This window comes from Lepisma saccharinum, chromosome 12, assembly GCF_977018435.1.
Source record: "Lepisma saccharinum chromosome 12, izLepSacc3.1, whole genome shotgun sequence".
Taxonomy (NCBI): domain Eukaryota; kingdom Metazoa; phylum Arthropoda; class Insecta; order Zygentoma; family Lepismatidae; genus Lepisma; species Lepisma saccharinum.
The window spans coordinates 62,502,863-62,739,734 of NC_139240.1; the positions used below are offsets into that span (position 1 = coordinate 62,502,863).

Consider the following 236,872-nt stretch of genomic DNA (forward strand, 5'->3'; position numbering starts at 1 on the left):
CGAGTTAACGCAGCTTTCAAAGGGATACGCAACAAGCGGCACATGCCACTTGGAAATCAACATTCAGAAATAATTGCAACCTTTGGTATCAAAGCAAAGCATTGCACTTGTTGCATACATGTTGCTCAAACTGGGCCATTTTTGTTAAAGAACGACATTTGTGTTCTCAAGAAACTAACTTACCTGTCCGGGATATAATTGTTCAAGACCAGGTGGCTATGTCGCTTGTTTCTTCAGTGTGAAACTCCTGCATTACTCGTCGCGTGTTGCTTTGGTCTGAAAGCTCCCGAATATTTTCATACCAATGCCCTGCTGTATGTGATAAATACCAAGGAGATAGCATGCATCGTCCAAAGGAAAACAGTACTGTCTTTCAACTATGTGCGTAAAGAATCCTGTAGTTTTCCTTACATAAATCTAATGTGCTTGTTGATTCTGGACCTTTGGCTGATGCCAGCAGCTAAGCCATTTTCGAATATTCCTCTCCTTTAAAAGAATCAGTATGATATTCCAAACTCTGAAAAATCAATTATGCTTACCTTCTAGAGCATTAACACATGTGAATCTTTGTGTGGTTTGCTTTCAATTAAACTATTCTCCAGCTCGAAAATATTAGCCTGATAAGAACTTTCTCATTGAAACCATAACATTGTCCATTTGAAACCATATTGTAAAAAGTTTCCTTCAAAATTTGATTTAAATCAAGAGACCTATAAATGGCTTGTCATGCTTTGCTTTGTTTTTCATAAGCTCGTATTTATTGTGTGTTCCTCAGAGTTCGAATTGAAATGTAGATTGGGGGGAGCACGCCCCCCTGGAAAGTAAATGTGTACCTAAAAATTATATATTTTGCACATAATTTCATTTCACAGTAATTTATGTTAAAATTATAAATTCGTTGACGAAACATGATAACTTCAGACTGAAATAATGTTTTTTGAGGGGCATCACTATTTTGGAGGAAAATACGCATCCTCCCCCCCTGGAAAAAACACCTTGCTTGACCCTCCCCGGAAAAAATCCTGCGGACGTCCAGTGGGGGGGGGGAGGTAGAAACTTTTATGAAAGGAATGGTTTTTATTTCAAACGTATGTCGAGTTTATTTCCATTTCTTCGAGCTCAAAGCAAATACAAAAAATAGAAACATTTTTCAATTTCATGTCACCCCCTTTATAATTTTCCCCAACCTTTTTGTCATGGTAAGCAACTTGAAGATGATGAGTGATGAAAGGATAAAATGGACGAAAAGCACACATGCCCATGCTGGGATTCGAACCCGGGACAAACGGCTACACTGTTAACAGACAAAGGGATTTGTTAGAAGCATGTGTGTCTGAGACAAAATTCATATAATTTTGGTTATGAGCTGGATTGAAGCTTACAAGGCAGGAGGAACAGCCAGATACGAGGACCCTAAACACGGTGAGCTCGGGATAGAGAAGTCTGTGTGGTAGGTGGTTGTAGAAGGGGAGAAAACTTAGCATTATGCTTATAGGAGTATTATTTTACTTGTTATCTTGGGAATAAACTTCATACCGCGTAGAGAAACATAAGAACAGAAAGAGAACACGTTGAAGATTTGATTCGCAGACGGAAAAATCGTAACTTCTATTTGGTTAGCCGTAAATTGAAATTGAATTTGTTGCGTTTTATCCCTCCATGAGGAATACTTGGGATTCTGAAAATTGTCATTCCTCATATTTTTCAAGCGTTGTACCGTATCTAGCTTAACAAATAACTTAAAAAGAAGAAAAAACTCTTCCGTTTGCAACATAGGGAGAATTTCATACACTGTTGTACACCAGAGTCTTTTTCAGTAGCAGTTCCCATTCCGACGATGTTGAAGTAAATGCACACCTGGTGCGAAACTGTCACTCTTGGCCTTAATAGGGTTGTAAACTTGAAGAATAACATTTTCACCAAAGTAAGGGGTGGCAGGCACGTATTTCGGAGGGGGACCAACTGCTCAATAATAATAATCCAATATATATATATAGCCCCAATCTCACCACTCACTCACTGACATAAATGTTCTCCATGAAGGAAGACCTGGAGGTGAAAAATGGCCGATTACGACCCCCCATGAAATCGTCCCAAAAGGCCGAGAAAATTAAAAAATGCTCAATCGGCCCTTCCTTAAGGGTGAAAATGCCCTTTTTCATGTCCTTAGCAACCATTTCCACGGGCATTTTTTGAAGCACACATTGTTTCCTTCAATTCTTAATTGTCGAGATACATTATATTTCTCACAGATCAATAGCACACAGATGAATGAACTCATGGTTTTGAAAAGGTGCCTGAAACAAGGGTGACATCTACATGATAAGGAGTTTCAGCCCAGATACAATTACGTATATATTGTTATACTAAATGCGTAAATATCTACATCGTGCTTGTTTTAACTAAATGTTTAGGGGGTATAATGACATGCAATTCCTTAGAGCTTGCCGTGCCTGTTGTTGTCCATGGAAACGGACGTTGCTAGGAAACTTAAAGAAAGTTTATTTTCACCCCGAAAACTACTGCAAGGGAATTATGCTCGACTTTTCGAATTTCAAAATGTGAGCATCAGAATTTATTACAGAGGCAAGGTAGGAATTTGAGGGGAATGACGGAAAACAGTTATTATCCAATTACGTTCAAAAATGTGAAAATAACAAAATACGTAAATATTGCATTTTCAATTTAGTCGCTATTCAATTCGTTTATGCAAGACATCCAACTACTTATCTTGAAACGGTTATTACTTACTCAGTTCATTATTAAGAAAATAGACAATAGGCCTAATAGTTTGAATAGTTGTACCTTATTAAAGCCCATACACACATAAAGTTACTTTCTAAACTTTTCAAATTAGCGAACTTGTACACATGTTCCCCATCATCCAATACAACATGCAGACATTTTCAAAGTCATTAAGATCATTGAGGAACCCCATCTAAAACGTGGCCGAAGGTCACGCATGCGAGCGTACGTACAATGGGATCCATGAGTATTACCGTGCAAATTGTCCATCACCGTGTTCGTGCACTTTATTTGACCCAATAAGAGCTTCAAGAATTAAAAGAAAACTCAAAACAAGATGCTGACAACTTCTGCACCAGCATACATAAAAATCCATTGCTTAAAAACACGTAGGATGTAAGAGAAAAATTAATCAAAATAGTCATGGACAATTTGCTGGCCAATACTCATGGATCCCACTGTACAAGACGTGGGCAAAGGCCACGTCGACAGTACGCGAGTCATAAGTTATATTAGTTGAATTAAAATAAAATTAATTAGATATGTAAATTAATTAATATTGTATTGTTATTATTACATGAATACGTAAAACTATGGTAAAAGAATAGAAGTATAACAGTATGTATTCATTATCCAGCTTACGTGTAGTTAATATCGCCAAAATGTGTATAAAAACAACTGGCCTGGCAAGGAAATTAATGTCAAATAGATGAAAGAAGTGAATATTTATTGAATACCAAAGATAGGAGTTAGATTCAATTGAGGAAAATTAAAGTTCCTGATTAATATTTTATGCATATTTTCATAAGTAATTGTGTGCATAAATCTTTGGAACTGTCCTTTTAAGTCGTATGATCCCAATTTCTCACCTTCCAATAAGTTCGGCTGTAATAAATAACCATCGAGTATGTAAAAAAAATGCAAGAAGAAAGTATTTAAATAAATTACTTGGTAAGTCTTTCAGGGGGTCCGGACCCCTAAATCATAGGCGGCCTGGCCAGTGGCGTGCCCAAGGGGGGGTTGGTGGGGGTTATAACCCTCCCTTTGGCCCAGTATTCCTAAAAAAAGAACGTCAAAGTTTGGAAAATGTGTCAAAATGAGGGCTAACTACCAAGAAAAAGTATACATAACCCCTCCCTTTTGAAAATCCTGGGCACGCCACTGGGCCTGGCCCCTCAACTTTAAAAAGACTAAAAAAATAACACATGATTAAGTTCAGTTACTACATTTTTGTTATGAAGCCATACCGCAAATCTTGACGTTTGGCATGATGTCACGTGCGGTAATTGCGCCGCAATAGCGGCTCTTAGACGATTTGATTGATGTGTACAGTTTGAAGAAAGAAGAAAACGTAAAATGACTTTGTGTTGAGTTAACAGTTACTGCTGAGGCATCAAAATAACTTTTCAATTTAATTTTTCTAAAATTTCTGAAGCGTACTATTGTACCGTAACTTTTTTAAAGTAATATGAGCACTGTATCAATAAAAGAAATAATGACATGCAAAATGCAATAATCGTACTGTTTTGCTTCTTTTAAAACTGACAACCAATATACTAATTAATATTTGTTTACTTAAGCGAGGAAATTTAACATTTTCAAATCTAAAAGGCATAAAACTAAGTGTTTTTAAGTTGTTCTTTTTTATTTCCGGGGAAAGGCCTCTGGACCCCTTATAAATTAGAGGATATTCAATATCTGAGGGTTATTGAATATCCCCTAGTTTATAATATCATATGCTTCTCCCAGAGTCTGCCCCCCCCAAAGCAAAAGCTCAAATTCCGCCCATGCCCTAAATACGTCCTTGGAGGGTGGGGGTCAAAATACTCATTTGACCAAATTATATTGACTCTTTTATCTTCAAAATAAGACCAGTTTCACCTTCCTAGTTCGATTTGCTTCTGAGGTAAAAAAAAAAAAATTGAAAATACCAGGTTTTGTAAATAGCTATTGTTTTTATCTGAAAATCGGACAAATTTGATTTCTATCCAAAACCTCTCGTGAAGGGTTTCTTAAAAATCGAACCCACGCCGTTCGCCAAGAATGGAAATCTGAGATGGCAAGAGTCAACACCTGCCCGATTTGAAGCGCATTCGCTCGTGTGAAAATTTATATTGAACAACTGTCACAATGCGCTATGACGCCAAGGGTCAGGTTCGAATCCCGGCCTGGTATGGTAGGTGTCCCTTCATCAATATCATCATACCATCACTCATCCATCTTCGCGACTGGCCAAAAGTGGTAGAAAAGCGAAGTAAGATAAAAAAAACAATATCAATTGATTTGATTAGGTTTTTATTATTTAGCATAACTTTTCTACCACTGTTGGCTGATCACGAAGATGAGAATGAGTGATGATATGAAATTTATGAAGGAGCACTCACAAAGAACACCATCTTTTTTAAAGATGATAATGTTCGCATGAACACTCATGTATATGTTTTAAATTACGTACATATTAAATGCTCACAAACATACGTATATTTAGTCGAAATAATACTATGTTTGATGTACGAGTATATACACACAATTGACTCTGACACGACTTCTTTTACGTCTGATAACTTTTCTAGATAGTTGGTAACCCTGACCCGCACGGTGTTCCACGGAGGGCTTTGAACACAATTGCTGTGCGTGTTGCATAGAGCTACCAGCTAAGGGGCTGCATATACAAGACATGTCTAGGGGGACTCGAAAATGTCTGTGCTACATCGTTGCAAACTTTAGGGAGAATTCGCTAAACCTGGCATCACTTCAAATATAGCGTGATTTGGGGGGAAATTGTTGAAAATAATTTGAACTGTTATTCTTACTTTTTCAATTGAAGATGAAGTTACAAGGGAGAGGAGTAAATCTGCATTCAGTACAAAACATTATTGTGAACACTCGTATGCGAACCACACGCGACGCCACTGAACCCAGGATCTGGGCATCCCCAGTGGTATCGTTGCTGTCTTGTAATCTAGGGGTCCCTGGTGCGATACCCAATGGAGGCACATTGTGGTTCGGATCCCACTTTAAACTGTAGGTCCAGCCCCGATTAGCCTTTCTGTGCATGAAGTGAACTTAAAACAACAATTCAATTCAATTCGAATCCGGGACCAACTGCCTCGTAGTACCCTGTGCTAACCACTCCGCCACGACCATGATGGTCGGCGTACAAATATTAGCTTGCAACAGATGTCTGTGCATGAATATTAGCATTTTATTTATTTTAACAGCAACAGTTTATTTGTCCCAGCAGTTCCAAATTTCCGATAAAATTAATATTTTTTTTACAGAATTTTAAAAATGGATTTAATGTAATCGTTACAAAGAAAGTGCGGGGAAAATAATCTATTTTGGCCGGGATGTGAAAAACTACATTCATAAAAAACAAGTCAGGATTTCCTGGAGCTTCAGACACTCACGAAAGGAAGTAAATTAAAGTAACTGTTATTTTTAACTGAATTGAAGTTCTTGAAACTCATCTCACCCATGGAGCTTCGTGCATTGCGAAATGCTGAGTATCCTGACGATTATGCTTTCCCGCTGAACGCTGTTGACGAGTTGTTTTCTGGTCAACAAGGATATTCTGCGTCGCGAGTGCCACTCATCGGTCTGTTTGTATCTTTCTGTTACTTTGCGTCGCCTTTATCATCTCTTTGGATTTTCAGTATAATGTGAGCTGAGGCAGACATCTAGAAATATATTTCGGGGGGGTTGAACCAAGTGTCTCAGAAATAGTAATAATATAAATGTTTAAAATAAATAAATTAAATATTAATTAAGCTATGTAAATTTATTAATATTGCATTTTTATCTTTACATGAATACGTAATAAGATGGTATAAGAATAAAGATAACAGCACATATTATTATGTAGCTTCCGAGTACTTAAAAGCGCCAAAATTTGTATAAAAGAAACAAGGAAATTAATGTCAAATACATAAAGAATTGAATAATAAAAATGTATGTTGGATCCAGTTGACGAAAAGTAAAATTCCTGATTAATATTTTATGCATATTATCATTAGTAGTTGCTTGCATAAATATTCTTTTGTACAGTGGGGTCCATGAGTATTACCGTGCAAGTTGTCCATCACCATGTTCGTGCACTTTATTTGACCCAATAAGAGCTTCAAGAATTAAAAGAAAACTCTAAACAAGCTGTTGACAACTTCTGCACCAGCATACATAGAAATCCATCGCTTAAAAACACACAGGATGTACAAGAAAAATTAATGAAAATAGTCATGAACAATTTGCACGGTAATACTAATGGATCCCACTGTACTGTCCTTCAAAGCAGTACGATCCAAATATAATAATCCTTTGCCTTCCAAGTTTACAGGAAATAAATAACCATCAATTATATTATTTAATAATTGGTAAGACTTTCGGGGGTGCAGACCCCCTGGTCATTGTATTACGTTTAGAAATATCACACTACTACATTTTTTCTATATCTTTTAAAATATCGCTTGAAGTGTTAATTGGCTGCTACTGAAATCATCCCTTACTACACGCTCCATGCTACATTTGATGATACAGATATTTATATCACCCAAGAAAAGATTGACAATATTTGATCATAGTGCCTAGCGTACATTCCACTCCCCGGCCGAAACAATAAAACTCCCCTTCGTTCCCAAAACTTGGGAGCTGTTAACCTTTGACGCAGATGCGGAGGGAATTTGCATAATGACATAAAAGTCACAGATTTCTGTATAAACGGGAGGTCGCAACATGGGTAGCGAAGGTACAGATAAAGAAGCTCCCTTGTGAAGGAACTTTCTGAAGTCTAGAGAAGAGAATCTCTTAAATACTTGTCGCTACTTCTTATAAATAAGATGAACGAATGTAATAGCTCCTGTTCATGCTCCCTGAATTTATCCTTCACCAAAGTTGTGAGCAAAATAATATCTGCTGTCTACATTTTCACTCTTCACTGCAAACAAATTACAAAAAAATAGTTTTACCTAATACCAAAGGGGCTGACCTCAATATCGGGTGGGGGGCTAACGGTAGTCCCCTGGCTGGCTACAGGCCTGAACCAAGGTCACCCGCAGGATTCTTCTCAGGAGGGGCAACAGTGGTCAATGTAGGGTAACGTGTAGTGACGCTACCCTCTCAGTTAAGAAAATCCTCACAAAGCATCCCCGCTAGCACTAGGACAATTTACATTAGCATCCTCCACCCATTGTTTATTCATGCAAGCATACCCCACCCCACCTTTATCCAAACTAGTTTTTCCAGATATCTCAGGAGATGGGGAGGAGCACCTTGGCAATAACATTACCTGGTTAACTGAAGACACGTGCGCGTCAAATCTCCTGCATATGGCCTTGAACGGCTGAACAGCACCAGCGAATCACAGACGTGCGGCGTTGCCTAGTTCCGTGACAATGCGTTTCGCTCAACCACGCTGTCTCTTTTCCGTGTGAGATTTCGACATGGCACCGCTGCGGTGCGCTGCTATTGGCTGTCGCCATATGCAGGAGATTTGACGCGCACTTTAGTCAAATATATCCATACTTTGTACCAGTTTCTCCTGAGGAAATTAAATTTCAAGCCCATCTCCTCCTTTCACTGGATGTTTTACATTTCAGTGCTTCCTTGACGCGGGCGGGGACTGCACTTCCGGTTTTGAAAAGAAAAGAATAACATGGAGTTCAAAGGTGTAAAGGCAGTGTCTTAACAAAAGGTGACAATCTTTGTGTGACTTTTGGTTTCAACATGAGATAGGGGACAAATAATTGTTCTCAGGTGTCTATGTATGGTTTTCAGACAGACCCGATACGAAAAAAATCAGTGGATTCAGGCCATAAAGCGAGAGGATTGGACACAAACACAAACACAAACAAGTATCTAGAAATATATTTCGGGGGGGGCTATCCGAACCAAGTGTATCAGGAATAGTAATAATAATAATGTTTAAATGAAAATAATTATATTAAATTAAATAAATACTAATTGGAATGTTCTAATTACTTAATATTATATTGTTAATATTACACGAATAGGTAGAAATACGGCATAAGAATAGAGATATAACAGCACGTATTCATTATCTAGTTCACCTGTAGTTAAGATCGGAATAGTTAGTATAAAAACAAGTGCCCTGGTAAAGAAATTAATGTCAAATAGATGAAAAAAATGGATATTTATTGAATGACAAAAAATCCTCGCCTTCCAATAAGTTCAAATGAAATTAATAACCATCGATTGCACAACAAATGCTAAACAAGTATATTTTCATTATTTAACTTTATTACTTGGTAAGTCTTTCGGGGGGAACCCCTAATTATGTCCTTGCGTAGAACTACTTTCATTTCATAAAAATCTGCTAATGCTATCATCTTATCATCAAAGGATCCTGTGTTCGTTTCCTGGAAGAGCTATATTACTACGTACTTCAGATTCCACTTTGAAGGTCTAGTCGCGATTAGTTTATCTGGCCACAATCTAGGCGTAAAACTATCCATAGTAATTGTCTTCATGTGAATATTATGATGCTTATTCAAAAATCTAAAAAAAAAATTAAACATTATACTGGGTGATCTGTTTGAGATGTCAGAAAAGTAAATCTTTATACACAAGAGGTTAATGTACGTATCTGTGAGCAGTTTGTTGTAATATAAGCACAAAGGATGTAAGTTTCGAGTGAGTGGAAGTTTACGGACTTCAGCTGCGTGGCGGCAGTAGCATGCATGAAAAACTCGAAAATTTCGCATACCATATGACATACTGTGTGTGCTGTTGTGACATGATCACCACCTTTGTTGCCATGCACAGTAGCGCCGCCATGTGGCTGCAGTCTGTAAACCTCCACTCGTTCGAAACTTACATCCTTTCTGCTTATATTACAACAAACTGCTCACAGATACGTACATTAACCTCCTGTGTATAAAAATTTACTTTTCTGACATCGCAAACGGATCACCTGGTATTTCCAAAGTTATGTCTTATATGCTTACACCATAATCTGTACCCCTCTCAGGACAAAAAATCTAGATCCGCCTCCTATGACAGTATGTGAGAACTGGATTACTCGATACATAAAAGGGAGAGGGGGAAAGCGTTGCTATTGATTGGCTCGGTCCCAAGCGACATGCTTTGATCTGAAATCTTACAGACCGAAGCGACACATGTCGCTTTGGAACGAGTCAATCAAGAGCAACGTTTCACACCCTAGCGGCATGATAGGTCGCATAAGCCTGCGTTCGATTGGAGAAATCCTCAAGCGACACATGTCGCGTGGCGCTTCGGTGCGAAATATATACTGAATGGGCTCGTGTCGATTGTCGCTACGGCGTGCTGCTTGTAGAGATTGACCAACTGCACATGTATAGGATGACCGACGAAATATTATTTACGTTTCCTGCTTTTGTATTTTCTTCTTTGCGTCGCTTTTCGCCCTATTTTGGACAATCGCGACGATGAGACACATGATCATGGGCGTCCGGAAAGGGGGGCAAGGGGGGGCCACGGCTCCCCCTGGAAAATGAATGTATACCTAAAAATTATATAATTCACACATACTTTCATTTCAATCACAGTAATTTATGTTAATTCTTATAAATTCGTTGAAGAAACATGATAATTTCAGACTGAAACAGTGTTTTTTGAGGGACCATCACTATTTTGTAGGAAAATATGTGTCCTTTGCCCCCCCTGGAAAAAAATTACCTTGCTTGCCCCTCCCTGGAAAAAATCCTGCGGACGTCCATGCACATTGGTTAGAGGGACGATTTCAAGGCATGCAAGAAACAATTAGTAACCGACAGATTTTCTCTCGAGGCGCGGGCAAAATCTTAAAAAGAAAAAAAAAGAAAGAAGTCTAAGGGGCCAGTGGCAGCGATTAGGTGCCAAAACGGAGAGGGATGGCAGAAGAACAGTTTATCTTGGTAGGCAAGGTTTAGCATTAAGAGGCCTTAATGCGGTGGCAAGAAATGATAGGCAACTGCTCCACACGACCTCCTAAACGCCGCCACTGCAAGGGGCGATCGTTTTTATTCATATTTTTATTGAAGATTCATTGCAAGTTCTAATCGTCAAGAGCACATCGCACTAGGACGCCAGGGGTCCTGGGTTCGAATCCCGGCCTGGGCATGGATGTTTGTGAGCAGTGGCGGCGATTGTGTTCCAAAACCTGGGGGGGGGGGACAAGGTACCAAAACTGTGGGTGGGGCAAGACAGTATATTTCCCTTTGTAGATAAGGTTTAGCTTAGTGCGGGAGCAAAAGTGGAGAAAATTGGGGGGGGGAACTGCCCCTCGCCCCTCCCTGTTTGTGAGTGTCCATTTATCAATTTCATCATGTCATCACTCATCCCCATCTTCGCAAATCAACCAAAAGTGGCACAAAATGAGAAATAAAACAGCAAATCAATGAGTCGTCAAGAGGGGAGGGATCAATTCATTACCGTGCTGCTCTGCTCGTGGAGGTACGTACCTGAACAACGGGCACAAAATCACATTTTTATACAGTTAGAACATTATTTTGTTCCATGCCTCCCTGATGGCTTAGTGGTAAAGTCGTCGTTTTGTATTCTAGGGTTCCGTGTTCGATACCCAGTGGAAGCACATAGTGGTTCGGACCGCACTTTTAACTGTAGGTCCTGTCCCGATTAGCCTTTCTGTGCATAAGTGGACTTAAAACAACAAATCAAATGAAGAAGTCTACAAATCTGAATCACGATGAAGAAAATATATTTAGGGCAATATTCAGACTTTTAGTATTACTACGTGAAGTAGATCTAATTTGGAAATGAGAAGAAACAAAGTACACTGTTATGATTTCATAATCAGGCAGAAGGTAAATTTGTGACGTGGCATTCAATTGAATCAATTCTTAGCCAAGGCATTCTTGTTGAATACATACTAGCAGGCGATGGATGCTATGTTCGGAGAATGGGTAGTGTTGCGATAACGGACCTTAAAAAATACTGCTAAGCTAAAAGGGGTGTAAATGTCGTATTTTCTATGGGAATTGTTGCACTTACAATCTCACTATACCATACTGTTACCCATTCGACGAGCTCGTGATATTTTATAGTATTAAATTAATGTTACTTTTTCTTGCTGAATCGCGTTTGTTTCAGTGGAAAAAGAAACAGGTCATCAGATCATATGGGTGTGAAGAACGAAGCTGGGTCTGCTTGTCATTAGTTTATTCTTGAATAAGATTTATTCTTTGGAAGAAAGTTTCTTCGGTCGGATTCTTAAACGTTACTCTCTTTGCGTTTTTATTTCTTAATTGGATTTAGTAGGGAAAGAAGAACTGCAGAAAACAGTTCGAACAAAGTTAGTTTCCTTAACCACACTTTCTTAACAAAAGACGAGCGAAGTTGGTCGTAATCATACAATCGCGTTTTCGAGCTCAACCCGAACCCGAGAAGAGGGAATAAATCGAGAGAAGATCGTGCGTGGAAAAAAGCACTTCTCAACATTTTGAAGCTGTTTTGTGATGTATTATTTTTGACACTTTGTGTACTGCCATATGTTTGCAATGTGTTTAATATTCTAGTGTAGAGAACTAACTGTTAGTAATGAGTGATTTGTGCTTGTAAAAAGGACTAATTTTGATATACCAATCTGTGAATCTAACTATTGTTAATTATTCACAAGGAAGAGAATATACTTTATGCAGAATTTTTCTGGTAGAGCATAAGGATGTTGACGTAAAGGATATATTAGAGGTAAGTAGTAGATGTATATATAATTTGTAGGCGTACGTGTGTACGTGTATGTGGAGAAATGGGGAAGGGGGGAGGATTCTTCAAAGCCAGCCAGCTTATTTCATTACGTTTATGGATGTCGGAAGATTTCCTTCCGTACAAAAGTTAAAACAATGTGTGTAATTGGAATATTTCGTTTTACTTTTAGTCATTTATGTGTTTATTTGGGACTGTAATAAGAGGTTTTCTTTTAGGTAGGCTGTTTTCACCACAGAGAAATATTTTCTCTGTGGTTTTCACATTTGGGGTTAATTTATAGATGCAGAAGAGCACAGCGTATCAAGTCCAGCCAACTCTCTTTCTTTCTTTCTTTCTTTCTGGATTTTAAATTTATGAAGTGATATGTGAGAAAATCTACTTACGTAATACATTGTTATGAACAAAAATAGCTCGCCAGCAATATGGTCCACCTAACATAAAAGCGGAATATTGACATTACTGAAGTTATTTTAAATTTTATTCTCGCGAGGAAGTTAATTACAATGGTAGGGAGGTGTGATATTTTACAATGGACTGTTTCAAATACTGCTTCTTAAAATGCCTTCATTTTTTTTAATCAGGTGGCTGTATTTGCCTAGAAATATATCCACGTTACCTTCATATGTATGTGTATATCTCGAGAAATTTTAAGGGGAAGAAAGTGCCTTGACCCCCCTCTCTCCCTCAAAGCCTGTGCCTATGCTCTTAAATACGCAAGTTAAATAGTGTTCAAAATTTTTGGACACCTTTAGTGCAAATGTAATGAATATTCGAAAGGTACATTAAAAGAATGTAATGAATCAGGAAATTTGTAAATAATTTCCATATTCAATAGAAATTTTAAAATATCGTTTTACTTGCAAAAAATATATTTAGCCACTGTAAAGAATTGATATTGACTGAACTTGCATCTTTGCTAGACATTAGCTAATGAAATAGTTAAATATCTTCATGTTATTTGTAATGGTTCTGAATGTGCTTCTAATTGCAGCTTGCAAATATAGAATCGTATGGGTGTGTATGGAAGGTAAAAATCGTTCTCCAAACAAGATGCAGTAAGTAATCACTAAGACACTGAAATATGTGTTAACAGTCCTAAATAGGAATCGAACCATGTAAATAACACCTCTGTACCGTGATTAATTCAGAATTAAACAATCGGAACTTGGGCCATTTTTCAGTCATTTCGCTTAAACTCATAACAACTCATAATTGGCTTACACCAAAAAAAAAAAAATATATAGAAATCAAAATTGTGTGTGATCTTTTGCATATGGATTGCAAATGCTTGATTTTCGAAATTTGAGAAAACAATTAACTATACTTCTGTTCAATTTTTTTTTCCAAGAGGGCATGAATAATCAGAACAAATCATAGGGTCAGATGAAGTGATCCATGGAAATTGATATATGTTTGAAATTTTGTGTTTTGTTGCCGAATTGTTAGTGCACTTGGTGCCGGGAGTCTGGGATTCGATTTCCGGTAGGAAACCCTAAAATTTTGATGTTGACTTGAAAGGAAGAAATGGAAGGCTGGTCTTGATGGTTCAAAATCAGTGGCAATGCGACAACTTGCTGACCACACGTCATCCAATGAAAAGCCTTTTGGCAGGTCTTTACCCTCAGGGAACTGGTACATCATGGAGTTTAAGAAGTTTAAAGTTAAGTGACCTCATATCACGAGTTATGTTATCAAAAATACAAGTTAGAGGTTAAACAAAAATGAAAGTCTCTGGTATACAACTGTCCTCCCCGAATTTCTCACAAATTCTTTTATCTTGTACAGATTTACCGTTCGGAACGACTGAAGATGATCGGACCCCTCTCCGATTTTCTTCATATTTGGCATACTCACTAATTGAGGCCTCCTAATCATGAATCTGAAGTTGAAAGTTGTCGGAACGTCTAGAAATTGCAAAATAAGCGAAAATATGGCGTTAGTTTTCAGAATGGAAACCATCTATTTTCGCGAAATTTTTTGTTTCACAAGCAAATATATACATTCCTGATACTACCACGACACCAAATTTTAACTATGTTTGCCTAACCTAACCACACGTCAATGGTTCATGGGGCTAGCGTCAATGGTTCACAATTATTTTGCAATTTCTAGATCCTGATACTACCACGACACGAAATTTTAACTATGTTTGCCTAACTTAAAAGAAAAAACCTAACCACACGTCAATGGTTTGTGGGGCTAGCATCAATGGTTCACAATTATTTTGCAATTTCTAGACATTTCCGACAAATTTTAACGTCAGATTCATCATTAACAGGCCTCAAATTAGTAAATATGCCAAATATGAAGAAAATCGGAGAGGGGTCCGGTCATCTTCAGTCATACCTGAAGGAGATACACAGAATTTTCAAAAATAAAGTTCGGTATGTTCAGAAACAACATTTGCCAGACATTTTGCGAAATTTTCATTTAATGAAAATTAATTTGTGAATTAAATGAGAAGATACTTGTAACAGAATGGTAAGGTATTATATATTAGCCATTGCAAATTAACAAAATAATATTTTGTGGAGAAGTGGACGAAATTATGTTGTGTTTTATACTGTATTGCTCTTGTACCTGTCCTCTACACCCCAATTTCTGCCTGCCTTTCAGCAAGTATATCATCCTTGTGGGTTTGTAGTGAAATCTCTTTCCTGTATTACACAAGAGTATATTTATTGTGATAAGAAGATGTAATTTTGTCTGCTATCATAACCATCTCCATTAAGGTAGTTATGTTTGTAGTTGTAGTGATATATTTGATAGTACATCTGTCAGGTTAGGTTTGTGTATGGGGCAATTGTAATTTTTTGTTTTGTGTAACTTTTGGCAACTATGCACTTCTGATCTTGATAAACACAATGGAAAATTTGCATGGATGCTTTTAAAGGATGAACATGGACTACAGTATTTCATATTTTAAGATTATTGACAATGGGTAATTCCATTCACATTTTTTAGTTATCCAACTTTATTGCTTTTCTGGCTTCATTGGAAATATGAGTTTAAATGAATCTTTGATGAAACTCATGAGAGGAGAACCGCAAAGAATCCCTCAGTTTGGTTTCGAATTTAGTACCTTTAGGTACACAGCACTAATAAATTAGTGTTCGTTACACTGTCAAAGATCAAAGTACGGCATACGTAGGGATACCAGAGGTCCTCTTTTTCCCTGTATGTGTCCTACATTTAGCATCACATAATTTGTATAAAGAAAATAGGCCTACGTCTCTCAGTTGGAGAAAGGGAGAAAAATTGCGAAAGAATGTCTCCTGTGATAGCATGTGTGGAAATGCATATAGTAGTATCATTGGTTCCAAGTTTAGGAATTTAGTGCCCAAGAATTCATTAAAATGCTTAATTTTGAAGTGAAAATGTGAGATATTTCACATTATTGCTTGCGTGTGTTAATGTTATAATCAGGGGTAGAAAAATACAAGGTGCCGTGGTGCCTGAAAATTTTCACCTGCTGACTGAATTTTTTATTTTAATCCATTTTTTTAAAAATATCAATATTTCCAGTTCGATTACTGAAATTTATACTCCCTCTGTCCCATAATTATAGTCCCGTATGCCAAAATGGTGACTTTTTATTTATGTTCTTTTGGATACTTGATCGGCAAATTTGTACTGATCCTTGAGTAATAACATTGTATGACTCATTCCAGTGTTTAATTTTCTTCTTCTGTATACACCAATGTCACAGTTTGCTTATCGGACAAATATTATGGGACAACAAACAAAAGTGTACTGGACAATAATTATGGGACAGAGGGAGTATTATGTTTTTTATAATAACTACAGTATGTGTTCTTTAATCTTTGTGTGTTTTCTGCATCACATGTATCATTAAATTGGAAATGTAAGCATGACATCATAAATTTTTACACTGTTGCTAGCTGAATTTGAAAATCTGCATCAATATTGTCGAGTTGGACGTATATTAGAATTTATTGCATAGTTATTCATACTGTTACCAGTTACCTTCTTTAGGGAGGTCACTCTTGTGAAAGAATTAATCACTTTCAATACAATGTTATTAATAAATTAAATGTTTTTGAAGATCACATTTTGAGTCTTATCTAAGATTCATAGCTTTCTTAACCCATATTAAAAAAAAAAAAAGATTAAGGGGCTGAATAATTATTTTCATTTTGTGAACCCCTGGTTATTTATGTTTTCTACCTTTTGCTTATTGTGCAATCTGGTGTATGTGGATGACCAAAGTAGCATGATTTAACTTTTATCTGATATTACACTTGACTTAGCACGAAACCAGTGTTGAATTACCTGGAATGTTCTTACTTCGAAAACAAAAACATTATTTTCAAAATGTTAATTTTGCTTTTCTTCTCTGTACAATGTTTCGTTTTATAGCTGGAAATACTATAAAATTATTTTTAATTTTGACAATCTTTATACATGGCATATCACTCGATGATAATTTGTGGGGCACTTTAGTATTATCTCATTTGTCGTTGATGAGGAACGTCTACGAGGTAAGGTTAGGTTCCATTAGCATAAATACAATGAAAAATTATTATTTAGTCTAAAAAGATATAGTAATGGAACCTAACCTAATCTCTTTGGCATTACTCATCAGCGACAAATGAGGTAGTCCATATAATACTAAAATACTATAACCATCTCGAAAGAAAGGCAAAAGCAATGCAAGTTATTTGACACTATACATATGGTCAATTGCGGTGATTAGAGGGGTGGGCATTTGTCCCCCTTCCACTTTTTGCTACCGTACTATGCTAAACCTTATCTACAAATGGAAATTAACTGCCCTTGCCCCCCCCCCACAGTTTTTTGGAGCCCACTGCATATGGTGTTTTGAGGACCAACCTGATTTTAATTTTTTTCAATGAAATTAAATGATTCTTCATGTAGGCAGCATAATCGTAAGGGAATAAACTAATTGCCAGGGAGGGAAAGTTATGTTTTTACTTTGCTTTGAAAGTAACATGTGTGAGATATTCTAGCCAAAACCTAGTTACGTACGTTACACTCCCAACAAACACACATGTACATGTTCACATAATTCATTCATTTTTCAGTAAAGAGTTGAGCGTTCCTGCCATAGGCGTAGCTAGAACTTTATATTTGGGTGTGCACAATGAAAAAAAAAAAATGAGGTCTTGTACCTTTTTGATAGCACTTGGCTCTTTAACTGCACTGATGTTTGTAAAGGAATATAAATTCACTAAATGAAAGTGTTGAAAATTTCTGAATATATGTAGTAGGAAAAATCAAATTGCATAGAAATTACACACACAAAATGTTCATAAATGCAAACAAATACATCAAAATACACGTCATCTATAACAAGAGATGTCTGTCAAAATGTACAATGTTCTTAATGTCATCAATAACTTCATTTACATCAATAGACTATGCTTTTTCCTGTTCCACAAATAGCAAGAGTATGGCTTCCAATCTATCCTGCTTCTGAGTTGCTCTTAATTTAGTTTTAACTTGTGTAAGCTTGGAGAAAGCTCTCTCACACATGCAGCTTGTGACAGGTATAGAAGAAAGGTGCTGTAGTACAGAGTAGAATGCAGTAAATAACTTTCTCCAATGACAAAAAAATCGAGAAACTACAGACACTCGTTTCATCAGCAATAATGCACACGTTTGTACCAAGTAATGACATTTTCAACTTCTTACAAACTGCTGCGTATTTTCTCTCTTATTGAAATATCCGTCTTTAATTCTCTTTGATAAAGCAACCCATTAGGGTGTACCTAGGCACACCCGGCACACCCCGTAGCTACGCCTATGGCTTCTGCAATGTATTACATGTTACTGCAAAGGTAGCGATTTCTAAAAAGTAGAATCACCATTCTTCACATGCAAAAAATCAGTTTTTTCTGTTGAATTGTCTAGACAGTAAACAAAAAATCAGTTTTTTTCTGTTGAATTGTCTAAACAGTAAACAAAAAATCAGTTTTTTTCTGTTGAATTGTCTAGACTGTTAATAAGGTAACTGATAAAATACTGAGAGAGAAACTTACAAGAATAACATTTTGTATTTGTATTATTGTTATTTTTAATGCCTTTTTTCGACACTCTTTGGTTAGTTGATGAGGGGGGGGACTCAAAAGAACGCCCATGCTTAAGCCAGTACTCAAGCAAGGGAACCACGGTTACGAGATATATAGTCAATAACTAATGTGCTCGGTCACCGAACCAGCAAGGCATAACATGTTACCGTTACAATTACTTATGTAATTTTGGTCATACAAGCACAATTACTTAACAGAAAAAGTAATGCATTACCAGAAGATACATTACTTGTGCTGCAATACACCCCAGTTCTGCAGAATTTTTTTTTCTCACCCCCCTTTCAAGGTAGGAGTTAGAAAAGGGATGTGGTCCGAAATCCAACAGAAAAGTATTTTAGAAAATTATAAATACTTAAAGAGTATTAAAAGTTCAAAACTTACGTGAGTGACTATAAATTTATTCAAACTACGTTTATTTTGTCATGGGGGTTTTTATATGTGCTTTTACCCTAGCCTTCAACCTGTATTCCCATATAACACTTTTTTACGTGACACCATGTTTGGTGTCTAGATATTCATCGGACCTGAAAAAGGAGAAAGTATTGACCTCCGAAACGTAGTTTGGATAAATTTATACTCACTCACGTAAGTTTTGAACTTTTAATACTATTTAAGTATGTATAATTTTGTATTGGATAGTGAGTAATACACACTTCCTCATTATGTTTGTAAAGTATTTTGTATGCTGATTGCTGACTGTTGATTCTGCAAACATCCAGCAGCTATTGTTGAAAAAAAAATGGTGGGACTTGTTGACATGTTTCTCAAAAGTTGTTAATAACTCTTCTGTAATGCCAACTTTCTGAATTACTAGTAAATATTATATTTTGTTAGTGGAAATTAGAAAAGAATAATGTCAGTCAGCTGAGTACACTAGTGTATGCTGATTATTTTTTTTTGTATACACAATAAAATATTTCGTAATCACAATTTTAAACCTTTGTTTTAAAAGTTGTTCAAATACAAAAGTGGTAATCAGGGGTCATTTTAAGGGGGTTTGCATACTACTTTGGTTTTACCCTGAGTTCTCTACCCCTTTCATTTGAGAATCTTGATTTTCTCAAAATATCACAGGGAGCTGCAGCCCAACTCCCCCTCCACTGCCTATGCCAGTGACTGTACAGTACTGACTGATTGATTGGGTTTATTTTACTTCGCATTTCTGCCACTTTTGGCTAATCGATGAGTGATGATATGATGAAATTGATGAACGGACACTCACAAACAGTACCCAGGCCGGGACTCAAATGGGGGACCTCTGGCATCTTAATGTGCTGTGCTAACCACTCTGCCACGGAAGACGGCAACTGCTTAGGAGTTCACTAACTCTCACTTTTGAGTCAAGTGTGAGAACTCCAGGAAAGGTTCACTACCATAGTTTGCAGCTTCATCAAAGTTATTAATTTTGTTAGTAATATTTGAAAACTTAGTAGACATATTACACTTTCATCCTGCTGCAGTACTAAGACTCTCCTCTTGTGGCTTCCCCGTAAGCAAGGTCATTTTCCTATCGTTGGATTGGAAATATGTGATGGACTGATTCAATTGAGATTTTTGAAGAGAGAATACAGTCCAAATGCCCAGGCTTTCATTCAGTATATACACAGACAATCTTTCCAGGTAGCAGGATAAGGAATGTTTCATGCACTGGACATGCCATAAGTTTGATCCTCATCATTGGCAAAAGGAGCAAAAAATTCTCATGAATATCATGGTTCCTTTCTTGAAACATAGGTAAATGGCAAACTAGGCAATTGATAATGTCCAGTTTGATTGCTAACAAAGCACTAGTTACTGACAAGTATCAGTTAATCATTTTTAATAAGTACAAACTATTTCCTTCTTGAATTTTTGAAATGTAGTTTACCAGTTTTTGAATATCATAATGCTCCTGGTGCTAAATAGTCGGCAAATAATAATTATCCTCCTGCTGGATTTAATGAAACAAATTTTTAATTGTAATATATAACATTGATGAGCCTTAAGTTATTCAATTGTTGGCCATTAATATTATGTTAGCTATAGTTTGTAACAACCCAGATTTCTGAAAGACTAAAGCAGCTACTTATCAGATGTACCTATTAGTATCATGGCATCAAATTTAATAAGAATCATTATTTACTAATGTACTGTTAATAGGAATTGTACTGTTCATTTTAAGTCTCATTACCAGTGGAGGCATAGTTTTGTCCAGTTCTGTTAGCAAAAATGCATTTTGAAATAAATATATGGGAAGTTTTTAAAATTGGCTATTCTTTCTGCAAAGAAGTATGCTTTATTATCCACATACCTGTTGATAGTTTTAATCTGTGCTTTTTTGTATTTGAATAATGGGCATACCATTGTTACACGTGGGACACGGAGACTACATTTTTGATATTAAAATAACTATTCCACTGATGGTTGAGCAACATTTTTCTTACAGTTTCTGTGCAATGAAAAATGAAACTTAACACTGTTGATTAAACATAACTACCCTTAAAATACTTTATCAGATTTTGGCTACAAGTGGATAATTTTGTGTCACGGGCGGGACAGCCGAAACACTGGCTCTTCACTCAAAGGAAAAAATGTTTTAATTTCTGTGAATTGTCAAATGATGAAAAATAAGTTATTTAAGATGAAGAGTAATTGACCTTTTAATATTCTAGTGGAGTTGAGGGGGAAATGTTACAGTTAAAGGAGAAATTATTGTTTTTTGGTATCACGGGTGGGACACAATACAAAACAAAAGTAAATCAAATAAACTAACAAGATGTATAATACCTTCTAGCTTAATTATGTATAGTACTTCAATTTTTATGTAAATGACAATTTTATTTAGTTCACTCACAAGATAGGATAAAGTTACATTTAATTTAAAAAATTGAGGTTCAGGGACACTGTCACATAAGTATTTACTTAACAAATCTGTATGATGAATGCTGCTATATCATATTATCACCAGCATCCTAGAGGTGTGGAGATAGTACTATGTTTCACAAAAAAAATTCAAAAACAACATTCTAAAATGTTGCTAAATAACATTCTAAACTAAATCTTTTAGAGTTCCATAATATTTCTCAGCAGAGATGGCCAATATTTGATTTAATTTAAAAATCTTATTTGCATCAGTGGTGAGGTCATTTGGGCCATAACACAAGACCCTCAGCAAATCAGATGAGCTCTCAAAGAATTAAAACAACTTTTGCATGGATGGAAATTTATGCCTGAGAGAAACACTTCTATTGACAGTTAAATGCAAAACATGTATTCAAAACGATCTAGAGAGCGATTACAAACAAAAGAACCTTCGATGAAAAGTCTTCATGTACCTTTCCCCTTCTTCCGTTCAGCTTGGGCCATAAGGAAGCATGCCCACCCTCCATGCAGGAGTACGGTGCACAGGAGTCACGGGTCTGCGCAGGCTTTTTTGCTTTTGGTTCCACTATAATATATATCATGCCTACAATACAACCTGAGGCTGTAGAGGAATACTGACCACAAATAATTCCAATAAGGACAATGTCACAGATTAAGCCTAAAATGTCTAAGTTTGGGAGTTAGTTATGTTGACACTTAGTCCATGGCAAAATTTATAATTGTTCTTAATGATTTGGTGCATACTTTCAGAAACAAAATTCCGAATACGGTAGAGGAAGTTGAAAAAATTCTCTTGTGGCCTCGTCCCTAGGGAGTATTACAGATATATTTTCTTACATGTAAATTGTATCCTCTCTATGTAGTTCGTGATAACATAATTAGATCATCATGTTACGGATACATTACCACCGAAACTATTACAAGTTGAATGAGGTAGTATCACTTTTACATTAGTTTGAATCCCCATGTTCAAAATATCAGTTCAACTTGAAATTTTTAAAACATCACAAAAAAACATTTTGCAACATAAATGAATATTACGCACAAGCAATGAAACATTATAGTGGCATTCCATTGTCATAGGTGCGACTCACAGATTACATTTTTCTTACAGTTTCTGTGCGATTAATTATGAATCTTAACACTATTGATTAAACATAAACTTCCCTTAGAATACTTTCCTGCATTATAGACAAGTGAACAAATGTTGTGTCACACTGCCTCTTTACCAATTAAGAAATTTGTTTTAATTTCTGGGAATTTTCAAACGATGAAAAATAAAGGAGAAATGAATATTTTGGGGGGGGGGGGGGTTCACGGGTGGGACACAATAGAAACCAAAGTAAATCAAAAAAGTTAAAATAAACGAACAATATGTAAAATACCTTTTAACTTAACTTATAATACTTGGATTTTTATCGAAATGACAATTTTAGATTGTTAACTCACAAGATAGGATATAAGTTACAGCATTGAATTTAGTGTTAAATATTGAGATTCATTGCCACTTTTGTAGGAGATATATGTTTTAGTAACTTTGTAAAGGTATACTATGAGCTGGCAACTGTAGTCTGTTTTTTCTCCCTACTGCAAGATTCTGTGACACACATACAAATGTGTGTCGGGCAAGTACTGTCAGATTTTTTCCTCCTTCATGCATATATAGTTTTCTTGTAACCATTTTTGTTCTACTATTTGGAATTTTCGTTAGTTTGATAATAAATAAATCAACAACTTTGCCATGGAAATGCAGTGATATATTGATGTAAACATGTAAGCCACACATGCAGCATTACAGCACATTAAAAGAATTACCTCTTGTACAATATTTATGAACAGTATACAAGGAAAGTTTGGGTCAATCACCCTCTCCCCTGGGAAACGACATTGCAGACAATAGCATGGGGATGCTATGGTTAGTAACTGTGGTTCCAGGTGCCAGACTTCGTCTTAGTTTGAAGTCTCTCAGGGAAGAGAGAGCAAAGGGCCAGTTCTGTATAATATTTGCACGTGAGGCCAGTGCGACCTGGATCCATATCCTGTACTAATGCTTTATTGTTTAATAATAGGAGTAAAGCAATTAAACAGCATCTAATCGGAATTGGAAATTAACTTTAAAATATAGAACTGAACTAGGTGGGCGTGGGACCTTGGACATACAATATATACAGGGCCTATAACCACAGTTTTTCAAAGATATTAGTTAATGACTTTGAAGTACATGTGTTCTATTTTGTTTTATCACATAAGAGCAATATGTAGAACGTGGGAGGCTAATAAGAGTTTCTAAATTAGTGTTTCTTTTAATTTCTGGTGCGACGTTCATTATATTTAATTACAAAGGTGGGCGTCATCAATATCAAACTATTATCTTTCGTATCAAAGTGTCAATTTTTAATCACATCCCAAACATTCTTTATCATAATTCTCTTTTGTTTATTCTTCATTAAATTTTGACACTGTAACTGTAGTGAATTGTTTCACATAAAATTTTCACGTATTGCTTTCATTCTATAATTAAACGAATAGTGCACATTAACTAAAATATTTGAACATGATTTTTATGTAGCACTTTATTGAGGATATGATTTCAGCAATTTTGGATATTTTTTAAGTATGCCAAAGCAATCATGAAGTCAAGATTGCTAATCTCACGAAAAGGTGCAACAAAGTGTGTTCATTTTACTTGATTTCATGTCCTAACATACATATCTCAAATCGCCCGAGGCCCCGCACCAGCGTCCTATCAACTCGTAATAAACCGTGCACAAATAATTATTTTTATCTGGTGCGGGGCCTCGGGCGATTTGAGATATGTATGTTAGGACATGAAATCAAGTAAAATGAACACACTTTGTTGCACCTTTTCGTGAGATTAGCACATTTATCACTTTTTTACACCCTCTTTGATGCTTCAGAACCTTTCCCTTTTCTTTCATGTTTTGTTAAATAATTGGACAAAGAAAAATGATTTACATTCTTCTTGAGCATCTACATAAAATCGTATAGTCTCATTTTCTAGAACAGAATGAGAGCTATTAAATGCGCCGCCCCAATATTTCCCAAGATAATGTAACAAAACCCATGGGAGAAAACACAAAGTTCAACAAAACCTATTCGGCAGAACCGCCGTTCTCTATGCGGTCCGCGCGCATGATATACAGAACGCGCGGAAAAGGAGAGCATTGAATGAAGGCATTTTATCAGAACCTCTTTGAAAACATTTCCAGAACCCTCTTTCCCGAACATAATTTTGAACCTTAAAATCCTTCCCTAAATTATGAGAGTCATTGAACAAGAATAGGAAGTAAGTTAGTCCGTGGAAATTTCAGCTTTGTCAAAATTGCTTTACTATGACAATTATTCGGACGTACAAATGGTTAGTGCCTAATTGTTTACATTCGGCTTGTACGAGCCGTGGAGAACAGTTGCTTGGAAGTAGGACAGGGCTGCCAGAAGTGGAACGTCGCCGTATGAACCTCTTGACAGCTCTTGCATGGCGTATCGACCGCTCAGTCAATCTCACGGTTGCTATTTATGCTTCGAACCTAAGACTCCCGACTTCCAAGCACTCTTATGCTAACCTACAGTCTCTACCTCTTCTACCTTGAAGAGTGAAAGTTGTTATATATGGTCAGTGTGGTATTTAAGAAATTCCCAGATGGGAGGGGGGCGGGAATTCTACTGACTGTCTAGAGACAGCATGAGATGATGCTACATACATATACACATATGTTTGTGGCCGCTGGAGGGGAGAGGTTGCGGGGAGGGGGGGTAGCTCGACAATATTAAATGGTAAATGGAGTCACTCTACATTTCATTTTATGTCACTCAACTTTAAAAAATATATATAAAAAAAGGGGGGTTAGAATCAAAAAGTTTTCTACCCCATACAAATAGCGCCCAATACTACTTTTCTAAATTACTGTTACATTTGCGAAATCATAAAAATTACTAATTAACTTGCTTCTCAGGTCCCAGGAGCTTAACACCAGTTCCATTAGCTTGTTAATTCTGAAAATTTGTTAGGTGGGCAAGTGCCCCCGCCAAGCTACGCCTAATTAGTCTGGAGCTCCTTGAATAGGACACAATAGCGATTACCACTTTATATACCTAACGCCATCATTGTGTACGACATTTCATAATCAATTGTTGTTACTGAACTGATCAAGATAGAATTCAATATCTATTCTTCTGTTCTTTTAGTCATGATATTTTATAAATGTTTTTATCTTGATGCAGAATTACAAAACTGCCAACTTGACAACGCATGCTCAAACTGAAAAATATATCCAAGAAAGAATACCACATTCCAACTCGCCAATGTGTTTTAGTTTGATTGATTGATTGATTTAGTTTATTTTACTTAACTTTTCTGCCACTTTTGGCTAATTGCGAAGAGGGAATGAATGATGATATGAAATTGATGAATGGTAACTCACAAACACCCATGCCCAGGCTGGGACTCCAACCCGGTACCCTTGGCGTCGTAGCACAATGTGCTAATCACTCCACCACGGGGACCGGCCCATGTGTTTTAATTTAGTGATGTTGAAAGATAATGTATGTGTAACATCACTAGAGCCATGGCCGTGTAATTTTTCATTTGTTATATTTTTCATTGATAACTAATTTGTAGTAACATACTTAATTTTGTTATTCATATGAAATTGTTCCTTGAAACCAAAGAGTTGGAACAAATTAATATTATTTATTGTTACACAAAAACATAAATTGCAAACAATTTTCTTTTGCCGAATTCTTTGCACACATTTTTTGAATAAAATTCGTTTTTGCAATGTTCTCAACGGAAACCAAAACTGTTTTTACATAAAGGGAACAAAATGAAACAAACTACCAAATGTTTATAAATGTTCGAAGGTTGCAATTTTTTTACAAAATTTTTCGAACAAAAAATACTTCTTTTTCAATACGGAATCCAAATATGTAAAACGAATGGGGGTGTTCCATTTGAAATTTCACATTTACCCCCCCCCCTAAGGGGTGGGGGGCGGCGACGAAATTTTTGCGGCATTGACTTCCCTCAACAGTATCAAACTTTTTTCTGTGCAATTTTTCGATTGGATGCATTCTGCATGCGATATTCCATACTATCATTATAAATGGACCACCCGGTGTACATTTATTAAGATTCCAACACACAATTTCTGACCGTCGAAAGTTCTATAGTGAGAGATTTTTTTTTAAAACGCGACAGCCCTCGCTTGGCCTATCTCCCGACTGCCAGTCTCCCTCCTGCAATCCTATCTAGAGCTGTGGAGATCTTCAACCAGTAATGGCTTGACGTGGGGTCAGCACGTCGAACCCCCAGCCGTTATAGAAGATATATCCGTGACCGGGTTACGCTATTCACTCGTAGCTCCCTAATTTCCTCACGTTGGTGGGAATATGAACCCAGAGACTGAACCCAGGCGGACTCGAACCCAAGTCGTCCCGCAGTCGGAGCCCAAAGCACAGCGCTTTAGACTGCACGGCCACGGAGGAGGACATATAGTGAGAGACATAATCAGCTTTAATATTATGGCTTTTTACTGAATAATATGGGTATTAAGATTAGAGCAGGGAAGAAAATTAGCGAAATAAATTAACATAAATTCTGTATGTAGAACTGCTGTGCTTCAGTCGGTAGGGCGTCTGACTGCCATGCGACCCGGATTCAATTTCCCGGGGTGGGTAATCTAAGGTTAGAAAGTGGGGCTCACCCAGCCTCAAATCAATGGATACCTGGAGGCACCCTTGGAAGCTAAAAGGCGGACGGAGCATGGTGCTGATCACACCACCTTCAAAATGGCCTAGATCAAGAATATGTGGTGTCCCTACACGCACATCCCTAAAATGTGCCTTCATGGCACAGTGCTACATGCACGGGGAACCTTACCTTACGTAAATATTTGAGTAGCAATCATTGACTTCTTCACACAGAATCAACTTAATACTCTGTACTGTTAGAAGGGAAACGTTTATGTTGTGTAATAAGTGTCGTTTCTAAAGTCAAATTTAAGGTTATATTCACCATTTTAACACCGAAGTGTCAATTTGAATACAGTTTTTGATACCGAAATGTGCCCAGTTTCTGTACCGAAATCTTGATCTTTCATTCATCATAAATGTGTGACTCTTAATAATTGCCTATGTTGGAACACGTAAAATATCCGCATTGGAATATGATTTCACAAATTCATCGGCGAGCATGTCGGAATCGGTAAATTTCTTGCTTCGTCACATCCTAAGTTTTATCTTGAGCGAATGTTTCTTTTCCATTGCGAGGGAGTTTTTAAAATCTGCGTCGGATTTGTAGAGCCGCGAGGGAATTTTAACTTTTGTGAGGGAAATTGCGAGGGAATTTCTCGAAAATGTAGTAATCAGCCTCCCCTTTCCCCCCCGCCCCTGACGCTGGGAATACCGATGCTTCGACGGCCTTGACTACACGTACGAAGCACGGTTTAAGGTTTCATCAGCGCAACTCTTTACGACGTTCCTCCCTACGTTGATATTACACGTCTGTGCGTATCGGTCTGAGTAGCTCGCAGCTCTGGCTCGGTGAGAGGAACGGAAAATCAGGCATGTTTTGTTCGCGGAAAGACTGAAGATCTTTCAGCGCTGCAGGAGACACTACGCGTGACCTTGGCTGGTCTTGGCAGCGGACGGCTCTTGTTTCCTTGACGAACGGGCAGCGTATGCAACCCAAAGGTTTGCGCTGCGATGTGGGTTGCCTGCGAGTTCAGGATACCGTGCTTTTCGCGGAACTTTTCTCGCGGCTGGCGGGAAGTCAGTCTGGCTTTGCTTTCTGCCGAGTTGTTCTCGGAAGGCAAGCTGGTGTTTTCCCGTGTCTGGGCGCATGCGTTCTGGCGCAGCTTTGGTGGGGAGAAAACAGGGTCGACGCTAAGGTGGGGCGATGTTGCCCCCCTCTCTCTTTCCAGTCCTAGAAACAAATAATGCTATGAATATTATAGTTGAAAAAAGTACGGTATTGCCCAAATTATTGGACTCATTGTAAAAAAGAAGCACATTTGCTTGTTTTCAAAGTGTTCTAACTAAATATATTTGACGATTGTTATAACTTTTTATGGGATTAAACTGTTTGTCTGCTTCGATATAATCTTGTTTCCCACAATCCTTTCTTTTACTGTGTCCCAAGAATAGGTGGCAGCACCACTCTTTGCACATTCGCAAAAATGCCTGGAACAATACGTACATTGTTTACCATGTTATTTATGCTATTTTTTGGTTATAACAAAGGAAATAATATTATTTCTGTTTGTTGTAAGGGTGTTCTTTATTTGTATATCCGGAGCAACATGTAATTTCATAAACCACATGGTTTGAAGTTTAGGAAAAAGACTGAAAAGGAATTGTACACAAACAATGATTTAAACGGGCTCAAGAAGAGCCAAAGGTGGTCATACGAAGTACTGTCAGTACTTGCAGCGTGTATGACAAAACATTAAATCTGTCAAATTTCTCTACATAAAGTGTGTTTCATTTTTTCAACTAATTAGTCCAATTATATGGCCAATATTGTACATGTAAAGAAATCCATGACGTTAGTAAAAATCAGATTAGTTTGTTGATTGGAAGCACCAATTAATTGACCTTGGGCAAACAATTATTTTTATCTGACGCCTCCCTCTTAAGCGCGGGGTCTCGGGCAAGTGCCCTGCTTGCCCCTCCTTAGGGCCTTCTGTGCCTAAAGTTTAGCGATTTTCTTACACGTTTGGCAATATTCACGTGGATTAACAATATATTTTATTGTGTTAACTACTGAACCCCCTTTTCCTATCATTCTACGGTAATCGCAGCGAGGAGGATGATGAAAACAGATCGACCGATAGATTTGTCTTTTAATTTACGTATCTTTTCTGCCACTTGTAACTAACCGCTCGACGATGAAGCCTACATGCCTGGCTTTTTGTCCGTATATCGGATAATTTTATTTTCGAATTATTTCGATTTTCGGATTATCCGAAATGTCCTGATATACGAATGTGTACATTATCCGGACAGTGTTATCGTTTATCCATTTTACGGGCTATCCACATATTGTATTATTCGTCATTGTCGTATTGTACGGATTTTCTACAAATCTTTCGGGGCCTCCCCGTTGGCGCAGTGGTAGCGTCGTCGCCTTGTAATCAAGGGATCCCGGGTTCGATACCCGATGGAGGCACAAGTTGTTCGGATCCCACTTTAAACTGTAGGTCCAGTCCCGATTAGCCTTCCTGTGCATAAAGCGGACATAAAATGAAACCTCGGAACTCTACAATGCTTCATGAAATCTGATTTATCCGGATATTTATTTATTTATTTTACCTAAAGTTTCAGAGACAGTACTGAATGACCATTTTATACTGAAACAGTAACAGCAGAACAACAATAACTGCAAAACAATAGAGGACAAGACGGCACAGAAAGAAATAAAATTACATATACATTGTTAACAATTTTCTGAAACTGTGCTTCGGCAAGAATAGGTCAACAATGTCAACATTTAGAGACATGTATATCAGATAATTTGAAATTAGGTTATCCGCAATCCGGACATTGTGGACATCCCTACTATGTACGCGATTCAGAAGATGCTGTTGATGATTGCAAATGGAGCGTATCGGCCAATACACGCATGGGGTCGCAACCGAAGCTCCACGTTGATATAGAAGCGACTGATAAGTGTGCCGCACGTTCCTTCCTGTCTAATCCATGCCACGTCGACACATGAAAGGACGGTCGGATAAAGGCAAATGTTGGAACTGTCGTGCCGTGGACTCTGCTATCGATTCTTCCCAGCCGCTCATTTTCTCCACAGGATGCAGACTACGTCAGTACGGAAGAAATATATTGAAATCCGTGTATGTAAAAACTTCGTTGCAGTATCTATTAGTGCGTTGTTATTTTAAATATTTATAGTTCATATGGACATTGAGTCCGTCTTATTAACTGTGTTTTTGAAGGTGTGTCTACCTTTTTAGTTCTGTCTTACTCAGCATTAACCTCTCTCTTTTATCTGTATTTCCGTATATATCAAGACCTTCAAATGATATAAACACGAAATTTGATGCAATCATACCCTATCAATAGTGTTGCTCACGGGACGGGACGGCTTTTGAAAAGTCTCGTCTCGTCTCGAATGTCTCGAAAAAATAAAAGCAAAATTTTTAATCAGTTGCAAATACTTGTTTGCTTGGAATAAAGTATTTCAATTAGAAACGTTGATAAGCGTGTATTAAGTCAAAATAAGAAGACTATTCTAGAGAGAGGCATGAATGAATATCTAAACTTATTTCCTATACTCTTTCGAAACACAGTGTTATTCCCCATTTTTTTCAAAAATTTATTCCAGGTTAATAACTTTGTTACGATAGTACTCCAGATACTAATACAATTCTGAATAACATCAAGTAAAAGCGCAGGTAGAGAAGGTGGAAGGAGGGGCCAAAAGATCGTGGAATGTCTGCGTCCGAGGTTTATCTTGTAAAAATAGTCTCAGCTCTATAGGTTGGAAAGATAAACGGACCGACGAATATGGTTTATTTTTATTATTTAATTTTTACATCAAAGGGTGTACAGAAGTGATTGTTATTAGGAAGTAGGAAAAGCATTGTAGGAAACATGGCAGTACAAATTGATAAGGAGTTGTTGGGAAAGTTATTAAGGAGTCCAAGATATTAGCAAGACTAAGAGAAGGAGATAATTAGGGACAAATAATCTTGCATTATCCCACTCCTAGCAGCTGAGAGCTAAAGAGGAGGAGAAAATACGGGAAATATGGAAAGAAGTAATTTGGTGATTTTAGTGTTTACAGGGAACCACGACAAGATTTTACCACATGATTATTTGCACGGGTTGCGAAATTATTAGAATGTTATGGAAATTTCGGATATGTCTTTGTTGAGAAAATTCTTGTTGTTGCCCTCAGGCATTCTACAGGTGGTTGGATTCGATTTTTTTACGTCCGTTTGAAGATTATTTCCAATGTTTTTTTTTTATTTCTTTATTTCTTATTTAAGGAGAATACTATTTCTTGGATTGTAATAACGAAATACTGAGGCTGATATAGAATAGATTTCAAATGAACGAAGTGCACTAAGTTCTGTATAATCGTCGTAGAAGGAAACTTTGTTCTATGAGGGGACTTCCCGATGGTACAGTGGTAGCGTCGTCGCCTTGTAATCAAGGGGTCCCGGGTTCGATACCCGGTGAAGGCACATTGTGATTTGAACCCCACTTTAAACTGTGGGTCCAGTTCCGATTAGCCTTTCTGTAAATCAGATGAAGGAATGTTGTAGCTGTTCTTTTTTTTTCTGTAAATTTAGCCTTCAAGTTTATGAGCAAAATACATGTAGTATCTACTGTCTACATTTTCACTCGTTATTAAACACATTTCACAAAGTAGTTTTATCGAACTTCAGAGGGAAGGTGACATCAATGTCAGGGTGGCGGGAGCTTGATTACGACCAGGGTGTATTCCGAGACTATTTTTCGCCGTTCTCCACTGACAGAGGTTTCGCTTTGAACAATGGACACCGTTGCTTCAGGGGGCAAACACCAAACATAGGGTGAAGTTGACCTGCAGTAACGGGTACGTGCCATAAATCCAGGCCTAAAGTAGGAATGAAAGTTGTTGCAAGGGAGGGGCAATAAAAATTCTGTAATTTGGTTTGCTTGCTGACAGGAAGTTTTGCAGGAAAAGCTGAAAAGGAAAACGGCAGACTTTGAATGAAAGAGGGACAGTGAACACAAGTTCGTTGTATTATTCGCCGACACACAAGCTTCCATTTCGAAGGCGAGGCTATCAGCAGCGAAGTTATTAGAGGGTTGGAAGCAGTGACGACGCCAGAGGGGGGCAGGGGGACGCCCCATGTCAGACATTTCTCCCCCCCCCCACCCGGACCTCCATCTGAAGTTAATTAAATATCGAATAATAAGAGAGTTCATTTATAAGAGTATGACAATTTTCACCTTTTCAAAGTGGTGTATTCTGCATGATATCACTTTCCTGCTTATAATACCAACTTGATTAACAAATATTAATTTGCTTCGTCCAAGATTCGAGCGCCGACCTGGGCATAGGTGATTTCTCATTCATTTATGTCCTGTAATAGCCGAGATTAACCTAAGTTTTAACCAGTCTTAAGAACTGGGAAAAAATGTTGAATGTGGATGGTTTTAAAACATCAGGAATATTTTCAGGACCACAAGACATCATCTGTAGTACGGGCTGACAACGCTAATTATTAAAAGACATTCAAAGTTGATTCAAGATTTGGTTGGTTGGTTGATTTGGTGTTTGAAGTCCACTTTATGCACAGTAAGGCTAATCGGGACTGGACTTATAGTTTAAAGTGCCTCCACTGGGTATCGAACCCAAGACCAAAGGTGATCGAAGAAAACCCGTCACTACATGTTGTCAGTTGTTGTGGATTCATCCCGGTTTCTTACTATTCAGGGACTTGAATTTCGAGATGATGAGTCTGAGGAAACCTTAACAAAGGGGATTTCTTCGATACTCTTGAAGCTAATGAGGGGATATTATTTGGAAATGTATTGAACGTGAACCTTAAAATGCAAATTACACTTAAAATTTGATTCAAAACATATCGCGGGCAGGTAAAAGAACGTTTATTAGGATTTGCCAACCTTCAATCATTAGATGCAGGTTCGCCCTTTCTCGTACATATCAAAATCGAAGAACAACTTCCCACGAACTCCAGAGGTGCCTGTAATTGGGTAGCACAGGCATACGTTGGAGTGGTAGAGTAAGAGTAAGTATTGCCAGGGTCAGAATATTTCTTGAATTATGAGATAACTGTAACCTTTGTCTGATTTTTTATCCTGTGATAACATTTCCCTGAAAGGTGAAACACAAATTTTGCCCAAAACTCTTCAGCGTTACGAAGATGGTTGTCCTTAAAATCTTTGAAAAGGCTTGCACGAAACAGGATGCTGGATGCAAACTGCCTCATTTGGCTGTTCTTGCCATTGAGAAGAAATGTCAAGTCCTGGACGTACCAAAGGTGCGCAAAGCACATAGAGCAGAATTCTCCTACAGGAGAATTGCACTTCACTAAGTGCTTCACATTGTTTCTAATACTTAAGAAGATTCATTTCTTCCAACGTCACGTTTATTTTGCAAGAAAATTAAACTCTTCGAAGCATTATTTTCATCATTTATATTATTATCTTATAACTTAAATATTTATATCAGTAGTTTCATCTCAAGAAAGACGATGAATTATAAAATTATGAATGTCTTTCAATACTGAAATAGGCCACTAGAGACAACGCAACTTACCAATAAAAAAGAATTAATGTCTTTATTAAAACGAATCATGTGGAGATAAACTCGTAATCAAGAAGTAAATTTAGGCAGTAAACGTCCACTCTGAATAGAAGACAAACACAAAACACCATACATGAATATAATAATAATTATAATAATAATAATTATTATTACTATAAGTATTATTATATAAGTATATATATATGTGTAGTGTTTTCGGGCGTTTTAATGTGACTGCCCCCTTACAATATTTTGTTGCCAGCCTCCCCCCCCCCCCAAATTTCCCTGGCGCCGTCACTGGTTGGAAGTAAATTTATTAGGACGAGGAAAGTAACATTAGCTGTTCACAATGTTGCACCAAACGACGTGATATGTGCTACTGTTTGTATAAATGATAGGAAATTTAAGCAAAAATTTATAATTGTTGAGACTTGATAGTTGTTTCCTCCATTTGATCGTAGGAAGAGGTTTTCTGAGACAGAATGGGATTACTTTACAGATACATGGGAAAGGGTGGTTGTTTAAAGATAGAGACGTATTTTGCACATTTTTTAAAAGTTCAGATAAAACGAGAATTTAGCCTTACTGTTATGAAAAGAAATAACGCAGTACGGGGAAATAATAACTTCACATTTTTCGCACCTGGTGGGATGCAACACAAGAGTATTGCAGGAAGTCTATGAATGAAGATGAAGAAGGATATGTGAAATTTGACTTACCTGCGGGTGAATTAGTGGATTCTAATATTCTTAAGGTTGATATTGTTTTTTTTTTTTTGTTTTTTTGAAGTCCACTTGATTCGCAAATAGGCTAAATCGCGAACCGACCTACAGTTTAAAGTGCGATCCGATCCACTTTGTGCCTCCATTGAGTATCGACGCGAGGACCCTTCATTACAAGACGTCGACGTTATTACTACGCCATCGGGGAGGCACCCAATTTACACAAATATGTTGATTCCAATAACACGTTATATGCATAATGTGATAATGATGCACTTTGGGTGCATCTAAACAAATATTTTTCAACTATAGCATGTCTAAAATAATAATTGAAGTTGGGATTTTTATAACTTCAGGAGGCACGGCTCTGTAAATGTGCGATATAAAATATATGCAGGTTTGCCTTCCATACGTGGTGGTTTTGTCACGTTTCTTCGCTTCGTAAAACATACACGTTTGCAGGAAAGGCTTCTTGCATCCTCCTGGGGCCTTGCTCTAGCTAAGCAAAAAATATATTTGTTTAGCATAATCGAGGGTTACATATTCCTGCCGAACTTACTAGAAAACAAGGATTCTATTGGGATCATACTTCTTTGAATGACAGTATCAATGAAGTTTTATGTACGCTACTACTTATAATAATGAGCAAAAATATTAATCAGGAACTTTTTTTTTCGTCAACTGGGTGTAACATCTTTTTTTGTTATTCAGCAAATATTCAATTCATCACCTTTTTTGCCAGGACAGCTGTTTTTATGCAGATTTTGACGATCTTAACTACACGTAAGCTAGATATTAGCTAATATTTGTGCTGTTATATTACTATTCTTCTACCATCTTTGTAACATTTCATGCAATAACAATAATAGAATTGATTAATTTACATATTCAAGTGAATAGACCTATGAATTATATTAATGCATTAATTTAAACATTTGCTTAACTGGTGTCGTTAATGTTATTATTATAATTTTTTCTGAAACACTTGGCTCAGACACCCTCCCCCGACATATATTTCTAGATGCGTGCCTGCCGAAGGATAAATTAGATCAAGCGGTGGTGGTACCGGACTTAGAGGCTAAAGGGAAAACAAAGAAGTATGTGCGTCATAAGCTGAACATAAGAAACAGCACAATATCACAAAGAAACACTTTTTGAAACTTATGTCATAGAAGATGTTTAACAATATTAAGAACAATAAATGCTTTCTATTTGTAATATACTAAATATTTAAATTTTAAATAGTCTTTTGTGTTCGTACTACACATTTAAAAACTTTTTTGTTGCTCTCCAGCGCCAAGCTTATAATTTTCATAGTGCACAGAAGTTCGACATTCAGAAAGAAAGAAGGTCTATTGGAAAACATTTCAAGACTTCCAAAAGGTATAGCAGTAATGAAAAAGAGCACTCACTTATATCGTGTTTGTTACAACCTGTCCGGCTTCCCGCGCTAGCTGATTGCTGGCTTTTCTAGCATAAACCAAACGGTGTTGCTGCTGAAGACCGCCTGAACTCCGTGTTGGGGAAAGCCAAAGCCAGGCAGCAAATTAAAATACGCAACGTGGCAACAACGTCTACGTATGCTCCTCTCTTCTGGCTTCCATTCGCTCCTCACTGCCCAGCAGACGACTTTTTTCTCGTTTCTCATTGGCACCAAAACTGTAGAGCGATCGCTAGCGCGGGAAACGGGACAGGTTCTAACAAACTCGGTATAAATGTACGATGGATAGACAGTTGTATGAAGCGAGAAAAACCACAAGGTAGATTTCATAAGATACCTAGCACTCAGTAACTAACAAACTGCATTTTTAATATTAATGTCCTAAATGTCCTCATGATCAACGAACCTTATTTATTCTCACCACGCAATGGGTAAAATATTTGGAGCATTATCCCACTTTCCGGAAAAATATTGTGTTTCTGCTACTTTTGACTTTTGTTGGCATGATATCCCGGATCACTTTTACGAGACGAGACGAGACGGGACGAGACGAGACGAGACAGAACCCTTCGAGACGGGACAAACGAAAATTTTCGAGACGAGACACGAGACGAGACAGCATTTTCACGAGACGGGACGGGACAGACCAAAGTCTCGTTTCGTCTCGTCTCGTGGGCAACACTACCTATCAAATAATAACCTAATGGAAAATAATAACCGTCTCTCCTTTTCTCTCATTCTTTGTCACTACCTCTCTTTCTCTTCCATTTTCTCTCAATTTACTATTTCCACTTTCTTTTTCTCATCAGCTTTTTCTATCTTATTATCTTTTTCTCTTTATTTACATATGACTAAGCTCCGCGACAGGTTAAGTTTGCAGCAGGTTTTATGTATCAATCCACTCTAGAGCGGCACTCAGCATCCCTGTTCCAGTCTCACCTTAACCGCTGAGCTGTTCATATCACAGACAGTGAGAAAATCCGCAGTATTGCAGCTGAACTATTTTCTGCGCGCACGTTTGGGTCTATATATGCGAAAAGTTGCTGCAAGGTTAACCTGTCGCGGGGCTTAGGGATCGGAAGTTGGGGAAAAATCATTTTTCTTCCTAGTGTCCGAAGACGAGGCCCAACATAATATATATTCACTTTGGGTCATTGTAGGCCAGAAAAGGGTGGGGTTTATTTGCCCTTTTTTGCCTTTTTCGGCGTTTTTTGGCTTATTGGTCCTTTTTTAGCCTTTTTTTTAGGTCTTAACGGCTTTTTTTTTGCAATTTAACCATCTTTCGACTACGTTTTTACTGCCCATTCTCACTTCGAATCGTCATCAGTTCATCACCTCTTAAATATCCTTTCTGTAGTAAAGAAATAAAAAAGAAAGAAAGAAATTTGGTTAGGCCAAATATGATTCTTCAAATATGATTTTTCAAATTATGTTAATCTAAAAAATATATAATGTCTGAAAGAAGATGTATTTTATTCATATAGTTTTCTCGCACTGTGTGTTCCATACCACCAGAATTTTTAATTTTTTTATTCATTAAATGTGTAGCGTAATTAAAACTGAATCTATTAATGAATTTGGATCACATTTATACGTCTTTTTTCAGTTTTTAGGTCCTTTTTTGATATTTTTAGGTCTTTTTTTGGCAATTTATAGGTCTTCAACTTCCGAGCCATACATATGAGAGACTATTTCTCTCTCTCCGTCTCTGGAAATCTACTCTTTTCTTTCTCGCACAGTTTTTCTATGTATTTTTACTGATATTATTTTTATTTCTCTATTGTCATTCTCTCTTTCCTTTCATGGTCCTCCCCCATGGTGCAGTGGTAGCATCGTCTCCTTGTAATCAAGGGGTCCCAGGTACGTAGTGGTACGGATCCCACTTCAAACTGAAGGTCGGGCCTCCCCTATGGCGCAGTGGTATCGTCGTTGCCTTGTAATCAAGCGGTCCCGGGTTCGATACCCGGTGGGAGCACACAGTGGTTCGGATCCCACTTTAAACTGTAGGTCCAGTCCTGATTAGCCTTACTGTGCACAGTGAACTTAAAACACCAAATCAAATCAATCAAACTGAAGGTCCAGTACCGATTAGCCTTACTGTGCATAAAGTGGTCTTAAAACACCAACTCAATCAATTGTTTTCCTTTCCCCCCAATCTACCCTTTACTTTCTGTCGCACTTTCTCACTCTCTTTTTCTATATATTGTTCTCTTTCTTGATTGATTGATTGGTTTGGTATATTTTACTTATCTTTTCTGCCACTTTGGCGAAGATAGGGATGAGTGATGATATGATGAAATTGATGAATGGACACTCACAAACACCCACGCCAAGGCCAGGATTCGAACTCGGAACTCCTGGGATTGTATCTTGTTTTTTCTTTCTCTTTTCCTTTCTCACTTTTTATACCTTTCTTATAGTTTCTCTTCATTTGTCTTGAATTGTTGTTTTAAAGTCCACTTTATGCACTGATAGGCTAACCTGGATTGGACCTATACAGTGTAAAGTGGGATCCGAACAACTGTGCAATGTGCCTCCACCGAGTATCGAACTCGGGACCCCTTGATTACAAGGCGACGACGTTACCACTGCGCCATCGGGGAGGCCTACATTTGTCAGCCAGCCCCCGTGGCGGAGTGAACGCCAGGGGTCCCGGGTTCGAATCCTGGCGTGGGCGTTTTAATCCTGTACGTCTCTTTATTTCCCCTTTATAAATAATAAAGAAGTGAGACGTGGATTATATTATCGGGGCAGTGGAAGTTAATTATCATTCAGTAGGTAATTAAACTATTTAATGTAAAGCTTAATATTCATTCAACCATAATATTTATTAACAAATCAGAGTATACTTTCCACATTTATATATGTATCACAAGGTTCATTCACAACCCATCTAAACACCGCAGAACAACATTTTAGTTTATTCAACAATAATAACCGTGTATAATCTCCCCATTAAATGGTATCAGTCCAATTAAATCGTCAAAAATCAGTACGTAACGGCTATACGAGTCAACTGCAACCCCACTCAAAACCCCAACAGCTTACATGACCCAGAGCAATCTACCCTTAAAAAATTAAATGTCTTCTTTAGCATTTTCAAGAGGTCGAAATAACTATATAAACGTTAGGCAAATTACACCAAGCCATGCAGGCCCAAAAAGGGTGAAGCGGATATACAGTATACGCAGCCTGTGTCCAGTTAGTCCTACGTCTCCCCCAGTCGGCAAGGATCTGCCACGCCAAACTCCTCGCTCACCCAGCGCAGAAGCCTAGCCAATGGCATATCCTAACTTAGTTACATGTATATTGCGCCTTCCATACGTCACCAATGAGTTACACTATGGACTTACAGCATGGATGCCATCTTCGCAAAGTATCCAAAAGTGGCACAAAAAGCGAAGTAAAATAAAGCAAATCAATTTTCATTTGTCTTTTAAGATCTTTTTCCTTTCCTTTCTCTCTCCGTTACTCTTTTTGTGTCGCAATTTATACTTCACATTCACTCTTTTCCCGCTCTTTATTTCTTTCTCTCACTCTAAAGATCCAAAGCAAAACAACTCCTTTCTTACTCCTTTTTATTCGTTTCCACTTTCTGACACTCTTTTCTCTTTTTTTCTTTTGTAAAATCTAAAAAAAAAAAATGTAAGTTCCTCCTAAAATATAAGATTGTAATCTTCTAGTCGAGTTTCGCAGCGCCATAAGCCTATTTTCTGTTCCAAATGCCTAAGCGACAAACATTCATTTTCCCTGCATATTTCTAATCCATTGAAATGGGACATTGTGATAGCAGTTATATCGTCTTTCGCACCATGTAAACTAAACTGCATCCCTGTATGTGAACGATGTTCTGGCCCCTGGATTGTCTGTTCATCCCAGGACTGTACCTGTAGATTCATAAGGATTCGTTGAATTTTCACTTGAAAGAAGGACATTAACTTTTTTCAGTTATTGTGGTGACTACGTTTAAACAAGGTAAAATAAGGTAAAATGCTCTCCTGTGATTAGCACCACGCCATGAAGGCGTATAGGGGGTGTGGGGGTGATGTGATCAGCATCACGCCTTTACCCCCCAGGGTTTCCCCCAGGAACCGGCCGGGGATCGAACCCGGGAACTTTAGCATGGTAGCCAGACGCGTTACCGACTGAGCCACCGCGGCCACCGTTTAAACAAGCAATTTCTTTTTTTAACTCCCGAGTGTAAATATTACTCTCGCGTAGGAAAGTTCCGCGGCACTGTTAAGTTTTAAATAGATGCCAAAATGTCAGTGTTTATGCATTAATTTACGAAACAATCATACAGGTTAATAAATGAATGAATTGATTTATTGTACTTCGCTTATCTGCTACTTTTGGCTAATTGCGAAGATGAGGATGAATTGAGATACGAACTCACCTCAAGCCCCTTAAATCCGGTGCGGGCTGAATGAAATTTTCAGGAGGATTTTTGTAAGTGCAAAACTCACTCTCTAGCCTTCCCAAACCCGAAGGCCCATGGCTGCAGCAACACAAGCCTTCCATCTGTCCCTTTTCTGGGCAAGATCAATCCAATCTTTTCCATCCTTACCGATTTCCTTTAGGTCCATCTCAACGTTATCCCTCCATCTTCGTTCTGGCCTTCCTACAGCTCTCTTATCTTCTTGATTTAATAATTCTAATAATATCTTGACGCGAATACAAATTGTGAAGTTCTAAATAATGAAATCGTCTCCACTCATCTGTCTCCTCATGTGTCAAAATATTTTTCTAAGGATTTCGTTTTCAAAACTGGTTTTAGAAAATGAAATGATACATTGATTGGCTATTTTACGTCGGTTTTCCTCAGTTTCTGCATATCCGTCCACAAAAGTCAAATAACAACTGCTATATAATTTGTCTGTCGGGATGCCCACATGATTTATTTGAAAACAATTCTCTCTTGGTGGTCACGAGTAACGTGGCCCTGTTCTATGCATACAGAATGATGGAGATATAGTTTGAGTTGGTGTTTTAAGTCTACTTTATGCACAGTAAGGCTAATCGGGACTGAACCTACAGTTTAAATTAAGATCCGAACCACCATGTGCCTCCACCGGGTATCGAACCCGGGACCCGTTGATTACAAGGCGACGACGCTACCACTGCGCCATCGGCACATACATGTACACATACGTACATATACAGGGTGTATCATAATAGAGTAAACAACTTTAAGTAAGAATTTATTTCGACTAAACTATATGGAATACAACAATTATATTTGTTGTTTATCAATCAGTAACACTTCCAAGTTTCTATGAATATATATATATGAAATGGATATAAATTTTCCTATGGAGTAACGCAGAAGCACGTGCAAGAGCGTACTGTTTCAAAACGTGAAAAAGTCTGGGAATTTTGTTTTTATGAAATTGCAGACACCGTGGATTCGCACATACACATATTGGCGAGGGAGGGGCGAAAGTATATCTTAACTGATTTTATAGCCGTTAGAAAATACTTCCAGTGTTTATTTTTAGGGTAGGTTGCTCCATACATCCACATACTGATAAAGTAATCCATAAAGATATGAGCATATGTCTGTCTGTAGATTAATTATGTATGGGGACTCTGCCCGCGGAAATCATGAAAGGGAGAAAAACGCATGTACTCACGTAAGGGAGCAAATCGACTCCGACCGAATCGATACACAATGTCGAGAAAACAGTACGAGCAGCAGGCGCAAAGGCATCGATCCAAGAAATGTTGTCTCCATGACAACAGGAACGCGTCTCATCAAAAGTTTTGTATTACCCGTTTCCTAATAAAAAGAGCTGTGAAATTCCATATGAGTTCCCAATGAGGTTTGGTTTTTATTTTTTGGACGTGTTTTAACCCAACTAAAATAGATGGGATGAAGTCTCGATCTTCTGACGAGACCCGTACCCGTCGAGGCTTGTCGAGATGGAACCGAGACCGTCTCGTAAAAAGAAAGGGGAATTTCTGTAGATGAAGTCTCGATCTTCTGACGAGACCCGTACCCGTCGAGGCTTGTCGAGATGGAACCGAGACCGTCTCGTAGAAAGAAAGGGGGATTTCTGTAGATGCCCATATCCACCCGCATACATTCAAGGGCATCTGATTATTGTCCGGGTGCCTTTTTAATAAACTAGAGCTTCAGTTTCTCTGAATAGCGGTTAAACGTTTTCTTTCGCTTATTGTTTTTTTTTTTACTCTTTAGATCTCTCTCTCTCTCTCTCTCTCTAATATAGTACCGGGTGTCCCAGAAGTCTTTCCCTGATTACAAACTTTATTCATATCCGCTATATGCAATGTAGAGATGTGAAAGTGGTGCCAAAATGTTGGAAAACCAAGTTTATTTGTTGCAGGTTTCAGTAATGTGGCAGCAGTGTCAGTGCCAAGGAATCCGGAATTAATGCTCTTGACATCGGGTGGCATCTTTCCATACAATGTTTCTTGGACTTGACAGGATTTGGGAATGAAGATAAATTCCATTTTTTAAATACCAACTTATGATGGCAGATATTCTAGACGAAAGAATCCTGTACATTTGAAAGTTCCTCTGCGTTGTTATTGGTGACCGGGTCTCGTGATACCAGAGGACATGCTGAGCTTTTTCCTGATTTGTGAACTTTTCCGGTTTTCTGGGCACTGACACTGCTACACTACAGCCACGTTACTCAACTTGGTTAATTTTCCAGCATTTTGGCACCACTTTCACATCTCTACCTTACATATAGCGGATATGAATAGTTTGTATTCAGGGAAAGACTTCTAGGACACCCGGTATATATTATTAGGACCGCGCTAGCACAGTTGGTATATCATCTGACTACCACGGGAAGACCCGAGTTCGAATCCATGAGCAGTTAATCTAGTTGTATCTATGCATAGAATAAGAGTGTAAGGGGTGAGGTGACCTTCTGGTATGACACCCAAATGTCAACCTTACTTCCAGATAGTACACTCCGGTAACGGCTTTTTGCAAGCCAACGAGGCCTGGATCTACGACCAGCATAATCCTCTGCAGGGTTGTCTCTTGAGTGTTGTGTTGTGGTTTGTCCTTATATGTGATGAGTAGAGCCCGGAAGTTCAGGCATTTATTTTCGTTAAAATAGGCAGGCAAAAAGGCATTTATAATGTGGAAAATAGGCACTAAAATGAAAAAAGGCAAAATAAACAAAAAAAGGCACATTTGGAAGTTGCTTACTTTTATCTATAATTTCTGGCAAAATGTTAAAAAAATCTACATTGGGAAGAGCATTTCAATTTTCACCAAATTCACGCACGTAACCATGTAACTTACCACTTAATGGCACACTAAATTTCGGCATGATGACAAATACACGATCATTTTCCTCCAAAGTGTAGAATTAAACTAAAGACAGAGAACTTGATTTTGGAATGCATGCAAAGGCCCTTGGGCATTAGTGCTGTTTCTTGTCAATAACGTCCTGACACGGACGCTGGACGTGATGACGTAATTGTGCAGATGTTCTGCAACAGGTTTCATCAGTCAATCATGCACAAGGAAATGTTAACCGAAAGCCAATATCCTAACTCAGCATGAAATACTTTTCTCCTTCAGCAATGTTGAAACATGCGTGAGTTCAATATTACTTAAATAAAGCGAAAATTATTCACATAATAAACGGAAGAAAAATAAATGCCAACAACGTTTTTTGGGAGAAAAATAATTTATATACACACTTTGTTTTTAAAAAAAATGGTATAATTTCATTGAAAAAGGCAAAAAAGGCATTATAATTAAAAATAGGCAGTGGGGTCCCAAATAGGCAAAATAGGCAAAATGAAAAGGCTTCTAAAACGTTCGAAACAACATAAAAAACGTATATCCTGAAAAATTTTATCAATATATCCAGTAGAAAAAAAGAGGCATTTTGCCAAACTTCCGGGCTCTAGTGATGAGTGTCCCATTACGGCATCAGCTTCTAACCCTGTTAAGAATATATTAGTCCACAAACATGTATGTGTTTTAGTTATGGTAAGGGGCTGGGCTTCGCATAATGTGACGGGTGCAAAATAGCCTAAGTGATTGAATTGTTGTTTTAAGTCCGCTTTATGCACAGAAAGATTAATCGGGACTGTACCTACAACTTAAAGTGGGATCCGAACCACTGTGCCTCCACCGGCTATCGAACTCAGGACCCCTTGATTACAAGTCGACGACGCACAATTTTGAATTCAATCAATTTTTCAATGAGCGTGTAAAGACACCCAAATGTCAACCTCACTTTCACGTAGTGCACCCTGTATTGCATTTTGCAGACTAGCGAGGCTCTGGCGTCTGGATCCACAGACATTATAATCCTTTGTGGGGCTCGTGATATGTTGTCCCAAGGCGAGCGAGTTTCATAATTCCTTAAAGGAAGAACATAGCAACTTATTATGTGACGATATTGTGTGTATTGACGATACTTGATAGTAAATCTATATTGACTGTGTATGTTATATATTACAATATCATTATATACAACCAAAATACTGCGTTTCTAAGGTTTCACTTAATACGAAATGTCAAGGTTATGTTCTGGGTAACTAATAAATTACATATGTGTATATGGATGAATATATGTTCCATTCCTACAGTTATACTTACTTCACTTTATTATCTTACGTATATAAATGTGTTCGTGTGTGTAAACCGTGTTAATCCGGACTAATAGGGGGGATAAGCTGACCGGTTTAACTTAAATAATCTAAGAGAACAGTAAAGAGTGCATTAAAACTCCGTTTATAGCAACAAAACACGTTTATTTTGGTGTATTTAAAGGGCATAGGCCTAAATACACTATACAGTGCAATACAAAGTCTGCGGGAAACAGAATTTCATCAGTGGTTGACTGCCTTTTCTTTGGGAAGTTATCTTGTTGACTTCTAGCCACATTTAAAACCTTGCACTTTCCTTTTACCTGTCCAGATTATGCGAAGTCCGGCTTCTCGGGGTTCGTATTAACGAGGTTTTACTGTACTCGTATATTGTTGTATGCTCATTATTTGAATAGAAAAGTGTAAGCTTTCCTGTTATTGGAGAAATATTTCTCTATTGGAAGCAAATAGAAAAAATATAGTTGTAAGAATTACAAGTACTTTATCTCGCACATTCAGTATTTGATGTACCACTATATTGAGAGTACATAGCTTTATAACCAGTGTTTTTTCGCATGTGAATACGTGTTGTCCTTCCGATTCTGGGGTAACTACGATAACGCATCAACTTTCTCCTTTCCTATCGTTTGAGATACGAGCATAAGCTCAAGACGAACTGGAGAGCCAGTAGCGTTCCCCTCCGAACGTCATTCCGAGCGAACCTGATAGCTTATCAGACGGTCCAAAGTACATAGCAATTTCTTACGCTCGCTCGGAAAGCATTGGAAACTGTGAGAACTCTATATTCTCCAAGCTGAAAACTAAAATTAAGTCTACATCCAGCTCACCCAAACAATGAAATATAAGGAAGCTTACACAGTCAAGCATTGTGCGAATTAACAGGGCGATGTAAGTGGATTTTCCCCCAACAAGATACTTTATGTGGGCCAACGAACATTATATTTATCTCTATCAAAAAACTCAATATGCTGACCAAGGCAGTAATTTATTTTATTATAAAACATAAACTAAACGTAACGTTTCAACCTTCTAGCAAGGTCTTCTTCAAGCTCTGCACCAAGTACAAATGTAACTAGGTACAAAAACAGGACGATATATATACACAAACATTACTCCCATCCAGACTATTAGAAAGTTGTTCTGGTACATTCTAGCAGGTGGCGTTCCCTTGTCAACTGTACTTTCACCTAAAAGGCTAAACATATTTTCTTCCATGTGGTTGGACTCGTTATCTCACGCTCTTTTTCCTTCATTCTTCTTCCTTCCTCTCTCCTCTTTCTCTCTTGTCCTTTCCACTCTTTATAACATCTTCTTCCATTCTTTGTTTAACTTCAGTCCCCCATTTCAGTTCATTGTGTCTTCTTCACCTTTCTTCTCTATTTCCTTGGTCTCCTTCCATTTTCTCATTAGTATTGTCTTCTCCCTTCCTATCTGCTTAGCCTCATCCCACTCTATGTCATGTCCTGTTTCTCTCGTGTGTTTAAATATCGCATTTCTCTCTCTCTCTCTCTCTTAAGTCGTACATCATACATCAAGGAAAAGAGCGTGAGATAGCGAGTCCAACCACATTCTAGATGGAAGTAAATATGTTTAGCCTTTTAGGTGAATGTACAGTTGACAAGGGAAAGCCACCTGCTAGAATGTTCCAGGAAAACATCTTTCTAATAGTCTGGAGGGGAGTAATGTTTGTGTATATATATCGTCCTGTTTTGTACCTTGTTACATTTGTACTTGGTACAGAGTCTGAAGAAGACTTTGCTAGAAGGTTAAAACGTTGCGTTTAGTTTATGTTTTATAATAAAATAAATTACTGCCTTGGTCAGCATATTGAGTTTTTCATATCATGGAAACAAGGCTTTATGGTGTTATCTCTATCCTCCCAAAGAAATAGACGTAGTGGTAACGTAGTCGCCTTGTAATCAAGGGGTCCCGAGTTCGATACCAGGTGGGGCACAAGTGGTTGGGATCGTATTTAAACTGTAGCTCCAGTCCCGATTAACTTTCCTGTGCATAAAGTGAACTTAAAACCAAAACTGAAAATAAAATTGAAAGCATACTATTTCTATATTATTTCGTACCTATGTAATAAATACATTTGAAAACTCATTCGTGTCCATTAACAGGGTGTCGATCAGTCAAGAATGTCAAGAAAAAGTCAAGAAATCAACATTCAGGTCAAGAAATTATGCTTGTGGTCAAGAATTTTTGCTATTTTCTTTAAAGTATATTGAATTTACATTGTTTTATACCTGCACTGGGATTTGATAAAATTGAATATTTGGGATCTAAAATAGTATTGAGTTGTGGTAAAAATTTGTTCATTTAGTATCTTAAGAATTACGTTGAAGTTTTGTAAAAATATTAAATAGAGTAATGTGGCCATTTCCCATGCAGGATGAAGTCTGAAGCATTAATTTTTACATGCACTAGCAAATCTAAATCAGCTTAAAGCACAGCTTCAGTTTTCATATTATCCGACCTTGTAGTAGGGTTTATTTTATTGAATAATAATATATTTTTTCTTGCAATTATACCTAAGTAGGGGTTTATTAAATAAATGTTAAGAAAGAAGGGGGAAGCTCAAGAATAAGGAATGAAAGGTCAAGAAAAAGTCAAGAATTTTGGATTTGTTGTTTTGGTAGACACCCTGATTAATGATCCAGTCATAAAATATTTCCCTGCCGAAAAGTATGCAGCCTTGTGGATTAATCTCTCAGCCGAGGCAATAGAGAGTTCATCTCATTCCCACAGGCTGTTTGCCACTTAAGTTTCCATGTTATATCCTAGGGCTGATATTTTACATGTATTCAAGTCTTCAAAGGAAACTTGTATGTAGGTTAGATGGACAGTAAGTCTGAGCTTGGCAATAGAAATTTTGGCCAGTTCTTCCGTGTTATTAGTTCGATAACTCTTTTTGTATACGGGCTTTTCGTTCGTTTCGTAGCGTTCTACCCTGTAGAACGGGGGATCGATCCAATGGGGAAGTGGCTCATCCCCTAAATCGTACCACTCGCTTGCAACGACGACCCAGAAGGGGACAGATATGAGGTAACTGATCTAACTTAAATAACATTACAGATGTTTTTATCCCAATTAGGGATGTGACGAAGCTGAAAATTGAACGATGCCGATGTACTCACCGATAATTTTTGGAACCGATACCGATTTTTAACCGATTCCGATACATAAGATTATGAAACAGAAATGGAATGTTATTTTCAGAAATTTCCTATGTACATTTCTGTTGCATATCATATGTATATACATATATATTCTCAAGAGATGTGAATGTACATTTGCATCTACAAAAAGTGGTTATGTGAACCTTTAAGAAGGACATACATTCTCAAGAGATTTAACATTAGTACATAAGCAGTTCTTTGAAATGCAAAATTAATTCCTGTTCTCAATGTTGGAAATTCACTGCTGCCAGATCCAACTTCAGAAACACGAGTTTTGAAAGCACTTCTGGAAGTAACCTACTTCTTCTCTTATCACAAATCTCTTCAGCAACACCGAACACTCAATCACTGAATACTGTTGCAGCAGGTAGGCCCAAGTATTTTTCAGCACTTGCTTCAGGTTTGAATACTCATTTTTGAATTTTCAATACAACGGCACATCCTGGTCACGTGGACTAGTTGGTTCAGCAATGTACTGTTTTATTTCTGATTTTGAGTTAGGTTGATCCTCTGAATGAGAGTTTGCAATAATTTTATTACAAAATCTCTACAATGATGAAGAATCATAACCTAATTTTCAAAATATCTTACAAAACTAAAATATAAAACTTATTAGAAGGTAAAACTATAGTATAATCTGTACCGGTTTAAATATCGGATTTTTGCCGATGCCGATATGTCAATTTCTGCCGATTTTCATACATCTGTGATCGGCTTCGGCACATCCCTAATCCGAACCCTTCTGACTGAGAATGGCAGATAGATGGATAATGATAACTCACCCTGTTCGCACACCTTGTCTTTACCTGGTAGCGATCAACAGTCAAAAGTCCCCTTGGCCCCCGATTCTCCTGGTTTTGCCTGACCTTCACTCACCTCCTCTCAAGGTAAGCGTCTCCCCGCTTCCTCTGGAAAAGAAACCTTTCTCGGCAAAATCCAGCTACAAGTTTGTGCAAGATTATACACGATATCGAGCTGGGATGTTACAGTTTTGTTAGACTGTAAATACACTGTTTTTATATTGCGTGTCATAAGATTAGAAGCAATTTTCTAAGGTACTTAGAACCTCAAGGTAATAGTTTAGTTTACTGACTAGTACGACATACAAATTTGCACATAGAGACAGACGTACCTCCCGAAATGAAATCACAAATACGCCACTAAATGGGCACCCCCCCCCCCCCAAGCAAAAAGCTTAATTTGCACAGTGCAATCATGGAATTTCAATCCATGAGAAGGACTTGCAGCGCTCATTGTGCCAGCTCTGATGTGTGATTTGAACCACTACACCAAGTATGCAGCTGCTATTATACGCACTACTGTTTATGCTAATATGCATAAAATATTAATCAGGAACTGTACATTTCGCCAACTGAATCTAACATCTTTTTTTTGTTACTCAATAAATATTTTTCAAATTTTTCAACTATTTCACATTAATTTCTTAGCCAGGGCACTTGGTATTTTGTAAATTATGCCGATCTTAACTACATGTAAGCTAGATATAATCAATACGTGCTGGTATGTTTCTTATACCGTCTTTTGACTTATTCGTTTTTATTGTTTTGCTTTATTTGACTTCGCTTTTTGTACCACTTTTGGCTAATTTGCAAAGATGGGGATGAGTGAGGATATGATGAAATTGATGAATGGACACTCACAAACATCCATGCCCAGGCCGGGATTCGAAGACCTATTCGTGTAATAACAATATAATATTAATTAATTTATGCATTTTAATTAGTATTTATTAAATTTAATAAATTATAGTATAATTATTATTTTTAATTTTAACATTATTATTATTATTCCTGAGACACTTGGTTCGCCCCCCCCCCGAAATATATTTCTAGATACGTGTCTGGATGGCGATTAATTTCACCATAGATCCAACTTGTAAGAACAAAAGCAAATTAAATTCCGCTGTCCACACTGGATTTATGTCTTGAAGAAGCAGGTGTGTACTTGGCGATAGATGACGAGTGAACGTTAAAGTGGAATAATGACACATGGCAATGGTACATGGCACCGCTGTGAACGTGAGAAGAAAGTAGTTTCTCTGACTAACCTTACAAATGATAGTAGCAGCGAATTACATTACAAGGACACATTACAATCACTGCTCAACAGAATGGTTGTGAATCATTGTGGCGGAATGCATTCAAAATCCAGAGGCTTGTTTAGTTGCCTCATATCCTTGCAGATTTCACAAGTTCCTTTGATACTCTTCAGGGACAGTGTGTGGAATCATTGTAGACTGGGGGGATCTTAATCTACACACGCGCGCGCGGATATATATGCAGTATTGGCCAAATTATTGGACTCATTGTAAAAGAGAAGCACATTTCCTTGTTTTGAAAATGCACTAACTAAATATATTTGACAATTGTTATAACTTTTTATGGGATTATACTGTTTGTCTGCTTCGATATAATCTTCTTTCCCACAATCCTTTCTTTTACTGTGTTCCAAGAATACATGGCAGCACGATTCTTTGCATATTCGTAAAAATACCTGGAACAATACGTACATTGTTTACCATGTTATTTATGCTATTTTTTGTTATAACATAATTCAGTATGCAGACGACTTGTGTATATTAGGATCATTTTGTAATGCATATGAAGGTATTCAGAAAATATAAAATAATTTTTATGAAGTGAAATGTTGGCTGGAGGGAATGAACTTTATCACATCACAGAACAAGTCAGCAGCTGTATGTTTTAATAACAAAAGTGAACATAAATTTCCAAATACGTTGACACAAATTGTTTTTATACCACTCAAAGGGAGATCTTAATCAAGAATTTAATAAAAAAGGAATACCTCTCCCAACATCTTTAGCCTCTTTAATATCGTCACCATATGTAACAATTGTATTTATCATTTTTAGATTTTTCGTAATATTAATATTGACATATGAAAATTGTAAATAATTAAAATATGTAACTTGATATAGTCACCAGATATAACAATTGTATTTATTATTAATTTTAGATTTTGCATGATATTGATGTAGATATATAATGTATATGAAAATTGTATATAGTCAAAATTTGTAATTTGATGTAACAGTATCATGTTACATGCATGACGTATGTTTAGAACACTTGGTGTAGAGCTGGCATACGGCTAAAACCAATAAAGTATGAATGAATGAATGTTATAACAAAGGAAATAATATTAATTCTCGTTGTTGTAAGGGTGTTATTTATTTGTATCTTCGCAATTTCATAAAGAACGTGGTTTGAAGTTCAGAAAAAAGAGTGAAAAGGAATTGTACACAAACAATGATTAAAATGGCTCAAATAGAGCCAAAGGTGGTCATACGAAGTACTGACAGTACTTGCAGCGTGTATAACAATGCAATGTGTATCACAAAACATTCAATCTGTCAAATATCTCTACATAAAGTGAGTTTATCTGTGTTTAATTTTTCCAACTAATGAGTCCAATAATATGGTCAATACTGTGTGTGTGTGTGTCTGTGTGTGTGTGTCTATATATATATATATATATATATATATATATATATATATATATATATATATATGTAAGTATAAGTAAAGGTAAAAGGTAAATATACCTCTTTGCGTCTGCACACATGCCATGGAAGCATATGGGCTGATGCGGAGGTACAGAGCTCCACATATTCTTGATCTCGGCCATACTTGCTGTATCATGTGATCAGCATCACGCCCGACCGCCTTTACTGGTGATAAATTCGTTGATATTTTACCGATGAATTGGTCTTCAGTACATCCTTCTTTTCAAATAACATTTTGTAAAAGTTTACACACGTGCGATTAAAGTTCACCTTATTAATCAACGCATCTTTCAAAGTTTATACTGAAAGAGCGTTCTTGTCCACAAACCATTCATGTACGAAAACACTCCTCCATTGGGGGCATTAGTTCCAGTCCAGGTAAACAGAGAAGAAACTCCAATATTTTAAGAAACTTGGAAAAGGGACATTGTTGACATTAAAATGTGAAATAATTTCTACCGAACAATCGCTAGGTGGTGCTTTTCCCAGCTTTCATTTTCCCAATATTTCTGGTGTTACGTGCTGCTTAATATACACATATTCGTCCTTCAAATCAATATCATTTATAATAGATGAAGGAATGTTACTATAATTATGTCATAGTTCACAGTAATAGTAGGGAAGGTGTATTGCTGCAGTAAATCTATGGCGATAAGTTATTGTCACAAAAATGGGACATTCTGGCGTCCCGTTTAAAAAATCGGGACAGACTCGAAGAAAGGGACTGTTCCGGCTAACACAGGACGTCAAATCACCTTATTACAGCTGCAAACGCCGGCTCCCGTGGCGGAGTGGTTAGCACATCGCGGTACGACGCCAGGGCTCCCGGGTTCGAATCCTGGCCTGGGCATGGATGTTTGAGATTGTCCATCAATTTCATCATATCACTCGTCCCCATCTTCGCAAATTAGCCTAAAGTGGCACAAAAGCGAAGTAAAATAAAGCAAATCAACCAATCACGAGCTGCAAATGCCAAACAGCAAGAGATGTTACGTAAATACACTAACTCTGCATTCTTGTTTTCATCAGCCAATCAAATTGCGAAGGCTGGTGTCTGTATTAGGGGGGGGGGGGACATCAAGAAGATAACGTAAGTATTTCCTGACTGTGTTTTTTAAGGATACCCTCCTCTTTTCCCCTCGCGTTTCCTGTTGTAGTAGGAAGGACTATTCGCACACGCATGAAAAAAAAAATATGCGTGCCGTTTTGTGCTCACTGACGCAACACATGTGCGTGCGCAGTTTCCTTTCGGTGCGGGGTGAACCCGTGGAACCATGGTTCCGTGCATAATTAACAGTTCTGTTGCTTCGGCAAGAATATCTGGTTCGGTTGTTTTCATTTTAACCCTCAATTCGCTGAAACGTTGTTTATACAGGATGTTTCAGTGAGGAATCGGAAATACCATGCCGGGGCCACTTTGAACTCGGACTGCACTGCGAATATTTTGTACTGTATTGTATATGTGCTTCTTGTGATTGAATTGCGGTTTCAACAGGCCATTTCTATCGTTAAATTTGTTGAGGAACTAGTCACTTGTCTCGTACAGGGGCCTTTCCGCACTTTTGCCCCACGTGAGAATCAGTGACGGCGATTGGGTGCCAAAACTGGGGGATAAGGGAGGTACAGCTTTGGCTTCGTAGACAAGGCTTAGCATTAAGGGGCAATAGTACGGGGTAAAAGAGTTGGGGTAACTACCCCCCACGCCTCCGTAATCGCCGCCACCGGTGAGAACGTCTCGATAAAACCGACAACACTGTCGTGTTTGTCGTAAATTTCGAAGCCATCTTGATGTCACATGACGACTTTTCCGTTTAAGGTTGTTAGGTTGATTTGGTGTTTTAAGTCCACTTTGTGCACAGCAAGGCTAATCGGGACTGGAGCTACAGTTTAAAGTGGGATCTGAACCACTGCGCCATCGGGGAGGAATTTTACGTTTTAGAAAATGAAGTTGACTCCAACATGGCGGCATACAACATAGCGGCCATCTTGGAATGGTTCCCCCCCCCTCCTCCTCACTCATATCATCACAGAAAAAGTAGCGTATTAACTTTTGTTTCGGCGAGTACTATAACGGACTTTCAATGTGGGGTTGAAAATGTTCTCTGTATCATGACGTCAATACTGTCCTTACAAGACCCATATTGTTTTCTTAACTGGGAATCGCCAATGTATTTCAGAGGCAGATGTGAAAAGCGAATAAGAGAAAAGGTACATTTTGCTTTACAGTACGATACTCTGCAGGGAAATAACTGTTGTGTTTGTCTTACTTTACCATGTCGGCTAGTCGCGACGATGATAATGATAGGTGATCAATTGAAATTGATAAAGCGAACACTCGTACGGACGCCAGGACTCGAACTTGGGTCCATCGGTGGCGAGATCCTGAGTCCCGCACTTAACGTGCACGGCCACTGAAGCAGCAGTAACTTTTGTAACGAGCATAATGTTTATAATTTTCATTAGCCTCTACATTATGCAACCACAACGTCCCTTGTGTTTTGCGGGTTGTCTAATGGCGCCTGCTGTTTGCAACTGATGCATATTTCTGTACTTTTTTTATGTGGAAACTCGGCTGTCCTGTTTAAGCTTCGCCTTGGCGCTTTTAATTCCTCTACGGTTTTCAGTTCCTTCATGAATTTCATGTCCGTGACACGGTTCATGGCCTCCTCTCTTCTCGTCTTTCTGTTTCTCCAAATAACTAAACTCTCTAGCCTTCTTAAACCCGAAAATTTATGGCTGCAGAAACACGCCTTCCATATGTCCCCATACTGAGCAAGATGTATATACTCCTTTCCAGCCCTACCGATTTCCTTTAGGTCCATCTCAACATTATCCCTCCATCTTTGTCTTCCTACAGGTCTCTTACCATCAGGCTTCCCAACAAGAATCCTATAAACTCTTTTTTCCTCTCCCATTCCTGTCATGGCCTGCCCACCTAAGTCTTCTTGATTTAATCATTCTAATAATATCTGGACATGAATACAAATTATGTACTTCTAAATTATGTAACCTTCTCATGCCCCCCCCCTCTTCTCGTCTTTCTGTTTCTCCAACTAACTAAACTAACTCTCTATCCTTCTTAAACCCGAAGGTTTATGGCTGCAGCAACACAAGCCTTCCATCTGTCCATATCCTGGGCAAGATCAATTCATTCTTTTCCATCCTTAGTGATTTCCTTTAGTCCATCCCAACGGTATCCCTCCATCTTCGTCTTGGCCTTCCTACAGGTCCCCTACCATCAGGCTTCCCAACAAGAATACTGTAACCTCTTCTTTCCTCTCCCATTCGTGCCACATGGCCTGCCCACCTCAATCATCTTGATTTAATTATCTATTCTAATAATATCTGGACAGGAATTCAAATTGTGCAGTTCTAAATTATGTAACCTTCTCCACTCACCTGTCTCCTTATCCCCTTTTAAGTCCAAATATTTTTCTAAGGATTTTACTTTCAAATACTCTTAATTTATGTAATTTTCTGTTTCTCCACAAATCAAATTTATTGTGGCCTACATGGTGGCGGAATGGTAACGTCTTGTCTTGTAATCAAGGAGTCCCGGTTTCAATATCCGGTGGAGGCACATAGAGGTTCGGATCCCACTTCAAACTGTGGTCCCAGTGCATGAAGAGGATACAAACTCAAATTTCTGACTTGCTTTTTGTTTACATTTACGCTGCGCTCGAAATACTTCTGTGTACAGCAAAATACAACATTTCGATGCCATGCTTTTACTACCGGTCCTGGTCTTCGTAGAATCTTAGCCAATCAGAAACGAGCTGTGAAGTCTAATTTCGGCCGCGCGCGGTGTTAACAGTGGAATTCCGGTTCGTTGGCCGAGAGCGTTAAGTGGTGGCCTTCCGATCATGCCATCGAAGTTCCTGTTTTCGAATCCCGGCTTGGACGTGGGTGCTCTTTCTGAGTGTTCCTTCAACAATTTCAGCTAACCCTGTGTGTGTGTGTGTAAACGTAAAACTAAAGTGAAGCTCCCAGCTGTTCCTTTACACCGTATCATGTTGTGCCAGGTGCTTGAAAAGCGCCAGGAAAATAATACAGGGCTACCATAAATGATTCATTCGATTTCAAAACACTGTATTTTCCAAAGTATTGCACATACAGATATGAATAATACATGAAAGTAACTGTAAACTCGCCAAGTTTTCCCCACATTCTACAAATGTTCTGTGTGTGCCCCTCTGGCCACACGACACACATCCAAGCGATAGTCGAGTTCCATCCATACATTTTGTAGCAATTCAGTGTCCTTAGCCTGCCGATACCACTGCTCTGTTTACATGGTGGTTCTTTTCTGTACTCTCTTCTGAATGCACGCTACACTGCAATAACAGATGAACATTCGCATATTCCAACACAAATGAACAACTATTTTCTCGGTTTGCCGCCATTTTGCACAGGCACTGCACTCGTGATGCTAACTGGTGCGTCACTATGCAAACTTGGTGAGTTTACAGTTATTTTTCATGTATCATTTATATCTGTATGTGCAATACTTAGGAAAATACAGTGTTTTTAAATCGAATGATTTATTTATGGTATCCCTGTACAATAATTAAATTATAGAAATTAATAAAGTAGTAAGTAATTCGACGCCCCTTTCATCGTATACTTTCTTTGTACGCTATGTTTCTCTAGAATAGAGATCCATTCGGTAGGGCGATTCGCCACGTGGAAGACCCGGCTTCTATTCCCGGTATGTCCATAATATAGCGGCTCCTGGGTTCAGCCAATCTCAAATGGGTACCGGATGGGTAAAGGCGGCCGGAGCGTGGCGTTGATCACATCATCGCATAAAGGCCGAGATCGTATCTCTGCATCTACGTATGTGCCTTCATGGAAGTACGCAGTGGCCGTACATTTTCCAATCCCAACGTCGCAGCTCTGAAGGCCAGAACTCCCCACTTATTTATTGAGAAAATTCCAGATATAGCACAGGTGGCCATTTTACACTGAAATTGTTAACAATGAGAAAGCAATAATAATAAGCAAAAAATAAAAATAAAAAAATAATTATGAGTAACAAAACAACATAAAAGTGAATAGCAAATGAGCAAAAAAATAAGGAAAAGATGGCACTATGTGATATTAATTACAAGCATTTCTTCTCATAGAAGACCGAAAGGCAAACTCGGAGGAAAATATATCAATATTTGAGGGGAGATCATTGTGTTGTTTGGCAAGTCTATAAAAGAGATCTTTTTTGAATTTCTAGACTAGGTGTTTTTGTATATAATAATCTTGTGTTGCGTGTTGTGCGCATAGGTACTCAAAAGTGGAATTCCTCAAGAAGTGTGTTGCAGCGGATTTTGCCATTCACAATTTTGTATAAATAACTGAAATCATTCTGCAAACGTCGCTGATAAGCAGTTTGTAATTTTAGAAAAGACAAGAGGGACTTGTTTTCAAGTATAGCTTCTCAAGTGTTCCCACAGTGATGAGTCAGTACTGACATTTTGGGTTTCCCGTGGGCTCTGACATACTATCTTCAACAGTCAGACATTTGGTCTCTAACGGAAAGTGTAAGCTTGTATTTTTGTAAATATTTTCGTAGAAGAATATCAAAATATAAGTTGGAACAAAAGCAACTGCAAAATTTTTATTGCATTAGTTTGTTGAACCAAAAATATAAAATCATTGTCAATATTTTGATCTATACTTGGTGACAAAACTTCGCGGGTTCCTTTAATGTATTTCGAATTAATCTGAAATTTTAAGAATAATTGTCTCCTCCGAGCAATATGACTGAAAACACGCGTGGTAAGGAATGTATTGTTTATTATTGATTACAAGTTCGGTAATTTTGTATCTTAAGAAATCCTTTTAAAAATCATTATTTTTAAAAAAACTGAAAATGTGTCATTTTTTACATTATTTACTAATGTGTGTATTATTTACCGCGAATGATTTGTGTCCTACATTTTGACTTAAAGTCCTATATTTTTTTATGGGGGTGTAAGAGGCGACCTTGCACGTAGGGGCCCAATAGTCAACCTCACTTCCATGTAGTACACCCTGGACTGCCGACTAACGAGGCTCTGGCCAGTATAATTCTGTGTCGTCCTGTGTTTTGTCCTTATTTGTGCTGAGCACCCTTTTTAGCCTCAGCTTTTAACCAAGGTAAGGAAACTTTAGTTTTCAGACATGCTTTTATTTTCTGTTATGATAAGGGGCTGGACCTCGTATAGTGCGACGGGTGCAAAATAGCCTCAGTGCTGACGCACCCAGAATATTTTGATTCAAATTCTTTTTTTTTATGGGAAGCCCTACTTTCCCTTGTATAGTGGTTTGGTAACGCTACCCAATATCTTCAAATGAAGGACGTTCCAAGTGTTCGCAATATTATGTAGATTTAAGTAGAACATTTGTTGCAGCAATAATTTTTTGCTTTTTACTCACATATTTCCCGTTTTTTTTCACTTTTTTTAAAAAAAATCTGCTCCCTGATGATAAGGTTAAGCGCTCGCTCACACTGTGATGTCTTGCCAGCACAGGCGCCAGACTGACTCAGCTGCCAGACAGGTGCAGAAGCTACGGTGGCGCCACTGTCAGTCACAAACACGACGCTTCAGCTTCAGCCATGTGAAAACTCGTTTTGTATGCATGGTCATTTAATTACCGTATTTGCAGGCGTATAAGACGCACCCCTTTTATTGTACACATTTTTTATGAAAAAGCTTTATCACTGAATTTGTAATTAATTTACAGTATTTCAAATATTAAGTAATACCTTAAGTCTACTTTCAACAAGTAACTCACCTAATCTAACTAGGAAAGAATACATTTTAATCTTCTTCGTCACACACTGCAAGGAAATTGTCTAAGAACAGAGAAAATTTCCAGAAATGAAGGTAATCGGCGTAGAGGGAAAAAAGTGCGTCTTATACGCCGGAAAATACGGTATTTAAATATCTTATTGGTAGGGAGCGGAAGTTGATGACCTAAAAAATATAAGTATATGACCTATAGAATGTCCTAAAAAAATTGGAAAAATGACGTAAAACATTTTTAAAAAAATGACAATTAAATTTGTTAGTTTCAGGTAAGAAATTGAAATGAAAAGGAAATTAAACAAAATGCAGTCTTGCTTTCAAGAAAAAAGAGCACTATATGCTAGCACATGCACATTCACTTAAAATATGTAACGAAGATTTACAATGGAAACAACCAAATAATTTTAAAACAATTTAATGGAAAAGCTCGTAAATTGCAATCCTGCGAGATATATATAGGCCTATGTTCACCTTGGTGAAAAGACTAGAGAATATTACCAAAACGAAAGAAGTGACAAAAGATGACAAAACAATACACCGAATATTGCGAAAAATGAGGGGAAAATACCGAAAATCGGGGGAAATGACCTAAAACCTGAAAATTGGCAAAAAATGCACTTTAAAATTACCCTATTTGGGTTCTAGACGAAGTGTAATAGTGTGTATATTTAATGGGCATCGTGTCACAGATTTCAGAAAAAATGACATTTCATCAACTTCCGCTTCCTACTTATTGGAAACGTGATTTTTTTTTTTGTATTAACGATAGCGCAGTAATAGCTGATGAGAGAAAAACTGTGCAAATGTGTTTGGGGAGATTGGAAAGATTTATAATGATTAGAAACCGTGAAATAGCTCATATTTATATAGAATGACCACAAGGAAAAAAATCTTTAACGGAAAGTCCCCACGTAACTTTCCCTTCCTCCGTTCAGCTCGGGCCATAAGGAAGCATGGCTCACTCTCTCCTTCCCCTCCTCGCGGGAGTACGGTGCACAGGAGTCGCGGGTCTGCGCAGGTTTCTTTGCTTGTGGTTCCACTATACCTGTTTTGTCAGAGAGGGGTGTCTCAAACTCAACCACCTTCTTGGTCAAGCGCTGTATTTCGTCTTCTGACGTCTGGCTAAACGCTTCCGTTGTTAGGCTAAATGTAGTGTATGCTAAGAGATTTAAACGTAACAAGTCTAACCTAACCACGAAAACATTCCGTGCTTGCGTCAGAAGATGAAATACGACGCTTGACCAAGAAGATGGTTGACTTCGGTGCGATGAAGCATACCCCTTTGTCAGAATGACACCGAATTTTAACGCTAGGCTTTTATCCCCTCTCGGCTAGAGAACGTTGGAATGTATTTGATCACCGCGTACTTTCTTCGTTTGGAAGGATTTTTATTGTATTAACAATGTTTATACATAAATTCAAATGAATTGTTAAATGGAAATGTGATTAATCTTAGGTCCAGCACCTGTACTAAACTACACTGCTCTCCATAAATTAAGCAACAAACGGTGATCATCCAATAGAATCAAACACAAGGCCGGAGGGTGTATATATTTTATTTGTAACGAAAGTGACCGTTGTCTGACACTAATAAGGGATATGATCCCTAACGCATTCGTTGCTTTCTTTCAGCGTGCCCACCACTCTTCTTCTCTTTTCTCCAACTGTTTTCTCTTGTACCTCACATTTTCTTGTTGTTGCTTAATTTCTGGAGGGCAGTGTATTATGTTTTTTTTCTATGAATATCAAAAATATTACACTAGAGAATGTGCCGGTTTATTTTTTCGATTTTTTTGCACTTCCACCTCTTCAAGTTTGATATACAGTTACAGAAGGCGCTGTTGAATCGAACGTAATGTTGCTCAGGTGTAAATTTCTGAAGAATATCTTGATCGGAAATCTGTAACTATTCGATTAGCTTCAAGGACGTGAATCATAATCGCATGAATTTTACGAAAGGCCACTAAAAAAAGAAACACTCATTTCCAGGCTAGGAATCGAATATGGAACCTTCGGTAGCGAGGCAGTTGATTCACCCAACGCTTTCCAACCCCCGAGGCAATTCTCTGCCTAGTCCTTCCCTATGGCGTATTGGTATTTTTTTTAACGCCGCCGCCTTGTAATCGATGGGTCCCGGGTTCGATACCCGGTGGAGGAACATGGTGGTTCGGATCCCACTCTAAACTGTAGGTCCAGTCCCGATTAGCCTTACTGTGCATAAAGTAGACTTAAAACACCAACTCAATCAATCAATCAATAACAAACTTCAAGTTCTCTGCTAAGATGTTAATATATGTATTAACCCCACTCACAGCTACTTCTCACGTCGTTCCGGTGTTTTCTTCAAGTTTTCATATTCGCGTAGACTGAAATATTCGTATTTAGAACGTTTATCCGAAATAGTAAAAAAAAGGTAAAGTGCTCCCCTGTGCTTAGCACCACGCCATGAAGGCGTATAGGGGTGTGGGGGCTACGCCCCACATTTTCTTGATCAGGTCGTGAGTGGGGGTGATGTGATCAGCATCAAGCCCCTGACCGCCTTTACCCCCCAGGTACCCATGTCATTCGACGCTGGGTGGGCGCCGGGACCGCTTCCAACGTTAGAAAAGTTCCCGGATTTGAACCGACCGGGGATCGAACCCGGGACCTTTAGCTTGATAGTCAGACGCATTACCGGCCGAAATAGTTATTTTTCAAATTGCATTTAACTTTGTAAGATTATTTTATTTTATTTTTACTCTCATAATGGCTGAAACACGTTTGTAAAACCATGAATGTTTTTAAATAACATGTAATTTTATTTTCCATGTAAATGCCTACTAAAGGTATTTTCTACTGTTACGGCGGCCGATCCCAATGGGGAGCGGGGAAGTGACCAATCCAGCACGACAAGAAACGCAACAGCCAGTAGAGCGAGGTTCACGTAGTACTTCTTCCTGCCACGTCGTGTGTCTCGGCGCCACTGCTGTTGCCTGGATGGTTGCGGCGTAATCCCAGCTCCCCTTGCCAGAACTAGGACCAATTCTGCACCATAGAAATTAAATTAACACAAAGGTGTGTTTTTGTAGGTCTTGTTAAACTGCTCTCGCGTGAATATACTTGTAGTAGTATGTTGGTGAAGCGTCCACAGGTAAAAGATCTCGTGTAGGCACTATCCCAAGTTACGGTGATTCCTTAAATTTCGATGATATTTTTTACCTCAATTCGGTGTTGTTTTTCCCGGTTTATGGCAAAATTCGGTGCTATTAATTTTAAATCTGTGTTTTTTTTACATGCATTTTTACTGTTCCTTTTATGCTTAAGGTTTTCACATTGTTTTAGTTCCAGAAAATTGAGACGAATTTTAGTTTTAATGGCAAAAAATTATAGTTTACCCTAAATCTCTTCCATTTGGAAAACCATTTCATCTCATCACCCACTAAATATGAGATGTTTATTAAATGATAACACCCAAATCTTTGAACACAATCCTACATAACATTTCCCTAACAATGCCAAAAGATCTTTCTGCGACCTCAAAATACCTACTATTTTGTGTGCACACATAACCCCCCCCCCTCCGAAACCAACAGGTGCTTCTCCCTGAAAATTCTCCCGTTCCTACGAAATTTCTCTTCTGGGAAGACCCCCCCAACAAGCGAATTCTATTTCAGGACGAGGTTAAACACTGTCAGTCATGTCTGCGCCAAACTGCAATAAATGAAGAGTGATAATCTCTTTTGAATCGAACTATCACCAGCTGAGTGCCAAGCAAGACATGGATGTCGTTTACTTAGATTTTTCTAAAGCCTTTGTCTCTGTCCCTCAAACACAACTCATCCATAAAATTTCAAACGGATTCAACATTCAGGACCTCTTCTTAAATTACTCTCATCGCACAATAGAAAGCAAAAGGTTATCATATCTGGTTGCTCTTCGTCATGGCTCCCTGTAGTTTCCGGTGTGCCTCAAGGAAGTTCTCTAGGGCCCCTGTGTTTCACTCTTTTCATGGACGATATTCATGAATATATTTCTACAGAATGCTCAATTTTATTGTATGCTGATGACTGTAAGTTATTTAGAAACATCGTTTCAGTTGAAGACACATGTTCCATGCAAGACAATCTCGCTCACATTGAACGCTGGTGCCAAGACTGGAATCTGAAAATAAATCCCGAGAAATCTGTTTTCATGAGGTTTACCCTCAAATCCAATTTTACAGCACCATCCTATAGATTATGCAACAAAATCATCCCGTTCGTACAACAGCACAAAGATCTTGGGAGTCATTTTCGACAGCAAACTCACTTTCAGCCACCATATAGATTACATAACTTCGAGAGCCATGCACTTGGGCTAATTTACAGATATCACACATGTTTCTGCCCTCAAAACCTACTTTACAACGTGCGTTGTACCTATTCTTGAATATGGTTCCTGTATTTGGTCAATGGCCTGTGATAGCAATATAAAGAGAACAAACAAAGTGGTAAATTTTTTTATCAGAATAGTCAAACATAGATGTCCAGCCCTTGCAAACTTTTCCAAACATGAAATTCTATCCACTCTTCAAATTCACGATCCTTCCCTTCGCCGTCAAGTTTCAGATCTAACATTTCTTTTCAAAATCATGAATGGACAACTTTTCACTAACGAACTCTTGCCACATCTTCACATCCGGATCCCACGTACCAACAGCAAATGCAACAGCTTCTTTTTACACAAAAACCTCAAGGCTATCCCTAGAACAAAGGTCATTTCTCTATAGGCTACAAACAAGGTACACTAGGCTACATTAGATGATCCTCCAGGCTTCCATCTATCTAAGCAGGCTTTTAGAAATGCGTGCATCAAGCAGCTGAAGAGAAATTAATATTTGTTATACCCTAATTATTGTTTTATTATTATTTTTATTTTATTTTATTCTTGTTACATATGTGTGCGTGCTTCTCATTTGTTAATTTCTATTTTTCTCTCTGTATTCAGGATTTCTCAAGTAAAAAAAAAAGACAGAATAGCGCTTCAGGAAGCTCTTTTTGAACAGAAGTAGTGCTATCCCCAGTTTATATTGCATATTTCGCAGCATTTTTCGCGTTAAAGTGCAAAATTCGGTGTTATTCTGGAAAATAGCATATTTCGCGATTCCGAAACACCGAAACCTACTCCAATACATTTTAAACACTTTATTTTGCTTTCCGCAACTTTTCGGTGTTATCGTTAAAACGAAAACTTCACACCACCTAGTTACGGGTGCTGCGAACAAAAAAACAATTGCAATATGTTTTGGCTATTGGGGATCTATCGGATGAGTGCGAATACAGGCAGGGTTGTTTAATGCCCAGGAACTCGTAAATTCTAATGGGTTCTATTGGGTCCCGTAACAGGACCGAAACCTTTCTTTTCGTACAATTTTAATTCTGTCCAAGTTGCGTATTGTTTCATTTCAATACCGAACTTGGACTGTATTTAAATTGATTCGGAGAAAAGGTTATTGGACCGAATTGAAATATTTTTACATATAAAAATGTTCTTTACGGTCCAGAACACATTTACGCTTGCTGATTTTCTCTCCTGGACCGGAATTGAATTTATTTAAAATTCCTGGACCTTAACGACCCTGAATACAGGGAATAATTTCGTTCTTGGCCCAGTGGCGTGCCCACCTTCTTTGGCCCAATATTCCTTAATGAAATGAACGTCGAAGCTGGAAAAGATGGCAAAATAAGGGCTGACTGCTAAAAACAGTACACGCCCTTTCGAAAATCCTGGGCACGCCACTGGTCTTGGTCCCATGCTTTGAAACTTTTCTGGATCCGGCACTGCCACTGTGGCCAACATTCGGACAACTAATGGGTTCATTCTCGGCCCGGAATAAGCAGTAGTGTCTTCATTTAACCTCTTTCGAGTTGCTAGCTTGCACCGTAATACAACCACTTCCCCCGGGCTCCAAGGCACTTTTTTCTGAAGCATGCAATGCACACACAGCGACAGAGAATCATTTCGTTTCCAACACCCACGCCAGCGAATTCTGTGAAGAGCGCCCATGCTAGATTGGTCGAAAAACTGGCCATTGTGGAAGAAACAGGTGAGCGTTTTTTGCTGCCTTCCCTTCATCTTATCTATTGGTGTGCTTCGCTCCCCCTGTTGCCTCGCTGTAGCCAGAAGCGATCAGATGGACGGCGGGGAGGGGGGGGAGGTGTTTCGTGGAGCATTGCGTCTCTCTGTCTGCTGTAGGAACAGTTAGCGAAGCGACGAGGCAGTGTTGCCAGCTAAGCGGTCGGAGATAGCTCCGTGAGAGTAAGGAAGTGGTATCGGGCTCTTCTGTTTGACCTGGTTAGTAAATGGAACAGCGAGGATGTTTGCTGTCGTTTTCGGCTTGTACGTGCTGTGCAAGCGCGTTTTAGATGTCGAATGGGGGTGCAAATTGAGACGAATCGAAGAAACGTTCTAACGCCGATCATAAAATCTTGTAGATCGTCGCAACAAAGGGGCTAATTGCTTCGTTGTGGTGGCGAGCTTTATGCATATAGTAGGAGTTAAGATCAGGCCTGTAGCTAGAATTGATCTCCAGTGAGTAGGGGGTTGTATTTGTAAACCAAGTCCATTTTGAAAAGTTTATCAATATTAAATGAAGGTGAATTATGTGTGGACGGGGGTCATTCAGCTAATAAAAAATTTATAAATATACAAACACTAAGTTTTCTTTTCTATATATTCTAAAAACATCTCTTGAAGTGTTAATTGACTGCTACTTCCATAATCCCTTACTACACACTCCATACTACTTTCGATCATACAAGAGAAAATACACAATGTTCAATCATAGTCCCTACCGTACATTCCACCCCCGGCCAAAGCAATAAGACTCCTCCCTCGTTCGCAAAACGTGGGAGCTGTTGAGCTTTGACGCAAATGAGGAAGGGATGTGGATGATGACGTCAAAGTCACGGATTTCTGTCTAAACGGGAGGCCGCAACAGAACAGCGAAGGTACAGAAAGAGAAGATCCAGGGTGCGAAATCCTGGGGGGGACTTCCCCCCACCAACAGCCTTGGCCTCAAAAATCCCCCCACCAAACATTTCCGGGGGGGGGAGAGTTTTTGTTATAACAAACAAAAGGTACGCAATTACTTTTAATTTCAAATATACTTGACTAAGAATAATATCGAAAACGCACACAAATTAGTGTAGTGAGTATTGAATGCATTCTCTCTCAAGAGATCATTAACAAATGTACAATACGCACAATGAAAGGAAAACAAAAATGCAAGACAAAAATAAGTATGAAATCTAATTGATTTATCATGAAGCACAAACTAAATAGAAACTTACACATAATAAAACCACTTAAACTATTTCATAATTTATTAACATCTTTAACCAGTTAGTAAAGAAATTAGTTAGCTGCTTTGCAATATCTACTATGTATAAAAGTACATAGTTTCCTTTATGTAATTAATAATAGTAGTAGTAATAATATTTTTAATTGAGTAATTTATTTTTACTTTTAATAACATTACAAATATGTATCGTATAATTTACACATGTTTGTGGGGGAGGGGGTTTATAGATGAAGAACTTTCTCCCCACCCACCAGTTTTCAAAGATTTCGCACCCTGATGAAGCTCCCTTATGAAATAACGTTGCCGCTACTTAGATTCTGCTCACAAACAAGATAAACGAATGTATTAGCTGCTGCTCATGTCCTGTGAATTTATCCCTCACCAAGTTGTGAGCAAAATAATATAAAGTAGTTTTTGTCAAGGAGGCTGACGGCAGTGCCAACGGGGGCTGAGCCACCCCCTGGCCCCTGCCTGGCTACGGGCCTGGTTAGGATGGACTGCCTCTTCATCCGTTGTCTAAGGATTGTTAATTTCAAACATTCGACAACCTATCCCGCTGAAGTAATAGGCGAAATATCTCCGATAGCACTGCTCTACAAAGTGAAACTTGTTGAGAGCTGTTTTGGAAATGAGGGGTGATTTAACATAATTCTAGGGTGCTGATTACGAATATGCAATCCATTTCCCCCCATCACATTTTTTCACAAATTGTAAAAATAAATCCCAAATTTCGATATCTACGCTAGGATTTCCCCGCAGAAGAAAGTGAATTTTTATAATTTTCAAATGTCACTTCAGGAAACCCCCCTTTTTTAAAAAAAAAACTGTACGTCATTCAGCAAGACTAATTTTTGGATTGTCCATGTCAACCAAGAAAACCTTCGTAGTTTCCAAACGGCAAAATCATTGTAGAGCAGTGTAATTACTGATCGGGATTGGTTGTTGGTTAGTAATGCATAATTTGTATTAGGGACCTTTCAGACCGAAGCGACATGGGGGTTTCACTGAGGTGACAAGCGACAAGGTCCCCTTAAGTCTGTAAGCGAAACGATGCACGTTATCAGAGTTTTGTCGCTTTGTTACGACAGCTTGCATTTGTTTCTTAAGGTTCGTTTCCAAGTGACACGTGTCGCTTGGGAACGAGCCAATCAACAGCAACGTTTCACACCGTAGCGGCATGACAAGCTTGCGTTCGATCGCGTCGCTTGCTGCTTAGGTGTGAAATTCCCTTACAATCTCCCTATGATGATGATATGTTGTTTTAAGTCCACTTTACGCACAGATAGACTAAGCGGGACTGGAGCTACAGTTTAAAGTGGGATCCGAGCCACTATGGCTAACCACCGGGTAACGAACCCAGGACCGTTTGATTACAAGGCAACGCCGTTACTACTGCGCCACCGGCGAGGCTCTGAAAATGGATGTAAGTTGCTGAAAGTATTATGATTTTTCCTGGTTTAGAGCCAGAATGAGTTACTTTTGGTCTGACTTCAACCTCTAGGCAAAATGAACAACGTGTGTCGTAAGTCAGAACAGAATTTGTGAAAGCATTCCAACAGCATTCGTGTGTTGATTTGCAGTGCAGTGCCCAGGATTTTCGAAATGGGGTTTACGTGTTCCGGCCCATGACGTTTTGTTTTTAGGAGTACTGGGTCAAAGGGGGGTTATGAACCCCACCAACTCCCCTTGGGCACGTCACTTAATTTGTCATTTAGTCGCTACCAATGGACCTGAAGAGCATAATGTTTAGATTCATATATCTGTTTGTTTCGAACGACATAGCCAACGCAAATTCAACACGTCATCGCCTTGTAATCAATAGGTCCCGGGTTCGATACGCGGTGGAGGCACGTACTGGTTCGGATCCCACTTTAAACCTGTAGGTCTAGTCCCGATTAGCCTTACTGTGCATAAAGCGGACTTTTGATGCATAATTATGGTACCTTTAGCACGGTGTTTGAATTGGTACTTGGTCCGAATGCCCCTACAGCGGCTGCAATCAAAATTCTCCTCCAGGCTTCCTCACAGGTTTTATTCGACTGCACGTAACCTACAAATCCAGCGCTATCTTTCGACAGGTTGCACCACTGACGCAGCTTGCAGGTCGAGAGAGAGGGTCCTTCTCGCTGTGTACGTCCATATCCCGTGTCTGCTCCGAGCCGAACTCTGCGAACCGTGCCGTACCGGGTGGAGCTGCTTCATGTTATCACCACGTTTAGCTCAGTGACCTTGTTGCCAGAGAACAGAGTAGGAACTCTCGTGGTGTAAGCGACCACCATTTTGTTTCGTTGTTTTTTCCGTTCGTATCCTCACGTCTTTGGAGACTTGGTTATTGCAGCGATTGCCAGGAGGTAAGTGAACGCTGAAGCGAAAGATTCTTCTTTGTCGGTTTTGCAAACGCAAAGCTCTTGATCGCCGAGGAAGTGTGTGCGTGTGTTCCTCCCCCAAGTCGAAGCTGTGCGGGTTGCATATAATAGCTTTCGTAAGGCGCTAAGAGAAACTGTAATGGGTGGAAAGTTCTCTTCGTTGCGTTTTGCTGTGAGAAATCGTGGAACGAAGGGGGAGTGGAAGTTGTTTGGGACACTGGTAAGGGATACTGAAGGAGATTCTCCCACAGTGACGGTTTTAAGGGTACTTTTAGGAGCAAAATCTGTTTTTTTCTATTCTGCGGAGAGGGCTATGCAACAAGTGAGCAATCTGGAGAATTCTCACAGCTCTCTGCTGCTAATGCACCAGCGTGCAGCTTGTGTCTGCAAGCACGTAGACGTAGCGAGGCCAACTTGGAGTGTCACATGGGTCGTGTGTAAGAGGAATTGTTTCCGTTAGGGAAGAAATGGGTTTTCGCTCGAAAGAACCATAACCACTCTTTTGTTGGGAGATAACTGCGGTTCGAATCCCAGTCATGGTATGAGGGTTGTGTCCGTTGCTTTCCTTTGATTCCTATTCTCCCGTTCTGATCGTGGATGATCCAAGATAGAGTCAGCAAGGCGTGTCCCGACACGATTTCGTCGAATGAACGTATGGAGAAGCGTGGAAGAAAAGTGCAGCCTCGTTGTTTCAAGTTACGTGAAATGTGGACGAGACTTCAGTTTTTCTTTCAAGGCCGACCGCAGGATTTTTTCTCGGAGGTGACCAGTGCTTAAAATGGGGGAAGCATGGGAGTGATACTTTCCCCTCCAGTTAATAGAATTGTCAAAAATCATTCCCAGCACTTGGATAATTTGCATAGGTGCTTAATCTGCTCTTCCACGTTTTCACTCTACAATTTCACAATTTAAAGTCTTTCCAGATATCTCAGGAGTCCATTGCCCCCTCCCCCTCTGCGCCCTTGTTTCCTTTGCTGTGTTTTAGTTATGACCGAGATCTAGAATGCGTTGTGCTCAATGCGATTCCTTCCTTCCTTTACTTGTATCCTGGGCTTCTAATAAAATGTCCAATCTACACGCACAAAGTGCATTTATGGCAGGGTCCGTCTAGGAACAAGCACAATCTGACCGGGGTACGAACTCGGAACCACTGTCTTTACAATCTCGTAGATAACAATTCATAGCCAATAACCAACCATTCGTATCCGTACCATTATTGCCACCTAAACAGGGTTCTTAATGAATCGTTAATGCCTTAAATAGGGCATTTCCATTCGATTCGATACCCGTTGGCGCAGTGGTAGCGTCGTCGCCTTGTAATCAAGGGGTCCCGGGTTCGTTACCTGGTGGAGGCACGTAGTGGTTCGGACCCCACTTTAAACTGTAGGTCCAGTCCCGGTTAGCTTTACTGTGCATAAAGTGGACTTAAATCACAAATTCAATTCCGGTGGAAGCACCGGAACCCCCTTTAAACTGTAGGTCCAGTCCCTATTAGCCTATCTCTGCATAAAGTGGGCTTCAACTCATTACCTGTTTACCTGTTGTGCAGGGTAGAGGATAAGTACTGACGAAATGTACAAATGGGCAGGTGGGGCTCATCCCTTATCAGCAGCCGCCATCTAAATGTGAAAAAGCGAGGGGGGGGGGTGTAGACGCCCTGAAGATGAAATTCTCAGTATATTACAACGTATTACTTATTATGCAAGATGTTGAATCCTACTAAGGAAGTAAAATAATTACCGCTATACACTATTTAAATTTGATATTTGGGGGCATGTTTTAGCCCCCTGAGCCATCCCCCCGGCTGTGTGTCTGCAAGTGACCAATGAGGGCATAGAATAAAATCAATTACATCCTAAATTCAGTTCAGTTTAGATTAGACGTGTTTTCCGGTACGATTGTGTGGCGTTTGTAAAATTGTGCACGTGTGTGCGTCGAAACAGAAGAAATACTAATGAGAAAAGCAGGTTTTCAGGGGATGTACCCTGCAATTTTTCTTGTTTTCTCCCCCGAAACAAGTGTGCTGCTATTTTTGATCGCAGCTCGATTTCCGTGTCGATCTAAGAACAGTGGAAAGCGGTTTCTTTATTCTGTGGTACCGTTTTTCTTGGAAGGAAAAACTAAAGATGGAAGAAAAGTTAACGCTTCGGATCTGTGATGAAGCAGTTTTGAAGCCATGGCAGGCAAGCAGTTCGCGTGGAGTTGGGCCACCTCGCTAGATCCTGGAAGGGAATACGCTTTCACTGCAGACGAAAGCAGCCATTTGCATAGAGTGAAGGAGGGTCGGAATGGCGAAACCAAACACTACATCTTTCATTCTGCCGTATGGAAACTGTGGCTTTAACAGTCTTATTAAGTCAAACCTGTTTTTTGTCTCTTTACGCAGTATGTGTTCGTAGCGTATGATAAGGTAATAAGGGCACTCCATTAATGTTGGTCCAGTGCTTCTCCTCCAAACGTACATTTTTTTTTTCGAATTTAATGCTTTCGACGTTTTCATAGGTGTACTATTTGTGCAAATTTTATTCATATTGTCAGTAGTGTTTGGAAATTTACTTTTTGAATTTAACAGTTTTTTTGTTTTGTCCCAAATCAAAACCCAGTTAGTTATTTTGTCCAAATCATAATTCATATACATGCACATAACTCTCAGCTGCTTTGCATAAATAACTGTTACCGTTTCTTTGCCCAAATAATAACTCGATTGCTTTGCCTAAATAATAACTCGGTTACAGTTGTTTTGCCTAATTAGTAACTCAGTTACCGTTTCTTTGCCAAAATAATAACTAATTTACAGTTACTTTGCCCAAATTCTAACTCTGTTACAGTTACCGTATCCAAATCATAACTCGCAGTTGTTTTGCTCGAAATGTAACTCGCAGTTAGTTCGCCCAAAACGTAACTAATTACTTCATTTGTTTGTTATTTTACTTGAAGCTTTAAACGTTCGAAAAACGCTTTACAAACCGCCACTCCTCTTTATTTTTAGCAGTGAATTTTATTTTATGTTTTCTTGAAGTAATTTACAATATTCAACCGCTAAAATTTAAGTTTGTCTAATTTGTAAGAACTGGACGCAACAGTTTTTTTTAAAATTAAATTTCAACATTTCATCATTCATAACAATAATGAGTATGAAGTTTTTGCTTTGGGGGAGGGATGCCCACTCAGTGGCGTATTTATGATTTCATTTCGGGGGGGTTAGTTTTTTCTGGATTTGCAAATTTGTATGTGTTACCAGTTGCAAAAATTAGTTTACTAAGTACCTTAGAAATTGGCATCGTCATTGAATGTTACAAAGGAGCAGAGAGCTTGTTTTTTTTATTATTATTAAAAACAGAAAAAAGTTCAGTTAGTAAGTGTATAGAATAGTATAACTAAAAACTGCGCTAAAACGAAAAGATTGCCGGCCACCGTGGCGGAGTGGTTAGTACATAGCGCTACAACATCAGGGGTCCCGGGTTCGAATCCCGGACTGGGCAGTGGATGTTTGTGTGTGTCCATTCATCAACTCATCCCCGTCTTCGCAAATTAGCCAAAAGTGGCATAAAAAGCGAAGTAAAATAAAGCAAATTAATTAATCAATCAAAACGGAAAAAAATTGAGTTTTAAAAATACAGGAACTAGATTATGTTTAATATTCTAGTTTTCAAGATTCCAGGAATAAGAGGTTTATATGAGAGGTAAAGCAACACTAATTTTATGACTCGCATTTCCCCCTAACTTTTAAATGTTTTCTTGAACGAAATATGTAAATTAGAAGAACTATGCATTTCGGAACACGAACTGTATGAAACGCAAGACACTAATGGAAAACGATTCTGCTGGATATTTACTCATCTGGTTAATATCGAGTGGAAAAATCTTTCCAACAATACAATAGTAATAATTAGAGCTAGGAGTTTGATGCAAATTCATCTTTTTTTCTTTTTTTGGTAAGTCAGAAACATTGCATAAGTAGATAGAAACGTGCTTTACACGTAAGTGGAATTAATTGGGATGCCTTTGTTAGGGCATTTTATAAACTTTTTAAACCGTTTGTCATTTTTCGGCCTTTTAAAAGTCATTTTATGCATTATTCTATATTTTGGTGAAAGAAGGGACATTTTACATGCAAATGCAACCCTTTGAAGGAGAGATGTTCCCGACTCTTGTCTCATCGCCTTCAGCGCAGTTCTGAATGACCGTGTTTGAAGGAACAAAGAAATTCTGTGCAGTATTGTTGACACAAGCTGTTGTGCAGCAATTCAGCTCAAACAATGTGATTTCCCCCTCTATCAGTAAATATATTGTCGCCAGACAGATTATTGTTAAAAATCAAGGGGTACAAAGTTTTGTGCTCTCTATCGGACATTTTGTCAGGGAAGCAATTTGCACTGTATGGAATTGAAAGTGACTTACAACAAGTGCTATTGTTCATTTCAAGTACGCTCCTCTTGTGTTGGTGGAAGTCGAGAGAAGCTTTTCCATGTACAAGGCTCTCTTGTCCAAAAACCGACAATCATTCACTTTTGAAAATTTTCATATGATTTTCGTTGTGTACCGCAACTCAGTACTTAGTGTAAAAGATGAGAAAAGTGAACTTTCTTACTTGTACTACCAAACGCGATTAAGAGGTGATAGATACTGTAACGTTAATTTGTAATTTGAATTTCTCTTGATAGTTTATAAATTTGTTTTACAAATCTTTCAGAATTTTTAGGTCATTTTTCTAAGTTTATAGGGCATTTTCTTGGATGTATTAGGTCATAAATGCATTTTTAAAGGTCATTTTTTGGCAATTTTAAGGTCATCAAAATCCTAGCCCTACTAATAATAATTAATTTTGAATAACATTGGTTTATTTTTATTAGTTTACAATAGTTACTATTTTATAATAATCATAACGAAGATGATAATTGAAGTAAAAGATAAGGAAAGTTCCCAGTGCATATAGCACTGTGCCATGAAGACACATTTAGGGGATGTGGAGGTAGGTACATTCTCGATATAGGTCATTTTGGAGGTGATGTGATCAGCATCACGCTCCGGCCGCCTTTACCCCGAGGGTTACCCCAGGTCATAGGCGTAGCTACGTGGTGTGCCGGGTGTGCCTAGGCACACCCTAATGGGCTGCTTTATCAAAGAGAATTAAAGACAGATATTTCAATAAGAGAGAAAATAAGCGGCAGTTTGTAAGAAGTTGAAATTGTCATTACTTGGTACAAACGTGTGCATTATCACTAGGGAACGGAACTTTATGTGCTAAAAAACTCAGAAATATTTATTTTTTATGTGTCATAAATGTTGAAAATATGTGATAAAAACAGGAAAATATGTGACAAAAATAAAAACATTTGGTAACAAAAACAAACTATAACATGCATTTTAAACACCTGAAATCAGTTTCTAAATGATTACCTCTTAGTGAGCTATTTTTTGGAAGAGTTGCAGTGGATCGCCATAGTTTGTTTCCAAATTCTCCATTGTAAATCTGTCACGATTATCTCTAAATAGCATCTTATATTGTGAGAAAGATCGTTCTACGTCACAAGAAACAATTCTTGCATATTTGAAGCACGAAATGTCACTAACGCTGAAGTTTTCCAAAGCTTCCTCTTCCTCTACTTCACTTTCCAAAACACGTGCAATTTGGCACAAAGTTTGAAAACCTTGTTTTTTCCCAAAAAATTCTGTACATTTAGACATTTGCACTCGTGCGTTAGATCCAGTGAATTCTTTCAGTTTCGTTTCTACTATACGCGGACGATTCAAGCTTTCGTATGGAATTGGAGAGAAAGGACAGGTTTCTTGAGATGTATGCCAATTCGACTTTTAAGGAGGGCTCCATCAACAGTTCTTGCAGAATTCTTCTTTGTCGAGATTATTTACAACAGATACAATTTTTTCAAAGTTCTGGGCATAACATCTGCATCCAACCAAGTGCCCCATCGCGTAACTACAGGTGTAGGGAGAAGGGGAACTTCAGGACATTTTTGTTTAAAAATGTCTATTCTTCTAGGCGACTTGATAAAAACTTTCTTCCCATTTGAAACCAGTTCATCGACATTGGGATAAAGAGCTCTTATCTTTTCACATATTCTATGCAACGCATGAGCCACACATGCAACGTGCACCATTTTGGGGTAGCTAACAGCAAGGCCTACTGCATGTAAGCTGCAGCATCTGTCAAGAGAAGAACATTGTCAAATTTTATGCCTTCCGGCCACAATAGCTGCATTGCTTCATTAAAAAGCCTTGCTATCGTTACGTGTAGCCAGCCCCAGCTACTTACAGCTATTTTCTCCCAATAGGATCGTAGGCGAGGTGCCAGAAGTCTGCCAGCGAGGGTGCTTAAAGACAAAACAAACCTAACACTCTCGATATGAAAGAGGTGCGGAGAATAAACATTTTTCCTTCGAGGATTTCGAGGTAGATGAAGTCAATGAGCGATTTTATGCATTTAAAATGAAAATTCGCAAAATATGTATTTACATACGGAAAACTGGAAAATATGTGTTTTTATGTAAAATAAAATTTGCTGTGTTGACATATAAGGCTATGATCAGAATTTTGGCAAAAATGAGGGTCTCTATCTTATCGCAGAAAAAACATTTATTTACCTGAAGTTCCTTTCCCTAATTATCACTGATGAAACTAGTGTCTATAGATTTTCGACAGACCTACGACAGACCCGTGACTACTACAAATCCGCTGCTTTAACCAATGACTTCACGGCGCCCCCAATAGTATAGTGTAGTTAAAAATAACAGTGTTAGAATAAGTATTGTTGAAAGCTCTAGACATTGGATAATGTTCCATTAACGCATGCTAATTACAGACTTTTTACTCCGTAAACGGGCACGTATCTAGAATAGTAATAATAATAATGTATAAATTAAAATATTAATTCAAATTAATAATAATTACAATACATAAATTATACTATTACACGATTAGCTAAAAAGACTATAAGAATAGAGATATAACAGCGCATCTTCATTAATAGCTTACCTGTAGTTAAGATCGGAATAATTTACATAAAAGCAAGTGCCCTGGCAATGAAATTAATGTCAAATAGATAAATAATTGAATATTTATCGAATATCAAAAATGATGTTACATGTAGTTGGAGAAAAGTAAGTTTCTGATTAAAATATTTTGCATATTATTTTGAGTAGTAGTGTACTTAAATCTTCTTTGTAATGTCATTCAAAGCAGTATGATCCCAACAAATGTTAATATTTTCATTGCTAAATTTTAGTACTTGGTAAGTCTTTCAGGGGGCCCGGGCTCTTGGACCTTCCCCCCCCCCCCAAATACGTCCTTCGTGTCCTTCAAAGCCATATGATCCCAATATAATCATTGTATTCCAGTATGGAAATTATACAACAAAGGCTAAACGAATATATTTTTCATTATTTAATTTTAGTGGACAACTTGATAAATCTTTCGGGGGTTCACGGACCCCTTGGACCCCCCTAAATACGTCCTTGTCCGTAAACGAGTTATCCAGCACTATTGTTACTCTTTATTTGTTAACATTTCATACCTAGTTATTCCATATTGTTATCAGCTTTTACACACTGCGTTAAAAAAAATGGTGAAAGTAGAGGTAATTTTTTTGTCGTAAAGTTTACGTTGGGTAGAAAAAGTTGCTCTAACCTTGTTATTGCATTTTACACTAAATTTTTCCAACTAACTTATCAACTGACAGAACAACAATGTTTCTTGCTTTATTACTCATTTGAAACGAAGACAATCTAATTTTCATAGGAAGTCTACTGACGAGGTCGACCTCCGTATCTACGCGATTATCTTGGATGACGCATGGAAGTATGTTTGTTTCGTCAGTTCATTATTCATCTTCATCGTCGAGTGGTACGAAAGCAACACGAAATAATAGAAATGGGGGTAATCACACCGCTTTAACCCCTTTCCCGCTTTAACCCCTTTCCCCATGTTACATGCATTAAAATGTAAATAAAACATGCGAGTATTTTTCAATCATTATTAATCATTTAGATAAAGAGGTAGAGTAGCGCCGTAAAATAAAAATACAGTGCAACCTTGATAACTCGAACCTCAACTTCTCGAATTCCTTGATAAGTCGATTTTTTTGTAATGCCATTGAATTGTCCATAACACTCGATACTAATTTTACCTCAACAACTCGAATAAAACCTTGATAAGACAATTATGGATTCCGTTTGAGCTAAATAACTCGAAGGTAGAGTATGAGAAACCTCTATGAGTCGAAGTTAAATTCTAATCACCTCTATAACTCGAAGTTTTAGTCGCACGGACTTCAATAAGTCGAAGTGTAGGGTGCGTACGTACAATGTCAGGCGATCAACATTCGTGTCGGGACTCGATCTAGTGCCGACGTTCAGAAGGGTCAGTAAACTTTAGACCTCTATAACTCGAAGTCGGCGATTTTGGCCCTCAATAACTCGAACCTTGCTAAGTCGAAATCCTTGATACCTCGATTTTTTTCTTTTCCCCCTGAAGTTCGAGTTATCAAGATTCCACTGTACTACTACACGTATACTCTTTTTCCGGAATGTCTGGAGAAAGAGAACGCGAACCCGTCCTGGGCGCACGTTGCGGGTGTGTGCCTCGTGCAATAAACGCGCGGAGGGGAGATATCGCGCGGGAGGGGCGATTCGACTAGTCAGTCGCACCCTTCCCCACCTAGTCTGGCCCCGCCCACAAGCTTTCGTCTCTGCGCGTCGCTACTCCAGACATTACGGAAAATTTGTATAGTTAATCACTTCTACCCTGAAGCTTATGAAAAGACGAGTGTTTTAAATACCACTTTTCGGCCTGTCCGATGAAATCGTCGGTTTGTAGTCAAGGGGTCCAGAGTTCGTTACCCGGTAGAGGCACATAGTGGTTCGGATCCCAACTTAAATTGTAGGCCCAGTCCCGATTATCATTGTGTGCATAAAGTTGATTTACTGACTTACGTGGCTGAGTGGTTAGCACAGTGTGCTAAAGCGTCCCGGGTTCTAATCCATTGGATTGGATTGAGTTGGTGTTTTATGCACAGTAAGGCTAATTGGGACTGGACCTAGAGTTTAAAGTGGGATCCGAACCACTATATGCCTCCGCTGAGTATCGAACCCATGACCCCTTGTTTACAAGGCGATGACGCTACCACTGCGTCATCGGAGAGGCGTGGGTTCTAATCCAGTCTTGGGACATGGGTATTCTTTGTGAGCGTACCTTCATCAATTTCATCACGTCAATACTCATCCTCCTCTTCGCGATTAGCCAAAAGTGGCAGAAAAGCGACGTTAAATAAAGCAAACCAATCAAATAAAGTGGGCTTACAAGAAAAACTCGAACAAAACAATACCACCCGGATCTTATTCTAGCTTGGGGGCCGACTCCTGGTCCAGTTTAGTGATGGCCAGAAAACCCGGATTTGGCCACCCCTAATCAGTTAGCCTTTTCGCACATAAAGTAAACTGGAAAAAAATATGTTGCAAACACCCGTTCGGTTCGATTGTATTTTTACACGGATTCAGGAGATGCTTTTCGTCTTCGGAGACTCACCTTCCCGCTCCTATCAACGCGCACACACAACGCCGGCGATATTTGGAGTAGCGTTGCCATAGGTCTGTTGTCGGTTGTCACGCCGCCTTTCCCCGCATCGATCGCTTCTATGGCGGGGAGAGGGGGTCCGTGTCTGTGGATGAATGGACTGCATCATTGGGCGAGCACGTAAGCGACTCTTGCTTAAAAGGTTCATCCAAATATTAACTTCTCCCACCTTAATATCTGACCATTTTCTCGCATTCCTTGTAACGATTTGTTACCTTGGTAGCTAGCCTTATATCAGCATACTTGGTACAATTGCATGTGTTTTAATCTAGTAGTGCAGATTCATTGATTTCAAAAAAGCATATGATTCGGTCAAAAGAGATAAATTATATAATATATTAGTAGAGTTTGGAATACCTAAGAAGCTTGTTAGTATGATAAAAATATGCACCAGTGAAACAGAAAGTAAAATTCGTGTGGGTAATAATATGTCTGACAAATTTACAATTCATGATGGGTTAAAACAAGGAGATGCATTATCTCCATTGCTCTTTAATTTTGCCTTAGAATATGCTGTAAGGAAGGTAAAAGAAACTAAAGAAGGACTAAAATTAAATGGTGTGACTCAGTTGTTAGCATATGCAGATGATGTAGACTTACTGGGGGATGATGTGAATACAATTAAGAATAATGCTAAAATATTTTTCAAAACTGCTAAAGAGATAGGTTTGGAAGTTAACAAAGAGAAAACTAAATATATGCTTACAGGCCGAAACCAAGTGTTAGGTAATAATCAAAATCTAATTATTGATAACAACTCGTTTGAACCAGTTTCCAAATTCAAATACTTAGGAGTAATATTAACAAATGAAAATTATATTAAAGAGGAAATAAAAAGTAGGCTTAATTCAGGAAATGCATGTTACTTCTCTCTTCATAAACTTTTGTCTTCTCGTTTAATATCTAAGAAACTAAAAGTTAAAATATACAAAACAGTAATTTTGCCTGTAGTATTATATGGGTGTGAAACTTGGTCCCTTACATTGAAAGAGGAACATAAATTGAGAGTATTTGAAAATAAGATCCTTAGGAAAATCTTTGGACCTAAAAGGGATGAGGAGACAGGTGAGTGGAGAAGGTTACATAATTTAGAACTACATAATTTGTACTCATGTCCAGATATTATTAGAATAATTAAATCAAGAAGACTTAGGTGGGCAGGACATGTGGCACGAATGGGAGAGGAAAGAGGAGTTTACAGGATTCTTGTTGGGAAACCAGATGGTAAGAGACCTGTAGGAAGGCCAAGACGAAGATGGAGGGACAACGTTGAGATGGACCTAAAGGAAATCGGTAGGGATGGAAAAGAGTATATAGAACTTGCTCAAGATAGGAACAGATGGAAGGCCTGTGTTGCTGCAGCCATGAACCTTCGGGTTTAAGAAGGCTAGAGAGTTAGTTAGTTAGTTAGTGCAGGTGCTTGTAATAGTATGTACACCCAACGGCGAAAGAAACAGTAGGCGAATTGTCCACCACCATTGTCATTCGGTCTGTATTACACAATGTAATGACAATTAATTGAAATAATGACATGATAAGCAGAGAACAATGCCTGCTTCGAACCAGCACAGAATGTAGAATAAAAAATAATGAAAATAAAGGTGTACAATTTGCCTACCATTATCTTTGCCGTTGACTGTACTACTTAACCCTTAGTATTCTATCTGCAATTCACCATTGCCATCGCCGCAATTAACATGAAAGAAGAAAAGTGACGCCAAGTTATCATTCTACTTTCACCTTTTCAGCCGGCGGAGTGGTTATCACAGCGTGCTCAGACACCAGGGTCCCGGGTTCGGATTCTGGAATGCATATTCTTTGTAGGTGTCCATCATATGCACTGATCCTCATCTTTGCAATTAGCCAAAAAGCAGCATAAAAGCGAAGTAAACCGCATCAATCAATCAAGAAATATACCTTTCTCCCACCTCTTGGATTAATGGCGAGGATGGTGATGATTTCTGGGCCGATAATATGGTGAAGAGACGACACGGTGATGCACTCGTGCCTTAACCGGGATTCGAAACTGGGACCTCTGGCTTCCAAGCGCTCTACGCTGACCACGGAAACCAGCATCATGCATGCACAATGCAATTTCTATTGCTTTGTATTCAAATATCCAAGCTGACTGGATTTTCGGTTTCGCCTCCGAAGTTCCCGGGTTCGAATCCCAGTCTGGGCATGTGTGTTCTTTGTGAGTGTCCTTTCGACAATCGAATCTAATTAGTCATTCTCATCGTCGCGATTAGTCAGAAGTAGCATAAGTGCGACGCTAAATAAAATATCCAAAGATCCATGTTCGACTCAACGATGATTGGCTAAAAGTGACAGAAAAAAACTAAGTCAAATTAATCAAATCAAAACAACTTACCTTACCTTACAAATAAAGAGGTCAAGAACTGCATCTTCTGCTAAATGTATGCTCATTCCATTATTCTTAACTTTGTTTAACAAACACTGAAGTAAAATATTAAGAAAGAAAGTCTTAATTCAAAGTCAATGGGTTTATTACAACTCAGAAGTGTCCTTGAGTGTACAGTGGGATGCACAAGTACGGATCGGCAAATTGTTCATGACTATTTTCATTAATTCTTCTCTTGCATCCTATATGTTTCCAAGGACTCTATTAATCATATTCTTATACCGTGCGTTCATTTCGATCTGCAGCCGAGAGATCGGGAGAAGCGTGGCGGGCGGCGCTGACGGAGATGCCGACATTTGCGGCCTGTAATGCCCGCTTATTTTTATAGACATATGCAGACATTTATATAAATATTGCAAAACGATCACTAACCTGTGTTATAACACAAAAGTTCTTCTGTAATTCATCCAAGTTCTGCTCTTATATGCACAAATAAATACGCTTTAGAAACGATGTTAAGAGCCACAGATAATAAAACATTTTAATCATAGTTTTGACCAGTAACGTCCTGCTTAAGTTTATATCCTTGAAAGAGTTTTGTGCCGATGGGGATCGTTTGGAGGTTTTGAATGTGCAACACTGTATCAAGATTGCGCTGTAGAAGAAACCGTTAAAAGTCAATAGTGTTCGTGAGCTTCCTTGCAATCCGAAATCTCCGAGCTCGAGTTTTTTGTTCCTTCGCGACTAGATGAAGACAGAGTTGTAAATATAGTGGCGAGCAATGTAAACCAAGAGCGTGTTAATTTCGTACTGTGCGCAAGAGTGTTATTCTTGGTTACTTGCAGTTACTTGTTTGTGTTATTGTAGTGTGTATGTGTGACGTGTCAGTGAGACGATTGGAATGCCAGCCGCAAGATTCACGTTAGAACAAAGATTTTTTTATGTATGACACGTACCTACGTGAAAACAAACTCGTGTCGAGACGTGTGTAGGTAATTTGTACAGAAATTCCCATGCGTTTCAACTCCACACAGAGATACGGTTAGACATCTTGTCCTTAAATTACGAGAAACTGTATCGTTAAATTTTAAAACACCTAAGCAAAAACGACGGATTCTAACCGAAGCAAAACTCGATGATATTGGTGCAGCGTTAGAATGTTCTCCAAACAAACCTCTACGCTGTGTTTCACAAGAGGTGGGCGTGTCAAAATCATCGGCACATACAGTCACTAAGCTACTAAAATTAAAACCATACTCTTATAACACAGGTTAGTGCTCGTTTTGCAATATTTATATAAATGTCTGCATATGTCCATAAAAATAAGCGGGCATTTCAGGCCGCAAATGTCGGCATCTCCGTCAGTGCCGCCCGCCACTCTTCTCCCGATCTCTCGGCTGTAGATCGAAATGGACGCACGGTATTAATACAATTAATCAACGTTCTGGCTCCCAGAATGAGTTAACAAATTCAAATGTGTAAAATCTCACTAAAATATTGTATTACCATGTTTATTATTGTAATTATTATTATTATTATTATTATTATTATTATTGTATTGTATATTTTGAATAATAAACAAAAGAAAAGAGAAAAAGGCAGACTAGTGAGGCTCTGGTGACTGGATTCGCAGACGATATAATCTTATGTGAGGCTCGTGTTGGTCCTATATATTTGTGGGCCTCCCTGATGGCGCAGTGGTAGCGTCATCGTCTTTTAATCAAGGGGTTCCGGGTTCGACACCCGGTGGAGGCACATAGTGGTTCGGATCCAACTTTAAGCTGTAGGTCCAGTCCCGATTAGCCTTACTGTGCATGAAGTGGACTTAGGACACCAAATCAAATCAATCAATCAATCCTATATATTTGTGATTGTCCATCTTATCTTACCAGAGCTTCAAGAATTGAAAAAAAAAAAGAGGTTGACAACCTCAGCAAAAATACACATTCAGTAAATAAATATTTATCTTCTTAATTTCTTCTTGATTGTTTTAGTTTATTTTACTTCACTTTTCTGCCCCTTTGGCGAATGGACAATTTGCTCTGTAGTGCTCAATCATCCCACTGTACCAGAGAACCATCTATGTTACTTTTCTTGACTTTCATGACTGGTAGAAACCCTTATACACCTTTTCTAACTAGTGACGTATGAATAAGAAATTATGAATTTGTTATTTTGGTAGACACCCTGTGTATAACTTAAGTAAAAATATGTTAAACCAATTATACTATAATGCAATCGGATCCCGTTTTTGGTATTAACGGTAGCTCTGGGTTTCCCATTTGGCCGAAAGCCACATCAGTGCAAATGAAGGACTGAAGACGTCCGCCTGATATGGAAAGTTTTTTTTCCCCCTCGGCTTCACACAAGGCTTCAACTCAACTTGAAGCTTTCCGTTATTACCATCAGATGGCACCAGTGAGGAGCGGAGACCATGACTCCGACGAGACCCACACCAGACCATCTTTTTTATTCAAGCCTGGGAACAATATTAGTCTTCTGCAGTGCAATTGTGAAATGAAACTCTTACTGTAGGACATTTTTGGTGAAGGAATCAAGGTGGTATGGTTTCTACAGTTCAAGAAGTCCCCGTGCCGCTGCTTGCATGTATCACGTTGCGACTGTATTGAACATTGGCTGGTATTTAATTTTCAACTGTACATTCGCGTTATACTCACAGGAAAACTGGTAGTGAACTAACTCAACCTGTTGATTTCAAGCACTACAACGTTAATAACTGGGGCTCGGTTTTGTTTTGAAGTTTCGTCTGAAGAAGACACTGTTACGTTACGTTTTTATGTATATTTTTATACTTGGTCAGCATTGTAATGTTTTATTAACATGGAAACAAGGCTTAACAGTGTTATCATATCCTTTAACTTAGGCAACCCACGTTTCATAACATGCCAGCCATTTCGGTGCAGTCCATATCGTCGAATGTATGCATAAATGGGAATACCAAGGTATCGTATGTTGTTGGTGCATTTGTGGGTGTACGTAGGGAGGTTAAAGGGGGGGGTACGAACCCCTCTCCACTTCTTTGGACAAAGGAAAAATCAATTTGCTCGGTATGTTTTCAGTTTTCGTCCCCTGTACTGGATTTATTTAATTGTTTTTCCTTTTCTCTCTCTTTACTTATCTCCTAGTGCTTCCCTAGTGTGAATATTCTTATTGTTATATTTCATAAATGATGAACTCGAGATATTGATGTAGCCAAACAAACATTAATGCCTTGCCCTAAATTCCTAATTACACTTCTGTAACTTTCATGCCGTCTATCCAGATCCGTTGAGTATTCCACTAACGCTCAGTGGTGGAGTGGTTAGCATCTAGGGCGTCCGCAGGGAAAGGGCCAGGGTGGCGCTTGCCCCCCTGAGATTTCTGGAAAGAGTTAATGCAATTCGAATGGTGAAATTGTAGCAATATTTTGTAACCAAAGCAAATGTTTTCAGTGACGTGCAGGCCGTAAGTTACAGAACCTATTATTATTATTATTATTATTTGAAGTAAGGTTTTATGCTTACAGTCTATTTTACACTGATTATGTAACTATATAAAAAACAGCTTTTTGTCGGTATACAGTTATGCAAATTGTATATACAGTAAAACCTCGTTAATCCGGACTAATGGGGGGCATAAGTTGACCTGTTTAACTGAAATAACCTAAAAGAACAGTAGAAAGTGCATTAAACTAAGTTTATAACAACAAAACACGTTTATTACGGTGTATTTAAAGGGCATAGGCCTAAATACACTATACAGTACAGTACAAAGTCTGCGGGAAACAGAATTTCATCAGTGGTTGACTGCCTTTTCTTTGGGAAGTTTTCTTGTTGACTTCTGGCCACATTTCAAACCTTGCATTCTGCTTTTATTTTTCCTTTTGGTCCAGATTAAGCGAAGTCCGGCTTATCGGGGTCCGGATTAACGAAGTTTTACTGTAGATGTACAGAATAGGGAAATTACAATTGAACGTAATTTTTAAAAACAAGTAGTAATAAAAAAATAATAGCAACAATAAAAGCATAGCAATAATAATAATAATTTTAAAAAGTTTCAATGATCCTGCCCCGCCGAGAAAAGAATCCTGCGCGCCGCGGCCGCTCCACAACGCCTGAGGTCCCGGGTTCGAATCCCGGCATGAGTATTCATCATCCCCTGGAAAATGAATGTCCACCTAAAATTTATATATTTCACACAATTTCATTTCAGTCACAGTAATTTATGTTAGTACAAGGGCGTTGAAGGAACATGATAATTCCAGACTAAAGCAGTGTTTTTTTTTTTAAGGGGCATCACTGTTATGGGGGAAAATATGCCACCTTTGCCCCCCCTGGAAAAAATCCTGGAGATGTCCATGGTGTCCATCATATCACTGATCCTCACGATTAGCCAAAAGTTGCAGAAATTATAATTAAAATAAACCATTTCAATCAATCAAAATCCAATCGAATTTTGTTTCTCTTCGTGTAAACTGTGATGTACAAAATGTAGAATATTTGTGATTTTGTTTCAAGTTCTTCCCGGACTAAAATGTAGAACATTCAAGGGTAAAAGAGGACTCAATTTCATCGAGCTTAAGAATTTTAAAAAGTAGAGAAGCGACAACAAGGAATCAAAAGCTGTAACGATTATGTTACTGGACAAAAATGTTGTTTTGCTGCGTAATTGTTTAATCTTTTTCACAATGAGGTTGGCATAAGTTCAGTGCTTTGATCAACAATAGCTGTGGTTCACTCTTATCTTCGATAGACACAACATGGTTCACAGCGAACAACATTAATCCATTGTTGGTTTCAATATCCTAAGCACCAATTCAACTCCCCACCTCCTCAAATATCGTCCAAGTATGTGCCTACGTGACTAACTCCGTGGAGGGAATGCATGCGAATCAAATAACCAGAGACTGGAAGAAAAATGCACGCACAGATAAATTCACTGGAGTTCGGTATGCGACATATTTCTACGATAGCACTGAGTATGTTGTGTACGTTCTCGAGCCTCGAGAATATCTTCCAATGTTCCATTCACTGGGCATTCGGTTTTTTTTTTCCACTTTTGTCTCCGTATCGGACGGCTGCTGAGCAGTGTTGCCACTATGTGAGATCGTAATTTCCCTCTGGAAGGGCAAAATTTCCCTTTCTCCCCTATTTTTCTCCTTCATATAAGAGATCCTGTAATAATAATTTGGGTTCGGAAGTTGATGAAAGTAATATTTTTTTTCTGAGCCTTGAAAACAATGCTAAACCCGATATCAGTTCGCCATTAATTGAAATATGTCAATGGAAAAGCACAATGCTATTTATAACTGAAGTTTTTTGGCAAGGGATTAAATAATTAATTGTGGTAAATATATTTTCCCTCTTAACAAACCTAAAATACATTGGGTGGGTAAAGCCTACTTTGAGGTTCCCTTGCTGGTAGTATTATGACTTTTAATCTGTGGTTTTTGATGTAAAATTAGTCACAATATTTTTTTTTTTTTAAAAAAAAAAAGATGCATAATCTGATGTACTCGAAACACATGCTGGCCGACTGCACTGTACCATGGAGGTGAATGACATATACAGAGAAACCTTGCGGTGTTATTTATGCAACCTTGAAATAATAATAAACAAAACTACATTGTCATTTAATTGCTTTTTTCCTTTGCTTAAGCAGTTTAAACCGCCAGACAACTGGTTCTATCGAATCATTAATTTTAAGAACGAAAATTATTTTTAGGTGATTTTAAAAGGTCATTCTGTAGATAATTTTTGAAATTTTTTAGGTCAACTTGCGAGCCCTAATAATAATAATAGTAATAATTAGTAGTACTATTTTCATATGTCGTTTCATGCATGAAACACCTTTAAAAATTAATTGGATGGTGTGAGTCTTGGTTCCATTGCCAATTCCATAAGTTCATCATTCACCCATATCGTTGATATTAACCGAAGGTGTAGATTGATTGATTGATTAATTGATTTAGTTTATTTTACTTAGCGTTTTGTGTCTCTTGGCTGATTTGCGAAGATGAGGATGAGTGATGACATGGATGGATGGACATTCACAAACAACCAAGCTCGAGCGGGATTCGAACCCGGGACCCTTGGCGATGTGCTAACCACTCGGCCAAAGGGTCCGTAAAATCCAAATGTAGGCCTGGCATGATACGTCATGGAGTAGAAATAAGAAACAACAATACATTATGAATATGGAAATCCAATATAATCTGTAGTAATCTGATGTCTTCAAATTTCTTTGAAAGTTTATTTTTTTCATCGAATTTGGTTTAAAAGTTGGTCCGAAATACCCTTCGAAAGGGAAATTTCCCTTCGCGTGGCAACACTGCTGCCGAGCGCAACTTGGCAATCCCTCAACTACGTCACGGTCACGTGACTCGGCTTGCTTTCCCGTTTGCCACAGAGCTTGGAGCGAGCTTTCCTTCCCTCGCTGGTGTTTTGGTGCGATGGGAAGAGGTGTTTTTCAGCAGGCAGGTGAGGTGGGAATTCTCAGAGCTCCTTCCTACGTACTGTCCTTGACTTTCCTGTCCTGTACCTCGCAGTTGTTAAACTAGCATTGTCTCCTATAGACTATTGCATATTCGAAGGTATGGGAAGAATTTAATGTGTACATACCTAAGGTTTAGTAAACAATTTTGCCGTGGGTGGATTTTTCTTTATTTTGTATGTCATACGCATACCTGTATTCTTCATGTACAAGACTCGGAAGCTGGTCTTTTTTTAATGTTGAGGACGATGCTAAACCAAAGGGGGGAGGAGTACCTTTTTATGCCAAATAGTAATATTCACTCTCGATTGTGAATTGTTTTTAATTTTCCTCACCCTCGTAAATTCCTAATGGAGATAGGAGAACAACACTATTTAACAACTGTCTGATTGTGAAGCATGAGGAGACTGTCTGCCATGAGTGCTTGCAGAATGCTAGCGCCAAGTATTGGACTTCCAATGCCTGAAGTCGTCACTAGATTGTGGGCCAGGGATATGAAAGGCTGCTACATTGTCTTTTGTTTTCAGTTTGATAACGTTTATGCGCTTCTGTTCAGTTTTTCCACACTATATTCTAAGAGATTTGTTTCCTCTATGTTCTGATATCGTCTTCAGTCTCCTTGGCTGCAAGGAACGCCCACACCCACTGTGCGAATGAAGATTTTTGCTTTGGGAAACGCATTTGTGATTTTCTGAGTTAGGTTTCTTGGGTGTGCAAATTTGTATATGTTACCAGTCGGTAAACTAAACTATTGGCTTGTAAATACCTTAGAATATTAGTTCTGGTTGTAACCAGTGACGGCGATTGGGTTCCAAAACCGGGGGGGGGGGGAAGGTGCCAAATCTAGGGGGGCAAAGACAGTATATTTTCCTTTGTATAAAGGTTTAGCATAGTGCGAGGGCAAAAGTGGCGAAAAGTGGGGGCAACTGCCCCCCTCGCCGCCACTGGTTGTACCCTATGGTCATTTAACCTTATGACAACACTTACATGTAATTTACAAACGCTTAATATATTTGCATCTAAGAAAACTCAAACACGTCAACAAAAAGGAACCATCAAACTAGTAACATCGGAAATTTGACAAAATTTCTCTTTCTAAGTTCTCAATCAGTCTTAACAAGTTGGAGAAATGGTATGCTACTACAGTCTATGCTTCAGGGTGCGAAATCCCTGGGGGACAGGGGGAATTCCCCCCGCAAATGATCTTGTCTTAGAATTCCCCCCCCCCACCAAACTTTTTCTGGAGGAATGTTTTTGTTCAAACAACAAAAATACAAACAATTAGTTTTGAAGTCTAATATATTTTACATTTCTCATCGCCTTTCTCAGCTACACAAAGTATATAAATAAAACACCTAAAAACATCTAGATGTGAATTTTATATAGGAAACTATTATTTTCTTAATGTGTCTTTTTGCCCCTCTCCCCAGTGACGCAAATAATTGTTCGTGCCATTACTAGGATATTAGAATCTTCAATATGCAATCGAATTTTGAATGAAGGTGATATAATTCATTGTATATTTTATAATGGAATTTAATTATTTAATAATTGACATATATTTAATGACATTATATTTTATATACAAGGTGTACAACTTTGCTTCCGCCGTTTTCCCCCCAAAATATGACGCTGTAATGAAAAACATTGCTTACCCAGGCATTATTCAAAGTATTGTCCATTACTTTCTCCCATCTTTCGGGTAGCGTACGAATGCCGCGTCTAAAAAATTGTTCATCTTTGGAGGCGATCCACGAATCGATCTACTTTTTGACTTCTTCATAAGATCGGAAGTGTTGGTCAGCCAGTTCATGAGCCATTGATCTAAACAGGTGATAATCAGAGGGAGCGATGTCTGGAGAATAAGGCGGGTGGGGTAGGACGTCCCATCTTAATGTTTCCAAGGACGTTTTCATCACTTTGGCAACGTGGGGTCGTGCGTTGTCATGCTGAATCATACCCATGGCTTTCAGACGTTTTGAAATGGCTTGCTGTGTCACTCCCAATGATCGTGCCAATTCTTCTTGAGTTTGACGCGAGTCTTCACTCAGCAATGTCTCCAATTCTGCATCTTCGAAAACTTTCTGTCTTCCACCACTATGCCGGTCTTCGACGTTAAAGTCACCGTTCTTGAAGCGTTGAAACCACTCACGACAGGTTCTCTCACTTATAGCGTCCTCACCATACGTAGTGGAGAGCATTCGATGAGCCTCAGCCGCAGTTTTCTTAATATTGAAACAAAAAAGTAGAACCTCCCGCAAATGGCGAGAATTTGGCTCGTACACTGACATTTTCAATCGCGAACAACTTCACGATGCACACACCACTCGACTAATGTTTGAATGGGGTTATCTTGACAGAGGTCCAAGCTAACTGCGTGACGTCTGCGATCTGCTTCTTTCGACCGTTACTTCCTGTTGTTGCCACCTGTCGGAAAACGGCGGAAGCAAAGTTGTACACCTTGTATATTTTTTATGTGTGTGTGTGTCTGCGCCTCCTCACCCCAGCCAATCTGCAGTGATTTCGCACCCTGCTATGCTTTCAATTCTATTTTCTTTGAGGGGGTATAAGAACATCCCTGGCAGGGATAAGAGTACTTTTATTTTGCCAGGGATAAAGCTATTTTGAGGGGGGCGGGATCCTCCCCGTAATTCGCACTCTGCCCATACCTCCCATCCTACACTCTCTGAATTCGAAATCTGGAGTTCTTTCCACGAGCATGTTTCGGTCAATTATCAGTCCCTTGTAATAAATAATGGAATGTGTTGTCATTGAAATGAAGTTGCATGCATAGAGCATGAAAGAAATTGCGTGACTTTCAATTTCCGGGGGGCGTGTTCTCCTCTGCCCCCTTGCGGATGCCGCCTCCTTTTGTTTTCCATATGGCGTGCTGGTTCTCGCAAATATCCGTGAGTGGTTCAATAATCCGAATGACCCAGGTTCGAATCTGCATCGAAGCAAAAATAGAAAAAAATAGAATGAAACTGCAAGAGTTGGACATAGCAAGGACGGACACTTGATGACGCTCAAGCCAAAATAGAGGACGCCGACCTCTGTGCCGGAGTAGTTAGCGCAGCGCGCTACTTTGCCAGTGGCCTGGCGAATTCCGGCCTGGCCGTGGGTGTTCTTTGTCCCTTCATCAATGTCATCATATTACTCATCCTCAACGTCGCGATTAGCCAAAAATGGCAGAAAAGTGACGTAAAATAACTTAATTCAATTACTCAAAACCATGGGCGTAACTTGGGATCTAACTTTGCGGGGTGGGACAAAAATCGATTTTGGGACTTAACTTTGGGGGGGGGGCAGAATCCAACTTGGAACTTAACTTGGGGCTTTAACTTTGGGGGGGGGGGGGCAGAATCAAACTTGGGACTTAAATTGGGGGGGGGGCAGAATGAAACTTGGAACTCAAATTGTGGGGGCAGAATCGCCCACACCTCTCTCTCTCTCTCTCTCTCTCTCTCTCTCTCTCTCTATTTTCAAAAAGGGGAGGGTACCCTTTTCTTTCTTTTCTTTCCAGAGAGAGAGAGAGAGAGAGAGAGAGAGAGAGGATATCTGAAAGTCCATTCGAAAGGAAAAGAGAGAAAGAGGAGAGAAGAAAGAAAGGAAAGAGAGAGAGAGAGAGACACCCCTCCCCCGTACAAACTTGGAACTTATATTGGGGTGGGGGGCAGAATCAAACTTGGAACTTAAAAGGGGGCTGAATCAAACTTGGGACTTAAATTATGGGGGGGGGTCAGAATCAAACTTGGGACTTAAATTTGGGGAGGGCAGAATCAAACTTGGGACTTAGCTTTGGAGGCATATCAAACTTGACACTTAACTTGGGGGGGGCAGAATTAATAAGTGTTCCATCCCATAAAAATACTGTCCAGAACTATTTTTCTGAATAGCTTACATTTGCACAATCATAAAAAATACATTTCAATACTTTCGCTACTCAGGTCCCAAGAGGTTAACAAAAGTATCATTAACTTTTTAATTTAGTTGCCTGAATTTTTTTTGCGGGGTGGAGGCCCCCCCCCCTTGCCCCCGCCAATTTACGGCTATGACTCAAACAATCAATGTCATCTTTTTATGTATGTGTGCATGTTACCACAGTGCTGTAGAAGCCAGGGATCCCGGGTTAGAATCCCGGCTTGGGCATGGGCGTTATTTGTGGGTGTCCCTTTGACAATTCCATATCATCACTCATCCTCATCTTCGATATATGTCAGAAGTGGCAGAAAAGCGAAGCAAAATAAATCAAATCACTCAGCATACACTCATATATAAATCTATAACCATTTATTGAAAACGTAATATTACAAATTATATGTGTATTATGTAATGAGCAGGGAACGGATTTATATGTAGTAAAAATGTGCTAAATATGGACTTAAAATTATAAAAAATTACATTTTTAATAATATAAGGCACTACACGAGCTACATAAAATACAGTACGTTTACATTGACATTAATTGTAAAACAACACAAAAATGTGTGTTAATTTTCTGTTTCCAAAACAATGAATAACAAAATTTGGTTCCAAGTGTTCGAAAGTGAATTTCCTTCTGCTGTCTCTTAAGATGTATTTATATTGACTAAAACAGCGTTCAATATCGCAAGAAGTAATGGGAGTGTATTTAAAATTTGTCAGTTATTCGCAAGAAATTCACCCATCTCTTTCGGTCACACGGTGACATGTGGTTATTGCGGGAATATGTTGAGAAATGTTCTGAAATATGTAAAAATAACAAAAATATGTCAAATATGAGCCAAAACCGAATATATGTAAAAATATGGAAAAGAACAACTGGATTTTTGGAGTCTACATGCCATGAAGCGCAAAGATATATAACGGATTTCAGCTTCATACATAAATATGTATTTACGTATAAATCCGTTCCCTATATCCAAATTTGCCCTCCTAAACACATCGGCCGAACTACTTTCCTGGTATGAGACGACTCTTCTCCAGATGGTTTTCAAGGTCAAGACTATTAACAGTACGTACATGGCATTACAGTAAGCTTTAGATGTAAATAATCTGAATGTTACTGTGCGAGAAGTAAATGCAGAATGGCGTAACAAGATGTTTTGTTTCATTTCAGAAGTGCACCCGCTGTGACTGAATAGCGAAATAGGACCTAAGGTCATGTATTGGATATGTGACGCACTGGAAGGAAGAATTGGAGATTGCTTGTAGCATATGCCTTCCATTATGTTTAGCTGTAGCCTGGCAGGAACTTTTGGGAAGCAGAGGTACATGCTGGATCATGGAGAATGGTAAGTGTCTGTAATGCTATTTTAAGTATTGGAGGTAAGGGAGGCACTTGCTCCCATCCAAATTTTAGGGTTTATGAAAATTTACAAGTTAGTGGTATTTTTGTTAACGTCCTGGAACCTGAGGAGGAAAGTAGCTAGTAAGTTTTATGACTTTGCAAATGTCTGTTATTTGTCAAAATAGTCCTGGATGATATTTTTACGGGCTTGACAACTTTTTCATTCTGACCCCGTCCCCCCAAATCAAGCTTCAGGTTCGATTCTGTGCCCCTCCCCCACCTTTTCAAAGCTAGGTCCCAACCTACGCCTATGGGCATATTCTTATTGAATGTGGCGATTTTGCTTTGCTCAGACAAAGTTTCAATCTTCCAAACCATGGCGGCCGATTGGGTTCCAAAATTAGGGGGGCACATTTCAAAAATCCCGGGGGGGGCAAGGACAGTTTACTTTCTCTTGGTCCATAAGGTTTAGCATAGTGCAGGGGCAACAGTTGCAAAAAGTGTGGGCAACTGCCCCCCCTAATTGCCGCCAATGTTCCAAACTGTTTACTCGTATGTTCCATGTTGGGAGATGTTTAAACAAATGTTGTTAGCTTCTTTAGAACAGCGAGCCTGTTACACTGTTGCTGAGGAAATTTTTAGACTAGCCTTACCTTACGTGTTTGTTTGCCCTTTATAACCTTGCACGTTTAACATTTCTCAACGGGCTCTTTACAGCCCTTTTTTAACAGCAAGGGAAGGATTTTAGCTAATATGTTTTTATCGTACACCTAGAAATGTGCAAAAAGTTCATACTTGCCGACGCACCGAAAAAATTTAACGCATTCATTCATTCTTAATCAGGGTGCGAAATGATGAAGAATAGTAAAACAAAATCTTCTTTACATTTTTGGCGTTTGTTGTGTCAAAAACTACTACTACAGGATGATTCTTTCGTTGGAAATATGAATATCTCAAAGACCATTCATTTTATTTACAACGTACGTAATGAATAGAGAACGTGATTCATGATATTCACATCCATATTCGCTGCCTATTTGCAAAAGTTTCTTGCAAGATGCTCTCGCGGATTGCAGCAACGTCGCGTCGAGTGCTAGTTTCAGTATAGTGCGACGCTTCTTGGCAAGCACTTTTCCTTTTAAGGCACCTCACACGAAAAAATAGCCCGCTTTAGACGAAGGCATTTTCCTTAGCATTTATGCCATGACCAGAAAGCTACCGTGTAAATTGAGAAATGTTATGACATTTCAGATGCCATGGCATATTTCATGACATTTCTCAAGGATAGGCTAGGTCCGTAGCATTTTTCGTAGCGTAACCAATCAGAAGCGACCTCTGGGTCACGAGTGCAGTTGTAATGGCGGCCGCGTGAGATGTAATCAACGTATCACTTCACATTTTTAAACGACGATAACTATTCAACCGAGAGGAATATCGCTTCGTATTAAATGGTTTTAGGTAGAGGAGAATGGCGCTGATTAAATACATATTTTACAACGTTTACTGTACACGTAGGGAAGAATATTTTAGCTTTTTCAAATGTAAACACCGTGCACTCAGCATAGATGGTGTAACACTAAATGCCTTTCATGCTGTGTATGTTATACATTGTAATCACAAAAGATAGCCGAAAAGTTACATGAAATGTTTGCGTGTAAAAGTACTATCTGCTATAAGATTTTTGGAAGCATTTACATAGCTTTTATGCCAGCAAAATTGTTAAAGGAAATGCTTTAGGTGGGAGATCTTGGCGAGCGCCAACTATGGCCGAAAGGAAGAGCGTAATTTGCAACAATGTAGCAGGTCATTATGAGCGCCCTCATGACATTACATTGTTACTCAGCAGACTTTATTTCCTTCCTATCTCATCGTTTGCTCTTTAGTCTGTTCAGTGTAATTATAATTTGTCTACAGAAGACGAGAAATTACAGAAATTGTTACTAACATTTAGAAAATTATTAGATACTGGATCACCAGAACCATTGAACCAACTTTTCCCACTTTATTTCACTCACAAAACAGAATGTACGGGTTGCATGTGATACTGAGTATTAAAAACCGAAGTCATATCATCCCCTTCACCGCCACCCTTATAGCAATGGCGCTGAGGGTTGCACCCCACCACCCGCATGACCGTTCCGAAGTTGAGCACAGCTGTGAGTTCAAATCCAATCTTATACAAGTGAATATGCTGTCCGCTATCGCACATTTGTCTGTCCCTAAGACTAACCGGTTCATCATTGTTGCAGAAGATTGTTGGCTTGTTAGTAGGGTTCGGATCCCATTTAAAAATCTTTAAAAATTGACCCACAGAATGACCTTAAAATTATTTAAAAATGTAAAAAATGACCTAAAATATCTTTCGCTCGCAAAATGAAAGCTTCATTTTTTTCATAAATTACAACAGAGTAGTTCAATAATTAGACAAAACTCGCTGTTCGGTGTTTTAAACTACTGAAGCAAGAGGGGGCGGGACAATTGAGTGCTAATGTAGTTTTCTTTACATTAGTGCTTTTCAAGCTCGCTTACACGAAAGCATTTCATGGAACATTTCGGTAAGCTTTTGCGATTACAATGTATAACACATACAGGACGAAAACACATCGAGTTACACCATCTATGCTGAGTGCAGGGTGTTTACAATTGAAACAATTAAAATATTCTTCCATACGTGCACAGTGAATGTTGTAAAGTATATATTCATGGGATGCCATTGTTTTATACCTAATATTGTTTTATATGAAACGTTATTCCTCTCGGTTGAATAGCTATCGGCTTTTAAAAATGTGAACTGATGCATTGTTTACATCTCGCGCGGCCGCCATTACAGCTGCACTCGTGACCTAGAGGTCGCTTCTGATTGGTTATGCTACGAAAATAGGATCGATCCTATCCTTGAGGAATGCCATGAAATATGCCATGGCATCTGAAATGCCATAACATTTCTCACTTTACACGGTAGCATTTTGGTCATGGCACAAATGTTAAGAAAAATGCTTTCGTCTAAAGCATGCTTAAGTCATTCACCTCCTTTCAGAATGGGCCTTGCACGATACACTTTAGTCGGTCAGCATCTGAAAATACAGCTGTGTTTATCGTACATTGTGACTAAAACCAAAGCTTAAGGCGATTATAGCTGCAAGCATCACAAAAGGTATTTTAGGTGTAGGAGGAAAAATAAATGTACCACAATTAATTATTTAATCCATTCCGAAACTTTCAGTCAAAAATAATATTGTGCGTTTCCATTGATCGTATAGCGAACTTGCTAAAAACACCATGTCAGGTAATTTAAATACATAAATAATGCTAGCAAATGCATTCAAACAACCGGGGGGGGGAGAAGAAAAATTAACCTAAAGAATGAAGAAAAGTGCAATAAAGACGGTACAATGTACTGGAAAATGAGCCAAAATCGCCGAAAAATGCGAAATGAATTTTTTTTTCTGGTTCTAACTCAAGGCAATGGGACTGATACCAGTTTTTGCATTGTTTTCAAGTCTAAGAAAGAAAAGGATGATTGTTCATAAATTTCATAGCCGCCCTTATTAGCGACTTGATCGCCAGAAGCGCTAACGTATGCTGCAGCGCGATTTCCCCGTAACGATTATCCTGGTGGTTATGCAACCCGACCTCTTATAAAATAAGTCTGGTTGCATAGAGAGAAAGTCAAGTGCACTGCTTGGTTCGTTTTTTGTCATTCCTATTAATGTGCCTCCACGTGCAGTAGTGATATGAGTTCTCTTCTGTTTGCTATTCGTCAAAATGAAAATGATTTCCAATAATTGCACTGTCTGTTAATGTCTTTCGCGTGTCCACTTGAGTGACGAGCCGTTTTGAACGTGGTATTGTGGCTTCATTTGGTTTATTTTACTTCGTTTTCTGCCACTTTTTGGCTAATCGCGAAGATGGGGATGAGTGATGATATTATGAATGGACACTCACAAACACCCATGCCCAGGCCATTATTCGAACCCGGGACCTGTGGCGTCGTAGCGCGATGTGCTAACCACTCCGCCACCGGCTTAAGGTGGCATTATAATCATGGCTGTACAGACATATTGGGCGGTATTTAACTTGCACCACCTCTGGGATGGTACAAATTATCAGTTACAATTTAATTTTTATGCATAAATTATAAGAGAGACTATTTTCTCTACACAATTTGGATGTAAATATTGTTTTGATGCACATTATTTTACCTAGTGTGTGATATTAATAACTTTGAGCCGACCTCCGTGGTGAAGTGGTTAGCGCAGCGCGCTAGGACGCCACGGTTCCCGGGGTCGAATCCGCTTTGGGTGTTCTTTGTGATTGTCCCTTAATCAGTTCCATCATATCGTTACTCATCCTTATTTTCATGGCAAAAAAACAAAGTTAAATAAACCAAATCCATCAGTAATAACTTTCAAAATCTTCTCAACGAATGTAGTGTAATGATCAATTTTGAGATTACCTTATTGATTACACAATTAGTGCAAAATGGTTACTAAACTAATGGTAAGGGGTTGAACCCGTTAAGCCTTCCCTTTACGTACAGCCGTAATTACATTAGAAATCATAATTGAACAAGCAAGCAAAAAACTGTGGCCAGCAAGATGTTTTTTTTACTGCTTTGGACTAATCTCGGCTATGAGGATGAACGATAACTACTGGAATTCATTAAAACGTGCGCGCGCACACGCCCAAAGAAACACCGTCCATCGATCATAGAACTTTTCGTTGGCGAGAGTGAATCGAACACTCAACGCACTCGGCTATCGAGGCGGCAGCAGTTATGGTTCTCGATTCAAGTCCGTTTTTCCCCCATACTTGTGAATTAATCATTCTATCAGCGGGAAACTCTGATAAATGACGCGATTCTTGTAGCCTTTCGCCCTACTGCTTCATAATATTAATGTTAGCTTCTGCATTTTAATATGTCGTCCATTGAGAATGCAAATGTTCTATATCCAAATTGTAAACAAATAGTTATTTTGGCTGGTCTATTTAGGATGTAATTGTTTCATCTCTGTTATCGTCTGATGCCGACATACATATATTGAGTCTTTTTGGTCCATGTGCAGAATTTGGAAACAGCCACGAGAGTGCAAACTCCAACTGCCAATGAAACCTTGCGACAATTTCCTCAACCAACTACAAGCGCAATCCGAATTTGAGATAAACCATTTGCATTCTAACCTCAGTCACTTGTGGGAGATGCTTTACAATGGTAGTTGTCTTCGGTTCTTACTTTTGTTGTTAGCAGACAAGAATTTTAAATAATAGTGGATTCAAAGTAGTTGATTGATTTCCAAAAATATAAATTACTTCTTTTACTTTGCTACCAAATGACAAATTTATAATGAAATTTTTTCATCTCTATCTCGTTTCCAGAATGCATTGTTATATCTGGTAGATAGAACACTGCCACTCTCAAATCATAGCTGGTATTGCGTGCAATTGCTCTATCTGAAATTTCAATAATGAATTACAGCATAAATACCTAACCAAACAACTACCTCAATGATATTTTTCGAGGTTTTGAAACCTGACATAGATTTTACTTCAGGGAACTTTACCCTTATCTTGAGATTGGTGCAAACAGCCTCCTATGCTGACGCATCCACCCAAATCTTAACATATAAGGGAATTTATATGTCAAATTTAATGGGCAGCCCGCTTTTCAGGTTGTGTTCCATGATTCGTCTCCATGACAAACCAAAAAGCGTACCTGTCATGAACCAAGGGTTGTATAGAAGCTCCTGCCCAATACAAGACTTACGTAAACGTTAGAAAAGTTGAAACAAAGCAAACTTTCTTTATTATACGACTTATTGGAACACACACACGTGTTCAGAGCACAAGTAACTCCACTTTTCGTGGAAATGGAGTTACATGTATAACTTAGAACTGTGAAGTATCAACATTTCAGTGCAGGAAGTGAGTGTCTCCTAAATTTCAAATTCTTGCCCATAGAGGCACCACTATGTGCTCCAACAGTTAAACATAGGACTAAGATACATAAATGTGCATTTTTCTCAAAACTGTCTTGAATGGAGTTACAACAGCTCTGCTCTGAACTCCTCATATGATATACATATGTATTATGATATTACAAAAAGTAAATTATTGGATATTTCAAAATATAAATAAATATGCTACGTCAATAAATTATAACTAGTTGAATTATGTATTTTGCATAAGTTTTAGTTCGTTTTTTGCTTTCTATTATTTTAAATCAATTAGATTTCATATTTACTTGTCTTGCCTTCTTTTTTCACTTTTATTTTGCATGTATTGTTATTGGTGTAGGTAGATCTGTATCTGGCCGAGAGAGAGAGCGAGCATGCAACACTCACAAATGCAGACATTATCCTTCGTTCTTTTTATGTTTCCGGGGTGTAAGGGGTGATTTTCCACGTAGTACACCCAACTGTCAACCTCACTTCCACGTTAGTACACCCTGGACTGCGTTTTGCAGACGAACGAGGCTCTGGCGACTGGCACTCTGGCCAGTATAATTTTGTGTGTGTTGTCCTGTTTTTTTTGTCCTTGTGTGTGCTGAGTGCCCCTTTACAGCCTCAGCTTTTAACGAAAGTCAGAACATTTTAAGCTTTTGAGATTTTACTTATGCAACGTTAGAGTTGTTCTTTGTAAAGATAAGGGGCTGGACCCCGTATAATGTGACGGGTGCAAAATAGCCTAAGTGCTGACGCACCCAAAATTTTAAAATCAAATCAAAATCAAATCTTTTTATGTTTCCGATATTATCATCAGTAAAGTATATTGAATTCTAGACTAATTGTCGCCAGCCTCTGGCCGAGTGGTTAGCACAGCGCGCTACGACGCCAGGGGTCCCGTTCGCATTCCAGCCTGGGAATGGGGTATTTGTGAGTGTCCATTCATCAATTTCATCATACCATCACTCATCTCCATCTTCGGGATTAGCCAAAAGTGGGAGAGAAAAAAACAAACCGAACCAAAACCTAGACATTGTTGTGAAACAAGCACTCTTCCTATGGAAGTGTTTTTGGGGGGTATTTGTTAGGACAAGATTATCGTTGAGAGGAAATCCCCATGTCACCCCCCAGGATTTCGCACCTTGATCTTACTTACTTGCACTTACTGACTCATCAATGCACAACCTAAACCCATGTACGTATATAAACTTGAAAGTTTAGGAGCAGTAAGCAGCTACTACGAAGTGATTTTCCGAAATTCAACCCGTATGAGAAAGAAACATGAAAATGTCTATATTATAAACAAAAATACTCAACAGGTGGTGCTGTGTGTATTATCATCTGAGCAAGTCGCTAGTGTGTGTGTGTGTTTATGTTGTTGGTTTTATGTTGGGTATCGTAATTACGATATAAATCTATTAGTTGCAACAAACTGAGCAGCGTAGTTACACGCATTCAGGCTAGAATTCAGTTTTCGAGTGTTCGCAGGGTAGATACGAGGCGTTAAACAGGATACAACTCGAAAGGAAAGTTGTCTCTGTGACAGCTTATGCAGTGGCACGCTGTATTCGTACAGTCTTGAGACGAGAACGAGACACAGACACGACACGAGACGAGACAAGCACGTTCCCAAGTCACCAGAAACATATTACGTCGAATTCTCTACGTATGCAGTCGTAGCTGTTCGGCAGCGACGGAAACCGAAGAAAGATGGCGGAAGGGAACAAGGTCCGGTTTCAGCGCAGTTATTGCATTTCCGGTCCGTGAGTCACTGGCTCGGATGCTAACCCCGCTCCGAGCAGGTTCAGGGACGTGTTCGAACGCGGGAACGAACTGGATATAACTACTTCCAGCTTCGACAAGGCACATCGCATCTTACCCTCAAATCCAGTTCCCAGTTTCTTTATGTATAGTTCAAGTGAATTTCTAAGGAACGGGTTTTCATTACCCCGCTGAACGAGACGAATTTCAGTAGCATCTAATTAATTACGTTGGTAATTTGTAGGGTTAGGATTTTAATGCAGAATAACTAACTCTCTAGCCTTCTTAAACCCGAAGGTCTATGGCTGCAGCAACACAAGCCTTCCATCTGTCCCTCTCCTACGCAAGACCAATCCAATATTTTCCATCCTTACCGATTTCCTTTAGGTCAATCTCAACCTTATCTCTCCATCTCTCTTCCTTCCTCTCCTATTCGTGCCACATGGCCTGTCCACCTAAGTCTTTAATCATTCTGGTAATACGTATCTGGACACGAATACAAATTATGTACTTCTAAATTATGTAACCTTCTCCACTCACCTGTCTCCTCATCCCTTTTAGGTCCAAATATTTTCCTAAGGATTTTACTTTCAAATACTCTTATGGATCTGACACTTGAACCCTTACATTAAAAGAGGAACATACATTAACAGTATTTAATGCACAATAAAGTGCAAGGAAATCCTCTATAAAAATGAAATAATGACCAAAGAGCAGGCACCCAAATGTCACTTTCACGATAACTGCAGTCTTGCCGGCCAACGAGGCTCTGGCGTCTAGACCTACGGCCAGTGTTGAGTGCCCCTTTGCAGCCTCACTTTTTAGATAGTTATGGAGATTTTAGTCCTCCGAGAGATATTCATTTTAGCAAAGGTAAGGGGCTGGACCCCGTGTGGTGTGACGGGTGCAAATAACACAGGTGCTGACGCGCCCACAAATTTATTTTCAGTAAATCAATCAAGCCAATAAACCACAAAATAGGCTCTGTAATAATTTTCCAAAATGCTCTTCTAAGACAAAGTTACGTGTTCATTTTATCAGTCCTGAATTGCCAGTGCAAAGTGACAGCCTGGGCCTCCCCGATGGAGCAGTGGTATCGTCGTCGCCTTGTAATCAAGGGGTCACGGGTTCGATACCCGGTGGAGGCACATAGTGGTTCGGATCCCACTTTAAACTGTAGGTCCAGAGTTCATTTTCTTGACTTTCCCATGAACTTACTTTGCCACTTTTTTCACTAGGTAAGGATTTACCAGATTTTCTCGAACCAAAGTTGTTGTTCTGAAACTTTCGAACTGGCAAGAAACGAATGGGTTGCATTTTAAGAAAATTAACAAAAGTACTAAGAAATGTCTCTTCTCTCGCGAGAACACAAAAATGTAAGATATTGTTTTTTAATATGTTAAATATACACTAAAATTAAATGAAAGCCCCATAAAATGCAATAACCTGCAAATTCGATAAAAATTTGAAAAAAATTCTCATGGCTCATTTTGTTATGAAATCCATGAACATCTAATTGAGTAATGTATTGGGCTTTACAAAAAAAAATTCAAATGTATTATTAGTACCCACGATTTTATTCTCCTGATCGTGTTCCCGTGAACCGATTTATATATTTTTTTCTGATGTGAACACTGTGTAAAATAAACAGTGCTTAGAAGTTGATAAAACGGAGAATTGAACCCTATGGACACGCGATGGTCCAGCTTAGGGCGTCTGACTGTTTGTTTGTTAGAAGGGAATTTTTCTGATTACGTTCATGTATAATGTGGCTCTGGCGTTCACCCAGCCTTTAATAATGATGGATACCTGAAGAGGGGGGGATAAAGGCTACCGAAGTGTGGTGCTGATCACATCACCTGCACAGTGGTCGATATCGTGAATGAGTAGCCCTACTTTCACAACCACTATGATCCTCAATAACCTGTTGCACTTTAAAGGAGAATGCTTTACTTGTGTGTGTGTTTTACATGCAGATACACACACATACATATGTGGTAGCGTCGTCGCCTTGTAATCAAGGGGCCCCGGATTCGATACCCGGTGGAGGCTCTTAGTAATTCGGATCCCACTTTAAACTGTAGGTCCAGTCCCGATTAGCCTTACTGTGCATAAAGTGGACTTAAAACACCAATTCAATCAATCAAAACATACTCATGTGTGTGAATATGATGGTAAACAGGTTGGGAATTTCTTCTTGCTTAGAACTACAGAAGATTGTTTTTAATTTGTATTCCTCTCCTTTTTAGGTTGTTGATCAATTTTCAGAATTCTGTCTGGTTTATATTGCATTTTCGGGGCCTCACCGACAGCGCAGTGGTAGCGTCGTCGCCTTGTAATCAAGGAGTCCCGGGTTCGATACCCGGTGGAGGCACATGATGTTTCGGATCCCACTTTAAACTGTAGGTCCAGTTCCGATTAGCCTTACTGGCATAAAGTGGACTTAAAACACCAAGCCAATCAATCAATATTGAATTTGCTTTACTTTTCTGCCACTTTTGACTAATCACGACGATTTGAATGAGTGATGATTAGATCAAATGGATGAAGAGACTCACAAAGAACACTCGTGCCCTCTTCGGAACTCGAACCCAGGATCTTTGATGGCGAGATCAAAAGTCAACCACTTAACGCACACACATACAGATATGATGACGAAGGTTTTTTTATAAACTAGATATTACTGGTTGACGTCACCATTAATTTTCATGGTACGGTTTAAACCACATAGTAGGAGTTCGTGAAACTTGAAAGTCAAAATAAGAATAAATCTCTTTAGTATGTATTCATTTGTTCCTACAGGGAGGTTATTTCAGTCGTTCACCGCCAGCGTGACGGCCGGTCGGCGGACTCTTCATGCAACAGGTCCCGGCAAATTGCGTTCAGGAAGTCCGTAACAGAAACCGCTTGTTTTGTAATGTTTCCACTTTTCACAATTACAGTTACAATTACAATTGAAATAAGCACGTACCTTGTCGCAAGGATGCTGTGTGTGTGTGTGTGGAAAAGGTGTCCTCCCAAATACAAATATTTCTGGCACCTTATTTCTGACAGAAAATCTTAGATTAGTCATCGCTACTTTATCCTCAGTTGTCGCGACAGCGCCGGCAGCTTATCGGGGGTTGGGTGAGTTGTCTGTCAGCCGCGAGAGGGCGCTTCATACTGCACGTGTCGGCAGTGATGCCAACCGTAGGGACATGTCCCTAAGCATAGGGACTTTTCACTAAATTTCGCCCGCGTAGGAACGCAGGGACAGATTTTGCCAAATGAGGGAAAACGTAGGTACTTTTTTCAATCTTGGTAAATGACATTTTATGAATTAGTTTATCTGGATACTTTAGCGAAGAGGAGAAAAAAGAAGTAACTAACAAATCTCCATCAGAATTTTGGAACATGTTATCGGTTACCAAGAACTTTCAAGGCAAGTTCCTTTTTGAAAACATTTCCACTCTCGCGAAAATAGTGCTAACATTGCCACATTCTAAAGCGGAAACGGAAAGAATATTTTCAATGTTAAGTGATACAAAAACAAAAAAGGGAAATAAAATGGGACCAGAATTGTTAAAGACTGCAGGAAATACAGCATCACCAACCAACATCTATCTCTGCACAGCAGCAGCATGTATGACTTCAAATAACATAATCAACAGTAAACGACTCAACGTTATTCATTAGGGGTGTGCGGGATCCTTTACTTTAAAAAGTCGTTAATTCTCGACGTTTTCTGCCTTGTAAGTTTCTGGAACTTATCGAAAATTGTAAGTTTTTATTCTAGAAATGCAAAAACAATCACTTAAAGTGAAAATGACTTGTAAAATTCGAGATTTCCAGTGCTTCGGGAAATTTCGAACATTTCCCGTCCCGAAAATTTTCCGACTTGGTCGGGAAATTGCAAATTTTTCAGTCCCGAATGTCGGGATTTAAAAAAATTACCGTCCCGATCCCGTCCCCACCCAAAACATTCTGTCCCGCACACCCCTATTATTCATTAAGGCAAGAATTTACAATACCGGACCCTTCTGTAATTTCTATGCTACGTCTTATACTCACGAAATAATTAGTCGTGATAATTTATCTCAAGTTAACATGTTGGGGTGAGGGGGAAAAATGTTAATTAACGTGTAAAAGTTGTAAAATAAGCATTTCAATTCTCGCAATGATTCTCCGTATACAAGTATGGTAGCCATATTTGTTGATATGAACAAATTACAATTAGTTACGCTGTCTACAGCGTTGCCACACTGTTGATTTCATACTTGGAGAGCATGGATTGTGTAAGAATAGCGGAAGAGAACAGTAAAAAAGTTGTTAATGTTATACAGATTGTTAGGTGGAGTGTGCAGGAGGGCTAATTAATAAACTTATTCATTTCAGTATATTGCCCAAAGAACGTGCTTACATGTGACAGCGACAATCACGATGTAGAAGAACTGATTTGATTACAGGTAAATTTGGCAACATTACATCAATCATAAAATTGCAGGATACGAAAATGGCGTCTTCGATGATGTTAAAGTGCTACGAAAAAAATATTTTTTATCGGTTCGTAATCACAATTACCGCAAAACCATTCAGGAATAGCCCCACTGAGCATTCTCGGTAAGGTTAGGTTAAGTTAGGTTAGGCAAGGCAAACATAGTTAAAATTTGGGCTCGAAAAACGGGTAGCCCAACAAACCATTGACGGATAGCCCCACGAACCATTCAGGTACAAAAAAGGTAAAGTGTTCCCCTGTGCATAGCACCACGCCATGAAGGCGTATAGGGGGTGTGAGGGTAACGCCCCACACTTTCTTGATCCGGTCGTGAGTGGGGGTGATGTGATCAGCATCACGCCTCTGACCGCCTTTACCCCCCAGGGTTTCCCCCAGGTACCCATGTTATTCGACGCTGGGTAGGCGCCGGGGCCGCTTCCAGGTACGGTTAGGTTAAGTTAGGATAGGCAAATGTAAATTCGCTCCTTCATTAATTGTGGAAGCACCGAGCAGAAAGATTTGGTAAGTAAATGTGTATATTTTATCTTCTGTTTTGCATGCTCATGAGGTGATAATTTTTTTAGTCGCTTTACTTGGCGTAGGGACATTTGGTCAGTTGTAGGGACATTGCCGAAAAATGGTTAGCAACACTGTCGTCTACCAGACGTAGTGAGTGTACCGTACCCTCATGTTCACTTCTGTTTGCGTTTATCAGTTACGCGTGTTTTTTTATACTGTGTTATTGCTAGTGCTAGTGCTTTATTGTGTGTTAATTGTTATTCATTCATTAGTTATGTCGTTAAACAAATATAGTCTTGAACAGAGAGTTTTTATGTACGATAATTACGTGAAAACGAATTCTTGCAGAAAAGTGGTCAGGGAATTACGATAGACAGGATCTCTTGAACCTAAGAAACGTGTTGTATTGCTGTTAAAGGAGGTCATTTTCAACATCTCTTATAACACAGGAGGTTAGTGACCATCATTATTATTACTTTTAAATATCATTTTACGCTTTCGGTTTGCTTTATGCGCCGGGATGCTGTCTTCCCTTTCTGACAACTGACGATAAAGTAGCGATGTCTAATCTAAGATTTTCTGTCAGAAATAAGGTGCCAGAAATATTTGTATTTGGGAGGACACCTTTTCCACACACACACAGCATCCTTGCGACAAGGTACGTGCTTATTTCAATTGTAATTGTAACTGTAATTGTGAAAAGTGGAAACATTACAAAACAAGCGGTTTCTGTTACGGACTTCCTGAACGCAATTTGCCGGGACCTGTTGCATGAAGAGTCCGCCGACCGGCCGTCACGCTGGCGGTGAACGACTGAAATAACCTCCCTGTATATACACTGTGTGTAGGAAAAGAACTATCTCTCAATAGTGACTTAGTTTTGTTTATATTAACCTCGCTCTTACAGTGGATGGATAGTACACGCCGAATCAGTTTCATTACCAGTTCTTCCAGCAACAATAGGTATACGATGGAAATAAGAAATTAGTAGCAGTAATAACACTATAAACAATTGTTACGCGAAAGAGATAACAGGAAATGATTAATGTACAAGGATATGCTACAGAATTCTTAACCTATTTACGTACCATCAACACGAAGTAGTACGTCACAAATGACTCACGCACAAAAAGAATGTTAAAGCCTTCAGTGTACTTTCAATTGAGGCTGTGAGTAACCTGATATCGACCGAAAAATCATTTTGTACCCAAATATCTCGTATATATATATGGCCGATAATGATAAATACCGATTAGTTTGTCCCATCCCTATTTTCGATTAATGACATACAGTAAAACTTCGTTAATCCGGACCCCGATAAACCTGACTTTCATTAATCCGGACAGGCAAAGGGGGGAAAAAAGAAGAAAGAAAAAAAAAGCAGAATGCAAGGTTTTAAATGTGGCTAGAAGTCAAAAATCGCATTCGTCATATTGCTGTACAAATTTTACTGTACTGTAAAGTGTATTTAGGCATATGCCCTTTAAATACACCATAATCAACGTGTGTTGTTGCTATAAACGGAGCTTTAATGCACTTTCTACTGTTCTTTTAGGTTATTTCATCAGTTAATCCGGACTTTCGTTAAACCGGTTAACTTATCCCCCCCATTAGTTCGGATTAACGAATTTTTACCGTACTTGCTAAAAAGACCATGTTATGAAATTTGAATATGTAAGTTACGCTAAATTAATTTGAAATTCACGAATAAAACGGGGAAGGGGCAAAAATAAGCCTCAAAAATATTTTTAAAAAATGCAACAAAAACTGCAAGAAATACTGCAAATGACCTGAAAGCCAGAAAATGCAAAGAGATGCAAAGTAAATCCTTTGTTTTCTGGTTCTAACTGGAAAAAAAGTGACTAATATCAGGTTTAGCATTGTCTTCAAATGCCAGAAAAAAAATAATAAAAACCCTAATAATTACTAATTAGAAAATTCATACAATTTTAGAGAAGGGTGAATGATATGTTTTACTGCACAGTGTGGCATGGGAAGTTTGGTGAAAGCTTTGGACAAAGACGGTAGCGACGTAATTCGTCATATCAGCGCAGGTTTCTTGTAATACGGGTACACATAGAGCGAGTCTTTGATGCCAAGATGGCGGTCAAGTATCGCAGCTCGGTTGGCGTCCGCGAAACAGGTTCGCCTCCGAGTGTTGTACGCGGTTACTGAAAACGTCCTTCCTTCTACTTTCGCAGCTTTTCACCTTGTGAGTCTTCCCGTCGTCTGCTTAATCTAGGATGCACATAATTTAACGGTATTATAGGCAGTAAAATGTTGCAGGTTTCGGACGCGTATTCAAACGAAGAAAAATCTTGCCTTTTTTTAGCATCTGTTGTCAGCTGGACGTGAATTTTTGTGAATAACAAACAAAAATATGTATAATTGAAATGGTTTTATTGTTTTTCAAAATATTCTCCATGATGATCGATGCACTTTTGCATACGTTTGAACCAATTCTCATAGCACTTTGTCCATTCCGATTGAGGTATCTCGAAAACATGCATTTTGAACGCATCAATCGCTTCTTCTTTTGGCGTCGGGCATCGTTGACCACGTAGCTTATTCTTCACGTACGGGAACAAAAAGAAATCATTGGGTGCTAAATCAGGGCTATACGGCGGATGACCCATCAATTCAATGTTTTCACCGGTCAAATACCGAGTTTTTTGGACCGATGTGTGAGAACTCGCATTGTCATGGTGAGGAATGATCCTGCGTCGCTGGTTGTTTTGCTGATTTCCCCAAAGACGTCTGGCAAACAAATGGTTGTGTACCATTCAGAATTGACTGTTCTACGATTCTCTAGTGGCACTGTAGCCACATGTCCATCCCCCCTCCCCCCCCAAAAAAACAACAGATGACCATTTGCTTCGAAGTGCTGCTTGCACGAACAACTTTTGTTGGGTTTGGCTCATCTTGGAACACCCACACCGTCGACTGCTGTTTGCTTTCGGGCTCATATGCATAGATCCAAGATTCGTCACCTGTGTAGATGTTATGCATGGCTTTTGAAGCACCACGATTGTATTTTGTGAGTATTTGTTTGCACCAATCGACACGAGCCTTTTTTTGAGCAATTGTCAAATTATGCGGGATCCAACGCGAACAAATCTTCTTCACGGCTAAATGTACATGCAATATCTTATGTATGCTAGTCATACTAATGCCCAGGGATCTCTCAATCTCACGATATGTCACATGACGATCTTGCATTACCAGTTCTCGCACAGCATCAATGTTTTCTGGCACAACAATCGATTTTAGACGGCCTTCTTCAGATTCGTCCGTGAGCGAACGACGGCCACGATTGAATTCACTAAACCAGTGATATACAGTGCTTTTAGATGGTGCTTCATCGCCAAAAGTCGAAGTGAGTTGATCGATGCACTGTTGTTGAGATAATCCACGTCGAAAGTCGTAGAAAATCATTGCTCGAAAATGTTCTCGAGTTAATTCCATTGTTGGCCTACGATGAAATTTTCAAGTCTCTGTAACAAACAAAAATAGCATCCGTAAGCACAACGTTCTGGGTACATATAGCATGGAAATGTCCCAACTTTACGATGGATATATTAGATGTTACCTAGCAACATTAGTGTTGCCAGTTCCGGATACATAAATAGCAACCCTTGTAGCCCTAAAATTAGTGGGAATATGCACTAGGAACTAGCTCACCTAGCGAGTGATTAATAAGATATTTTTCTCCCAAAACTGTGTAACCTACCTTCCCCTCAACATAATTGGAATTCGAAGTTCTAGTGCTTCTGCAATTAAATTAATACCGGTCCCTTGCAACAATTTTCAGAAAACTAACCTATAGGTGTGTTTCACCTACGTCACAGACTGTTGCATTGTGGGATCGATCAGCCATGATTACGGCCGGTTCTCGTAAACATACGGAATTATAGCGGGCGGGCGGGAGATTTCAACCTTGTTTACGATAGTACTGTGCGTATTCAGTTGTTTAACAGAAACTCACGTTCATCCTCGAATTTTCGGAGAAAGAACAGAAGGTGCGCTTCACGGCACGGAAATCGATAATTATTGTTGATTAGATGGTACCGCGTCGTCTGGTTGGCGAAAGTAAATCGTGCCAACATTAATGAGCAAAGTAAATATTACAGAGTGTGCAGTGAACATTTCCTCTCAGGTAAATTTATATGCAACCTTTCTCTGTGACTTTTAGTGCAAATGGATCGAACTGGTGTGTTTAATCATACTTGCAATAGTGTTTCTTTGTTGTTGTTTTTTTGGTAGAAAGGTGCTGATACTTCCGATAAGTTTGATGATAAAAATGATAATATTCAAAGTTTAATTCATCTTGATAATTGTACGTTTGTACTTGATTATTTATTATATTTCGTTCGTTAAAGCAAACTGTTATTAATTGTGCACCATCCATGAGAAAATTTGCCGGTAGTAGGCTTTGTGTACTGTCAGGAAAAGAAAACACTGCTATCAAAGTATCCCAAATTGATTGATTGGTTTGGTTTATTTTACTTCGCTTTTATGCCAGTTTTGGCTAATCGTGAAGACGAGGCTGAGTGATGATATGTTGAAACTGATGAAAGCAAAACTTATTAGAACACCGATGCTCAGCCTGGGATTCAAACCCAGGACCCCTGGCATCGTAGCGCGCTGTGCTAACCACTCCGCCACGGAGGCCGGTATATCCCAAATTTTTAAAGCAAGGAGTGAATTACTGTTTTTGAGCAACTCCACATTTTAACAAACAACAAACCTTAAAGGGAAACAGACGATAATGGCAGAGCCTTGAAAATATTAGTAAATCTGTACTGGATGTAAATATTTCAAGCCGATTCCGAACCACTAATAAATACGAAAACGAATTGATTCCAGGTAGCTGGGTCAAGTAATTAAACACACGTGGACTAGAGTTGGCCAAAGGTTTAGGCTCTTGTAATTTCGTTATCGTCCAGTTCACATGGATGTACACAGCAAAACTTCGCCATTTCTTCCTGTCTTTTTGCGTCGAGTGCGCAAAGAGCTTGAACACGAAAAATTACCGCCATTTCCAGATGATACAACATTGTCATTAATTGTATGCAATGTTTTACCGAAATTTTACAATAAACGTACAGTTGGCGCAGGTGTAACGAACGCTACGTGCAAAGAGAATGGATCCCATTGTCCTACGTGATGGGTATTTCCTTGCAGACCACAAACAACTCGGCCGCAAACATGGCGGCGGTGCGAATTCTGACGTCACACGAAACCCACCTATAGAGCGATCACAAGAAAGGAACCTTCGGCCAAAAGTCTCCGGGCACCTCCCTTCCATCGGTTCAACTCGGGCCATAAGGGCTCCACTCTGCCCCTCCCCTCCACGCGGGTGTACGATGCAAGAGTCGCAGGTCTGCGCAGGCTTTTTTGCCTGTGGTTCCACAATACCTATCTTTTTGTACGATAAGTTTAAACTCTTTTCTTTCGTCCGGGCATCGATTGAATAACGTAGCCAGATGTTGGGCACACCTCTGGCACGACCAATGTTGCCAGTACATCTCGAAAATATGAATTTGCCATAATTAACCCTGCAAAAAATGCGTAAAAATTTATCGTTCATCTGTTTGATGATAAGTATTATTAATGAGTATTATTACCCACAGAGGCATACACATAGAAAATGTTGGCAAGCGACTCCACAGCTGTATTTTATCCATGTTAGCCTTTACTTCGTACAAAAACTTCTTTACGCCTTTGTAACTTTTCCCGCTTACTAAACGTTTATTTAGAGCATGATTTTCTCGTTTAATGTTTTAAAAATATGTACATAGACAGTTAATACCCAGTGTAATATTCATGTACCCATCGCTTTTTGTACAAAAGTTACGTAGGTTCAAATTCTCGGTTGCACGACTTTTTGGACACCGTGTATATAGCCGTGTTTGTGTCCTATATCAGCGACATTCAATCGAGAATTCATAAGAAAAAATCCGTCAGTGCAGCACACCTATGCAAAATCCAGAGGGAGAGGAGGATTTCCCCCGACAAATATTTGTGCTCGATGATCATTTATCTGGTGGATAATATGAAAAAGATTCCCATGGATGAAATAATAAATTAGCAATAAAGTAGTTTATAATAATAATAATGATTATTCAATTATTATTACTACCATTCAGTTCTATGTCTACAGCCTGACCCCCTCTCCCAGCTCAGAAATTGAGAAAGTTCCTAGTATGCACATACGTGGACGATCGCGCGAGTATGTTTACAGTCCACCAGGTCATAAAGATGTTGATATATCTCAGATGTCACTAGGTTGGAAAGTGGGGTTGTGAAAGGAACTCATAAATTCTAATGGGTTCTGTTGGATTCAGCAAACAGAACCGGCACCTTTTTTTTCTCGCACAGTTTAAATTGGGTCCAAGTTGTGTGTTGTTTCATTGAAAAAGGGTTCCTGGACAGTATTTAATATCATCCGGAAAAATATTGCTTGACCGTATTTAAATTAATCCGGGGAAAAGGTTACTGGACCGAATTGAAATACTTTACAGATACTTTACGGTCCAGAACCGATTTACTAACTAACTAACTAACTAACTCTCAAGCCTTATTAAACCCGAAGGTTCATGGTTGCAGCAACACAGGCCTTCCATCTGTCCCTATCCTGAGCAAGATCTATATACTCTTTTCCATCCCTACCGATTTCCTTTAAATCCATCTCAATGTTGTCCCTCCATCTTCGCCTTGGCCTTCCTACAAGTCTCTTACCATCAGGTTTCCCAACAAGAATCCTGTAAACTCTTCTTTCCTCTCCCATTCGTGCCACATGGCCTGCCCACCTAAGTCTTCTTGATTTAATTATTCTAAAAATATCTGGACATGAATACAAATTACGTAGTTCTAACTTATGTAACCTTCTCCACTCACCTGTCTCCTCATCCCTTTTAGCTCCAAATATTTTCCTAAGGATCTTATTTTCAAATACTCTCAATTTATGTTCCTCTTTCAATGTAAGGGACCAAGTTTCGCATCCATATAATATTACAGGCAAAATTACTGTTTTGTATATTTTAACTTTTAGTTTCTTATATATTAAACGAGAAGACAAAAGTTTATGAAGAGAAAAGTAACATGCATTTCCTGAATTAAGCCTGCTTTTTATTTCCTCTTTAATATCATTTTCGTTTGTTAGTATTACTCCTAAGTGCTTGAATTTGGAATCGTTATTCACATATTATTTTATTCATTTTCGTATTTCACTGTACGGATTTTCTACAAATTCTTCATCAAATATGTTTTCTCCGGACTTCCTGATTATCCGTTGCATCCGAAGCGGATATCCGTTATCTGGATTTTGTTGCCATCCCTACTCTGAATGCATGAAACTGTTATAAAATATGGTAAATGAAGCACAAAAACGATGCAGGAAGTCCGCAATGTCGCAATCGCTCCGACGACAGGAAAACTGCAACAAATGTGTTGGAATCCTTGGGCTGTATGCAAACCCGCAATACCTCGTATGTCCTCGTGTACTTTCTTCGACAATATAAATTATTCGCAGTGCGTCTGGAAACGTGCATCACAGTGTCACGAAACTTCGTGGCAGGGTTTTCATTATGCAGATGCATTCCCTTATACGCAACCAGTTATGTTCCGCGAAATACCAACCAATACTCCCGACAAAGGGCTGGCTATGAAGCCAACGAAACTCGTGCAATGTGCCAGATATTAATTTTGAAACATTTGCAGAGTTGTGACGACGCATTTCTCACGTGCATCTGGTGTGACAGGAATTATTGTATTCAGCGGTTACATTATCATCTTGTTCAGCGAGAAAGTTGATTATTAAGCTAGATACTACGATTGTAAAATATATTAGGAATAATTATTTATAGACTCCTATGTATTCCTTATAGACAAACAACTTCAATTTCAAGTTGCGTCTAATGAAATGAATGTTTCAACTTTTCCTAACACAAAGAAAAGCTTCAACCTGTCCTGTTCCCGCTGATATGTTTTTCTACACCATCGGAAGTTTGATATTCCTAAGAGAACAAGTAAAATAATACTCCCATAAGCGCAATGCTAAGTGTTCTCCCGCTCCTACAACCATCCAGTGCGCAAACCTCTCTTTCTCCAGCTCGCCGCGGGAAAAGGTTGGTGGGGGGATAAGTTTCGGGTCCTCGCGTCTGGCTGGACGTGGAAACTGTCCCTCGGGCCGGGCGACGGGAGGGGGCGCTCAAACCCTTATTTCTGATTACATGAGTGTGGCTATTTGTTCGAGCTTTAAATCCACTTTATGTACAGAAAGGCTAGTCGGGACCGGGCCTACAGTTTAAAGTGAGATCCGAACCACACTCTCTCCACAGGGTTTGTTGTCTTTTGTTTTCAAAAGTGTTGAATTAATTGAAACTGCTGCTGCACCAAAATATGCAAAATAAAATATGCTCTTATGACCTAAAATTGTACAAAATATGCACTATAATTTAAAAATATGCCCTTATAACTTGACTGTTTCAAACATCAATATCTAAATGCTGAGATATTTTCACATTCGTAGTATTTTTAGTTCACTTTATGGGCCCTGAGTTGCAATACACAATGAATACTTTCTGTACATTTTCAAATGAAAATGAAAAAGATTTTGCTGCAGTAAAATGAAAAACAAAAAAAAACGAATCCACTTCGAAAATGACTGTATATTTATTGAAAGAGCGAAAATATGCTGAATATGACCGAAAATCCATCAAAATAATGCTCTTATCACGCAGAAATGGCTAAATATGCCCTTAAGAGGCACCCTAATTTAATTAGTTTCTTCATAATATGAATTTCTACATATTTAGGGAACACAGCACCCTTACCAAAATAAATATGTTTTGTCATGAAAATCCTAATTGGAAAAATCGTGTAGTAATTTAAGCTAAGAGATTACTGTTATTTTGATGTCATTATTTAGGTAATAAACAAACACATAGCTGCAATAAATGTGTTCTTTAACAGCAACACTTAAGTATTTTAAAAATAAGGCTATTGCTTTTCGTCACTAAAACGGTAAATATGTATGTTTCTTATTGGAGGAAGGTACACAGTAGGACCAGGATAGAAAGATTTGGAGGGGGGTCTGGATGGAATGTACGGAACGTCAAAAATTCACCTCGCTCGGTTGAAAATTTTATCTTGAGCCACTTCTGCATACAGTAAAATTTTGATTGTCCGTCATTGCCCGACACGGGAAATTTCTCAATAAATGTTTCTATGTAAAATAATAAACGGATATATTGATAGTAGTACCATACTAGAAAGAATATGGTTTAATGTGAGGCAGGGTCATTTACGTAATGGACGTTTACTTACATACTTAATCCCGAGTACATTAATGTATAAAAGTCCCCCACTACAAAAAATGACCCTTAGACATCAAAGCATTTGGTCGATCTGGATTTCTGTACGACACAGGCCAAATTTATGAATATGTTAAAGGGGTATTATTCCTAAATAATGAATTTATTATGAGGATTGGATATGTCATATTGTGCTAGTGTTTGTGATACGTGTTTTGTGTGATGTCAGGTGAAATTGTTTGTTGTTAAAGTTAAATGGTAAACCTTTACACATAGTGAACAGAAATTTGGAATATTATACCTTAAAACATATTGTACACCAGACTGTGCTAAATAAATAAGCATTTTTAATAAGATTAACTTTTAATGTCATTTCATGCAAATGATTTTTTTATCACCCTGTCTCTGAACCGCCCATCCCAATTTTTCATCAAACATTAGTACGCACTGAGCTACTACCAACATATAAAATTTGGGGAAAATTGAAGGGGGGACATTGCATGAAATTCGCTCTTGAAGTTAGTCTTATATTTTTCTAAAAGAATACATAAAAATACATGTTTATTAATGCACTCATCTGAAACATTATTTAAATGAAAGCTTACACTATTGTGAACAAAAGAAAACAAACTTGAAGTTTTCTAAGGCAAACCTGAGAGAAGATACGACCATTTATAACCTAAACGTGTCATTCAAATTGTAGCCTCATGTGGCGCACACGGAGATTTTAAAAAGCGCGTAACTTCTGAACCCCTCGACCAATCTCAAAAAAGTTGTCATTTTTGGAATCAGCATGAAAAGTTCTATAAGTATACAGAATTTCATCAAAATCGGTGTTGGTGGGTGACATGACCTGGATGATTTGACGTGGATGTAAATGTAACATTATGAGACTACCTTCTGTAATTCGAGACTTGTCTCTGTTGAAGGTAAATAAGTAAATAAAGTACGGAGACTTGCAGGTGGTCGCACAAGGTCGCCCCAGTACATGGATTTTACATTCATTAAAGTTAGAAATTTATTGTATCGGCTGGTTACAATTAAAGTTCCCCTGAGTCCTCTAGAGCCCGTTCCAAGCATCGGATTGGTGTTATACTTGGTGTAGACTGTTGTTATACTTGGTGTAGACTGTGCTAAAGAAGGTTGACGTCTCTATGTCCCGTAACAGGCTGGAACTCATTCCAATTATGACTCGGAAGTTGGATGATTGTGACCTAAAAAATCTCAAGAAATGACCCATAGAATCAGGCCCGTAGCCAGAATTTTATTTCGGGGGGCCTCATCCCTTATGAACATGGGCGTTGCCAGAAATATTTGTAGAGGGGGTTAGGTCATAGATAAAACTTGATTAGTACAAATAATAATGACAATAACACTAAGTTATTTTACAATAATAATTATTATTATAAGTTATTAAAAATATACCAATTTCAATCCAAATGTATTGCTATTGTTACATAAATGGAGAGATTTTTCTACTCGATCCAAAGTATCAGTGAATATCTAACACAATTGTTGTCCATTATTTTTCTTATATTTTGTACAGTTAGTGTATTGAAAATCATAGTTATTTTATTTTGTTATTAACTTTTACACAATCGTTCGAAGAAAAGGCTTCAACAGTTAGTGGTAAATTTTACTCATACAGTTTAATTATATGACCTCTCATAAAGATAACTATAAATTTGGATGCTGTGGATCTATTTATTATTTGGATTAAATGGTAAAATATAAATATATAATCAGATTCCTCTAGTATACATACACTAAACTTTTTTCGATGTAATGCAGTTTTTACGTGGCTATAACTTTCTTTCTGTTATTAACAATAAATAAAATAACATTTAAATTATATATTTGTAGGATTTCGGGAGAGCTTCTGCCCCCTTAGACCTCCCCCTGGCTACGTGCCTGCATAGAATGGCCTTACAATTAAAAAAAATGAAAGTGACTTTCATAAATTACAAGAGTAGTCGAATAATTCAATGAAACCCGTTGTTTGAACTACATCTTTTTAGTTCAAGGTTACAGAAAATATTCCACAACGTTTTTCTGTATGTCATTTATGTACATCCCTTCAGAGTGAGCCTAAGGGCCTCCCCGTAGCGTCTTCGCCTTGTAATCAAGGAATTCCAGATTCGATACCCTGCGGAGGCACATAGTGGTCCGGATAAAGTAGTGCATAAAGTGGAGTTAAAACACCAAATCAAACCAACCATCCAGAGTGGGCGTTGCACAATACAGTAGGTCAGCATCTGATTGATTGATTTAGTTTATTTTACTTCGCGTTTTGTGCCTCTTGGCTAATTTGCGAAGATGGGGACGAGTGATGAAATTGATGGACATTCACAAACAACCAAGCCCGAGCGGGATTCGAACCCGGGACCCTTGGCGTCGGAGCGCGATGTGCTAACCACTCGGCCACAGGGTCCGGCTAGGTCAGCATCTGAAAATACAGTTGCGTTTCGCGAACATCAGATTACGTATTATCTTTTATGTTGTGATTAATTTTACTTTAAAATACAGATGAAAGTGATAATAGTGACCAGGAAGGAATCCTCACGGTAGGCTTCACTCAAAGTATTTTAAGTTTGCTGAAGGGAAAATACATTTACCACAAACTATTGCCCAAGATTTCAGTGTAAGTTATATTGTGCTTTGGCATTGACAATATTTTCGTTTAATGGCAAACTTGCTAAAGATACTATGTTTGGAAATTGAAATACGTAAGTTATGTTAGCAAATGCATGTAAAATTCACAAAGCAACAGGGAAGGAGCAAAAGTGACCTAAAAAGGTATAAAAATGCAAAATAAAAATAGTGTTTCCTGGTTCTAATTGAAGGGAACAGACTACTGTGAAGTTTACCATTGTCTTCAAGGTCCTAGCCCTACTCCTAATGTTCATGCAATGGTTAAACATGCAGCTTCTACTAACGGTTGATACATTCCGTTACAAATGCTCCTAATACGGGGCCAAAAATATCTACCTGTGTCGACCCTTCCTAGTAAGATAGCATCAAAACAATTCGCTGACCAAACTCTCTCCTAACTTGAAAGCCACCAGACTAAGAAGTCTCAAAGGGTGAGAAACACTCACTTCTAGTCCCTAACAAAGTCCCTTGCTCTATACAAATTTCTGCATTGTGCTGTAAAAGATAGTGGGTCATATTAATAAATTAAATCCCATTGCTCAACTTTTTTGAGCACGTACTCCATATGAAAAAAAGAGCCTGTTCACACAAGGACAGGAACGTTATCTAAAAACATGTCTCGGTGGGAGGGGTGTCCGAACCAAGTCTCTCTCAAAATAATAATATTAATAATTATTATTATTTTAAACTAAAATAATTATAATTAGCATTATTAAATTAATTAAATAGTATTATAATATTCAAATTAATTAATATTACATTTTTATTACATGTATAGGTAAATGGACGGTACAAGAATAGTGATACAGCAGCGCGCATTCATTATCTAGCCTACGTGTAGTTAAGGTCGGTAAAATTTGTAAAAAAGCAACTGCCCTGGCAAGGAAAATAATGTCAAATAGATAAAGAATTGAATACTTATTGAATATTAAAAAAGAATGTTAGCTCCAGTTGACGATAAGTAAAGTTCCTGGTAATATTTTATGCGTATTAAATCTAGCATAAATCTTCTTTGATACGGTCATTCAAAGTCGTATGACCACAATATAATCCTTGCCTTCCAATAAGTTTGGAGGAAATAAATAACTATCAATTAAACAACAAGTATATTTTCATTATGTAATTTTAGTTATTTTGTTATTTCATTATTTAATTTTTGTGCAAGTCTTCCGTCCTGGCCCCCTAAATACGTCCTTACACAAGGAGTATCCACTACTTCTATGATGGTGGTGAGCGTGTGCTCATACTTTGATCACGAATGACTGACTGAATTCTATTTCACTTCGCTTTTCTGCCACTTTTGGCTAATCGTGAAGATGAGGTTGAATGTTAACAAGTTGAAATGGATGAAAGGAGAATCACAAAACGCACAAGGGGTAGAAAAGTACAGGGCGCCTTAAAATGGTGCCCGAATTTTCAAACTCGGTTCCAAAAAAATAAGATTATTTTCATATTTTCAGCTTGCTTATGGAAATGTCCTTTACCTTCCTTTTAAAAAAAATAACTAGTACAGTTTGCTTTTTAATGCCTTTGTATTTTCTGAATCACGTGTATAATTAAACCAGAATGATCAACATGCTATTAAAGATTTCTGCAATGTTGATAACCGATTTTTAAATTTAAAAATGCAAAGTTTGTCTTTACATTCATTCACCTCCTTTCAGAGTGGGCTTTCCGTGATACAGTGTAGTTGGCCAGCATCTGAAAATACAGTTGTTTCGCGTACATCAGGTTATATATATATTAAATATTGTAACTAATTTTACATAACCACAAGGTAACCCCAAAGTAGGTTTCATACAAAGTATTTTAAGTTTGCTGGAGGAAAAATAAATTTACCACAATTAATTATTTAATCCATTGCCAAACATTTCAGTTGTATAATATTGTGCTTTTCCATTGACTGTAATTTCGATTAATGGCGAACAGTGGCGGCAATTGAGTTCCAAAACCGGGAGGGGCGGCAAGGTGCCAAAACGGGGAGGGCAAAGACAGTATATTTTCCTTTGCAGAGAAGGTTTACCATAGTGCGTGGGTTAATAGTGGCGAAAAGCCCTCAATCGCCGCCACAGATGGCGCACTTGCTAAAAGGACCATGTAGGGAAATGCAAATATGTAAGTTATGATAACAAATGCATTTAAAATTCACGAAGCAACAGGGGAGGAGAAAAATAAACCTGAAAAATGAAGAAATATGTTTAAAAAACGGCAAGAAATACTTACAGCCAAAAAAGAGGGGCCTAAAATGCAAAAAGAAAAATAAAGAGAATGTTTTCTGGTTGTAACTGAAGGGAAACGAACTACTACGTGCGTTTCGCTGCCCTTTGTGCGCCTGACGGCGGCCGCCCAGGCGCCAACTCCCGTCAAATCGCGTATGATATATCCGCTATGAAAACCGCTACTATCAGGTTTAACAGTGTTTTCAATGCTCAGAAGAAAAAAGATGATTTTTCCTCAACTTCCGAGCCATAATGATTATGCTAGCCGTGAGTTTACGCGCCAGACCTTCGTTAGCCTGCATGAATGCAGTCTTCAGGATGTACTGTATCTGATAGAGATATTGAAATGTGGGTGTCTTCCGGAAAGGTACTTCCGAAATTAATTCATAATTCAAGTGATTTTTTAAAATGTATTTTCCATTGAGAAAGGCCTAAGCCAATTGCTTATTGCAAGAACCATCTCAAAAAGCACGAAATAATATAATCAACAAGAATTTCGTCATTTTGAAGTCTCAACATCACCAGCCACAACTTCGTGGAAGGAAACTTAGCACCCTACAGAGTAAAATGTGCAACAAATTACTCAGCCATATCCAAAAAGTAAAAGTTAATTTAACAGATAAATAGCATTATTTTTTTCCCCCTATTCTATGACGTTTTGTGTAACAATTACAGGCAATGAGCTTCATTGCCCTGCGAAACTGTTTCGGACATGAAGCTTGGCAGTGTTTTTATGCCCCGTTTGCACACCATGGCTTGTCGAATTTCTATGAAAGACAGCATTTTTTCCAGGACACTTTTTTTTTTTTACTTAACTAATAAGCATCGACGGCGCCAGGATTAATCATCTAGGGGTGCGACGTTGAAAATAAAGAAAACATGAAATATGCATGCATGTTTCAGCCACTGAAACAAACCCCAATGAACTTTTTAGTAGGCATCTGTGATATGTTAATGAAACTGAAGAATACTAGCGACTTGCTTAATTTTCGCCTAATTTTATCACAACAACGACGTTTGCAAATTTGAAAAGAACAGCTTGTTTAAGGGAGGCCAATGACATATATGGACGACTGGAGGATTTTTTCCATGGAGAGGCGAGCAAGGCAAGGTAATTTTCCACGGAGAGGGGTCGAGGTATATTTACCCCCTCTAATAGTGTGTTGCTCACTCACTCTAAAAAAGAAATCATTCAGTTTGAAGTTACCATGTTCCTGCAACGCTCATAAAATAATTAACATAAATGACCGAGACTGAATTGTACACTTTTAGATGGACATCCCTTGTTTTAAGTCCACTTTATGCACACACAGGCTAATCGGGACTGGACCTACACAGTGACGGCGCCAGCCTGAAATAACTAAGGAGCTACAGATTTCGGAGTCAAATTCTCCGGGGGCTAACTAATACTGGCTAAAAGGTATTTACTTAATATATTACTAAGGTACAATTTTACCGCTGGCATATTTTACAATCACAACTCAAGTTAAATTGATGAGATGTTGCATTTTGTTCCATCATATACAAAAGTACTTTTAGGCACGAATCTTTTATGTCAAATAAAATGCAATAAATATATCGTTTCTTTTCCTAAGCCATTATTGAGTGGAATAATATCAGAGACTTACTATTCATGTGAAGAGTACAAAATACACCATAGAAACTGCACTCATTATCAACTCGCTGGATGTACGTATAAATACTACACATAACACTATTTCTATGTTTATAAACAGTGTGACTAACTTTTTTGAGAAAATGAGCCACAGCAAGAAACTACGATAAGATACGAGCATGTCTGTTTTTATGAGCAGCCACAACCTTTTTTAAATCCAAAGATTTTGCAAATCTTCAAAGGACAGAACAGATAGAGCACTCATCCTCTTGTCACCAAATCCTTTTCGAAGGTTTTCCGCAAGCAACCGTTGATGGGGGTCTGAACATTTTAATAACACAAAACTTATAAAGTTCGTAAAAGGAAATTTTGAATGTTCCAATCGTTGCAAGCAGCTGCTGAAGGTCTTTATTTCGGCTTCCTTTCTGCCTCATAGTGTGCCATGACTCTAAACTGTCCAAATCACAACAGTATACGGAGCGTATAAAGATAGTACCACTTTTCTGAAGCATGAAAAGCTACAAACGTAATAAAGTAGGCATCAAATAAGCAAAAACACCCTTGAATAGAAAGTATATCAATAATACCATTTCCTCTTCCATGATGAAATATCTTCCTTTTCTTGTTCAACGACTGGAATTCAGAACCTAGGGCTAAAAATGGGGGAGATGTGAGAAATATCGTCCACTTAGGACGTGTCACTCACAAGGAACAAAAATATTTAACTACAAATTCACCTTCACTATACGAGACAAATATATTGACATAAAATCAATGATTATGTGCAATTGCAACTCTTGCACTGGGCATTTTGGTTCGAGAAGTGACTGCTGAAGATTATAATTTTATTTCAGAATATATTATTCTCTGAATATTGATCAGAATTGGATCAATAGTTTTACGAGATGTACTTCAAAGATTGATTCTTCTACACTGAATCAAATTTGGCCACTTTGACGGTGCTGCAGAAATTATTTTCTAACATCACAAATAATAATTCGTTAGCATGAAGGCCTAGACCTGCGAAGAAAGAAATCGCCCATGTATGCTGATTTTTGCATACGATTGGATTTGTATTAAAATCCACTATATGCGCAGAAGCTAATTGGGACGAGACCTACAGCTTATAGTGGAATCCAAGTCTCTTAATAATATGTGCCTCCACCGGGGATCGAAACCGACATCCCTTAATTTGAAGGCAACAGTATTGCTGCTAGATAACCAGGGCGGGAGGTCCAATTATAATCTTTCCAATTCTTCACATTCAAGAATTAGTTACTTTGTGTACTCTTTGATTTGTAACGTCGCATTTCTCCCTCTTGAATATTTGAAACTATACGAATAGATATAACGATGAAAACAATCGATAACGCCCGTACAATTGTTGGTACTTGAATGAGGAACTAACAAACAGAAAACAAACTTGACGGCTCTTTAGATGTTGAACGTTGTCCTACGTATAAAAATTAATTTTTAACATCTGTTAGACCTATTCCGAAATATAGCAATACCATTTGCGGAGGCTAATATTATTAGCCTAATAATGTACACGTTTAGCTGCATATGCCAACAATTAAAGAACAATCTTACAGCCACTGAATACGTCGTCCACTTACGAGGCAGGAAACAGATTTCGTAGCAAGTTTGGCACTCATGATGGCCCATTACATAGTATCAAATGGTCAGTGGCCAGTAGCCACTGCTATTTATGGATATCTACATCTACCCCCTGCCCTTGATTTTAGAACACATCGTTTTAAAAGTAACTTTGCGATCTAACCAAACTAGAAATTGTACTTGCCCCAATTCGGTCGAAATGCGTCTACCGTACTACAAAAATGTATGGGGGCTGAAGCCGGTTTTGGGGGCTTCAGCCCCCCTAGCCCCCCTGTAGCGCCGTCCCCTGGACCTGCAGTTTTAAAATGGGATCCGAACCACTGTGCCTCCACCGGGTATCGAACCCCCCTGGCGCTGCTCCTGCTGATAAGTCTAGGAGTGGCTTTTCATTTTTTTAGCAGGAAGTTTAAATTTGCTAAGTAAATGTATCTCATGTATACATGTAGACTTTTCCTTTTGCGCTCGTGGGGTGGACATGGAATTTAGCACACGTGTATGTACGCGCACAAACACGTAAGTATCAAGTACGTGTAGCTGTTGCACATCCACGCGCGCACATGCCGGGAGGTTTTTTTTTCTTTTACGAGAATCAGTGACGAGCCCGGAGACAAGAAATGCCCCTCCCGCCTTTTACCTACTTCCCCTCTTTTGGCTCGCGTAGTGGAACGATCCAGATGATTGTGCTGGTCGGGAGCTGTCTGTGTTTCACATGGGATTTCATCGTTGCAAGTTTTGACGGCCTGTTGGGCTGAGGATATCGCGAATGCGTACAGATATGAGACTGTTGGAAACGAAATGCCGAACATGAACATGATGTTTGGGCATTTCGTTTGGAAATAACGTTTACGGGAAGAGAGAGACGTTATGTTCATTTGCCAGAGTAGTATATCGAAAAGCACAATTCGTCTCTTCTGTCGTTTAGGTTGGAATTGCTGCGGACAACACTCGGATGCCACTTCCTACTCATGTAGGGGTTAGTTATCATCTTTGTGTTTAGTAAGACGTACGTGTCAGTGATTGCATGAATGCACTGAAGGATATACCGGAAACGGGCAATAACACAGAATTGTGCCAAATGTAACTTCGTTGAAAGCAGAAAGCAAGATATTTTGGTTCGAGTGGAAAGTGTATGTGGAGTACTGCAGTGTGTTTGGAGAAATGTGCACGGGGGAGGGGGGAATCATGAGGAATCGCTTTCCTTATCATAATTGATTATAATGCAGTAGAAACTCGATTATAGAGTTGAACTTAAGTACAATATGGTTATTAAAATGAAGGTAAACATCCGAAATTAGCATAATGGGACTTTCTAGCTATATTTTCAGCATCCACATCGTAGTTTGATGCATAACGGGTGTTTCTAACTTTGGATTTTGGAGACTAGGAGCCGATCGAGGAATACTTGGGATCGAAAATTTTTCTTTTGCCCAGTTTCTGCTTGTTAAGATATAATGACCGCTTGTCGAAAGTGTTTTGATGATCGGAGAGAGCTGTATGCGGTTTTGCACGACATTTTTGTTCATCTAACTCTTTCAGTTTAGAAAATTCTTATTCTAACAAAATTTCGGGAAAAGATGTTTGTACATCAGATAACTTGTCCAACATATGATGTAAAGTGCCTTCCATAATATTTTTCAGGCTTCAAAACTAAATTTTTGTAAACAACGTATGTGATTATAACAAGTAAGAGATTTGAAAAATGTAATACATTAATTTTACATCTATAATAACAAAATTTAAAATATTTTATTATAAATATTCTATTAATTAATGATTACTCAGTGAGGAGTTTCCATAATTAAAAATTTAATATCATCCATGCAACCCAAATTGTATTAATAATGGGAAACAGTTTTGCTGCAAATGGAGAATTAGAATTTGATTATGTTATAGAAAAGTAATTCAGTTCCTACCCTAGTATCTACATTTAATATTCAACAATTTAGATTTAATTAAAGTCTCCTATCTTGCAAAAGTCGTCTTATGATTATTGATGTTCAGTTTATTAATACAAAGTAACATTATCCACTTACTTTGTAACAGTTAAATCATTATTACTACATCTATTATCCTAATTTTAAAGAAAGTTTGAAATACTAAGGGAAGTAAGCAGACTTTGGAATGCTCAAAAGCAATACTGGAGCATTCAAACTTGTTCACCTGGTGATGTGCATTACCAAGCTCAATGGCAATTCAATTGCAGTTTTGATCACTTTTAAGATATAATTATTTGAACTCTAAATTTCATCCAAAGGAAGTTTGGAAATGAGAAGGAAAACATTAATTTATTCTCCACACATACACACAACGTATTTAGTTTGTTTCTGAAAGGACCGTGGAGGATTAGTCTGCCCAGATTATGCAATATTGGTAATAGAAAAAAAATTCAATCAAATGTAGGGATCCTTCAATTTTCCCTTTAAATTTTTCAAATAAGTTATTTTCTTCTTTTATTGTGGTATTTTTATCAATATTTGTAGCTCTTAATTAATTTTTCTACTTGGGTGTTATGGAACAATTTGGATAAGAGAAATTCATGTGCATTTTAATGCATGTCTGATGAAGAGAATGCATGTTCTTAAATATAAAAAATGGATTTGCTTGTGACAAACATTAAATAAGAGAAAAAGTTTACATCTGAAATGTTACATAAAAAAGTGTGTTTACTTGCTTGTGACAAGCATAAATTAAAAGAGAAATTCCACAATGCAACCATTATGTACAAGAAAAATTATTAGACTTGAAAACATACAAGATGTGAAATGATGATGTGGAGCATGTTTAGGCAAGAAAAGATGTTAATTTTGAATTTTCTTATGGAAATAAAGTTTGTATGTTGTGTGTTATTGCTTCTGTAGAATTATGTTAGTTTAAAAATTGTTTAATGTGACTTTTTTATTTAGTGTTTTTTTTTTTTTTTTTCAGATGGCTATGTTAGAAATTGGTGTTTTGTATGGAATGGAGTCAGGCGATGAAAGATGAAGGAAATGGAAGCACTGAGCAGCTTAGAAACACTCTCTAGTCATGCAACCTCACAACATTCCACACCTGGTATGTGGAAAACTTGTATAAATATTCCCTGTAAAGTTAGCAATATTCTTTGAATGCACCATGGGAATATGAAAGTGGTGTAATCAGCAACATTTTCTGTTTTTGTTATCTCCAAGCACTCGCTTGATTTGATTAGATTTCTTGTTTGTAAGTTCACTTTATGCACAGATAGGCTAATTGGGACTGGACCTACAGTTTAAAGTGGGATCCGAACCACTATGTGCTTCTACCAGGTATCACACCCAGGACCCCTCGATTACAAGGTGATGACGTTACCACTACACCATCGGAGAGACCAAAGTACTCAGTATTGAAATGATGACCAAATATACAAACGAATAGAAGGTATATTTCTTTAGAGACTGAGGAAGCGTTTTTATTAACAGTACAATATGCAGGGATGAGCATAATTAGCCAGGGTGCCTTACCAGTCATAAAAGTAAAGAAATAAACAAGTAGGTCAGGAAGTCCATAAAAAGTCGAGAGATTATACTTGTGGTCAAGAATTTTTGGTCTCACCATGAGTGATTCAGTTTATTTTACTTCACTTTTCTACCCCTTTTGGCTAATCGCAAAGATGAGAATGAACGGTGGTAAGATATGATGGATGACAGGACAATAACAAACCCATAAGGATGACAACACAAGCCCCACATAAGATTATACTTACCGTAAGTCTATATGCCAGTCTTGTCAAATGCAGTCCAGGCTGCATTAATAGATTAAGCAAGTCTAATTCTCTTTGATAAATACAGCTTCAGTTTTCATCTTAACTGTTCTTTTGATAGAGGTTTTTCATTGAATACATATTTATATTTCCGTAATTCTAATTTCCAACTTTACCCAAGTAGGATTAATAAATAAAGGTTAAGAAAAACTAAAAAGAAGTCGTGGAAGAGTCAAGAATTTTGGATGTGTTGTTTTTTGTAGACACCCTGTTAACTGATGATTTGAAAATAGCAGAAACAAAAGGACACATATCACTAGAGCATATTATGTAAATTGAATAAATACTGCACTTTTTGTATATTAATACAAATATACACACAAACTGATACAGCGTGGCTACTCGCTGGGAATTTGAAAAATTGCAACTTTTAATAATCAAAATCTCATTGAATTTGTACATATTTATAAATGCCTTCAGGCATGTTTTTCACAGTTTGCTGCATGGAAAATAAAACGGAATTCAGTCAGTTTGCTTTGTTAGTGTCCTTTGCAGAACAATCTACCTGACAGACGGAAGATTATTGCAAGATAAGATATCTTGAAGTTGATTAGGTTAATTTTAGTTTTTAATTCTTATGCAATGTACTGTAACATTTGTGACTTTTGTTTGTAGATTAATTTAAAGTCTGAATATGTGAAATGTCAAATTTAAACTCTGCACTTTAAATTAAATATTTATATATATATATATATATATATATATATATATATTTATTTATTTCCCCCTCATCAATATATACAGGGTATACACAAATGAATGGTGCGGTTATAAATGTCAATAAAAATTTTATTTTCCAACTTCATGTGGTTGCAGCAAACACTGTTAGAGGCGGATGCTGTCCCAGTTTTTTATATGCGAGTTAAAATTACAAGCCTTCAATGTGGGCTCCCCTGGTCACACGACACACATCAACGCGGTAATCAAACTTGTTCCAGACATGGTGTAACATGTCCTGCACTGCATACATTATCCGATTACGAAGTTGGCATTGGTTGTGCATAAACCCTATCTTTGATAAACCCCCATAGAAAGAAATTGCACGGCGTAAGATCCGGGGAACAAGGGGGCCAAGGGAGAATGTTATTTTTTTGTGGAAAATCCTTACGTGATTGTAATTGTAAAAGATTGTAATTTTAACGCATATCAAAAACTGGGACAGTTTCCGCCTCTTAACAGTGTTTGCTGCAACCATGTAAGTTGAAAAATATTTTTTTTATTGACATTTATAACTGCACCATTTATATTTTTATATATATATATATCCCTGACATTCGCTACAAGACTCGGCGGCAAGCGGCCCAGCTTCAGCGTTTCTCTTTCCCAGTGAACGGGTCCGCAACAGTCGCATGCTACAGTCTGTTTTTTTTCGCTCTGTTTCCCTTTCTGTTGATGTTGCAGACTGACGCCAGTATAATCCTCCCTTGGAAGTTGTGTTGTGTCCGTGTGTTGAAGATTGTGGCGTAATATGGCACCAGAAAGTTTATATTACAACAAAGGATTTATCTTTTCGAGTGTTACTTCGGAAAAAGGAATTGTGGAGAAGTGCGACGACGTTTTGCAATGAAATTTCCTGGTGTTCCCGTTCCACATAGCACCACTATATTAAACCTTGTAAAAAGTTTAGAGTAACAGGGTCAGTTCTGAATAAAAGTGGAAAGAGAAACCAACGTGTACTTACTGATGAAAAACTCTATGAGATAGGACTAAGGTTAGAACAGTCTCCTTGGAAATCTATCCGCCGCCTCTCACAAGAAACGGGTGTTTAAAAAACCACAGCATTTAGAGCCGCTAAAATTCTTAAATTTAAGCCCTACAGAGTGACGATAGTGCATGAATTACAGCCAAAAGATAATGCGAGTTGTGTGAATTTTTGTGACTGGGTTTTACAAAGTGTTGCCGATGGCGTTGTGGATCCTAAATTCATTATTTTCACAGATGAAGCATGGTTTCACTTATATGGCCATGTTATAACTCAAAAAAATAAAGTATACAAAGTATATCCACACACCATCCATGAGTTAAAAGAGAGTATTGTACGAGAAATCGGGAGAATTACAGTAGACTAACTTGCACGTGTAAATGCCAATTTCCTTCGGAGATGCCAGGAATGTGTTGCAGCAGAGGGACATCATTTTCAACACCTTCTGTAGTAAAGGTTAGTACACAATATGAAAACTGTAATTTTAATAGCCAACTCTAGCGAATGTCGCGAACCCCGTTCACCGGGAAAGACAAGCGCTGATGCCAGGCTGCTTGCCGCCGAGTCTCATACCGAATGTCAGGGAGTGCTCTGTGTATATATAACATTTAATTGAATTGAATTAGAATTTTGGGATAGGATTATATTTGTGTGATTGGATGGGTGGTGAGAGGCTTTAGGTAATATGTAAGGTTCAATACAGAAAACATCTGCTTGTACCCTGGGATTTTTGGAAAGTTAGCCTTGAAAACCAACTATTATACTTGAATTCTATCAGGGTCCTAGAGGTGCCTGTCTTTCAATTGATCACCTTGTGATGATACATGGTATTTGAGTCTTTTTCTGAAGTTTTTAAGACCACACACTTCAAGATATCCTTCCGAATATTCTCAACTGCTTGCTTGATAAGACTCAATTGTGGGTAGCATTACAAGGACATGTATGTTTTGAAATGTTACATAAAAAAATGTGTTTACTTGCTTGTGACAAGCTTAAGTTAGAATTAAAATTTAACAATGCAACCATTAGAGTACTGCATCAGACCCACTTTTGCTCGCTCAAACTCGTTCGAATCTCCCACGCTCGAACATACCACACTTGTAGTGGAATGATTGACAACGTTCCATATTTCAGAGCCTAACACGCAGCACTGTCAACCTAAAACCCATACATGGAAGGAAACCACTCTATGCAATTACAATTCTAAATAATCATTTCAATATTATGTAAGACTCAAATACAGCCCATATGAAAGTATGAAATATCTACAGACCAAAACGTAAAATGGATAAGATTGCTGACAGACCTGCCTAAGCAATTACAAATATCGTATGACAGCGCAACAAGTATGTGTACATCATTGTTCACTTACCGAAAAGGATAATCATGTTCTGCGAAATAATAAAATGCAGTTATAACATTCAATCGAACATCATTTCAATGTAAAAATAATCGTAGAAACATAAAATTTCAGTCTAGGTAGTTTCAGCCCATAATCATCTACTTCATTTTCACATATCTCGGTAAGATACACAAAACTGAATTTTTAACATGGAGATGATGACTACGTTCACTTATTTTTCAATTCCACTTTGTCTTTATCTTCACGATCCATATTTGAGGGCACACTACCATAGACAAATCACGGAAATACGTCTACTAATAGGGTTCGAGAATTCGATTTTATTTCACTCGTTCTGTCTTTTTGCACTCGAACAGAAGAACTATCAATTCTGGCACACTAAGCGTTGCCCATGCAAACTAAAGTATTGTCACCTGGATTATTGTTGACTTAATTTTAAATATGGCTTCCACAATCATTACTAGTTTTAATACATATTTTTCTCAAAATAGAACATTAAAATACTGACCAAGGCAGAATTTATAGTATAAAAAGTATATACACTAAAGAGGTATTGTTTCCATCCTCTAACAGGGTCTTCTTCAGAGGAATATTCACAATAGAAGCAATGTTGCAATGCTCATATTAGAAGGAAGAAAATTTAAGAGGAGTCTTTCCTGATATTAAGAAAGAAAAGATATTCATTGAAAATCAGTGTAACCATAGTCACTAATTAACTACATCCACTGCTTCTTTGCAATAAATGCTACCTCCAAGAAGTTCATACTTGCATCTTCCATCACTACCAATCGTTTTGAATGTTTTAAATGAGGTGGGGGACCCGGGTTCGATTCCTGGGATGGGTAATCTCAGGTGGGAATTTTTCAGCCCTTATCCCTGAATAAAGTGGCTATAGGGGTTCACTTAGCCTAAAATAAAATGGGCTGGAGCATGGTGCTGATAACATCACCTCTAAAAATGATCGAGAATGTGTGGGGCTCTAACCCCACATCTCCCCTAAATGTGCCTTCATGGCATGGTGCGATGTGCATGGTGAACTTTACCTTAAATATTAGGATTCTATGCTTTGCGTATGGGACTTGTTCAATGCAGAAAGTAAAGATTTCATAAGCCACACGATTGAAAAGCATAGTTCATGTACTTTTTCTATTAAAAAGTTCCAAGTCTACTAGTTTGTGTTGTAATGTAGCACATGGATTGACAAGATATTCATAGCTAGATGCATGTCACATTATTTTTTTCTTACCATATTTGAACTTTTTAAAAAAAGGCCAGCCTTTTTTCCTACATTGATATTTATTTCTGTCAATCTGCTTGCAAGGAATTTGTATTTCATATAGTTGATGCGCAGCGGAAGACACAAAGTGATAAGATCTTATAATTGTTAGTTTTAAAAAGTGTAGTGTTAAAGTGAACAGATAAAAGGTGCGTTCAATAAATAACCGGAAAAGTAGTATAAAAAATCTAAAATAGTACCATGATTGTTATTTTGTGAAGGCATCTGTAAGCTATTCATAGCTGGGGCTAGCATGCCTGCCTTGTGCACGGGATGCTAGGAAACAGAGTACAGTGCTGACCACATTATCTCACATACCCCTGTCTAATTAGCATGCAGTTCGCCAGATGGCAAACAAAAAGTGTTTTGTGTGTGTGTGTAAAAAGCATGTGAAATTATTCACAACCAACTTAGCAAAATAATTCAATTTGGCCCTTTCTTAAGCAATAATGGATCCCACTTTAAACTGTAGGTCCAGACCCAATTAGCCTTACTGTGCATAAAGTGGACTTAAATTAAAACTCCAAATCAATCGATCTTAAGCAATAATGGAGTAATATAGTTTTTTTTTAACATAAGACTTGTCCAAATGATTGACATACGTGACATCACTAACCATGAATTGTAACCAATATATTAAATCACAGTAAAATCTTTTATGTAATTTTGCAGATGAGCTTGCAAGCAGGTACAGTTATTTTCGAAAATTTTAAGAAATATGTCCTCTTTTCACTTCACAAGATATGGCAACCCTGTTTCAGACATTGCTATCCTAATTTAGGATTATTTTTTCATTGGTTTTCTGAAGTTGTCCTTTATTTTCCAGGCCTCCAAGGGAAAAGATCATTATTTAATTTTAGATTAAAGGAAGGGGAGGGGGTTAATCCCTATTAACTTCTTTTTGTTAGTTTTTGATGTCTTGTGTCGAAAAGGGGAACACTTCATAGGGAGCAAGCAATCAGTGATGAGAAAGGTAGCTGTTGGTTCCATTTTCTACTGTTGAACGTCAGGATAACTTTTTTCTGCACACCTCCATGCACAAATAGGGATTTACATAGCAATTGATAATGTTCCCTCACATTTGCTTTACATGATGACTTAATGGAATTGTTATTTTATTCCAGATGATGGAGCTATTGACTCTGTACAAGGTGAAAGTCCTCAAGAGAAGCCTTCGGTTTTGTGTACAGAGGCAGAACATGCAGTTTCTCTGGTAAGTTTCAAATGCTACTTTTTGCACTTGAATGTTTAATTCATTTCTATGCCATCATGGAAAATTAATAATCATGTTGTCATTATTAAGAACATTAAGTTGTGTTAGTCGCGGTGGCTCAGTCAGTAACGCGTCTGACTACCATGCTCAAGGTCCCAGGTTCGATCCCCGGCCGGTTCAAATCCGGGAACTTTTCTAACATTGGTGCCAACCCAGCGTCGAATAACATGGGTACCTGGGGGAAACCCTGGGGAGTAAAGGTGGTCAGGGGCATGATGCTGATCACATCACCCTCCCATCACGACCAGATCAAGAAAGTGTGGGGCGTTACCCCCACACACCCTATACGCCTTCATGGTGTGGTGCTAAGCATAGGGGAGCACTTTACCTTTTTTTTTTTTAGTATAAACTAAACAGTTACATTGATTTTTGTATGTCATAAATGTAGAAAATAGTAAACAAGTTGAATGAAATAAGCATAAATTCAATTATTATTAACCAGATTGTAAAATAGTTTTGTGTTTGTGTGAGATTGTCTGAAAGGATACTACATGCTCATATGAAGGAAGGAAAGACAACCTAAAAGTAAAGTAAAGTGCTCCCCTGTGCTTAGCACCACCCCCTGAAGGTGTATAGGGGGTGTGGGGGTAACGCTCCACACTTTCTTGATCCGGTCATGAGTGGGAGTTATGTGATCAGCATCACGCCCCTGACCTGACCGCCTTTACCCCCCAGGGTTTCCCCCCAGGTACCCATGTCATTCGATGCTGGGTGGGCGCCGGGGCCGCTTCCAATGTTAGAAAAGTTCCCGGATTTGAACCGGCCGGGGATCGAACCCGGGACCTTGAGCATGGTAGTCAGACGCGTTACCGACTGAGCCACCGCAGCCTAATATATTTGTTATCGGAATATAAAAATAACATGATTTAAGTCCTGGTATAGATATTAATTTAAACAGATTGCTAGACTAACAATACACAGATGAAAAGAACTTGTAATAATCATAAAGTTTGGTAAAATATTCGACCTGTTTCATCAGCTTATTACAAACATGTTCTGACAGTTGGTGTGTGTTTAATGCCTTAATAGAGGAATGCTGGTAGCATCACAGTCTTTCAGAGTTTTAAAGAAGAACTTCCATAGTTTCAACATTGTTTAACTTTGACAGTGCTGCATTTCTTCCAATTTTTATCATGTTGAAGTTTAAATGATGCAATTTTTTTTTGTTGGAACTCCATGTAAGCTTCATGCATATGTTCATGAACTTGCAAGAATTTAAACACCTGTCCTGTCAGCCAGTCAGCTTTTATATGGAATTGAGACAAGTGTGCCTTGAATCCAGTAGCAGGAAAGAGAAAAGAGTAATTTCCAAATTAATCTTCATGATATACAAGAGTTGGATAAAAAGTAATGGCAACACTGCTGTCCCGTGAAAGGGGCGAGTCACAGCGCCACAACCGTTTCGTGGTTGATAAAGGAATGTCAGACGAGGAAGTATAGTGAGTGGGGTGCGATTGTATGTTATTCAGTCAAAAACAGCAGTGCTCTGAAGCAGAGGATGAGAGTGCAAGCACTCTAACAACATGTTTAGGCAAGAAGAACAACGTCTCTTAGGCAGACGGTCAACGCAGCCTACAACTGCACCTTCTTGAAACACCACCTTCGTCTCGCATTAAGAAGGAAGCGACAGCACGTTCTGGCACGGTGTCCCATCATCCTGCTTGACAATGCAAAGTGTCACAGTGCGAACACTGCATAACTGGTAGTGGGAGGTACTGGAACATCCGCCGTATTCACCGGTATGAGACCGTGTGATTACGACCTTTTTGCCAAAATGAAGGAACCACTGGGCGGGAAGCACTACGACACGCGCGAAGCCATCATACGTGCTATAGGGCGGTCACTGCGGGACATCGACAGAGATGGACGCGCTTACGGTGTACGATGCCTTTCATACATGTGGCAGAAGGTCGTAGAGATGGGGGGGGGGGGGGATTACATTGAAGGAATGTAACACGTGCTCCTCTGCCAATACAGTCAAGTAGCAATTATACCAGTGTTGCCATTACTTTTTATCCAACCCTTGTAAATTCATGTTACGATAAATAAAGTCACTACACTACACTTGAAATGTAGTGTTGGAATAATTATAGTTAAAATCACTATACTACAGTGGAGAAAATGCCCTTATCATTGTATGCTAGCTTAAATGTGCATCTCTTGTAGTTTTCCTATCTACTATGCTTTGTTGGCTGACAGTACATTTGAAAGTTTGCACAGAGTAATGGATATGGCAACTCTGGGTCCATAAATTGATCTCACAAGAAGTATGATATCAATATCTGGAGTGAAATTAAGAGGTTTTCATACTTCATATAAATTTCATGATTTCACATGTTTCTCATCTGTTTTTTGTTCTTACATAAAATAATGCACCCCATGAAGTAACAGGGTGGCTACTAACTTTGAGTTCCGGTGAAACCGTGAATTATTGGGTCCAGGAATTCTGCGTGAATTCTAAGTTAATTTTTGCCCATAGACGTGAAAAATTGCAAATTTTATTAATCCAAGTCTCCTTGAATTTATACATTTTTATAATTGCCCTGAGGCAAGTTTTTCACAGTGTAGGTTTTATTTTTATCGAGGAAGGAAAAGAAAGCTGCAGGGACAATATTCTTAGTGTCTTTTGCAGAACAGTTCATCTCACAGACGAAAGATTATTGCACTTGTGTTTGAATATAGTTCGAGTCTGAATGTGTGGAATTGCAAATGTAAACTCCGTACCTTAAATTGATTTAGAATTTTTGGATACATTGGAATCACACATACCCTTTATGTTGTTAATATATTTGTGTGTGCATGTGTGTTAATGGTAAGATTCGTAATACGTTGATGTGGAGAAAACATCTGCTTGTATACCCTTGAATTTTTGGAATGTCCACTTTGAAAACCGGGAATTATACTTTAATTTTATCATGGTTCTAGAGTGGCTAGCTACCCTTAGTAAGCTATATGAGAAATCACAATCTATTAGGGCTGGGGCATATTAATCGGTACTGGATCAGCAAAATGACAGATAATTGTACCAATCTGATGTGTCTATTGGATACAAACATATAAGCTCTATTGTGTACTTTTTAAAAAGTAAATGTGTTAATAAGCAGCTTCTTGTGCATTGCAAGAGCTTGGTTAAATTGCTAACATATATTTATTAAGGAGGCCAATGAACCAATTGAAATTTTTATATGTGCACTTTATAGTTATGGGTCAAATTTTCATATCAGCCCATCCTCACAATTTATGATTACAAATTTATAGTTCTTTTTTACATATATGGTAATTATAAATGATTAATTTAAAGTGAAACATTTCCAAAACTCTTAATATAATATGTGTGTGTTAATCATGAAACTAAAGAACACATCTGAAAGTTTAATTTCTCATATTTGTAATCTTGGCACCTGCCGACAGATGGCAGCACAAACTTAGTTTCCAAAATGGCATCTATGGAGCAGAAAGCATTCTGTGTTTTGGAATATGAGAAGTGTTTTTGTGTTATTACCCTATAGCGTGCATTCCAGAGACAGTTTGCAACTGCACTGCCTGGTCACCAAAGCATTCTGCGATGGCATCGGCAGTTTAAGGAAACTGGTTGCCTGTGGAAAGGTAAAAGCACAGGATGGCCAAGTGTTGGATTGGGCGATGTGCTGAAGATGACTTAGCACTTTTTCCATGTCCTCCTAGATCTCCCGACCTATCGGTTCGTGATTTTTTTTTCTTTTGGGACATGTGAAAGACACAGTGTGTGTGTGCCACCATACCAACAACTTTGGGCTGCAGGATCGCATTACAGCTGCGTTTACAACCATTAGTGTGTGTGGGGTGAACTAGACTATTGCATAGATGTGTGTCGTGTGATGCAAGGAAACACATTGAACATTTGTGAAAGTATGTCTGAAACTTGGACAGTTTCTGTTTTTTTTTTTCATGTATCATTCTTTATTGTATGTGTTATATATTTTTTTAATGCAGCCCTTTCAAACCTGATAATCATTTATATTTACTCTGTATATTAAGTCATAAAAATGCTCTAGTTTATACAAATGTTGATTTTTATCTTTTACAGCCACTGAAAGAGCCAGATGATGTCCAAAATAGGGATGCATCAAATAAACCCACTGCCAATATTTGCCTACCAGGTTCTGATGCTGAAGTTCCCATTACTGCAGCATGTGAAGACCTCACTAAAACTCATGTGGACCACATCTGTCACCCTTCAAACAGTGGCTGTTCCAAAACCAAGAAGACTTCACATGAACATGGGATTAGTATGTCGTGCCTTCTAGATGGAAGTGTGGCCAAGGACTGCCCGAAAAGACAGGAATGTCTCGAATCTTCCAAGCAGACTCAGGTTAAGGACACTGAAAGTGTTTCCTGTACGTTTCCTTCAGGAAATGACAGCAGCGGTTCGTCACCGGATAGTCAGGATGCTGATCAACAAAAGACTGCAACAGGTGGCGCAGATTTGCCGAAGTGCTCCGGTGCAAAAAATGATGTTCCTTTAATTGGTGATGCATTTATCGAGTGTGCGAACTCTCGGTTGAATGATGAACCTTGTGCCATGGACACTGTGACAGAATCGTGCGTAAGTGAAGATGCAGAGGTTACAAGCAATGATACAGCTAAGGATGGTGTGAAGTCTGCCAATTGCGATGCTCAACCGAAAGATGCTCCAAAAATTGCATTGAAGTGCTTAAGCGAAGACAATGATAAGTTGTGTATGAATGATGTGATACCAAGCTTCAGCACTGTGGACGATGGGATTGTGTCTTGTGGTGAGTCGTACGATGAAGGGTATGCAACATTGAATATTGACATGGGATGTGAAAGTGTAGCCAGAGATGAGAGCTCTTTGCAGCAGCGGCTAGACTCGTTTGACTTGTGCATGATGGATGGTGGTGAACCGAAAGACTCGGATGGAAGTGCACTTTCGTTTGGAAAGAGCAGCGACGTTGCCGAGCCCAACAATGTGCCAAGTTGGTGTGGAAGTGCAGAAGTTCTGAAAGATTTGCCCAGCACAAATGTGGATTTGAGAGCGAAATCTGAGGTGGAATTCAACTTCGATCTTTCAGTTGTGTGCAAGGAAAGTATTGAAATGCTTGCGTCGGATAGCCAGAATGAGCCTATCTCGGAAGAGAATAAAGAAACAGTGTTGCCAGTGCCAGAGAGTGATGAGGCAGCAAGTGAGACGGACAATGTTGCGATTAGCGAGTGTGTAAGTAAAGATTTTACACACATGATGTCCGCGGAGAATTTTTCTCGAAATGTTGCTCACAGTCATAGTGAAGATCAATTCAAGAGTGACATTTTGAGGATGGACCAGGTTCTTACAGTTGCCAGTGTGTTCATTCCAGAGAACAGCCTGTGCTCTTCATCTGCCATACATAGTGGGCCAATTTCAGAGTTGGGGTGCAAGTCCGTGGACCAAGATGGACTAAACTGTGTATTGAATGCAGAGAAGTGCAATGTGTCTGCGTCGAGTAAAGATAAGACTCAACTGAATCATGCCAAAGAGACAGTGGACAGTGATTGCAGTGTCCAAAGAACTAGTCTAGAACATGGAGACTGCAAACAGAGGGTTGCCTTGATCGACAGTGCTTCAAGCATTTGTATTACTGCGGAACTGAGTGATAAGTTACCAAAATGCTTATCTACATGCGATAGTATTCCCAATGGGAAACATTCAGTGGTCGAGAACATGAATGAAACACAAAATCATGAAACAAAATGCTCAGTCGGTGAAAGTGGTGCTTCAATATCTGTTCTGAGCAATACCAAATGTGATAAGACTGATAACGTGCGTGAACTAAACTTAAATAAAGTGCCCGCCATTTCTAAAGAGAATGAAAGCTCGGAAGATTTGGAGATTGTAAGACTTTGCCTAGATTCTTGTGTGGATGTTTGTTGTCAGATTGAACTCTTGATGGAAACAGTGGTGCAAGAGGACTCTTTGAACCCACTGCAAAAGTCTCGTGAACATCATGATCAATGTTCGCAAAGAAACTCTGAGATTAAGACCGTAAGTTGTGAGGAAATGTTCTTTCCATGTGGGGGCGTGTGTATAAATGATGTTCATGGAGGGGAAGTGGCATGTGCCAGGATGATAGATGCTGATGATGAATTAGGCATGTGTTGTGAAGACAGTGATAAATGTGAAGACGTAAGTGTTTGCAAGAGTGAAGATGTTAATGCCATGAAAAACATTACAAATAATCCCTCGCCGCCCACAGTGTCTTCAAGTACTGACGAAATTAAAATGAAGAAGGAATCCAAAGGTAAGTAGAGCCAACATATTTAGCCAGATTATTTAAATTTTCAGAAAAACAAAAAGCTTTGTGTAAGTTTACCCCAATCATTGCACTGTACTATGGTGTAGAAGCAGGGTCCCACATTTTCTAGAGCTTAACTATACATGAGATGTCTTCATTCCTATCCACCCAGACTTGCTCCCATCTATCCTTCATTAGGTGCTGGGTGATCCCCTGAGCCACAGTATGCAGCTACAATGTCAGAGACACTGAGCCTCCCATGCTTTGGACGGCGGCTGTGGGGAGACATGCATTTGATCCTGGGTTCAGTTTCTGGGAATTTTTGATATCGTGAGGAAATTGGAGAGCTACGAGTGAGTAGCGTAATCCGGTCTCGAAAATCTCCTATAACGGCTGGGGGTTCAACATGCTGACCCCACGTCACCCCATTATCGGATGAAGAACTCCAACTCCACACCTCTAGGTAGGATTGTGGAGGGAGACTGGCAGTTGGGAGATAGACCAAGACCCTTCAAGGGCTGTCGTGCCATGGACTATTATTATTATTATGTACCATTGTACTGCTCATGTTGGAAGTAGGAAAAAATGTTGTCAGCATTGGTACCTTGACATGATACATTAACTGTGCCTGAGAATCAAGGTTCTCTTTCAGATCCCATCCCCTCTGGTATAGTCATGAATGCCTCAAATGATAACACATTTGTGATGAAATACAACATAATTTGTACATCTTAGGTGCGACTATTTGAAATGCCCATTCCAATAATAGTAATAACTAAGGCCACATGCACATTTCGGGACCAAAAGCTGTGTATAAAATGGCATTTCGGTGTTAAAATGTTGAATATAACCCTAAATTTGATTTAAATAGAATACTCATTATACAAAATAAACATTTCCTTTCTAATAGCTCATTAATGTAGTGATCAGACTATTAAGTTTATTCTTGTGCAGAGGACTCCAGTTTTACTTCTCTAATGTTTACAGTAGAATTTCCTGTTTTACTTCTCTAATGTTTACAGTAGAATTTCCTGTTTTACTTCTCTAATGTTTACAGTAGAATTTCCAGTTTTACTTCTCTAATGTTTACAGTAGAATTTCCAGTTTTACTTCCCTAATGTTTACAGTAGAATTTCCAGTTTTACTTCCCTAATGTTTACAGTAGAATTTCCAGTTTTACTTCCCTAATGTTTACAGTAGAATTTCCAGTTTTACTTCCCTAATGTTTACAGTAGAATTTCCAGTTTTACTTCCCTAATGTTTACAGTAGAATTTCCAGTTTTACTTCCCTAATGTTTACAGTAGAATTTCCAGTTTTACTTCCCTAATGTTTACAGTAGAATTTCCAGTTTTACTTCCCTAATGTTTACAGTAGAATTTCCAGCTTTACTTCTCTAATGTTTACAGTAGAATTTCCAGTTTTACTTCCCTAATGTTTACAGTAGAATTTCCAGTTTTACTTCCCTAATGTTTACAGTAGAATTTCCAGTTTTAGCCTACTTCCCTAATGTTTACAGTAGAATTTCCAGTTTTACTTCCCTAATGTTTACAGTAGAATTTCCAGTTGTAGCCTACTTCCCTGATGTTTACAGTAGAATTTCCAGTTGTAGCCTACTTTCATGATGTTTACAGTAGAATTTCCAGTTGTAGCCTACTTCCATGATGTTTACAGTAGAATTTCCAGTTTTACTTCTCTGATGTTTACAGTAGAATTAACCTATTTGCTGTGATTTTCATATCTCACAGGATAATTTGAACTTCAGAAAGTGTTGTTGGTAACTAAACTCTAAATTTCATATCTTAAGGGTTTATTTCACATTTTGTAGTTCATTTCATGATAAAACTTGATAAGAAGACATACCTCACACCTTTCAAAACCATGAAAAATGAACTTTACAACATTGTATTTCACTCTGATAAAAACAAAATATGCATATCTCTAGTATAACAACATTGATCCTGATGATATTTTACGTTGATTGACCATTTAACAATTTCTCAGTGGACTTCTTGTATAAATTATGCCCTACAACCAACCTTCACGTTTTGTAAAAATCTACAGGGATTCTCTCACGTAAAAATATGTTGATGTTTGAAAACTAAGTTTTGTGCTGCTCTGAATTTGATTTTTAACTTTTTTCCATTCTTTATTTGCAGGTGACGAGACAACTGATTTACCACTCAAATCCTCTTCAGACTGCAAAGAGTTTCGTATGATGAAAGATGAAGAATGTATAGGTTCCAATGATGCCAGTCACTGCCAAACACAATCGGAACCTTCTGCAAGTAATGAAGCAAAAATGGAATTGGGTGACATTGTAGATTTATGTGAGAGTGAATGTCACGTGGCCATTAAACAGTGTTTAAGTGATATCTGTCAAGAAATTGCAAGTATACTGACGTCAGAGGATGAATTGGATAAGCTTCAGGAAAGCAGCAGTTCTGATTCATCTTGTGGACAAGCAGGTGATAATGTCCAGCAATTACCTTGTGAACATAATTTAATGGAGACTAATTTACCAAATGTAGACCTAAACATCTCTAGTATAGATGGATGTGAAGTGCAAGTTGAGTTACCTTCAAAGAAAGACAAAGATGTGAGCTCTAGTGAACGTGCGAGTGTTCTGGTTGATGTGCAACAGGATACAGCTAATAGAGCAATGCAAGAAACCACAAATGAAACACACGTCGAAGCGAGGGAAGTTGAAAAAATGGGTGAAGAATTGTCAGTGAATTCTCAGGAAAATGTTGACTGTGTTGTAACAGTCTGTGAGAAAGGTCATTGTGCGGGTGAAACACATTTAGAAGCCAAGGATAAATGTGAACAACTTGATAGTAAATCTGCAGATAAAAATGACGAAGTAATATCGCAGAATGTCTTGCAAGAGGATACAGCTGAAAAAGGAACACAAGAATCTGAGATTGTGGCACAAATTGAAGTTAAGAAAGATCGAGAGGTTTGTGGCAAGAAGAATGAAGTAGTAAATTTTCAGGAAAGACTTGATAATGTAGCAGTAGTTAGCAAGAAGGATCATTCACAGCTTTCAGAAAACAAAGATGGACATGCTGAGAATAAATCCGAAGAGAACGACCAGGGAAGCATTGTTGAGAATTGCTTGGCAGATCTATTGTCGCAAGTCTTCAAACAAGAAGACTCTGCTATGGAAGACCGTGTAAAAACTGTGTGTGAAACACAGATTGAAGTGCAAAATTATAAAGAACTGAAGGGTGTGGATAAGATTGTGAATTCCCAAGAAACTGTTGACCCTGTTCTTAGTGATAGTCATTCGTTGGTTGAAAGCCCGGAACAGCAACATATAGAGAATGAAGTATGCCATGGAGACAAGGATGAGATAAGTATCTCTGAGTGCATGGGGAATCCATTGCCACAAAGTGTCCTGCAAGAAGACATGACAGCTGTAAAACTAGAAGCTATGAATATGGTGGAGAAATGTCAAGATGTTAATTGTGACACAAGAGTTGACTGTGCTCTAACAGTTAGTGAGAAGGATAATTCGTTTGGTGAAAATTCTGAACATGATCCAGTCCAGGATGATAAAGCTATGAGCAACTGTGAGGAGGAAATTATCTTGGGAAGCATTGGCAACAAACACACTGCAAATGCATTATCAGAAAACGTCTTGGCTAAAGAAGAAACTGTGTGTATGGCACAAGTGGAAATGAAGGAACCAAAAGAGAGAAAGAATATGGATAAAGTTGTGAATTCTCTGGAAACAGTTGTAGCAGTTAGTGAGAAGAGTCGCCCAATTAAACAACAGTTAGACAGCAAGAATTGTCATCCAGATAATGGCGAAAATGTTGAGAGTAAATCTGAACTGGCAAACAACCCAGGAAACATTGAATGCATGGCAAATTCATTGCCACAGTGCATCTTGCAAGAGGATACAGCTAAAGAAGAAACACAAAAAGCTGTGAATGAAGCAGATGCCAATGTGACTGAATGCCAAGATGTAATTGATCCTGAAGTGGAGATAGGTAAACAGGTGAATTCTCAGGAAAAAGTTGACTGTGTTGTAGCAGTTAGTGAGAAGGATGGAAATTTGGAACAGCATTTAGAAAGTAAGGAATGCCATGCAGATACTGAACAGCTTGAGAATAAACCTGAAGATAAGAATGATTCAAGAAGCATTGACGTGGAAAACATCGAGAATGCAACTAAGGAAAAACTAGAAGCTGTGAATGTGAAGGAATATAAAGACACTGAAAAGATAAATGACATTGTGGATTCTGACAAAACAGTGGACTGTGCAGCTAGTGTGAAGGATAATATATTGGATGAAAATTCTGAACGCTATGTAGAAAACAATGAATGCCATACTGGCAAAGGTGAAGAAACTGAAGAGGGAAACAACTCTGAAAGCATTGAGAAGAAGTGCATGATATATCCATTATCACCAAACATATTAACGCAGGAAATATGTAAAGAAGAAATGCAAGAAACCGTGAATAATGCACAAATTGAAGTACAGGAAGAGCAAATTATATTTGATGCTACTGAGAAAATAGGCTGTGAAGTAGTGAACTCCCAGGAAAAAGTTGACACTGCTGTAACAGGCAGTAAGAAAGATCATTCTGTGGGTGAATGCTCTGAACAACATTCAGAAGACAAGGGAAGTCGTGAAGATATAGATGAACAACTTGTGATTGAATCCGAAGAGAAAAACAACCCAGGAAGCATAGATAAGAAATGCATGGAAAATCCATTGTCACAGAATGCCTTGCAACAGGATGCAACAGAAGAAACTGTGAGTGTGGCACAAATTGAAGTGAAGGAAGCTGAAGAGATGAGTGATGCTAATGTGAAGTGTCATGAAGATGAAGCAACAGATGCTCAAGAAAAAGTTAACTGTGACACAACAGTCAGTGAGAATGATATTTCATTGGTTGAAAGTTCTGAACAGAATTTAGAAACCAAGGAATGCAATACAAAGAAAGATGAACAGCTTTTGAGTAAAGGAGAGGAGAAAAACAATGCAGAAAGCAATGAAAAACCATCTCTGCAAAGTGGATCATCTGAATTGATAGAAAACGAAGATGACTTCCATCCAGAAAAGAATCACAAAGACATAGAGTCTCAAAGTGTAACAACCTTAGATGAACTTGGACCAAATGTTGCTGTGCATAGTGACAAACGGCTAAAGCGAGCACACACAGTATTAAAGGTACCTTTGCAAGGCAAATCACGAGGTGTTAAGCAAAGGAAATGGTCCTCAAGAAATGACATGCGCAGAAACTTAAGGAAAAGGTCACTTAAAAAGTATGTTACAAGCAAGAAGAGAAAAGACACACATTCGAGTTCAAAAGTTGGCGAAACAACTGAGATAAGGAGGGAGCTGCCAATAAGAATACCAAATTATACGCCAAGGGGTTATGTTGGTGTGAATGTATCGGAATTGACCTCGTCCAAATCAAACTTACATTCAAATTCCCAAGGTACCTTAAGAATTGCCGATTCAGCTATAGATCACAATCCTACAAATACTCACTCTTCTGAACATGCCAGTAGCAGGCACCCAGCTGGAAATGAGAATTCAAACATGGAAGAGCTAGATCCTTACAGGAATTTTGAACGATGGGTTCAACATTTAGGCCAATTACATTTCCCACGCCTTTCTTATCTGGCAGCTGTTAAGTGTGTTAGGTTAGGCTTTGCAGGGGAAGGTTTGTTTGACATTAGAAGAGCAAATTGTGTAAATCCAGATGCTAACGACTCTACCGCTTGCGAGAGTGAATCTGAAGGACACAAAACAAAAGTAGAAACAGTCAAGTCTCATTCCTCTGGACAGCGCACATCCGCTGTGGAGGAAGCCATTGAATCCACTGAAAACAAAGAGCAGAATCAACAACTTTCTACTGCTGTGTCGCAAACCGAAACGGTAGAATCTGAACCATTGCCCGTTGCAGATAAAACCAGAAAAAGTTTAGGGGATGCTAACACTGCTGCCAGTAATGCAATTAAAGCACCAGACAAACAAGTGGATAGTAATGATAGTGTGTCTAGCACAAGCAAGACCACACCGAAGAAAAAACCTAGAATTGTTGGAGACAAGTACTTTTTCCAGCTTGTAGAAGAGCTTCATGTTGTCAAGTTACCTAAAGGACAGAAGCTGTTCACGTGCGATATATGTGCTGGCGTGTACCAAAGGGCTTTCAGTCTCAAGAGACATTTTTTACGATCTCACGTGAATTACAAGTACCTCACGGATAGGGATATATCTAATTGTGGAATTATCGTAGGTGACAAGGTTACTCTTCATGGCAGGGTTGGCAGAAGCTCGAGAGCTGTTGTGAACAACGCCAAGCAGAAATTGTGTAATGAACAGGAGGAAAGCGATAATTTAGTACAAAACAGGAAACGAAAGAGGGAGGAAGGGACTCAAAACTCTGAGAGCGAAGACTGTGACACGTTGCCAGATTTGTATCGTTGCTATAGCTGTGGACTTTGCTTCGACGACAAGGATGATCTTAAGTACCATCTCAGGAACCATCCTCAACCAGAGAACGTAGAGAAACCGCATGTATGTGATCGCTGCGATGCTTCTTTTCCAGATAAGCATAACCTGGCAAGACATCAAATTTCTCATTCCACTAGAGTGTATACGTGCTTGTATTGTGACAAGAATTTCACTTCAACAACACTGTGGAAGAGACACAATAACTTGCATGAAAACGCTCAAACTCATTACTGCTTTTTTTGTAAAATGGAGTTTACCGTATTGACTGAACTCAGGAAACATCTAAGCACCGAGCACGAGGATCAATATCATTGTTGCATTTTGTGCGACGATCGCTTTGACAGCAGATCTGCTTTGGAGCAACATTTAGAAGAGCATAAGCAGCCTTTACTAGAACCAGGTGCGCACAGCAAAGACCAGAAAAATGACAGTGTACCAACTCAAGCTGAAGATGAGAAAACTAACGTAGAAAGTGACGGACAGACCCCAGCATCTGAATTTAAATACACGTGCGGTGTGTGCCAGAAAATGTTTACTAATTATGTAAACATGTGTCGGCATAGAAGATTGGCACATGGCACGGTTGGTAAGCATGGACGACAGAGAACTTCAGAATCTATAGCTAGCAGTCAGAGCAGTAGCCGAAGCCAAAGCCCTTCATTGGATGTGACTGTGAAAACCGACACGCCTCCACCGATAGTTGTGGAACAAGAGCAAACCATGGAAGAGATTCCTTTAGATCCTGAAACTCGATTCTACATTCAAATTGCTGACAATATCCGCGAGAATTTAATGAACTATCTTGATGGGAAATTGAGCAGTGAAAGTGGTGACGAGGGTAAGAAGAGTATTGTATCCAATGGTGAAAGGTCTGGAGTTTCTTCGAAAGTCTCGTGGGAGAAGTACAACTTCCCAAAAGATTATAATAGTCGTGCCACAACCATTGAAGTATTGTCTCAGTTAGATATATCAACCCAGTTGGCCATGCAGCAGCACATAGAAAAGGTGAATTCCAGTTCTGAAATCGGAGACTCGAAGCAAGGTAGTGCCTCATCTAAATGTGAAGGAGCAACAAATAAAGAAACAGTGTTTCCTCAAGGTCTTTCCTTAGTGGAGAACAAATCTCAGGGTTCATCGTGTAAAGTTGATTCTGCAGTGCCTTCTACAGAACCGGAGACTGATGTGTGTGCAACGGAAGAAAGTGCTCAGGAATCAAATCCTGAAGAGGAAGGAAGCGCAGAAGAGACCGATACAGACCGAAAGGGACGCATCGAACTAAGCGGGGAGTGGATCCGTCCTCGTAGTTACATCTGTTGCGCATGTGCAGAGAAATTTGGTGATCTGTGGGAGCTGGAAGACCATAAATACCTTGCACATCCAAACGTTTGGTGTACGCATTTTGAGCTAGAAGAGTCCACGAATGTTCCTGAGGATTTGTACAAGTGCTTCATAAAGCCTGTGGGGATGCTCCATTCGGCAATCGTCATTCCGGCAACACCCGCCTTGGAATCCAAATGCACCAAGTGCAGCAAGCTGTGCGCCTCTTTGTCGGATCTTCATCGTCACATGCTCGAGTGTGGAGGGGATCACACTTGGATGATCAGTCCTGCCAAAAGGAAGAAGTGGCGGCCATTTGGAAGCAGACGACGTCGACAGCAAGGCAGAAGGGGCATGAAGCGAAACATACCTAACACTCCTGTGAAGCTGCATAGACCTCGGAATAGATACAATGACAGTAAGTAGTATTAAATCATGTATTAGTGAAGTGTTATACAATATCTCTTTAGCAGATTTCCATCAATATACTGCTAACTAACTCACTCTCAGGCCTTCCTAAACCCGAAGGTTTATGGCTGCAGCAACCCTATCCTGGGCAAGATCAATCCAATATTTTTCATCCTTACCAATTTCCTATCTCTCTGTTATCCCACCTTCTTCGTCTTGGCCTTCCTACAGGTCTCTTACCATCCAGTTTCCCAACAAGAATATGGCCTGCACACCTAAGTCGTGTTTTTTTAACTATTCAATTATTTTATTATTATCCTTCAGTCTCAGATATTTATTTTTAATTTTCTTTAAATAATAGAATAGAATGAAGACTGCAAATACTGTGACTCCACAGGAATAGATAATTGTATTTGTTTTCTAATGCTGTCATGTATGCTAGTTTACTAATGCTGTCGTGTGTACAAGTTTATCTAGGGAAGTGTAGATGCCAATAGTAGTAGAATTGTGAAGTATTCTGAATAGCTATAAATTAGTAGAGTCACCACATATTTATGGTGAATAAGAGATCATAAGAAAAAATACTTATTACACAATATAAACATTTCCCTTGTAAAGCACATTTATGTAGTTATCAGAGTACGTATGAAGTTTATTTCTGTGTCAAGGAGTCCAATTTTGTTAATCAAATATTTACAGAAAAATTAATCAGATTTACATGATTTGCATAACTCGCAGGATAATTCAGACTTCAGAAAATGTCTCTTCTGTAAATGAACTCTAAATTTTGTGTTTAATGGTTTATTTCACATCATTTTAGGCCAATACATGGTAGAAAAATGCACCTCACATCTTTCAAAAACATGAAATGTGAACATTACAGCATGTTATTTCACATTTCATGTATCTGTCCTAAATTAAATATGAGTGCCACGATGAATTTGTAATATAGATGTACTGATGTGAAGTTTTACTGTTCCTCATTATCTTAGTCTACTGGGAGTTTTATATTTGTGTGAAGTGTCCATAAGTATGTTTGTATTCCTATTCTTTGTCATGCAGTAACAACATAAGCATAAGGGTTGCCCAAATGAAAGTGAGACTTTTGTTTTTTTCTGTAATGATTTATTGGTTGGAATATATGAACAGAGAGGAAGTAAAAGTGATCCACGGATGACATATCCTCTACACATAGTCGCCTTGTCTGTTCAAGCAAGTGTCCCAGCGTGTCACAAGGGTATGGATACCCTGAGCGAAAAACGTCCATGGTTGACTGCAGAACCAATCTTACATCACGGACCTCAGCATCATTGGCGAACCAGCAGCCCTTCAGATGTTTTGTTAGTGGCCTAAAGATGTGTTAGTCGCAGGGCAAGAGATTGGGACTGTAGGGAGGATAGTCGAGGACTTTCCAGTGGAAATGGCACACCTGTTCAACATGAGGGTGTGCATTGTTGTACAACAGAAGAACCCCATTTGACAACATGCCAGGTTGCTTACTCTTGAGAGCCGATTTCAGTTTGTTTAGGGTAGTGCAGTATGTGGTTGAGTTGAAGTCCTTGACATCCTCCCTACAGCCTCGATCTCTTGCCCTGTGACTACCACATCTTCGGGCCACTAAAAAAAACATCTGAAGGGCTGCCGGTTCGCCAACGATGCTGAGGCCCATGATGCCATTGAAGATTGGTTCTGCAATCAACCATGGACGTGCTTTGCTCAGGGTATCCATACCCTTGTGACGTACTGGTACACTTGGCTTGAACAGACAAGGTGACTATGTGTAGTGGATATGTCACCCATGTATCACTTTTACTTCCTGTATGTTCATATACTCCAACCAATAAATCATTACAGAAGAAACCAAGAGTCATTTTCATTTGGCAACATTTATAATTTCCTCTGTGGTGGTGTGTCAAAGAACATACATGGGTTGAGACATAAGTCATGGCATGCATCCAAGAAACATTTATGAATATAATAAAAAATTGCTTTTTTAAAATTTACTTCAGAACCACTGTTTCCATGTGTAGCTTGAGTATATATTTTACATCTCTACGATTATTTCTTATGGTTTTATGTAATATATAAAAAAAACTTACTGTGACATTTTTCTTCCTTTAATAATAATAATGCATAATAAATGCATTGTGCCAGTGTAATTATTTATTACATATACCCTTACAAAGGCTAGCTTTACTGTTGTAATCATAAGTAATCTGTATGTGATATTTTACAGCATTGTCATTTTTAGTTTATATTTGGCTAAAGAAATGAAATTGTTTTTGTCATTATATGTATATTTTATGTATGATACCGTGATGGAAACATTCTAGTGTGATTCCAAACTTTGCAGGCACAAATGACACAATCCAAAGAATGATAGCAAATTTGCCTCCTAAAAGAGCAACTCGCCGAGTGATACAGTTCAGCGAGGATGAGATCAAGACGAGGAGTCAAGCAACCATCCACAGTGTAAGTATTTTCTCCTTCTAAAATGTTGCATATTTGTCCAATTGAAATATAGTAATAAAGCAAGTTCCTAGCAGTATCAATGTATGTATGTGTATTAGTCAACTTTATATCATATCTTCTAACAATAAAATAATAAAAATTGGGACAGGTATATTTTTTTATCAAATCTCACTGATACCAATACAAATGCTTGTGCGGACCTCCATGGCAGAGTGGTTAGGATAGCATGCTATGACACCAGGGGTCCTAGATTCAAATCCCAGCTTGATGGGTGTTATTTGTGAGTGTCACTTCATCCGTGTTTTCACTCATCCTTATTTTTGGGGTAGATAAAAGTTGCAGAAAAACTAACCAAATCAATCAGTCAAACCAATGCTTGTATTGTAACAACTTCAAAGTTGTGAATATTTATAATGTTAATTTATATAATTAACTAGCTGATTGCCCGGCATTGCCTGGGTATTTATGTATCCCAATCTTGTATTAGACAGGAAAATAATGAATTCTAACTATAGTGTAAAATGTAACTAATTTTAAATGTGATGGTGAATGTCACCAATTAGCTTAGCGACTCTGAAAACTATGGATTCGACACTAATCTAGGTCATTTGTGGCATTTTATTTTTCACCCCCTCTCACCCCCCCCCCCCCCCAATGCCAATAGGTGATGAACTTGAAGTTGAACTGCATTGGGAGTGTCACGAAAACTATGGATTCCATTCGCAACACAGCCTACATGTTAGACAACCCGAGAAACACTATTGTTGTGCAGACTGCATAGAGTCAGGGATATCTGTTAGTGCAGAATTTAATATCTGTGGTTCTCAATTATTTTTACATGTCACCCCTTCCCACCCCACCCCCAGGGGTGTCTTACCCAAATATTATTTCCAGATTGCAAGTGATATGTGTACCAAGTTTGGTTGAAATTGCTCTAGGTGTTCGAGAGTTATACTGGAACAATCAAATATATATACACACACACATGTCCATTTTTATATATATAGATAGAATTTTACTTTAGAATTTGCATAATTTCACTTATGATCAGAAAATTAAAATAATGTAATTTAATCGTAAAATACTAATGGAAATTACACGTACACATATAACGTAATTTTCAGCATACGAGGTATGTTCAGAAAGTAGTACCCATTTGGTAATAATATTTTATCTAAAATTTTGAATCCATATCCTTTATGGGTACATAGTGGTTAAATGAAATTAGGTTAGAATATTAAAGGTGCTCTGACACCAGGAAGTCATGATCAGTCGATTCTTCCTTCACTGGAGAAATTTTTCAACCTATTTTAAGCCATACGTACATGGGACAGATGGAAGGCTTGTGTTGCTGCAGCCATAAATCTTCGGGTTTAAGAAAGCTAGAGAGTTAAGTTAGGTAATTTTAACCCATATGTAATGCATATTGCAGGTGCTTTCAAGAAATTGCATCTCAGTTCAAGGTACAAGTCTAAACATTGGCCATTTTACCATTTATGATGTAGTCAAATTGTAGAATATGAAAAAATTGTATTTCTAATTTTGTATTTTGGTTCACAGTGATGATGATGAAAAGGTATCTTTATAGTCATAATATGTTCCACTGGCCACTTTACCATGGAAACATGTAACATGAATTATCTGTACATCATAAAATCTTGTTTTGTATTGGCTTTTTTTTGTATTCTTTCTCTGACCTTGAAAAGTGCTTTAACACTTCTAGCTTTGATTAGGCATTATTGTTGCTCATTGTAATATGTAAAAAGTCATATATACAGGGTGTTCATAAAGTCCCGGTACCATATGAAAGTATAATAGTATTGTGGGGGTACCGGGACTTTATGAACACCCTGTATTTTAGAATAAATTAATTTATTCTTTGAAACCTTAAAAACTCCTCATTTAATGTTTTTCTTTCGCAGAACCACCTCTTAAGGAAAAGGTTTAAGGTAGTATCATTCTTCTATCATCATCATATATATATATATATTTATCTCTCTTTTTTTTGTTATCTTTCTGTCGTATGTCCTTTCTGTGGCTTTTTTTTCTTTTTTGTTTGTGTGGGATTTTGTTCCATCATTTTCACATTGGTTAGGCACTTGGTTTCAGATGGGATGGTGTAGGGAATGGTTATTTTTTTTGGTGGTATTGAAACACTGTCAAGTTGCAAAATTATTTTCAGATTTATTTCAGGTATGTAATGGGTTGGTTAAATCATTTATAGTTCCTACTAGCTGATCACCCAGCATTGCCCAGGTATTTATTTATCCCAATCTTGTATTAGACAGGAAAATAATGAATTCTAACTATAGTGTAAAATTTAACTAATTTTAAATGTGATCGTGAATGTCACCAATTAGCTTAGTGACTCCGAAAACTATGGATTTGACACTAATCTAGGTCATTTGTGGCATTTTATTTTTCACCCCCTCTCACCCCCCATGCCGATAGCTTTTATTTGATACATTGACCATGTGTCACTTGGTGAGAAACCTGTTGTGAAGTCTTTTGGCCCTCTAAAGGTTGCCTCACAACACAACAGAGATAATATAAATTTGTATAAGATGCCTTCTAATGCATACATTGTAGATATTTTTGTTTTGAATTGTACATGGGTCAGTCAAAACGTTAGTTGCACTAGCATGAAAGAAATAGCGTATGAAATATGGAGGACAGCTCTAGTATTTACATGAAAGTACACTACAAAAACTACTTTTCTACATAAGCCCAAAGTCTATTCAAACATTTATCGTAGCATGACACAAGTTTCTCTTTACCTTGTTCAAAGAATTCCTGCCCAACTTTCAATAACCATTCTTGTGTTGCAGTTTTAACTTCCTTATCGGAATGATATTGCTTCTTCGCAAGTCCTTCTTTCATAGGCCCAGACACAAGAGAAATGCAGGGTACAAGGTCTGGACTATGAATAAGTTCATTAACATGTTCAACATTGTCCCTCATCGTTGCAGCTGGCACCATTTTGCTATCACCTGGGATGAAAAATGCTTTATCACCGTACAGTTCATGTAATCGGTGATGAATCTCGGTAGGGCTACACCTTAACGTCCACAAAAAGTGAGTACCTGCCTACACTTCCAGTTTGAACAGCACTTCCAATTGACATGACATTTTCACCACTGATATGTCCAATTTCTAGCAGCCATAGCGTAACCATCATTCCACCTTTTCAAGTGAACTGTGACCAGTGTTTCCAGCCACATTCAACAAAATATGTCTTTCAGACAAAGTGTTATGGGCAAGTGCAACTTACTACCATATTTACTCAAATATAATGATCACTTTTTACATTCCTCTCCCCCCCCCAAAAAAAAGAAACTGTGGTGCATATCATGCACAGAATAATTTAGACAGCCATCATGTTTGCACTATGTTATTGCATATAACGCATATATATCAACAGGCGCAAATACAAATTTGCCACGGTGGATTTCTTAAGTAATAATGATAATTAATTAATTTTAAAAAAAACATTACAAAAGTGAAAGGGTCATTTTCCATGATTTTTTACTTTGTAACAGAACATTTTGTGACACCAAGAATAACTGCACTTTTTGGGCAGAACTCGAGTATGCACCTCCCATCACATGAGATGTGCATCAGTGGTATTTGTCAGGATAGAAATAATAGAAAATAACTTCCCGAGTGGTGCAGAAGTGAAAGCTTTGAGATGCTATTTAGGTCTAGGAATTAATTCGTGCGGTTGTTACGCACACATTGAAGCTGTAGTTCAAACACAAAATACACATTGAAGCTGTAGTTCAAACACAAAATACATAAATATCTTAAGAAAAATATTGTCCATCGCGAGCCACCACTTTCGCCCATCTGTCAGGAAAGTTACGGATTCCATGGCGAAAGAAGTCCTCATCCTTTGAAGCGATCTAGTCAGAGACCCATTTTTCGATATCTTCTGAAGAAGTAAACCGCTGTCCAATCAAATCGTTATTCATGCAATCGAACAAGTAGTAGTCCGAAGGAGCATTGTCTGGTGAATATGGCAGGTGGGATAAAACTTCCCATCCGACATTTTCTAAATAGGTTTTGACCGGTTTTGCGACATGTGGGCGAGCGTTATCATGTTGAAAAATAAGTTTATCATGTCTGTTCTCCCATTCTGGTCGTTTCCTGGCCAGAGCTTGCTTCAAACGCATTAATTGTCGTCGATAACGTTCTTCATTAATAGTTTCACCCGGTTGCAGCAGCTCATAGTACACCACACCTTTCATATCCCACCATATGCACAGCATAACCTTTGCACAGTGAATATCTCGTGTCGGTTATGATGGACCTGGTTCACCTGGCTTAACCCAGGCCTTTTTTCGTTTCTGGTTCTCGTAATGGATCCACTTCTCATCGCCAGTAAGAATGCGATGCAAAAACCCCTTTCTTTTCTGTCTTTGAAGCAGCAATTCGCAAATGGTTTTTCGTCTTTCAAGGTCTGTCTTTCAATTCATGTGGAACCCAATGTGACATCTTTTGAATCATTCCCATGGCTTTGAGGCATTTGGAAACTGTTGTTTGATCAACGCCTAATGCTTCTGCAAGTTCTTCCTGCATTTGACACGAATCCTGATCGAGCAATGCTCTCAATTCTTCGTCTTCAAATTTTTTTGGCTGTCCAGGTTGCTCTTGGTCTTCCAGGCCGAAATCACCACTTCTAAACCGTGCAAACCACTTCTGACACGTTCGCTCAGCTAGCGCATGGTCACCATACTCTTCCACCAAAATATGATGACTTTCGGTAGCACTTTTCTGCGTGTTAAAGTAATGAAGCAGAACACCCAGCAAAAACACTTTATCTGGCACAAACTGCACCATGTTCAGTTGACTACAAAATGTTGTTGTTGACGCGTCAATCAACTGCCCTATACTACGAACGATGCGCGCTGACAGGAGTTTTCAACGCATGTGTGGCTACACGGAACTGTGGGACGATATGCTCGTTACGCCATCTCTTGTCCAGACGCACGAATTAATTCCTAGACCAAATATAAACGCAGTGGAGGAGAAGAGGGCTAGTTGGCATGGGTTAGTATACACAAGATAATATTCTCTTCTTGGTCCACATAGCAACAGGTGGCTCATTGAATATATGATCCTTATAGCAACAGCTTCAAGACCTACAATTAAGAAAGCCATTTCTCGAACCTGAATAGTCCTGCGCATTATATAAAATATAGTTGTTTCTTGCTTTCCCCCATCAAAAATCAGGGTGTGCATTTTACACGCGTAAATGCCCTATTTTTTGACTGGCCCTCTGCATTGTTGTTGGGAATTTTGTTCTACGTGTAAAATATTTAGCGCTTCTGGTACAAAAAGGAAATTAAATTGCATATCAGTGTGGCATGTGGGAAATTATACGTTGGCGAAATTTGCTTTGCATGCTAGTACACAAATAAACTGAGCTTTCAAGTCCACCTCACAGAATTTTGACATCCAAAATATAAGAATTGCAGACTTATACAGTTGTAAATGTGCGTTAGTTTTCCTCTGATTGGGAGGGGAAAGTGTTCCTAGTAATTCAGATAGGTTGCCAGCCAGAATACATGCTCACTTGGTTAGTTCCCTGGGTTGAATCCTACCAGAGCCACAGATTTTCAATAACCTTTTAATCTTATAATTGTACTATTGCATGCCAACATTCACGTTAGCACTTGACAGTGTTTATTCTTTATTTGAAGGTGACACAATTTATGGTTAATTGCATCCTTACGATTGTGTTGCACGAATGTGGTTAATTCTGGTGTGTACAGAGAGGTTATTTTGTTGTGATGTGGTTGTGACCACTAATAGGGAGTAGAGTAGTAGGTGTTGTGGAATTTAAGTGTTGAGATTTATATTAAATCAGGAGGAACTTTTTGTTGTTGTTGTTTTTAATTTTTAGTCTTGTTAGCGATAAGATACAAGAAGTAGGGGATATTGCACCAGGTACTTTGTTTCCCTTGGTATAAAAGAATGCAGAATTTGGAAAGTGTGTTCCAAAATGATGTTAAAAATTTACGAAGGATCATATGAATGATAAAAAAAGGTAAAGCTTCCTGTGCATATAGCACCATGCCATGAGGGCACATTAGGGGATGTGGAGGTAGGGCCCCACACATTCTCGATCTCTGCCATTTTGAACATGATGTGACCAACACCACAGTCCGGCTGTCTTTACCCCCAGAGCTGCTTTATGCGGGGACAAGGCAGGAAAAATTCTGACCTTAGATCATCCACCCCGCATGGCAGTCAGATGTCCTACCGACTTAACACCGTAAAGAGGCAAATTATAGTCGTTTGGTTTGCACTATGGCTGAGCCAATACCGATGTATCGGTATTGGTTGGAATTCATTTACCGATACCAGCCGATACTTTTCCTTAGGGATGTGCCGAAGCCGATTACAGATGTATGAAAATCAGCCGAAATTGACACATCGGTATCGGAATCGGCAAAAATCCGATATTTAAACCGGTACAGATTATACTAGAGTTTTACCTTCTAATAAGTTTTATATTTTAGTTTTGTAAGATTTATTGACAATTAGGTTATGATTCGTCATTACTGTAGAGTTTTGTAATAAAATTATTGCAAACTCATTCAGAGGATCAACATAACTATAAATCGGAAATAAAACAGTACATTGCTGAACCAGGATCTGCTGTTGTATTGGAAATTCAAAAATGAATATTCAAACCTCAAGCAAGTCCTGAGAAAATACTTGGGCATACCTGCTGCATCAGTATTCAGTGATTGAGTGTTCAGTGTTGCTGAACAGATTTGAGATAAGAGAAGAAGTAGGTTACTTCCTGAAGTGTTTCCAAATCTCGTGTTTCTGAAGTTGAATCTAGCAGAACAGGAATTCATTTTGCATTTCAAAGAACTGCTTGTGTACTACTGTTTAATCTTTTGAGAATCCGTGTTCTTCTTAAAGGTTCACATAACATTTTGTAGATGCAAATGTACATTCGCATCTCTTGAGAATATATATGTATATACATATGATATGTAATAGAAATGTACATAGCAAATTTATTTTTGTCATGCTGAAAATAACATCCCATTTCTGTTTAATAATCTTATGTATCGGAATCGGTTAAATATCGGCATCGGCATCGGTTCCAAAAATTATCGGTGAGTACATCGGCATCGGTAAATTTTCAGCTTCGTCACATCCCTACTTTTCCTTCATTTTGGTCTTTCACGGGGTCCGGAAAAATGCCGTTCGGCGTTTCCACAGTGTCTAATTAGCGTGGAAATTATGCAAAATTCAAACTTTATTTTTTATATTGCAGCAATTTTGCATGAAAACTAGATTTTGTAATAACAAAACATCTTATTTTCATATTCAGATGAATTTTCTAAAGGAAATTGATGCATGTAATTGGATAAGAATATTTTATTCACTATTATTTATCAATATTTTGAACAACTTTTTTTTTTATTGCAATTTTCAAGTATTTGTATCAGTGGGTGTCTGTAAGAGTATTGGTATCGGTTCAAAGTGGTATCGGCTCAGCCCTAGTTTGCACTTAATAGACTTATTATTGGCCAAACGGATATAGTAGAGATGACCGGTCAGAAATTTTTGACAATACTAACACTTGAAGTGGAGAGGGGATGTTTTTCCATGCCTTGAGCTGGGGGATGCTCCTGTGGAGGCAATGACACAGTTTTCATGTTTGCGAACCCTGTGAAAGACCAAAATGCTGTAACTGTCGGGCCAGTATAGTTAAATAAATTTTTCCTTGTACTAGTGCTCGAAAAATCTTCTTCAGAGCTAGGCGCCAGCTCTGAAAATCAGGTGCCAGGAAACCACCTACTGACAATTGTGCATACTATAAGAAGTTCGGCATCACCGTATTCAAAACATCGCTAAATCATGTGAGAATGCAGGAAATGGGGGGGGGGGGGGACGAAGAGTAAGTTACTGATACTATGAAATGTTCACAACGTTGACAAAAAAAAGCTAACTTATGCTGTACTGCAATTTGAACTTAGAATCTTCAAAATTTCGTACATGCAAACTTAGAAAAAAAATGGCAATATTACAGCAAAAGATCACAGTCGCCACGCTGAAAATTTTATTCATCATGGCGACCTGGCAACTGGGATTTTTCGAGCCCTGACTTATACTTTCTGATTCCAATATATCATTATCTGTTCAGCACTACAAGTAACACTTCACAAACTCCTTTTGCATGAACAGACCCAACACAGCTGGAAGGAAACAAACTATGTAATACACAAGACATAACGAGAGGTTTGTGACACATGTTTAATAAAAATCAGTGTGCTGTTAGCAAATTAGATTAATAGTGAATAATAATTGATAATTTTTATGTATGAATTAAAAGCCTAAAAACCTAATGAACAACTGGAATGCTATACCAGAGATTACAGACTCGAGAGATGTAGAAATTCGCAGAAAAAAATAATGAGGGAAAAAACTAACTACTCCTGAAATGAAATATTAAATATGCTAAAGCCTGCACGATAGTCAATGTTCCAATTCTGTGTGTATTTCTGGTGGCCTGACTGTAAATTACATTTTTTCTGTTGTTCTATGTCTTAACTGCTATCTACTTGTGCACATGATTGTACAGGAGACTTGCACTTTAAAAAACTTTAATTGTTTAGCTAGTTGTGCTTAAAGAGTTGTTTCTTTCTTCCGTAGATCACATCACCAAACAAAATTTCCAGGACATGGAAGGTTTCTAGGAGTTCTCAGAGTAGTCCTTCACATCCGCAGCAACAGAAACCAGCAGGGAAGGACGATACACCAAAGAAGTTACGTTTGAAAGGCTTTTCTCCAGGGAAGAAAATGGATGCTTCGGCTGTTTCCGATGCAGTGGCGAGCAAAGCAGGAGTGCCGCAGCTAGCAGTAACGAACATCAAAGCCAAGTTAAAGGAAAAATTAAACTCGGATCAGGAGGAACCCTCGAGGAGGACCAGGAAGTCTCTGAAAGGTGCCGCAGAAATCTCGGACTCGAGTGCGAACGAGGATGCAAAATCATTTGAAGCAATCGTTAAAGTTCCGTGCAAGAAGTTCCTCCGAGGTGGGAGAATGAAACTCATGAATCGGAGGAGTGGTTTTGCATGGGGTGTGGAAAAGCACGAAGCCAGTTTAGAGGATAATGCTGTCGATTTGGAAGATGAATTCTTACGGAAAAAGTTCAATCGGCTGGAGGATCATTTCATCTGCCAAGGTTGCGGTCTGGAATTCGAGAACGGTTCCGCGTTCGACAGGCACGGGAAAAAGTGCATTTACAAGAAGATGCTGGACGAGAAAAGTGCACAGAGTAAGGAACCGAATGCAGTAAAGGATTCATTGACATGCGAGTACTGCGATAAACAATTTGTTTATTCTTCCGCACTGGAGAAGCATGCTCGGAGCTGTGTGTCAAGTCCGGGCTTGAGCACGGTACCAAAAGATCAGCCTGCAAAGTCTGATATGGATATGCCAAAGTTGCAAAAAATGGAACCCATCCCTGAGAAAAGGGAAACACGATCGAACAAAGAAATTTCCGACATACCAATTTTATCGCCAGTTGGTGTGTCGGATGGGAATGGAAACAAAAAAAAATCAAAGAAAATGCAGAAGAAGAATGTTAAGAAGAAAGGAAAGACTTCAAAAAATTCAAAATTGAAATCGACTGAAGGAACAGCAGTGCATGCGGCAAATAATGCAACAAATGTTCCAGCAACAGGTAACAAAGAGGAAACTGCTAATATGGCAGCTGCAACAGTGATTGAGGATGAAACAGCACCTAAACAAAAAGTGCTAAGTTCAATTCCTGCTGCGATGTCCAAGAAACAGAAGTACCGAAAAGGGAAGCACAAAGTGGTACCGAAATCTATTCAGGGTAATACTTTTATCGTAACCGAGAAATATCCTGACAAATCTCAGGAAACCAAGGTACCGAAAATTGCTCCTATGCGAATAAACATTTCAAACATATCTACCTCTAAGAACAATACAAATCAATCTGTTAAAGCTGGTGCTACTAGTAAAGTGAAGAAATATCAGTTGAAGCCTGCAGTAACAGAAAACATGGTGCCGGAAGAAGAGCTAAACCTACGTAAAAAAATTGCCAAGAGCAAGAAAAAGAAGCGATCATTAAAGTCTCTGAAAGAGAAATGTAATGTTCATATTAAAGAAGAGCCGATAGAAATCTCTGAATATGATAATGGAGAAATGCCAAGTGATGGGCAGTTATTATCTAGCACAGATGTTAAGCAGGAAGTCAGTGTGCCTCCCACTATGAAGCAAGAACCAGAGGATGCCGATTTATTTCCAGACGATGCTCCACTGGCAATAATATTGCAAACGAAGCTGAAACAGACGAGAAGGGCAGGTAGAGATGTGACAAAAAGTGAAAATTTAGATTCTCCTGCGATCGTTAAAGGGCAGGCCAATGCTTTGAGTAATCTTGGTCCACGGGTACTCAACTCAGTTGAACATATCAATGCTGGTTCGTCAGATCCAAGTGGTCTGAAGGGAAAGAAAAGAACTGTTAAGAATGCTGGTGCCAAAGTCATGGGAGAAATTTCTGCATTAGAAAATCCACAAGAAGTCGCAGCTAATATCATACAGGGAAATAAGCCCAAAGGAAAGAAGAAAATTGGAAAGAAGATAGCTGCAAAACAATTTTCAGAGTTAGAGAGTAGTTACAATTCTTGTGCCTTAAATCCACCTGTTATTAAAGACGAGAAGGGATTGACAAATGCTGATGTTGAAGAGGCAGGAACACTGTTACAACAACAAGAGGTGGCTGCGTTACCTTCTGGGAAGTCCAAAAAGAAGAAAAAGATTAGCACTATACCTCTATGTACATCCGCAGCTGACAGCTTAAATTCATTTACCACCAGTGTCAAAAGCACATCAGCATTGAAAAATATTCCAAAAAAGAAGAAACAGGCCACTAAGAAAGGTGTCATCAAAATTCCTGCTTTTCAAACTTTCGAGCAAATTCCAAATGTCCTGGATGTTGACATCACAAATTCACCTTTACGTAACATTGAGCAGTGTGTGAAAAAATTAGCCACAGCTGCTGAAGAACAACAAGAAATAAATAAGCAAATATTGCCACAGGACCAACAGCCTGTAGTTGTGCCACTACCTACAAATAAGTTGAAAAAGTCTAAAAAGTGTGTGAAGAAACCTATCATTAACAAAACTGATGATGCTATTATAAATGACGAAGTCGCCATCATTAAGACTCCTAATGTGAAAGATGAAAATGCCGAATCTAGGACTGAACCGCTGATTAACTTATCTAGCGTTTCTATGGAACCTTACAAGCACACGAAGAAGAATAAGAAGTTAAGTCATAAGAAGATCAAACTGAAGTCTATGTTCAGAAAACAGCCGAGAGTAGCATTTCTACCCAGCAAACTAGTTGATGAATGCTCGTCGGCCATTAGCTCGTTAAGTATAATAAGCGATGGGCAGGAACCTGCATTAATAAGCACTCAACCAGGTAACAAAACGAACAGTATAATAAATTGTCATGTTTTGAATGAAGGACAGTTAGTTATTAGGCAGCCACTTTCTAGTAAGAAGGCAAAGAAATCGACGAAAGTATCGCAAATTGGTAAAGCTCTGGGTGGTAAGGGTTTAACAACAGAGGCTTCATTGTTAGTTTTGGCTGCAGGTGAAAATGCATCCTCTTCCACTGTATCCATCCAGACCAACAATACAGCTGATCTTTCTGGCCAGAAGGTTGATGTAGGAATACAATTTGACGGACCTTCGATTGTAGAAAACATAAACACAGAAGGTGGAGTTCCGAAATCACCGTCCCCTCAAAAGAAATCCAAGTCTAGGGATGTTTCTCCATCGAAGATGAAGAGCAGTAATGTATTTACTTCTCCAATGAAGTGGGAAACCGTGGCACAAGTGAAAGAATCAGTTGTTTCGGACACGTTCGAAGGCAAGGAGAAAGTGTTTATTCACAATAAAATACTTGCTGTTGGGAGATGTATCTACCAAGGGCCTCCGGTTGCAGGAACTAGTGATTCTGTGCTAATTCCTGGAGAAGGTCATAAGAAAAATGAGGTTGTGAATAAATCTGAATTGTTGAGCGACACTATGCCTTCATCGAATGATCAGCCCATGATACTCAATAAAGTGTTCAACTACCAAGAAATGGTAAGTTTATTTGGGAGTAAAAAGGAAACTGCAGATGATATTAACGAGTCATTTGCTGACAAGCCTTCTGAGGTTGTGCCTGATGAAATAGTAAATCACGTATTGAACAAGAGTCTCAAAGACCGGAATGGAAGAAAACCCAGTATTGCAGTACAGTATGAAGAATTCAAGAAACTAAGAGGCGAGGAAATAACGGAGCACGAAAAGAAGTTTGTTGAACAGAATAAATGCCCATTCTGTACTCGCGAATTCACTTACTTTGGTTACTTCAAGAAGCATGTTGTTCACTGTCACGAAAGGTATTTGCACACACAGAAGATACGAGCATCATCATCACCAAACAAGTACATGAATAAAGACAGCATGGCTGCAAATGAAGAGAACAACTCGGTTAGCGAAATAAGTTACAGTGAAATAAACAAGGAAAATAAAAACGTGACACCACGACGTACCTCGGACGATGAAGGACGCGAGACTGTTCTCACGCCGAAGAAAATCACCCAAGATCAGAAATCAAGTCCAGCAAATGATGTATTTTGGTGCGAGATATGTTCGAAAAGTTACTCGTCAGCTTTTAACCTGAGCAAACATAAAAACTCGCAGAAACACAAACACAACGAGCGTCAGTTTTCTCGTAATGACGCATCATTTGATTCACCGAAATTAAGTTATCTCAGTGACGAGGGAGGGAACGTTTCATTTATGTCGGATTCTGAAGTGTGTCCAGATGCTTCGGTAGGTCTTGCGAAAACAGTAGCCAATGACAGAGGGGACAATGAGAAGGCCAGTTTACTGAACAGTGAAGCTAGAATACAAGAAGAAAATCCTCTTGTCAAAATGCCAGTCAGTCAAGAGAAGGAAGAAATTGTCAACACAAAGAAGTTGGACCAACTGACTGAGAATTTTAGTATGTATGAAAATAAAATAGTGAATACATTGCAGGAAAAGAAACTCAACAAGGAAGCCACAAGGTCACCTACAAAAGTATTTTTTGAGAAAATGGAATCTGGTGATACAACAGATGCCATCGTAGAAACAAAGACATTATCCGAGTTAACCAGCCCAGAGAAAAGAAGGAATGATGCAATATTAGATGTCTTCAAGAAGAAAGATGCTTCAAAGGCAAAGAAGAGTGGAAAACCAAAAAAGAATATCGTCAAAAAATCTGACATAAAGAAACATAGCAAATTAACTAAGAATGTAGACCGTAAGGAGAGTTCCATGCAAGAAGAACCAAAACCGAAAGATAACAAAGTTGAGGAAGTAAACCTTGATGAAATATTGAAGACCACATGTGTAGAGGAGAACAACATTGAAGTCTTTTTAGGAACAACAGAGCTTGGTAAAATATCTGAGGGGAAAATGAATGTGTTAGAAAACAAAGGGTTGTCTGAACTGCCCACTGATGATATTTTGGAAGATGTTTCAGAGGATGATGAGAAAATTTTCATAAATAAAGTTTCAAAGACAAAGAAGGCAAGAAAAGAATCTGTGAAAGGCTTTTTGGAGAAAGACGAACCCAGCAAGGTAGTCATGGAAACTTGTGTCAAGGAGGACGAACAAGAGAAACTGCTAAACAATGCTATAGAAACTAATGAACACAATGAAACAAGTGTGCTCGCTGATGACATAAGCACCTTTGAAATTCGTGTGAAATCACAAGATGAACTTCTGGAACCTTCCAAAGAAGGTGTTAGTTCTGAGAAAGATAATTTGAAGCAAGCAGAAAACAATTTCAATATTGCTAATGCTAGACCACCCCCAGACGGCGACAATGTAAATTGTAAAGATGTGAATGAGGTAAACGTGACACCAGGGTTCAGTGGAAATTATGCACCAAGTCAAAATAAGAGGCTCAAAATAAGTAGTGAGGCAGATAGTGCCTGTGAGAACCAGTCTGAACCTGGTGTGTGTGGTGCAGAGGTTTCGGAATCGAACCATGGACAGTTTGCCAGCAATCCAGATGCAACCCCCTACAATATCACTCCACTCACATCGTCCAGCAGTAACTATTTAGAAGCAAACATAGTGGATTCCAGCAAACCAAGTGATTCATCATACGTTCAAAATTCAGAGGGTAACGCTTATTCCAGTTCTTTCACAGAGTTGACGCCTTTAGAAACACCAGGCATTCAGGCATACAGTGGTGTTCCTCCTCAGAGCACAGACACACTGCCCGATTCCCAAAAGGATATGAGTTACAGTATGTACATGCAAGATAATGGTGGTACCCCGATGCCTTGCGACTGGCAGCAAATGGGAAGTGGATGGGAGAATAGTGATAATTCGTGGCAGTTGCAGCAGAATCCTATGCCACAAGAACCTGCCATGTGGAATAGCACAACATATCCAAATCCTGATACAGTAAACGTTGACAATCAATCGTGGGCGAAACCACAACAGCCTGAGTATTATGCCGACAACCTCATGCCGATGGACTCCAGCTTGGGATCAATCTTGGATTCTGTAAACCAGGTTCTGGACGACAGTGCCACAGCTTTGGAAACTCCTCCCGTATTTGACAATAGCGGCATGCAGCCATACATGGTAAATTGGTTCGACGGCCAGCAGAATTTGGAAGAACTGCAAGCCGCAATGGGAGCAACAGACGAAGAGATGGCGATGTTACAACAGTTAGGCGAGGGTTCTTTTACATCGCAGGATTTCGTGTACGACAACAACATGGATCCAGATGCGGATCCCACGAAACCTCTGGAAAATCCAGAAATTATGGATCTAGACAATCAAGTCAAGGAAGATGAAAAGATTGAACAGAAGAATGCAACAGTTCCAGAACAGGCAAGAGCATCAAAGCGGATTTTAGAAGTTCGAAGGCACAATTCAGAGTGCCCAAATGCTACTCTGGAAAAGTTTCTCTCTCAGTACGAAAAGAAGGAAATGGTTTGCCCCATATGCAATCGCCATTTCCTAGGTCTGCAGGCTCTAGAAACCCACATATCGTGGGTTCATAAGATGAAGGATCCAAAGCAGAAAATACTTGAGGGTACAGAAAGTAAGTATATGTACATTTTCTATTCAGCATTTTATTTTGGTCTTGTGTACTTATTAATTCAATCCACGGTATATACGAGGCTTGTCCGGAAAGTAAAGATACAAACCAAAAATAAGATATAAAATAAATGTATTGCTCGTAACTAAAGTTACATTTGATACACTGATACAAAGGCTATTTCTCCACATAAGTGCCACCATTGTCCAAACATTTGTTCAGACGCGGAACAAGTTTTTGTATGCCTGAATCGTAGAAATCCGCCGCCTGCATCTGGAACTAAGTTGTGACTTCTTGCCTGACTTCATCGTGGTTGGCAAAGTGTTTTCCATCAAGATTTTTCTTGAGGTACAGGAACAGGTGGTAGTCGCTGGGTGCAAGGTCGAGGCTGTATGGCAGATGGGGAAGAACCTCACATTGAAACTGTGCAAGCAGATCCTTGGTGACATTCGCTGCATGGGGGCGGGCGTTGTCATGAATCAAGCGGATTCCACTTGACAACATGCCTCTCTGTTTCGACGGCCACCCACTTCTGTATTCATCATGAACATCACTTCGACCTTCTGCGAAGGCACGGCACCATTTCGCCACATTTTGACGATTCATTACGTTCCCGTACACAGTCACAATTTCTCGGTGGATCTCCGATGGACGCTTTCCTTGCGCCTGCAAAAACCTGATCACGGCGCGCACTTCGCACTTGGCGGGATTCGGTATCACCGTTGCGATTTCCAACGCGTGTTCCTCGCACAAGACTCAACGCAGCACTGTCGTCTCACTCCCAATCCTCGTCGTATGGATCACAGTTACTGCCAGTGTTGCCAACTTTGGTACACATTTTTCCCCTAACGTGCAAATATGTTTGTATCTTTACTTTCCGGACAAGCCTCGTATTATGTGAGAGGAACTGAAAGAAATATTTGAATATTGAAATTGTGCAAAAACAATAGTCAGTGTGTTTACCAGTCTGGGAATCATGGGAAAAGTCAGGGAAATTTGTTTCTGGAAAAATAAACATTTTTGTAGTAGTGCACTAAAAGTAGATTTGTGAACAAGGAATTTTAAATTTGTTGTGGACCAAACTATACTTCAGTTTGATATGCTGAATATTACTAGTAGTTTCAGTAGAAATTGTATATTAGGTACTGCAGAAGGTGGCCATGTTTCAAGCTATTTTCCTGTAGAAATTACTACAGTAAGTGGCTATTGGCATTTATCACATTCTTGTTGCAATTTTTGGGTTGTGTGATATATATTAGAATTAATACAGATTTCATTACTATTTTTTTTCTATAATTATGTATTATTTATACTATAATTGTTATGATTTTCATAAAAAATCTTTGCTAACGAAAAGTCATTTCTGCCATCATCACTTTTACATGTGAAGTGAATATTATAATAAATTGGTTAAGTGGGATTGAAAGTACAGCATTGGCTCAAATATAGTGATCTTCTTACACACGTGTTTAAATATATGAATTGTCTTAATGGCTTTAGTCTGGAAAATTTTGGTTCTTGGTCTAGAAATGTGGAAAAGCTAGGAAATTTTATTTTTACGAAATAGTAGACACTTGAGAGTTGTTCAAAAGCTTGTTTTGAGTCCACTCATGCGCAGGTACGCTAATCAGGGCAGAGGTACAAACAATGTACCTCAAATAGAAATCGAACTTGATTATAAGGCAACAGCATTAGCCACTATGATATCATGAAGGCCCCATTATTATTTACAAATATGTTCATGTTCACAATTAAATTACAGATGTTTTATTATCACTTCAAAATTTTAATAGTACTTTTTTGCCAGCGGTCAGTTTGTAATATTAGAAAAGTAATTATAAATTCACTAGATTGAACATTAATCGGAAAGGAAGAACTTCTTGGAAAACTTCCGAAGTTTAATGTACGCAAATATTGGAACTTTGTTAATTAGTAAAATTAATAACAGGGTGGCAAAAAAAATTAACATGTGCACATGTCAACCTGGAGACACTCTCTCTAACAGGTGTGAATTTGTGCTTATAAAATTACTGAGGATTGAAAATAACTCCTATTAATCTATTTCTGTCAGCTGTAATTACATTTCCTACTGTAGGCAAAAAATATGCATTGTTTTTATTTATATTGTAACTATTTTACATCACTTAAGTACATGATTAGGTGAATGGGAAATTGATAATACATAGGGGTGGGTCGATATGAAATTTTGCCAGATACCGATAAAGCACCGATATAAAATTTACCGATAACAGATATTCTACCGATCTGATATAAAATTAGAAATGGTCCCTGAAGATCCTGAAAGGTTCATTGATCTCCTTAATAAATGTGTGTTTTAAGGTGACTTCAGTGCAAGAGAAATTGGCAATTGGCAATTTCAAATTGCATATTAGACATTTAGTTTTTTAGAAAGTAGGGCATAGAGATTATCCATAAAAGTTAAAACAAAATGGCAGAATTTTGCACTAACTATCAGATATTTATCGATATATCGGATCGGTAAAATAATCGGTAATTTTACCGATACACCGATATGCCTATATTGGCCAATACCGATAGAGTACGGATTAATTTGTCGCATCACCAAGGATTTGAATCTTGGAAACATGAATTTATCGTGCAGTATCTAAAACCACTTCACCACTGCACCTATTTTATGCTTTATTGAAGCAGCTGATGTTAAACATGTAGTTTTACTAGAAGGATCTGTAGTAAAGCATCTGAATTTTGGTACAATTAAAAATGTATTTGCGATGTAGAATTTAATTAATATAAGTTACCAGGGGACTGCAATGAATTTATTTTCTGTGAAAAAATAAATGCGTATTACGATATTTACATTAAAAAACAAGAGCATATGAACTGTATGTTTATAAACATAAAGAGTAGGGATGGACCGATATGAAATTTTGGCAGATTCCAGTAAGTACTGATACAAAATTTAGCAATACCAATAACCGATATTCTACTGATCATATATAAAGTTACAAATAGTTCATTGACGTCCTGAATAAATGTACGTTACCAGATGAACCAAGCTTTTGCAATGGAATAGAAGCTTCATATTTAGACATTTACTTTTAAAAAATTGAGATTATGTTTGTGTGTTTACAAATTGTAACAAAACTACCCAATATCGCATAAATTGTAAGATATTTATAGATATATCGAATCTGTAATTTCACAGATAAACTTATACGCTGATATGTGTATATCGGCCAATACTGATTAATCTGACCCACCCCTAATAAAGAGAATAACAAATCATGGAAGTTGCGCTAAATTGCATGTTTTTCAAATTTCAGAGCAAAATTGTCTTGTTTCTCGTGCCGCTGAAGGATTTGACTCGTCAAAGAGAAAGCTGGCCTGCTTTGTATGTAAGGAATTGTATTCCGATGTGATCGCCTTGAACCGCCACATTGCCCAGCTACATCTGAAGCGAAGAGAAGATGCGGAGAAGGACGGGGGACTGAAGAGCCAGATGTCAACTGCTCTAGGTGGTCTTCTTGACAGAGCCTTGACCAACATGTTGGGGAAAGCAGGATTGAACAAATCAGAAAGCTCTGATAAGGATAGAAGGTAAATATTTTTCGCGAGATTATTTCTAAATTATATCAGAGCCAACAGCTTGTTTCCCTTCTAAGTAGGGATGGCCACAAAATCTAGATAACGGATATCCAGATTTCAAATTACCCTATACAGTGTTGCCACATGAAGGGAAATTTCCCTTTATGAAGGGAAATTCGAACCAAATGGGATGAAAAATAAGAAAATTCCATGGAAATTTTAAGATGCCAAACTCAAAGATAGTACAGATTAGTATGCCCACCCAGCGTTGAATGACATGGGTACCTGGGGGAAACCCTGGGGGGTAACGGCAGTCAGGGGCATGATGCTGATCACATCACACCCCCACACCCCCTATATGCCTTTTTTGGCGTGGTGCTATGCACAGGGGAGCACTTTACTTTTTTTTAGTACAGATTATGTATTATTTGTCACTATTATTTTTAAAGGTTTTTAGTGAAGTGAAAATCTGAGTGCAAAAAGGAAAATTTTAGCCCCTTGGAAAGGGAAATTATGCTCTCAGATTGTGGCAACACTGATCCTATACCCATTTTGCGTGCAATGGATAATTGGATATCCGGATAGAACAGATTTGATGAAGGCTTTGTAGAAAATCCGTACAGTGAAATCCGAAAATGACAAATAAAAGAATATGTGGATAGCCCGTAAACCCGAAATATATTGTTGCCTTAAAGACACGCAAGTTATGGTGTATACAGGGTGTAACAAAAATATGCGGTAATACTTTAAGGAATGGATTCCTCCTGCAACATGGTCCGGAAATTCGTAATATCAACACCTGGTGGAAATTTGAACTAATTTTTATCAGCATTCGCTTCTCCTTGGTCTTTATAGCCTCTATGCCAAGTTTCACCCGAATCTGATTCTTCAAACAGTCTCCAGAGGACTCTGTAGGGGAACTTTATTGTAACCACCTGTTATTTGAAAGTCATATTACTGAGACATTATGCATTTTCGGACACACATTGATACGAACCTTTTTCTTCTCAACACATAAGGAATCCATTTTTGTTACACCCTGTGCATTATACCTTTATATTGATTAGTGTAATGACATTTATAGGTACAGTCATGGAAAAAAGTACTTCCCCCATAGACCCTTAATATCATTAGTTTATAGGGGAAGTATTTCTTTCCACGACTTCATCAAATTGACAAGGATAATTTTACTGATACACCAGTATGTCTGTGACAGCTGATACCATAGTACTGAATAATCTGTTCCTTCCTTAATGCATAATCGCATGGAAAAGTTACAAATTTTGTGACAATCTTGATCTGATATACTAGCCAACTACTTCTCCTTTAACTTGCAATTTTTTTTCTGACAAGTCTTCTGTGTTCTAGGTTTTGATTTGTTAAATTTTGCAAATTTATTTTTCATTCTTGTTCTCTGGTAACAATGAGTTTAATTTTTTAATGCAGGATATCATTTCCCAAGTTAAATCTTCTCGGGAAGTCCTTCCAAAACAACGAGAAGGATAATGGCGAAGGCAAGGACACAGCAGCGCAGGCAATTTCCATAAAAGACTTTCAGAATGTGGTTAAAAACAAATTTACACAAGATAACGAGAAGAGCTCTTCCGAAACTTCCAACCAGAAGTCTGCTATGGATAGGCAGGCTCAGTATGTTATGAACCGTCCCTACGTATGCCACATTTGCGGTGATAGGTAAGGAAATGTTTTCCACTTTTTACTGCTTGTACATTTCAACTTTCTTTTCATTATATCATTGTATTAATTGGTTTAGTTTTTTACTTGGCTCTCCTGCCACTTTAGGCTAATCGTGAGGATGAGCGATGATATGATGAAATTCATGAATGGACACTCACAAAGAACACACATGTCCAGGTCAGGATTCGAACCTGGGACCTCTAGCTTCATAGCATGCTGTGCTAACCACAGTAGTTTTAAATCAATTCAGTTTTAACCAGTGGTGCTCCCTTCAAGCAACAGGGAACAGGCTATTTTTTTTTGGGGGGGGGAGTCCACATGTAAAAACAATATTTTCAGGTCAGTCTGCTAAGTGTTATAGGGCATTCCACAAAAGTGGTAAATAACAAAGTGAATCAATCTGGAAACAATTCTTGATTTTAATTTCATTAAAGTTTAAATGTTTGTGAATGCATATAGTAATTTGCGTATTTCACCAACAAAAGTTATTAGCATCTTTAGCCTATATTCTTCACAGTTAAATGAAGTGAAAATTTACTACACTTTTAAATCATCACGCACGTTAACACATTTTCATTAATACTTTCCATGCATTCAGGCTACGTCATAATACTAGGATTTTTCATTTGCTATCAGACACCACAAAGTACTTCACAATTCTGTGAAATCGGTTCATATGAATGTTTTAATCCAATCGCATGTCTAAAACCTTTTTTTTTTGTGTGTGTGAAATCACACACGTAACACTAGGATGCAGTGGTTGTCAACTTTTTTCAGTCTGGGACCCACCTTCATGGGACCCATGAGCATGGGTGCCGGCAGAATTACTTGTAGCGGTGTGCACCCTGTTTATAATAATATTTTTAGGGCCTCCCGATGGCGCAGTGGATTGCGTCGTTGCCTTGTAATCAAGGGGTCCCGGGTTTGATACCTGGTGGAGGCACAGGTGGTTCGGATCCCACTTTAAACTGTAGGCCCAGACCCGATTAGCCTTACTGTGCATAAAGTGAACTTAAAACATCAAATCAATCAATAATCATATATTTGCTAACGTTGAGTACTTTAAGAAGCTCTTTTATGCTTGCTTAAACAAATTACACATACTTTATTCTAGAAAAGTAAATATGTAATTTAGAAGACTAATTTACTCTAGTCTAACATCTAACTAAACACACATGCTGATTTTTTCCCCCCTCACCGAAGTAATGTGACGGTTGGGGCTGTTTTTTCTGCATAAGTTGGGGGTATGTTGGGTTCAATGGTGGTTAACATATGACTTAAATCTGCGTGTCTTCCAAGTCTATTTCTGTACTTGCTTTTCACTTGAATCAGAGATGAAAATCCCTTTTCACATAAATATGGGATGGAGAACTGTATGAGCAACTTTAATGGCTCATCTGAAAGTTCAGGATACTCGCCTTTTAAGAACTCATTGCTGAAACTGAAACTAAAACGATTTAAGCCCGACTTCATAACTCACCAAATATCCCCTTTGGAACCTAGCAGTGGGTCATGCCCCATAGGTTGAGAGACAATGCTCTAATAGAAACAGTGGCAACACTGCTTGTGTGCTATGTACAATATATATGAATTATTCTTTTCTTGTAGGTTCCAGGCAGCAGGAAGCAGAAACAGACACATTTCTCTAGCTCATAAGAACAAACCTGACGCACCACGAACTTCTCATTCAGTAGAGATGAAGCGGCCGTGTGGAATTCTTCTAGCGGACAGTGATGAAAGCAGCAACGTCAGTACGGATGATGTGAGGAGGGAGTCTTCATCCGACACAGAAAGCCAGAAGGGAGTTTTACCAAAGTGTCCTTTTTGCCCAGCTACATGTGTTTCGTCATCTAGTCTTGCTAGTCACATAGAGACTATGCATAAAGTATTGTTGGCTAAAACATGGAAAGGTAGTGTATGTCATATGTACGTATGCCTATCTATACTTGTAATGAATTTCACAATTTGTTGTGGTGTAGTAACAGCTACACCCATTCTTAGTGTCAGGGTGTCTACCAGTTTGGGAAATGTGGAAATTTCAGGGAATTTACTTTTTTCGGGAAATATCAGGGAATTATTTTTTCTGGAAAAGTCTGAGAATAATATTTTCTGGAAAAGTCAGGGAATTTACTTTATTCTGGAAAAGTCAGGGAATTTACTTTTTCTGGAATAGTCAGGGAATTTACTTTTTCTGGAATACTCAGGGAATTTACTTTTTCTGGAATACTCAGGGAATTTACTTTTTCTGGAATAGTCAGGGAATTTACTTTTTCTGGAATAGTCAGGGAATTTACTTTTTCTGGAATAGTCAGGGAATTTACCTTTTCTGGAATAGTCAGGGAATTTACCTTTTCTGGAAAAGTCAGGGAATTTACCTTTTTCTGGAAAAGTCAGGGAATTTACCTTTTTCTGGAAAAGTCAGGGAATTTACTTTTTATCTGGAAAAGTCAGGGGATTTACTTTTTATCTGGAAAAGTCAGGGAATTTACTTTTTATCTGGAAAAGTCAGGGAATTTACTTTTTTTCTGGAAAAGTCAGGGAATTTACTTTTTTCTGGTAAAGTCAGGGAATTTACTTTTTTCTGGAAAAGTCAGGGAATTTACCTTTTTCTGGAAAGTCAGGGAATTTACTTTTTCTGGAATAGTCAGGGAAATTTACTATGATTCTGGAATAATCAACGTTCTGGTGTTAGTGCACTAATAGCAGGTTTTTTGAACAAAGAGAAAAGGGACAAGCAAGAAATTTAAAATTTGTTCTAACACACTAATACTTCAATTTGATGTATTACCAGTAGTTGCAGAAGAAATTTTATAACAAATATTCTAGGAAAAGGTCATGTTTCCAACTATTTTCACGTAGACATCTAGGCTACTACAATAAGTGGCTGTTGAAATTTTGTTTTGCAGTTTTTGGGTTGTGCTTGGAAGATATTAGGATTAATACAGATACTATTACTAAATTTTGCTACAATTATGCATTTTTTTATGCTAGAATTATATTTTTTTTTATGAGAAGTCAGTATGTGCCAAGAATTACATAAACGCTCATTCCCCGATACAAGTCAGATTCCATTGATTTTCTCTTCTTGTTAGGCACATAGTGGTTTGGGTTCCACTTTAAACTGAAGCCTATCTTTGCATAAAGTGGACTTACAACGAAAACTTTAAAAAAATCCTTGTTATCACTTTTAAATGTAAAGTGAATATTCTAAAAACTTCCACGATTCTAAGTGCGGTGTTAGCTAAAATATAGTGCCCTTCTAAATACATGGTTTGCCCTAATGTTCTTAGTCTGGAAAGCCTGGAAAAGTCGTGAAATTTTGTAGACACCCTGAGTGTATGAATCTTAAAATTCCCCATCAATTTCCTTATTGAAGCAGAGAAATATTCCTACAATATTTTAGAGGGTGGTTTAGGGAGAGGGGAGCATTCTTTGTGAACATTGTGCTAGCTAGGGGATGCCACTCCCCCTCACTTTGAGCACTGGTCAAGAGGTTTCAAATTAGTTTTCAATTTAAACTGAATATCTAATCAATTCTATTTCGGATTACACTGAATACAAATGAACTTCACGGTCTAGAAAATCCAGGTGAAGGTAGTGTTAACAGTCCGCAAGAGCCAGTGCTTACCTACCGGGCCTCACTTCAACCAGAGGTGGGAGATTATCCTACCAGTTACGGAGTGACGTGTATTAAGCATGACGAATCCCAGTCGCTGTAGGTTGTCTATGACTGGGTTACGCTACTCACGATGGTGGGTGGCCCCGGGTCCCATACACAGGCCGAAATCTCAAGAGAAAAGTTCTTGCACCTTAGACCGCATGGCCACGATACAGGACTAAGGTAGTGTCACAATCACCTAATGAAAGACTTCCTTTCCCTCTTAAATGATTGTCAGAATATAGGGTGGCTCATATGCCACATCACACCATTTTATTTTTTCATTTGCAATATATTTTATGCAGAGTAGAGCTGAGCATACTTTATATAAAATACAGGGTGTATCAAAAAGAATCATCCAATTTCAAAAGGCTATATTTAGGAAACCAATGAACATAGAACCTTGCTGTAAATTGTAAAATACATGTTGGAATATAAAGTTTTATTTACATAATGTTTACAATTGCTCTATATGTCTACCTCTGGATGCACAGCATACAACTACACAATAGTGAAATTCATCCCATACTTGAGGGGGCATGTCTGGTGTTATTGCAGTCACTGCTGTTGTTATGTGGTTACACAGCTCATCCACAGTTCTTAAAGGGAGGGGGGAGACAAAACTTTCCTTCCTGTTGGAATATGAAAGGCATCAGAGTCTGCTTGTAATTGCGGGAGAAGCCAGTTCTGCATTTCCAGATATGACTGGATAAAGGTGGAAAAGACATTCAGTCTGTCGCCATTTCCCGAAAAAAGGTTTACGATCTGTACTTTGTATTGTAAGTAAAACTTTATATTCCAACATGTATTTTACAACTTAATGCAAAGTTCTATGTTCATTGGTTTCCTAAATATAGCCTTTTGAAATCGGATGATTCTTTTTGATACACCCTGTATATTGCAAATGAAAAAATTACTACTAAATATCTTTTGTTGCATTGTGTAATAAATGAAGGGCTCTGGTGTAAAACATGGTGACATTTTAGTAATTTTTGAGTTACTAAGTAAAATGTGCCATTCTTCAATTTTTAAGTGAAATTGCCATGTCATACAATTTGCATTGGACTCGGTGAAGCCTTTTGAAATTGGTAAACACAACACGAAAACAACTTATCTACAGTATAGCTTCCAATAACCTTTTTTTTTTTTTTAATGAACTCTGAAATGACCAATATGTCACTTACCATGTTTTACACCTGAGCCCTGCAAATGTAATGTTATGGTGAATATGAGAATTTTATTTGTAAAAATCCTGATGTTATGGGGAAAAAAATGGAAGTCATTTCCATGATCAGCATTCAAAATACTTCCAGAATTGTCTATTAGTTTGAACACATCCGAATTTTTTTTTCAAAATGTTGACGAGTGTAATTAATGGCAAGGATGATGCAGCTTTAGTTCGTGTTTGTGTTGAAAGCTATTAATTCATTTCTGTCAAGATACATATATCAGTGGACATTCATTTAAGAGAAGTTTTCCACTAACATTCCCATGGAGGAGAAACATCCTAACATATTTGGGGAATTTTATTGTGTTACATGGGTAAACCTTAAATCAAAGTACCACTGTATATTTTTTTCGGTCCAAATTTTGATATTCTTAATGATTCTTACCAGTACTGATGCATATCAAACACATTTCAATATTTCAAAAAAGAAAACAAGAACGATAAAGTATTGATATAAAATTCCACCAATCCAATGTAAAATTGCATATGACCCTTGGAACATTGGATTGATTTGGTGTTTTAAGTCCACTTTATGCACAGTAAGGATAATCGGGACTGAACGTACAGTTTAGAGTGGGATCCGAACTACTATGTGCCTCCACCGGGTATCGAACCCGGGACTCCTTGATTACAAGGCGAGGACACTACCACTGCGCCATCGGGGAAGCCCTCCCTTTGAAGAACATGAATGTTTAATGCATGTAATCAGCTGAATGCAATGTTATTTGTCATTAAGAAATAAATGGCATATTTAGAAATGTGCGTTACAAAATCGGGTATGTGAATTATATGCATATAAATTCATTGAAATAGTGAGGAACCTGAATTATATATTTTCCCCATATTAATTTAGTTCTTGTGGTTCCAGCAAGGCATAATATTACAACGTTTTCCTCTATTTTATAATTTCCTATATTTTAAATTATTTCACCCTGTTCCCCTGAAGAACATAAAGCTGAGGTTCCACTGTTAAACAAAATGATAGAATTTGACCTAAATTGCAGGGTATATAGAGATATATCAGTACTGAGGAATCAGTTTTCCCCACCAATAATTCCTGAAATCAGTGTCTAGCCTTCTCATATAGCATCTTAATTAAGGATATGTAAAAGGTAAAGGTAAAGTGTTCCCCTGTGCATAGCACCACGCCATGAAGGCGTATAGGGGGTGTGGGGGTATGTATGAAACAAATACATTTGTATGCTCATAATTATAATGTAATTAATTGGTTTGCAACTTTCTTTTTCCAGAACCTCAGCCGGAAGTTCTGCTAAAGTGTCCTGTTTGTGCGGAGTATTTTAAGCAGTTCCACCTGCTCTGCAACCATATTTCTATATTACACAGGTATGGATTTCTTACGGTTTTATGTTCATTGTTTAGAACGTAAATAATGTCAGAAAAGTGCATAATAGTAATCAGATGTAAATGGGACCAACTAACTAATTTTCTTCAGGCAAATACAATACAAATATTTTCTGATCCTGTAACGTCCTGTAAGTGTATACATGAATACATTATTAAATAAGAGCGATTTATATATATATTTTTGGTTTTCCATATCTAAGTTTGACATGGAAATATTAATTGCATTTGGTCAAAAATGTGTCATTTTATTTAAAGGATGTGTTCAATAAATTTTGAAAGAAATTTACACAAGCTTTAATTTAAGGTATAAAATATAACATTTGGTGCTAATTGATGATATGTGTAGTAAACATTGTATACCTTATGAACAGCTTATCAGTGAAACACCCAATTTGAAGCCTGGTGATTTTTGTGCATTGTCTTTGAAGTCATTAAGGGGTGTAAGTGGTGACCCTTCCACGTGATATACCCAAATGTCAACTTCACTTCCACGTAGTGCATGCTGGACTGCATTGTGCAGACTAACGAGGCTTTGGCGTCTGGACCCATGTTCAGATGGGCCTCTGTGGAGCTTGTGTTGTCTGCCTTTCATGTATGTTTGTGAGTGTTTCTTCATCTCATTGTGGTCCTTCCTGATAGCGCAGTGGTAGCGTTGTTGCCTTGTAATCAAGGGGTTCGATACCCGGTGGAGGCACATAGTGTTTCGGATCCCACTTTAAACTGTAGGTCCAGTCCCGATTAGCCTTACTGTGCATAAAGTGGACTTAAAACACCAAATCAATCAATCTTCATCTCATTGTATCATCTTTCATCCTCATCTTCGCAAGCCAAAAGTGGCTGAAACGCGAAGTAAAATAAATCAATTCAATCAATCTTTGAAGTCTTTAAGAATGGATATTTAAGTGTGAAATTTTTATTATGGTCGAGCTTATGCTGCCAGGGGACTGCTCCGACTGTCATTCCAAAGCACAAATTCGGTGGTGGGAGGCAAAGAAAAACAACAAAATCTACAGACGCTCTCCTAATGAGAGAGATAAAGAAAAACCCTCAACTGACAGCATCAGAACTTAAAGAAATGCACCCGAGTCTGCTGGAAAACGTTAGTGAGGTCCGAAGTCATTTTGCGGTGGGTGTATATGGGATATTTTGCTGGTACTAGAACAAAAGGCTTGCATAAACAAATAATTCATTGGAAACTAACTGTATTTGGTCTCCAAAAAAATATTAGCTAGTACAGTGGAACCTCGATTTTATGTTTTTCAGGAGACCAAGGTGGATCGAGGAAAAGTTTACAACATTTTGCTATGTTGGGAAGGTTGAAAGTACGAGGGTGAATCGAATATAAACTGGAATTTCTTTCGCATGGCCAGGGAAGGTGTGGTACAGTCCTGTGGCCTTGTGGTGGTGATGGGGGTGTGTAGAGTCTGTTCCCTCCCTGGAGTCCTTACCAATTCTCCACATCAATCAGTAGCACGATGAGTAAGGAAGAGACACACCTGTCCATTTCGTAACGCCTCATTATCAAATTTCTTACAAAAGAAGGGGTAAAACCAGCTGAAATTTTGACGTGACTACAAGCTCGGTTTGGGGAGTCTACCCCTTTCAAAGACCCGTCTTTATGAATGGCACAATTTGGGGGGGGGGAGGAACTGTGGAAAATGAAAGACCAAGGGCAAGCATCACCCAGGAAAACATTCAGGCTGTTCAGGACCTTATTGAAGGTGACCGTCGCTTGACTGTGAGTGAAATTTCTTCAGCAGTGGGCATAAGCTATGGTAGTGCTCATGCGATCATTCATCACAACTTACAACTTGGGCTGAAAAATTGACTCCTGGAAAGTGCTAAGGCTGCTTATCGGACCAAACGATTTGACACACCCATCAGAAATATTCTGCTGCTTCATGATAATGCCAGACCATGCACAGTGCTGTAACACGTGACAAACTGTAGGAAATTCATTGGACACCACTTGAACATCCTCCATACTGTCCCTGTGACTACCATTTGTTTGGGCCATTGAAAGAAGCACTGGGAGGTGTGTTTTGAGGATGATGCAGGAGTGGAGTAGTTCATATGCAACTGGCTGCGCACACGTCCATCGACTTTCTGCGAAAATGGGATTGCCAAACTCCCTACCCGCTGGCAAAAGTGCATTTCAGTTGCAGAGAGCTATGTACAAAAGTAATGCATTTGTTTCCTATTTGTATTTTGTTTCAATAAATTATGAAAAATAAATTCCCATTTATATTTGATTCACCCTCGTATAATGGGGGAAAATGTAAAATCCAGGAACGTAAAATTGAGGTTCCGTTGCATTAGTAACTAAATTTGAACTGCTAACTTTCTCATACTGATACCATTTACAATCTGTTGATGCAGACACATTGATATCAGTATTTTCTTGGTTCTAATTTCACGAGTACTGCTAATATCATGACCTGATAATTATTTGTTTTGTATCACAGTGATTGGAACATGTTCAACTTCACCAGTTCATCCTTCCATCGGCTGGTCTTGAAAAAGGAGAGTCCTGAAGAATCTGTTGTTATTCAGAAGAAGTATCCTGTTATTTTACAGCAGCCAGGTGAGCTGGAATGTTATCATTATAGATATTGTAAGTAGGAATTGTAGCTTTCCTGGTGATGTGATTCCAACAAGTGTTGATACTGATATATAAGGCTAAGCTCCAACTGCTCATCCACACATGTTTGCGCCTCCCCGATGGCGCAGTGGTAGCGTTGTCTGGTAATCAAGGGGTCCCAGGTTCGATACCTGGTGGAGGCACATAGTGGTTTGGATCCGACTTTAAACTGTAGGTCCACAGGGTAGCTACTCACAGGAATTCCATGAATTATGCCTGAATTATTAGCTCCAGAAATTATACGTGAATTCTGCATGAATTTTTCTCCGTAGACGTGAAAAATTGCAGGTTTTATTATTCCAACCCCCCATTGAATACGTACGTATTTATAAATATCCTGTGGCATGTTTTTACAGTTAGCTTTTATTTTTGTCAAGGAAGGAAAATAAAGCTGCACTGAAAAACAAAAGAGAGATCTCTCAATCCCTATACTTTATTAATGTTCTTTGCAGAATAATCTATCTGGCAGACATAGCAAGTCATGGGAAGGTGCCAAACCTAATATTTTTGGAGCTTGTAAGCTAAGAGTTCCTTTATGGCCGAAATTCGACTGCGTTAGCGTAGATTCATTATTAGAGGCACATATATTTGGTAAATAAAAAACCAAAATTTCGGTACAAAAACAGAGTCGATTTCGGGTTCAAAAGCGGTAAATAAAATAAAATTTCGGTGTTATAGCGGTGAATAGTCACATCAAAAGTGCTATATAAAGTGACAATTTGGTTTTAAAAGTGTGAATATAATCCTAAATTTGATTAAAAAACTGCACTTATTACACAAAATAAACTTATCCGTTCTAATAGCACATTTATGTAGTTACCAGAGTATTAAGTTTATTCCTGTGTAAAGAGGTCCATTTTTGCTTCTCAATCTTTACAGCAGAATTAGTAAATTTTCCGTGAATTGCATAACTCACAGGATACTTCAGAAAGTGTCGCGTCGGTATATAAACGGTAAATTTCATGTTTAAGAGTCAATTTCGCATTATTTCGTGACAAAACAGGGTAGAAAAATGCACCTCAGACCTTTCAGAAACATGAAAAATGAACATTACAGCATGTTATTTCATATTTCGTGTTTTCGTTAAAAACGAAATTTGCATGCCTCTATTCATTATCTGTTGTTTGCTCTTTAATTTTCTTAAATATTGTTTTGTGTAATCATAAGCATTTCCCTGATATGCATATGATTACACATGGTAATAAGTAAGATTTAAATAGAAGATACATTTGCCTGTACCCTTGAATTTTTAGCCATTAATTTTTGGAAAGTTCTCCTTGAAAACCGGGAATTATACTTGGATTTTATCATGGTCTTAGAGTAGCTACCCTGGTCCAGTCCCGATTAGCCTTACTGTCCATAAAGTGGACTTAAAACACCAACTCAATCAATCATCCACACATGTTTAACTTTACACTTGGTCTCCAATGACTGATATCGAGAATCCCACATATAATTTCATCAGTGTTCACATGACCACAATCAAGGTTGAATGGTATAATGTGGGAAAATGTAAAATGAGGAACGTAAAATCAGGGTTCCACTGTATATAGCAGCTGATATCCAGGTTCCCCATCTCGTCAAGACTGGTTGCGGAGGTAAACTAAGCTCAGGCGCAACTTCCTGAAATTTTCGGGTTCGAGAGGGAGATTTCAGAAATATCTTCTTTGTGTTCGAAATCAATCTGTCCACTTCTGGGTGCAACACACTAACTTCTTCGGCGATTCTGTGCATCACGTGGGCTACAAATGTGATATGAAGCATGTTCGGGAAGAGAATTTTCAATGCTATGGCAGCCTTCATCATATAGGGAGCTGCATCACTGATAAAAAGTAACACGTCATCATGATGTACACCATCTGACCAGAGCAGAAGTAGGGAATTTGAGAATAACTGAGCTATTGACGAGAACCATTGGCTCTCTCTAGTTGTTCTGACGTGAGAAGAAATGATGAGGATTCTCCACATGTTGGTTCCATAGTTCCTATGATGATGTTGGCTATGTAGCGTCAGTAGTTTCATCTATTGAAATGCAGATCTTCTTTCCACCAACTTCAGCACAAATTCTCTGCAGTGCTTCTTCATAGCAGACACTTAAATATGTTTTCCGCAGCGTAGATTCCAACGGCACAGTTTCTTTAGTGTATTTCCCCAGGAATTTCCTCAGTGACTTGTTTTCCTCTTTCCCGAAAGGTATTCCTGCTTCCATGAAAGCTTTGCACAGTTCAAGAGAAAACTGAGATTGCCTGTTGGATGAAGTGCCCACTGTTGAAATTAGGGATATCTTCTTCTGTCCGATCATTTTAGCAGATGCAGATTTATGTTTTGCTGTTGACACATGCTGAGATATAGACTATTTTTTCTCATTGTTGATTGTTTTTTCACATACCTTGCAGAGAAGAATAGTACCGTCTGTTGAAAATGTGCTTTCACCAAATTCAAGCACGTAACCATGTAACTTACCACTTAAAGGCACACTAAATTTCGGCATGATGACAACTACACGATCCTTTCCCTCCAAAGTGCAAAACTAAACTAAAGATAGAGAACTTGATTTTGGAATCCATGCAAAGGCCCTTGGACATTAGTGCTGTTTCTTGTCAGCAACCTCCTGACATGGACGCTGGACGTGATGACGTAATTGTGCAGGTGTTCTGCAACAGATTTTTGGCAGTCAATCATGCACAAGGAAATAACCGAAAAGCAATATCCTAACTCAGCGTGAAATACTTTTTTCTCACACTTTTCTCCTTCAGCAATGTTGAAACATGCATGAGTTCAATATTACTTAAATATTATTATTCACATAATAAACGGAAGAAAAATAAATGCCAACAACATTTTTTGGGAGAAAAATAATTTATATACACATTTTTTTTTAAAAAAAATGGTCCAATTTCATTGAAAAAGGCAAAAGAAGGCATTATAATTAAAAATAGGCAATGGGGTCCCAAATAGGCAAAATGGGCAAAATGAAAAGGCTTCTAAAACATTCGAAACAACATAAAAAACGTATATCCAGAAAAATTTTATCAATATATGCAGCAGATAAAAAGAGGCATTTTGCCAAACTTCCGGGCTCTAGTCAGTATCATTAAGCTGTAAATAAACATGGCAGCTGATATTTGGCAAACTACCAAAATTCTGCTACAAAGACTACAAAAAATATTTAAAGTTTCAATTATATAGCACATCCAGAACGTTTTATTTTCAATGGAAGAAACATTACTGAAATTATTATAGTTTCATTAACCTTTACTCTGCGGAGGGGGTCGTCAGAAAGTATCCCCGGTTTTGCAGAGGCCTTTGGCACGAATTTTAAATTCGTACACTTATTTGACAAAAAATGTTATAACTCGTAGACTATTTGACCAATCTAGTTCGGGTAACTTTTGTTTTGCAGCTAAAACATCAGGGCATGCAACCGTGCAGAAATCAAAATGCCAAAGCCAATAAGAGGGGTTGAGTGGGCCGCGGCCCCCAACATTTAATGAAAAAAAATGATAAAAATGGGGAGTTTGTTTCACATATTCAATAGTGTAATGCACCCAGGAACATGAAATGACTTTCATTCGGTTGAGAAAGGACCATTCTTTGTAAATAAGGCTAAAGTTTGCATCCCCTTCCCAAAATAACAGGGGAAGAGGGGGCAAACTCTCATTTAAAGTTGGGGGCCGCAGCCCACTCAACCCCTCTTATTGGCTTTGGCATTTTGATTTCTGCACGGTTGCATGCCCTGATGTTCTAGCTGCAAAACAAAAGTTACTCGAAGAAGATTGGTCAAATAGTCTACCAGTTATAACATTATAACTTATTTTATCAAATAAGTGTAGGAATTTAAAATTTGCGCCAACTTCCATATGTAACTTTGGACTCGGGGTGAGGTGGGGTGCATCCACATGACATGCCAAAGCTTAGTTTAACCCACTGTAAGTGTTTCCAACCAAACAGAAAAGTATCAAGATAATAAAAAAACAGGAATTTTGTAATCAGCTGCATGGTTGATATATCGACCAAAATACGAGTAAAGGTTAACACACTCGACAAATATTTCCACGGTAGATTTATATATATGTAGGTTGTACATAAAGTAGTGGCAATACTGTCATGAAAAGGTAATGACGCCGTGCATGTACTATCAGACAGTGAGCAATGTCAGTTTGGAGCCATGCTGATGTGTGGAGTGTCAAAAGTGGTCGGTGCAGCGAGTGCTGTTGTGTATGTAGGAGGTTGAAATGAGCTCCATTTTCTGTACTGCTCTAAAACATGTTTACAAAGGTAGAACAGTTATTGTGGATCAAAATCCAGGTTTGATCATGGCAAAAATGAACAAGAATGTGATCAAAACTGTTGCCTCAAGCAACAATAACTAGCCTTACCTGATGATTGCACAATGGTGACATGTTGAGGTTGTTTTTACAGATCAATCGCGGGCCTCCCCGATGGTGCAGTGGTAGCGTGGTCGCCTTGTAATCAAGGGGTTCTGGGTTCAATACCCGGTGGAGGCACATAGTGGTTCGGATCCCACGTTAAACTGTAGGCCCAGTCCCGATTAGCCTTTCTGTGCATAAAGTGGACTTAAAACAACAATTCAACAACAAGGGATGAATCACAACCTCCTAAAGAAATGCACTTACGCATTATGCAACCATCAGATACAGCTAGGTATTGTTGCTACAGGCTTCATGCAAGTCTTGCTGATGTTATCGTGCATTTTTTCCACAGGCAACCTGGATTTTGGTCCACAATCAATGTTCTACCTTGGTAAACATGTTTTAGAGCAGTACAGAAAATGGTGTTCATTTCAACGTTGTACATACACCAAAGCACACGCTGTACCGACCTCTTTTGGCACTCCACAAATCGACATGGGCCCAAACTGACATTGCTCACTGCCTGATAGCACATGCACGGCATTATCACCTTTTCCTGACAGTGTTGCCACTACTTTATTTACAACCCACATATGGACACAGTATCAGAAACGGAAAAATGCACATTTATATGTAATTTTTTGTTGGTTTTAATCAAACTGTTCAAATATTTTACAGGGCTGTTTACCAGAAAAAGCCTTCTATAAAGAATTATATATCTGTATATATACAAGCAATTTTAAACTTGTTTAAAAAAATCATAAGCCACATGTAAGTAAGACCATAAGACCTGTATTTTTCTTTAATGAAATACCCCCTATAACATGGTGCAATGTGCATTGGGAACTTGAATGTGGATAAAAGTCAGTCTTTTTTTTTTCATTTGTTTGTTTGTTTTATAACCCTTGGTTTCCAATCAACGTTCCCTGATCGTGAGATCTGACCTCTGTGGCAGAGTGGTTATCACAGCGTGCAATGATGCCAGAGGTCCGGGGTTCAAATCCAAGCTTGGGCATGTGTGTGTGTATCATATCATCACTCATACTTATGAAGGCAAGCTAGCTCTCTCTCCCTCCCTCCCTCTCTCTCTCTCTCTCCCTCTCCCTCCCTCCCTCCCTCTCCCTCTCATCCTCTCTCCCCTCCACGTTGGGAGGAGTAAAGGCAGCCAGGTACCCTTTAAATATGAACAGTCCATTCATAGTGCATACAATAACTTAGGATGCACACATATGTATTTATTCATTTCATGTTTGTTTCAGTGATAATCTGGTATTAGATTATACAGGGTTAGCCTAAAAGAAATAAGACACTTTCAAACTTTTACAGAAAGAACAGTTTTAATAATAGGGCTGAAATACACATGGTAGAGTACAGTTCACCCCAAACACTACTTTTCCCCTTGCACTGACAACCAGTTTCCTTAAATTTCTTGTTCCAATTGTAGATTGACTGCCTTGTGGGTGGTTGTTTTCGATTGACTGCCTTGTGGGTGGTTGTTCGAAAACAACGCTGCACGATAGTAACAGAATTTGTTTTTGCAAATTCAATCACTGAAAATGCTCCACCTGGCTAGCGGCCATACGGCTCGACTTGACGTCATGAAGACAAATGAAAAGCAGAGGTCGTAAACTTGAAGTCCTTCTCTTTACAACAGTACTAAATGCTTTCTGATGTAACAAACACAAATTTCAATTTACAAAACATTTAAACTGTCTTTATTTCTTTTAGGCTAACCCTGTATTAATATCTATGATTTGGTTGTCTATTTGTGCTTCAACATTTTGACCTTTGCCAAGGTATTCTGTCACTGAGGTAGGATTATTCACAACCAGATCAGTCTGAGAGTAGGTTTCGCATCTGTATATTAATATGTAACATTGGAAAATTGTTTGGAAAATTATGAGTATTCGAAAATAGCTAGAAAAGTGAGAATTTGGCTGAGAAAGACCGGGAGCCAGTGCTTTTTCTTGTCAGAACATTTTAAATTGCAGAAAATGTGGCATAAATACAATCTTGTTTATGTACACTAGTCCTTTCAGATGCATCACTTTATCTGTAAAGTGTACTTGTAAATAAACAGCTGGTTTGTGCAGTACGTGCATGTAAAAAAGAAAAAAGATGGTAACTGTATATTTCATACTCTTTAACATGCATTCATAATGTATTTTTCTTCCTCATAGGATATCGGTCTTCATTCCTAACAGCCTCAGAAGTTCGACCTGATAGACCCTTGGAGCACAACAGAGATGGTGATTTTCAGTGTTCAGGTTAGTGTAAAAGGTTGTTGAGGGTGAGTTCTGTGAAGAATTCTTTTGCTGCAGTCATTCTCAATTTCGTTGAATAAATTTCATTTCTTTCATTAAATTAGGGCTGAACTGATGCCGATACTTTCCTGGCATTTTCATCTTTCTCAGGGTCCCCTAAAATGTCGCATGCACCAATATATTATGAAGAACTGTATTTTGTGATTACTAGAGCCCACAAGATCAGGTATTTATTTTAGTTAAAATAGGCAGGCAAAAAGGCATTTATAATTTAAAAAAATAGGCACCAAAGCAAAAAATGGGCACAATAATAAAAAAAAAATGGCAAATTCCATTCAGAAAGTTAAAATCTACATGGAAATAGCATTTTTACTTTCCTTTGTTGTCTTGATTGGACACAACCACTATTTGGTTGGGGGGGGGGGGGTTTGCACATAACCGCTAGTGTTTTTGCATATAATGATATGTCTATTGTGACGATCACAGTTCATTAATTTTGCACAATTAGAATTAGTTCATACATATTTAAAAATATAACGCGAAGGTGAAGATCCAACTTCTATGGGTCTATGTATTAGTGAAATAACTGAGCAATATGCAGTTCACTATTATCTGTATTTCCAATTCCATTACATCCATTCAGTGATCAGAACGCTACATTTTAAAAGTAGCTTCGCTACAGCTACAGCTACTCTTCCAAAATGTAGCTTCGCTACAGCTACAGCTACATTTTCCAGAAAGTAGCTCGCTACGCTACTCTTGTTCGCTACTTCGCTACTTTTTGCGCTACTTCTGCATACAAAAAATGAAAAACAACCATATGGGTATTAAAAAATCTCCTACTATTGGTAAATAGATTCTGTTATTTATTATCATGATTCCAGTCATTCGATAATTTTGATAGCAGTGTTACTTCAGTTACTTATTTTTACTATAGTTTTTGAGAATACCATACCTATGCAAGTGGCATATCAATTCAAATTTGATATATGAATATTGCAATTAGGGTGTTACCCAAATTAATTATTACAACTAATCACAAATAAAATTTGGTAGGATTACGTATTTATGTTCACATCAACATATTTTTCTTGAGAATAAATATTTCATTTTTTATAGACTGATATGAAGTCAGCATTTTGAATGAAAAGTACCTGGAGCCCTTTGACTACAAAAGGGGCCCCAGGTTCGATACCCAGCGGAGGTACATAGTGGTTATGATCCAGTCTCGATCAGCTTATCTATGCATAAAATGGACTCAAAACAAAAACTAGGAAAAAACGCCTAGTTGGGAGGATGAGATCCTCCATTCCCCACACTGCTCATCATTCTTCCTCGTTCTCACAATTAGCCGAAAGTGGCAGAAAGTGACTATAGATAAGAGAATAATTAAATAAACCATTCATACTCATTGTCATGATTGAGAGAAGTGGAAGAATAGATGAGGAGGTAAACAGAAGAGGACAAATGGGTGGTGGACTATATCAAAGGGTTCGAAGATTAATATGGAACAGGGATGTACCTATTCAATGCAAGAAGGTAATATATAACACATACTATGTGCCAATAATTACGTATGGAGCAGAGGCTTGGACAATGACATAGACAGACAAAGAAAAGATGCAGGCAGTGGAGATTAAATTTTTAAGGAGTCTTTTGAAGAAGACTAAAAGGTATAGAATAAGAAATGAGGAGATCCGACAGACAGTGGATGTTAGTGAAGCTTCAGGACAGAATAGATCAGGCACAGATGAGATGGTTCAGACACATGAAGAGGATGGATGCAGAAAGACTACCAGTAAGATCTTACAATGCACAAGGAGTGGGAATAAGGCCAAGGGGGAGGCCAAGATGTCGGTCGAAAGAGCAGATAGCGGAGAGTTTTAGGAGAAGAGGACAAGATCTGAACACCGTGGAAAGAGAGGAGTGGTGAAAGACCTGGAAAAAATGGAGAGGCTTGACTTGTATGCCGACCCAGCCAGAGGCAAGAAACAGCAAAGGATGATGATGATGATGATGTCATGATTAGCAAAAGTTACGCAAAAGTAGGAGAAATACATAAATTTGGAAACTATGTGTATTAACTAAAGAAAATTGTCGTTTCTGCAGGGAAGTCAATAACTCGTACATACTTTTTGCAATATGATAAAATTAATGAGGAAACTGTCGTGTAAACCTGAGTGTTCTAAATGTATTGTAATTTTAAAATTTGTGAACAAATACTATCGCGAAAATAATTGTAATTCCAGAAACTCTATCATTCTTGTAACAATAATTTCTTGCTGGTGAGATCCTATATACTGACTATGATCAGTGCTGTTAACGTACTGAGCCATTTATTGCTGGCACTATTCCCTTGTGAGTGCAGTGGAAAATCCATCGCTCGTTTTTGCACTGCAAGTTGTGTCTTACACAGTAATTAATGGCATTTTGGTGTCTTACACCATGAATATCCACAGGATTTGTTCCGGGGGTGATGCAAATGAGGCACTTTTTTCCAGTGGTGCGGCAAACTAGGCATGTTTCTCCCCAAAATAGCGATGCAGCTAAAAAAAAACGTAGCTGTTAGCAGGAATATATTCATATATGTCAGTTAGTTATCTGAATATCTGAATTCTTCGGATACTAATTAAATAAATTACGCAGATATCTATAATCTACAATCTAGATAATCTGTATCTCCATGTAATAGACTGTCTTTATGAACCTCCTGCAAAATTAAGGGTTATTGTCGATTTTTTCTGACGCTGTTGCCACATTCAAAATTCACCTCAGAATGCTGAGAAAAAAAGTAGCTGTAGCGAAAAATTCGCTACAAATACAGGAATTTTGTAGCTTCGCTACCGCTACAACTACAATTTTCAAAATGTAGTGTCGCTACAGCTACAGCTACAAATTTTGTAGCTAGCTACAGTAGCGATGCTACAAGTAGCTCGCTACTTCTGACCACTGCATCCATTGCACCATAATGACTATTGATTTTCGTTGCTATAGAAATGTCAGAATTCTAAATATTACCTCATTGATACAGCATTTAGCACAATAAATAACATAAACATAATTAACGTTGTGCAAAGTAGTTATTATACATTTTTTTTAACTGTTAATTGAAATATAATATGTATAATATATAATAATTGTATAATATGAAATTAATAATTTCAATAATCATATTGTGCGGATCCACAGGACCGTCACACTATTTCAACAGAAGTAATTGGAGCATATATGAAAAAGGCTATTGTAGCTTGATTCATATCAAGAAAAGTTTCCACCATTAAGAATATCACAATTTGTTTTCTATTTTTAATTCCACATTTGCACTTTTCTGCAACGGTTTTCTCCTGGTACTTTTATAAGCTGTTGCACCGATTCCTCAAAGAATTTCATGGATGCTATAAGAGTTTCACCCCTTTTGTCTAGCTTCGTAATTGTCTCTGGCAACACCATAATGTGCAAATAATGTTTTTGAAATAAATGTAAGTTACATACATTTTTTTAAAAAAAAACAACTAAATTTTAATTGACAAATGCAAAAAAGGCAATAAGATAAAAAGTAGGTAGTACGGTACAAAATAGGTAAAAAGAGAAACTTCTAAAATATTAGCAAGAACAGTCTTCTCAATAAATGCAGCAGGGGAAAAAAGGTCATTTTTCCAAACTTCTGGGTTCTAGTGAGTACATAACAGGTATTTTAATATTCTGATGTAATTCTTGAATTCTGGTAAATTGATGTGGAATAATCCCAGACTAATATTAATAAATGTTTTGAACAACTTTTAATTGCAATTTTCCAGCATCTGTGGAAATTGATACGGGCATTGGTTCAGCCTTAATTCAAATGCAAAGTTGAAGACAAAACGCTTTATTTATTAGTACAGTATATTAAATCATAATTAGAGTGCTCTGCAAGTTACTCAAAGACACCTGGAAAGTCTGAAGTAATATCTAATCTACATAAAATTGGGAATTTGCACGGCTTGAATGGACCAAACCTACAGACTTTTTAAGTGGTGAAAATTGTCAAGAAGTAAGTGGTAATTATTGCTTACATGTACTTATTCACTCATTACCTACGTGATGGTTCGCATTTCCACATTGCACAATTGGATAGCTTTTCCTGATTAATTTCGAAGGTTCACTGCCTTCATTCACTGAGGGTACATCATCTGGAGTGTACCGTATCCATCATTAATTATTCACTCGTGTAGCTGACCACTTTTAAAATAGGATTTTTTTTCACTAGTAAATTACAGGGAATCTGTAGGAATCTATACAATTTGACCAACTTCTTGCAGATTTCCATGCAATGAATATGTGCATTAAAAAAAAAAAAACAGCCATCTACAGTATGAACAATGCAGATCATGTGTAGCATAGGGAAGAGAACAAAACCTCCTTGAGCAAATATGTTTACAAATGTTATCTAAGATAACTGAAAGTGGAGGAAAAAATTACCTAACAAGAAACTCATGTTAACCCTAATTTATCCTAAACTGAATATAGATTCTTCTTCAAATTATGTAGTCAAAAGAAGTAACTAGGGCTGAGCTGATGCTGATGTATCGGGTATCGGTTGAGTTTTATTCACCAATACCGACCAATACTTTTGTATCCTTTTGGTCTTTCGAATTGTACGGAAAAATTTCACATGACATTTTTGTAGTCCAAGTATCCTGGAAATGATGTAAAAATTTTCCATTTATTTTGCATGAATACTGTGTGAAGAAACTGTTTTTTATGATTACATACTAGGGTTGTTCGGAAAGTTCTAAGAATCGGTCAAAGATGTCATTGTAATCTGAACAAAAGCATGTGCATTAGAAGGCCACATCTGTTCTGAACCTGCAGGGAAAATTTCATCGTCATCCCAAAATAACTGACGCCAATACCTTGCCTGCCGAGGCAACCACCTTTGGTGGCGGGGAATCTGCATGCTTGCACTGCTTGAACTGCTGTTTCGTCTCAGGCATGTAGTGATGAACCCAAGTTTCGTCCATAGTGACGTAACGCCGCAGAAACTCTCGAGGATTCCTCTGGAAAAGCGCCAAACATTCAGTGGAAGTCACTGCGTGAATGAGTTTTTGCTCCGGTGTGAGCAGCCGCTGAAATCTTCCTCATGCCCAACTCTTGAGGTTCATAATTTGTTTTGTGCGAATTACTCGCAGTTTGACAAATATAAAAAAATATTTCTATTATAAAACCCAATAAAAATATCAGATAAAAAGTCACTTACTTAGGATAATGTGAGTCTCCTTCTTTGATAATGCTACGTTTTGGAGGAACAACCTCTTCCTTTTTTAGGCACTTTTAGGCATGAGTCACTACCATGCCGCGTCTAGTTTATCATTCGAGGAAAAGGTTATGCGGGTTGGAATGGAGATAGAGAATTTGATAAAACATGTTCCCTTTTAAAAATATGTAAATATATAACCCTTGTCATTGTTCATTAAAAATCCACAAAAACAGGTTTAAACGGATAAAAGTTATAAAATAAGGAAGGAACCCCCTTAAGACCAATCATACCAATGTATACGCATCCAGGATACTTCTGAGCTAAAACCTTGGTCAAGCAAATCAGGGGAGTGGGGGAGAAAATGGAACACAGAGTCAGCAACTCATGGGAGGTGCACATCGTGCTGCGATGCCATGGGGTCCCAGGTTCGAATCCTGCTCGGGTTGGTTCTTTGTGAATGTACATTCATCAATTTCATCACTCATCCCCATCTTCGCAAATTAGCCAAGAGGCACAAAACGCGAAGTAAAATAAGCTAAATCAATCAATCAATCATGGGAGGTGAAGAAAGAGATTGAGAAATTGGTAATTACACCCCAAGATAAAATTATGAGCTTTGACATTGTAAATCTATATCCTAGTGTCCCTAGAGATAAGGAAGCAGATTGCCTACAAAGATGGCTAATGGAAGAAGGGGTGGATGTGGTAACAGCATGGGAATTTGTAAGATGGTTCCAATTAGTCGGCTTTAACAATAAAATCTATTTACAGAAGGAAGGCCTAGCTATGGGGAACCCGGTACCTGGGATTATCTCTAACATTTTTGTGCACTATACAAGAAAAGCAGCCTTAAGACAAATCGAAGATGAGATCAAATTTTTTGGGAGGTATGTAGACGACATACTAATAGTAGGGGAGGAAAAAGGTTGAATAGAATGTTTAACATTTTGGGGGAGCAAGAAAATCGTATCAAGTATACCAAAGGAGGAATGGGGAAATTAATTTTTTGGTCCTCGGAATCACCAGCAACGAAGGGAAGATTAGGACTGTAGTATTTCATAAAGCACTAGCACTAGGGGAGTATTTATATTAAGAAAGAATCTGAACATGCAGGAAGACCGAAAAACAATGTTTTTTTTTTTTTTTTTTAACTTTTACGTCCAAAAAAATGAACTGTTAAGAGAGGAAGAATGGATTATGAGAACAGCGAATAGGAATGTTTATAGAGACAATGAAATGAGAAAAATAAGATGTGGTTACAAAATTTGCGAAAGGGAAAAAAGAGGGAAATTTAGGAATAGGACGAGTGGAATAGAAGGGAGGGAAAGGGGGAAGAAGAAAGGGCATATAAGTTCACGGGAATTCCATACTTCAAAAATGTTTCGGAAAATATCAAAAAAGTATTAAAAGGGTATAATATCAAATGCGGAATGAGAGTATGTAGGGGAGATGAAATGATGATTGCTTTTTACGGGTGGTATATTATATTGCTTTAAAGTTGGTTTTACAAAAGGTTAACTTTAAATATATAATATATCAAAAAACAGCAAAAACAAAAGAGAACCACGCTTTACGCGGCCACACGCAGACCCTATTCCACGTGTGGTGTTCCGTATAGTAACAGATATCCCCTGAGATATCTGTTAAGCAACAGACGAACTTTAGCCTAACTTTAATAATCGGTAACTAGAGGAGGGCTTAATAGGCTTATGATTCACTAAAATGATAGAAGGTCAGACACCTTTAAACGACATATTTATTCATGGAAAAGAACATCACTTGTGGCATAGCTACCACCAAACATGAGCACTTCACTGTACAAGACACAAAAAAAAAAGATATACAAAAGATTTTGTACTTACATATCAGCCGTTTTCATACTAGATCAATCAAACCTGGGGCTTTACCCACACTTTTTCACTCTTTATCGCCACATCCCGACACATGGACAAATTTGTGATATACCACACTAAAAAATTATGATTATGTGCTTTCTTGGTGTAACAAAGGCTTTGGGGGGTGATAAATGAATTTTCCTGGCTTTTCTGGGAAGGATGGCTAAGGACAACTTGGATATTCACTGATATCCTCTGGATGCTTCTATGGCGTCAGTCCTGCCGACCATGTGGTTTGGATTTCCACATGGGATGAGGGACACAAAACTCGCTATTTTGCTGAATTTTCACTGGGATCCTTAAATGCACTTGTGGACACAATATCCCACTTGGTCACACACACTTAGGCCTGTGTTTCCTGTAACAGGACCTTAGATCCCTTTTCCCTTCATGTATCCTTTGTTGCTGGCACATGTGGCCATTCACACACTGAATTTCACCAGCAACTTCCAAGCTGACCTGCTCTCAGGTGGGTCTGTAATCCAAGTGAGCTTGACTAGCAAGCTCAGAACACACTAGGCCATCTGAAAAGTCCCCTCTGTGACGTCACAGCCTTGGCGGCTTCTCATTGGCCAGCTGGAGTCTTTTGAGATCTTTCCTTGTCTTTGGGAGAGTTGCCACTTTCTCCCGCCAGATGGCAGAGTTATCAATTGCTTAAGAAGCATAAACAAAAGTGTTATTTCAGCTTTTCTGGCTTAGTTATGCCAGATAATTGCAAATGAGTTTAATTTTAATAAATTAGGCATTATTTTACCTGTGGGTGAGTGTTATCTCTGATTTTCAGTAAGGAATAAAAGATTTAGTAAACATGTGATTTGGAGCACATGGTTTTTGTTCTCCAAAATGGCTACTGTTAGCCTAACAATGGTTGGTTCTTTATAAATAAAGCATTTCTACCCCTCCCATGAGTGCCAACTGGTTATTAAACATGAACCATGATCCTAATTGGGGTTGGGGGGTATAAATTTCTGGAAGAATAGCTCTCACAAGCTTTCCCTGATGCCAACCTAATGGCCCTTGTACTTAGGTTGGCTTGTGGTTATTTGTGTGTGGGCATGTATGCCCAATGCTGATTGGTCATAAGAGCCCCGAGGAACATTGAGAAACACTTCACTGAGTATAAAAGAGCAGGAATGGGACAACTTAAGGAAGAAGATAAGAAAGGTGTGTGTAGCATTAAGTGTAATGCGACAAAGAATATATCGGGCAAACAATGTGGAAAGAGCTCGATGAAGATATCAGTGACGCAATACCTAGAACTGGCTTATCAGAGCACATCCTAGAGAATTTATACAAAATTAAGAAGAGAAAGGTTATTAGAAGAGAAAGTGATACCATTAATAGGAATGTATACGAGGTAGCCAACATTTGTAAAGATAGGAGTAATATACTGAACAGTGAACCTTGACGAAATTTGGATTAACATGTTTAAACGATGGGAAAACAACAAAAAGAGAAATAAAATATGCTTCCAGCAGGGTGGCGACAGACCTGGAAAACCTGGAAAACCGGGAAAAGTCAGGGAATTTGAGGTGTCAAAAAAAGTCAGGGAAATGTCAGGGAATTTCGTCTTCATTGACTTTTTTATTTTATTTATTTATTTATTTATTTAAATATATCGTTATGGACCTCTGCAGGGGAACAGGAAATCTTGTTCGTAAGTTTCGGCCTCAACTTTTAGGCTCCTTTTATGCGCAACACATCCACGGCGCCAGAAACCAGCGATGGCAGGAGGAGAGAAAGAGAGAGAGAGAGAGAGAGAGAGAGAGAGAGAGAGAGAGAGAGAGAGAGAGAGATTCTCTCGCCCTGGCTTCTCTGCGGGAATTTTAAATTCGAACACACTTTGGAGGAAAATTGTTATAACGGACACTATGGGAGCAATCTACTTCTGATAACATTTGTTTTGCAGCTAAAACATCAGAGCATGCGACCATGTACAATTCAGAACACCGGACCGAGGAGGGGGGGAGGGCACGTTCCACGAATTTCAATGGAAAAAACAAAAATATGGAGTTTGCCCCCCCCCCCCTCCCGCTATTTTGGGGAGAAGGCGTGAACTTTATTATTCTTTTCAAAGAATGGACATTTCTCAAGAGAATGAAACATGTTTCATGTTCCTGGGTGCCATACAAATTGAATAATGAGTCAAAATGCGAAACTCTGTTCGGAAATGTGGCATGGATATGTTGCGGAGAGGATGGGGGGAGGTTGGTCATCAATATGAATTTCCCTGGCTTGCTTCAGACCTGTGTCAGAGTTTCCACCCAAACATAAGAGTATGAAGGTCAAAAAAACACATTCATTTCGTAATCAGCACCATGATACCATATGGTATCATCGGGCGAGTACGACCTTACTCTGATGATACCATATGGTATCATCGGGGGAGTAAAGGTTAAGCCTCTAAATATTACGTGGAAAATGCAATGAATTATCATTTTTTCTTGTCCGTGTGGGAGTAGTAAGGGGACTTGTCAACAGATGGAGGGGATAAGAGCGGGTGGCGCCGTCCGATAGTTGTCGGACGTCATAGTAAGGCATTTTGTTGGAGAAACTGAAGGAACATTAAAACAAATAGGTTCCATTGATACATACGATTTTGTCGAATATCGCCACCCGACAAAGTATCTCACTACAACATGCGACAAAAATTGCATGGACTGCAACATCCAACAAAATCGAATGTATAAACAAGAAGAGCTTTAGACTGCAAATATGCTGCTGGAATTTTATTACTCTTCTAGCTCACTTCACCTTATTTAATGTAGCAGTGCTTACGAAGGTTTTCTTTCATCATCCTGACGTATTACTGGTTTCGCACAAGTTAACATACATTTACAATGACATTGCACTATTCTTAGATCAAGAATAATCCAACCAAACGGGATATATATTGAATACTATCACGAAAAAGTGAAACATAAATCTGCATTGGTGAACGTTATAAAAATTGGCAAGTGCATGCTCCCAACCTCAAATTTAATGCAACACTAATATTGCAATGAAATCAACGCCACTCTCTGTCCTGTCTGTTTAAACTCGTGAGAGATGGTCATTAATCTCTCACTGAGTAAGGTTAATGTCCAACATTATGAAATAAAATACTAATAATAAATAATGTAAATATTTTAATATCATATTTACTCGAATCATTCAATCATAAAAGCAAATCACTTTCTTCAAGAATTGACTTTTCTCTTTCAGCCTCTTCTAAATTTTCACTTTCCATCTACTGATCTATACGAGGGGTGGCCAGAAAGTAATTTCCAATTAGTAGGGACATCAATTTTTCGCAAACGCCAAAACCGCGAAAAATGGTAATTGCTGCGAAGTTATGTTTAGGAATGTGCAGTGATGTCTGGACACATTTTTCGCCCGTTCGAAATATCGAAATAATGCGAATTTGGCATAAAATGCGAATTGTTGGCGTTTTTAGCGATTTTTTTTAAATAAATGTCCTATAACAACGAAAAATTACTTGAAATCCAACATTCTTGTCTTTTCTAGGCCATGTTTGTGTACATAGAACATGCAAGTTCTCCAACATTTTATTCAACAGTAAACTATAGAGTTATACGTACATGGAATAATTCCGACAGCCACATTAAGTCATGTATTTCCCACGATTTTTTCAACTTCTATCAAAACCATTTGCATCACAGAGCAAAGTGGCAGGGTTCTAACAGGAGATCGAGTGCGTATCTACCATCACACGGGAGCCACATCTTCGGATTTGGCGCACGAGATATGTTTTTAATTACGAAGCTAAGCGCGCACCATCGGCATTTGTCGAGCGAGTAATAATGGAGCTCTGTCGTTAGGGCGTATGACTACTATGCGAGAGACCCGGGGTCAATCCCCTGCGGGGGAAACCCAGGATGTTTTCCACCTATTCAAACTGCTCCTGCACCCACCCAGCATCACATGAAGCTGGTACCTTGAGGAAACTTTAAGGGTAAAGGTAGTCAGGAGCGTGGTGCTGATCACATCACCCCTACCTTCAGCCGCGATCAACAAAGTGTGGGGCCCTAACTCCACACCCGTATACACCTTCATGGAAAAGTGCAGGGGAGCACTTTACTTTTACTTCCTCAAAAATATATTCCAACATATCAAACTGTCACGAAAATACGTAGACCATGTGACCTACAATTTGAAATAGTAGTTTAAATGCACAATGGAGTATTAGCCTAAGTTTCGGTATAATTGGCAGATAAATGTTCTAAAACAAAAACGCGAATTTTGGGGAACGTAACACTAAGTCAATAAAAGATAATGCCAATTTTTGGTGCCATAATATATCGGTATCTGTCACGTGAGATTGATTGATTTTAATTTTTTGGGTGCGTCGCCACTTATGGTCATTATGCACCCTTCAGTATAAACAGGGAAAATTCCATTATCTTAAATCCTTGCATTAAAATTAGAAAAGGGGTATGAAAAATAACTTTTAAGATATCAAACTCTCACGAAGAGGCTTAAGCCATGTGACTTTCAATTTGAAACAGTAGTTTAAAAACACCATAAAGGTATAATTTCAGATATTTGCCAGAAAATGCGCTAAAATGAAAATGTGAATTTTCGGAAAAATAACACGGTATAGTAAAAAATAAAAAATAAGAAAATACACCAATTTAAAAAAAAAATAACAAAATATCAAGGTCCCTACCGATTAGGCATAAATAAAACAATAATATCAGTTGTAATTTATTGCATTAGTAACAGTGAGTCTTAACCTAATTTTAGGCATAATCACCACCGTTGTTCTGGCATTTGTCCTAGCATGGCACTAAATTTTGTATGCCCATGGTATATGTGTCTGACAGCAAAGACTGGAACTATCTCTACCGCAGTGTAGCTGTCAGATCCCTGCCCTGCCAGAAACCTCTTTAGTGAAACAATGAGATGAAAGACTGTACATTCACGGCCAGGGCTGTACAGTGAGTGGTCCAAGATCTCTCACCTGAAGTGATGCAAAGGGCCCGTGTGTACTCAGCTGTATGGGGTTGTGCACATTCGATTGGCCTTCCGTGAATTTTCTGCACCATCGCCTGACCATACTATCACTCACGACGGTCTGCACACCTCACACGATTGCTGGTGGCTCTGTGCCAAATTCTGAGCGTGCAATGTAGGCTACATCGCAGTCGGTGGGAGACTGTATGAGAGCTGCAATCTTTAACCTAGAAGTGTCCTAAAACGGCTGCATGTGTGTGTCACTCTCCGACCGCTAGTGCTGCGTATAGGCACCACTGGAGCTTTTTTTTCAGGATGCCCCTCGTATATGAACTTTCAGAAGCTTTTATTATTCGAGTGTTCTTGTTTTAATGTGTGGTTAGCTAAATCAGGTACCTATACAATGCAATTCTATAAATTGCTTCCGTTAAATTTCTAATACCTACATACCCTTTTTGTCAACATTAATGGTATAACTGCATGTTGTCAGTTTCACAATACTTCACTTGGATATACTGTACTGAAGCAGAAGGAAATATGACACTTTATTTTGTTCGATTCAGTTGTTTTACTTATATGCAAGAGTTAAGTTGTTTGCTTTACAGAGAAGAGAGAATTAGCTTTATGCATTGAAAAATGAGTCGGCACTCATGGTTCTTGCAAGCAGAGGGTTCCAAACCTCAGTGGAAATATCAACATATAATCCCGAGAATGTATAAGGAGACTGATAAATTACAAATTGTATTTCTTAATCATTCACTCTTCACTCTTATCTCATTTAGTCGTAACTTTCAAAATAATAAAGTATTTTATTTTAAACTTACTGCGTATGACAAAATTCTATAATCCTTCCCTAGCTTGTGAATTGTAATAATTTTCCAAATTCACTATTTTGCAGTTTGAATTCAAATCATAGAGAATAGAGAAATTAAGTCAATTTCATAGAAGATAATATTGGTACTTAATAAAACCATACGTGGATCTGTATGAGTTTATTATTTCTATTTTCAAAAACATCGATATAGTTTAGTTTGTAATTGTCAGGGAAAAATGTAAATTTTGTCCTGGAAAACCTGGAAAAGTCAGGGAATTTCATTTTCGCTTGTTTGTAGCCACCCTGTTCCAGGTAACCCCGGAAGTAATCCACGCTGCACGGGAAATATGTGAGTTTGACCTGGAGGTGACTGACATAGGAGGAGGGAGGAGTAGACAAGTGAGGGGGAAATAGCCAGTGTAAGCTTCGTGCATTCCACACGGGCGCAATAGCTGGTGACTACACTCACGGCAGGGGGTTTCGATTTTATAACTTTTATCCATTTTAACCTGTTTTTGTGGATTTTTAATGAACAATGACAAGGAGTAAGGATATGTTTTTAAAAGGGAACATGTTTTATCAAATTCTCTATCTCCATTCCAACCTGCATAACCTTTTCCTTGAATGATAAACTAGACGCGGCATGGTAGTGACTCATGCCTAAAAGTGCCTGAAGAAGGAGGAGGTTGTTCCTCCAAAACGTAGCATTATCAAAGAAGGATTCTCACATTATCGTAAGTAAGTGATTTTTTATCTGATATTTTTATTGTGTTTTATAATAGAAATATTTTTTAATATTTGCCAACTCTTCGGTGAGAATGTGGTGTACTCGGTCCACTGAGATGCCCACTTCATGAGCTATCTCCCGCACTTTCAATCTCCGGTTAGCCAGCACCATATCGTGGACTTTATCGATTGTTTCTGGTATGATGGTGGTTGGCAGACCCCCGCGGTCATCTTCAACGTAGTCCCATCCAAGCTTGAACAGCGTCGGCAACTTGCTAACAGTGGCAAATGATGGAGCAGAGTCTACCAACACTGTGTCCAATTGTGGTTTGATGGCTGTCACATTTAATCCCTTCTTCACCAGAAAAATTTAATGACCACAGGAACTTCCTTTTGTTCCATGTTGTCACGTCACTTGCACTTTTGCTCCTTCACGTGCCTATGGAAACCAGACTATTGGAAGAGTGGCAATGAAATTTTCCCTGCACGTTCAGAACAGACGTGGCCTTCTAATGCACATGCTTTTGTTCCGATTGCAATGCCATCTGTGACCGATTCTTAGAACTTTCTGAACAACTCTCGTAATAGGTATTTTAATATTCTCTTGTAATTCGTGAATATTTTGAAGGAAAACTGAGACAAATTGATGCTTCTAAATGCAATACTTACACACTAATATTAATCAATATTTTGAACAGCTTTTAATTATGGCGATTTTCAAGCATCGGTTTGAGTAGTTGTTTTTTAAGTCATCTTTATGTACAGGAAGGCTAATCAGGTACGGACCTACAGTTTAAAGTGAGATTAGAACAACTAAGTGCCTCCGTCGGGTATCCAATTTAAACATCGGTATTGTATCTTTGAGAATTAGTAAGACTAAAGCCATGGGTATGGATGGTATCGGTTCAGCCCTAGAAGTAACTGTAAATCTTGTTACTAATTATTGCCAGGAAGTAGCATAGTTTCAGTAACTTTTTTTAAAAAAATGCTGCTTCCTAAAATGGGATCTTTGCATTATTTTTTTTATTTTCCTCTTCAGCTTGCAACCTGACGTTCAAGGCATCGGAAGACTTCAAGAGCCATATGGATTCTGTACACTCTACGGAAGCTGCACGGTCATCCCCTGCACCAGATTCCACATCGGGTCTTTCACAAGAGGATGCAGAAGTATTTTCACAAAGTGAATCCATTGTCCCAACGGCAGCGTTGCAGAAGGTTGGTCAGAAGCTCAGATCCAGTTCGGTGGAAAATTTGAGTCTCGTACCGTGCAAGCAGGAGGACATAAAGGCAATCGCGGAAGCAGCACTGAGGCAGCTTAATTTCTCTCAGAGAAGTGGGAGAAATATAAAGAATTCAACCAGGACAGCGAGGAAACCTAGCGGGGCACAGGCAAGTGAAAGTGGGAGCTCGAGTAACGAAACTGGAGACAAGAGTACTGTCGAAGCATCAAGCTCTGTCAGCACTGATATGAAGACTGCAAGCAAACCAAAGACCACATCAAAGGCGACTCCCAAAGTGGACGAAAGTACGGAGCCAGCGAAAGCTAAGTTGAATCCCAAAGTTAAGGACATCACAGTGGATGGATCGGTGAAGATAAGCGAGAAACTGAAAACTACGAAGAGGACAGTGTTTTCCAGCAGGTCAGAGAAACCTGGAGGTCGTAAAATAAAAGTCCTGAAGCCGATTGTTGACGTGTACGAATTTGAAGATGAAGAAGATGTGGATATCAGCTTCAAAGCGTCATTTTTTTGCGAGGACAGTGACGAGCATTCAAAACAGGAGGACAGCAGCTCCAGTGTCAGTGTTGCTTCAGACAAGAAACTGGCGGAAGACAAGAATAAGTATGTGTGCAACGAGTGCAACAAGGAACATAAATCGTTATCGGAGTTGACGAAACATATCAAAAATAATTGCGCTGGTACAAGTCAAGTCAAAGGTAAACAAACTGATAACGTAGAACAGATTTCACCTACCGCAAAGACTCAACTAAAGAGGAAAGCATATGATGGTGAAATGCACGGCCCAAAGCCAAAAACGAAGAAGACGTCCAGCGTAGTATGTGACAATCTTTTTAGAGAAGTCGAATCGCAGCGGTATCCAGCAGAAAACATTACCGAAACCGTACTGAATGCGGAGAAGGGAAATAGTGATGATATCGGGGAGTTAACCCCTGCCATAACCGTAAAACCAAGTTCCTCAAAATTCAGTCCAGCCACCTCGGGTAGGAGTAGAAGCAATACCAAAAGAAAAGAGGTCAGCATGCCAAAAATAACATCCTTGAAAACTAAGAGAGAGGTTGCGAAAAGGTTTATCAAAAGTAGCGACGTAGACGCTGATAGTTCAAGCAGCGATGATGAACCTTTACAGGAATTACTGACAAGAAGAGCAGGGAAAAACAAAGGCAACAAACGATCAAAAACTGAAGAACAAGATTCTGTTGGATCAGTCAGTAGCGACAGTTCCATCCAGACGTATGGGCGTAATAGAAGTACCAGATCATTGCCCCAAAAAGTGAAGAAATCTAAGACTTGCAATATTCTCGATGATAACAGCACTGCCAGAAAACTTGATAAAAATGCTCATAAGAAAAATGAAGCATACGTTACTGATTTAAATGTACCTGTGAATATCTATGCGAGAGTGGACAGTAGATCAAGACTAAGTTCCAGAAATGCTTCAAAATCAAATAAAGATGATGTATTTGACTTGTTAATACAAGACTTGAACACTGCCAGTTGATGTTTGTATAAATTGTAACAAAGACAGAATTACTAAAGTTAATTCTAATGTAATTCATTTTGTATTATATATATATATATAGAAAGAGAAATAAAACTAATACGAGTAAAGTATTAGAAATTTAGTGTCTTGTATAGGTTTTCATATGCAGTACAAATGTTCAGCTAATTTGGATGCCTTAAAAGTTTTGTCTTTATTGTACCTATTTTATTGTATTTTTTTATTTAATACATGTTCCAGACGGAAGTGTTACAGGTGTATTTGTTGTGATGCAATGTGGACCACTCTGTTGATTCAAAAATTGAGTGTCAAGGTTTGCAGTTTCACTTGAGCAGCTGAGTGTCAATTAAAAACACCAAATGTCCTTTTTTCCTTTTTTCATTTTTCCATTTTTTCATATCGTGCAATGCACTTTACTTTGTAAAGGAAAAGAAGAAATGAGGCATTATGAATGTAGAATTTTTAAAGCATTAAATTTGTAAAGCTTGTTTGTTATGTTCTGTGTTTTATTTTCTGAATGAAATAATGTATATTTGGTGAAGCCAACATAAATACAGGGTGACAATTAATGAACTATATGAAATAAAACTGAAATTAGTGACAAACCACGTAGTACACAAACTGTATTGCACATGTAAACGGCACTACAGACATTCATTAATTGTCACCCTGTATGATAAACCAGCAACATCAGAATCATACAGCAGGTGACATTTCTAGGAAATAACTCGGGGCATTGTGTGTGTGCATGATTTTTGTAAGATTTTTAATTCTAAGGGGGGGGGGGGTAGACTGAAGCAACAAGCAGCATTGGAGGGGGGACATGAGCGACATGAGCCCCTGCAGTCTTTGAGCAAACATTCACTGCTTTACCAACAGACCCAGGTGACATTCAGCTTGTAATGTTACTTTGGTTTGTAAGGTTCCATTTATTACTGAGGATTCGTTTCCAAGCAATATGTGTCATTTGGGTCTGAAAGTTCTCTTGGAAATTATTTGTGTTCTTGCACTTACCTCTGATGATGAATGACAGAAGATAGTTGAATGACTAGGTGACAGAAATGCTTGTGCTTTATTCTAGGTTCAAACACAAGATGACTGACTTGTTTATTACTGCAAAGTGTTGAGCTGTGTTGTGAGGTTTGATCTGGAATGGTCACTTTCTTGATCTTCCTACAAAGTTTTGAGTTTTCTGTGTACAAGATTACTGAAGCTGGCCTGTACTATGATGATTTTAGCTGCCAATTATGGAATTAATAATTTGCATTACATAAACCTCATTTTGATACGTTAAAATAAAACCTAAATAAGAAAACAACGTGGGTAAATTATAGGAAAGACATAACTGAAGACATTTCTGAGAAACATTTGTGTGTCCGAGTCCTATTGGCAGGTTGTTTCCATATGTATAAGAATGTTGTGATTTTTTTCAAGAAGTTTATAGTGTGACTATGGTATTTAAAAATTTTACTAAGGGAAGAGAGAAGAGAATACCAGAAACTACTTTTCAAGCATCAGGATATTACATAAGTTATACATGAAAATCTCCCCAATCTACAAGAGCCCAAAATGCAATAGGATGAGTTATGAGATAGTAGTAATGAAAGGTCAAAGCAAATCAATAAACCTTCTCTGGACACTATATTTTTAGGTAAGTGTTTTTCCAATGTGCAGATATGAACTTGTGGACTCCCCACAAGCATCGTTAGATGAAGAACAAAAGTTTTGCTTGAATATTAGACTTTGTCAATAAATAACGAGGCAGGGGATATTTCACAGTACGTACGTAACGAACCTCAGAAGTATTGTCTGCCACTGTTTAGGCATTTATCCCATTGTGACACCAGTCGCAAAATGGCATGCTCGTAGAACTCCTTTGGCTGCTCTTAGAACAAATTGCACACGTACTCCTTGACATCATCGTCTGATTGAAACCGTTGTCCCCCGCAGTGCTTTTTGAGCTCACTGAAGACGTGGAAGTTGCAAGGGGACAGATCTGGACTATAGGGGTGGTGTGGCTCAGGACTTCCCACTTGAATTTTTTCAGACATTACTTTGTTGCGTTGGCTGTGTGTGGTTTAGCTTGTCATGCAATAGGATGACACCACGAGAAAGGTGACGTTTCGATTTGATTGCCTTCCTGAGTTTCGTTAACGTTTCACAATACAGCTGGACATTGACTGTAGCTCCATGCTCCAGGAAGTCTATGAGGAGCGGTCCCTTGAGATCGGAGAAGGAAAACATGACCTTGCCAGCACTAGTGTGGAGGGTCTTGAACTTTTTGGGTGGAGGGGAATCTGCGTGCTTCCACTGACAACTTTGCAGGTTCGACTAGGGCTGAAAGTGGTAGTTCCAACTTTTGTCACCGGATATATCGTTATGTTCCTGTAGTTTACAGTTATTACAAGCATAAGAAAACAATTTTTCGTTGTGACGTTTCAGGAGAACACACGTTCCCTTCATCAGACATATTATTTTCATTTTGACTAAAGATACAGTTATAACAATGGTTAGCAATTTTTTAAACAAAAAGAATCCATTTTATAATGGATGTTGTCAATGTTACATTGTTGTAATAGCAACTTAACTGTGAAAAGAAGCAGTCTCTCTTATTTCTATTTCAGATAAAAGAATTTTGATCACATTATTTCTTTATTTAAAATTATGAATCCCAAATATCATCAGGTAATTCAAATTCATCATTGTTTTCACAAAATCTCTTGATGTTTTCTGTTACATTAAATTTTAAAGATGGTGGTGTACTCCATTTGTGAAAAAGAAAACTCCATACTGGATCTATGTTACCATTTTCATTATATAATTTATTCCAGTGTTCTTCTGCAATGAACGAAGTTCCTAGACATTCAACTCTGTTTCCCGTCAATCTTTTTAAACCCTTCTCTTTTTAATCAAATGCTTCTCTTCGATGATGTGAGCTGACAAACCTGTTCTTGGGTTTAGATTTATAATGTCCAAATGGTGTTCATGCCATTTTATTGCCATTCTCCTTGCTGTTTGTCCTACATAATCCTTTGAACATGAACAACTTATATTATACAGGATGACTTGTAATTAGATATATTCCCTGAAAGGGCTTAAAGTAGAGACAATTTGCAATAAATTTGACCATATGATACCCTGTCCGAAAATTAGTAGTTTTTGAGATAATCGAATTTCTATTGTTTTTTTTTTTTAAAAAAATAACAATTTTCCACATAAAAAGATGAATTGAGAAAGAACTGCTCATTGTATGGAACTTATTTCAGTGTTTCCTGATAGCTAACAAATAAGTGGTTCGTTGAAAGGAAAGTTTTTCCCAAATAGCAATCACATGTAAGTACCGGGTGGGTCTAAACTTACAAGTGATGATAAAAAAATGCACTCTTAGTTTACTTGACAACATATTAATAAGAAAAATGGTATGACACGAAGCATACAAATTACTTCCTTGTGTCATCTGCTTTTCAACAAGGTACAAATGTTGCTAACATTCACATTTGTGTACAAGAAATAATACTTCATGTGAATGAAATCAATGAACAATACAATTAAAAAACATTAAACGTCTTGCTCAAAGTGGGTACCTCCGTTACGAATGCAGGCACGCAAGGTTTTTACGGACATTTGTTCTCTCAACTCATGATGTGATGGTGTCCTTGATGTGTTGACCAGCTGTTAAGATCCTCTGCCCGAGTTGTTGTTGCGAGTTTACCGGTGTCTTGTAAACTAATTCTTTCATGTGGCTCCAAATGTAAAAGTCGCAAGGTGTCAAATCGAGCTGAGCAGTCATCATTGCTGATAAATCATGTCAAGTCTTGTAGCTAGAGGCACATCCTCCAACAACATTGCCATCCCGTTCCTCAAAAAATGTTCATAAGTGATGCCATTTAAGATTTGGGGCAGGAAAAATGGCTCGATCAAATTATTGTTTATGACGCCCATCCATACTTATGCCTTGGCATGCGACAGTGGCTGGATGAAAATTACCCAAAGAAATGGATTGGCCGAGGTGGCCCGATTACCTGGCCTGCTCGATCCTCCGATTTGACACCTTGTGACTTCTACATTTGGAGCCACATGAAAGAATTAGTTTACAAGACACCGGTAAACTCACAAGAAGAGCTCAGGGAGAGGATCTTAACAGCTGGTCAACACATCAAGGACACCATCACATCACGAGTTAAGAGAACAAATGTCCGTAAAAACCTGTGTGCCTGCATTCGTAATGGAGGTGCCCACTTTGAGCAAGACTTGTAATGTTCTTTAATTGTATTGTTCATTGATTCCATTCACATGAAGATGAATGAAGTATTATTTCTTGTACACAAATGTGAATGTTAGCAACATTTGTACCTTGTTGGATAGCAGATGACACAAGGAAGTAATTAAAGTAATTTGTACGCTTCGTGTCATACCATTTTTCTTATTAATATGTTGCCAAGTAAACTTAAGAGTGCATTTTTTTATCATCACTTGTAAGTTTAGACCCACCCGTTACTTACATGTGATTGTTATTTAGGAAAAACTTTTTTCTCAACGAACCACTTATTTGTTAGCTATCAGGAAACGCTGAAATATGTTCCATACAATGAGCAGTTTTTTCTCAATTCATCTTTTTGTGTGGAAAATTGTCATTTTTTAAAAAAACAATAGAAATTCGATTATCTCAAAAACTACTAATTTTCGGATGAGGTATCATATGGTCAAATTTATTGCAAATTGTCTCTACTTTAAGCCCTTTCAGGGAATACATCTAATTACAAGTCACCCTGTATATTCCTGTGGTTTCCACATCTGGAAGAGTTTTTCTCATTTTGAATTCATAATTGTAATAACCCTAAAGTACAGGAAAATAATTCTACAATGCAAAGCAAGGTGTACATACAAGAAAAAGGATATATCGTTTCCATTCGTCGATTGATTTCATGACCCCCTTTACCTTCCGCTGTCAAGAAGTGCACAACACCCCGCTGCTCTTCTTTGGATGCCTGCAATACACATCACGGAATGAGTGAACATGGCCGCTGCTCGGTTAGCAGCCTTTGTGCATACCTTGCCAGACACGTAATGCCATCAAAAAATGCAAGCTCGACCAGATCTCTGGCATACCATACCATTGCTCTACCAACTGACCTACGGAGCCAAACCTGGTTTTGCCTCATTTTTCATTACTGTTTTACTAGCATGGAATTATCTTGTCAATGTTACTGTAACGGGGCCTAGTTTCTCCCAATGTAAAAATGTAAATTACCTTTCTGTTTGCACCCAGGAGATGTACAGGCTCCAGCAATACGAGGGTCACTATTTATATTTTGAGCCTAACAATGAAAAAACAGGAATTTGGCATTGAAAACTGCTTTATTGTTTTTCGAAGTATTCTCCTTTATGGTCAATACACTTTTGCATTTGTTCGAACCATTTGTCAAAGCAGTTTTTCCAATCTTCTTGAGACACCTCCATAATATGGTTTTTGAACGCATCAACGGCATCTTCCGCTGACGAAAATCGTTGTCCACGTAATTTATTCTTGACATTCGGGAACAAGAAGAAGTCATTGGGTGCCAAATCAGGACTGTACGGCGGATGACCCATCAATTCGATTTTTTGACTGTTCATAAAGTCGGTTGTTAGACGAGATGTGTGACAGCTGGCATTGTCTTGATGAAGAATGATCCGATGGCGTTTGTTTGTTTTCCGTATTTGACCGAAGACCTCTGGCAAACAAATTGTTGTGTATCATTCAGAGTTGACCGTTATATGTTCCTCTAAAGGCACAGTTGCCACATGACCAGTTTTCCCGAAAAAACAGGCGACCATTTGTTTCGATGTGCTTCGAGCGCGAACAACTTTTGTTGGATTGGGTTCATCTTGAAACACCCATACAGTCGACTGCTGTTTACGTTCCGGCTCATATGCATATATCCATGATTCGTCACCTGTTACAATCTTATATATGTCTTTTGAAGCACCACAATTGTATTTATTGAGCTATTGTTTGCACCAATTGACGCGAGCGTCTTTTTGAGTTTTTGTCAAATTGTGTGGGATCCAACGAGAACATACCTTTCTCAGAGCTAAATGATCATGTAATATTTTATATATGCTGGTGGAACTAATGCCTATGGTTGCCTCAATCTCACAGTATGTCACATGACGATCTTGCAGTATTAGGTTTTGCACAGCATCAATGTTTTCTTGAACAACAACTGATTTTGGACGACCTTCGCGAATCTCTTCGGTGAGCAAATGGTGGCCACGATTAAATTCGTTATACCAGCGTTTCACAGTGGCAAAGGATGGGGCTTCATCGTCAAATGTGGAAGTAAGTTGATCGATGCACTCTTGTCTTGATAATCCACGTCGAAAATCGTAAAAAATCATCGCACGAAAATGTTCACGAGTTAATTCCATTTTATTGTTGTCGCGCAATCTCCAAGGCAACATAAACAACACAAATGAAGCTATTGACAAAACATTTGAAGTACGTTATGGTCAATAATGCCAGACGATTCGGTGCAAACATCAAATCGCGCCAAACTTCAATCAGTGTTGCCAAGGCTCAAAATATAAATAGTGACCCTCGTATACGAGGGCTAGTTTTTTTTTTTCAACCTTCGATAGGTCATGAAATCAAAACCACAGTGAATGACAAAATGGTTTTATTGACAAAAGTTACGTACACAATCTACATTTCAACGTAATCACCAAGAAGATTCAGACATTTATTGTGCCGATGCATCAGCTTTTCAATACCCTCTGCAAAAAAATGTGCCATCTGTCTGTTGAGACAGGTCTGCACAGTGTCCTGAACCACCACCTTATTGGTGTGGAAGCGCCATCCTCCCAAACACTTCCCAGTGGAATCATTGAAGAAGGTCTTGGGTTGACTCAGCAATATGGAGTCGGGCATTGTCATGACGCAAGACAATGCCTGAAGACAGCATGCCTCTCCGTTTGTTCTGGATGGCTCTGCGTAGTCTGTGCAATGTCTCACAGTATGCAGCCACACTGATTGTTGTCCTGGGCTCCATAAGTTGATTGTAGCAGACATCTCTACGTGCCCGTCGCTCATCTTCAACTGAAGCGTTGGCCTTAGCAGTGGTGGTGGTAGTGGCAGGGGGAGGATGCCAATTACGTTGCGTGATGCCGCCCTTCCTAGCGCTTAACGGGCCACCTGGCACACCATCGGAGGTTGAAAAACATAGCCCTTGTGTATATACTAGGCGCATCCAGAGAGTAAGTTTCCCTATTTTTTTAAAAAAAAAACAACACAGTTTCAGGAAACCATTTATTGGCAACAGGTACAGCAAAGGTTCAGCTATTTTTCAACATAGCAACCACCAGAATTGAGACACTTGTCGTATCGTGGTATCAACTTTAGGATCCAACAGTCGTAGAACTCTGCCGCCTGTGAATGGAACCAGCGTGTGACAGACGTCTTCAGCTCTTCATCGTTGCCAAAACGCTCACCGGAGGACAGGAATTTCTTGAGGTGCAAGAAAACGTGAAAATCGCTGGAAGCCAGATCAGGACTGTAAGGTGGATGATCAAACAAGTCCCAGCCAAATTCCGTCAAAACAGCTGCTGTGCGCCGAGCCCTATGTGGACGAGCATTGTCATGGAGGAGCACAATACCTGCAGTAAGCATGCCACGCCTCTTGTTTTGAATGGCACGTCGCAATTTCCTTAGTGTTTCACAGTAATGGTCAGCGTTCACCGTTTCACCTCTTGGGAGGAAGTCAATGAGCAAAATGCCCTTCCTGTCCCAAAACACGGTGCACACCACTTTCTGTACCGACAGCGTCTGTTTGAATTTCTTCTTGACCGGAGATCCACTATGCCGCCAATGCATTGACTGCTGCTTGGTTTCCGGGGTGAAGTGCGAAATCCACGTCTCATTGCCCGTGATGATCCTGTCGAGGAAATCATCGCCGTCATCATGGTACCGTTGCAGGAATGTCAGTGCTGCTCCTGAACGTTTCATTTTGTGTTCGGGTGTCAGGTTTTTCGGCACCCACCTGACACACAATTTTTTGAACAGCAGGCGCTGGGTGACAATCTCATGCAACACGGATCGAGATATCTGCGGAAAAAGGCTATTCAACTCCATAATCGTGAAGCGACGGTTCTCTACGATGCGCTGCCGCACCAGCTCAACCAGATCATCAGTGATGAGGGACGGACGGCCACTGCACTCTTCATCATGGACACTTTGACGACCTTCTGAAAACTGCCGACACCAGCGACGCACCATCTGCTTACTCATAATGTCGGCCCATAGACCTCACAGAGCTGATGATGAATGTCAATTGGCACAATGCTTTGTGCATTCAGGAACTTTATCACCAACCGAACCTCGCATGCGGCGGGAGAAGGAATATGAGCTTCCATTTTGGACCACTGCTGCCTCGCTACTGGCATGCGGCGGGAGAAGGAATACGAGCTTCCACTTCGGACCACTGCTGCCTCGCTACTGGCGCCGGGTGGGATCTGTCCGCCTGGCATATGATTGATACGTCTTAGCTGCTGCGCATGCGCAATTTACACGGCTCATTATGTTTACTTTCACGGGGAAAAAAATAGGGAAACTTACTTTCTGGATGCGCCTCGTATATATATATATCTACCACTTTTAAAGTTTGGTATTACCCACTGTTCCGCATTAGGGATATAACCTAGCATGATAGATAAGAGCACAAGGGATGTCATTTCTGTAGCAATGGAGTGTTGGACCTCTGAACACCCTAGTTTTGTGGTAGAGGCGTATTTTAAAAGTATTGTATGGTAGCTGCACATCACACTGACTTCCTGCGATTTCTTTCTCTGGGGGTACCACAAGATATTCCTAACTTAGAGACCTTGAAGAAAATAATTTAGGAAGAAGTCCAGCAAATTCCACCCGCAATGCTGGTGTCTGTAATGGATAATTTTGTTCGTCAACGCCATGAGTGTACAACACGGAATGGTGGCTATCTGATGTGATTTTCAAAAAAAAAGAGGAAGTGAACAGTGTCATGTTACTTTTACAAATGATGATGTTATCTATCAAATACCACTATCTTGCTTGACATTGTCTGTATTGTCTTACTATAGGAAATATATTATAATGGTAAATATATATTGCCAGAACCTATACTATGTCAACATTTCAGCTATACCTGAGGAGCCTCATTTCTTGCTGAAATTTCTACATAGTACATCTGTGTGTGTCAAACAGTACGGTACAATACTCATTGTTGTGGAGAAAAATGTGAGAAACTTAGTCATGAGCTGCTGGTCCCAAGGTTTACAAGCTTACAGACACTTCCAAATGGATTTAAAGGTTAAACCTGGAACTTTTAATATCAAGATCAGGAGCCAGCTGCTCAGGTCATAGTAAAGTTAATATAAACAATTTTGAGTTGTCTCTATTCCTTAATTTAATTCATGCAACCTTTATATTCTTGAGAAGTGGCAATTTAAGATTCAAGGCCAGCCATTGAAGGTCATATCCGTAGTGGTCCATTCCCAGCCAAAATCCTATTTTACTTTTATTCAAAGGACTACTTTTCCCAGGATATTCCATGAATTGTACAGTCACAAGAAAATTGCTGATGTTAAAGATTGGATTATTGGCAGACAAGCCAGTCAATAGTAAAATTCGAGAGGCAATACACGATATGTTTTTTGCAGGTGTAAGTTAAGGAATTTCAGTGAAATACTATACAACAATTTTTCTCCTTTATATACAACTTAATTTGTAAATGTAATGGAAAGAATATGCCTATTGGCAGTGCTGTTGTGAAATATCGTTTGATTCTTGGTAAAGTAAAGTTTGTCTAGTTCATGTACAGAGCATTCCCTGACATTCGCTACGAGACTCGGCAGCAAGCGGCCCGGCGTCAGCGCTTGTCTTTCCCGGTGAATGGGGTCCACGACAATTGCTAGAGTCAGCTATTAAAATTACAGTTTTCATATTGTGTACTAACATAGACAACAGAAGGTGTTGAAAATGATGTCCCTCTGCTGCAACACATTCCTGGCATCTCCAAAGGAAATTGGCATTTACACGTGCAAGTCCGTATACTGTAATTCTCCCGATTTCTCATAATTTAAGAATTTTAGCGGCTCTAAATGCTGTGATTTTTGAAACACCCGTTTCTTGTGAGAGGCGGCAGATAGATTTCCGAGGAGACTCTTCTAACCTTTGTGCTATCTCATCGAGTTTTTCCTCGGTAAGTACACGTGGGTTTTTCTTTCCACTTTTAATCAGAACTGACCCTGTTACTCGAAACTTTTTTTGTGAGGTCCTATGTGGAACGGAAACACCAGGAAATTTTGTTGCAAAACGTCATCGCACTTCTCCACAATTCCTCTTTCCGAAGTAACACTCGGCAAGATAAATCCTTTGTTGGAATGTAAACTTTTTGGTACCATATTAAGCCACAATCTTCAACACACGGACACGACACAACACAACTTCCGAGGGAGTATTATACTGGTGTCAGTCTGCAAGGTTAACAGAAAGGGAAAGAGAGCAAAAAAAAAACAGACTGTAGCATGCGACTGTCACGGACCCCGTTCACCAGCAAAGACAATCGCTGACGCCGGGCCGATTGCCGTCGAGTCCCGTAGCGAATGTCAGGGAATGCTCTCTATGTATGGGGATGTGCAGCAGAGAGGGGGAAAACTCAGTCGAGCATAACAATGTTTTCTGCAGATGAATTTCTAATCATTATGGCTCAGAAAGAAAGAAGTCTCCCCAATAGTGCAGTGCTAGCGTCGTCATCTTGTAATCAAGGGGTTCTGGGTTCGATACCTGGTGGAGGCACATAGTGGTTCAGATCCCACTATAAACTGTAGGTCCAGTCCCGATTAGCCTTACTGTGCATATAGTGGACTTAAACACCAAATCAATCAATCAGAAACAAAGAAGAAATATATTTTGTGGAACTGGGTAAGTAAGTAAAAGTCGAATAAATTTCAGAACAGGAGTTCAAGTATCCTGGGAATTGTACAAACTTCAATGTTTTCATTTATTTTCCACCAGTATTGTGTGAAAAAATGAATGTATTTTAATATGCCAATGTAATTTTTGATTGTTTTAAAGCTCAACTCTGGTAAATGGATGTATATAATTGCAGTAGAATACTTAAATATTAATATTTTAAACACCATCAATTTTCAAGCATCAATGAGAATCGGCCTAAAAATATCAGATTCAGTGTTGCTTCAATTTTTTTTATAGTAAAAATTGAACATTCCTACTGGACTCCCCCCCCCCCCCCAGTTTCCTTTCTGGATATTTATACCCTTCATGTCATTAATTAAACCAACTTTGTAGCTCAATACCCTGGTTGAAATAACAACACTTCATAAAATGGACCAACACTGGGATTTGAATAATTTTATGCATCCACCAATGGGTAAACTGAGACAGCATTTGAAGTCCTTAAACAAGCATATCACAAATAATCCCAACACCTCGACTTTGGAACTTGTTCCTATTCTTAAGTGAACCATTTTTACATTTTCATCACCAAATGTGTGATTTGTTATGTAAATTTTGTATCCTGAAGACAATTTCCAAAAGAAGTCCATCCACAATACAATCTTTGTCATTTAAGCTGGATTCATCTAGAAAGTGTTACTACACAACAACACATCTTGGGCTAAACATTTGCAAGAGATGCACTTTTGAGCCCAGTTAATTTAATTTGTTGCAAGAGACAGGAACTGAACTGGCATTTCCCATGCAGTGTTTACACTTTGCCACTCTTCACAATGTTGCTTCTATTCTTCATTCTTGGCTCCATTTGAGTTGCTAGCACCTGGTTTTCATTCAGAAGTTGCGCTATTCGGGACTCAAGCAAGTTGCACTTGTTATTTAAATACTTCTCCCTATTTCGAGCGTGCACCAAAGCATCGAACATTTTCCTTATAGATTTCTTGAACCATAGAGCACAGAGTTCATTGTTATTCACTGTTTCGACTATTTTCTGGAAATGTTCTATGTTTTCCCGGGCTGCAGAGAAACAACCTTGATCTTTTTTCTCAGCCATTCTTTGCCAGTTGCTAAGAAACAAATCTCTCTCAAAACTTAAGTGTTGATAAGGCCATTGTTGTTTTATAACTTCTTTCTGTTGAGCAGGTTGCAAATTAACACTGGAGGTAGTAGGTCCCGCCCCCAGAAGAAAATCCTGGAGATGGAGTTAAATCCCTGACTGGAATAATTTTTATCTCGTAAACAACAGTCATATTTTTGGCGGTGGTCTACTCAGCATCTCACTGCCACATGGAAGACCCAGGTTTGATTCCCAAGGTGGGTGATCTAAGGTTGGAATTTTTCCCACATAAAGTGGCTCTGGGGCTCACCCAGCATCAAATCAATGGATACCTGGGGGAGATAAAGGCTGCCGGAGCATGTTGCTGATTCCATCACCTTGAAAATGGCTGAGATCGAGAATATGTGGGGCCCTACACCCGCATTCCCTAAATGTGCGTTCATGTCAGGGTGCTATATGCACCTTAACTTACCATATATGTAACAAATATTACTAGTAGTACAACTTTATAAAGAGTAACTAATTCAGATATTCAATTGACAAAATTGCACCACACAGAGAAACTGAAGCATCATTTTTCAAACTAATTCCTCAAACTAAACTAGTTTAATGTTGAACAACCTCCAATTCTACTGTGTTTGAAAATGTATTTATGACATATCATATATTTGATACCCAGTTGAGACACATTGCGGTTTGCATCCTACTTTAGATTGTATTTCCTAGTCTGTCTGATAATAACATGAACATAAAGTAAATGTCGACGGCAGAGTATATAAAGTTTTTCATAAAATCTCTTTCCTTGAAAAGCATAACACCTTCTTCTTTACTTGCATTGAATAAGCCAATACATATGAGGTCGTACTGAGTAGCACCTTTTTGTTATTTCACGCCAGGTTTGGCTAATTGCGACGATGTGGATGCATGGTGATTAGATGAATATGATGAAGTAAAGAACAAAGAAACACCACTGCCCACACCAGGACTTGCACTTTGAATTGGTGGTGAGATCATCAGTCCAATGCTCAACACGGTTGACGAATGAGGCAATGGTGTAAGTTGGTTTGTAGCTCATTATAGGTAACGGCATTCCTAAAGTTTGCTACCATGGAAGAAATCAAACTTTAATTAAATGTGATGAGCATTTTGTAATAGGATAAATGCTTTCTTGACTTAAGTGCTCCTTCGAGCAGGATGTGCTTTTAGAATGTAAGTGATTGCATAGCCAGATAAGTTTTTGAAACTTGAAAAGCCTGCAATATCCATGCATCTTCAGTGCTTGGAGCTTCAAAACCTAGGCACACAGTTCTTACTTTCTAGGCAAGAGATGGAGGTACACTTGACTTTGTGACCAGGCAGACAGCAAGAGAAATTAGGCTATGAGCATTTGTATGCCAGTGGAGACTGGTGCAATGCTCGAGGATGTCCACAGTCCAGTCAGTCTTAAAAAGTGATAGCAAATCAGAAATTCTACTGAGAATAGCATATGCTGAACCTCACCTGCAGAATAAAGATACCAACAACCTAATACACCACCCTGCCTGAAGCACATGTCAGTCTCAATTAGATCCAGTACCAATTAATGATTATCATATTTGTGCTAAACTTTTACCTTGACAGTATGAAATACGACACCCTGCTGGAAATTTCTACTATTTTCAAATGTCTTCTACTGCGTACTGTACCGAAATCCTTAGATCTACTATACAGCTACTGTGCTCTACAGTAGGACTACCGTACTCTTCAGTAAGACTATTATACTGAAAAACAATGTATATAATATTGCATAGTACTTGATACCATATTTATCTATTGAGAAAATTTCAGATACAGCACATATATTATAAAATCATTTATTGACTCCAAGAATAGACAAATTAATTCTTGACACCATATTTTCAGTGATTTTGAAGTTAATTGGAAAAACAGTACATGAACTGAATTTCTACTGTTTTTTTAATGAATAAAGTCAGATATATCTTAATGAATAAGCTACTACAATGGAGTCCAATAGTGTGACGTCACAGCAGATGACGTGCTGGGACTGAGTCTTCACAACGAGAGAACGTGTTTGTGTTTTCTCCCTATCCAATTCAATGCTATTTTCCTTCGGAAGGGGTAGCCAGTGGCGCAGGAACGGGGGGTACGGGGGTACATTGTACCCCCCTAAATTTTTGAATGGGGGTACTGTACCCCCTAAATCCGTAAATCGAGTTGTACCCCCCTTGCTAATTTGACAGCAGACGCAAGGTGAAAGAACCTATGTTAAGTTCACCCAATAAAAAAAGTGTACAGTAGACTCGCGATTAACCGAGGGAGTGGTTGGAAAATATCGCGCTTCATAACGCAACCCCCTGTTTGTTTATGGAGTCAAGTCACTGTCCGCGCAGCACGTGTTTGTTACATTGTCCGTGTATCCGATTGTTACGGTGGTGTTTAAAAAAAAGTAGGCCTATTCTAAGCGGAAAAAGTAATCTTCTCATTTATGTCGTACTAGTAATAAGTAATTACTATACAGTTTTAAGTGTTGTTTTGTCATTTACGACCTATTAGCACATTAACTCCGTATTATCCGAGTTTTTCCATATCCGAGGCAATCTCGGTCACAATTAGCTCGGATAATCGCGAGTCTAGTGTATATTGTTTATAACTTATAGGCCTAAACATTATCTTCCTTACCACAGAAATTCAAACCATTCTAAACTTATTCTACTACATTGTGGTTGCTACTAGTTAGTTCATTGACCTAAGTTCTTGGAAACCTCTATAAGGAGTTGTTTAAAATGTGTGTGGAACGATGGAATCAGATTTGCTCTCAGACAATCACGCTCAGACGAATGCTCCTTTGCGTAAGGGGGGGGGGAGGGGGTACACTTTTCTAAAGAAGTGGTCGCGTCGATTCGAAGATAAGATACAAATCTTCATCAGAAGAGTATATGACTGATCCCATTTTCTTTTGAATATTTAAAATGGAATTTTCCAAAACAAAATACTTACACGAACGGGACGAGACACTATAAACCATCTTGGGGGGTACAATGTACTGCTGTACCTCACCCATATTTATCATAACGTTGTAAGAGGGTGTTCGGAAAACTATACTTAAACCTACTATATATTAATAAGAGATTTTGAAAATAGAGTCGCGATTAGCCTATCTGACCATGAAGTGAATCTAGAATAAGTTTTAATAACTTCTGAGTGGAAACCGAAACAAAAATAAACACAAACATGAACGAGAAGGACCTTGCCACACAGGAGACAAGATGAGGCTGTGACAATTCTCGACTCATCGCATCGCGATATCATTCCTAGGTGAAATGAAATTTTTCCTAGACATTTAAACAAGGTGCAATTTGCGATATTATCAGAGGAGGGGGGGAGGGAATTATTTTTTCCTATGTATTAGGTATACTTATAATTGGACATTAATCACTTAAAATCTAATTTTGGTATCGAATGCAACACAAACACAATGCCACTTTAAGTTATACCCTAAAGTTAAACTGTAAGAAAATTACATTAGTCACATGAATGCACGAGATAAATGAAACTCACTGCAGGTTCTATTGGTAGATTTTGGATTGGATTCGCAAGATCTTTGAGTGAGATGGGAATGTTTGATTGATTTATTTGGTTTATTTTACTTCGCATATCTGCCACTTTTGGCTAATCGCAAAGATGAGGATGGGTGATGATATGATGAAATTGATGAACACTCACATGCCCAACCTGGGACCTCTGGCGTCAAAGCACGCTATGCTAACCCCTCTGCTACGGAGGCCGGTGAGGTGGGAATGTGTTTTGGATTTTCTTTGTAGATGCGAAAATCTTTAACTGTGACGTGCACATGCTTTTGCTTACATTAAAGTTTACCTTTTCACATAAACGAGAAATTGACATGTCACCCTAAAACACACGCATGTATCTGCATTTAATACTACTCTACGTATATGAAAAGAAACCTTGGGCGGTTCTTCAGATTGTCCACCAAAGATTGAAACGAAAAAAAAACAAAAACTTTTGAGCGTATGCCTTTCCTTGCTTCCTCTGACATCTAAAGGATTTTGGTTTTGTATATGTAATGATAGTAGCCTACTTTCAGTGCTTGAAGAGTGTTATTAGGTACAGCTAATTATACAAATATAACAAATAAATGCTTTGTCAAATGTTTCACAAATATTTCAAAGTTAGACTTTTTACGAGTTGATCGGGAACCATCTCAACTCAGTTTTTTTTCTTTTTTTTTAATACAACGCCCTACAGATGTCTGAGTAAATACCAAACACATGGCTTCTAAAAGACATTGGATGTGGTACACATCTGCCATAAATTGTTTAAAGATATTTTTATGCGTAGCTATGGGAATTTAAAATTAGAATGAACTCAAGTGGAACTCTATAAGTATGATATATTCAATAATGTGGTTTCTATATCCAGTGGATGGGGGATGATTATTCCTGGTTGGGGTGGCTCAAGATCCTCCTCACCCCTTTTAATCTCAACCTGCATTAAAATGAATAGATGTATCTTTGTTCGCAATTTTCACATTTCGAACTCCGAGTTTCTGTTCCGTTAAATTCAAATAAGCCCAGAACGAAGTCCAGAGCTATATATGTTTCAGAATTGTTATCTGGTTAAAATCTGTTTAAAAAACATGAATTCTAAGAAAAACAAAGAAAAAAAATAGTTATGCAAATTTTGCATTAAATAACAGGACATTCGTGTGTGCTGTTCTAAAATAGAATATTTCCCATGTCTTCACATTATACCTAAGTATCAATGACGTATTTAGGAGGGGGTCCGGACACTTCCCCGAAAGATTTACCAAGAAGTAAAAGTGAATAATCAAAATATAATTGTTTAGCATTTGTTATATAATCGATGGTTATTTTCGCTGAACTTATTGGAAGGCAATGAATTTGGCTCATACGGCTTTGAAAGGTTCCAAAGATTTATGCACACAACTAATGATAATATCCATAAAATATTAATCAGAAACTGTACTTTTCGTTAATTGGATCTAACTTTTGTTTGTAATTCAATAAATATTCAATTATTTTTCTATTTGACATTAAATTCCTTGCCAGGGCAGTTGTTTTATGCAAATCTTGGCGATCTTCACTACATGCAAGCTAGATGCTGTTATATCTCTATTATTTTACTATATTTTACCTATTCACGTAATAACAACAATACAATATTAATTAATATTTTAATTTAATTAAATATGATTATTTATTATTATTATTATTATTATTATTATTATTGCAACACTTGGTCGAAATGTATTTCTAGGTGGAGTAGTATGTGTGTTTATAGTATACATAAGATGCCCAGGATTTATTGGAGTTAACTTCCCATATTACAGATCCATCAAAGCATTTGAAACCCTAGCATGGAAGTGCCAGGGTGAAAGAAAGAGGAAGTGAAGTCTGTAGTTCCGATGTTTCAGTTATCTTGGCGCAAGTATACACCGCTCAAGGCTTATGTCGGCGTCCTTACATTATGAAGACTGAAATAACAAACATCCATTTCTAAAAAACTAAATATGCTGACCAAGGCAGTAATTTATTTTATTAAAAACATAAACTAACGTAATGTTTCAACCTTCTAGCAAGGTCTTCTTCAGACTCTGTATCAAGTACAAAAGACTTTTGTACTTGATACAGAGTCTGAAGAAGACCTTGCTAGAAGGTTGAAACGTTACGTTAGTTTATGTTTTTAATAAAATAAATTACTGCCTTGGTCAGCATATTTAGTTTTTCATAATCATGGAAACAAGGCTTAATGGAGTTATCCATTTCTAGTAAAATTCTACTCTCAAAACCAACATGGTTATTAATATTGCGTAATGATTATTTTTTGTTACACGCACGCACACACACACGCACGTGCGCTTGCGGTATCCCAGTAAACCACCAATATTATTTATAATAGGGAGTGGTGTTTACGGAGGGCACTCAAGTATCAACCTTTCTTCCATATAGTATACCGTGGACTACATTGCTGCAGATTAATGTGGCTCCGGTATGGACCCACAGCCAGTGTAATCCTATGACGGGTTCTGTTTTGTCTTGTCAATGTTCCTTCGTGATTGTTCTTTCATCTTATCATCATTCGTCCTTAACGCCGCGATTAAAGCCAGTTTTTGAGAACTAGATATTATCGTAGGAATAAAAGGGGAGGATAACAATGAAGCAAAAGCAGTAAATGTATCCACAATTTCCAAGTTCTTCCCTGCAATATGTTCAAATTCACATTTCTTCTTCGTATTATTATTATTTTCTTTGAATAAAGCATTTTCCATATCATCAATTTCATCTACATAGCTACTATTCATCACATTCGTTGAGATTAACCGAATGTAAATAAAGTGACGCAAATATAAGAAAAATACAATAAAATATCAACACAATGAAGTCAACACTTGTCCTATCAAGTGCATACGTGTATTTTCATCATGTTGGGTGCATATTTGCCTGCCGTTTTAAAATTTCTTAGCGTCTATAAATCTACACCCCTGCTCATTAGTCTAAGAAACAACAGCACTACGTGCTTTGTAGTACTGAAGTATGAGATACTCGGAAGGCAGTTTCATCTTGATGTCAGAAAAACCCTCCCGCGGTTGTAAACACAAGAGGGCGGAGAAAAGCCCAGTGGACCTTCTGGCTTATAGTTTATGACGGGAAATCGGCAGAAACATTTATTTCACAAATAAAATAAATATGCCGCTGTTCCGTGTCTGTCTGTCAGAAAATTTGGACTGGTAACCTAAGAAAGAAAAAAAAGTGGCAAATGCAAACCCCCATTAGCCGCCCCCTTGACGGAGTGGTTAGCACATCGCGCTACGACGCTAGGGGTCCCGAGTTCGAATTCCGGTCGGACCATGGGTGTTTGTTGAGTGTCCATTCATCAATTTCATCATATCACCACACATACTGATCTTCGCAATTAGCCAAAAGTGGCAGAAAAGCGAAGTATAATCAATCAATTTCGTCCCGATCCCGACTTCGGGAAATGACTTTCCGACTTTGCTGGATCCTGAGCAGTTGGGATGCTTGTACATTGATTCCGACTAATGATAAATTTGAGTAGTAATAAATACCATATTATGAGGACAAAAAATCGTACAAATGAAGAGTTCATATGATTAACAGACCGATTTGGCTATACTTAAAACTATGTCAAGACGCCCATATGAGTCAATTGCCCCAAGTGTGCTATGCTGTCAAATCCCAAGAATCCCGAATACTAGTGTACAAATGAAGAATCCTCAACAGACTAATTTGGCTACACTTAAAACTATATCAAGTTGTCCATATGAGCCTATTGCCTACAGTGTAGCACACTGTCAAAATCCCAAGAATCCCGAATTCTAGTGTACAAATGAAGAACCCTCAACAGACTGATTTGGCCATGTGTACAAAAGCTGCATCTGTCAGTCTGTTGTCTATAAGCCTGCTAAAAATATAGCCTTTTGCTTACACAGTAGTATACTGTAATATATGCTTAAATACTTGTTCAGAGTATTAATATGTTAACCCGAATATTTTAATTGGGCACCAGGCTCAACTCATACATCTAATACTAAAACAATGCATTGTACAGAGGTCTTCTAAAATTGCTCTGTGACTCTCTCGTTTCTTATATCATAAACATATGATTTCTGACCTATAAGAATAACACTGCATATGGTGTCGGCAGGTGGTGTATATTGGAATTCACAGATAATTTTAATATTTGTCCTATCATTAACCACAACCTGTTTGCTTTTTGAGGTGTTGATTACAAACATCGGTCTCTGTGCTTTAAATTCATCGGGTGAGTAATACATATCGGTATTGCCAGTAGTGACTCTTTTGTATGCTGTGTAAGCCTCATATAATTTAAGAAAATCATCTTTGGACATGTCTAAATTATAATTTTCTCTGGGGAACACCTTGTTTCGGCCATTTTTAAGATATATGTTCTTGATGTTACAGCTATCAAACTTACTTGAATTTTGTTGCTGATTGTTGTCTCGACCAGTCTGAAACAGCACCACCACAAAATCTGGCATGTCATATTGTATACTAGAAAATGAATTCGTAGCATCAAATTCATAATAGCTACCAGTAGCAGGCTTCTGGACACATTGATATGTATAAAATTGTAAAGGCACCTGTGGATTTTTTAGTATATCTGCTTTATATTTAAGAGCATAACTGGCTTCATATTCAACTACTGGAATTAGCTCCATAGTCTGAATAAGACATTTGCCTTCGTCAGGTAGGGTATTAGGCAGAGCTGCACCAGTAGAGTTTAATGTACTGTACCGCATCAAAGCATTATTATCATTGGCGGCTCTTCGAAATGTGATTCTTAAACCACCTTTCCACATAATATCTTTGTAATCTGAGAAGAATCCAGGCAACAGGCGCATCGGGAACAATACAGTGTGGCTCTTGGTTAATATTTTATCACCAGCCTCAAATCCACCTATTTTGTAGTAAGAAGCCTCGGTCTTGGATAAGTTCAGTGTGGCCAAACCTGTAGATGTAATACCAGGATAGTCTACTCTGTTTATGACAACACCATGCTTTCTGATCTCGATTTGAGAAAACAGATGCGGTATAAAATTGTCTACTAGTCTTATATTTGAGTTAGCCGGATAATCTGTACCATCGATCTTTACAACATCAAACTTGATATATAGGTCTGCTCTGTGGGGGTGTATAAAGCCATCCCCTACGTCAAGGTCAACCTCAATCTCTGTGTTGGGCTGATTCAAATTGGCAAAGGTCCTACGGTTCGGGGGGGAACGACTGTAGCTCGTAACTCTCGATATGCTCCATTTTTTAGTATATATTTTATTTGTATATTAATCTCTATGATGGCGGTTGTTGTGGTTCCGGCAAAATCAACTAATTCTTCTTTTTCGTTAGTGACCACCAACTCAATGTAGTCGATTCTATTATGGCACACCGGAAAATACAATGTTGGTGATGGAGTGTAGATGATTGGCTCCATAAATTCAGAGTTAGGTTTGAATGTTGCGATGATGCCAGTTTGTTTGTGAGTGCCTATGCCATCCGATTTGGTGATCATACCCTCGGCCACATTACAGTGAATATTCAGAGTCTCTATGGCTAAGAATTTAGGTATATTAATAGCAGTCTGTTTGATGGCTGGTTCAAGTTTTGTGTTGTTCTGGAAGCCCAATAGCTCTCCTATAGTACCCAGATCTACTGTCTCTGTAGCATACACAATCTCTACTCTATGAGTGACAGAATTTTGACTTAACACTACACCTCTGGGTAACTGAGCATTTAGAGTAGACAGATTATACTGCCCTGGAGTGATGACAATTTTTTGGTCACCAACTGTGATTGTGTTGTTATGGTGTGTAATATTGGGGATCAGGTACATGCCGTAGAATGCTCTGAGAGCTATTGTTTTGGGGTATACTATATCATCATGTAGTTTGAGTTTTAAGATTGAATTCTGGCTGGTTAGATGGAATATGCCCATGATGTTTTAGATACCACAGGGCCTTTTGAAAATCTTCAATTGATGGTTTATTTATTTGGGACAGATATCTAAGAACAGATAAACACAGATGTCCACAATTAATATCTTCAAAATTTTGAATACGATCGTCATTGTAATACAGATTATGAGATTTTAGATATTTTACTACATTATTAGGTGGAATCCCCCCAAACGAATCGAACACAAATGCCTTCTTGTTTGAATATTTAAGATAGCAGATCCAGTGTGTGCCCTGATTTTTGTAGCTATCTAAATTGACTATGCCACACTCTTTTTTGAGCGGTTGTTTTGGTAAAGAATCGGACATGTACACACCTCTAAAATTTCTGATGCCCAGTGGTTTGATTAAAGCTTCGATATCTTGGTTGGTAAGCGGCACTTGTTTTTTTTTTTAACTTAATCATGACTTTTTTAAGACCTTTGCCTTGTCTCTCTATGGCCAGATTATGGCGCTTCAGTTCATCTAATTCTGCCTTATTTTTTTGGCATCTATTACTGTTTTTGCTATGGCAGCTGATCCCCCTGCTAAGCTACCAACTGCTCCTAGTGCTGCTAAGATAGCCGGGATACTAAATATGAAGCCCCCTATATGCGATTTCTTTCTGGAATGCTGTAATTTTTTTAATTGGGGTGTAGTAAGTAACAATTTTATACCGTGGCCCTTGGCAAGACAAGAGCTTTTTTTCTTACGCTGCTTTTTGGTTAGAAGACTATTGATAGTCCCAACTGATTTGAGACCCGCATATGGTATCTGATACATAACACCCTTGGCTTTCATCGTAGGTTTATTATATACATATATTCTGGGATTGACTAGCTCAATTAAGTTGTAGCCAGTTTATTTAATCTATTAAAACCCCCACCCTAGTTTTTGTTTGGTGTTCATAGCTATGGTGGTCCCTAATGCTGCTATTCTCTCACCCAAAGAAGCATCTCTGCTTACTAATCTACCAAATGCAGCCTCTTCTAATTTTTTGTCTGCCACATGTCGCCTATCAAGATTGTCATGTGTGTTGTATGCTATGTCATGGTCTCTACAAGCAGAGTCTAGGGGATTAACACCAGGGTCCCCTCTGTTTAGTCTATGGTCTTGTTTGGTACCGGGACCACAATACTGATAGCCTGGTATGTGTAGCTCAAATGGCAGCTTGTTTATGATGTCATTAACCAGCCCCCGACCCTCAGAGATATTCCAAAATTTAGGCGGTAGAGTATTAATAATTTTTATAAGATAACCAATCCCCTTAGTGTCGTTGACTATAAAATTAGACAATTTGGTGGCTATCATCTCCATAATTCCAACCTTTTCATTGTAAAAATTATGGTCGCCAGCTATTACCAGCAGCCTATCTACAAGTTTCCTGACATCATCAACCAGACAAATTCTTTAGGCAGGGTGCTGTACTGTTTGATTCCGCTACCTGTCTTGATCTGTGACCATATGGGCTTGATTAACTTGTTGTATTTTGCTCCACTGCTAGACTTGACTCTTTTTTGTGTAGGGTCGTTGTTTTGGTACAGGACATCCGATTTTATTAGAATTTCTTTGTAGTACTCATAGTCTTGATCTGTATAGTTGTCAGGCCGTTTACGAGTCATCAGTTCCCACAATCCAGATGTTCCAGGATACTTAACAAAACCACCTTTTTCTCCAAGATGAGATTCTGAATATACAATCAGATCATCGCCCATAAATGTTACCCTAAAATTGCCAATTTTATGTATGATGCTACCGTCACGCTCTGTGTCAGCATATAAACCGAAGACCTCATCTTTGTTGTCTTTAGGTGTGCTAAAATATTTTTGAGCAAGAAGGCCCAATTCAATAGGATCCTGACTAGCTTCGATTCTTCGAGGGCGAACAGGACTAGGTGTGTGAATACTAGAAAGGGGTTGATTGGGTAATCTAATATGTTCCGAGCAGCTACCGGCACAAGCTCTGTGATCAAATTTTGGTTCTGCTCTGTAACAGTTTTGATATTTTTACCCAGTTCACCAATAGCATCAATAATAGGCTGTTCTGTGCGCTTGTGTTGTTCATAAAAACCTCGGTTCTCTGATTTCCATCCCTTGAATCGTTATACAAGATAGTCTCTTAATTTAAGATCGTCAACGATTGGTCGTTTCATGGTTGTTTATATACGTCTCTACGTCTAGAAAATTGTTGACTTTACTCCTATATTTACCACTATTGGGCTTCCTTGTCATATCGATTGTGACAAACCCGTAGCTGTCCTGGTTCCAGCACCTACCACAAACTTAGAAAAATCGTTATAGCTCAAGTCCCCACCTACATACTCATCATGTATGTGTTTAAGGTTAGTATGGTCTTGACGAAACACACATATAAAATTGCTGTTGTCTCGTAGCAGCTGTTTTGGTATTTTGGAAAAGGTCTGTGCCAGGTAGAAGCAATCTATGTTTTTGTGTCGCCCCTGTGTAAAAAAATTTCGAACCTCGTTTTGGTTATACAGTATAATATCATCAAACACAACAACAGAGTTATCGAGACAGTCATCGAGTGGCTTAACATCTGATTCAAAAGTGGCTATATCCAGTCCATCGTATAGCTTCATCAGCTGCTGATATTTTAATTGTTCTTAGAGAATACGTACAAGTGCCTGTTTTTCCAGTCTAACCAGTTAGGTGCCAGTAAAAAAAATATCAACCAGTAGCGTTGTTTTACTGCAACCCGATGGCCCAACAATAAGACAACGAATATTATCAGGTTGCAGATTGCCATTTCTCTTAGTCTGCTGTTCAGGCTCTGGTAGTCGCTTTATAACATCCCAGGTGTTTATAGTATCACTTTGTCTGCCTCGATCCAGCTGTGTTCTGGGAGACCTAGCCATTTGACCAGTATCTTGTTGCCTTTTCTGCGGATGACTTTTTCTATGAGATAAGTGTCAGGCTGTTTAGTTTTGCTGAGTTCTTCTTCATAAAATCGGCCTTTGAGGATTTTGTTGTGATGGTCTTTTATTATATAAATGTTACGGGTCCCAGGTTTAACTTGAACCACTGTAAATAATTCAGTGCTCCAGTTTCTAGTAAAGCCTCTTTTGAATATGTGTTTATATTTACTAATCCTCACTTGATCACCTATCTTGTATTTAGGTCTTCTGGTTGTTGGCTGATATCTTGGATAGTAAACAATGTTGATCAATCGCTGCTCGTCAGATTTGGTTTCAGATGGCTTCTTATTAATTGTGGTGTGGACCGAGTTGTTATACAGATCTAGAAGTTCTGGTATCATAGCAACCCATTTATAATTACCTTGAAGCGTAAATTGCTTATACATATGACTTTTTAGGGTCCTGTTGAATCTTTCTACAATAGAGGCTTTGAGATCGCTGTAACTTGAGTAATGTCGTATTGACTGGCTCTTAACAAATTGTTGAAACACCAAATTATAGAATTCTTTACCGTTATCTGTTTGTAGATAGCGCGGTAATCTGCCACTCTGAGTGATGATTGTCCCAAAAGCTTCTGTAACACATGCTCCAGTCTTGGATTTGAGTGGCACAGCCCAGGCATATTTCGAAAATGTATCTATGACAGTAAGTAGATACTTGTAGCCCTTGTTGATCTTGTCAATGTTTTTCAGCTGTCCACTTGCCATCTCAACCAAGTCAGCCTGCCACAAATCGTCTATGCCTTTTGTAACCACTGGCAGTCGCTTATAGTTACGTCTGGCTGGTCTGTGTAGCTCGTCAACTATGGTTTATCTAGACATAGTACGTAAACAAGAATATTGCAACTATGGGGTGTTCAGCAGCTGATATTACAGGATTTTCTAAATACAGCTTATCCCCTATTTGTATATTAAATTCGAGAGAACCATCATCTTCAGCATAGGCTGTTTCTAGTGTATCGGGGTCTGTAAAATCCTCTAACTCCACACTGGTGACCTTTGGTATGTTGTCAGCATTGGCTATTGACAAGGTAGGGTAGTGGTGTGCCTGTGGTTGTAACCAGTATTTGATCTTGACCGGTCTGAGTGTGCCTCTTACGAAGAACTGGTAATAAAATTGAGCAGGGGACAACATATACAGTTTGCCACCTGGTGTAAACGGTGATTCATATTCTCTGTTGGGGACACTGTACAATTCAAGAATTACTGTGTGCTTAGGATTCTCGATTAGGCCAGTTATTTCTTTTTCTGCTGTAAGCAATCTACTTATTACAGATTAAAGGTGCTCATTGATAGTCCTAACAACATCGTCGTGGCGCGGTTTGATTTTTATGTCCACAGCAAGTTTTTTGTATTGTTGCACAATCTCTTGAAGCTGGGTGGTAAAAACAGACAGAGCATTTGCTTGGTTGGATTCTAGGGTCCCTAGCTGTTGTTTGATGTTGGCTACAATTTGCTGTAGATTTTCAACAACAGCCAATTTAGAACTTTGGGCTGTAAGATCATGGACTTGGGTTCTGATATCCTCAAACAGGGCATACAGTTCGCTAATATGTTGATTCGTTGGTAGAGTGGCCACTGTCTGAGTAAGCTGTTTGATCTCTGTCTGGATATTCTTGATGTCTTCTGATTTCAGTATGCGATTCACGGCTCTTTTAATATTTTTCAGTTCCTGTGATGTAGGCAGATTGGCTACCGTATTCTGCAGAGACTCAAGGGCCAATTTTACAGCATTTAATTCAGTAGCATCAGCTACACTACGCATAGCATCTTGGAGCAGGGTTATGTCAGCCTGAGTAGGTGTGGATTGTTGTAAAATTTCAAGCTTTGTTTGAATATCATCGATCAAGTGATGAAAATGGGATAGCTCGGATTCGGTGTTGAGATTTTCAAGTTTGGTAATCTGTTGCTGGACACTAACAAGGGTGTCTACGATACCAGGTAAACGGGATTCTAGAGTTTCTTGTACATTTGTCAGATCATTTTGTACTGCTGCTATGGTACCCTCAAGATGGCTTATGGTACTCTGAATTTTTCCAAAATCTTCATATGTCTCGAGTTGCAGCTTGATGTTGGCAACACTACGAGTGATAGCACTCAGAGCATCAGAAGATGGTAGGTTTTCCATAAACTTCTCGAGTGTCTCGATTTTTTCTTTAACCTCGGCTATAGCATTGTTTAAGGGGTCCAGATTAGGTATCTCCAGTGATTGAATCTGTTCTTTTAGAGTAGAAATCACTTGATCAAAATCATCTTGGGACTTTATGCTTTTGACAATTGTTTGGAGCTGTGTCTGGACACTACCAATCTGCTCTTCTAGTTGGTGTTTCAATTGCTCAGAGTTGGTAGCCTGGGTCTTAAATTTGGCTTGAAGAGCTGCTATAGCCTCCCCTAAACTTTGAAAATTATCTAATGTGGCCAAGTCAGTATATTTCTGAAGCAGCAATTTAAGTTCTGAGTCAATTTTAAGAAGAGGGTCCATGCATTGTGATTGTAAATTGGTAATCTCGAGTTGAAGACTGGCATTGAGTGTAGTTTGTAGAGCTTGTAAATCACTTCTTACTTTTTTGACTCTGACATCAAGCATCAGAATCTCATCACTGTGATCTTCGCGCCTTGTATGTCCAAATATATCGTTAGGCATTGTGTTTTTTAGCTGTTATTTATTATAGAGTATCTGATTCTTAATTCTATAAATAGTGGTATAAGCTTGTCGTAGTGTCCCGGGACCTCAATATATAAACAGTCACCAGCAGAGACAGTATATACAGTGCCAGAAACCATGTTTGAGTGCTTAATTCTGTAAATATTTCTGCCTACTGAAACCTTGACATTGCCCTCGGGGGTTGTAATAAATTGTAATTGACCACCTACTGGTAACTGGTAGTGGTTTAAGTTATTGTTAAATATGTACAATGTTTTACCCGTATTAACATCAACATCTGTAAGTATGCTATTCAGATGAATAATTAACAAACCACTTAGTTTAGATAGCATAGACTGTATATCAGGAGAGGGTGCTGGTGTTGGCAGGTCCAATAGTCTGTTTTTGAACCCAAATAAGTTCATCGGCATGTTTATTGATTGGGCATCGCTTGCCACTTATCAAGTCACAATGACCCCATGGTAGAGTATGTATACCACATGATAAAACGCATCTCTTATCGTCATGTGAGTCCAGAGCCACTTTTCTTACAATATTTGTGGTCAACAAGTGATCCACACTCTGGATTCTACATTCTGATGTTCTGATTGTATTATATGATTTGAGACAATCTTCATAATCTTTAAATTGGAGCTCTTTGTCCACAGTTACTCTACCAATGCCCTTGGCTTTTTTGGTGACAGCACCACTGGATGTTTCAAAGCTGTACATCTTGGCCCTTAACCCAGCAAATGCTACAATAACATTGCCAAGTGTCTCGTCTTTTAACTTGCCAGGCACCTTTTTGTTGTGGGGTTGAATATTCAGATGGCCAGGCAATTCGCTAGTATCGAAATATTCAAGCAATGCAGACTGTGCTATATCTTGATAGACATCTTCTGTCTGAATATCAAGGATAAAGCTATCCATGTCCATATACATCAGTCTTATACGATCACCATAAAAAGGCTTCAGCACATCGTAATATAGCTCCAGCATGTGTAATTTGGCCAATTCTAATATTACAGCCCCTACATAAATAGGCTTATCAAACTTGATCTTAGTTTTTTCATGTTGAAGAGTGTCAGATTGTCATCATAAATTTTCCTGTAGTTGAAATTAGGCTTTGCTACCAATTTTTTGCTTTGGCTGGGGTCGGTAACCAACTTGACATCAGTATGCTTTCTGACATTTTCTATGGTCTTACCATACACCGAATTGACCATCAATTTGAACAAGGTCTTATCAAATTGTGTTATCGCACATGATCGAAGCTCGGTATTTGTATCAATATATGGCTTCAACCATTTTGAGTGCATGAACCTTAAGACTTTGCCAACTTTGGTTACTTTAACACCATGACGCATCAGAAACTGGAGGTTCTTGTAGTATATGCCATAACCCTGTTTTGGTTTTAGAGTCATCATTAGCTTCTTCTGTTTAGAGCCAGGCGGACACTCGACCTCAGGAATTGGTGGCAGATCAGAAAACTGGCTGTGCAAATTATCAGGAATTGTCAGATCGACCTCTAAGAACAGGCCATAGTCACTGTCATCAAAGTCTTGAAGATCCTCAATGTTGAAATCTTCGACCCACTCAAGCCCTGCGTATGGCAGTTTATCCATCATAGCATAACCATACAGGCTGTTGGCATCCACATAAAGTGATGGTCTCGCAGAATCATAATTGGAAACACACTTGTTGTTGGCTGTGGCATATCTTTGAGAACATTGTACCATGCCCCCTCGTATACATTGTTCAATGAACAGATACATGTCCTGGTCCTGGATCAGATACAATTTTATTTTAGTGTTCTGAAACATCGCAGACCATGCTAGGCCTGGAGCACTGTAAAAATAGACCGGGTCAAGGTAATAATTTTGTATTGAGGATGCTCTAAATGCCTCAATAACATCGGCTAAGAGCGTCACATCGAGTGTCAAATAGTATTTGTGATAATCACCAAGATTCTGACAATTTAAGTTGGTCCACATCAACTGGGCATGGCGATAATCATCATCACTAATTCCTGATGCTCTGAGCTTGCTATAGAACTCTTGTTGCGGTGGGAGAGCACGCTCGTCAAATTTGGAAAAATCGGTAACATAGTCGTATGAATATACACCCTTACGCCTAAGCAAATTCAGGTCCAACTTTGGAAACATAGCACATGTGATTTTGAATTGGGCATCAGATAATTGACTGGCCAGAGTGGCAAGGCTAGCCGACAGAAATCTATATGAATCTAGAAATCTTAAGTGTATAGGCCTGCCATTAACACTGATTATTTTGCTAATAGCTATATATTTTTCGTCATTTTCTGCTAGAATATTTAAATTCTGCTTGTCAAACCCCTCGTATCTGATAAAATGATGAAAATCATAATTGGATACCCCATGACAAAATATCGGAACAAATTTCGGTCTCTGGATCTTAATATTACAGCTACTACACAGAGCGTGTTTATATCGACCGTCCGTATGGCGATGATGACGCACCTTGATATTTGTATCCGAAAATTCAGAATTGTATACCGGGCATTTTTCTGTACTGTTGAAATCTTCGATTTGATCCTGTGTTAAAGGCATCATAGGTTCTGATTTTAACAACACATTAGAGTCTATGCAACGGCACTCATTTTCTATTTTATGTGCAAATTATTTGATGGCATCTGGTCCCATGTATAAATATTTATTACTAACAACACCATCCTGTACAACCACATAATAAATACTAGAAGGTTCATGTAGCTGATACGATGTACTTGAACATTCATCAGAATCTGGGCTGCAGAATGCAAACGATTTGAGACTCGATTCAAAATCACAGACTATATACGCTGGGTGCCGTAACAAGGCTTCGAATTTTTTGAATTCGGCATTTTCATTTGGTTTAGGCATAACCATATGAACAGGTTTATGGTTGCCACAGTATTTTAAATGTTCAACCAACTTGTTTTTAGCAATTTCGGTATTCCGTTTACGAACGCCATTTACTATTTTTTGACCATCAAATACAGTCAAACATCTTCGACACAACTTGTATATTGTATTAGATTTGTCTAGTTGTTTTCTGACTAAAGCTTCAAGATGGCGTATCAGAGCGTAATGGTATGTACCGTCCTCTTCAAATAAGAGCAGATCTATCGGGACAGCAGAATCATCATCAAGTGTACTGATTCGGAGAGGTTCTATCAAGCAATTGCCACGACCAGTAGAATTAATAAACACATTAATAGATAACGGCTGCAACTTAGCTGTAAAAAAGGCCCATTTACTCATATTCAACACGCTCAACCTCAACTGCATAAAGCAGGATCTACCATACAGAGAGACAGTGAAAGCAAGCTGTTATCAGAGTCCATTATTCTAGGAAATTAGTTACGAAGTCAAAACCAGAAACTTAGATCTTTTCCTTTTTATTTTAACAGTGCAAAAGTACTTTTATAGAATGGTAACAATCAAAAAGTAAATATATTCCCTTTCTTTATATATAATCACACAACTGTATGATATGCAACTTAAATTTATATTCTACAACTTAAATTGACAAATAATTAGGGGTCAATGCGTGTATAGTGAATGCGGCCATACGACCGAGAATTCTAAGAATAGGTTCCTCAATACCCAAACTAATATTAATTTAATTAGAAGTTAGAATAACAAACCTAATATAGGATAAAGAAATGAACAAATAAACTATAGAATTTTAAAGGAACCACACTACATAAATTCCCCATCATATCGCCACACTTACCATACACGTTTACAGTCAGAGCTACACTGCTTTTTCCCCCGTGACCGATGCCTCAAGACATACGTTCTCGTTTCCTCCTGGCGGCTCTGAGCATAACAGTCAATCAAATCCAGGCATGACATCAGTTGCAGTGTTACCAGCACATTTAGTACATTTGTGGGCAGAGGGTTATACGGCATACCGTTGATATCTCTGGCTTCTTCTTCAAATTTATCGATATTCTGAACAGACATTGGATATTCTAAGCCCTCCATAGCGTCATCAAAATCATGTTCACGCGGTGTATAATGACTTATTCGCTCTGGATGGTTTAAAACTGGAAACAAAGCCGCCAAAATACACCACAAAAAGCTTTTTTGATCATCATTTTCTTTTAGGATAACCACCACTTTTTGTTTTTGATATTGTCAGGTAATGGCAGATATGTAGAACCTTGTAGCGGTCTGAATTCGGAAATATTAACATAGAGCTTGTGTGGAGATCCACAAAGGCTCCAACCCGATTCCTTAGCAGCAAACTCAGAGTGTTTGATAAGCAATTGGTCTATCAACCTGCTTAGTATTTCGTCTGAGTTTATATTTGAGTATACAGATACAGTTTCTGTTATGTGGGGCTGTGTAAATTTTGTGCCGTTTGATTTCTTATATTGAGTATACAATTTGAGAGATAGCTTATAAGAGCCATTTTGTGCATTTAGAATAGCCTGAACATCAGGAGTTTTACTGTTCAAAAAATTTCTAATATCACATTTTGGCTCTGATACAAAACAGAAATCACTAAGTTGACCGTTAAAACTACTATGGATGGGTGCATTGCGTGGCTGCTTTGCTGGTCTATGATTATCGGGTGTTTCAAGTTTTCTTTTTAGACCAGATGTAGATGGCTGTGATGAAGTAGAAGGCTGTACATAACAAGTACACTTATGCCTATTGTAATATGCCTTGCTAAATATTTTATGGCATTTTGAGCACATTATAGTAGGCTTTCTACATTTCTTAGGATCACAATTATGCCGGTGTCTAGCCCAATTAGAACTAGATATATTCTTATTACACTGATTACAATATTTCTGATTTGGCATTTTTTTGTTGTAGGTTTATTATATAAGATTTCTTGGGCGGCCAAAAACAGAACTATGGATAGTATGCCAAAACAATTATAGCAGCAGTTGGTGGCTGAGCGGGTGATATTATACCCAGACAACAGCAGACAACAGCAGACTTGACAAACGTGTCGTACAGCCCAAAATTGAGTACAATTATATTCTACCAAATAGAATTATCCAAAACGCCAATCAGTTTGGATTTGTCCACAGCAATAGACAATTTAAGTTCTAGCAAATGCTTAACAGCATACAGCTATTCATAAATATTCCAGAGTCCAGCATTTGCTCATATGTTTTTAAAGACACAATTCTAGAGTTGTTGTTGGAATCCGAACCACTTCTGCTTCCACCGGGTATCAAACCCGGGAGCCCCTTGATTACAAGGCGGCGACACAATCGCTGCGCCATCGGGGGAGGCCTACACAATTCTAGAACTCGACATCTGTCGCACAACCAAAATTATATAAACCAATAGAATCAGCACAATTCCTCAACATCAAAAGGCCAAGCAGTTTGGGATCTGTTTTCTGTGCGACAGGCAACAAGGCATTACAAGGCGCCAACACTATCGCTGCGCCATCGGGAAGGCCTTCATTCTACCAAGTATCAAACTTGGGACCCCCTTGATTACAAGGCGGCGAGACTATCGCTGCGCCATCGGGGAAGGCCTTCATTCTACCAAGTATCAAACTTGGGACTCCCTTGATTACAAGGCGGCGAGACTATCGCTGCGCCATCGGGGGAGGCCTACACTCCACCGGGTATAGAACCCGGGAGCCATCAGCTAATATCAGCTGTATTACAGTCAGAAGTCGGACTTCAGATCTGCGATGAATATTCTCAAAGTCCGACCTGGGCTGATATTGTTCAGAGCATAGAATTCTACTGCTTTGATCTGTTGTCATGGTGACAGAGTCAAAGCATTACCGTGGTTCTTTTTTTCCCAGTACTCAGTCTGTTGTCTAGGTGACGGAGTCAAAACATTACCGTGGGGTTTTTCCAATTGAAGTGCCAACTCATGTCCGGCCACCAGACCGAGTAATGATTTTTTTCCGGCGGCAGTTCTGAGCTACAGCATATCACAAAAGTTTTGCCCATGTTAGCAACTACAGGGTATTACGAAAGTTTATTTTGTATTTTATTATTTAAGCATATATTACAGTGTACTACTGTGTAAACAAAAGGGCTATATGTTTAGCAGGCTTATAGACAACAGACTGACAGATGCAGCTTTTGTACACATGGCCAAATCAGTCTGTTGAGGGTTCTTCATTTGTACACTAGAATTCGGGATTCTTGGGATTTTGACAGTGTGCTACACTGTAGGCAATAGGCTCATATGGACAACTTGATATAGTTTTAAGTGTAGCCAAATTAGTCTGTTGAGGGTTCTTCATTTGTACACTAGAATTCGGGATTCTTGGGATTTGACAGCATAGCACACTTGGGGCAATTGACTCATATGGGCATCTTGACATAGTTTTAAGTATAGCCAAATCGGTCTGTTAATCATATGAACTCTTCATTTGTACAATTTTTTGTCCTCATAATATGGTATTTGTTACTACTAATTTGCATTTCTCTCGTCTCAATCTGTTCTTAAGATTTGTGACATCCTCTTAGCAGACGAATTACGTGGCAGGAGCAAATTTGAAGCTTATTCTTACTGCTGACACGTGCGTGTCAGCAGACTCGGCCTTTGAAACGCTAATCTTTGCAAAAAATAGTTGTTTTCTTCATAAATCAAGGGTGTTTACTCCGTTGACGGGCCCACTTATTTCGTCTTATTTTGCAATTTCTAGACGTGACCGCCAAATTTCAACTGCAGATTCTTAATTAGGAAGCCAAAATTAGTGAGTATGCCGAATTCCAAGAAAATTGGAGATACTTCCGGTATTCCTGAGTAAACAAAAAATGATCGATCAGAGAAATTGATTATTGATGGCGGGGAAAGAACTTCCGGTTTGGCGAATTTTCCAATGTAAACAATTGTAATAAAGATCGTCACCGAGCTTATTTTCTTATAAAAGATTGGCAATCTCCCTGATCGTTTGGATGTAGATATAAGAGACAATACTAATATTTTCCAAGGCAATGTTGATCTTCTACCATCAGTTTCGTTTTGAAAAGACTTCTCCATGTTGAAATGAAGCTTACATTAATTATAAACATTAAAATACTTCGATCACAACAGTAAAGGAAATAATAGTAATTACCAGTGGTCGGAAGTAGCGTGCTACTTGTAGCGTCGCTACTGTAGCTAGCTACAACATTTGTAGCGGTAGCTGTAGCGGCGCTACATTTTTTAAATTGTAGTTGTAGCGGTAGCGAAGCTACAAAATTCCTGTAGTTGTAGCGAAAATTTCACTACAGCTACATTTTTCCGCAGCATTTTGAGGTAATTTTTGAATGTGGCAACGGCGTCAAAAATAAATGACAATATTGCTTACTTTTGCAAGAGACTCAATCCGACAAAGTCCATTACATGCAAATACAGATAATCTAGATTATAAATATCTTTATATCGCAGATTATAAATATCGGGGTAATTTATTTCATTAGCACCTGAATAATTCTAATATCCAGATAACTAAGTGGCATATATGATTACATTCCGGCTAATAGCCATTCATTTTAGCTGCATCGCTATTTTGGGGAGAATCATGCCGCATTTGCTACACCGCCAGGAAAAAAATGCTCCGTTTGTGCCACCCCTGGAACAAATCCTGTGAATATCGATGGCGAACAGACAGCAAAATATCGGGAATTACTGTGTAAAACACAACTTACAGTGCAAAAACGGGCGATCTATTTTCTACTAATCTGACAAAGCAATAGTGCCAGTAATCAATGGTTCAGTACGTTAACAGCATTGATCGTTGTCAGTGTATAGGATCACACTGGCAAGAAATTATTGTTACAACAACGATAGTGTTTCTGGAATTACAATTATTTTGGTCATGATGTTTGTTCGCAAATTTTAAAATTACAATATATTTAGAACACTCGGATTTATACATCAGTTTCCTCAATATATTTTATCATATTGTAAAAAAACGTACCAGTTATTGACTTTCCTGCAGAAATGACATTTTTTTGTTAAAATACAGTTTTCAAATTTATGTATATTTCCTACTTTTGCGTCCCTTTTCTGTAACTTTTTCTAATCATGGCAATGAGGATGCATTATTTATTTAGTTATTTTCTTATCTATGGCCGTTTTCTGCCATTTTTGGCTAATTGTGAGAATGGGGAAGAATGATGAGCAGAGTGAGGAATGGAGGAGCAGGAGGATCCCATCTTCCCAACTACGAGTCTTTCCTAGTGTTTGTTTTGAGTCCACTTTATGCACAAATCAGCTGATCGAGACTAATACGAACCACCATGTGCCCTCAGCCGGGTATCGAACCTGGGGCCCTTTGAATACAAGGTGACAATTACAATTTCCACTGTGTCTTCGGGGAAGCATTTCCAACAGAAAAACTTACGCAAACCATTGTTCCACCTGTTTCTCATTTATACCATTAGAAGCATCATCCCCCAGCTATCCTCAAAGTTCGAGCAAATATCCGCCATCCCCCAAATAACATTCTGTTTAAGTTAAGAAGATTAAATTGCTAAATATCACATTTTTATCTTATTCCCATTTTGTGCAACACGTTCTAGTTAATTTCGATACATGTGATATTCTTCCAATTAATTTTAAAAAGATGTCTGTCACATAAATATTTTTCAAATGACAATAAGAACATCACGGATACGTGTAAGACCTAGTTTTTTGAATTGATATGCCACTTATAAAGGTACTTTATTCTCAAACACTTTATTGAAAATATGTAACTGAAGTAACACTGCTATAAAAATTATAGAATGAAGGGAATTATGGTAATAAATAACAGAATCTATTTTTCAGTACGTACAACTGTATCATACTAGGGCTTCTTTTGAATAGCCATATAGTTGTTTAAGTTTTTAATACAGAAGTAGCGCAAAAGTAGCGAGTAGTTAACAGGAGTAGCGTAGCGAGCTACTTTTTGGTAAATGTAGTTGTAGCTGTAGCGAAGCTACATTTTGGAAGAGTAGCTGTAGTTGTAGCGAAGCTACTTATAAAATGTAGCGTTCTGATCACTGGTAATTACTAAGGTTAACTTATTGTTACACACTAATACCTAATTAAATACATTTTATTCGAATTTAATTATTATATTATTGTTGTTGTTTGTTTATTATTATCATGCTATTCGATCCCGAGTGAATATCCAGCACAACTATTTTCCATTAATACTTTTACATTTCATAGTTACTATACTGAAATAAACACATATTGTAGTTTGTTATTTACTTTTACAAGTGTCGTTCAAGAAAGGACATTAGAAGTTAGAAAAAATACTTACAAAGTTTATATTGTGGGACCTCATTTAAAATTATAATTTTTCGAATTCTGAAAACTGTGGGACCATTTATTCTTTGAATTAAATGGTAGATATAAAAGAAAATCCTGGTTCCTGTATTTGTCACTTATTTTTTCGATCTAATGCATATTTTACATTGATTACTCTGTTCGAGCGAATACTAACCAAGTTGACTTTATTTCTGTTATTGACATTAAAAATAACAAACTTCCTGCTTTTTTGCAACTTGAAATGAAGGATGCCAATTTGCAGAGGGGGGAAGGGGTCGACTGACTTACCGACGCGCATGGAGAGAGCGCTTATCAACAACCGAAAGGCAAATGCGTTATA

The 236,872-nt window shown here is 38.4% G+C and overlaps 1 protein-coding gene across 1 annotated transcript; it reads left to right on the forward strand.

Annotated features, from left to right (window-relative positions):
- The first annotated feature begins 11,970 nt into the window (after positions 1 to 11,970).
- Positions 11,971 to 200,631, forward strand: LOC145996358 (uncharacterized). Its single transcript, XM_083132789.1, has 16 exons — positions 11,971 to 12,426; positions 91,193 to 91,367; positions 124,405 to 124,530; positions 130,723 to 130,811; positions 134,938 to 137,146; positions 139,298 to 145,351; positions 147,695 to 147,813; positions 149,736 to 149,762; positions 156,493 to 162,982; positions 166,285 to 166,558; positions 167,993 to 168,238; positions 169,850 to 170,151; positions 174,378 to 174,471; positions 176,958 to 177,076; positions 183,687 to 183,773; positions 198,437 to 200,631. The coding sequence occupies exons 3-16, from the start codon at positions 124,458 to 124,460 to the stop codon at positions 200,134 to 200,136; spliced, it is 17,883 nt and encodes a 5,960-aa protein (XP_082988915.1). The 5' UTR covers positions 11,971 to 12,426; positions 91,193 to 91,367; positions 124,405 to 124,457; the 3' UTR covers positions 200,137 to 200,631.
- Positions 200,632 to 236,872: the final 36,241 nt, after the last annotated feature.

Bases quoted from the DNA above. Each gene is read 5' to 3' on its own strand.
- LOC145996358 (XM_083132789.1), top strand. From the start codon at position 124,458: ATGAAGGAAATGGAAGCACTGAGCAGCTTAGAAACACTCTCTAGTCAT. The intron at 124,531-130,722 runs GTATGTGGAAAA...ATTTTATTCCAG, and splicing joins CTCACAACATTCCACACCTG to ATGATGGAGCTATTGACTCT. The intron at 147,814-149,735 runs GTAAGTATTTTC...TTTCTTTCGCAG, and splicing joins GTCAAGCAACCATCCACAGT to AACCACCTCTTAAGGAAAAG.